This window comes from Eschrichtius robustus, chromosome 3 (assembly GCF_028021215.1).
Source record: "Eschrichtius robustus isolate mEscRob2 chromosome 3, mEscRob2.pri, whole genome shotgun sequence".
In the NCBI taxonomy this organism is placed as follows: domain Eukaryota; kingdom Metazoa; phylum Chordata; class Mammalia; order Artiodactyla; family Eschrichtiidae; genus Eschrichtius; species Eschrichtius robustus.
Window position 1 is genome coordinate 9,146,145 of NC_090826.1, and position 278,229 is coordinate 9,424,373.

Below are 278,229 nucleotides of genomic sequence, written 5' to 3' on the forward strand. Positions count from 1 at the left end.
AAAATCATTAACGGTGACATCTGCTCCGCACAACTGGCAGACAGCCTCTGCCAACATGTGTGCTTGGCTGCAGGTACCCGCTTCAACAAAATCATACATAACGCTGACCTTTCCCCCACCTCTTTGGAACAGTTTCTCAGAGCTATCTGAAATGCTGTCTCCCAGGCTCTAGTCCTGATTTTGCCCCAAATAAAACTTAACTCACAACTCTCGCATTGTGCTTTTTTTTTTTTTTTTTTTAGTCAACTAGTATATCTGGAATACAAAGATCCCTCAGGATGTTTTTTAGGATTACCATGCTCTGTGATTAAGGTCAATGGAAAACCACAACAATCCAATCCAGGCAGGACTACCTCCACTGAGGTGCTTCCTGAAGGCAAAGGGAATACAGAATGCATAACAAAGAAAGGCAGTTATAAATACCAACTATGACCGCATGACCAGTTACAAAAAAATCGAGCACTGTAATTGTCATGAGTATTTCCTCGCTATTTGTTATGAATACTTTTGTGTGTGTATATACATATATTAAGAGAATATCTTTGTTTTCTTTCCTCTCTTATTCCCTTATCATGTAACATAAAATGTACTGACTTTATGTCAGTATTTACATAGTGTTCATTTTACATCATAGTATTTAAGTTACGGCATATCAGGAGAAGAGTAAACATCACTCAGGGACTTTACCTCCTCTTCTGGGAAAGGGATCAGTGCATTTTTGGTTGTATGAAGCATAGTTCTATCATGTTAGGTGGAATTATGACCTTGTTATTGTCTTTATTCGGAGATTAAGTATGTTTAAGGGGATGTATATGGGTGCCAAGCTGACCAGGGGTGGACTTGCAATGGTTAATTTTATGTGTCAACTTGGCTGGACTAAGGGTTGACCAGATAGCTGGTAAAACGTTATTTCTACCTCACCTGTCTGTGAGGGTGTCTCCAGAAGAGATGAGCATTTGAATTAGTAGACTGAGTAAAAAAAGATCACCCTTCACCAGCGCAGGTGGGCGTGATTTGATCCATCTACGGCCTGAATAGATCAAAAAGGCAGAGGAAGGGCAAACTTCCTCTCTTTGCTTGAGCTGGGACATCCATCTTCTCCTGCTGTGGACATGAGTGCTCCTGGTTCTGGGGCCTTCAAACTCAGACCAGGACGCATACCACTGGTCCCCTAATTCTCATGTTTGGGGACTCAGGCTTGCACTATCAGCATCCCTGGTTCTCAGGCCTTTGGACTCGACTGAATTACACCACCAGCTTTCCTGGTTCTCCAGCTTACAGATGGCAGGTGGTGGAACGCCTCAGCCTCCATAACCGTGTAAGCCAATTCCTATAATAAATACCCACCCTTCCTATTATATATATATCTCTCTATATATATATATATCTCCTATTGGTTCTGTTTCCCTGGAGAATGCTGACTAATACAGCTACTAAGTTTGGGGGCAGTTTTTTACACAGCAATTTATCATCAGTGTATAACTGACTTTCATAAGAAGGAGAAAGAGTTGTCAGAAAGCTCTAGCAGTGGGAGACTAGGGTGCTCAGGCGCCTCCTTCTGAGTTTAATGTGGGTTAAGTTTGAACTCTAGATCTCCCATGAGACCCACCATTCCCAGGTGCAAGTGAACCTGTCAGAGTTCCTGGAGAAACGGACCCTTTGGTTTATTTATTAAACAAATATGAATTAAGTTCCACCATGTGAGCAGTAAAGATACAACTGGGAGAAAAACAGACACTGATTTCACTCTCCTGGGACTTACAGTTCAGCAGGGGAAAAAAAAAAAAAAAATCAAGTGGCCCTGAGGGTCCAGTTTCAGAGACAAGTGCCCGGGTTCCATGAGAAGTGGCACCAGCCACCCTCCTACATCCCCATCCAGCCCTGATTGCCTCAAAGGAGTTGACACATGACAAGCCACCTGGGGAGGCCCTCTGTGTGCCTTACCTATAGCCTCATTGGGGTGAGGGGATTAAATAAGAAAAATGTTTATAAATTACTCCTTGCAAGTGGGTGGTGCTAGCGTCCAGGAAATGGCAGCCGTTGCTTTTATTTTCATTATTACCATGATCATTAATTAAAGGGGGCGTGCTTCACAAGATTCTTCTATTTTTTCCAAATTAATGGAGCACCTGTGGAGTATCTTCTCGCTGCCTACTTTGTAACCTGTCTGCAACAGGATGCTCTCCAAGCCCCTGAAACTCGGCATCCTCAAATCCTCCTCCTTTCAGTCTTTTTCCCAACACTGCTCATCCTGACTTCTTAGCTCTGCTAGTGACTCCAATATCCATGACTTGTGGACACTTAGAGCCGGGAGAAGGGACAGGGTGATAGGGCACTCAGGGGGAGTAAGAAGAGTAAACTTCCAAGCCCAGGGGGCTGGTGGGCACCCCATACCTACAGCCCTTCAGGGTCCCTGGCAGCACCAGCCTCTCCCAGGTGGTAGCCTCGACCAGCTTCCTGATCCAGGAAACTAATTTCTCACTTGGAAATCAAGCATGATCTCACTTCTCATTTTGCCAGAAGTGGTGGCCAGATGGAGGTACTGGGCACTGGTCACTCTGTTGTAGGAGTCGAGGAAGTTCCAGGACTTCTGTGTTGGGGCAGGGGTGGGTGGGTATTCATGCTCAATCAGTTTTAACCATGATCCCTTACATTTGGAGGATGACTCATCTTTCACCTCAGGAACCCTCTTAATCCTCCCCCTTCCCTATGTGACAGATACTGTCGGTGCCCCACCCATGCCCCTTGGCACTCACCTCTACACACAGAAGCTGCCGCCTGCAAACACCTGTAACTCATTCCCCAAGTCCTGGAAAGCATGGGTACCTGCTGACATGGCGGCCACTTCAGCCACACCCAGGGCACAGCTTCCACAGGGGATCTTTGGTGGGTTAATGAAGGTGGGGTTAAACTTGAACTCTAGATCAAACCATGAGAACCACCACTTTCCAAACCTTATCAACGCTAAGACTTACTCAGCTTCTTACACCCAACCCCAAAGCTCAGAAGCCAGGACCAAAGTGGAAGCCATCTCCCTATCCATTCATTCATTTAAACAAATTTTTTTTTTAATTTTTATTTATTTGTTTATTTATTTATGGCTTGTGTTGGGTCTTCATTTCTGTGCGAGGGCTTTCTCTAGTTGCGGCAAGCGGGGGCCACTCTTCATCGCGGTGCGCGGGCCTCTCACTATCGTGGCGTGGCCTCTCTTGTTGCGGAGCACAGGCTCCAGACGCGCAGGCTCAGTAATTGTGGCTCACGGGCCTAGCTGCTCCACGGCATGTGGGATCTTCCCAGACCAGGGCTCGAACCCGTGTCCCCTGCATTGGCAGGCAGATTCTCAACCACTGCGCCACCAGGGAAGCCCTTTTCATTTAAGACACATGTATTGACCACTTACTATGTGCCGGCAATGTGGTGGGTACTGGGAACACAACAGTGAACACCAGGACCTTAATCCCTGCGCTCTCTAGGTGAGGTCTTAGAAGATGGGTGTGGCAGAGCCCAACTAAGTACTCACCAATCCCCTTTCCTCTTCCTGAGCACACAGGAAAACTACATTTCCCAGCTCCCCTTGCAGTGGGGGTGGGGCCATCTGGCTAGGTTCTGGCCAAATGAGAAGCAGGCTGAGTGTTGGGTGTCATTTCTAGGTCTGGCCATAACCCCCTGTATTTTCATCTATATTCTCTCTCCCTCTTGTACACTGACTTCAAAGGCACAAGTTTAGGATGGCAGTGTAGTAAAGCAGAAGGAACCAGGATCCCTTATTTCCCGCATGTGGGAGGGCAGGCAATGGGCATTGGCCAACCCACATGGACTACCAGTAGAGTGAGAAATATGGCTTCCACTGAGATTCAAGGCAAAGCTTCACCTGTCCTGACTAATGAAAAGACTAGTGGTTGAGTGTGGGAGAACATACTTTCCAAAGATGGATGAAACCATATCTCCCATCCCATGTGCTCTTCTCATAATGAGACCCTGATACTCTTCCCATTGAGTATTAGGTTCTATGTCCCCTTCCTTGAGTCTGGAGGACCTTCATGACTGTTTCAATAGAAGCAATGTTATATGACTTCCAAATCTTGGTCATAAAAGGTGAGACAGCCTCCACCTGGTTCTCTTGGGATGCTCACACTTAGAATCCAGCCACCATGCTGTGAGGAAGCCCAAGCAGGCTGCAGAGAGACCCACATGGAGAGAAAATGAAGCCCGTGACCCATCCCAACTTGTCAGCCAGCACCAACTCCTCAAGATATGAGTAGCTCCTCTTGAACATGGGTGCTCCATCCCCGGTCCAGCCTCCCCTCCTGATGCCACACAGAGCAGAGATGAACTGTTGCCCTCAAGCCCTGCCCATATGGAGCAAAATAAAGGCTTTTGTTTTAGGCCACTACCTTTTGGGGTGACTTTTGTACGCAGCAAGAGATAACATGAACACCGGAGACACAACCCCAGAGATCTCTCCACCACACCACCTGACTGCCCACCAAACCACCACAAACACGGTGCAGCTTTCTTTAAATAATAAAAGCTCATTTGTTCAATTGTTACTACATCTCAGGCACTAGGCAAAGTATTTACACATGGTTTCTTATTTCATCCTCCCAACAACCCCATGACATGGAGAATAGCATTATCCTCATCTTACAGAGAAGGAAACAGGCTCAGAGCAGTTCTGTAATTTGCCCAAGGGCACACAGCTAGTGAGTGGGGAAGGCAAGACTTAAATCCAGGACCTCCTGACATGACACCAGAGCCTGCCTGCCTGTGGCTGCCCCTCGCAGCCTCCCAGCACAGGCAGAAACGTGTAGCAGATGCTCTGAGGTACTCCTGATTTCATACTATTGCATTCTTTTCAATAAAGGCAATTGTGTAAATATACACGCACATTGATGTAATTTTTAGACTTAAAATCTTTTTCTGTAAATCACTATCAAATACCACTGCAGTTCTCTGGAGGCAGCCTGCATTTGAACCCTGGCTGTACCATTCACTAGCTATGTGACAGTAGCCTTTCTGTGCCTCAGTTTCCCCATCTGTAAAATGGAGATTATAGCAGTGCCAACCACATAGGACTGTGACAAAATTAAATTAATTAGTAGTACAGGCAAAGCCCTCAGAACTACCAGGTTAGCAACTGCTTGACAAATGTTGATTATTGTTGTGTCCATTTCCTCCCCAGGGGGAAATAGTTCAGCACAGGCAGGACAGGTTGGTCAAGGCTGAGGCCAGTGGTAAAATCTGTTTCTCCCTTCCCACCGCTGGAAGACCAGGTCCCGGCTCTTCCCCGACATACTCTGCGGTCTTGGGCACCTCAGACCCCTCCCAGATGGGCTGTGAATGTCCCCTCCCACGTCCCAGGGCTTTGGACAGAGAGGTGTGTGAGAAAGTTCTGAGAACTGCAAACCGTGGCAGAAGCACAGCCTCAGAAGTGATGCTCCCTGGCCTCCTGGCCTCCTGGGTCGAGGCTAAGCAACAGAAGCCTCTAAAGAGATGAGAGGGAAGGGGCAGGTGGAGGCAGGCACAGGGAAGGGGCAAACAGAGAGGCCCCCGGAGCATCTGAAATTCCACAGCCTTTCCTTACCACCTGTCCCCCGCCCCCGGTCCCTGCACACACAGATCGGGCCTTGCTAGCTCTGGGCCTCCGGGGCGGGGGTCGTGCAGGACAGGGAGGCCTGTCCTGCCCAGGAACCACCTCCCTGCAGTTCCAGGGGTTTCTAGAAAACAACTGGGAGGGAGGCCACTGGGAGCAGGAGGGGCCCGCAGGGAGGAGTGCCTAGCTCACAGCCCTGCCCTGGAGCCCAAGTTTCCTTCCTGTCAACAGCCTGCCCGGCTCGAGGGAGAGGCCGGCCCGCCCACCGAGGGGAAACTAGCGCCAGAGGCCCCTGTCAGGAGCAGCCATGTCCAGAGGTGGCCGAGAAGAGGCGGCGGTCAAGGCCCCCTGATGAGTGACAGAGGTGGGAGCTCGGGCACGGGCAGAGTGAGCAATGCAGTCAGCCAGACCAGGGTTCAGATCCCTCCTCTGCCTCTCACTGAATGTGTGGCCTTGGGCAAGTCACTCAGCCTCTCCAAGCCTCAGTTTCCGTCGCTGGGAAATGGGGAAAATAACCATCGATCATGCGACCGTGTATGAAAAGTGTTCAGCATGTGACGAGCGCTTTATTATTATTGCTGTGGTTGTTGTTGTTAGTCCAGTGAGTCTGGAATGGAGTGGCCTTGTCCCTCGTTGTGAATTTCTCTCTCCTAGCCCAAGGACTCCAGCGACTTGTGTGAAGCTTCCCCCAGGATTTCTGCTTCGGGGACGGGAAGGGCAGGGTGGAGAGGAGGCCAGATATAGACCCAGACCCAAGGGCCAGAGGCCCCTGGAGGGGCGTGGCCAGTGGGAAATAAGGACATGAGTTGGACAGCATCTTCAAAGAGTCGGTTGCCGAGAGACAAAAGGATGCTTTCCTCTGGGAGGTTGGGAGACCATGGGCCCCCCTCCCCCCTCACCAGATGCTACAGATGCTACACACGTTCATTCCTCTCACGGTCCCTTCTGGCCAGAGGTCTGATCAGAGCCCTGCAACCAAACCCAGCCGTGGGGAAAAGCTGAGGGCGGGGCTGAGAGGAGAGAGCCAAACCTCTGCCCGGGCTTCTCGGCTGAGATGGGGAACTGACAGCGACCTCCGTTTCCCCAGAGCACCTCGGGATGGAGGAAGAGCCAGAATAGGGAGTTTGGAGCCTCTGATCATAGGTCTCTCTCCACCCCTGAAGGTGACATTGTTACCGTGGGGGTGCTGCACCTGCCCCCCTACCTCTAAGTGGGAATGTTATGAGGCTAAAATACCATGATCGGGATGAAAGCTTTCTGGGGCGGAGGCTGCGTTCCAGCGCTCTTAGGCAGTGGCATTTGGAGTCTTCTGTGATTATAGGTAATAGCTCTATGAAGGCATTAAGTTATTACACAGCGTTGTCATGAAGGTACTTTGTGTCACTGAATTTAACTTGCACCCACTCCCCCAGTGACAGGAAGGGATTCTAGAGCAAACACTTGGGGGCTGAGAGTCCTGCCCGAGAGACACTGGGACTTTCTTTTTCTTTTTTCCCCTAAAAGAGGCTCTTGACCTCTCTACTCACTGGCTCCTTCCCTAGAAGGAGCCTAGAAATCATGGGAAAGGAAAAAAATATGTCAGCTAGCAAACTGTCAAGCCTCTATCTTTAGTCACTAGTCAAGGGAGTTTATCTCACACGAGTATGGGAAAGAAGAAGACTCTGACCGAAATGCAAATCAAAACTATAACGAGGTGTCACCTCACACCAGTCAGAATGGCCATCTACAAAAAATCTACAAATACTAAATACTGGAGAGGGTGTGGAGGAAAGGGAACCCTCTTGCACTGTTGGTGGGAATGTAAATGATACAACCGCTATGGAGAACAGTATGGAGGCTCCTTAAAAAAACTAAAAATAGTGGCTTCCCTGGTGGCACAGTGGTTGGGAGTCCACCTGCCAATGCCGGGGACACGGGTTCGAGCCCTGATCCGGGAAGATCCCACATGCCACAGAGCAACTAAGCCCGCGCTCCACAACTACTGAGCCTGTGCTCTAGAGCCCGCGAGGCACAACTACTGAGGCCGCGTGCCACAACTACTGAAGACTCTGCGCCTAGAGCCCGTGCTCCGCAACAAGAGAAGCCACCACAATGAGAAGCCCGCGTGCCACAACGAAGAGTAGCCCCCGCTCACCGCAACTAGAGAAAGCCTGCAACTAGAGAAAGCCCACACGCAGCAACGAAGACCCAACGCAGCCAAATATATAAATAAAATTAATTAATTAATTAATTTTTTAAAAACTAAAAATAGAGTTACCATATGATCCTGCAATCCCACTCCTGGGCATATATCTGGAAAAGACGAAAACTCTAATGTGAAAAGATACATGCGCCCCAACGTTCACAGCAGCACTCTTTACAATAGCCAAGAGATGCAAGCAACCTAAACACCCATCGACAGATGAATGGATAAAGAAGATGTGATATATAGATAGATAGATAGATGTACATATAGACTATTACTCAGCCATAAAAAAGAATGAAATAATGCCATTTGTGGCAACATGGATGGACCTAGAGATTATCATACTAAGTGAAGTAAGTCACACAGAGAAAGAAAAATATCACATGATATCACTTATATGTGGAATCTAAAAGCAAAAAACCCAAAAAACAGACTCACAGACATAGCAAACAAACTTATGGTTACCAAAGGGGAAAGGCAGGGAGGGATAAAAAAAATTTTTTTAGTTTAACAAATTTTTTTAAACTTAAAAAAAAGAAGACTCTGGCCTACTCTCATTAGCCCTCAAATGTGTCTGCCCTGCGGTGCCATTATCCTCCAGCATAGGGACATCTCTGTTCCAACCTCAGGGCCTTTGCATATGCTGTTCCTTCTGCCTACATGCTCTTCCCCCAAGATATTTACACAACTTACCCTTCATTCACTCTCGGTTTCTATTCAAATGTCTTTTCCTTAAAGAGACCTCTCCAACTACACTCATAAAGAACATTTCCTAGTGCCCTTTATTTCCTTATCTTGCTTAATCTTTCTTCCTCGTTCTTGTCACTGTTTCTCATTATACTGCATATTCATTGGTTTGGTTTTGGCCCGTCTCACCCACCGAAGTCTAAGTTCCCAGAGGGCAGGAACATCATCTCATTCACGACTGTATTTCCAGCACTGAGAGAAGAGCCAGGCTCAGAGTAAGTGCCAAGGAAATATTTTATGATGAATACGTGAAATAGATATTTATGCTTTCATTCGCTCCTCAACAACTTATTGAGTCACATCCGCCCCAAAGCTCTGGAGCTATAACAATAATAAAACCCAGTTCTGCCCTCAGGGACTTCACATTCCAATAGGAAGCAGAGACATTGGCAGCAAAGGGTGAGCACAAAGCCAGGAGGCTGGACTCACATTTACCTGCTAACACTGATCTCTCCAGCCTTGACATCTCTCTTGAGCTCCAGACTCATACATCCAGCTGCCTTCTTGAAATTGTCACAAGGATGGGAATTCAAAGCAGAAATCTCAATTTCCCTCTCCACCTGCTCCTCCCTCCTTGTTCCCCATCTCAGGTGCTCAGAACAAAAGTCCAGGCATCATCCTGCCTTCCACTCTCTGTCCTCACCCTGCATCCAATTAGAAGTCCTGTCGGCTCTGTCTCCAAATCACATCCCAGTATGAGGACTTCTTCCTCATACATCTTGTCCTTACCTTCCTTTTCCAAGTCAACTGCCTAAATGATTCCAGCTCCTACACCCACCCAACAGCCAGAGGGATCCTTTTAAAACATGAATCAGATAATGTGACCCCCCCACCCTTACCTAAAAGCCTCCAGTGGCTCCCACTGCACCTAGAAAAAAATTCCACCTCTTTGCCCGCTGATTTCTCTGACTTCATCCCACACAGCATTCCATGTGACCCACCACCCTCACCCTGCACTGGCTCTCCTGTTGCTTCCCAGACACACCAGCCTCATTGCTTCTGCCTCAGGGCCTTTGCACTTGCTATTTCCCTTTGCCCAGAGAACTCTTCCTCCAGATCCTTGCAAAGTCAGCTCCGTCTTGTCATTCAGCTCTCAGGTCATTCGTTTTCTCAGAGAGGCCGCCCCTGACTACCAGACACAGCCCGCCCCACTCCCAGTCACTTCTACCTCATTACCCCGCTGGCTCCCCTGCATCACACGGAACACCACCTGATACTCCTGTTCACCTGTGTGTTCATAAAGTGTGCGTCTCTACCATTCACTGGGGAGGTGAAACTTAGGGCAGGGAAACCAGGTGGCGGGGAGGTGGTAGAAGGAAGTTGGCGAAGTTTGGTTTTGTTGAGCGCAAGGGGCCTGGGACTGTCCAGGTGAGGATGCCCAATGGGTAGAGGATTTTTGGGTTTGGAACTCGGGAAAGTGTTCAGAGTTAGAGATGGGAATCTGGGAAGGGGGTGAAGAGTGAGGGGTGGTGGTAGAGTAACACAGGAGGTAGTTGGGAGACACAGCACGTTCCGAGCAAGCGGTAGGAAGACCTAGAGAGAAGGCGCTGGTCAGGTAAGCCAGTTGGGCAGCAGAGCCTCTGCCCTGGGAAACCCGCCTGGTGGTCCTTGCAGAGGGGGACTGGGAGGAAGCCACAAAACAGGACCCCCATCGCCTGGTCTCCTAGGAAGGCATCCCCTTCCCTCTGCAGACAAAGGTCTGAAATGTCATCAGGACCACAGTTGGGGCCCCAACCCAAGCCATTCTCTTCACCCTGCTGCGCAGGGACAGCCCCACTGGCCCTGGGACATCGATTCTCCTGCCCCTTGGCTCTTACAGGGCCCCTGACAATCAATGACACTGAATGCAGTCAACAGGGCAGGGCCGGGAGCCTCAGGCAGAGAGACCATCATGGTGGTGTCACTGCCCAGGTCTGCAGGGACAGATTTCTCATTAACCCCGTGGGCCTCTCCTGGAGCCTCCCTACTTTGACTCAACCCACAGGTTTCTGGCTCCTGGTCTCTTCTTGTCCCTGGCTCCCTGCTAGGGAGACCTGAACGGGGACCACCTGGGGGTGGGTGTCAAGGGCCAGGCACGTGGGCCTTGGGAGCTAAGGGGAGGGCTACTGGAGTGCCCCCTGCTGGTCAGGCCCAGCTCCTGGAGCCAGGACGCCCAGAGAAGGAGGGTGGCTATACCAAGGTTCCCAGTAAGACCCTCAGTTCCCAGAATATTGTCAGCCAAAGTGTCAACAAGGGCAGTGTCACCTAGTGGTTAGGGGCTTGGGCTGGGCTTAGGCCAGGTACCTGAGCCTCAGCTTCTCCACCTGTAAAGTGGGGATAATAAATAGTACTTGCTCCCACAGGGCTGTGGTGAGGATTAGATAAGATGACACATTTAAAATGGTCAATACAGGGCCTGGCACATCATAAGCGCTCGAGAAGGGAGGGGATCCGTCTTCCCTATTGGAATCCATTGTCCTGTTTGGAATGAGATGAAGATGGAGAAAAGAGGGCCACGGTGTTCCCCCGTGAATAAACCCCAATTTCATTTCCTCCCAGATTGTTTGGCTCGGGGGAGCCTGTGTTCCGTGTGATTCATAACATTCTCCAGAGTCAGCTGACCAGAGGCTGGAAACTCACTGCTGCTTGCTCCACCCCCCCCCCCCCACCCCCCAGAAAAACTATGTCCAGGTGCCCGGTCCCCAGCCCCGGAAGCCCTACCCCTCCGCATCCCCTCCGCCAGGGACCCAGGACCTCACTCCAGCAAAGACCCCAATCAGGAGGCTCCTGGCAACTTTCAGGGACTCTGGACCCTTCGGGCTTTCTGATCAGAGCGGGAGGAGACCGAGGGTGGGAGGGGACAGGAGGGGGCCAGAGCTCAGCCAGTTGCCGGCAGCAGCATCGTTACCTCGAGCCTGGGGCCCCCTGGGGCCCCCTGGGCCCCTGGGAGAGGGAGGGGTCCTGGGGGATGGTATTTGTAGCTCCTGGCACCAGGCCGGCCCCTCCTTCCCCAGCCTCTGAAAGGAACAGATTCTCCCTCCTGTCTCCAGAGGAAGTGGCGTTTATGTGACAACTCATAGATCTAATGACATATTTCCTGGGTGGGCGGGGGTGGCTTCCTCCAGAGCAAATGACTGTTGGCAGCTGTTGCCACCCCACCAGGTGGGCAGAGCCCATCTCTGCTCCATTTTATATATTCGAAAACTGAGAATCAGTGAGATCGAGTGCCTCGCCCAAGGTCACACATCTGTTACGTGGGGAGGAGGTTAGGAAGCCCAGGTTTCTGGCTCCAAGTCCAGCGTGCTCTCAGGGGTGGGGGAAGGGATGGAGAAAGAGTCTCTTGGGGGAATGATATGAGGTCACCTGCTCCCAGCAACCTAGGGCTCTGGGTACTTTCCCTACAGGGGCTGGGTCCCTGCAGGAAAGCCCTGTGGTGGGGGAGTGGAGACACTAGTGGGACGACATGGTGGGAATCAGAGGGGGCGCTGGCCTCACTTCCATCCTATCTCCCCGTTTGACCTTGGATGGATCCCTTCCATCCTCTGAGACTCATTCTTTCCAGCTGTAAAATGGGGAGATTTCATTAACAGACCTCTTCTTTTTTTTTTTTCTTCTTGTCTTTTTTTTTTTTTTTTTTTTAATACCTCTTCATTGGAGTATAATTGCTTCACAATGCTGTGTTAGTTTCTGGTGTACAACAAAGTGAATCAGCCATATGCGTGCATATATCCCCATATCCCCTCCTTCTTGAGCCTCCCTCCCACCGTCCCTATCCCACCCCTCTAGGTCTTCGCAAAGCACCGAGCTGATCTCCCTGTGCTTTTTAGCAGCTTCCCACTAGCTAACTATTTTACATTTGGTAGTGTATATATGTCAGTGCTACTCTCACTTTGCCCCAGGTTCCCCCTGCCCACGCCCCATGTCCTCAAGGCCATTCTCTGTGTCTGCGTCTTTATTCCTGCCCTGCCACTAGGTTCATCAGTACCATTTTTTTTAGATTCCATATGTATGCGTTAGCGTACGGTATTTGTTTTTCTCTTTCTGACTTACTTCACTCTGTATGACAGACTCTAGGTCCATCCACCTCACTACAAATAACTCAATTTTGTTTCTTTTTATGGCTGAGTAATATTCCATTGCCACATCTTCTTTAACCATTCATCTGTCAATGGACATTTAGGTTGCTTCCTTGTCCTGGCTATTGTAAATAGTGCTGCAATGAACATTGTGGTATGTGTCTCTTTTTGAATTATGGTTTTCTCAGGGTATATGTCCAGTAGTGGGATTGCTGGGTCATATAGTAGTTCTATTTTTAGTTTTTTAAGGAACCTCCATACTGTTCTCCATAGTGGTTGTATCAATTTACATTCCCACCAACACTCCCTTTTCACCACACCCTCTCCAGCATTTATTGTTTCTAGATTTTTTGATAATGGCCTTTCTGACCGGTGTGAGTTGATACCTCATTATAGTTTTGATTTGCATTTCTCTAATGATTAGTGATGTTGAGCATCTTTTCATGTGCCTCTTGGCCATCTGTATGTCTTCTTTGGTGAAATGTCTATTCAGGTCTTCCGCCCGGTTTTTAATTGGGTTGTCTGTTTTTTTGATATTGAGCTCCATGAGCTGTTTGTATATTTTGGAGATTAATCCTTTGTCTGTTGTTTCATTTGCAAATATTTTCTCCCATTCTGAGGGTTGTCTTTTCATCTTGTTCATGGTTTCCTTTTCTGTACAAAAGCTTTTAAGTTTAATTAGGTCCCATGTGTTAATTTTAGTTTTTATTTTCATTACTCTAGGAGGTGGGTCAAAAAAGATCTTTCTGTGGTTTATGTCAGAGTGTTTCTCCAAGAGTTTTATAATGTCCGGTCTTACATTTGGGTCTTTAATCCATTTGGAGTTTATTTTTGTGTATGGTGTTAAGGAGTGTTCTAATTTCATTCTTTTACATGTAGCTGTCCAGTTTTCCCAGCACCACTTATTGAAGAGGCTGTCTTTTCTCCATTGTATATTCTTGCCTCCTTTGCCGTAAATTAGGTGACCATATGTATGCAGGTTTATCTCTGGGCATTCCATCCTGTATCATTGATCTATATTTCTGTTTTTGTGCCAGTACCATACTGTCTTCCCTTCCCTCCTCTAAGACTCATTCTTTCCAGCTGTAAAATGGGGAGATTTCATTAGCAGACCTCTTTTTGCTCTCAAACTTCAAAGGGATGGTCTAATACCCTCAGTTGTCAAGTGAAGGACTGAGGCCCAGAGAGCAAAAATGTCTCACTCAAGGTCACATAGCTCTTTGTGGCAGAGCCAGGCTAAGATCTGGTGCTGGACCAGACATGGGCCACCAATTCAGTCATAGGCGTTCTTCCATCGGCCAGTTCTGAGACACCGCTGCCCAGCTGGCGCCAGGCCAGACCCGACCCAACCCTCCAGCTTTTCCCAAGACCCGCTTTTCCCCATCAAGCCTGTGGCTTGAATCCCAACATTGTCCCTGCTGTGGGCTTGCAACTGTGTTCCCAGACTCCAAGGAGCTTTTCTTCACAGGGAGATGGCAGCCAGCCCTGCAGAGAGAACTTGGCGATGGAATCAGAGGGACAGGAGGGCCTCCTCCGGGTCCTTCCCATCTCCTCTGAAAGCCCTCCCTCCTCCTCGCAGTGAGGGGTTACTGGCAGTGAAGTTGCCAGAAAGGCTCTGGCTGAGATCTCACAAATGCCAAGGGCAGGTCCCCGACCTGGGACAAGCCCGAGACAAGAGGATTCCTAACGCCCTCTCTTCCATCAGAGCAAAGGGCACCAACAGATCATATTAAATGTTAACAGTTTCGCCACGATTTTTTTTAAGGATTTTTATAATGTTGCTCTTGGACTTCTTTGGCTGCCGGGCACTGATTTAATTGCCGGTGGCTACTCCTGCCCATCCATTCTCTCGTCTACCCGGGATCTCTTACCGATTGAGAAAATGTAGCTGACAAATTGCTTTCACGTGTAATGACACTTTTATGAATACCAAATGCAGTAATTAATGCCGTTGACCTAATGTTACATTTGGTAGACATTTAACATTTATTAATTTCGATTTCACAGGGGTTTTTTTCCCCCATTTTATAGCCAATAAATATTTTAAGGTCTCAGATATTTTTGCAGGATCCTTAAAAGCTTGTAGTTCCAAAGAGCTGGCGTGACCTTGATTGAGAAAGGGACCAAACCTCTCTGGGCCTCAGTTTCCCCGTCCTGCTCTCTGGGGGCCCTGCCAGCCATCGGTGAGCCCTGCAGCGCTGACCCATCCCCGGGATCGACATTTTAGAACTGTGCTTAGTTAAGGCCAAGCCCCACAGGGCTGCCGGCCTCGCCGTGCAGAAATGCTCAGAACCACACGAAGACAGATACAAAGACCTCCCTCTCATCCATGAAGAACAAAGCAATAAAAAAATGTTGTTTGGCCAGTCGGTTGAATTTCATTTGTGTGGTTTGGAGTATATTTTCTAGTTAGTGAACCTGCCACAGTTATGACCTCCCTTTTTCGACTGAATGGAGAGAAAGGGGGAAAAGAAAGGGGAAGAGGCTACAATATTTCCCCTGTACAGTCGGCCAGCTGACAGCTGCCGGTCTGGGCAGGACAGGGCTTCACAAGGGCAAGCTCCCCAGGGAAGTGTTGGTACATGCAGTGTAACTGATCTGGGTTCGACCGCAGGGAGAGGACCCCAGAATAGGGAAACCCCCTCCCACTGCCCAGCCCCCCACCTGCAGGGAGCTTTCCTGGGTAAAGTTGCCTGGGTCCACTGCCTCCTCTGCCAGTGACGCTGGATGATGCCAGCTCAGCAGTGGCCTCTACCCAGGTTAAGGAGGTTTGGAGAAAAAGCCGAAGAGACTGGGACATGCCCAGGGGAAGAGGAGAGGAAGGGATGCCCTGGCAGACTTGTTCCCTCATGAAGGGGTACCGTGATCGGGTCCTGAATGACCCATGACATGTGGGACAGTGGCCTCAGCTACACACACACCCGGCTGCCAGGGGGATGGGCTTCTGCAAGCAAGCCCCCATCCAAGCTGGAGAGAGCTCTCTTCCTCTCTGAGCTCTCCCTCCATCATCCCCACGTTCTTCTCGCCTCCCCCGCAGCCCCGTCTAAACTCTGCGATAGTGAACCGTGTCTTCCTCCGTCCGCTTACGCACACTTATTCACATTTACTAGGTGGAAGGCACGCTGCGGTGCACCAGCAAATCACAGCCCCTGCGCCCTCGGAATTCACAACGTACTGGAGAAGTAGACAAGTACGGCAGTCACAGAGAATGACCCAAAGCTCTGGTGGAGGAAATACAGGCTGCCAGGTGGCCCAGTGGGTCTGCCTCACTAGGACTGGGGAGCGAGTGTTCCGGAAGACTTCCTGGAAGAGGGGACAACTCAGCTGGGCAGGGAGGAGGGGATTCTGAGAAGAGGCTAGAGACAGGGAGGAGATACATGATTCGGCAACATCAGAGCCCAGGGCGGGCAGAGCCTGCTCCTGACGAGCAGAGCGGGGGGGAGGAACCAGACCCCTGACGCTTGCCTCTAGCTGCAGCATCTCCGGGATGAGGAGGGAGGCTGACACAGCAACTCTAAGCCCCGATTTCAGGCTGCCAGGGCCTCAAATCTTCCACTTTCCACGGCAGCAGAAGAAAGGAGAAACCGGCTCTCCCAGGGGATTTGCATTTTAAGAGGGATCAGAGCTCCTGGAACAGAAAGACCCATCCCCTGCCTCAGCCTGCTTTCCATCCTGCACCCCTCGATGAGCCTTTGCCTCAAACCTCTCCCTTTCCTTTACCCCCTCTGGTCTCCAGACTCAGCTCCTGGCTGCTTATCTTTTGGGGGTGATCACCATGGTAACCCTTACCCTGGCTCCTGCCCCCCAGTACTAGCCAGGAGCACACTGGGTCTTACACAGCACCCCGAGCCTTGGCTGAGCTGGCACTGAGCCCGGTGACCCCACAAGGCAAGGGGGGGAACGAGCGACACTAGACCCTCCAGGGCCCAGCTCTCTAGTTTGTGGGGGGTGGGTCAGGAGGGGAGGAATGATGGGTTAATACATCTTCCAACCTGGTAAGACCTTCACTTTGTAATGGGAGTGTCAACGCCTTAACCCCAAGGACAAGAGAAGGAGGTGAAGTGGAGGAAACTGAGGCCCGGAAAGCTGGGGGAACCCACCAAAGTGGCAGAACTAGTAGGTGTCCTGGCCCCCACTTGAATCCAAATCCATCTGGTTCAAAAGTTTGTGCAGCCAACCACGAGGCCATCAGGCCCCCCAAACCACAAAGGCTTGCCGGGGCTGAGCAGGTTGGAGGTGAGCGAATGCAAGCAATGGGTGCTGTAGGGAGCTGACAAGCACACGCCCCATCTACACACTTGGCCCCAATTAAGTTCCAGTTGACAGCTGCCCTGCGGGAATACAGGCCCCATGTTGTAAGGTCATCTGATTTTTTCCAGAAAGCAGGAATCCAGATTTTTATATGAAATACTTTGTAAAAGTTATCTAATTAAAATACACTTAATTGGATGTTGTGTAGATGAAACAAGACATACTTACCCCAGTTTGCACAAATGTATTCAATAAATATTTAATGAGCACCCACTACGTGACGGCGAGGGTACCCATATTGTCCCAGTGTGCCCAAGGTCTTAAGACAGAAAGTCCTGTGCCCTGGGAACACCCTCAGTCCCTCAGCCAGGTGCTGAGCTGTGGATCTACAGGGGTAGTAAAACAAAGCCCCTGCGCTAAAGAGCTTACACCGTAGTGAGGAGAGAAAATACACACACACATCACCAGCACAAGGCAGAAGAAAATAATTGGGGGTAATGGATAGATTTAAGAGTGACTTGGGGATGGGGGTGGCCACTTTGGCCAGTGTGATCAAGGAGGACCACTCTGAGGAGGTGACATTTATTTAAACTGAATCCTGGATGGTAAGAAGATGGTCGAGAAAAAAATCTGCAATAACAAAGATACACTGGCAAAAATATGAAAAGGAGTTTGCACAAGTTATTCACTGAAGCTCTGTTTGTAAAAGCAAGACTGGGAATGACCCAGATAATATCAGTGAGCGGCGGTGGGGAGCGGGGATTGAATGGCGATGTCACAGCCACGGGATGGCGGGGACTCAGCTGTAAGAAGGAACAAGAAGGCTCGCTATACACCGCTACTCAGTGACTTATCATTAAGGATATATTATGGAGTGGGAAGTCGGAGTGGAAAAAGATGTGTACAACATGCTGCTATTTATCTAAGAAACCGCATGCTTACGTTTTGAAAATACATAAGCACCGGAAGGGTACAGTTCAAATCTTTGGTCACATCAGGTCTGTGAGTGCCCCATCGGCCCCAACAAGCCCAAAGTCGATGGGCAGGAAGTCCTCTCCATTCACCATGAGGCCACAGCCTGTGGGACACGTACTTTTATTGAAGAAAAATGAAGAATTGGGAGCAAAAATTCACTCTCCACAAAGAAGATGCTAGATTAGGAGAGGGCTTCTCAATCTTGGGAGTACCGACGTTTGGGTTGGATAACTGCTGGGAAGGCTGTCCTGGGCATCACAGAATGTTGAGTAACATCCCTGGCCTCTACCCACCAGAAGCCAGTGGCATCTCCCCATCTGTGATGAGCAAAAATGTTTCCAGCCATTGATAAATGTCCCTCAGGCGCAAAACCACCCCGGGTTGAGGACCCCTGGATTCAAATACCAGAATACCAGCCTAATGAGTGAACACATCTGTGCCATGATCATTGGTGGCGGCAAAACTCACAGGAGAGAAAATGTGCAGTTGTGGGTCCCCCGGTGAAAATACACAGCATTACCTTTGACGTATTCTTGCTAAATTATCTCGCCTAATGCTGATCAAGCCTCTCGATCTAGATCTTGTAGAGACAAGGGACGAGGGAACATGTTCAGTCACACCATGAAAGATGCAACCAGCAAACTCCAGACAGCAGGAAACTCTAAAATAGACACAACTTGGTTTCTTCACCACATCAATTGCAAGGAGAGAGAGAGAGAGATGACCGGTTAACCTACAGATTAAGTAAGACTTAAGAGACATATCAACAAATGGCAACATTCAGATTATCCTATTAAACTATTGTACAAACTATTTACAAACTTTTAAAAGATGTATGACAGCAGACTGGCCACTGTGGGAAATAAAATTGGCAGTGAAGAATCAAGCTCTGGAGAAGATCCTTCTAGCATGCAGAAGAAAACAGTCAGGAAGAGAATAATGAGAAAGGGAGCAATTACATAAATCATTAAGACTTCATCCTAAATATAACATGTGTTCTCAAGGAAAACAGAACAAATGGGGCTGAAGTCATAATCAAGGGTAAAATAAGGGTTTCCCTGGTGGCGCAGTGGTTGAGAATCCGCCTGACAATGCGGGGGACACAGGTTCGAGCCCTGGTCCGGGAAGATCCCACATGCCGCAGAGCAACTAAGCCCCTGTGCCACAACTACTGAGCCTGCACTCTAGAGCCCGCGAGCCACAACTACTGAGCCCACAAGCCACAACTACTGAAGCTCGCACGCCTAGAGCCTGTGCTCTGCAACAAGAGAAGCCACCACAATAAGAAGCCCACGCACGGCAACAAAGAGTAGCCCTCGCTCGCCGCAACTAGAGAAAGCCTGCGCGCAGCAACGAAGACCCAACACAGCCAAAAATAAATAAATAAAATTAATTAATTATTTTTTTAAAAAGGGTAAAATAAAAGAATGCTTAGCTGAATTAAGAAGCCACCTGGGGCTTCCCTGGTGGCGCAGTGGTTGAGAATCTGCCTGCCAATGCAGGGGACACGGGTTCGAGCCCTGGTCTGGGAAGATCCCACATGCCGCGGAGCAACTAGGCCTGTGCACCACAACTGCTGAGCCTGCGCGTCTGAAGCCTGTACTCCGCAACAAGAGAGGCCGCGATAGTGAGAGGCCCGCACACCGCGACGAAGAGTGGTCCCCGCTTGCCGCAACTAGAGAAAGCCCTCGCACAGAAACGAAGACCCAACACAGCCATAAATAAATAAATTTTAAAAATTTAAAAAATACTTCAACATTGTCAAAAAAAAAAAAGCCACCTGAATCTGGAGGTAGGCAGGAACCAATGGTGTTCCACGTGAAAACTCAACAAAAATAAATTGAAACGTTGTTTTTTAAAAGAATAAGTATGGGTCAATGGGGGATAAGTGAACACTGACTTGATGTTGAATGATATTGAGGGAATATAGTTTATTTCTTAGATGTGATAATAGTATTGTGGTTATGTTTTTGGAAAGAGTCTCTTTCTCTTTTAGAGATAATGCTAAAATAGCTACAGATGAAATGACACGTCTGGGTTTTGCTTCTCAATAGTATAGTGGGGGAAGTGGGTAGAGCTATAAATAAACCAAGACTGATTGGTCGTGAATTAATAATCGTTGGATCTGGATGATGAATAGAGGAAATGTTCATTACTATATTGTCTTTCCTATTGTATTTGTTTGAAAACTTTCCATAATAAAAAGTAAAAACAAACAAAACAGCATTTGGGGTGAGAACTTTCTAGGCAGAAGTTATCAGCTGTTACGAAGGCCCTGAGGCTGATTGACCTTGGCCAGCTCAAGGAGACCAGTCTGGCTGGAGCATGGCGGCTGGTGGTGGGAAAGTCAGATGTGGTCAGAGACATAGGAGGGGCCTGACCAGGCAGAGCCTTGGTGCCAGTGAAGAAATGTGGGGTGTACTCTAATTGCTGAAGGACCCCTTAGAGAGCTGTGGGCAGGGATGCGGTAGGATCTTATCCATGTCTCTAAAAGGTCCTTTGATTAACACCACGTGGTCTGCCACACGATGGAATATTAGCCATAAACAGCAATGAAGTACTGATACACACTACGTATTGGATGAACCTTGAAAACACACCAGGTGCAAGATACCAGCCATAAAGGGCCATATACTGTGTGATCCCATTTATATGAAATATCCAGAATAGGCAATCCATAGAGACAGAAAGCAGATTCATGGTTGTCAAGGGCCGGGGGGAGGGGAGAATTGGGACTGACTGCTAATGGGTTACAGGGTCACTTTCTGGGGGATGGAATGTTCTGGAATTAGATAGTGATGATGGTTGTACCACATCATGACTATACTAAAATCTAAAATCCACTAAATTATACACTTTAAAATAGTAATCTTTATGTTGTATGAATTATATCTAAAGAAAAAAAATGACAAGATCCTTTTGGCTGACCTGGAGAGTAAGCAGCCGGGAGGGAACAGGACGCAGGAAGAACAGTAGGGGACACCGCGGTCATCCTAGGACAGCGCCCACGTGACAATGGGAAGGTCCCGCTGCTTGCACCCCAGCCGGCTGGTTGGGAAGGAGGGAAAGAGGGATCAGGGTGACTCCTGGTTTGGGCCCGAGCGTTTGGGTGGGAGGTGGGTTGGGGAACGAGCAGGCTTCCGCTGTCCATTCTTAGGTTCTGGGTTCTAGGGTGTCATCACTGCTGCTCCCCCGTAGCCCCAGCCCTTCTCTTCCGGCCCCCATGGGGTGAGGTGGGCCATGCGGCCAGCTCTGGTCAGTGAGTTGCAGGCTGAAATGAAGTGCATCCCAGACCCTCCAGGGCTCTCTCTGGTCGAGGTTGCCAGCAACACTTAAGATGGTGGCCGGGGACTTCCCCGGTGGTCCAGTGGTTAAGACTCTGTGCTTCCACTGCAGGGGGCTGCAGGTTCAATCCCTGGTCAGGGAACTAAGATCCCACATGCTGGCCAAAAAAAAAAAAAAAAAAAGATGGTGGCAGCTCCACCAACTGGGTCCTGGGGGGAGGAGACAGGAGCATACCCCCATGCACCCACGATGGATGATTAGTGAGTGAGAAACACACCCTTGTGTTGGTAAACCACTGAGACGCTGAGGCTGTTATCACAGCACAACCCGCCCCACCCCGCCCCGTGGGATGCCTCTGAGATGGTCAGCCAGTTTTCTCCCAGCCTGCCCCCCGGCCCAAGGGCAGGGCAGCGTTGAGCCCGGAGCTGACAGTGGAAGAGATGTCCTTCAAGCCAACCCTTCAAGGGTTTAGTTTGGACCCTTCCACGCCCAAGCAGCTTGGGGCCAGGTACATAGGAGGGACCCCAAAAGTACTTGTGGAATGCAACCAAGTGGGTGGTCCCAGAACAGGAGGTACAGGTGGAAATCAGGTGGAAAAGATAAGGCAATTTAAGAAAAAGTAAATAACAGTGCTTAACCAAGCACTAAACTGAATACAACCATCACCGAATGTATACAATGTTGACAGTTGTGGCTGCAACCAGTCCAGGTGGGTGGAAAGCAGGGCAGACTGGACCCATCCAAGAAGGCATCCCAGAGGAGGCAGCAGGTTTCATCCTGAGTGTCTAACTCAGACCACATGAAGGCAGGGGGGAAGCAGCATAGGGAGGAGATGAGAGGGGGGACCTCCCCCACAATCCAGCAAAAACTGCCCAATTTCTATGGGGTCGTCCATGGACCTGGCCCCCGTGGGGACCCCCAGGAAGATGAATCAGTTATTCTAGTGGCTTCAGCTCTGCCCCTCCTTTGGAGTAAGACCTTGGCTCTAGAAGCCTCTGTTATAATGCACAGTTCTTACTAAGAGGGAGAGAGTGTTGACGCTAAGATTAGCCTCCCACCACTCCCTCAACACAGCAGGAAGGCCAGGACCCTGGAGAACTGGGGGTGATGGGGCACCACCAAGAGGGTCTGCCACCAAAGACCAAACTTACCACTTGGCCCCCAGCCTGGAGCAGAGCTGGATTCCTGAGCACCAGCCCCTCTGCATTCTTTGCCCGCCCCCCACTCCCACTTCCACCCCACCAACGATGTTTGAGGTCAGGTACATTGGACATTTTTACTTTTACAGGCCAAGGCCACTTTTACTCTGCATGACCGACTCTGCTTCTGGGAGATGGGTGAGGCCCCTGGCCCAGGGGGCTGAATGCCAGGGAGGGAGGCATGGGCCCAGTCGGCGGGCACTTAACTTCAGTGCTTATCGCCACGAATGGCCTGGGGGGCTCTTCCCTCCCTCTGGAACAGAAGAGATCCAATCCCAGCCCTGGGCCTGACCTCAAGTGGAAATTGTTGCCATGAGAAAATTCGGGCCCCATCACTTCCAACTTGCATAATCTTTGGCAAGTTACTTCATCTTTCTGAATTTCAGAGGTTTTTTATCTGTAAAATGGGGATGAAATAAATATACCCACCTCAAGAACATCATACATGGAAAGTGTTTGGAATACTGCCGGGTACATGGTGAGTTTCCATTACATGTTATTGTTGCTGCTGCCGCTGCTGCTACTGTTGTTGTTGTTGTTATTATTATTTGTGTCTAATTGAAGCTGGCCTCTCATCTCTGTCACACCCCATATGGATGGCTTCATAGCGGCTCCTGGCTAGAGCTGACTGTTTGGAAACAGGCAAAGCCAAGTTCAAATCCCAGCTCCACCGTTACCCTGAAGAAGTTGCTTGAATTCTCCATGCCTCTGTTCCCCACCTATGAAATAACAGTACCTATCTTCCAGAAATACCTGGCCCAAAGGAAGTGGTGAATGCATGCTGATTAAATTAATAAAGGAATGAAAGCTGGTGTGTCAGTCAGGTGCTTTCAGTCACAAGCAACAACCCAAGCTAGTTCATAGGGAAAGGGTATTTAGCAGCTCCAGTAACTGAAAAGTCCAGGCATGACAGAGCTAGCTTTGGAAACAGCTGGGTCCAGACACTAAACAATGTCCTTCGACCTCTTAGCATTCTCTCTCTCTCTCTCTCTCTCATTCTCTTCTGCACACAGCTTCCTCCACTTGGTAGGGAGAGAGTGAGGCTACAGACAGCTCCAGCTTACATCATCCCAACTAGTGACTTCAGAGGAAAGAGAGGCTATAAAATCCCAGAGAAGAACTCTGATTGGCTCTGCCTGGATCTCATGGCCACTTGTGTAAGCTGGAAGGGGTCCAGTGATGAAGAGTTCCCCACAAGCAAATAGAATGGACAGGAGGGATGTTCCCCTAAAGGAGGGGGCTTCTGTTACCATAAGATGAGGAACTGATGCTGGGCAGATACAAACAATATGGATATTTTGGATAGTCAGGGATTCCCAGTAGGGGGACTGGGCAGTTTCCAGGACGAGGACGCAGCCTGTGACCACAGGGGAGGAAAGAGTAGGGGAGAGGAGAGGGAAGGAGATGTAAGGGGGTTGAGGAAAAGGAGAGGAGGGGAGAGAGGAGAAGGAAGTGCAGGGGAAAAAGGGAAGGGAGTGGCGCCTGGACCACACAGTGCTGAAACTCTGAGCTCAGCATCCCTACATGCCCCCCAAAAAACCCTGTTTGCATGAGGTTAACCCCAGTCTAGCCCCAATCTCCCTTGTCACATGGTAGTCTGAGGCCCCTTGCTACAGCAGTTGGTTTAGATAAACCAGGTCTGAGCTGATCCATTCATGTCATTCCTCTGGCACAGGCATTGGCTCTGAAGTGGGCCAGTCAGCCCGCCTCAGCTGAGGACTTTGGCTGGGATTCTGGACAGACATCTCTCTCCCTCTGTTCTAGGAGGTGTGGCTGGAACTGTGCAGCCATTTTGCCACCATGAGGGGAGCCATTCTCCTGTCAAAACTAACACCAGGAATGGAAAAGAGTGGAGAGATGGGAAAGTAATTGGACAACTGGTGAGACTCTTGAGCTGCTGAGTCAAATAACCCTGGAGGTTGACTTACCACTGGAGACCAAGAGAAGAGCTGATGTTGCAGTTCAAATTCGAAGGCCTCTGCTGCAGGGCTCCTGTTTGTTCAGGGGAGGTCAGTCTTTTGTTCTATTCATGCCTTCAACTAATTGGATGAGGCCCACCCACATTATGGAGGGCAATCTGCTTTGCTCAAAGTCCACTGATTTAAATGTTAATCTCATCCAAAAACACCCTCACAGAAACATCCATAACAATGTTTGACCACATATCTGGACACCATGGCCCAACCAAGCTGACACATCAAATAAACTATCAGAGCATCACCCCCAGATGCATTTTTTGAACACCCTCATGTATAGACGAAGAAACAGAGGTCCAGAAAGGCCCAGTGGTCTGTCCAAGGTCACAGAGCAATGTAGCAGCAGAGCCTGGCTGCTTCCATCCTGACTCCCAGGCCAGTGCTCTCTGGACAATCCCCTCACTCCTGCCATGGCTCCTGGGAATGCAGGGACCAGATGAGAGCAGGAGCCCCAAGCAGGTGAGCCACACTGCCAACCTAACACACCTGAGTAATAGGCCCCGAGAAAAAATGCTGCTGGCATGGGATTTGCATATCATTTACATGCTGTTCCCTGAAGTTCAAAATATATAGAAATTCCTTAGAACTGCCTTTTCCCCTACAGCCTTCCGCATCCCGTGGGAGGACCCCAGAGAGCACTGCTTCTGCTGGTTCGTCACCTTTCCCCTTCGCGTGTCTCCCAACCCCCAACCTGGGGCCACACGTGCCATGGGTCAAGAAGTCCAGGTTTCCCACCAGGTGGTCAATGCACCACTGCCCATGTGGGACTCGCTTCAGGTGGTACCGAATGGACATTTTGTATTTTAATCATCATGCATTCATTTTCATGTTGCTTTGAATTTGTGACGAGTGATGCTGGTTTCCCATTTATGGTGGTGATATAAAGTTTCCCTTTAAACTAAATTTAAGTTTTTCTTAAGTAAGTCAATGGAAATAAATATAGTAAGTAAATAATAGAACAGGCAGTAGGTCGATATAGCCAAAACAGAGACGAAATGACTGAGATTTTAGAAACACTGGACTAATCGAAATGTCTCCTGCTGCCATGTCAATCCACCTCTACTTGGCCTGTCCTCAGTGGAGGTGAAGGCCAAGGGGACACAGTCCTATGTGTTGGGAAGACGTGTCCATTCCCCCACTTGTGTCTGTCTTTGAGACACTTGGCCCCAGCACCATGGCATGTCCAGACACCTTGCCCCAGAACCCAGGGAAAAGTTCCCAGCAACAATTCTTGGGACCCAGTATCTACCCAAGGAGCCTCTCACCAGGACTCACTTCCTCTCATGCCTCTCAGAAGGGGAGTTCCACCTAGACCACCCACCAACATGGAAATAAGCCATTTCTCCATACATAAAAGCCTGCAAGGTAATTAATATTGCAGCCATTTAACTCAGCTGTAATACCCTCACCGTTAATAAGCTAGTTAAGAGCTCCTCTTGAAATTAATAACTTGCAAATGACCCAAGAGCCCTGGTTTCCTACCTTCTTTTTTTTAAACAAAAACACACAGAGAATTTCAATAGAAAATCAGCTTTCATTTATGAGCCAGTATCGTTAGTCATAACCGGAGAATTGCAAGGAGTAAAAGCCTTTTCCACTTAATTAGAATCTTGAACGTCACAGGAAAAGGGGAGAGACCACATCTAGCACAGGGGATAAGGAGGCAAGAAGTACAAATCAAAAGGAAGAAAATCCCTGCCGTGTAACCGCAGGTCCACACAGCTGGGTGAGCTGCAGCACCCGGCCTCTGCATCTATTGTGGTGAGAGAATCCGGTGCTTGCTGTCACATCGGGGGCTGAGGCTGGCAGGGGAGAAATCTGCAAAGACACCAGCGTGTCACATCCATGTCCTCAAGACACGAGCACTAAAGTCTAATCTTAAAAACTACAAGGGGGCTTCCCTGGTGGCACAGTGGTTGAGAGTCTGCCTGCCAATGCAGGGGACATGGGTTCGAGCCCTGGTCTGGGAAGATCCCACATGCCGCGGAGCAACTGGCCCCGTGAGCCACAATTGCTGAGCCTGCGCGTCTGGAGCCTGTGCTCCGCAACAAGAGAGGCCGCGATAGTGAGAGGCCCGCGCACCGCGATGAAGAGTGGCCCCCACTTGCCACAACTAGAGAAAGCCCTCGCACAGAAACGAAGACCCAACGCAGCCATAAATAAATAAATAAATAAATAAATAAATAAAATTAAAAAAAAAAAATCTACAAGGGAAGCCAGAAGGGAGAACACAGAGAGAGTGAATGGAGAAGCAGAGGCAAGATTAGAGGCTTGGGGAGGGAGGCTTGGAGGCAGGAGGGGAGGAAGAGGAGAAAGCTGTCCTGTCCTTCCCCCCAGACTGAGGTCCAGCCTGTGGCGCATCCCTCCTGGCCACGCTGTCCTGCATCCTGTGTGCTGGATGCTTGGAAAATGCAATCTCGTTTTTAACTTCACAGTAACCTGCAAGCTTCACGAAATAGCCCATATTTCTGTACAGGTGAGGAGGTGAGGGACCTGCCGCAGGGTCACACAGCTGCTCAGAGAGGTGGAGGGACCTGCCGCGGGGTCACCCAGCTCGTGAGCGGCAGGGCTGCGAAGCAAAGTCAAGTCCCTTTGGTGGCATGCTGGGTGGAGCCACCGCGGCCATCAGCCTCTTCCGTTTGCACAGCTGGCTCTGCTGGGTTGGTTCCCCCGCTCTGCTCTCTCTAAAACCTCCCAGCGTCCTGGTAAAATAGGCATCTTCATCACACTTCACAGATTTGGAAACCGAGGCTCAGATTAGCCGAGGGCTAGTCCTGGCCAGGGCCGAGGCTGGGACTTGAACCCAGGCCTTGGACTCAAAGTTCAGCTCTTGCCTCACACCAGGGCACAAACATCAGGAATGATGCTGATCAAACCAAAACACACTGAGTTCAACTGAACCGCTGGAGGGCAGCGTCTGGGCCTTGGGCTGCCTAGAGGTCCGGGCCCCACCTCCACCCCCGGAGCTTGTAGAAAACAAGTCAGAAACATCATTGACATAATCAACTCAGTCCAACTGGATTAATGGTACCTACAATAAGAGTTGCTCTTTTTAGAGCGTTTCCATGTACTGGGCCCAATGCTAAAGCTTTCACCTGGGTTAACCCACTGTAATGAAATAGACACCATTCTCCTCCTTTTAGAGGCGGGGAAACTGAGGTATGGGGAGGTCAGGCAACAAAGTCACACAGCCAACCATTCAGTGGCTTAGCCTCCAGAGGCCTGCTCATAACCACTAGGGGACACTGCCCTCTAATATTAATAACAGTAATGCCAACAATAGCTAAATGCTCATTTAGCACAGTTTTAAGCCCTCAGTCCTTATAAGGACCCCCAAGGGAGGTGCTATTACCATCCCTCGTTGTATAGGTGAGGAAACAAGGGCACAGAGAGGTAGAGTGGCTTCCCCAAGGTCACACAGCTGGGAGGAGGCTGAGCTGGGATTTGAACCCAGAAAGAGAAGCTCTGGGGTCTGTGCTTTTAGCTCCTTCCCCTCCGTGGCAGGGACAAGGGAACCCCGGAGTCATCCTGCAGCTTCTCCCAGGCTGCCCATCAGAAGCATTTCTGCCTCATCACCCCCTCCCTCCCCTCCTAAGTTCTGGCTCCCCTGCCCCCACCCTGTCAGATGGGTGCCCACAGGCTCCTGCAGGCTGAGCCCTCCTCCCTGCCCCAACAGCAGCTGACTTCGCCACCACCCTCCCACCAGCTGCCCTCGATGGCCCCTCTCCCCAGCTGAGCCCTCTCTAGGGGTTAGACTAGATGCGGAATGTCCCAGCTCTAAAGATCTGGCAAGCCATCTCATCCACTCCTATGCCCATTCTACAGGTGGGGAGACCAAGGCCCCAGAGGGGATGACCTGACCTGCCCAAGGTCACCGGCTCCTCCCACTCCCCGCTGGACTCAAGCAGCCTGTTCCACAGCCTCCTGGTGCCCACCCCAAGCCGGCACCCTCATCTCTTCCCCGCATCTCATCCCAGGCACTGGCATGGAGTAAGACGTCCACATGAAGCTCCAGGGAGAGCTCCCAGCTCCAAGATGTTCCATCACGTGGCAGGGCCGAGTCCCCGAATGGGCCACCTACCACCTGTGGACACAGAACAGTCACCACCAGGAAGCTTAGACATGGCCTGGGCTCGGCAGCCACTGTCTCTTCCGATTGCATGTGAGACGTGCCCCGCTGGCCCTCAGGCTAACACAGGAGGCAAACGATGCCACAAACGGGAATCAGTTCATTGTCCCTTTTGAGGAACCAGATTTCTTAGGCAGTGGTGCCCAAATGTCAGCTTATGAATCAACAACATCAGAATTGCATCTCAAAAATATAGCTTCTCTTGGGCTTCCCTGGTGGCGCAGTGGTTGAGAATCTGCCTGCCAATACAGGGGACACGGGTTCGAGCCCTGGTCTGGGAAGATCCCACATGCCGCGGGGCAACTGGGCCCGTGAGCCACAATTACTGAGCCTGCGCGTCTGGAGCCTGTGCTCCGCAACAAGAGAGGCCGCGATGGCGAGAGGCCTGCGCACCGCGATGAAGAGAGGCCCCTGCTTGCCGCAACTAGAGAAAGCCCTCGCACAGAAACGAAGACCCAACACAGCCATAAATAAATTAAAAAATAAATAAATTTAAAAAAAAAACAACACAGAGGCCCCCCCATCATTGCTCATGAAACCATTGTTTAAAAAAAAAAAAAAAATACAGCCTCTCATGGGACTTCCCTGGTGGTCCAGTGGTTAAGACTCCACGTTCCCAATGCAGGGGGCCTGGGTTCAATCCCTGGTCAGGGAACTAGAGCCCACATGCCACAACTAAGAGCCCGCATGCCACAACTAAAAGATCCCGCATGCCGCAACAAAGATCCTGCATGTCACAACTAAGTCCCTGCGCAGCCAAATAAATAAATATTTTTTTAAAATACAGCTTCTCAGGCCCCACTCTCAAGACAGTGTGATCTGGCAGATCAAGGAGAGGGCCCAGGAATCTGGATTTGAAAAGCCTCTTGTTCCCACTCAGCTCACTCTGGCGAGTGGGCTTGGGAACCACTGCTCAGAGCACTTCATTCACAGAGGGTCAAACTTGGGGGCGTCTTAAGGACCCACTAGCCCAGCCCACCCACAGTACAGATGGGAAAACTGAGGCTTATGGTGCTTGTCCTGAGTCACAGAGTGACTCAGTGATGGTGATCTGACTCAGACCCTGGCGTCCTGGCTCCCAGACCAGGATGCCTGCTCTTCTAGGCCATCTGTGGGAACAGCGGGAAAGTCCTTCTAGCTCAGGGCTGGAGGCCATGAAAGAGCGAGAGCTTCACAGAGAACTGTTGGATGGAAATGAAGAGCATTGAACTGGAGACAGACAGTGCCTGTTTCTGCCCATCTGTCCCCCTTCCATGTGGTCCTGACGGAGCTTGGTCACAGTGCTCTGTGCAACACATTCACACACACACACACACACACACACACACACACACGTGAAGGGTGTGTGACTGGACCAGGCTGCCCAGCATTCTCATCCCCCTGATCGTCTCTTGGATCTGTGAGTAACAAACTATGTTTTCAATGGCAATTGCCTCATGATCTCTCGGTCTCACCACACCTAAATAATGATACAACTATACTTTAAAACACTCTCTGACCCTCAGTTTCCCTATTTGTAACCTGGGGTTGCATCCGGCCGCTCTGCCTCACAGGGTCTCGGCAGGAATCAGACGTGATGATGCCGTAAAGAGCCTGGAAACTGAAAAAGGACGCTGCAGAGGAGAGGAGGCGCGTCCAAACCCAAAGGCAGCCGTTTGAGGACCCTGCCATCAGCCTGCCGCCTCCTGATACCTCTTTGGAGCAGGTAGGGCCAGAATGATGAGCGCCCTCTCCAGATTGGTAAACTGAGGCACAGCAAGGTAAACGACTCACCCAAGGACAGGCAGCTGCTTATTCAAAGATCCAGGACTGGAAATTGAGAAAAGGGATGAAGTGTAATCCAGGCCAGCTGGGGTGAACCACGGAGAGGGTCTTGAAGGAGGTGAAGCAGCTGGTAGAGAGACACACAGTGCCAATGTGCACACACGTGTATGCACACACGTGTGTTCACACCGCTCTTTCTGCCAGCCCAGGCAGAATTAAGAATGCATGCAGAGTTGAGGACTGGCTAGACAATTACCTTTCACTCCCGCTCCTAATGTCTCCTTCCTTGTCCTTGGACACAATTGGGAATCTCTTTTATTTTTTTTTATTTTTTATTTTTGGGGAACCTCTTTTAGATTCACAATTCAGCCCCTTCTCCAACTGGCACTGTTTTTGCACCTCCCCACGTGACTCCCCCCTCCCCACGATTTTCCGTCACAGCCCTCTTGGCCCAGCGAAGCCTGACAAATCCTTCCTGCAAACGTGTACATCTCAGGCTCAGCATAACCTCCCAAAATAAAATTAAAACATGTATGAAGTGACTCCGGATAACTTAACGGGTTCTGCTCACAGCAGCATTAACAGCATCTGCTTTCTCCCCACATCACAAACATTTCTTGTCTACAATAACCATTCAGGCCAAGTCCATCTTGGCCAGGGAAGCTTATTGCCCCAAAGATCCCAAATAACCAGACCACAATGAATAGACTCCCCCCACCTTCCCAACCAGAGTGTGTTGGGGGCCAGAGGAGTGAGACAGCTGTTCTCTTGTGCAGACAGAAAATGACAACAATAATCATAGTAATTGTCAACTTCACTTACTACGTGCCAGGCGCTGTTCTAAGCACTTTACATATATTAGCTCATTTCGTCCTCATTCCAACTCCGTGAGACAGAAAATATCATTGTGCCATTTTACAGATGGGGGCACTTGCAGAGACTGAGACCATCTGACAACCCAAGATCAGCATCCTCGCATGGCAATGATCCCTGGAGCAGAGAAACGGCTGTCCCTTGAGATGGGACGTGCACATTCCACTTTGCCACAGTCCCCACCACCCCCTATTGTCACACCATGTCTGCCTGGCTCATTTAAGTCACTTGCTCCCTCCCTGCAGGTGTCTGGGTTTCAACCCCTACACCATGCTGCCTCCTCCACCCTCATCCGATTCATAAAGTATCAGGATCTGAGACCTGAAGATCTGAAAAAAGTCCCACCCTTCCCCTTGCTTCAGACCGACTCCTCCAGGAAGCCTTCCTTGTTTAATCGTCACCTCTGCAGGGCCTGAGCTAAAAGGATTCTTGCAGGTCATCTGGTCCTAACTCATCACTTACAGATGAGAGACTGGGATGCAGAGAGCCATGAAATTCTGCTCCGCGCTCGCCCGGACATCCAGCCCCGTCCCACCAACACGGTCTCAACTCCCATTCCTCCCCGAGGCGGGAAACAGGCCTGGCGTCGTTCACATGCTTATTTTACAGATGAAGGAACTGAGGCAAGACTCTGGGTCCCTCTTTGCAATATACGAGGCTGCTCTCATGTCCCAGGCCTCCCTTGCCACCCAGCCAGGGCTGTTTCCCCCCCTCGTCACCCTTGACTCTTCTGGTAGTCCCTGAGCTTTAGGACCAGGTCCAGGCCCCCCTCGCCTTCACCTGGGCCTCAGGGGTCTCGAGCCGGGAGCTCCCACTGACCCGATATTCGGGCCCTCCATTCGGCCTCCGCCATTTACAGCCCCCCCGGCTATATTCTTTTTCCAGGCTGAGGCGGGGCCTGATTCTGCCCCTGATTTCCCAGCTGGACAAGGAGCGTCATAGAGAGGCTGAATGCGACCCGAGGTCACAGCTGCTGCTGGCAGAACTGGGACCAGCCCCTGTTTTACCACATTCCCCTCTCCACTCTGCACGGCCCTCCACAGAAGCTGAGAAGGGCCTCTGCCCGATATCACTGTGATCGTTCCCCCGGCTTGGCCCTCCCTCCCGGGACCCTCACCGCTTGGGAGGGAGACGTCCCCTTCTCTGGGGTTGGCAGTGGAGTCTCGGACCCACCCCAGGATAATCATTTTCTCAGAGGCTTTGACACACAAGCCCTGGCAGATCCTTGAGTTTCTGCTCCCTCGTCCTCCGCTGGACGCTGCCTGACTCCAGAGCCCACCCCCCGCAATGCCCAGACAGCTGTGCGGTTGGGCACTGTCTGCACACCCACACGCTGCCGTCCTAATTGTCGCTCACTAGGCATCACCACACGTCCTGCACGGTGCAGCTGCCAACCGCAGGGACTGTTGCATAGCCCGTCACTCCCGCAGACCGGGGAACCTCTCCCCCACCAGGCCACTAAATGCCCTCAAGCAACTGGGGGTGGACCTCTGGGACTGGCAGGAAAGGTCCGCCCCGAGCCGGGGAAATCTTGCTTGGCCGTAATTAAACTCCACCACCGTGCAGGCTGCAGACAAAAGGGAACCCATAATGGGATTAGAATTGTCATAAATTGAAATTGTGAATTCAGTAAACGCCTTACCGGCCTCCCTCTGGAAACGACTGGCCCACAGCGGCCGGCTTTGATAGGCATAATCGAGGTACTGTGGGAAGATGGGTCAGTGCAACCAGGCGGGCTGCAGGGGGGGAAGACTCTAACCCGGTTGCCCGCCCGAGCTGATGGGGCCAGGCCAGGGGACTCTTCTCCAGAGAGCCTCCCACAAGGGCAGACCATGACAGCCGATAGTGCTCTAGAACCAGCAGTGGCTCCCTATTACCCCCACAGTCTAATGCAGCCTGGCTCTTCACCAACTTCCCAACTTAGAATTTGCTGACACGTGCCTCTGCCACCCACCACGTGGGCACCCATGAAATGACCTCAGCTTGAGCTGAGGTCTGAAGGATGAGCCAAGAGAGGAGGGTGGGGGAGACGTAAAGAGCTCTCAGTGCAGGGAGGAGTATGTGCAAATGTCCTGGGGTGGGAGCAGCAGGGGAGCCTAGTTTTGTGGGACCTGAAGTTTATACGACTTGGGTGGGAGTGGGGGCTTTTTTCTAAAAAAAAAAAAAAGAATGCCAAAGAATGCAAAATTGCATTCATCATTCAAAAGAATGAATTCAGAAGAATGCAAAATTAGGTGTGAAAGTTAATGTTTATTTACAATGAAATAAAGCTCTAAATAAAGTTTATCATGAAATAATGTTTATTTAGAACGAAAACGTACAACTTACACAGTTTTTAAAGCTGACAAATACCACAAACATTCCAAAATCCAGGAAAAAATATATATCTTTATTAACTGCCTAGCACCTCTATAATAGTTTCTTCTTACATTTTTGGCTGCAAACTGTTGTATTCCCTCTTCGTATGTCAAGATCTTGTAATGTCATTTTCTAGAGAGAAGATAGATAATTCCTTTAGCATGGTTGAATGAAATACACCCACACATAAAACACATATAGGTATATTCATCTATATATATGTATAATAAATATATTTTGTTATATGGGATACATGGAACACATGGCTTCACACACAGACACACTCATTGTCTGTAGAGCTGCTGAAGGTGCATGCCCTACTGTGGTCTGCAGAATAATGGTCCCCCAAAGATGTCTATGCCCTAATCCCCATAATCAGTGAACATGTTCGGTTACATGGAAAATGGGAACTAAGGTCGCAGATGGAATTAAAGTTGCTGATCAGCTGACCTAAAATAAAGAGACTGTCCTGGATGATCCAGGTGGGCCCAATGTAATCACAAGGGTCCTTAAAAATGGAAGAGGGAGACAGAGAGAGAACCAGAGAGATGGCAGCATGAGAAGGATTCGGCCCAGCATAGGTGGAGGAAGGGGCCACAAGCCAAGGAATACAGGCAGCCCCTAGAAGCTGGAAAAGCAAGGAAACAGATGTTTCCCTGAAGGCCTCCAGAAAGGAATGCAGCCCTGCCCATACCTTGATTTCAGCCCTTGATTTGAGATCCATTTGGGACTTCTGATCTTCAGAACTGTAAGATAACACATTTGTATCGCAGAAGCCACTAAGTTTGTGGTAGTCTGTTACAGCAGCAATAGGAAACTAATACACCTACAAACACAGGAATTAGAATCAATTCCATTTCACATGATTGCTATTGGGAAAAAAAATACACACAGAGTGCATTTATACTTGGACATGATATGTTCTCAAGTATGTTCCTGAGCGCAGACAACTCCTGTCTTGACGAGGCATTGATGAGAACCTTTAAATCTTCCATTTAAAATGCCCATATCCAGGGAATTCCCTAGCGGTCCAGTGGTTGGGACTTGGCACTTTCACTGCCGGGGACCCTGGTTCAATCGCCACAAGCCACACCACAGCCAAAAATAAATAAAATAAAATTTAAAATAAATAAAATGGTTAATTTTTAAAAAATAAAATAAAAATAAAACGTCCGCATCCAATGACCTGCTTCCCACTGCACATGTGTCAGACCTTCCAGGCCAGGCCCCCCAGGACATGCTCACCTTGCATGTCAACCCCTGCCCCTGTGTCTTCATGTCACGACCTTGGGCGAGTCACGGGTGGGTGGTAGGAGTGCTTCTTAACTAGACTCAGAGACTGCGGACCACATACATATATCCCCCATGGGGCGCACACTAAACGAATCCCCCACTCAGCCTTGACCTAGACGGATTCTAAAACTGCCCATGGCCACTCCAGAGCCCCCTAATCCCAGGTCAGCGGGAAGGCGGAAGAGCCTGAGTGGACACAGACAGCAGTCTTAACGGACTGCAGTTAACATCATCGACGTCAGCAGATTTTACACACACGCTTGACCGTGGGGATGCGATGCTCGGGGAAGGGACCTGTGCGGTAGAAAGACCCTGAGCCTTGAGTGCAAGAGCTTGTGGCACATTCACACTTGCTCCATTCAGGTAACTCAAAGCAGGTGTGGTGCTGGAGCCTGCAGGAGTGGTGGGGGCATGAGGAGGGCCAGGGGGCTGGAGCTGGACCAGCTGGACCAGCAGGACCTCGAAGCTCAAAGCAGAACCTTGAACCTCTCTGATCCCCCAGTGGTGAGCAGGACAGTGAAGTTGCTGGGGGTGGGGGGGGAGTGGGCTGGAGGGGTGGGGAGCTGGACGCTGGGAAGGTTATTTCAAGAATCCCAGAAAGGGGCTTCCCTGGTTGTCCAGTGGTTAAGACTCTGCGCTTCCACTGCAGGGGGCACAGGTTCGATCCCTAGTGAGGGAATTAAGATCCCACATGCCACGTGGGCGGCCAGAAAAAAAAAGAAAAAAGAATCCCAGGAAGAGGACGTGGACAATGGGGAGGGGAGAGGAATGCGGGGCGGGGAGGGGGGGGTGGGTTGGGAGAACCACTTGGAAACTAGCAGCCACAAGACTTCAGGACAGATTGGAAGTGGGGCTTGAGGAAGGGGCAATGTCCGGGTGACTCCAAGCTTCTGGTTGAGGGATGGGAGGACTCAAGGAGGCGGGGTGGGGCGGGGCTGTGAGCAAGGAGAGGGGCCCCGAGTTCCTACCTCCCTTTCCCACCCCTGGCCCACAGGGCAGAGAAGGGAACTCCTTCCTGACCTCCCCTGCAGCCACCAAAACACCACACTGGGAAGAGACTGAGAACTTTCCAACACGCTACCCCTACCTTGCGACCCAGCGCCTCAGCCCAGGAGGCGGAGCAAAAATCTTGCGAAATGAGAAACAGGGCTCGTTCGCCGTGGACCACGCAGCCTCCCAGGCTCCTTCAGTACCCCACCCACTCCCCAGCCGCCACGCGCTCATCCCCACCCCTCAAGCCCCCGCCCCCAGCCCTCTTGGGGTCGCCATCCCCCAACCCCAACTCCCAAGCCAAGCCCAGAGTCCTTGCTAGTGCTTATTAAGCCACTAATGAATTGAATTTTTCCCCCTCATTGCATGCTGTTAATTAGTTTCTTGTAGTAACAGAGACTATTATTCTTGGAAGTAATAACTTGGTTCAAGAGGATACGGGGAGGGGGAAGGGTAAGCTGGGACGAAGTGAGAGAGTGGCATGGACATATATACACTACCAAACGTAAAATAGATAGCTAGTGGGAAGCAGCCGCATAGCACAGGGAGATCAGCTCGGTGCTTTGTGACCACCTAGAGGGGTGGGATAGGGAGGGTGGGAGGGAGATGCAAGAGGGAGGAGATATGGGGATGTATGTATATGTATAACTGATTCACTTTGTTATAAAAGCAGAAACTAACACACCATTGTAAAGCAATTATACTCCAATAAAGATGTCAAAAAAAAGAAAGAGAGAGAGGCAGTTTTAAGATTACTTATAATTGCTGGAGGAGGTGGGCTTTGGGGCTCAAGTGGGCGGGGCTAATTCAGGAAAGGAAGGGAGTAAAGCTGACACAATTCCCTTACCTAAAAGATGACTTTTCCTTTGTCTTAATATTCTGCATTTTCCAAATTTTCTCCAATGGAACGCATTATTTTTATCATATCAAAAGGAAAAAAGGAAAAGATTAAGGCAGGGAAGGCCTTAGCGTGTCTAGGAAAATTGTACCTGGGAGAATGAAGCCACAGAGTGCTGGGCGGGGGGCCAGAGGGCGGTGGGCTTCCTTTGCTCTCAGAGCTTCTGTTCCAGGCTGTCCTTTCCGTTCCTTCCCTATGAGCCCACAGCTAGTCAGCCCCAAAATCGGGGTGCAAAATCAGGGCTCTGCCGCCAAGCCCAGGGACCTAACGCAGATCCAAGCTAAGTTATGAAAACAGCTGGGAGTGATGTCCGCCCCAGATCAGGAATCAGGAGGCCACAGTGAGGAAATGCGGAATAAAAGCATCCCAAACCGCTTGCCTTGGTTTCCCATCTTCACAGAGCTTGCATTCTAGTGAAAGAAACAAAGAAAGAAGTAAACAGAAAATAAACTAAAAGAGAAGATTGTGGGGGGCAGAGAAACGTACTGTAGATAGGATGGTCAGGGTCTCCTTGAGGAGAGGCCATTTAAGATGCAATCAAAAAGATAAAAGGCGGGGGGGAAACCCAGCCATAAAAAAAGGGTCTTCTGGACGACGTGTCTGTGTTTATCTCTGAGGAGGGGCCTCAGTGCACTCCCCCCACCAGATTCCTGCTTTGTCCTCAGAGCCCTGCAAAAAGCTATCACTCACACCAATAAAAGCACCATTTAACCTTGAGTCAGACCTCAATTAGCCGCAAGGTCTTAACTCCATCATTACCCCGGGCGGGGGGTGGGGGTGGGGGTTGGAGGGGAAGGTAGCGGGAACCGCATCTGATTCCCAAAACGACCTGTGATGTTGCAAAGAGACCAGGGGCTGACAACTCCTTTCTCCTCAATGGGAACTCATTTTGCTCTTCCTCAGTTCTCCCAGAACGAAGCAGCCCCTTACCGACAGGAGGACCATCCTTGTCTGCTCCAATATGACCCCCATCCTTTGCTGCTGCTGCAGAGGACAGTATTGGGCAAAGCGCTTAGGTGCAGTGGTGTGCTTAACAACCAGCTCTCCAAGGGGGAAAAACCCTGATTTGCAGCATCTGCCAACTTCCATGCTATAAATACCCCCACCCTGGGCAGTTTCAAACTAGCAACCTGACGTCACCGAAGGCTGAGTTGAGAAGAGATGCAGGCTGGAGCGAGTCTGCCCAGCACACCACTGCTTTAGGTGTGACCCTGTGCAAGTTTCCCCATCTGCACAGTGAAGATTAAATGAGATCAGGTAGGTAACATCACCATCGGGAAGGGCCTGACAGAGGTTGGTGCTGATAAAGTAAGGGTTTCCTTCTCCCACCCAAGGAAAGCAGAGGAGTCCTGGCACAAAGCTGAGAAACGTTACTGGAGCATTTAGGGACTGAATATCTTGTTTACCCATCTGAGCAGAGATGAGGTGGGGTGGGTTTGAAGGGGAGGGGGCAGGAAAGAGAACGGAGAATCAATTCCCAACCCCAGCCAGCCTCAGTACAGAGTCTTGCTTACCGCGTGGTAGCAGAGGGATGGAAATATATAGCACTACTTAGGGTCCCCAGGACAGGCACGAAGCTTGGCTGGTTCACCCTGTATGCCCAGCCCCCAGTCCAGGGCACAGCAGGAAACACAGATGTTCAATAAATGTTTGCCAAATGAGTGAATGAATGAATCACAGAGTCCTCTCCAAGTGGAGGATGGTGGCCGCCTCCCTCTCTCAGTCCACGCATGTGCACAACAGGCAGCCTGAATCCTGGATGGGGCTCTGGAACGGATCACCAGGCAAGACCCCCCCGGGACTCTAGCGCCTGCGGATGGGCCTGTGGTGCCGTGTGAGAGGAGGTTGGAGACAGTCCTCTGATTCCTTGCAGCAAATGCCCCAGAAATAAATATCATACTGCCCTAGCCCTTCCCATTGCAGCCTCTAACATCCTTTCCGTGGGAAGAGACCCTTATTATTCAGTGCCCGTGGTGACAGCCAACGCGTAAATCAGTGGCCTGGAGATTGCTCCCTGGGGAAATTGGATGCGGCTTCTGGTGATAACTTCTCTGCAGGTGCTGCGTGGGAGGAGGAGGGGTCACTTTGGGGCAGGAGTGGGGGCAGGTGTTGGGAATGGAGAGAAACTCCCTGCCCATCTTCCTGCTTCCCATGAAGCTCACCTGACTGGGAATACCACCCCACCCCCATGCTGTCACTTCCCAGGTTCTCACTGGATTGGAAGTACCCCCAACCCCTACCCCCGTGCTGTCACTTGCCTTCCTGGGACAGAACCAGCTCACAGGTGAAATAGACAGAGGCACAATTCAAAGGAAGCATCGTATGGTCTTCTGGGCACTAGTCCTTCCCAGAGCCTGCCCCCCCAGCACTAAATCCTATACCAGTATCCACGCTTCTAGGCTGGAGTGGGTGGGAACCCAATCCACCAGGTACAGTGGTAAGAGATCACATCTGTTTTCCCAGCATTGACACCTAATTCTTTACTATTTGCCTGGTACATAATAGCCCCTCAATAAATATAGGTTGAACGAATAGATGAATAAATGAAGGTGTGAAGAAATGGTTACAGAATAGAACCGGCATGGGTGTGCATTTTTCATCTATTTCTCTGCCTCGTTATGTTCCTAATCTTTTCAAGGACGCACCACCACATTTCATCACGGCAGCAATATAATTCACTGAGTCATACTAATTTCTAGTCTCTGGCCTTAAGCGCTGCTTAGTTTTTCTTCCTTTCTTCCAGCTGTCAAAATGACACTACCCTGAAGTCCTCTTCCCCCCTCCTGACGGGCATCATAAGCAAACTGGCCCCTGTGTCCACTGACCTCCTGGCCAGCAGCATGTCTTTCTACATCTAAGCAGGCCCCCACGGGATCGCCTTCATGGTCAGTCAGGATTCCAGATGCTAGGCCAGGTAAGGAGCTACTTTGATGGCAGAGGGCTTTCCCGTTGCCTTGAAACTTCATGGGGAAGTAAAGTTCTGGGTACAGTACCCATGGAGCCGTGAACTTGGTGAGGATTAAAGGCCCAGTTCCAAACTCTCCCCAGGGTCAGCAGGATACAGCAGCACCAGCCCCGCTACCTGCCACTCTGGCAAGTCTTTCTCCTAATTATACCTGAATTATGCAAATCAATACCAATGTCGATATACGGTTTCCTCTGACAAGTCAAGAACATGCAAGAAGTGAAGACCTGGGGAGATGGAAACGCATCTAATTAGGAGTGAGTTTCTCTGTTTTTCTCTTGGCTGAGGGAATAAATGGTCAACCCCAGAGAAGAGGTCAGGGCGTAGAGCAGGGCAGAGGGCAGACAGAACCTGAAGGTGGGGTGGGGGTCGGAGGGGATCGGGAGACTGCGGTCATGCTGAGAGCATGACGGAGGTAGCATCAGTCACAGAACAACAGTGTGATCTTGGAGACTCTCTTTCCACTAAGCAGTTTAAAATCCCCCAAAGCTGGAAGTTGGGGGCCCAGGGACACAGATCAGGCATGGTCTTCTACCCCTGGACATGGACTGAGAGAGAGAGCAAGAGAGGGAGGGAGGAAGGAAGGAAGGAAGGAAGGAAGGAAGGAAGGAAGGAAGGAAGGAAGGAAGGAAGGAAAAAAGATAGGGAGGGAGGGAGGGCTATCATACATTGGACCTTTGCTACCTGCCTTTGAGAAACATTGTACCTCCAGGCTCTCATCTAATCCTCAACAATCTGAGTTAGGTACTGTTATGACCCCATTTCAAAGATGAAGACAGTGAGGTCAGAGATGTGAAATGTCCTGCCAAGTTTCTCTGGCTGTGAGCAAAAGGCTGGGACATCAACTCTGGTTGTCACACTGCACTTACTGCTTAGTTAAATGCAACTGGGGGTCATAGGCAGAGCGTGGGCAGGCAGAGAGTTGCCTTTGGAGGGGTGGAAGAGGGGACAAGGACACCCATCTTGAAGCCATAGGAGCCTTAGGCCCAAGGACCCCCTCCTGCAGGCCCCTCCTGCAAGGAGGAAGCACCAGGGCCTGAGTTTATCACAAGGGCTGGCTTAACTCCCTTTGCACTTTATGCTTAATCATTTTATTATGGCTTGTCCTCCCCAGGTAGACTGGAACACACCTGACAAGCAATTTATGTACCCCGTGATCAAACATGCTCCAAGCTGAGGGCCCGGCATGAGGCACTATGGCATAGTGGCTAAAATCTTGGCCTCTGGAAGCAGACTGCCTCCATCCAAGTCCCAGCTCTGCCACTGGTAGCTGTCTGGCTTATAACAAACGACTCTCCATGCCTTAGTTTTTCCATCTCTAAAATGGGACTGATAACAGTGCTTGATACATGGTAGGAGCTGAATAATGTTGGCTGTTGTGATTGCTCAGGGCAGGGCACCAGGTGTCAAGATGAGCAAGGCACCATCTCTGTCCTTGAGGAGCTCATGGTATGAGGAGAATGGGGAAAAGACAGCACGGTGGTAAGTCTTTTCTTTTCTTTTCTTTTCTTTTTTGGCCGTGCCGCGTGGAATGCGGGATCTTAGTTCCCCAACCAGGGATCGAACCCATGCCCCCTGCAGTGGAAGCATGGAGTCCTAACCACTGGACTGCCAGGGAAGTCCCCGTGGTAAGCCAGTTACAGAGGTGAGCAAAGGGTTCATGGGAGACCAGGAAGGAAGCCCTTAACCTTGCCTGGCTTGGTCCTTTGGGGAAGCATGGTGTAGTCAGGGAAGGCTTCCTGGGGGTGGTGACACTAGGGCTGAGTCATGCATGCTAAGTGGTGCTCACCAGGTAGACAAGAGAAGCCACAGTTTTGCAGGCAGAGGGCTCAGCTTGTGCAAAGGCCTGGAGGCATTCAGAATGTCTGCAGCAAGCAATGGCAGGAGCTAAAGCTGGAGAAGTGGGCAGGGCCTTGCCTTCTAGAGGCCATGAATGCCAGGCTAAGAGGTTGGGGTTTCATCCCAAAGTGCCAGGGAGACCCTGAAGAGGCACAAGAAGAGCCTTGCACTTTGGAAATGTTGTCCTGCATTTGAGTGGAGGCTGGAGCAGAGGTGCAGAAGAGGCGAGGCAGGAGGCTGAGTCCTAGAATCCAAGTCCCCAGCTCCCAGCTCCCAGCTCCCAGCCCCCAGCCCCCAGCTCCCAGCTCCCAGCCAGACTTCCCTCTGTAGGGGCCCCCGTGGGAGCCAGATCTCAGCGGGACTAGGGAAGTTATTAATCGCTCCAAGACGCCACAGGCCATGGTCCATTTGCTGCTTTTCTTGGTCTGTTTTGAAACTGTGAAATGAGCCCCAGTCTTCAAGGCGGCCATAACAACCATCCTGATTCTGACATTTAAATTACAGATGGCATTTTCAATTAAACAGGCACTCTCAGCAGGTTTAATTTAGCTATCAGTTCTGGTCTGTTCTTTAAGTGCTTTTAAAAAAAAAAAGGCCAGCAGTGAATTCTAGGTCTCCTTCCCAGGAGGAGGGAGTGTCTCTGAAATATGACACAACTCTCATCTTCTAGCTCCCATGGGGACTCATGCAGCCTCCTGCAAACAGTTACACCCCACTGAATAATTCACCCTCATGTACTCCCACAGGCACTCACAAAGCTACACATACACACACAGACCCAGACTCCCAGCTGCAAATCCAGTGGCTTCGGCGTCATCCTTGCCACAAGTGTGCAGAAGCTTGTGGCCTCTCCCATCTGATCAAAGAAACAGTAAGAGATTCTGGAACCGTACAGACTTGGATTGAGGTCTGTGCTCTACTACTAGCTCACTGTGTGACCTGGAGCAACTTACTTAACTTTGCTGAGTCTCAGTTTTCTCAGCTGTAAAATGAGAATAAAGACGAGACCAAGCTGGAACTAGGTATTAAAGTGTCCAGCACTGGTGCTGGCTGATATAAGTGCCCAATAATCCTTGTGCCTCCCCTCTCTCCTTCCCTTACTTAAACTGTCACCCGTCAACTTGGAGCTCTCCCAAGTCAGTTCCTTGGGTCTCCAGGCCTAGATGGTGGTGAGGCGCTGTCCACGGTGCTGAACCACACCTAACACTTCCTTTCAGTTCCAGGTGAGTTATCTCCTTCCTCCAGCCTGGCCGGCTTGCTCTGAGAATCTCCCCCCACCCAAGGTCGCTACTGCAAGTGACCTGAGTGGCAAAGGTCCAAATCTTTTCCTAAGGTTCTTCCTCCCCGTATCCCAAAGTGGCTAAAATCCAGGTTGGGGAGCAGAGTCACTCAAAGGAACAACATGTCTGGTCCCTGACCTCCAGCCCCCACTGACACAGAAAATCCTCAGCTTCAGCCAAGAAAAAGTCCAGCTGCTGGACTCCATCACGTTGTAGCTGAGGTTTTTGTTGTCCCAGGTTGATCCCTGCTCTCCTTTTGGGTTCCGGACAGGGTGTAGACAGGCTGCCTTCTCTGGCCACAATGTGTGCCGGTTCCAGTATCGGGGGAGCTGGCTTTGGAGAATCTCCAAGTGGCCAGTTACTGTGTATTTGCATGCACTGCCTGTTCCCTCGCCCTAGAACAACTTCTGATCAGGTGGAATTAGGGCTGAGGGAAGGATAAAACAGAGATTATCACCCCTACTTTACAGTCCAGCTAACAAAGGCCCAGAGAAAACCAGAAATCTACCCAGTGTATCAGGTCAGGTCTAATCCCCCAGTCAACACCAGGCCAGCAGAGCAGGTGAATGTTCTCCCAAAGAATTAGAGATTGGGCGGGGAGGAGGGGATCATAAGGCTGCAGCCCAGAATCTGGTTAAAACAGTGTCCCCAAGGCTATGTGTTTGGGGCATGGCTGGATCTCCAAGGGAAGGTTTTATAAGAGAGAAAACTTTCTGGCTCTGGCAGGAATTTGTTTGCAGAACAGTTACAGCTCACAGAGCACTTTCTCAACCACTCACCTCCTTGGCTCTGGCAGCAGGCCATGTGCCAAGGACTATTCTCCCATTTCCCAGGGAAGGAAGCTGAGGTTCAGAGAGGTGAAGTAACTTGCCCAAGGCCACCTTGGGAGAAAGCAGCAGCATGTGAACTTGAACTCTGGATGTGGGAAGCCCCATTCTCCTTGTTCTCATGCCCCAGGCCACCTTACTCAGAAGGGAAGGGGAGCTGGCAGAAGACAGGGGGGCCAGATGCCCCCTCTTGGGGCAAAAATGTGGGGGCCTGAGACTGAAGCTATAGGGATTCAGGCCAGACTCAAAGAAGGGAGATGGGTGTGTATACCCACACGCACACACCCCTAAACCCTGCACACCTGCAATCGGTGCTTTCAAGACTGGGCATATCTGGCCTTAGGTAAGGCTGCAGCACCATCTTCCCAGGCAATGCACCAACTCTTACCCTCTTGCTGTCCTTTCCACCATTTCTAACCGAAGCCTCTGCCCTCTGTCCTCCAAGCCTTCAGGGGCAGCTGTGACCAGCAAGGCCCCATATACAGGGGGGCACCTCTCTACTATATGCTGAATCCAGTAGGGAATTTGAACCCCTCCCTGTGCACATCAATACGTGGGGTACTGAGCACCTGTAGTGTGTCCGGTGCCTGACACAGAATACACTTAACTCTATGGAGTAGGCATTATTATGTCAATTTAAGGAAAAAAATTTTATCAAGATTCAGAGAGGTAAGTAACTTGCCCAAGGCCACCCAGCTTGCCAGTGGTAGAAACAGACTTGAACTCAGGTTCTGCCTGTACTTTTTCCAACCATGCCCACTGCTCCAGGCTGGTAGCTGTGAGATGGGGGTGGCCAGAGAGGACTGAGGGGGTTCTGGAAAGGTACCCTGGAGGCAGAGCACTTCTGAATTGCCCTGGACCCAGCCTCTGCTCTGCCTCAGGTACCCCACCCCTCCTTAGGTCCATAAGCCCTGCAGATGCTTCCAACTCCCACATGCCTGCTGCCCCTTCCCCAAACCCCCGTGAGCCTCTCACCCTGACCCCTCTTCCAGAGACCTGGAGTACCTTTTATGTATTAGGGGAAAATACTAATAAAATCTAATATTTCTTTTGAGTACTAACTGCCCAGAGTTGCACTGAGTGCTTTACATACAGCATCCGATTTCATTCTCATGACTGCCCAACAAGTTGGCCCAAAGTTTCTTCCTATTTGACAGATGAGGCAACAAGTTTAGTGAGGTCTGGAGCCTTGCTCAGCATCACACAGCCAAGAAGGGATGGAGCTGGTCACTCTGCACCCAGGCCTGAGCTGGGGACCTTGGTGCTCTGCTGTCTCTCAGAACACAACACCAAGTCCATTGCTCTGTGTTTATCATCACCTCTCCTTCTGGCTCCTGAGATCCCATGTCCCTGGTGGACAGCGGCCAGGCAGTCCAATCAGGCACTTGAGGACCCCTAGAACCCAGGTCTCTGTCAGCTCTGCCCACTTCCTACCTCATTTCCTTCCTGACTCCAGAGCCTTCCCACTGTTTCCACACTCCCTTCCCAGCCTAGGCCCTCCTCCTCCTCCCAGCCCTTCCTCTCCACCCAAAGGAAACAGGGCAGTGATGCTGACCTCCCTCCCCGCACCTGCGCACACAGCTGATCCCAGAACCGAGGTGGCAGGACCCAGGAGGCTGACCCTCAAGAGAAGCACATCCATCCCCTTCCCCCAACATGGCCTCAGTTTCCTCATCTGTAACTGGAAAGTTGTGGAGTGGGGGGGGGGGGTGACCTGAGTGCAAACCCCTAAGACAGAAGGAGTCAACACTGAGGTGGGTGTGAAACAGGACTCTCCTCCTCTCCATCCTCTTCCTCCTCCTCCTTTGTTGATCCCCAGGGCAGATGTTTGGTTGACAGAGTAGATCTCTCTGGATGAGCTTGGGGGTGGGGTTGTAGTATAAAAAGGCAGCTGCAATATTATAACATGACTTTACATTGGGGGGAAATAAAACAGATACCCAGTGTTCTCACAACACAGGCTAGAGATAATCAAGCTTGGCAAAATTGTCTCGGCCGTTGGTGGATCAGACTGTGGTGGGGCATGAGGCGGGTAGGGTTAACCGGGGAGTGGGCAGAGCTACTGTAGGGTGAGAGCCCCCATCGGCCCCCTCCCCAGGCCCCCACTTCCCTCTCCCCGGTCAGGCCTCCAGCCCCTGCAGAACCCCAGCCTGGACCAGACATGGCCCCCTCCCGGCAGCTCCCTTGGCTCCAGCTCATTAGCCCTGAAAAACCTGCTCAAATCCAGGGGGAGGGTTTTTCAGCTAAAATAGCTCCATCTCAGGCTAGTTTTTTCCTCTCTTCCCCACATCATTAGTGGAAGTGCAGCCTCTGCAGCTCCCGAGCTGTGTGGGGTAAGGAAGGAGCCCCCCACTGCTCCCTGGGGACCCCTGGCCAGGCTGAGGACTAAAGGCTGGGGTTTGGCCTGGGGGTGGGCTGGAGGAGCAGACAGAGCTGAAGACCATGAGGAAGCCAGAGGGAGTCCCTGCAGAGCCCCCCACATCCTGCCCAAAAGGACACTGGGTCCCCCTCAATGAAAATTGGAGGCAATCGCTGTCAGCAGGGCCGTGGTCAGCTGAGTGCTTGCCCTGCACCAGACACTGAGCCAAACACCCACTTGTCCCTGCCCAAGGCTGTTCAGGGCGGGACTCCAAGTTAGACTTTCATCCCAGCGCCCAGTCCCCCTTCTTCGAGCCCCACAGCGTCTGCCCCCTCCTCTCAGCCCTGTGGTTCTCAATGGGTGACTCCACTCCAGGCCTTTCCCATCAGGATGCCATCCCTCTCGCCATGGTAACTAGCTCAGAAGTGGACATGTGAACCCACTGGACTTAATGCTGGAAATACATAGGCCTGGCAGGTGCCCAGCCCCTTTTGGGGTGAGCCTGCCTGGGATGAAGCCACATAGAGCTGAGAGACAAAGAGAAAAACCAAGTTCTGAATATACTGTTGGAGCCTCTGGATCCAGCTTTACCTGAAAGAAACCTATCCTGGGCTTTTCTGTTAGGTGAGCCCCCAGGTCTGCTTTTTAATTAAACCACTTTGAGTTGCATTTCTGTGATTTATAGCTGACAAAGTAGCAACCAGCTCAAGGATTTTAGCACGCTTCATTTTTTGGATCAGGAAACTAGGCCCAGAGAGGTTAAGCTACTTGCCCCAGGTCACACAGCTATGGATGGGCCGAACCAGTGCTCCAGAGTGAAAAGCTCCCAACCGGAACTTGTTCCCCTTGAGGTTCCTGGAGGAAGGGGACTGGGGGAGTCTCTGAAGCCATTTTCAGCAGGACAAGGGACAAAAAGGTAACAGGTTGCCATGGTTACCAGCTCACTGTGTGGTCCCAGACAAGCAACCTCACCTCTCTGAGCCTCAGGCTGGGAACAAAATGTCTCAACCCTGCAGACCACAGGTGGCCCTCAGGCAGGCAGGATGGCTGCCTCTTGCCCCCCACCCCAGAGGTCTGTAAACAGGGGGCTCCCCCAGCCAGGCAATAGAGGCCTCCCACAGCTGTCACGCACTCCCCACCACACACATCCACCTGGTTTTAAATGTCTCTCAAATACCAAATTCAATTTCGTATAACTCCAGCAGCTCTGCAGTGCAGAATTCATCGGATGAGGAGCCTGGTTTTCGGGGAATAACTCATTTTTCCGGTGTTGGAGAGGAGAGTAATTGATCCACGGGGCTGATGCCTCCCTCCCTTTCTCCTTCCCCAGGACCATCTGATTCCAAATGCAGCCCTTAGACTGTTAGGTCAAAGTCACAGCAATAAATAGGAGGGGGGCTTCTGCTTTAATATATTGGATTATTCCACTCGGTGGTAACGAAAAACAAGATTTAATTCCCCGAGAAATGCCAGCAGAGAAAATCATTTCCCTGCCTGCTTCTCCCCTCCTTTCTTTTTTTCCTTTTTATTTTTTTCAGGAGCAAAATCTTTGTCTTTGTGCAGGTTTTCAGCCTCGCTACACCCTACACGACCAGAGACTTCCCCACACCTGCCCACCCCATCTAGGATCCCTTCTCCCTCTCTGCCCAGCCCCCCCTCAATCATGGGTCCCTGAGGACAGAGGTTTCTCTTTGAATTTAGACGACATTATGGTGCTTAGCACATTGATCAATTACAACAATAAGTCCGGGGAAAAGACCAGTTAGTACCACAGCTCCAGCTGATGGGAGAGGAAGCTTAGTGCTGGCTAAGAAAGTAATTTACCTTCCTACTACTCCTCAGATCAAGAGTCTACTCACTGCTTCCTCCAGGAAGCCTCCCCTGATTAAGGTCCAAGTTAGCCACCCCTCCTCTGGGCTCCCAAAATACAGTGGGCTTCCCCCTCACAGCCCTTTTATTATTAGATGGTAGTTGCCAGACTTGTGCATTTTATTTATTTAACAAACTCGTCATAGCACTTGCTATGTGCAGGCCCTGATCCAAGTGCTTTCCAAATGTTAATTCATTTGATCCTCATAACAACCCTATGGTAGAAACCCTATGATTGGCCCCATTTTACATGCGAAGAAACTAAAGCACTGACTGGTTATGTGATTGGCCAAGGTCACACAGGTAGGGATGGCCAGAACTTGGAATCCAGGTGTCTCCTCCTTTAGTCTGTGAGCTCCCAAGGGACAAGGACCCCGTTGGTTCACTAAACCCAGAGGCCCCAAACCCTTCAACAATCCCACCACTTACAGGACTGAAATCCCCCGTGAAAGTCACGTGGGAAAGCCCCTTGGTGTGGAGAGAATTCCAGCTCCGGAGTGAGACAGATGGCAGCTGGATTCCAGCTGTGTGACCTTGGGCGAGACTGCGCTGCTCTGAGCCTCAATTCTGTCACAGTCTCTCAAATAGGAACGAAAATAGTACACAGGTGTGCTAGGAGGACTAAATAAAGCCATGCACCAACGGCGCTTTGAACACACGTAGTGAGCACTCAGTAGGTGTGAAAGATCATGGACTATCAAATGAGGGCTTTGGGGATACTTTTGCCACACTCAGAAAAATAACAAATCCTTATCAATCCAAGTAAATGAAGCAAGCTCTGAGATCTGGATGGAAGGGTGGGTTTTACTTAATAGTAGTAGTAAGATGGGTGAGTTGCCAAGAATTACCGAGAAGAATTTTGCAAAGCACATTCAATCCATTTGCAGAATTCTGGGAGTTACCGAGATGTGGGAGAGTCTGAAACAGGGACTTACTGCACCTGAAACAGCACTTGATGGGTGTTGCAGTCATTCAGCAAGTGTGTATCGAGCGCCTTTCAAATGCGTTGAAGCCTCGTGGTGGTGGGGAGGGGCACGAGCGTTGGGGCCCTTGGACCCAGGCTTCATCTCAGCTAGCTCTGCAGCTTACAGCTTCGTGACCTTGACCGTGAGATACACCTCTCAGAGCCTTGGCTTCCTCGTCTATAAATTGGGATGACAAATGGAGCTTTGCTGGGGGAGCCAATAACGTAGCCAGTGTAGGAGATGGAGAGGGAGTTGTTCCCTCCTGCTTCTCAATAACAGCAGCCCCAGCCGCAGCAGTCAGCCTCATCCCATCGGCCTCCCATCCTGTGCAGAGAGCCTCGGCAGCCCTGGGAGCTGGGCCTGGAACCTAGCTCCTTGGAGCAGCAAAGCAGGTTGGCAGGTGTGGTTGCAAGTCCCACTTTGCAGGTAAGGACTAGGGGCAAAGTCAGGTGAAATCCAAATGTTTCTGTCTCCAAATCCATGCTCTTAATCGTGGACAAGCAGCCTCCCTGATTCCTGGGAGAGGAAGGGAAGAAGGAAAGCAGGGTGGGGAGGAGGCTGGAGACCCCCGCATGCAGGTTCATTTATCACAGGCGACCCCAGAATGGAGCCCACGAGGCTGAGATAGGTCACAGAGAGATCCCCTGTGGGAGGAAAAGTAGGGGAGGGTGCCAGGCGGCCTGGGATGGAGACGGGGGAGTGATCAGAGAGCACTGGGACCTCAGGGAGCAAATGCCTGGGTTGTGTAGGGGTTCAGGAATTCCCATGGAGCATCCCTCTGTGTCTTAAAAACATCACCTGCATGGGTGGGTCCATGCTCTTCATCTCTGCTTCTTTGGCTCCAGCCCCCTCCCTAATCCAGGCAGTTCTTCCTTACAACTAACAGAAATCTTTCCCGCTGCATCACCAACGGACCCTGGCTGAAGCACTAGGAGATGCCCCCGGCACTGCCCACCCCATCTGCAGAGCTGGTGGCGGCTCCTGGTTTAGGGCGGTAATCCTGCTGACAATTAATTGGCTTTTGTTGGAGGAGAATGAATACCATCTCATCTTAATCTTCATTATTCTCCTTGTTCAGCAGAGTCAACACAAGATTAGGTTTAATTTATGGGGAAACAAATAGCAAAGTCATTACTCACCAGGAGATCAGGATTGGATCTGCCGGGTGTTCTGTGCTCACTGCAGGCACGGGGCCACGAGGAAGGCCCAGAGTTCTGCTGCGGTGGGGACAGACTCGCGGGGGGAGGCCCCCAGACCCGTTTGAGGCTGGATCCCTGGAGACCACCAGCCCTTTCCAGTCTTAGAGAACTCAGGCCTCGGAGGACTTAGCCTCCTAAGTGTTTCTCAGGAGCCCCTGGCATAAGAGCAGCCCCAAAGCAGGGCAGGGGGCTCAGCTTCTGTGGACCCAGACCTAGCCCCAGTCAATGGAAAGCAATCAGGATTTGGATTCAAATCCTGACTTCTGAGGCCCCTTCCTCTGCAGAGACTGGTCCTAACCAGCCCTGCCAGGGGACTCCCTTGACAATGCTGACACCTAGTGGTGCTTAGAGGAACTGGTCCTTCCCTCCCTCCTCCCTCTAAGTCGCCAGATAAGCTATATACCATGTATACAAAAACCCAGATTTACAAAGTAAACAGATCAGAAAGGGAAAGAGGGACGTTTATCCATTTCAAAATGGTTAAATAGATTTCCACCAAGAAGTCTAAAAGAAAATTCGGGAATTCCCTGGCGGTCCAGTGGTTAGGATTCCGGGCTTTCATTTCTGTGGCCCGGGTTCAATCCCTGGTGGGGGAACTACCTGCAAGCCGCACGGCAATCAATCAATCAATAAAAGAAAAATCATTTTACCTTCCCTGATCCCTTAACCAAAATAGCTCAGACACAGCACCTCCACCTTCTGTCTGGGGCAATGATATGCAGAGAAGCCCTGGAGCCCCACAGTCCTTGTCATTTCCAACTCTTTCCATTCCTCCTGCCCTAGCTCTGTCCTCTGGCACGTGCCCATCTTTGACCCTGTACTACAGAGAAGTGGCTAGGACCAGCTCAACTACTTACTCATCATATGACCCTGGGCAAGTTACCCAACATCCAAGTCTGAGCTCTTTCATTTATAAAATGGGAACATCTCTATCTACCAGAGAGGGCCGTTGAGCAGATTAAATAAGGCTGTGTGCTTAGCACAGGAATCGGCACCAGTAAGGCCTCAGCAAATGCCTGTCGTCCTCACTACCATCATCATTATCATCCCGTTCATCCTGCTACTCATGAGAAATTTGGTTTCATCAGCTAAACTGTAAGCTTCTGATATCTAACTCCCCAACACCAGCTCCTGCTAGATAAAGGTTTTTCCTTAAAGGACACTGATATCGCATCTGCTTCTTGTAGTGTTTATATCTTATAAGACAGAGCACACAGTTGGTGCTCAGGAAGCTCTCAGGATTGCCTGCCTACATCTCCAACCTCATGTCAAACCACTTCCCCACTTGCTCACTGAGCTCCAGCCATGCTGGCTGCCTTTCTGATCCGTAAGTAAGTCCATTCCCACCTCACGGCCTTTGCACTTATTGTTCCTTCAGTGTTCTTCCACCAGATATCTGGTTTCTCATCATCATTCAAATGTCACGTCCTCAGAGAGATCCTACCTGATCCCCTTGACCAAAGTAGCACTCCCACCCTCACTCTCTACTTTGTTTACTGTACTATAGAGGTCAAGTGCCTAAGTGACTGGGTAGAATTCCAGTTCCACCACTACCTAGCTGTGTGGCCTCAGACAACTTGCTTTATCTCTCTGTGCTTCAGTTCTCTCATCTGTAAAAATGGAAACAATAATGGTTCCCACTTCATAAGGTTATCATGATGAATCAATATATATACAAAGGTCTTGGAGTAGTGCCAGGCATGTCTATTAAGTGCTATATCATGTTGGTAATTATCCTATTTATTTAACTGCATGTGTTTATGTTTCTCCATCTAGACTGTATATTCCAGGAGGACAGAGGCCTCGTCTGTTTTATCCCTGCCTGGCAGAGAGTAGGTGCTCAAAAACATCGGCTGATTAGAAAGGATCTTGGGGGCCATGCAGGCCTCTCTCTCCTTAATCACGTTCTGGTGCCTGTGAGCCGTGTGGCCAACCTCTCTGCCATCTCTGGCTTCCACACTCCTCAGGGCCCTGAGGCGCCCCCTGCTGGACAACGTGTAGGTTTTTCCTCGAGGGAAGCCGAGAGCTGCCTCCTTTAAACTGTCAAGTTTCCATGCCTGCCTGGCTCTGCCCTCTAGACTAGGGACAGTACAACTGAAGGGTTCGGAGCATGCTCGTTGGAGCCAGATGCACCTGGATCAGAACTTGTGCTTCTCCAGTTACTCTGGGTGTCACATGCCAGGAAAGTCTCTCATCCTCAGTCTCCTCATGTGTAGAAGGGGGTAGCGATACCCTTGCCCCCTTCCCTATATCCAACTGGGTTACAGGGGTGGTGTGACAGGACGTACCCGGTGCACAGTGAGCCTTGCGGGCCCCCCTTCCCCCAACGTCAGCCTTCGGATGACCCACAAGAAGCTGTCTCGTCTTCCCAAGCTAAACACCACCAGTGTATCCAGCTGTCCCTCCAGTGACAGACACGCAGGGACGGACGGCACCACCCCATTATCCAAGCCCCTCAGATCTCCTCTGTGGGCCCCATGCCCTCGGGAGAGAATCTGGCCTCTGGCCTTCTGGCTCTTTCCTCTGAGAGCAGGCAGTTGGCTGGAGGTGGCCTTGCTGGGCTTGCATCCTCCTATTCACTTGACCCCCACCTCCCTGGCTGCTGTGTCTCCCCCATCGTGGCCCCAGGAGCTGAGGTTTCCCTGGGCCTTCTCCTGACTCACTCCACACTTGGTCCCAGCTCTCACCAGTGCCCTTGGCTTTGGCTGCCAGCCACAGACACTGCAACTCCTCTATCTCCAGCCCAGAGCCCCAGACTCCTTATGGGCCTCTTTCCTGAATGCCTCCTGGGGAGAGTTCCCCCCACCTACAGCACCTTTCATGCCCCCCATATTCCCGCCCTGACATCCAGTCCTTTGGACACCTGGACCCAGACTCCCGGCCTCTCACATCCACTGCACCTCTCCATCCAGCCTCCTCCTTCAGCCCAAGTGTGGGCTCTGGTCCTCTCCTGACTCACCCCCATCTGTTTCCCAACATGCTCAGCCTAATCCCTCCTCACCCTAAAGCACTGCTTTGCCTATTACTCCTTTACGTAAACCTGGGAGCTCATGGGGGTGACCCGCTTCCTTCATGGCTCCTCATCAAACTGGGCTCCCAGGGCAAAGCATCACTTCTCCCGTCTGATTGGCAACTCGGGTGGGTGTGGAGGATGCTTCTCCCACTGGACTGCGAAAACCCCTAGAAAGGAACAATGGTGCTCATGGAACAAGGGGCTGTGCCTCCACCATCGGACTGGGAGTTCTCAGGGATTTGTCTTCCCTTGTCTGACCGCGGATGCTCCCGGAGCAGGGACTCTGCCTCCACCATCAGACTGGAGGCCGCCGTGACTCTGGATATATCCCTTCCCCGGATGCCCCATCCTCGATGTGGCCAAGCTGGTGACTCTTCCTGGGACAAGGAGTGTCTAACTCACCCCTGCAACTTTAGGACCCCGTGCTGGGCCTGGCCCCTGGTTGGGGCTTCAGGAATCATGAGTGAATGAATGAACCAATGAACAAATGCAGGCAGGTTCCAGCTTAAACTCTGCAAGCCCACCTGACCAGCAGGTGGCATCAGGGCTCAGAATCAAAGGAAAGCTGGAGGGGCATGGAGATTTTATCGGTCATCCTTTAGGAGAGGAGAGAAGATATTTCAGACCCTCACCCACCCCCCAAGACCAGCAGCTGAGAGTCCTGGGGAGGGGGCTGGGTTTGAGAGCTGCTGGGGAGGCCAGAAAGGGAGTTCCTGGTCCAGAGCCTGGCACCACAGCCTTCCCTCCACCCCTCCCCTCAAACCAGTACCAGGGGCCAGCCTCTGAGCAGGGCCTGGAAAACGACCAATGAGACCAGATGCTAATGACTCTTGTCCGATCCAATACCAAGCCAAGGAGGACAGCATGAAGTGGGCATGAACTGAAGAGGGACACCAAGCTGATCCTTTCTGTGTCCCCCAGCCTGTCACCCCCCCATCCCCCACCTCAAGCCACTGGCATCCATCCCTGGGCCCAGGAGAATTGGTACCCTAGATGAGATGCTGCCACCACCCACCACCCTGTCTTCAGGAAAAAGAAAACAACAACAACGGGGAGAGGGATCAAGAGAGGCCAGGAGGGGGGCCCCACACACACACCCGGTTCTGGCTTCTGGGCAGCTTGGGTGTCAGTCAGGCGCCAGGCCCAGCTCCCCGTTCCCTGGCCTCACAATCCCAGCCTTTGTCTGGCAGGACCAGGCCTGGCTGGCTCTGCACCTGCCCAAGGGCCCCTGGAAACCAGAGCAGCTGGAACCCCACCAAGTATTTTTCCAGGCTGGGCCAGGGGCCCTCAAGAGACAGAGACTAAGCAAAGGGAGGGGAGTTCATTCATCCCTGTATTCATTCATTCCTTCCTCCGACAAATAATATTTATTGAGCGCCCATTTTCGTGGCAGGCACAGTGTTAGGTGCAGGGGATTCAGCGGCGGGCCCAGTGCAGGCCCACGCCCTCACCCATCTTATTTTCTAGATGCAAATATATACCAACAAAACCCATCTTTCCCTCTGAGGGGGCTGGTCTTCGAGCATGGGACGGGAGAGGAGTGTGCCGGGTGCGGAAGGTCAGGATGCTACCGACTAAGCCCTATCTACCCCCGCGTCTCTGCCCCTCCAAGGCAGCCGGGGGAGGCTGGAGGATGGGTCACTCAGGGCTCCACCCACACGCTGCTGTTGGTCACCCGGGCCCCGAACCAGCCCTTCCAGTAGACGCAGTCCTGTCCGCCGTGCTCGAAGCGGACGAAGCGGACGCCCGGCCCATAGTCGGTGAAGGTGTGCGAGATCTGAGGGTGGGGAGTCAGGGGGAAGGGGGAGGGAGGGTCAGGCTCGGAGCCCCGAGGCCTCCCCCAGCCACCCCACCCCGGCGCTCTGACCCTCGTCTAGCCCCCTGGGTTTCTCAGCGCAGCGACCCTCCTCCAAGCCTCTCGGCCAGTCCGGCCCTGCCCCGCCCACACGGGCCGTGGGCGGGTTTTTCACGAGCCCCGCCCGTCGCGCCCAGGCCCCGCCCCGCCGCCCCCGGGCCTCCAAGCTCACCTCAATCCAGCCACCGTCGTCGCTGTCTTGTGGCACTGCCACCTGCCCGCTGTTGAACTCGGCCAGCACGTCCTCGTGCTCCGACAGCAGCTTCACCGTAAGCTCGTACAGGCAGCCGGCGTCTCTGCGGCCCGAGTACCTGCCCCGAGGGAGGGAGGGAGGGAGGGAGCGCCGCGGGGAGGCTTCAGCCCTGCTGAGCGGGTACTCTGGGCCCAACCCTCTACAGGAGTTAACCCTGCTGACCGGTAATACAAATGTTCCCATTTTACAGATAAGGAAACCGAGGCCGGAGAGAGAAAGTGACTTGCCCAAGTGACTTGCCCAAACCCAAGGACTAAACCCCTGGTGGGCCAGACCCAGTGTTGGGACCAACGCCAACCCACAGGGACACTTTTCGTTGGGACAGCAGATGGATATTAAAAAACAAAAACAAAAACAAAATAACTTGCCAACATTTAAAACTCAGGAGGGGAGATGGATTTCCACCTTCTCCTGAAAACCCATAGTCACGTGACTGCAACCTCTAGCGTAGGGAGGCATCGGTCTCTGAAGCAGAGTAGCCGGTTCCAGGTCGCCCCTCAACCCCGCTCCCCTTCCCCCACGGCCGCTCACCAGTCCTTCACCATGATGGCCGGCTGAGTGGTGTCCAGCAGCTCCTCCCAGTAGCCCTCAGCCTGCAGGTCAATGACCTGCGCTTTGCGACACCACCTGGGAGACTGGGGGTTAGGACTGAGTGGAGGTCCCCTCTCCCCCTTCCCATCCATCCCCCTTCTCCTTACTCGAAGGAGGAGGCGAAGTACTTCTTGACACTCTCATTGTGGATGAATTCCACCCCACAGTCTCCGGGCAGCTCCTCCACCCTCCAGCCGTCCCCACCGTGCTCCACGTCGCACCAGCCCTCCAAGTCCTCTGTAGGAACAGCACAGCCCCACGCTGGTCACCCAGTCCCTGCGAGGGTGTGGCAGGGCTGGCTCTTGCCCCTATCGTGGGGGGAGGACGAACGTGGTCCTTGAATGGTGTCGCGGTGGGCAGATGATGGTGGGGGTGAATGGTGAGCACTTCCTGTTTGTCCCCAGATTCTCTCTCCCTCGCAGGAGGGTCCTCCGCGGGGCCTGTCTTGCCCCAGCTCCCTGGGGGTGGAAGGATCTGGGAGAGAGACAACTCCCGCCTGCCTCCCCGACTTCCCCCGCCCCGGAGCAGGACAGGAGGATAATACTACAGTCTGTACTGGGGCTACTCTGTGCTGGGCGCTGCGCCAAGCGCCTTATCTCATCCACCCCTCAAAGCAGGCTGGCCTTGTTACTGCCCATTGTACGGAAGGGGAAGCTGAGCTCCCCAGGCCGGGGTGACAGGCGCGACCCCTCACCTTCCCCGCACGGGTTGTGCAGCAGGTTGCGCCGCCTCTTGCTCAGGAAGTAGAACTGCTGCCAGTGGTCGCGCTCATCCTCGGGGCCGCCCTCGGGTACCAGACCCTCTTGCTGGCACTTGAGCAGCCACAGGGGAGAGCCGTCGACCAGCTCCTTCCAGCGCAGGCACACCAGGCGGCAGGCCTGCACCAGCTGGGCGGCGGGCAGCTCGGCCAGCACACGAAGCAGCAGCGGCTCGGGCAGCTCGTCCAGGTACGCTGCCTCCTCCTCCCCCTCGTCCTCGGGCCGCTCCTCCCCGCCGCTCGCTTCCTCCGCGCCAGCCTCCTCCTGCTGGTCCTCCGGGCTGGCCTCCTCCGGCTGGCCCACGCTCTCTGCGGGTGGGCGGGGTGCGGCTGAGACTCCCCCCAGACTGCCCCCGCCGCGCCCCACGACCGCGATGTGAAAGGCATCCGCCCCCAACCACGCTCGGACAGTCCTCAGCGGGGGCCGGAGTTTCCGTGACCAGAGCCTGGGACCCTGTGGAGGTGGCCCAGGAGCCCGGGGCCACAGATCAGCTCCAAGTCTGAAGAGTGGCCTCAGAGGCCTCAGTTTCCCCTGCAGTGCCAGTAAACCCCATACCTGAGCCGACAGCAGTAACTGATGATATTCCTGACACAGTGAAGCCCCTTAGCCCTCTCAACGGCCCTCTAAGATCCCTGCTCCGGTCACCTCCTCAGGGGAGCCCTCCCCAACTTCCCCTATTACAGCATCCTCTCACCTCACCGCTGGGAGTTCCGTCCTTCCTAGCTTTTGTCCAAGGGTTTGATGGTTTATAAACACCTTTCCCGGGGACTAGACTGAGAGAATGAGGGCAGGAACCGGGTCTGGGAAACTCACTGCTTCATCCCCCGTGCCTGGCATCTGGTGCCCTGCCTGGCTCCCTGTCAGCGGCTAATGTTTATTGAGCACTTAGCAAGTGTTAGGCACCATTCTGAGCATTTTAATTTTGACTCTTTAAATCCTTACAGCATCTCTTCTAGGTTGTCCCTATTACCATCCCTATTTCGTTGATGAGGTAACTGAGGGACAGAGAGGTAAAACCACCCAGGATCACGCAGCAAATGAGTGGCTGGAGCCTGAATTTGAACCCAGGCAGTCTGGCTCCAGAGCCACCTTCAACCACCACAGCCTTGAGGAAATGATTCGTTGAGTTGAGGGTTATGACTTTGATTTCACAGATGAAAATGCTCAGGTTCAGAGATGGGGAGTGACCTGCCAAAGGTCACACTGCTGGTATTCAGGCAGGGGATACGGGGATCTGAGGCCTAAAAGGAAGGGAGAACAGGGGCTTGGGGATGGGGGAGGGAAGCTCGTTAAAAGAGAACATGTGTATCAGATAGGGAGATGTAGTAAGTGCTTGGGAGGGAAGGTTTCTTCACTCCTTTTCCTATTCCTGGCCCTCAGCTTCCTCGTCTATAAAATGGGGGTAATCCCAGGCCAATCAGACAGTCCTGATGTTCAGCTCTTCTGAGGAGGGGGCAAGGGCATTCCAAATTATGAGGAGAGGGACTGATACCGGAGCTGTGGGCTGGACTGTCTCCTGGATCCTGACTGGCCTCAGCTGGGCCATCGAAGCCTTGAATAAGTGGATACCGAGTGCCCAGTGTCTCTGGAGGAGGGAGAGACAGTGGGGAGGTGACGGAGCCACTCTGGGTGATGGGGGAGGCCACTGCTCTCAGACCTAGGACAGCAGGGGCGGGAGAGTCCTAAGTGCTGGGCCCTGGAAAGCCAAGGTGGTGGTGGAAAGAGGCCAGGCACCAGGGGAGGAACGGGCAGGGCCTAGACCCAAGGCTGGGTGTTGCCAGGACCTGGGCGGCCAGCCCTTCACCTCCTCATATGCAGCGTTTCCCCACCGCCCACACTCTTAGCCCCCTGAGAACCGAATTAGGGTTTACGTCTTCGGAGCCCAGAGCACACAGTGAGTCCTCAGTAAATCTTATTTAGTGAATCTTATTATTCAGCACAGTTCCCTTCATTGTTAGCTTTTTTTTTCTTTCTTTCTTTTTTGCCACATCTTTATGATGTGGGGCTTCACACTTCCTTTTTGGCAAGGAGGAAACTGAGGCCCAGAGAGGCTTACTGACTTCTCCCAAGTCACACCGCAGAACTGTGGGATGGCGGAGAGGAAAATGCTTGCCCTGAAGCCATGTCACCTGCCCGTCTTGCTGCCCACAGCTCTCTGGGGAGCTGGGCCCAGTGCGCTCACCTCTCCACCCCTCCCCCTGCCCTGCCCTGTCCTGGCCCTGGTGGACACCTGATGCTCCCCCGAAAGGTGCACCTCGCCCAGTCCCCTCTCCTGGCCCCAGGCCTGGCACTCAAGGCCCCAGATCTGATTACAGGCCCCCCCACCCCCTCTTGAGCACACACAACTCCCCACATTGTTGCCTTCGGAAAGTTATCTGGCCCCTGGAAGCTGCCTCCGAGGCTTATTCACTCACCTGGATTGGGCCCCTGAGTCCAGGGAATAGCTGGGCCCTGGGAAGAAGCAAGAACCCATTCTGGGGCCCTATACAGGGTGTGGCAAGGGGGCCATGCATTGGGAGCAAGAGCGGAAGCAGCTAGGATTTTCAGGGCTGGAGGGAGGGGTGGGGAGCTTGGCTATCTGAGTGAGCATCAATCTGTTTCCCATTGTCTCCCCAAGCAATGGCCACTCTCAGATGGGCCTGGTGAGGAAGGGGTGGGGGGAGGTCTTGTTCCCACCCTGACTCAGCAGGCAACCCCTACAGGCCCAGCGGGGAGTTCTAGAGATGGGGAGGGGGGCATCTTTGGTGCCAGACAAGATGACTGGGCAGTCTCAAAGGGCCCTGAGCATCGGCTAGAGCTGATGTCCCAACTCTCCCTCACCACCAGCCTGGTCCCCACTGGGCATCCAGCCACCCAAATGAAGGACAGCCCCTCCAGACAAGGGATCCCAGGAGGAAGGCTGGGATGGGGTGGGGAGAGGCCAGTAACCCCAAGAAATTCATGGGGATTCAGGCATCTCACGGCCCAGAGTTGGCAAATGGAAGAAGCTGATGGAATAAAAGGCTTGTGGCCTCTTCCAGCCCTGATAGGTCCCAGACCCGGGTCCAATAGACCCTCAGGAGGCAGGAACGTGGTATTACTCATACGCTACTTCCCGGGTAAGTGGGACCCAGGAGTCCTCCCTCTCTGCCTGTCATCTCTCAAGGCCTCCGGCAGATCAAGACACCAGACAGAGGACTGTGCTCCTTTGAGACTGTCTCAAGGGCTTTGCTTGGGTGAAAGTGTGTCGCTCTGCGTCTCGGGGGCCCCCTCGCTCTCTGATGCCCCCTCTCCGTAGCACTCGCCCGCCTGCCCCGGTCACCCCTCCAGGGCTGGGCGAGTGGATCCGGCGGCGGCAGCTACCTGGGTCACCGTCTCCGTCCATCGCTGCAGAGCGCGGTCGCGAGAGGAGGAGGACCCGGAGCGCTGCGGGCTGTCAGAGTCCCGCGGCGGCGGCGGCGGCGGCGGCGGCGGCGAGTCCAGGCGCTGCTCACGTCTGGGTCGGGTCCCGGCCGGCCGCGCCTCTTAAAGGCCCCCGCCTCCGCCCCCGCCCCGCTTTTGGCCCCGCGCCGGGACTCCCCACAGTCCGGAGCGATCGGCCCGAGGCCTGAGGCTCCCGGTTCCTTGGCGGACCCAGGAGGCCAAGAAAGGTTGGGAGTCGTTTCTTTCTTTTTTTTTTTTTTAATGGGGGCGGGTGGGAGTCCGATTCGGGGCGTCTCCCAGCACCCTCCTGGGGTGGCTGCTGGGAGGAGGCGGCGAGGAGGCTGGGAGAGTCTGGGTCATGCGGAGGGTGTGGGCAGAGGCTCCTCCCGGCACAACACCGCCCCGCCCCAGGTAATTTTCCTACATCCGTGGGGGGCGCACCCCAAGCCGGGTGCTCCCCGCGGGCCGGGGACCGGAGCGGGCCGTGGAGGCGGGGCCGGGGCGGGGCTCGGCGGGCTGGGGCGGGGCCGCATCCACAGGCGACCGCAGGCAGAGGCTGGCTCAGCCCCTGCTGCGGAGCGGGATCGCACAGCGGTGGCAGAGGGCAGGTGACCGGCGGGAGTGGGCGCGGGGAGCGCCGGGGCAGGGACGCGGGGTGCGGGGGCCGGGCGGGCGGGCTCGGCGGTTCCGGGCCCAGCAGCAGTGCGCCGAGGGAGGCCCTGCGCGGACAAGGCCCAGGCGGCGGGGTTGCGCGGCGCGGCCTCGAGAGGCGGCGCGAGCAGGAACCCGAGCTAGGGTCGCCATCGATGCGCAGGGGTCCAAGCCTAGACTTTGGGAAACATTTGAAAGCCACGAGGAGGGATGGGAAGTCGAAGGCGCGCGGGGACACCCGGGGCTGGAGCCCAGCCACGGGGATGGGGGTGGGGGTATAGGAAAGCCCGCTCCCCATCGCCCACCCCTTTTCCAGTCCTAGCCAGCCAGAGCATTTCCTCCGTGGTCTCGAAAAAGTGGCTAGAGCCCTTTGGACCTCGGTCGGAGACAATGATAATTATCCCTCCCCCCCATATCTCCGCTCCTCCGTTTTGAGGATGGGAGAGAGAATGCGGAAGGTACCAGACAGGCTGCGGGGCTGCGAATTGTTATTTCCATGCTAAAGACCGTCCGGCCTATTGAAAAAAGCTGGCTCTAGATTCAGAGAAGGCTCAGGCTCCTTTCCCTGCTGCTCCTGTCTGTGTGACCTTGGGCAGATCCTGCTACCTCTTCTGCCTCCTTAGCCTCCCTTAGAGGCTATTGTGAGGTGCCGGTAAAAAAATCAGAGCTCACCTTTTACTGAGCTTCTGCTGTGTCCCAAGCTCCTGGTACCCCCTCTAGGAGGTAAGTACTGTTCCTGGCCCCATTTTACAGAGGAGGAAACTGAGGCTCAGAGAGGCCCAGTGACTTTCCTGAGATAGTCAATGGCAGTGCTGGGAGGGAACCTCCACCACCACGGGGTGCTGCGAATACTGGGTCCTGGGGAGAGGATCAGGTCTGTAGTGTAGCTTTTCAACAACGACAGGAGAGCCATGGCGGTGGGGAACATCAACGAGCTGCCCGAGAACATCCTGCTGGAGTTGTTCACGCACGTGCCCGCCCGCCAGCTGCTGCTGCGTTGCCGCCTGGTCTGCAGCCTCTGGCGAGACCTCATCGACCTCGTGACCCTCTGGAAGCGCAAATGCCTGCGTGAGGGCTTCATTACCGAAGACTGGGACCAGCCCGTGGCCGACTGGAAGGTCTTCTACTTCCTCCGCAGCCTCCACAAGAACCTCCTGCATAACCCGTGCGCCGAAGGTGGGGTGCAGACTGGGTATGACGTGCCCCCAAACACACACACTGTCGTGATACCAGCTAACATTCATTAGGCACTTACTATGAGCCAGCCAGGCACTTTGGGGGGTTTAATTCCTTTCTCACAATAATCCTAAGAGATAGGTACTGTTAGGCACCCATTTTTCAGATGGGCAAACTGAGGCCAAGAGTGGCATTATTCCACTCTGAAGGTTATTTCCCCAGTGACCTTTCCTAGGAGAGGGAATGTTGGCCAGTTGGAATGAATTGTGCCCAAGACACAAGACCAGGAAGTCAGAGCCATATTTGCTTGGCCTGGCTCCCAGACTCCAGGACTAGGCCTACTAGGACTGCCCAGAAGACAAAGGGGGCTTTGCTTATGAGAGAATGAGAGATCCATTCTTCTTCCCAGCGCATTCCAACAAAAGGTAAAACAAGACTTCTGCGGTCTTCCAGAGCCCCCTCTTTTCCCTTGCTGTGTTGTAAATGATTAAGTAGACACTTTGATGGGTTGAGAACCTCAATCTCCATTATGTGGCCAAATTCTGGAGCAAAATGATAGTAAAACAATCCCAAGCTGTCCAGAGCTTTCAGATGCCTGCCTCACTTGACTCCCCAACGGCCATGTTCTTGACTAGCATGTTGACAAACTATGGTCCATAAGCCAAATCTGGCCTAGGAGCTAAGAATAGTTTTTATGGTTTTAAAGGGTTACTTAAAAAACAAACAAAAGGGGCTTCCCTGGTGGCGCAGTGGTTGAGAATCCGCCTGCCAATGCAGGGGACACAGGTTCGAGCCCTGGTCTGGGAAGATCCCACATGCCGCAGAGCAACTGGGCCCGTGAGCCACAACTACTGAGCCTGCGCGTCTGGAGCCTGTGCTCCGCAACAAGCGAGGCCGCGATAGTGAGAGGCCCGCGCACCGCGATGAAGAGTGGCCCCCACTTGCCACAACTAGAGAAAGCCCTCACACAGAAGCGAAGACCCAACACAGCCAAAAATAAATAAATTAATTAATTAATTTTTAAAAAAATATGTACTTAAAAAAAATGTTGCGGATACTTTAAAAAACAAACAAACAAACAAACAAAAAAAAAGACACTATGTGATAGAGTCAATATGTAGCCCACAAAACCTAAAGTATTCTGACTCTTTACGGAAAAAGTTTGCTAGCCCCTGTTCTTGACCCCAGTTTACAGAGGACAAAACCAAGGCTCAGAGAGAGAAAGCAGCTTGCCTAAGGTCACAGAGCCCAGTATTGGTAGAGCTGGGACTAGACCCAGATCTGTCTGACCAGCGCCGGAGCATTCCATCACAGAAGTAGTCTGGTTGTTCCCATCATCAGGATTCCCAGTAGAAATCAGTTACCATGGTGCCTGGCACACAGGCAGCACCTAACACAAGGCAGGCGCTGTTGATGTGCAGGGTTCCCCAGCACGGGGCTTGAGGGCAGCTGCTGAAATCCAGGGAGAGGTGCCAGGAGCAAGGGGCACTTGGGAGGTGGCCACTGAGGGGCTTCCCTTTGATACAAACTCTGCTTTCCCACCAGAGGGGTTTGAGTTCTGGAGCCTGGACGTGAATGGAGGCGATGAGTGGAAGGTGGAGGATCTCTCTGGAGACCAGAGGAAGGAATTCCCCAATGACCAGGTCAAGAAATACTTCGTGACTTCTTATTAGTAAGATCCAAGGGGTCTCGGGGTGGGGGGAAGCCCAAGTCACTGCACCTTGGGGTCTCTCCTGCTCTGGGAGGGGGCAGTCCTAGCCCCCCAGTGCCCTAGTGGCGAGCCCCAGCCCCTCCCACCCCTCCACCCACCCCCAGCACCTGCCTCAAGTCCCAGGTGGTGGACCTCAAGGCTGAAGGGTATTGGGAGGAGCTGATGGACACCACGCGGCCAGACATCGAGGTGAAGGACTGGTGAGTGCTTGGGGCGAGGGTTTGGGGGAGGGCCCTGCCACTCAGGTGCCCCACCCCCACCCTGCCCCCCCCATCTCCAAGGCCCTGATGGGCCCTTCCTCTGCCTGCAGGTTCGCAGCCAGGCCAGACTGCGGGTCCAAGTACCGGCTGTGTGTTCAGCTCCTGTCGTCAGCACATGCACCTCTGGGGACCTTCCAGCCAGACGCAGCAACCATCCAGCAGAAGAGCGATGCCAAGTGGAGGGAGGTGTGTGAGCCGGGAAGGGGACAGGGGGCACATTGTCCAAGGCTGAGACTGCAGTCAGACAGGCCCAAGTTGAGATCCCAGTTCTGCTGCTTCTTACCTGGGCTTTGGCTGCTCTGAGCTCTCAAAGATTATCAGTGAGATGATGCTGGTAAAGCCATGTTCGAAAAGATTGACTATTATTAATTACTAATATCAGTTATTACTATTATCTAGGTTAGGGTTCAGTGAACTTTTTCTTAAAAGGCCAGATACAAATAGTTTAAGCTTTGCAGGTTTTACTGTATCACAACTACTCAGCTCATCAACTCTGCCATTGTGTTGTGCAAGCAGCTTTAGCAAATGGGCATGACTGTGTTCCAATAAAACTTTATTTACAAAAACTGGCAGTGGGCCCCTAGACCATAGTTTGCCAACTCCTGATCTAGACCAGTGCTCTCCAGTAGAACTTTCTGCAGTGATAGAAATGGTCTGTCTAGGACTTCCCTGGTCTGTCTGGACTCGGCGCTTTCACTGCCATGGCCCCAGGTTCAGTCCCTGGTCAGAGAACTAAGATCCCGCAAGCGGTGTAGCACAGCCAAAAAAAAAAAAAAAAAAAGCGAGAGAGAGAGAGAAAGAAAGAAATGGTCTGTCTGCCCTGTCCGGTTTGGTAGCCAAGAGCCACATGTGACAAATGAAAACTTAAGAGCCAGTTCATAGTACGACTAGGAACTGAATTTTTAATTTTATTCAACTTTAATTAATTTTAACTTAAATAGCCACACATGCTCAGTGATGACAGTATTGGACATCCTTTGGCAGCTTGCAAAATTTCCTTCAGTTCATTTGAGCTGCACTTAGATAATCCCATGGAGTGGATCCAGCAGGATTTTGCTCCATTTTACAGATGAGGAAACTGAGGAGGCATAGACAGGGGAGGTGGTCTGCCTCACATCAGCGTGAGGACTAGAATTCCGTTCTGCTGACTCTGGGTCGAGCACTGAGACCTCAGCCCATCCTGGCCCCCTCACCCCCTCAGGCATTACCCCCCTCAGGGTCAACTCCCCTGACCGCTCTCCTTCCCTCCACCTGCCCCTGCCCCCCAGGTCTCCCACATGTTCTCCAACTATCCACCCGGCGTCCGCTACATCTGGTTTCAGCACGGCGGCGTGGACACTCACTACTGGGCCGGCTGGTACGGCCCGAGGGTCACCAACAGCAGCATCACCATCGGGCCCCCACTGCCATGACGCCCCCGAGCCCCCAGCCACCTAATCCCAACTGATAAACTGCTGGCAGAGGTGGGCTGGGCTTGGGAAGGGGAGGTAGAGGCCAGGCTCTCCCCGACTTCCTAGTTCATCCTTGCGCCCCCCAGTTGCCTCTTCATGAAGCCTCTTCATTTGTACAGCCTTCATATGTTATGGGTAGCTAGCTCTCCGCCCGGGGGTCTCAACCTGAATGATGGGGCCCCTGAGGTTGGGGGGGTGCATGGTGTTCCCCAGGCTCCTCCCCCAGATGCCTCTGAGGGAGGGTCTCCAAGCTCTGTTGGTAACCTAGATCTATGTGTCTACCTTCCCTTGTTGGGTCATTTCTCACTGTCTTCTTTGAGGGCCCTCAGACCTGGGACAGTCAGGACATCTGGCAAGCCTGTGGCTGCCCTGCATAATACAGATGCTGGGCGATGATGTAGCTCAGACAGGTGTGGGAGTGGAAGGACGGCTCTGCTGGCCCATCCTCTGCCCCATTCTCTGCCACTCCCAGGCTTTCTCACTCTGTCCGCCTGCTTAGCGAGGTGGCTTTGGTCCAGAGGCTCAGGCCTGGTCTGAGATAGGCAGGCCCAGGGTGGCGTGGGGTCCCGGCCAAGTCTGGACTCTGTTCACTTGTCAGTGAAGCCCCAGAAGCCACATGTGTATTAAGCGAGGGCAGGGCTCTCCAAAAGACCCCCCTGGAACCCTGCACACGGCAACCCAGGGCAGGTGGGGGGCAGGACTGGGCCCTGAGAGCTGGGATGTGTGAGCCCTGGACGAGTGGGATGGGGGGGGCGGTTTCAAGGACCACCTGTCCACCTCCATGCCTAGGCCAGGCACTCTGTGGCTTGGAGAGCATTCCAAGCGCCCACCCTACCCTCGGAACTGCCATTCCCAGGACCTCCCCACCCTGTCGGACCACATTCCTGCCTCTGCTTCCTGCTGGAAAGAGAGCAGTTCTCCTACCCCTGCTGCATGTGGCCAAATAAAAGGTGTTCCCAGCGCAACGTGTGCCGTGTGCTTTCTGGGGGAAAAGGCAAACTTCATGGGAGGTCTTGCCCCTTGCCTGTAGAAGCTGCACCTTATATGGCTCTGTCCAAGGTACAGAGAGGGGTTAACATTTCAGGAGCCAGACTTCGAAGAATGAGGGTCCTGGGACAGACCCCTGGACAAGCTGCAGACATCTCGCACCCAGCAGCCCTCCAGAACTGCCAGCTTCCTCTGGAGACCTGGCCGCAGGCTGGGGGTGGAGTGTGCAGATATCTTGGGCAACTCTTGCCATCCCAGGCACTACTTACTGTTGTTTTTTTCACTGCCCAGAGCTTTACTGACAATAGACAAAGCCAAAGAATTTATAATGGTGCCGGGCACACAGTAGGTGCTCAATTAAGTACTGTTAAATTGCATTATCTGACTCATCAGTGAGCTAGATTAGGGCCTCAACCAGGGCAAGGACTGTTACCGACCAGGGTTCTTGGCCTCCTTAATCAATAGAAATTGATGAGGCCAGACAAGAGTTTCAGATAAGGCTTTCCTGGGACCCCTGCTACAGCAGGAGGGAGTGAAATCAAGCAACAGTTTCCCTTGCTGGATCCCTCGCTCACTCTGGGGGAGTGGGGGAGTTGGTTCCTTTTATGGGGTGAGGGTAGGGGTGTGTCCAGGGGCCAGGCAGGAAGGGTGGCTTAGGTGGTCTGCCCACCCCTTTGGTGGTGGTGTGTGCAGGGGGCATGCGCAGTACCCTGCTTTTGCTCCCCATGCTCTGTTTTTGGGCTCTTCAGAAGTGGCAGTTGGGTTTTTGGTCTTTTTGTATCTTGTTGTCCATAGTTTGCCCCAACTGCACATGCACACAGTTATTTTTAGTCCCTTATAGTTTCTTTATAGCTTGTCAGCTCAAAGAGATTGTTTGTCCAGGTGCAAGCACTGCAGCAAAGGGTCCCAGGTCCCAGCCTGTCTCAGGACCACCACCAACTGTATGGCAAGTTAGCAAAAGACACTCTTCCTCGGAGAATATGCAGCCCTGAGTTAACAACCCGGCCTGGATCAGGCACCCTTGGGCAGAGCACACCTTGCACGATCCTTTGTGGTTGCCTGAAGTAGGTGCTTGATAATTATTTGTGAAATGAAGAAAGGAATTAATGAACTTAATCCCAGCAAAAACGCAGAGCGGTTTTTACCTCTGAGTAAGTCCTAGGGACGGTACGAACCAGGCTCAAGGCCAGAGTTTCAGCAGTCACCCTCCAGGCGGGGGCCCACCGGTCCAGGGCAGGAAGCGGGCCCACCTCCCTCCCTGCATCCAGGGAACCAGAACAGAGGTCTAAGGAGTGGCCCCCAGAGGGGAAGGGCTAGGTCAGAAGGAGGCTCCGGCCTACCGGAGGGAGGTGGAAGCAGAGAGAAATTGGGTTCCCACTGCTGAGCCGCCCACCGCCTGGAAGGAAAGACTGAGGTTCAGGAAACGAGGTCTGGAGGCCCCCTGACGCCGCCCCGAGCCTGAGGACACCAGATTTCTTTGCTCGCGTCTGGGAAAGTGGCCCCGGCGTGGGGCGGGGCGGGGCGAAGTCGCTGGAGCAGCAGGCTGGGGCCGCGAGGGAGGCGGCCTGAGCGCGGCGCGTGACGCAGGCGCCGGGCGGGGCGAGAGCTGACGGCGCCGCCGAGGCCTTAAGCTCCAGGCTGACCCCGAGCTCAGGTCGCGCCGAGCGCTCCGCCCCGCGCCCAGATCTCGGCCCAGGCAAGGGACGGGTAGGGGGGCGACAGGGGCGGGAGGGGGCTTGGATGTTCGGCGCTGGGGGGGGTCGTCGGGATGTTAACCGAGCCCGAGAACGCTGTCTTCGGCCGGCCGGGAAGCCGGCAGCCGCGGGAGGGGCGCCGGGGGGAGCCGCTTCCGGGCGGGGCGGGGCCAGTCTCTAGGGTCTGATAGCTCGGCGCGGACTGCTTCGCTTCCCGGCTTGGCCGTCCCGGAGTGTCCCCGGCGTCCGCGGCCACTCCGGCTTAACCTCGTGTGCAGCGCCCCGGCCAGGGGACAGTCTAAGAACTCTGGGCACCGTCACGCCCGCAGGGCCTGGGACGGGGGCCTAACTTCCCCAAGCCGCGGTATCCGTTTTCGGAAATGAGCTTAGTAACAGTGTCTCGAGTGGTTGTAGGGAGGGTCTATGGAGAAAAGGCCAGCGCGTGGCTCTGGGCCTGGTACGTGGGAAGCCCAATCGATGCGAGGTGGCTTCTTAGGGCTAATGTGGACGTTTCCACCCCCAAATGCCCCAGGATGACCTTCACCCCCTCCACCCTTCAGCATTCAGGCTTTGGGGATGGAGTCCAGTGATGACATGCGACCAGAGCGAAAGACCAGACTTTGGACGATAGGTCGAGGAGGTGTTTGTACCTAAGACGCCTCTAACTTGGAGCCCAGGGACTTTTATTTGGCCTAGACAATGCTTTTAGAAGTTGCCAACATTTAAAATTTGACAGATTTCATGTTTTTAAAAAATGTTTAAAATTCCTCCTGAAAAATGGGAAGATCTGGCCGCATGGAGTATTCTTCCATCATAGCATTTTGCACAAGCTACCAGTACCTTATTTATCTGGTTTTTTTTTTTTTTTCTCTCTGATAATGGAAAAATACTTCTCCCTGGGCAGGTGCCAGAGTGTGTGTCCACCCTCATTTTTTTAAAGGGATGAAAGCTTTGAGAAGACTGTGAGCTGTGTGAACATTAAAAAGGGGAAACCCAGTAACATGGAGTCAGGAAATGAGGAAGAGGAACACTTGACAGTCAGTACAGTCCCAACATCAAGAGGCATACTTGGCATACCTGGCAGGAAGTGAGACTACTACTGCCAGCAGGAGGAAAAAATGATTTTCTCCTTGCCTGGCAACAGCTCAGCCAATGAGAGACTGTCACAACTCAACCAATGAACAGCCGTTATACTTCCAACTCCCCGTGTCTTCCAATGGGCTTTTTGTTTATAACAGCCCCACCCAACTTTCCCTTCTCCTCTGTAAAAGAGTCTCTTCTCCTTTGCTTAACAGGACTTGAAAGTGGTTCGCCATAGTTGCATATCCTGCCTTGCAGTTATTTGCTGCTCCCAAATAAACCTGTTTTGCTAGTAAAATAAGCGGCTTTTTTATTGTTTTAGGTTAACATTACACGGAGGTTTCACTGAGATCCAGAGAAGACCCCCAACAACTCCGAGGCTGGTGAGCAAACAGGTGCTGGTACCCACAGATCCCACAGAACTCAACTGCTTTCTCAGCAACTTTGCAGTTTGAGGGTAAGTTTTTCTCCTGGATCTGAGCTGCGCTCTTTTTGCGTTTTGAAGCTCTCCAGGTTTTATTTGGGATCTCTTTGAAGGCTTCGTCCTTTTTTGTTAAGGCCTTGTTTGTCTGTGAGTACTTGGTTGGCACTTTGGCCTCACTCTTGTAATCACGCTGTTCCAGCTGGAACTGTGCTAGCTTTCAGTCCGACTACTTTTGGAACCAGGCTGTTCCTATTGAAACTGTGCTGGTATTTGGCCTGTGGGCTGTTTAAGAATGATTCTTTTGCTCTAGAGAAAAACCCCTGAAAAATGGGATCCCAGTTATCTAAATGTTTTGAGGGTGCCCCCCCCACCTTTTCAGGGACCCTGGACAATTTTATGTTTAAAAACTGCTGTCTCTCCTTATATACATTTTTAACTAAATGGACCAACTGAAACACGTAATTTAGAACATCAGTGACCAGCATGGGGAACTTCTGAACTCCCCAAACTTCCTTTCTTAAAATTGTGTTAGCCATAGATCTGCAGTTGTCAAAACTGAATTGGACACCAATTTTGATTGGTATTTTAAGGCTTCCAAAACGTATCAGGAGTCTAAAATTGCCGCTTTGCAATATACAATTTTTAAAGTAACTGAGGCAAATAAAATATTAAAGAAAGACAAAATGGCTTCTGAGGTCTCTTTTTCCCCTACCCCGTCTTCTCTGTCTCTGGATGCTGGCAGTCGTCTTGTGCTCAAGCCCATCCCAGTCACCATCTTCCTTTCCTTCTGCACCTCCCCAGTCTAATTCTCTCGCTGAACTTCCCTTTTTCCCTACAGCTCTGCTGACTCTCCCTGCTCCCTCCTCTGAACCTATCAGAACCTGCTCCTTAAAGTTAATCTTCTGAGGATTGAAATAAACCCCAAATTACTTATGTTCCCTGGACTAAGCCAAATTGTGAGCCATAGTTCAAGAGTTTCCTAAAGTAATTGAGGACCCCCATAGGTTTGCTGAAGATTTTAATACTTGTTCAAACCTACCAGTCTGGTTTCTCAGATTTATATCAGTTAGTCCACGTGCTTGTTGGTGAGAGTCAAGCAAACACTGGATGAAACTAGCCCATGGGAACATTCTGGAGTGGATTTAGAAGAGCAATCCTCTAACGTTTGGCAAGAGGCTAGAACACTCATTGAAAACCTCCACTGAGCAATTACAGTAGCCTTTCCTAAGCCTGCTGATCAGAACAAAGGTCAGCCTTGCATACAAGAATCTGATGAACCTGTTCATGGCTATTCTAATCGACTTTAGGTTATTTTTAAAGAAAGCTCTGGTCTTCCTTCAGATGTTGAGTCCACTAGGGTAACTGTCACCTCCATGTTTATTAATGGGCTGAACCAGGATCTTTTTCTTTTATTTAAAAGAACCAGGATGGAATGGGAAACTGTGTCCACTCTAGATTCATTTGGCAAATCAGCTCACTTGCACCCTAGGTGAGTCACCAAAAAGAAAGACCACTAAAATTCTTAATCTTCAACTCTAGCAAATGAAGGTCCCTAAACAAAACCAAAAACCTTCTAATTTCTGCTATTGCAAAAAGCCAGGGCATCAGAAAAAAAGACTGTTACAAATTTAAGCATTTCAGGAGTTTTCAGCCCTCTCAGCCTTTCCAGTGTCCTCCTAATGCCCAATGAGGGGGCCCTGAGGAACTACAGGGGCTCTTCCCAACCCTCCCTGTTAATCAGCTCGAAGAAACAACTCTCCAGATTGGGAAGGAATCTCTCTCTGTCCTTACTGACAGCGGAGCCGCACTCTCGGTGCTCAGCCCCACTGCAGAGCCCTAATACAGTTCCGAGAGTGGGGATTTCTAATAATCCTCATCAGGTTCCTGTCTCTGAACCTTCTCCCTTTCGTTTAGGCCCTTTGAGAGATACACACTTTCTCTCCTTAGCTCTTCTGCCTCCATTCATTTATTAGGCCTAGACTTCTTGGGAGAGTATTATGCCCAATTTCTTTCTCCCAAAAGGGGGAAATAATTCTAGAATTTGACAGTAGCCATCAAAATAGCCAACCAGGTAAATTAAAAGACCCTTCGACATCTTTTATTTGCTCTGTTTCCGGCACTGCTGGGGCTGATTCTTGAAACACTGATCATTTGTCCCTATTGAATCAGCTACCAACCTCCTTACAGGGAAAAATCTCCAACTGATATTGGCAAAATTCACAGTGTACCTCCCATTAAGATTCAAATCGATCCCTCTAAACTCTCTTCAGAATTAATCAATACCCTATAAGTAAAGAAGCCCTTCATATAGAAAACCCAAGATAGAAGATTTCAAGGCTCAGGGCCTCATTATCCCTTGCATTAGTCCCTGTAATACACCTATTATACCTGTGAGAAAACCCAAGGGCTGAGGATGGAGGTTTATCCAGGACTGCTGAGCAATAAACATTGTTGTCTCTCAACTCTCAGTTGTTTCTAACCACTGCATGCTGCTGACATCCATTCCCACTTGAAGCAAGTTTTTCACTGTGACTGATCTATGCAGTGTATTTTTCAACTTATTCTAGTTGATAAGGCTAGCCAATATCTTTTTGCCTTCACCTGGGACGGACAATGATAGACTCGTATAGTAGTGACCCAGGGTTTCACAGAAAGTCCTTCTTACTTTTCACAAATCTTGAAAGCTGATCTGGATGATGTAAAGTTTTCTGCAGGTTCTACTTTGTTACATTATATAGATGATTTGCGCCTATGCTGTCCTTCTCAAACCTCCTCACAGGAAGACAGCATCCACCCGCTAAAATTTTTGGCCTTAAAGGGACATAAAGTCTCCAAAGAAAAATGGCACTTTGCTCAAACTCAGGTTCAGTATTTAGAGCACGTGATTTCAGAACAGGGACTACTGGATCTAGATAGACTCCATGACATCCTGAACTGCCCAGAATCAAAAACTAAGCTCCTAAGGTTTTCTTGGGCTATCTGGCTACTGTTGAAATTGGATCCCAATTTTCTCTCTTCTGGCTCAGCCCCTGCATGCTTTATTAAAAACCAGCAAATCTGACCCCATTAATTGGGGAGATCAAGATGACACAGCTTTTGAAGACTTAAAGAAAAGCTTAATGAGACTACCTGCCCTTGGGCATCCTAATTACCAGCCTCCCTTTTCGCTCTTTGTATGTGAGAAGGCAGGGAATGTCCTCGGAGCCCAAAAACAGGGGGACCATCAACGACCTGTAGGGCATTGTAGCCAACAGCTGAACCCTGTGGCACAGGTATATCCCCCTTGCTTCAAAGCCATTCCTGCTACTGCCCTTCTGGTTAAGGCCACCAAAGAGACAATCATGGGATCCCCTTTAACCATCTTCGTATCCCATGCAGTGGAAGCCCTCCTAAATTCTCATCCACTCAACATTTTTCAGTCAGTTGCCTCACCTCTTATGAAATCCTTTTGCTAACTGTTCCTCACATAGCTCTTTCACATTGTACTAACCTCAACCCTGCTACTTTTCTCCCCTCCTTCACTGACGAAACCCCTCACCACTGCCTGACCCTTACTGGTCACCCTTTGACTCCGTGTAATAATTTAGAGGAGACTCCTCTAACCAATGCAGATTTTTCATGGTTTACTGATGGTTCTTATTTAAAGGGAGAAAGTGGTAAATATTGTGCTGAGTATGCCATTGCAACTCCTTTTGATATTGTTGAAGCAACGCCTTTACCTATGGCTTAATTACGCAACAGGCTGAATTATATGCCCTCACTGAGGTTTGTACTTTAGCCAAGGGCAAAAACTACAAACATTTATACTGATAGTCAGTATTCCTTTGGAGCAACCCATGACTTTGGAATAACATGGAAACAAGGTTTCCCTACCTCTAATGGAGAAAAGATTAAAAATGGCTCTTATAAACAAAATCGATTAGACGCTATACTCTTGCCAGCTGCCTTGACTATTATTAAGATCCCTGGGCATTCCAAGCTTGAGTCCCTATAGGCTGAAAGAAACCAACTTGCTGATATTTCTGCCCAAAATGCTGCTCTCGAAGGAACCAGTGACCAAACCTCCGGTATGATCCAAAAGGATGCCCCCCAAGATAACAATCTAGAAATGCCCAATGCCCCAGAAAAGGAAAAACAGTATTGGGGATCTAGGAACTGCTGGTTCAATAGAAAGAGAAAACTCTGGTTTGGGCCAAATAACAAACTGGTCCTACCAGAAATTCTGATTCCCACACCTCACCACTGTACATGCATTGAACTCTTGGTCCAGTGACAAAATGATAGCATTCATGAATGAATGTTGGTGGGGAAATATTAATAAGGCCACAAAAAGTACCTGCCTTCTTGTCCCACCTGTCCAAAATACAATCCAGGGAAACCTGTTTGCACTCCTCCCAGACACTTTGAATTGCCTAATGGGCCATTCAAAGTTTGGTAGCTATAGAGGGGAAAGGGGGGGAGGGATAAATCAGTAGATTGGGATTGACATATACACACTACTCCGTATAAAATAGATAACTAATAAGGACCTATTGTATAGCACAGGGAACTCCACTCAATACTCTGTAATGACATGTATGGGAAAGAATCTAAAAAAGACTGGATATACATATATGTATAATTGATTCACTTTGCTGCACACCTGATACTAACACAACATTGTAAATCAACTATATTCCAATTTAAAAAAAAGTTTGGTAGATGGATTTCACATAGCTGTCCCCATCTCATGGATATAAATATATTTTATTACATGGTCTGTATGTTTTCTCATTGGATTGAAGCCCTCCCTTGCAGACAGGCCACTGCTTCTTCTGTGGCTACAATTTTGATAGAAAAGATTATCCCTACCTGGGGAACCCCTCTTGAACTTCACAGTGATCAAGGAACCCATTTTACTGGTCAGGTGCTTCGACGAGTTTGTGCTCTTTAACTGGTTTTACAACAGTTTCACTGTACTTACTATCCTCAGTCCTCAGAGTTAGTGGAACGTACTAATGGCACTATTAAGACCTAGTGGGCAAAATTCATAGAGACCCTCCCCCCAAAAAGCATTGCCATTGGTTCTTCTAAATCTCAGATCCACCCCTTTCAGAACTCAAACTCTCACCTTTTGAGGTAGTCCCAGGACACCCAATGTTCCTTGCCCTACCCACTTTTGACCCACAGCTGATGAAAGGAGATATATTTCAATATTGTAAAGGCCTAATTGCTTCTATTAAAAATAACAATGCTTGGTAGAGCAATCTTCTTCATAGTGCGCTCTTGGGAGACGAAGACCTTAAGCATCACACCTTTCAACCTGGAGATTTCATGTACTGGAAAAGAAACCTCGAGAAGGACTCTCTTCAGCCTCACTGGAAAGGCCCCATCAGGTACTGCTAACCTACCCTTGTGCCTCCAAACTTCAGAGAACAGACTCTTGGATTCATGTGACACATCTAAGAAAGCACCAGACCCTAACTGGACCTGCACACCATCTGGTGACCTGAAGGTAAAGATTTCCTGGATTTGAAGCAGATGACATCTGATGAGACAGCTTGCCCAAGATGTCTAGACAAGGCCTGTTAGAAGATTTAGAATTCACAGAAGTGTCTTTCTTTCATCTGGACTATAAAACTGACTCTGGATTCTTATCCAAATTCAGTTTCTTGAATTTTCAGCCTACAGTCTGTATCATTGATAAAACATCTGATTCCAAACAGTTTCTTTTGAGGTAACAATACTGTTTAATTACTTCATGTTTATTCCTACACTGTGTAATTCCAAAATTCTTTTTTTTTTTTAATTTCATTTTTTTTTATACAGGAGGTTCTTATTAGTTATCTATTTTATACATATTAGTTTATATATGTCAATCCCAATCTCCCAATTCATCCCACCACCACAACCACCACCCCCTGCTTTCCCCCCTTGGTGTCCATACGTTTGTTCTCTACATCTGTGTCACTATCTCTGCCTTGCAAACCGGTTCATCTGTACTATTTTTCTAGATTCCACATATGTGTGTTAATATACGATATTTGTTTGTCTCTTTCTGACTTACTTCACTGTGTATGAGTCTCTAGGTCCATCCACGTCTCTACAAATGACCCAATTTCGTTCCTTTTTATGGCCGAGTAATATTCCATTGTATATATGTACCACATCTTCTTTACAAAATTCTTGTTTAATTCCTTCAGTTTTGAGTGTGCCCTTGCTGTATTCACTATTCTAAGATACAGACTTTTGGATGGGAAATTCCTGAGAGATCTCCCTCCTACCCCTCCTTGTTACTCAAATGTGACCACAGTAGGTTTCCAATCTGTGCACTTTCCCTCTGACATGGGACAGGACACCCAGAAAAGATCCTTCCTGGCATCAAGGGACAAAAGGCCACTGAATGCTGATTAAAAAAACAGACAGGGGCTTCCCTGGTGGTGCAGTGGTTGAGAATCTGCCTGCCAATGCAGGGGACACGGGTTTGAGCCCTGGTCTGGGAAGATCCCACATGCCATGGAGCACCTAGGCCCGTGAGCCACAACTACTGAGCCTGCGCGTCTGGAGCCTGTGCTCCGCAACAAGAGAGGCCGCAATAGTGAGAGGTCTGCGCACCGCGATGAAGAGTGGCCCCCGCTTGCCGCAACTAGAGAAAGCCCTCGCACAGAAACGAAGACCCAACACAGCCAAAAATAAATAAATTAATTAATTAATTTTAAAAAAAACAGACAAAAACCCTGACTCTTTATCAGTGATGCTTTTGGGAAAAGATCTTGATCAAAAGGGGGAAATGTAAAAATTAATGAAGGGAAACCTCACTAAAATGGAGTTGGGAGGCCAGAAGGGGGAGTACTTGACAGCCAATACAGGAAGAATCAACACAGATCTTCTGTCAGGAAGTAACACTACTAGTGCCAGCAGGAGGAAGAAAGATTTTCTCCTTTCCTGGCAACAGCTTAGCTAATGGTAGACTGTCACAACTCAGCCATTGAAAAGTCACTATATTTGGAACTCCCAGTTTCCTCCAGAGACTTTTTGTTTATAACAGTCCCTCCCAACTTCCCCGTCTCTTCTATAAAAGAATTCCCTCTGCTTTGCTTAACGGGACTTGCAAGTGGTTCACCAGTTGCACGTCCCAAATTGCAGTTCTTTGCTGCTCCCAAATAAATCTGTTTTGCTGGTAAAATATCTGGCTGTTTTATTGTTTTAAGTTAACAACTGCTTCTTTGGCCAAGTCGCAATGAAAAATGAAAAGTCTCCCCAGTGTCCCTACATGTCCCAGGAGAATATTCCCTTCCCCACCCATAAGCAGATAAGGCCCATCTGCTCCAGCCATCTTGAGTGACAGTGGCTACAGGCCCACTCCCACCCACCTGAGAGAATCCCCTTAGCTGGTTAACCAGGATCCCCCCCAGGCAAGATTCAGGCCAAGGTGGTGGCACTGTAATTTTCCCAAAGCCCTGTGCAATTCGGATGTAGAGGGAGGAATGTGTTCTTGGGGGCCAGTACCTCTGCAACTACTGGAGAGTCGTTTTGCTCTAAGGCCAAGAGTGTGGTTAATGACACCGTGGAGCACTTCTCAGCCAGCCCCGTGCTAAATGCTTTACTTGTACTAACTCGGTCCTCCCAGCCCTTCTGAGGTCGGGACAGTTACCACCTTTTTTGGGGGGGACTACCTTCCCAGCTAGTCACTCCAGGCCAGGATTCAAACCCAAGCAATCTTGCTTCTTCACCTTCAACATGCTTTTCCGTTTCTGGGCATTTCAGAGTGGCCTGATGCCCAACCCAGAACTGTGGGGAGGTGGGGGGGGGGGGAGCCTCCTCATTGGGATGTTTTATCACAGCTAAAGTGGGCAATTTGGGGAGAGAAAGTTTGTTTCTCAGCCCATCACTTAAGTTGTGAGCTAGTCTGTGGAAGTAATAAAGATTTTACGTTCTTTTTTTTTTATATACATATTCTTTCCCTCACACCTTTTTTTATTATTATATTTTTATTTTTGGCTGCATTGGGTCTTTGTTGCTGTGTGTGGACTTTCTCTAGTTGCAGCGAGCGGGGGCTACTTTTCCTTGTGGTGTGTGGGCTTCTCATTGCGGTGGCTTCTCTTGTTGTGGATATCGGGCTGTAGGCGTGCAGGCTTCAGTAGTTGTGGCGCGCAGGCTCAGTGGTTGTGGCACACGGGCTTAGTTGCCCCACGGCACGTGGGATCTTCCTGGACCAGGGATCAAACCCGTGTCCCCCACATTGTCAGGCGGATTCTTAACCACTTTGCCACCGGGGAGTCCCAATATTTTATGTTCTAACGAATTCATAGTATTAAAATAACATCACTGAAAGCCTTTGCAGAGCTTACAGACAACAGAATGGCCTTGGCAAAATCTTACGGTTCTCCAGGCCCACCAACTGAAAATTGAGCAATTAATTTTTTAATGGAGGGTGGGGCCTCTTAAAAAATTAGTCCCTGAAGACTTTATCAATATTTTTATTGCACTCTTTCAAATGTGCATAACATGTGGCCACTCTGTATTTTGAGGGTCTACCATGTACTGGAAAGGGGCTCCAATGTTCCCTGGCCCAGGTCCCTGGGGATCTAAGGGGTCCACCTCCTTGGTCAGAGCTCATGACCACTGTTGCTCCCCACAGGCCTGTGCGTGCATCTCACCCCACCACGGCCATGGCCCTGGTCAGCATCAACCAGCTGCCCGAGAGCATCCTGCTGGAGGTGTTCACGCACCTGCCCGCCCGCCAGCTGCTGCTGAACTGCCGCCCTGTCTGCAGCCTCTGGCGCGACCTCATCGACCTTGTGTCCCTCTGGAAGCGCAAATGCCTGCATGAGGGCTACGCCACTGAGGACTGGGACCAGTCCGTGGCTGACTGGAAGGTCTTCTACTTTCTGTGCAGCCTCCGCAGGAACCTCCTGCGCAACCCGTGTGCCGAAGGTGGGCCGGGGCCTGCTGCTGGGCTGGTTCCGTCCCTTTCCTGAACCTCAGGGCCTTTGTACTTGCTGTTCCCACACTACCTGGAATGTTCTCTCATCACCACCACCGCCCCCCCCAACACCTGTCATGCTCCCTTGGTCCCTCTCCTTATTCTCCAGGTCTCAGTTCAGAGATGTGCCCTGATCCCCCCATCTGAAAACAGTGCTCCCCACGTCTGTCACATCGCCCCATTTCCTTCCTTCATAGCACTGGTCATGACCTATAATAACTGAATCTTTTTTTTTCTCTGCCACAAATTTCAAGTTCCTGGGGCCTGACAGATCTTGCCACCCTGCACCCTGTGTCCACATAGCATGTGCTCAGGAAACGTTTGTTGAATGAATAAACACACTGCAGACCCCCTCCCCTTTAGTTCAGTCTCTGCTGCCTAACGTTGAGGGAGGGCTTCCTGTGTGCCAGGCACTAGTCTGTCTTAGAAATGTCCTTATCCTCCCGTCACCCCATGATACAGAGGAAGAAAATGAGGAATTTGAGAGGTAGCGACGATCACATGGTTTGAGGCTCCTATTTTGCTTATGTTCTCTTATATATTTGCCAGGCTTTTTTTTTTTCTTCATTTAGCATCTTCGTTTAGTACCGGGCATCGTGCTTCCTGTTTGGGTATAGCAGCAGTTGATTAAGAGGCATAGTTTGTTCACTTAGAATCCCTTCCTCTCTTTATCCTCGTGAAGATTCCAAGAGTTAGCCAAATAAGAAGGGTTTGGCTCCATTTTATAGATGGGGAGCATGAGGTCCCCAAGATGAGTGTCTTGCTCAAAGATCTAGAACTGCCCAGCTTCTGGGGTCCAGTCCTGACTGCTGACGGCCCTTAGGCCCCTCTTAGAGGCCCCATAGACAGTGCCCCAGACACTTGGTCTCCTGGCCTGCCCCAAATTCTGCTCAGAAGCTGCCCAGCCGGGCCGGGCCACCAGCTCAGCTCACACAGCCTTGCAGAGCTGGCCACCCAGCCTTGCTCAGCTCTCCCCCTGGGCCTGCCCTGGGCACTGGCCCGCTCTGGATTTCTGAATTCCTCTTCTGGTTCTCTACTGGGGGGCTCCTGGGGCACCTGGGGAATAGATGTGGGCTCCTAGTAGAGGGAGCAAAGGAATAATTTGGAAAAGCTCTCCTGGTGATTGTTCTGGAAAGCCTGGGTAGAGAACCACTGTTTCCTGAGGTCCTCTCAGCTCAGTCTGAAGGGGGAGATGGGAGGGACAGCCTTACGCCTACAAACCTGCCAAGGCAACCTGGTGGGGACCCTTCCACTGATACAGGGTAACTACACGCCACCAACCCAGAGGATGCCCAGCCCCCCAGTCCTCCCTCCTGCCCTGGGCAGAGGGGGTCCGAGTGGGCACAGTAGGCTCCCACGACCCACCAGCAAACCCCCTCAGATCTCAGTTACATAGTTAACCTCCTGGACGTCGACGTCAGGGGAATGCCAGTCGTCTAGTAAGTGGTCTGAGTTGGGACAAACACATTAGCCATTAAGAACAGAATTTACCCACACAGGCCCTTCATAATTTAATGGTTCGAGAACTGAAACTTGGGTATTTCCAGAGCCCCTGGGCAACGTGGAAGTGAGGAAAGGTTCATTTAGAATTTCTGGTCATACTCCTTTTTTCTTTTTTTCCAGCTTCACGTTAGGAGTTGAGCCGCTCAGGGACAAAGGGGGAGGCAGAGGGCCCAGATCAGAATTGATGTGGTGGGCACAGGTGGGAACGTGGGGAGGGGGGCTTTGTAGGGCGGCTCCAAGGTGCCGTGGGGTGCATGCCTTGAGATCTGAGCCTTACCCGCTCCCTCCCAGGACCAGGTGGAGAGGGCCAGGCTGAACATTCACCCAGAGGGTCTTACTGCAGCTTCTGTTTTTCCTAGAGGGTATGAGATCCTGGAAAATCGACTCCAACGGAGGGGACCAGTGGAAGGTGGAGAGCCTCCCCGGGGCGCATGGCACAGACTTCCCTGACCCCAAAGTCAAGAAGTACTTTGCCACGTCCTATGAGTAAGACGAACTGAACTGAGAAGCTGTGTGGAGGGAAGAGGGACCGGACAACCTTTTGCCAAATCCCAGGCCTAAGTGAGGGCCTGTGTGTGAAGCTCCAGAAAGGGGGTTCCAAAGCCAGCTCAGCATCTACTGCTTCCTGGAGCAGGAGGCAACTCAGTGGCTGGGTTAATAGGCAGTGGGGCAGGCGAGCAGTTTGAGGAGGCTGGGAGCCCGTTAGGTGGTTGGGGTAAGTCAGGGGTGGTACAGGTTGTCCCCAGTCTAGGGGCCTGAGTTCACGGAGGCGCCCTCCTTGGGTGCCCGGGACACTGGGCCTAGGGACTGGGATGAACGCCACCCAGGCACGAGTGGGTCAAACTCCCTGCACGTTCCCCGCGGGCCTGCAAGGAGGCAGGAGCCAGAGTCCGCGCCGGCAGTGGCCGTCCTGCAGCCCCTGAACCACCTCCCCGGGTCCGGGCCACGCCTGGGAACGCACACCTCCCCTTCTGCTCCGCAGGATATGTCTCAAGTCCCAGCTGATAGACCTCAAAGCCGAGGGCTACTGGGAGGAGCTACTGGACAAGTTCCGGCCGGACATCGAGGTTAAGGACTGGTGAGTGGGGCCCACGCCCGAGTCCCACACTCTGCATCCCTCCCTCCGCTCTTCCTGAGAACCCCTCTAGGGAGTGCCCACTGAGCCCAGCGGAGTCCTGGGGCAAGGGCTGCCCCCCTCCCTACCGACAGGCCCAGCACTTATTCAACACTGCCCCCCGCCCCAACCCTGCATCAGCAGATGTTAACCCCAGTTTACAGATGGGGAGACTGAGGCCTACAGATGAGTTGTCACTAACAGGCGCTGGAGCGAGAGACACCAGGACCCAGCCTCCCTGGACCTCGCAGATACTCACATGCCTGTCTGCCTCCCCTGCCCCTTTCACTGTTCATCCCACGACTCTATCCCAAGCTCCTACTCTGTGCCCAGAACTTTGTCTGGCCTGGCCCAGGGCAGAAGCAGGACCCTAGTGCCAGTCAGGCCCCAGGGCCACTACTCTGAGGGTGGGGGCTTGGGGCTTGAGAGGTGTGCAGGGCTGCAGTAGGGCTGACCAGAGGGTGCGCTCTGTGCAGCCCCCATCACACAGGCCACCCCTCCCGAACCTCCATTGTAATGTACAGGCGGCGTCACAGATCCGACAGCCCCGGACTTTATCTCTGTAGAGAGCCTTTTGCTTTTTATGGTGACATCTTCACTGAAACACCCAGAAGGGTTGCCCCTTTTCTCAGATGGGATTATTGAGGCCCAGCGCAGATAGTCTGCTTACCCCAGGGGCACAGTGGGGCCACAGGGAGCACTGAAGCCAGCTGGGCCTCGTGGGCAGAGCAGGGAAATGAAACTCGGGGCTCCAATTTGTGGGCCTGCTACCGGCCCGCCTCCAGAGGTGGTGGCCTCCAGGGCCACCTCTGTATTGGGGTGCACAGTCCCAAGCCCTCCGCTCCCCCAGGTTCGCCGCCAGAGCAGACTGTGGCTGCACCTACCACATCCGAGTACAGCTGGCCTCGGCCGACTACCTCGTCCTGGCCTCCTTCGAGCCCACGCCCGTGACCGTCCATCAGTGGAACGATGCCAGGTGGACAGAGGTGAGGCCTCACCTGCTTGCCCCTCGCCATCCACTTCTCCCAAGGCCAAGATGGCAGGAAATACGGGGCAACCCCAGGGCCCAGCATGCACCAGTCCTCTGTCTGGAGCGCCTGCCTTCTGGCCGGGAGGCTCTCCCCTGCAGGACCTGACTCCAGCCGTCCCCTCTCCGGCTCAGTGGTCATCCTGTCTCGTCCCCTCTTCAGTCCTGGTGGTCACTTCCTTTCCCCTCCGCCCCCCCCCCAGGTCTCCCACACCTTCTCGGATTACCCTCCAGGTGTCCGCCACATCCTCTTCCAGCACGGGGGCAAGGACACCCAGTTCTGGGCAGGCTGGTATGGTCCCCGCGTCACCAACAGCAGCATCGTCGTCAGCCACAGGATGACCAGGGACCCGGCCCCGTCCGTGGCTCAGCCCTAGACCATGCAGGGGCCAGAGGAGGTGACCCACCTGCCCTCCCCCCTCCACCTCCAGAGGCCCTCCTGACAGTCTGTCGCCTGACAGCCATTCATCCGTCCTCTGTCTGGGCCAGCCGAGTGCCAAAGGTCCCCTCCAGGCAAGGCATGAGCCTGTAGGGGGCAGCGAGGCCCCATGCCCCAGTTCCAACCTGGGGCAAACCCACCAGTCTGTGAACTTACTGTCACGTAGCTCTGACATCTTGTTGTCATGTTTTCGGTAAAACCAGCCTGGGGTCAGGTCTAGGGGTCGGGGTACAAGGTCCTCGGCACTTTGGTAGAGAAGCAGCCTCCCTCCCCTCCAGGTAGTGACAGCCCAGCTCAGCCCTGGGGGCTCTTTATTGAAACAACTCACAGCACAGTATTTGAGGCAGCGTTGGCCAGCTGAATCCCAGGAGGCTGAGAAACTGAGGTCCCAGCACCCTTCCCTGCCCTCCTGGGGAGGCTTCCTCCATGAAGGCAACCAGGCCTGAGCAGCCCCGGGCTGGAGGGTGGGTGGTCCATACATAGAGGCAATAAGAGCACTTGGAATCAGGGTGGCCCTGCAGCACTGCCCTAGGCTGGGCCCCCACAGTCCGACAGTTGCGGCATCCACGGTGGTCAGGCACACCCTCAGCTGCTTTTATGAGCTCGCTCTTCCACGTAGAGCTGCATCTAATGGACAGGAACGAACACCATGGTCAGGTGGACAGCCAGGGCAGCTACTCTGGAGAACCCATGGGGTCTCTGACAAGGGTGGGCTATGTGGCCCCAGCCAGGGGTTAAGGGAAAGAGGGAGTTGGGAGCCTAAAGCCAGGCACGCCCTGGTCATCTCCCCCGAGCCTTGATCCACAAGCCGCCTGACAAGGCCTCAGCACACCCTAAATAAAGCACACTCGGGCCCCAAGCAGCTTACCTTTAAGATGTCTGATGTCATGGTTTTCAGGGGTATCAGTCGGGGGTCGTGCATGTGGACATCCTGCTCGTCTGCCAGGATCCAGGGGAAGTCCTAGGGAGGGGACAAGGGAAGGGTGGCAGGGGGCTGGTCCGTGGCCAGCCCTCACTTTGCTACCCTCTCCCTTTCCAGAGCTGGCATCCTCAGACTTCGGGGAGCATCAGAATCACCAGGGAATCGCTGGCCGTGCAGATTCCCAGGTTCCCCCACCGGAGAGAGGCTGAGTCTGTAGATCTGAGCTGGGCCGGGAGCCCCAGTGATTTAACAAGCCCCAAACACCAGTTCTGAAACTGGATCAAGGATCCCCTCCCTTGAGAACCCCCAGTGAGCTGGTGGCTCTCCCTGCTCTCAGCGCCAGGTGCCCAGGTGGGGCGATGACAAGCGGGTGGCCACAGAGCTAGCGCACAGTGAGAGCCTACCGATGCCAGGCGCTGCCGTAAGACGTGTAATGAATGCCCTGCCATAGGCAACGCCCTCGCTCTCATGGAACTCTGGTTTTCAGAGCCTCCCAGCGGTCTCCCTGCCCACCCTCCCACACCAGTCTCATCTCACCTTGATGACCTGGATCTTCTCCATGTTGCGAGTGGCAGCTTCTCTCGTGTGCACTAAGACTGTGAAGGTACAGCCTAAAGAGGCCAGAGTTTGGTCAAGCCTGGGCCACCCCATGCCTGCCGCGTGGCACAGCCTCTTCCCACCTCCCTAGCTGGCTCAGCAGCCCCGCAAAGCAGAGTGTAAACCCAGTGCTCAGACAAGTCACAGTCAACAGGGAGACTAAAGCCCAGGTGGAGTCCATCAGGGAAGCTTCCTGGAGGAGGTGGGCTTTCAGAAGGGTTCTAAAAGGCAGGAAGGAAGAGAGGAGGCTTGGTGCAGCCAAGTAGGGACCTGAGGACACAGACCAACACAGGTAGCCATGGAAAAGCCCAGGGAAGAGGGGGTGGGAGTGAGCACACCTGGGGGGTTGTGGTCCAGGACGGCATCACATACACTGATCTTCAGGATGAAGGCTCGGAGCAGCTGCTCCACGTGAGACAGCAGGGAGTCTGAGCTGGGAAGCAGAGAAGAGGAGGGTCTCCCAGCACATGGGTGTCCCCCTCCCACCAGCAGGCAAGCAACCCCGGAAGCAGCCCTGGGGGTGCAGTGTCCCCCTAGTGCTTCTGAGTGTATTGACTTCTGAGGCCCTGGCTACCTGTCTCTACGCAGCTGACATCATCTGGGGAGTTTAAAACCAAAGCCGAGTCCCATCCCAGGCGAATTAAGTCAGAATGCGGGGGCGAAGGGGCACAGGGAACCCCAGTAGGTGGTTCTAATGTGCAGCCCAGTCTGAGAACCGGGACACCAAGCCGGGAAGGGACAGGGCTTGCCCGAGGCCACATAGCAAGTGGGGACAGATTCTAGTGCCCTGACCTCACCACACGAAGCTGGCAGCTGACCAGCCCAACACACCCATCCAAGGTCAACTTCTAGTTGACTAGGGACTGGATGGATGCTTGACTGGGAAGTCAGGAAACTGGGTCTGTGTCCTGGCTCTGGGTGACCAGGTCAAGATCATCTCTCGGGACCCTGGTTTCTCCATCTATAAAATGAGGTTGGGGGCTTCCCTGGTGGCGCAGTGGTTGAGAATCTGCCTGCCAATGCAGGGGACACGGGTTCGAGCCCTGGTCTGGGAAGATCCCACATGCCGCGGAGCAACTGGGCCCGTGAGCCACAATTACTGAGCCTGCGCGTCTGGAGCCTGTGCTCCGCAACGGGAGAGGCCGCGATAGTGAGGGGCCCGCGCACCGCAATGAAGAGCGGCCCCCGCTTGCCGCAACTAGAGAAAGCCCTCACACAGAAACGAAGACCCAACACAGCCAAAAATAAATTAATTAATTAATTTAAAAAAAATTTTTTTTAAATAAAATGAAATGAGGTTGGGACTAGCCATTCACCAACGTTGTGATTTTCCAAGTGTGATACTGAAGGGTCTCCGTGTAGCCTGTGTGATGTCCACAGAGACCACTGGGCGGCCGGCTGTGACTCAGACACTAACAGGCCTCGTTAGGTCAGCACACCTTGCCATGTCTCCTCTCAGGCCTTTAGCAAGGCATTCAGGGGCTGCCTTAAAGGGGTGAGAGTGGCGGTATTACTAGGGACCTCACACCAGCGAGCATGTGGATGGGGAGCGAGGCAGCGCACCTGATGGACAGCAGCGGAGGCTGGGTGATTTCAAAGACGAATTTCTCCACTGGGCGGTGCTCTTTGTCCAAGATGACTACCACCACTTTCTCCACATCATTCTGCAAGGACAGGAACCCCCTATTCCAGAACTGGACACCTGCCTCCCCCTTACCCCACCCCCCAGCCCCTGCCCCCTGCTCCCTGCCCAGGGAAGAATGGGAAAGGCACACTCACAGCCCTGCTCAGCTTCTAGGCCCAGAGTCCCTGAGAGCCCAGAAAGAGGTTTGAGAAGTTGAAGTAGGCACCCCCAGACATGAGTGGTACCCGCGGAGAGGAGAGGATGCCTGGGCCCCGCAGGGGTACCAGGGTGTCACAGGGAGCAGAACAAGGTAGAATAAGGAAGCCCTGAGGGGCCAAGCTCAGACAGAACTTGGGGGCAGAGGGGGAGAAAAGAACAGGTGAGAAGGACTCAAAACCCTCTGGGCAGGCCCCAGTCAGCCAACTCCACTAACCAGGGCTCCCGGGCCCAGCACGCCCTGAACGTGCCCAGATGCCCTGGGGCCTGTCCCTGGGCAGGGATGGTCTCCAGAGTGCAGGGAACAGGCTTCTGGATGTTAAGAGTCATGGGGACCCGGCATGGTCCCAGCATCACCCCATCCTGGAGCATGGAGGAGCACTGGGGGTGGGGTGGGCTAGGGGCCTGGTGCCCTCACCTTCTCCAGAAGCGGCTTGACGCAGTGCAACGTGTCCTGGATATACTGGTTCAGCTCCGGGTGACAGGACATCTGCACACAACCCCATGATGGCTGGTGAGGCTGCAGCACTGATGGGGGAGCCATCGGAGACCCCCTCCAGCAGCCCAAGGGCCTGTCTGCCTTCGGAGAGAGGCGCAGCAGTTCCCTAGGGCTCCCCACCCAAGAGACAGACTTCCCATCATGAGGCTAAGAACTGAATTATCCACAAAGGGAGAGAAGTTAGAAGATCCTAAGAATTCAGTCTCAACATTAGCATTTAATGTAGCATTAGGAGTTCCTAATGCGGGGTCACTGAGCTCCTCCAGAATCTGAGAAGTCTTTAAATTGTGAGTGTTTGAGCATACAGGCATTTTTCCAGAGACGGGATCCAGAAATTTAATCCATTTTCGAGCATTAAGAATCTGGAACGGACTTCCCTGGTGGCGCAGTGGTTAAGAATCCGCCTGCCAATGCAGGGGAGAGCCCTGGTCTGGGAAGATCCCACATGCCACGGAGCAACTAAGCCCGTGCGCCACAACTACTGAGCCTGCGCTCTAGAGCCCGCGAGCCACAACTACTGAAGCCCGCGCGCCTTCAGAGCCGGTGCTCCATAACAAGGGAAGCCACCGCAATGAGAAGCCTGCGCACCGCAACGAAGAGCAGCCCCCGCTCACCGCAACTAGAGAAAGCCCGCGCGCAGCAGCGAAGACCCAATGCAGCCATAAATAAATAAATAAATAAATAAATAAATAAATAAATAAATAAATAAATTTATTTAAAAAAATCTGGAACTAAGGAGTTGTGTGGCCTCAGGCTTAACTTCTCTGTGCTTTAGTTACTTCATCTGTGGAAGATCTCATTTTTAAAAAGTGAGGATTAAGTGAGATAAGTACCTAGTACACGGTGGGTGCTCAGTAAGTGCTGATTCTTTTTTTCCTTTTCCTTGTATATCTTTTTGTTTGTTTGTTTTTTGGGGTTTTTTTCCCCCCTGTATATCTTTTAAGCTTCCACCACCTTCCAGTATTCGGTCATTTATTCTAATATTTACTGAGTGCTTTCTAAGGGACAGGCACTTCTAGAGGCTGGGGATAGAGTAGCATATATTTACTGCTTTGTCTGCCTTTTAACCTAAAGCAACCCGTTACAATTAGGGTAAATGAGGGGAGAGGGAAGGTGCCTGAGGTTTATAGGAATCCCCTCCCCAAACCAACCATTCACCAGCTTCAGGAGACCTTTAAAATACAAAGATGGGGGGCTGGGGGGCTCTAACAGGAGGGCCTGGTCCCTAACTTCTAGCAAGGGGAACTCCTAGTTCAGAGGGGGCAGAAGGAAACGCCACTGCGGTGAGGGGTGGGAGGCTGTCGGGCTATCAGCATCTGCCCGGAACTAGAAGGCAAGGCAAGGCCGCTGGGGACTGAGAGGGCTGAGCCTGAAGAACGAAGAAAGTTAAAAATCTCCTCTCTACCCACTCTGTGATACGGGGGTGACCCAGCGCACCCAGTCTGGATGTGGGGCTCACCTGGACAGGCACGTTGTACTTCTTACGCTTCTGGAAGATGCCAACCGGGTAAACCTCACGCACGTAGAGGATCAGGTGCACCGCCACCTCCAGGAACTCGCAGAGCACGTCGGCCACCACTGCGAGGGGGCAGAACCCGGTGCGCTCGGGGAAGTCCGCCAGCGCAGGCCCTCCCTCGCCCCCCGCCAGAGTCCGCAGGTCCAGCCTCTCTACCTTGACCAAAGTTGAGGTCCTGTCGCGTGAGCGTGGTCATCCTTCCCGATACCTAGGGGGTGGGGCAGGAGCGGGAGCTAGTTCCTAAGGCCCCTACAGCCGCAGGGCCCGCCCACCTCCACTGCCCCTCCCCTCCGTCTGGGGGGAATCTGGGCAGGACCGCCCCTCCCTTCACACAGAACCGGAGCAGCTGGGAAGGACCCCCCCACGCTGGCGTCAGAGCTCGGAGGCATCAGCTGCGCCGCGATCAGCCTCTGTGCACTGGCCGCCTCGCCCTGCAGTCTCCTGGGAGTAGATAAGGCCAGAGTTGTGCCCGCATAAAGGGCACCGCCGCAGAGGGAACAGCTGGATGCGCAGGGCCGGTAGCGTGAAGCCGGAGATGCGGAAAGCGAAACTAGGCTGGAATAAGACTTCACCTCCTGCCAGCCTGGATTCTTCCCCTGAGGGAATCCCGCCCTTCTCCTCTTCCCCGGTACCGGCTCCGGCCTCGATTCCGGACTCGGGGCCAGGCCCCCGCGAGGGAAACCACCGACCGATCACTCGCGCCTCGCGCTCAACCAGAGGCCCAGGCGCCGCTCCATGACGTCCGCGGCGCTCCGGCGGGTCCTAGCGCCGACTTCCAGGCACGCCCACCCCCCGCGCAGCCAACCACGGGTGCAGGAGGGAGAGACGGCCAGAGGGGCGGGGCTTTGGAGGGGCGGGGCCCTGCCTGGGCGCCGGTGTGATCCCAGGGCCGATACTGCACCACGCCTCTTCCTTTCAATTTTAGGTGGGCGCGAAAAAAGACAACTTTGGTCTCCACATCGGATCGCAACGTATTCCCACCCCCCCCAGGGCATTTCTCTCGCTTTAGGAGGGGCGGGAAGAGGGAGCGTACGTGTTGCTGGTGAGAGCCAGCTGGAGGTCACAGCTGGGCACTATGGACAGCGACATCTACCGCTAGCTCCGCAGTCACCATCCCCGGAACCTCAGCTGCCCAACCGAAAGCGAATCCGCCGGCTCCGGGGCGGGGACAGGGGAGGGCCGGCGAGCACCGGGGACGTCCCCGTCCCCACCCCCACCCGGAGCCTAAATGCAGCCAGTCTTTACCTCCCAAGAAGGTAAAACTTCCCGGGCCGTGCATCATAACAATAGCTGACATTATATTATAGAGGTCCAGCCATGTGCCAGGGACTGGGCTAAGTGTGTTCGTGGATCAGCTCACTAAATCCTCAAAACAATTCCACGCGACAGTTGCCATGATTATCCCCGTTTTACATATGAGCCAAGTGACGTTCAGAGGGGTGAAGTAACCTGCCCGAGTTACCCAGCTATTGGGGGAGGCGGTGGGCATAGTTGTCTTCTGCCACTACACTTTGTAGCTCGGAAGTCCCCCAGAGGCATGGACTCTGGAAGGGCTGAGAGGACCCTGGGAAATAATAATATTAATATTAAAATAATTACTAACATGCATTGAGCACTTATTATGTTTCAAGCACTGATTTCTTTAATTCTCTCATTAACCCTAGGAGCTAAGTCTTCATTTTACAGTCCCACTTTATAGATGGTAAAACAGGCTCAGAGATGTTCCCTAATTTGCCAAAATCACACAGTTGGAATACAAACCCAGTTCTGACTTCTACTCTTAACTCCAGGGCTTCACCTTATTTTCAGCCCCTTTATTTTACAGATGGAAAAACTAAGGTCAGAGAAGTGGCTGAGGAGTTATGGCAACAAATCAGGGCCGGAAGTCCGGGGATCTTGTCTCTGACCTCCAGGGACACAAAAGCTTGTTAGGAGTCATGCCCATCTGCTGGTACACAGATATACCGTTTACTGCTTAGTATTGGAGACCTGCACCCCCTTCACCCCAGATGCTTTCAAACCTGCATTTACACACTTCTGATGGGGTGGGGGCAGGGGAGAGAATAACTAACCTAGCCCATTAAGCCAAGAATGCCAGCAGAGCATTTCTCAAAAGCAGTCCTAGGAAATCTGCATCAGGATCCCCAGGGAGCCCATTAAACAGCTGGAACCTGGGCTTCCCGGACCTACCAGATCAGTTGGGGTGCACAGCAGGGCACTAGCCCTTTAACAAGCTCCCAGGGGCCCTGATGCCCAAGAAAGTGTGGGAATTGCAACCACAGTGGTTTGGGCTTTTCCAGGGAAAGTCTGCATTTCATAAAATTCCAATGCTTAACCCAATGGAATGGATGATTTATTTCAGAAATGGATGCACGTGGCAGCACATTTTGGGCACAGCAATCCTTTCCAAGACCTGGGGACCCTGCCCATGTCATATAGAAGAGGACCATTTCCATATGGAAAGAGCTGAGCAGCTCACTTGCTTGTAGACAGGTGTCCCCTGGCCCCCTGAGATTTAATCACTGAGGATGCTTTGGAAACTGGGGAGATTTGAGGGTCCCTCTTTGCCCGTCCCTGGAGCCCACTCAAGCAGCATTTTCACTGGTAACAGAAAGTGGCAGTCTTAAGGGGGCAATTCCTTGTAAAGGGTCCCTTAGGATTGGGGTCTAGGATGGAGAAACTCAGAGCCCAGCTACTCCTGTGGGGTGGCCTCCGAGGCACAGTGTGAGCGACCTGGGGGCTCATGCCAGGCATTCCTTCATGGGCCCTAAGCCCCAGCCCCCCACCCCCCGCCCTGAGACGACACAGTGCAAGCCACCCAGAGGTCTCCTGCCATACAGAGCTAAAGAACTTCAGAGAAACCTTGGTGGACATACACCCCAAAACTCTCATTTTTCCAGTGAGAACACTGAGGTCCCAACAGCTTTGTTTGACATTGGGGTACCCACCCTGTCAACTGTAACCTGGATAAAAATGCCTAAGTTTGGGGCTTTGGATTCGGAGCCAGCCATAAACAGAGGAAGGGGGGCTAGGAGACAGATGAGGAGGGATCAAACTGATCGACCTCAGCCCCCAAAAGGCCTCGATCTCATCTGTGAAATGAACAGGCTGGACAGATGTTCCCTAAACCTCTGATGGCCTCGGGTTCCATGGGGGCCAAGAAGCTGGGGATGGGGCAGGGGTAGGGGGCCGAATCAGCATGGGGCCATGGGGGAGCTCTGTGAAAAGTCAGCTGTTACTTCCATCCATTCGGCATCTGGTTCTTCGTATCTTAATCGCATCAGCATGATGGATGGTCACAGGACCCAGATTACATCATGGGGTTAATTTATTACATTTTTGAATACCCACTTGCTGGGAGACTGTTTTTCAAAGGTATTTGCATATTTTTCACCATAACGACAATGTGTAGGAGGGCATCTGGGAGGGAAGGATGGATGTTTAGGAGGAGAGACAGCTTATTTGCCAACTGAAGCAGGTTCCTGAGGGTCTGCAATGGGAACGGAGAGCAAATCACTCCCTAGAGACATTTAAACTGAAACTAAGAGAAGGTGAGATGCAAGAAAGTTTTGCAAAGACTGCATGGGTGAAGGAAGATTCCTGGGGTTCACTGAACAGCACACAATGAGTGAATGGGGTGTAATAACAAGCAATGAAGTGTCCAGACCCCTAAGATGCTTCCAGAGTCCCTCCCATTCTCACCATCCCGATCACAGGACATATTATCCATCCCATCCCTGCCTAAGGTTCCCAGGACACCAAACACAGGGAGGTGGGAGGAGCCACACAGTCAGCACGTATAGCCTGGTGACAATCCCACTGATACCACGATATTCAGGAACCCAGCCAGCTGGGATGCCCCCTGAGCAGAGGCCCAGCCTCATTCATTCTCTTAGTCCAGCACCTCACCAGTGCCTGGCCAAATCCAGGTTCTGAATGAATGTGTGTCCAATGAGCGAATGAAAGAATGAAGGAATGAAATGATGGTGGGCAGTGTCTCATTGCCACTTGCCTGACATGAATCCTAATTTAGTCTGGATGAGGAGCAAAGACCTCTGATTTCAGTGCTTGGGCTCTAGGTGGTGGTGTGCAGAGAACAGCTGCTTTCACAAATGAAGCAAGAGCTGCGGAATGCTCACTACGTGCCCCTCACACCCACTGGACTGCTGCTTCTCTCCCCACCACTGCCCCTTAACCAGTTGTGAGGCCTTCCCTTTCCGATTCTCAGTTTCCTCATCTGTAAAATGGGATCATGGTAGCACCAATTCCATAGAGTTGAGTAAGAAGTAAGTGAGATAATGTTTGTGAAAATATAAAGTGCACAATGCCTGGCACATAAATGCCTAATTACTGGCTGTTATGACAATGATATTAAGATTGACACACACACTTGCTAGCTTCGGCAGCACATATACAAAAATTGGAATGATACAGAGATTAGTGTGGCCCCTGTGCAAGGATGACACGCAAATTTGTGAAGCGTTCCACGTTTTTCTAAAAAAAGAGTGGATATATGTGTATGTATAATTGATTCACCTTGCTGTACACCTGAAACTAACACAACATTGTAAATCAACTATACTCCAATAAAAATGCTAAAAAAAGATTGACACACACACTATCTAAGCCCCTAGAGCAAACACTCTGAACCAGCCATCATGCCTTTCAAAACCCCATCCAAAACATCCGTAGCTGTGCCCCTCTTGCCATTTCCATTTCCCAAGGCAGCAGGCAGCCCCCAAGATGCCCTTAAGGTGGGCATGCATCCTCATGGCCCGAGATGCCTAAAGACAAGTGGCTGCGGCTGAAGATAGCTCCTCTCCCCGCTCATCTAGTCTTCTGGTGTGAGGCCTGACCTGCCCAGCTGCCCCAGATCCTGGGGTCCACTGCTGATCTCAGACCCAGGTCAGAGCCCTGACCTTAGGCCAGTAACACTGGGCAGCTTCCAATAGTTCAACCAGGGCAAAGCCCCCATGCCATTCCCTCCCTGAAGTTCTGCTGACTCCACAGTGTCATTGACACCTTGTTGGTCAGGGGGACCTTACAGGTCATCTCTTCTTAAACTTTGAACTTTTATCCACAGAAATGCACAGAGACACTAAATGTTTTCCACAATTTTAGGGGTTGCCGGGACCTCTGAAGTCATCCTCAACCACAGGGTAAGAACCCTTGATCCAACTCAACTGCCAGTTTGTAAAAATAACTGCTTTTTTGAGATATAATTCACAAACCATAAAGTTCATCCTTTTAAAGCATGCAATTCAGTGGTTTTTAATAGTCACAAAGTTGTGCATCAATCACCACTATCTAATTCCAGAACATTTTCATCACCCCAGAAAGAAAAACCCCCGCATACATTGGCAGCCACTTCCCCAATCTCGCCTTCTGCCAGCCCCTGGCAACCAACCACTAGTCTACTTTCTGTCTCTATGGACTTGCCTATTCTGAACATTTCATGTAAATCATACAATATGTGGCCTTTCACGTCTGGTTTGTTTCACGTAGCATACTGTTTTCAAGGTTCACCAAAATTGCGGCATGTACTGGTACTTCATTCTTTTTGTGGCCAAATAATATTCTGCTGTATGAATATACCACATTTTGTTTATCCACTCATCAGGTGATGGATATTTGAGTTGTTTCCACTGTGGCCATTCAAACATGGGGAAACTGAGACCCAAAGTCACCATAACCTAGATGGGATAGGAGTCCAGACCTCTCCTAACATCCACCTTTTCCTGCAGCATCGCTCTGGGAGGACCCAGAGAACAGAGAGTCCAAGCATGGCAAAAGATCGCCCCACTGGCGAATAGCCATCGCGACAGCATTTGAACCAGAGGATCCAATAACCTGCTTCTGGTTCAGTAAATGCTGGGCCACAGCTTCATCCTTGACAGAGAGAATCATACCCACCATCCCCCTCCCAGGCCCAAGCCACCGTCACCTCTTCTCTGCCACTGTTCCTAGCTGGTCTCCCTGCTTTCGTCCTTGCCAAATGCAGTCTATTCTCAACTTTGGGAATCAGAGTGAATTTGTTAAAACCTAAAAGTCAGATCATGTCTCTGCTCTGCTCGCAACCCAATCCATCCTGGTGCCTGCCCATCAGGCTGATAATATTACGGTAACAATAGCAGATAATTTTTCTAGAGCATATCCTGTGGGGTCAGGACCTTAGGAACATTATCTCCTTACACAGGCCACTGCACTTAATCCTTGAACCCTGAGAGTTACGGATAACGGTGAGCTCAGAGAGGTTAGGCCCCTTGCCCAAGCATATGGGGAATGAATGACAGCAGAAGAGGAGCCCAGGCATCTAACCTGACTACAGAGCGGAGCTCTTAAAACTCTGAGGCATAATTTGCCACACTGGAGAAAGAAGAAAACAGCCGAAATGGAAGCCGCTGGGCCAGCTCTGGGCTCCAGGCAAGACTGCTGCTTCCCGCGAACGCGAGCCCGCCCCACCGCTCTTTGATCTTTGCAGCGCCTGCGGCCCCCCTGACCCCGCGGTGAGTTATGGGGGCCGCGGGACCCATAACACAGCATTCCGGGACTCCCAGGGTCGGCAGGACGCGGCACCCTGCTCTGTGATGGATGAGCCACCCCTAGCGCTGGCTTTGTCCTGCCTGGGCCGGGTTGGGGAGCATCAGACCTACTTTGGACGGGGCGTGGCGAGAGGCGGACCGCGTGTGTGTGTGTGTGTGTGTGTGTGTGTGTGTGTGTGTGTGTGTGTGTGTTGGGTAGGGGTATTGTCTTTTTCCCTTCCCTCCCAGGGTGTGTGAGTGGGGAGGGGACACTAGCGCAGCCGTCAGTGCTCCCGAGTCTCACCTGGTAGCGCTTTGAAGACCCCCCTGGACCCCCACGTCGAAGAGCGACCCCTCCCAGAACCTCGCCCCCCACTCTGCGCACTTTCGGAGGCTACTGAGGCCCCGCGGTGGCCCGTTCCTCCTCCCTCGCACAGGGCATTTCTTCCGTCCCATTTGACAGCCTAGGCGGAATAATCCTTTTGGGGAACCGCCGGCCTCTGCGCTGCCAGACGCGGCCTCAGCTGAGCGCTCAGCTCCGATCCATTGTTGGGGTCCGCCAGGGACCTCCTGCCGCGGCCCTTTGTCGCCCGCTCCCTGCCGGGCCGCTCCAGATGCGCCACCGCTGCCCGCGCCCCGCCCGTCCCACGCGCCCCGGGCCGCGCCGAGGCGGCTCTTCCGCACCGGGAGGAGTGGGCCCGCCTCTCCCGGTGCCTGCACGGCCGCCCGGCTGCGCCCGCCTTTGTCTACCTTCTTTGTCTGCCCCGCGCCTTCGCGGCGGCGGCGGCTAGGCCTCTGGGGAGGGGGCCCGGAACGCCGAGCGCAGCTGGCGAGGGCGCGCCGGCTGGGAGCGCGCGGGGCCCGGCCCGGGGCTGCCTCTCGGCTGGGGGCAGTGGAGCCCGCTCGCCGCCGCCCCTCCCCCGTCCCCTCCGCGTGCTCCCGCCCCCTCCCCTCACGCCCGCCCCCTCCCCCTTCCCTCCAGCCCAGCTCAGCCTCGGCACATCCTCCTGCCGCCCGCGCACCTCTCCGCGCGGTCCGGGCTTCGCGGCTCGGCCTTCCGCCGCGCTCGGCTCCCGCAGACGCTCGGCCCCGCGCCCCTCGGCCCCTGCCCCGCCGGTCGGACAGGTAAGGCTTGGCCTTGGCCCGCCCCTGGCTCCGCCCCCCCGCCTCACCTGGCTGCGCGCCGGGACAAAGGTGGGCTACCTGGAGCGCTCAGGGGCGGGGCGCGCCGCGGACTGAGGCTGGAGGTGAGGATGCTGCTTTCGTCCCTGCCCTCCCGGCCCTCGGACCCGTCGGTCAGTGGGTCCGCCGCCTCCGCTCCTCGCCGCGTCTCCCCTCGGCTCCTGGCTCTGCTCCTGGGCCCCTCATCCGCCCGCCTTCCGCCGGACACTCACTTTTCCACGTTCTGACACTGCCTAGCGTGCGCCCTTGCCGCCCTCTTCCGGACGCGGCTCTCGCCCACTCTCCTCCTCGGCACTAGCCTTCTCCCTCTGGGACCCGGTCTCTCTTTGTCTCTCTGTCTCTGAGTCTCCGGGTGGTCTCTCAGGCTGGGGACCCCAGTCTGACATCGTTTGAAGAAGCTTGGAAGATTCCCTAAGCTCCGGACAGAGCTGGCAGGAGTGCCCTCTGCTTCTTTCGAGGCTGCCTACGGGGCTGGGGTGTGTTGCAGGTAGAGGGAGGTTCTGGCTGCGCCGCCCCCCCCCCACCCGCCAGCACTGCCCAGTTCCTGGCGCTAGCAACCCCGACAGCGCTGGCCTCGCTCTTCTGGCCCCGGCTCGGGCTCCCTCCCTCTCCACTGCTGGCTTTTCTCCAGCCGCGCGCCGGGGTCTCAGGCGCCTTCGGGAGCCCGGAGCCAAGGTTTGAGTCGTGAGACCTCTTGGGTTTCCCACCAAGTCTTGCCTTACTCCACCGGGTGCTCCCTCTGCCCTCGCCTCTGTCTGGTCTCTCTTGCGTGGAGCCCTCTTCCATGCTGCCCACCTCCCAGCCTGGTGGCATGCAAGAAGGGTCCCAGTGCTGGTTCAGTACCATCCCTCTGGGGTCAGGCAGAAGGAGGCTGAGGGAGTGATCTTGGACAAAGGGACGCACTTCTGTGAGCCTCAGGGTCCCCTTCATAAAACGGGGATAATAGCACCTACCGATGGGGATATATGTGAAAGCAGGGAAAAAAACATATTGGATGCCAGCGAGGCACACACTCGGTGGCCACGGGGGATTCTACAGTCCCAGTCCGTGGGTGGGGTGGGGATAGGGGGTCCACAGGAAGGGGGAAATGGATCAAAAATTCAGACTTAGAGACACTGCAGAGAAACCTGACTGTGGCCCCTCCCGTATCATGGTCACCTCCCCCTACACACTGTTGCAGGCACTCTTCTCTCTTTCTCTCCCTCCTCCTCTCTGCTTGTCCTAAAATCAGAGCTTAAAAATCAGAAAGAAAAGGGCGTCTGCTATCAAAATGAGATCAACGTGGCTGTGTCGATGTTGCCAACAGCTGGTCATTGATCATGAGGCATCCATGTGACTCATTCCCAATTCTGAATCTCTGTCTTGCACCCATTTCTTTTCTAATGGCTCTCGCTCACGAGCCATTTCCTTTCCTCTGGGGGGGATTGTCTTTTGGACCCTGAACCTGTTGTGTAATCACCCAAACCCTCTGACCATCGTCTATGTCATCGTGACAGGTGACACACCACCCCAGGAGTCCGGCAGTGGTGTGGGCTTAGGGCCATAATGAGGGCAGCTTCGGAAGAGGGACATCTTCTCCCGGCTGGAAAGTTCTGGGTTCCCCTAGCTGAGTTTTTTTTTCAGCCACAGCCAGAGCTAGCAACTAGTGCCTTTCTCTTTAGAGAGGCAAGAATGGGACTGGAAACACCCACAGACACACCCACAGACACACACACACACACACACACACACACACACACACACACACACACACACACACACACACACACACACACACACACACACACACACACACACACACACACACACACACACACCCCGTCCGGACTCCTGCTCACAATCCTTCCTGCCACTTTCTCTGCCTCCCTTCCCACCGTTCAATTCACCCCGCTCCGCATCCCTAAATCTCTTAATAGCTCCCTGTTTCCACTAAATTAACTATGCTGCCTGCCTCCCATCACACCCCCGTCGGCATCTTGGGTTTCAGCCATGACGGAGGGCCGATCATCTCCACGCCCTGACTGCCTCCGAGCTTTTGCTAGGGCTCTTCCCTCTATCTAAAATGTCTCCCCTTGCAGGCCAAGGTCAGATGGCCCCTCCTGTGGGGAGCCCTCCTGCTCTCCCTTGCCCGCCCCCCCCCCCCCCCCGTCTCTCCCGCGGTCTGCACTTCCCTGGGTGGGGCTGGGTCTTGTTCCACTTGGGGCCCCAGTGCCTGAGACACAACAGGTGCTCTGTCCATATTTGTTCTAATATATGGAATCCTTGGCCAAGGAGATAGGAATGAACTGAAAATTGCAAGCCACAGGTTATCCGTGGGTTCCACTGGGTCCTGCTGGCCAGGCCAGGGGCAGAGTTGGCCCTAGGGCAGACTGGTGAGGTTGTGGAGCGGGAGCAAGCCTCCTGGAAAGTCCCTGTGGTACTGGGGGCTCTGCACGCCTCCAGAAGATGAGGATGATTTCTGTGCCTGATGCGAACAGAGGAAATCGGCTAGACAGGGAAGCGACTGCCCAAGTTCAGCAGACTAGCTTAGCAGCTCTGTGACCTGGACCTTCACTTGCCTCAGCCAGAAATGTGGCAGAGCAGGGGTTTTGCATCCTGGCCTCCCTGACTCCACAGCCTGGGAAGAACAGGAGCTGGGCATGTTCCCGGGGTGGGGAGGAGTCATACTAACATCCCTCCACTGGCCCATTCAGGTGCCATCCGCCTCTCTTGCTGGTCCAGGCCCTCTGCTTGTCCTACCCCAGCCCTTCCTCTCAGTGGGCCACTGTAGCCAATGGGACACAGGCTTCCCCAGGAAGGACCCTGCCACTAGAGGCCCTGCCACCACCCTCACACCAGTCCCCAGCTTTGGCGGCCTGGCACTGACCATCTGGGACACATCTGAGTGAGTGTAGGGGTACCAGTGTGAGAATGAAGAGCAGCTGGGATAAAGTAATTGCAGACCTCACGTTTTTAGGGGCCCCCTCTGTGCCAGGCGCTGGGTTCAGGCCCCCACCGTGTGTCATCCCTGAAAGTCACAGCATCAGCACTAGTATTAGTTACTGAGTTAGCATGAGGCGTGGTCAAAGAGTCTGCCTTTGGAGTCAGGTGGCCACATGTTCAAATCCCAGCCCTACCACTCTCTCTACTGTGTAACCTTGAGCAAATCCTTCAAATCTTTGTCCCAGTGTTGAACCATCGTTACTATTGTTATTACCTGAAAAGTATTGTCCACTTCAATGGGCTGAATTATAAACTAGATAATACTTATAAAGCTCTAAGCCTAGAGTAGTTGATGCCCTATAAATGACACCCAAACAAACATTCATTTTTCAGATGTGGGATTGAAGCCCAGAGAGGTTAATTGACTTGTCCAGGGTCACACAGCTATTAAATGCTGGAGCCAGGATTCACACCCAGGCTTGTCTGACTCCAGGTGTCTTTCTACTCCACACTGACCTCTGCCAGAACTGACAGTGGGCATTTTGTCACTTGATGATTAAGTGATGGGTGCAACCAAATTGTCTGGGAACCAAGATAATGAAATTTGGGGAATAGGGGGCCAGGAGGATGGCTTAGGAGAGGAGGAGGGGTGGCGAGTACCTGTAATGTAGCAGGAGGTAGGACTCCACTCCCTCCCCCCAAAACAACACCCCTACATCAGTTTTTTCGAGGTGTGAGGCCTTAGGAGGGTGGGAATTCCCAAGGCTGCTGTTGCAAATAATAAAAGCAGATGGTGCTGCCCCTGCGGGAAAGCCAAACCTCATTTGCCAAGACAATGGTCCCCTCCAGGCTGGCCTGGGCCTGTGCTGACCTGCCCCACCGAAGCCATCGATCACCCCACCGAGGACTGAGGACGTGGCCGCCTGTGCCTGCCCCCCTGCACACGCAGGCACAGATGCACAAACACTTCCAGGAACCCACCCCCAAGCCCCACTCCCACTCTTTCCCCTCCTCATAATAACAACAGCTACTGTTTGTTGCACCCTTACTGGGTACCACTCACTCTGTATACCTTTGCCTCCCCTCATTCTCGCAACCTCCAGCATTTTACAGGAGAGGAAACCGAGGCTCAGAGAGGTCAAATGACTTGCCCAAGGTCACACAGCTCTTTCCGCTCTGGTCAGGGGGGCTCTCCCATGGCTCAGCTTAATGGGTTTGGGCTGACATTTTTGTGTTTGAATCAGTAATAATTACATCTGTGCCTCAATCTTTCATTAGGTCTGTGGCCTCCCTGCCAGGTCAGAGTGGGGACACCCGGAGGGCAAGGACTGTGTCTTTGCCCACAGAATAGAAGCTCCCTCCAGCAAAGTGTATGTTTTCCCCATGTTCTGGGAACTTCCAAGGCCAGAGCTGTGTCTCCCCTATGAGACTGGGAAATCCCTAAGGGCAGCAACAGGATCTCCCCTGTTACACTGGAGGCTTCCTGGGGCAGGGGCTGCTTTTCTTGCTCAGACTGAGAGCTCCCTGAGGACAGGAGCCATGTCTCATCAGTCTAAGAGTCCTCCAAGGCAAGACCTAGATCTTCCCTGTTACAGTGGGAGCTCCCCAGGGCCAGGGCTATTGTCCCCAATCAGACTGGCAATCTCCAGAAGCAGGGACAAGGTCTTCAGACTAGAGCAGTTTCCCTTGCATGGCATCCAGGTCCTGCACCCAGAGGAGCTCAGCAAGTGGTGACTGTCTGGTTCACTGTCCCTGGCAGTCTCCACCCTGGTGCTCCACGGGTCAAGAGGCAGAGTTCTCTGTGTGAGGCCAGGTTGGCACAAAGGCATGTGGAGGGGTAGGTGGGGCTCTGGCTGTTCTGAGGCCTAGGGGGGCTGCGAGGCCCCTTCCTATTGGACAGGAGGCACTTTGGGGGCCATAGAGCCTCAGGGGGGCAGGGGAGATGGGTAGGGACTAGCTCAGGACTGTCAAGGCCAATCCACCAATGAGTACCCCCCAGGGCAGATGTTTCAACTCTTATCTCCCCTCCCCCCTTCCAGGGAGCTCATCTTTGCTGCCTTCCATCCCACCTACACTGCCTGAGTTCCTTCCATACCTGGAAACCTCCCCTTCCCCAATCACACAGAAGTCCTCATTTCCTAAATAGTCAAATCTCATGACAGGCTAATAATCCCATTTCACAGACAGGGAAATTATGACTCATGATGAGGTGTGATGGTGGGAGGGTCGTGGGAGGGGCTAGGGAGACAGAATCTAGTCCCAGATTGACTTGGGAAGAGCACAGCCCAAGAATTTAGGATCCCCCTCCCCTCCCCCACTCTCATTGAGGACATAACTGGTTTTGTTTTTTTTTGGTTTTTTTTAACATCTTTATTGGAATATAATTGCTTTACAATGGTGTGTTAGTTTCTGCTGTATAACAAAGTGAATCAGCTATACATGTGCATACATCCCCATATCTCCTCCCTCTTGTGTCTCCCTCCCGCCCTCCCTATCCCACCCCTCTAGGTGGTCACAAAGCACCGAGCTGATCTCCCTGTGCTATGCGGCTGCTTCCCACTAGCTATCTATTTTACATTTGGTAGTGTATATATGTCCATGCCACTCTCTCACTTCGTCCCAGCTTACCCTTCCCCCTCCCCGTGTCCTCAAGCCCATTCTCTATGTCTGCGTCTTTATTCCTGTCCTGCCCCTAGGTTCTTCAGAACCTTTTTTTTTTTTTTAGATTCCATATATATGTGTTAACATACAGTATTTGTTTTTCTGACTTACTTCACTCTGTATGACAGTCTCTAGGTCCATCCACCTCACTACAAATAACTCAATTTCGTTTCTTTTTATGGCTGAGTAATATTCCATTGTATATATGTGCCACATCTTCTTTATCCATTCATCTGTCGATGGACACTTAGGCTGCTTCCATGTCCTGGCTATTGTAAACAGAGCTGCAATGAACATTGTGGTACATGACTCTTTTTGAAATATGGGACATAACTATTTTGATTGAACAATTACAACTACTCATTTTCCAGCCCTGGGGGAATCCACTCCCCCTAAAGAAGACAGTAACCTGCTGTCTTAGATGCTCTAAGACCCCAACTGGAGTTCCAGGTTTGTGGAGCTGACTACCAGGTGGCCCCACTGTTCTAAGAGCAGAAGGGGGTACCTGGGGATGGCCACCTCCATTGTCCGATTCCAGCCATTCCAGGAAGTGTCCAGTCAAGTCATGAGGAAGTGCCAGAGGGAAGAGTCAGGCAGATAATTCCAAGTTAGAGCATTCCTAAAATCTTCACGGCAGTATGGAAACAAAATCAGAGATAATTCCTGCATCTCACAAAATCTGTCCTAAGCACTACGGACTTGGGGTTCTGGGCATACAAACACTGCCCCCAGGGCTCCCAGGGATGAGAGTGGAGTGAGAGTTCTTTATATATTAAGGAGTTAGTCTCTTGTCTGCTGTATGTGTTGCAGAAATGTCCACTGAAGAGTTTTAAGCAGGAAAGCTAGTGTCCGATTTGTTCTCCTGACCACAAAGTGGAGGGTGTTTGGGTGATAAGCTGGGGCCTGGGCAGACAGCAGCACCGAAGGCTGTTTGTGTTACTGGGAACATGGCAGGGAATGTGGCAAGAGTTCTGTGATAAGGGGGCACCCACACAGAGCCCAGTCTGGCCTGAGGCAGCTACTGTGAAGGACAGAATTCAGCCCTTAGTGTCAGGGTCCCCAGAGATGCCCAGCAGGCCACAAAACTGCAGACCCACTTCCCCCTTAAGCCGGGAGAGCTCATCACCTGTGGCTAAGAATACTGGCTCCCAGATTGCCCCAGAGGAAGGCTGGGTTCTCTTAAGCGAGCAAGATCCCCTTGGAGACGTTTCTTGGCCTCTCAGGGGTAGAGGTCCCTTCTGGTCCAGGTTTAGCAGAAGGCAGCTACCTTCCAGTTTCTTATGAGCTAAAGAGGGTTAGGATGTTTCCATGTGGAGGGTCCTTTCAAGACCTGAGCTGTGGCCAGGGGAGTGGCAGGAATCAGGGCCCCTTCGTGTTCAGATCCCTGACCCCCAGCACTGTGCACCCCTTTCTGAAGAGTCCTTGAAAGATAGAAGTGTCCCAGTCATCCCAGAGACCGCTGTACTGGTCTCAGGATGCCCATCCCAGCGGCTCGGTGGGTTAGGGTTTCATCTGTGTGCTGGGGGTCAGTCACGGTTAGAGAGGTGACCAGAGCAAGGCAGAGCTCCTCCAAAAGCGAATGAGAGGGAGGGCCGGCCCAGGAATGGGCTTGTTATCATCACACATGGTTGTGTTTTGTCTTTTTTTGTTTTGGCCAAGCTGCTTGCGGAATCCTAGTTCCCCGACAAGGGATTGAACCTGCGCCCTCGGCAGTGAAGGTGCAGACCGCCAGGGAATTCCCACGTTTTGTCTTTGAACATTCACAAATATGTCCTCTGAATTCATGCTGCTTCACAATACCTGTCCCTGGTCCCTGGGGGCTCACCCCAGAACCTGGAGGATATGATGTGCCATCCCTCCCGACAGGGGGCTGTCAGTTGGATAGACAGACAGATGGAGGAGTCTTGTCACTGTGGATCACTAATTCCTAGGCTCCCTTGGCAGACCGAGCCCTCGAGACCATCTAATCTAACCCAGTGATCCAGTGGTCTTCTTCCCCTACGTGCCCCCCCCCCATTATTTTTTGCGCAGTACAAATCATTTCCCATGAAATCTTATCCATAATCCCAACATATAAAATCAATAAAGGCAGCATTTTATGAGCGGTGTAGCACCTCACCAACACCACCAATAATCTCTTCCCCAAACCAAAATTTTCTCCATTTCGTGCAGATACAGTTTCAAGCCCTACATGCCGTCAGACTCTCTTCAGCCTCTCCTCCATGGAGATGCTGTGTGACCACTGTTATGCCCCCACTGTACAATATTGCCTATTTTACAGTAAATCAAGGAGAAAAAGGAAGCTGTCTTCAATGGTATAAAAGCAGGCTATGGATGTCAGTTGCATTTGTCGATATGAGACCGAGCCTCTAACAGGCTTTGGTCGTTGGTGTCCAGAAAATCCTGGAGCATGTCAATAAGTAGCTGCAAATGGCAACAGTTCTTTTAAACTGCTCACCTTGCATCCCTGGAACACTCTTCAGTGACCCGGGAGAAGGCCAAGTTATTGTGGGGTTGTGCCCGAGCTAAAAGTGTGTAGAGGACGCATTTGAGAGTGCCTGTTGTTTTTACCTACAGTTTTCAAAATAGTTTAACAAATATTTTTTAAAAGTGAGGTTAGAATCACATGCTTAGAGAACCCCTGAAGCATCTCTACCAAATATGGTGGCTCAAGTGTGTCACTTTCACACGCGAGAAGGAGGCGCAGCGTCAGGGAGGGGGGTTGACGGCCAAGTTCTCCGGGTGGGTGGTTGTCTGGCTCACAGCCTGGACTGAGCGTCATAATCCCTAGGCTCCATCAGAGCGTCACGGATATTCCTGGCCCGGGATTCCCATCGGACCCCCTTCAGCCAGCCCTGCTCCCGCCTCCCACCCCCCCTACCCGCCCCCTTCTCCCGTCCAACCCATCAGGCATCGGCTGAGCTGATCAGTAAAGGAGGAATTCAGGCCTCACTGTTGTCTGCCAGGCAGGTGGGCAGGAGCTCCCCTAGTCGCCCGGCCCCCAAATGCAAGGCTGTTATGGGGATGGGGGAGGGGGCTCAGGAATCAAAGCGAGCTCCGGGCTCCATCAACTGCCTTCATTTGCATGTAACACTGCCTCCCTGCAGGCTTCTGGATGGAGACCACGCTGGCAGTTCAACTCTGCACAGTATGGGGACAGGATAAGGGCACGAGACAAGCCCCTTTCCCCTCCTTTGTCAGTTTCCTCTTCCCAGCTGCCTGGTACCCCCCTCCGGGGCCCTGGCTGCACTCACAGCAATGGCAAGAGATTACCCGGGGGAGGCAGGAGACTCCCTACAAAGCTCAGTGGACGGGCGATGGGGTGCAGAGAGAACCCAGGCCTTGAGGTGGGGCTTTGTCACTCACCAGTGGTGTCACCTTGTGTTTGTGGCTTACCCTCCCAGAGCCTGGGTTTCCTCATTTTAAAAATAATGGAGAACAACCTGCCCTGTGCAGGGCAATTGAGAGGATGCAATAAGAAACGGATGAAGTAAGCTTGTAAGAGCCTGGGCTTTCCAGCCGCTCAGGGAGTGGCAGCTCCTATGATGACGATTGCTCATGTTCAGTTTAGTTTTTAAGGAGTCGCTAGTAGATCTCTGTTGTGAGACGGCTGTCTCTGGGTTGTGGATGGTTCTCAAGTCCCTCGACTGCCCTTGTCCCGGGCGACTGACAGCTGTTGAGCGTCCCCAGTCCTGGGGGAAAGCGACCCAGGCCCAAAGGAGCAGGCTTTATGCGCAAACCTCGGGCAGAACCATCCCGGGCTGACGGGGGTGGGGGACGTGGGGCACCTGCTGCCCCTTTTCTCCCGGCTGCTTGGTGCCCTGGGAGGCAGCCTCCAGCTGGCTTCCAGACCGGCAGAGTGGATCGGAGCCCGCGTGGCTGTGGATCCTTGGTGCGGCTTCTCTAGCAGCCCGCGTTCCCTGAGCGGCTCTTTGCCAGGCTGGCATCTTGGCTGCTGGAATGTGCCAAGATTCAAGTACAAATGCTGTGGGCTTGGGGACAGGGCTCCATGCAGTCTTCAGGGCAAAGAGGTGCCAGGATCCCCATCGCTCACTCAGCTCTCTCCTCTCTCTCTCTCTCTCTCTCTCTCTCTCTCTCTGTCGCACACACACACACACAAACACGCGCACCCTCCCTGGGAATTTTTTACGATCTTCTGCTCAGGTGTCAGTTTGATTCCATTCCGATCCGTAGTTATCAGTGCCTATTATTTGCAGGGTCTTGTAAATCTGACAGGAACAGAGGGGAAAGGGATCTTCCCCAGATCTTCTCAGGGACTTTATTTTATTTATTTATTTTAATATTTATTTATTTATCTGGCTGCGCCGGGTCTTAGTTGCGGTGTGCATTCGGGATCTTTTAGTTGTGGCACGTGAGATCTAGTTCCCCGACCAGGGATCGAACCCGGGCCCCCTGCATTGGGAGTGTGGAGTCTTAACCTCTGGACCACCAGGGAAGTCCCTAGTCGGGGACTTTAAACAAGGCTGATTGCCCCAGCAGGAAATGAGCCGGGCAGAGCTGGGTGGGAGCCCCGAGGGGGGGAGTTTTCTGCCAGAAGGGACATCTGGGACGAGTCCCAGAGAATGGGCAGGATTTCCACAGAGAGAGAGATGGGGGTGAAGAGGAGAGGCTGTTCCGGGCAGAGGGAGCAGCCTCAGCGAGAAGAGAGACACAGGAGAGCTGGGAGGTGCTCGAGGCCCAGGGCATAGTCTCTATCGGCTGTGACGGGGAGGAAATAGAAGTCAGGGCTGCAAAGTTAGGTTGGGGCCACATTATACAAGATCTTGAGTGCCAAAGTGAGGAATGTGTGGTTAAATGGGAAAGGGATAGGGAGCCATGGACAGTTTGGGGCAGGAGAGGGTCAGGATCAGAGGAGTTTGGCAGCAGTATGGGCTGGGTCCGGGGGCTGGATGGTGCTGATATTCACCCAGGAGAGGGATGGCCTCTCAGGTGCTTCAGCCTGCACGCTGAAATCCCCCCTCCCTGCCCCAGGCTGGCCGCGTACATGATCCGTGGGGTGCAAAGGGTGGGAGGGAACCAAGATGGCACTGAAGTTGGGGTTCCTGGGTATGACGAACAGACCCATGGCCACCGGCAAGGGCTTGGTAAGTGGACTTCATTGGGAGAGATGGCAAGTATGGGTGGGGTCGTGATGCACGGGGGTGTAGGGTTGGGATAGGGCTGGGCTTCAGCTCCTGGCTCTGCAGGGGAGGATCTGTCCTCTGGGACTAGGGCCCAGGCTGGTCACGGAGCTCAGAGGCTGGCTCCGGGTCATTGATCGGCCTCATGTGTGTCCACAGGGACAGCACGCTGCCCATACACGCCGTGGGGCTGCCCCACCCCCACCCCTCTGCCAAGCCTCATCTGGTCCCTTGCCTGCACTTTTGGGGTGTCCCGCCTTGCTCCTCTCTACTCTCAAGGTGGAGGGATTCTGTTCACCGGGCCAGTGTCCCAAAGGCTCCCTGTTGATGGTGCCCTGCGGGTTTCTCCCAGGTTATCGATGTGATGTCCCCGCAGGACAGAAGGGCGGGGCTGGGTCAGGGCAGCATCCAACACAAGACTCAACCTTTCTCAGCCACAGGGAGAGGAGGGTGGAGTCTGGTAAATGCAGCCTGGCATCTGCCTGAGGCCTGAAAATAGTGTCGGAGGGGTCCCCGGGAGCAGAACAATGCTTGACTGACAGGCCTCTCAAAGGGCCCCTCCTTCTCCCACCTGGCTGCCTCAGGAGTGCAGGCCTGGCCTGAGCACCGGCCTCCCGGGCCCTCATTATGGGAAGGCTGGGGCTGAGGCTGGTGGGGCAGAGCTCAGGGCAGTAGAGGCCCGCACCTCCCAGGGGACCACTACATGCCAGCTGGGGGATGAAGGAACAGCAGGATATCTCTTCCCAGAGTGGGTCAGTCTGTCCTCCCCATCCACTTCAAGGGCCCCTCACTCCGCGTTGGCTGACGGTGAACCTGGGGTGGGATGGCCAGTGCGGGGGCTGCAGGAACGGAGGGGGCTGGAGGGAGAGACGCCAGCAGTCATCCCCAGGCCACCAGCCTTTCCTCAGCCCTGGGCAATTACAAGGCCACAAATCACAAGGAAACGGTTGTGTAAGCACCTCTGTGAACCTAATGGAATATGCAGGGGGCCCAGGGAGGCCATAAAAATTCAATCAGCCTGGCTAACCTGGTGCCCAGCTCAGCTGGATGCAGTGAGGTTGGTGTAGGGGGGAGGGCTATGGGGGAGGGGCCCCAGGGGGTGGGATACTCCCATCATCCCCCAGCCACGAGTCTCCTGAGCCTTAGCTCCAAGTCCTTCTGGAGCATCCGGGGGTTCCGACTCTCCCTCTGGCACAGAGGGGGGAGCAGTGAGGTCCCCTGAGGAGACCCCACTTCTGGTGCAGAAGGATGGGCTGTCCCCAGTGTAGGTCAGAGGTAGCTCACCCCACCCTGCAGGGTCAGAGTCCAGCCTCCAAAGCTCCCCAGCCCCAGCAGGGACAGTGCCTGCCATGTCAGAACCTGCCTGGAACTTGCAGGAAAAGAAAAGGCGAGGCCTGGGCTGTCCTGGGACAGCACGTGGGAGCTCAGAGCACAGGCATAGCAGTTGCATAAATGCCACATACTCCACGTGACAGCCTCTCTGAGCCTTTATTTCCACTTCAGAAAATAATAGGCGCTACTTCAGAGAGTCGGTGAAAGGACCAAGTGATAGAAATTCACACCAAGCGCTGAGCACGATTCTTACTTACAGCACGTGCTCAAATGCTATTATTCCATTTGTTTGAATTTAGGCTTTGAGTCAAGTCTCTGGGACTATCGGCCTATTTCTGAGCTTGGAGGGACTCAGCTCATTCCAGAGAACTTAGCCAAAGGCAGAGGTTTGTACAGAAAGAGGAATCTAGACTAATCTGGAACCTGGGCGCTTCTTAAACTATTGAAACCAGGGATTCTCAGCTTCAGCACTGGGGTCTTTGTGGGCCGGTGATTCCCTGTCATGGGGGGTCCTGTGCATTGTAGGGTGTTTAGCGGCATCCCTGGCCTCCACCCAGTAAAGTCAGTGGTGCTGCCTAATTTTGACCACCAAAAATGTCTCCAGATGTTGCCAAACGTCCCCTGGAGGGGTGAGGGGGCAAAGTCCCCCTCCATCCCTGTTGAGAAACACTACGCTATAATAGTGTGAGTGAGGGGACTGGGGAGAGGGGACGTGGAGGGGGAGGAGGGCTGCCCCCTTAGAGTCCTACTTTTCTTGCAGGGAAAAGCCCATGGCTGGGCCCACCACCCACGATGCCCCCATGCTGTTCCTCGCCCTCCTCCTGCTCCTGGAGCTGAGCCTGGCAGTCTCCTTGGGAACCGGAGGCTCTGCTCGGCACCTCCCGGAGAATCACATCGACCTCCCGGGCCCAGCACTGTGGACGCCCCAGACCAGCCACCACCGCCAGCAGGGCCTGGGCAAGAAGGAGCGTGGCCCAGGCACACCTGGCCGGGCCCAGGATGGGGCTGTGGTTGCCACCACCAGGCAGGCCTCCAGGCTGCCAGGGGCAGGGGAGCTGCTGCCTGGGCAGAGTCCTGCAGGCCTGCTGCAGGACAAGGATCTGCTCCTGGGGCTGACACTGCCCTACCCCGAGAAGCAGAGCCGGTCTCCAGGGTCAGAGAGGGTGAAGAAACGAGGCAGGGAGCACAAGAGACGTAAGGAGAGGTTGAAGCTGCACAGAGGTAGCTGGAGGTCTGCGAGGGGGTGGGGCCCTGCAACGAAAGGGGGAGGGGGAGTGGGGGAGAGGGATCAGATCCAAATGGCCAAGCGGACTTCAGGGACAGGACAGGGAGGCGGGGGAGGGGGGGAAAGGGGGGGCGGAGGTGTCAATGGTGTGAGGTCCCTGGGAGGACATCCAGAGGCCCCAAAGGGGGCAGGTAGTGGACACCCCAGAGGAAGGGAGGGGTCTCACTGAAGTCAGAGGGATCTGGTAAGAAATGGACACTGGGAAAGGCCTGGGCGTGGAGCATGGGAGGAAGAGAAGGACATGTGGCCATAGGAGCTCAGTCTTATCAATAGATCATCCTCCTAAATCAGGAAGTTCCACCTCGTATCTGACCTAAATCCATCCTACTGTAAGTCCTGAGTAGAGATGGGACAGTTCGGTGCCCTCCAAGCACATCACTTCATCAACTCAGAGGCACAGAGCAGAGGCCGAGAGCTTAGACTCTGAAGCCAGATCTGCCCCAGGTCTGATTCTGGCTCCACTACTTACTGGCAAGTCATCTTTCTGTGCCTCAGTTTCTGCAAAGTGAGTGTAATGGCCCCTTCTGCCCTCGGGGTAGATTCAGAGACGGCTTGCTCTCTGGAGTACCCAAAATGGCGCCTTGCACTTGGCAGAGGCGATGGGCAGGGGTTGTTACTAGTTAATTCTCAGCTTTCTCTCAGGGCTGAGTCAGTGTCCTCCGACCTGGACACGGCTGACCAAGGAGAGCGGTCGCATCCTTATTTCTCCTGCCTCTGCTCTGTTCGTTGGATGGGGTTTCTTCCTCGTCTTTCTGACCTTCCTTTAAGTTCCCTCCACGTTCCCAAATCCCCTGTGAGCCGAACCACCCACTGGTCCCAGCCTCCCCGGAACAAATATGTCCCCGCAGCCCCATCCAGCAGGCTCCTCCCCAGTCTTCCGTGGCCAGAGCCCGGGCAGGCAACCTCGGCTTCCAAGTCTCTACATGTGACGTGGCTGCCTCTAGGGGCTGACCGAGTGCCACAGGCATGGATGGGGGCGGGGGCTCTGCAGGAGGCGGGTGATGGAACCTCAGCCCCACCTTCTCCTGCAAACAGCTGGGGCTTGCTTCCCTGCCAGGCCCGCTGAGACCCCCCCCCCCAGGTGGACAGAACACGGGGGAGTGGGCCCACTTAGACTCTCAGCCTCCCGCCCCTGGGGATCACGTGTCAGGTGGGGTGGGGGCAGTGGCAGCCTTGACAGCAAGCAAGAAGGCATGCACGGGGCGTGGACTCAGCCCTGCCCAGCTCCAGCCCCGGCTCCCGTGGACCAGCGGGGCGCTCTCACGAGAGTGGGTGAGTGGAGGTCTGGAGTCCAGGCCCAGGCCTGCTGACCAGCTGTAAGGTCTCAGGCTGATGGGGCCTCAGTTGCCTTCTGTAAAATGAATAGAGCAGATTCAGTGGTCCCCGGGTCCCCTTCCTACTCTCTGGGGTTCATCTCTGAACGGTGGAGAGGCCCCAACTGACCCAACCAACCTTAATGTCGGATCTTGCCTGAGAAAAAGAGGCAAGGATGAGCCTGGGGCCTCTAGCTTTTCTCGAAGCCCCCTGGTTCCCGACCACCCCCCAACCCTGCACACTCTCCCCCCTCACACTCATCCTACCCCATGCCCATATATCTTGGAAGGCAGCGTCAGTGGTTAAAAGTATTGGTTTTGCATCAGATGGACCTGGGTTCGAATTCAGATTTTGATACTCACTAGCTGTGTGCTCTCAGGCAAGTTGCCTAACTTCTCTGTGCTTCAGTTTCCTTCCCTGTAGATGAGGCTGAAAGAGTACCTCCCTGCCAGAGCTCCTGCAAAGGTTAGGTGAAATAATGCTTGTAAAGCAGGACCCAGAGTACAACATGGTCCCAGCACACAGCATGTACTCAATAAACAGGGTCATTATCACCACGTAGGGAGCTCTCACCTCCCAGCCTTCTCAAAGGGCTCTGCCTCCCTGCAATGCCTCTCAGCCTCATCACGTTGCTCCCCTACTCAAACTTACTCTCCTCCAGGAAGCCTTCCGTGGTTAATCCTACTAAGTTCCATTCATTGCACTTACACTGCTGGCTGCACCCAACCAACCCAGACTTGAACTTGCTGGAATATTGCTTTAGAGCAAGAATCCTGGGCCATCTCCCCAGCAACACTGCAAATTCATCCAAGACATTCCCCCTCGTCCTGCCCCCAGACTTCTGCTTCCACCCCCGCAGGAGAGTGGGCAGCAGCGATGTCAGCTGAGCCAATAGCTTGTCATATGGTTCCTGCCGCCCCCTTGTTCGCAGCAGGAAATGTGGGTCCTGCTGTGGGCCGATACCGGGTGGTGGGTGGCAAGCAGATAAAGTTGCTGTGTTTCCTGCTCCTTGTCTCAGGCCGAGCCTTGGTCAGAGGTCCCAGCTCCCTGATGAAGAAGGTGGAGCTCTCAGAAGACCAGGCCCCGGATGCCGCGATGGAGGAATCCTCCACCAGCCTGGCCCCCACCATACTCTACCTCACCACCTTTAAGGCAGCACCTGCCACAGAAGAGTCCCTGATCCTGCCCGTCACATCCCTGTGGCCGCAGGTAAGGGGCCCGGGTCGGCCTCGGAGATGGAAGAAGGGTCCTTGAGATGATGTCGTGCAAACCCCTCTTAGTACATTTAGGGAGACTGAGGCACAGTGGCGGGAAGGAGCTGGTCCAGGCCAGCGGGGCTGGATGGAAGCCAGGTCTCCTGATGCCCATCTAGCCCAGCTCGGGCCAGTGGGCCCACTGGCCAGGGAGGGCTGCCACTGTCCAGGCAGTGGTCCTGGGGGCTCACTCTAGGGAATGCCAAGGAAGCAAGTGCCGGCTCAGCATACTGGTCTCTGCATCTAGAAGAGCAAGGCCTTTGGGGAAGAATTTTGTACATACTGAAAAGTACAGAGAATAATAATCTTTAAAACCGTGTCCCCATGATCCAGAATTAACAAGCTTTAGTTAACACTTTGACCCATCTGCTTCAGACCTTTAAAAAGGATATATGGAAGGGACTTCCCTGGCGGTCCAGTGGTTAAGACTCCGTGCTTCCACTGCAGAGGGTGCGGGTTCGATGCCTGGTCGGGGAACTAAGATCCCACATGCCGCGTGGCACAGACAAAAAAAAACAAGAACAAAAACAAAAAGATATACAGAGAGGGAGCAAGCCAGCAAACGTGGCAAATACACCAACCACTGGTGAGTCTAGATGGAGGGTATTTATTGTTGCAATTAACATGAGGTGCATCCTTGCACCTCTTCTGGGGCTTTGAAATTTGTTCCAAAATAAAATCATTAAAAATGATCAAAAATAAATATATGTGTAGAAGGAATAAAACTTTTTTTAGCAGTAGATCTTGCTTATTCTCTTTTTTGGATCTTGCACCCCCCTGAGATTCTGATAAGACTATGGGCCATTTCCGACGAATCCATGGTTACCCATGCTGTCGCAGGGCCCCTGAAGCCCATCTGTTGAGAACCCAGCCCTAGAAGGTGGGTTCACATCCTACTGTGAACCCACATCCTACTGTGTGCAGATCCAGCCCCAAGACTGCTGGCCAGGGCTGTGAGTGGAACTGAGCCATGGCCGTGGCCTCAACAGTGCCACAGAGAGCTGATGACGTCTGCAGGGGAGAGACGGGGCAGGGGAACAAGCAGCTGGGCTTCCTCCTGAGCGGACACAGCTGCCTCCCCCCGCCTCCCCCAGAGGGCCTGGTGGATCGCTTGCCCGACTGCATCGGCTGCCTGTAGGCACCGTCCCACATTGGGGGAGGCTGCTCTGGGCGGCCCTCTCGATGTCCCTGGGCTGGGATTGTAGGCTGTCCAGCACAGGAGCAGCTGGCCTCTGAGGAGCCCCTCCTTTGCTCTCTGGTCCTGGGGCCCCACGTTTCTTCTTTCACCTGTTGGGATCTTCAAGCTCCCTCCTCTCCACCCCCCTCTGCAGGCTCATCCCAGGCCTGACGGGGAGGTGATGCCCACACTGGACATGGCCTTGTTTGACTGGACCGATTATGAAGACTTAAAGCCTGAGGTCTGGCCGTCTACGAAGAAGAAAGGTATGTCTACCCACCCCGCCACCCCCTTGCTGGGCTCCCTCCCCTCCCCCACCATCCATTGGGGTAGGGGCCTCGGTGACTCCAGCCTGACCTACAGATGTCCAAGGTGGGATGGGGGGCCTGGAGTCTATAATGGAACGGACACCTGAAATGGACTTGCTGCTCTCAAGTGCTCAGCACACGGCAAACGCTTTCCACATAGCTACTCACTTAACCTTTAAAAAAAAAAAAGTTAGGTCTGTTCTGCTGTTGATCCCATTTTAGAGAAGAGAAAACTGAGGCAGAGAGAGGTATTGTGTCTTATCCCAGCCACACTGTGGGAGTGGTGGTGTGAGCGCTCTCACCCTGGTGTCCTGTGCTTAATCTCTCTGCCCTGCTGAGCCTCAGCCTCTGACCACAGATCCTGTTTTCCCCAGAGAAACACCGGGGCAAACTCTCCAGTGATGGGAATGAAACATCACCGGCTGAAGGGGAGCCCTGCGACCACCACCAGGACTGCCTGCCAGGTACCGAACCAGCATCGTGTTCAAGGCACTAGGCCGGGCGCTGGGGGAACCTCCGTGGGGATGGAGGCGGGTGTTCCCAGACACATGAACAGGACCCTTTAGGGATGGTAAGTAATAACAACCACGGCTACCACTTTACTGAGAGTTGCTGTCATACTTTGTTCTATTTAATCCTCACAGCAACCCAGAGAAAGAGACCCTGTCATTCCCCATTTTCAGGCAAGGAAATTGAGGCTCAGAGAGGCTAAGTGTTTCAGCCAAGGTCACACAGCTAGGAAGTGGCTCAAACCTGAGTCTGCCTGGTTCTGAACCGCTTTCCCACGCTGCCTTAAATCATGATGACCCTTCTCTCGACTTCTCTCTCCTAACGTCTCTTTGGGCTTAATTCTGTCCTTGTCCCATCATGACACTGCTGGGCTTCTTGGGATACTTTGATGACATCCTGACCTGTTCAGCAGCCGAGCCCATTAAGACAGTCTGAAAACAGAGGCCTGGGGTTTTGATTGATGGTCTAAACTGCTGGCCCTTGACTGGGTCAGTCGGAACTTCTGGGACGCCGATAGCGAGGTGGAGTTAGAAGGGCCGGAGGTTTCTGGGGTCGGGGGTAGGGTAAGGCCCGTGAACAATAAAAGTGGAAGGAAGGAGGAATAGACAGGAGACTGTGATGCAATCGCCCGCCCGCCCAGCGGGGAGCTCCAGAGCAAAGATTCCCTGTTAGAAGAGGCCCCTGCTGGGCAGATAGCCAGGTCCTGGCACCCCTGCTGAGCCAGTCACTGCCTGGGCTGTTCTGCTCAGGAACAGTGTGACATTGGCTCAGGAGGCTCCTGCAGGTGTTAACAGCTGGAGGCTGGCAGCTAACTGCTCTCCTGGCCGATGGATGGCAAGTGCCTTCCGGAGGGAGATCTGAGTTGCATACCTCCACGATGCTCGTTAATTCAGTGACCAGAATATTCTACAAAACAGCAACCCAACAAGCCATTTGGCATCAGATAAGCCAGACCGCCAGCTCTCTGAAAGGCTGTTTTCTTTCCAAACCGTTGTTTTCACCCTGAGCAGAAAGAAAAGGCTCAAGTTTGGGCCAACTGAACAGTGGCTCTGAGAGTTGGCTCCATGGTGGGCGAGGCCGTGCCTAGGGCCTGCCTCTCGGGGGCTTCTGTTTCCCCATCTGTCCAAAGATGTCGTTGGCTCCATGATCACTGTGGCCCCTCCCAGCTCCATGATGACTTCACACCTGGCAGCCCCCAGCCATTCCACCCAGGGGGGGATCCCACAGTGCCCTCGCTCCTCCCATGATCAATCAATTACCCATCTGGGGCGTCTGGGGTCTCTGCCGCCCGCCCCCAGGGGCCTCGGCCGTGACATTCGTCGGTGGTTCCAGCTGGGAGCCTTGCGCACCAGATGGTCCATCCTGCCAGGGACGGCCCCACCATGGAGATGATCGATCTCCTGTCCAGTGGGGGCGTGTGCAGGGCGCAGAGAGGGTCCGCTCGGCGTGGATGACCGAGTGTGCTTTTGCTGTGTGGGCAGGGACCTGCTGCGACCTCCGGGAGCATCTCTGCACGCCCCACAACCGAGGCCTGAACAACAAATGCTTTGACGACTGCATGTGTGTGGAAGGTGAGCCCGACATCGGGGGCTCCCTCGGTGCCGAGACCTCGCCACCTCCCTTTCTCCTCGAAGCCGGGGTGGGCAGAGAAGGGGGTGGGAGAATCCCTGGGGAGCTGAAGACACGAGCAGGAACAGCTTTGCTCGGTGCCTTCACAATCTGTGAACTCATTTAGTCTCGATTCCTGGCATCGTTGCTCAAATTTGCTTTTCTCACCTCTTGAAATACAAGCTGGCATGATCTCCCATGATCTGGAGGCGGGAGAGGGGAGGAGAGAGGAGTGTATCTTTTAAAATAAGATCAAACCTGAGAAGCCTGGTGCTTTCACACCGGAATTCTATCCCAGGGGAGACATTCCAAGTGTGATAACAAGGGGTGGGGGGTGGATTTCCCAGCACTGTCCCAGGGAAGGATGCACTTGCCTGGCTGGCTCCCTCCTTAACTCCGCCGAGCTCGCACGTGGAGCGGTATGTGCCCTCCTGCCCAGGTGGGCCCAAGTGTACCCAGCTCTGTGCTAAGCCCTTTACCCATTATCTCCTTAATCCTCCCAACGATCCCAGGAAGGGAGCTATTGTTCTCCCCATTTTACCCAAGAGCAAACTGAGACACAGAAAGGTTAAGCCACTTGCCCAAACCTACATAGCTAGAAAAGTGGGAGAACATTTTAAATTTTGTATTCTGAAAAATTTCAAACATATATTAAAGTCGTCAGGATAGTATAATGAACCCCCATTTCCCGTCACCCAGCTTCAATAATTCTCACTCACGGCCAATCTGTGCTGTCTCCCCCCCATCTGCTTCCCCCGTTGCAATAGGATTTTTTAAATCTTTTTTTTGGCCACACTGCGCAGCATGCGGTATCTTACCCCGACCAGGGATCAAACCTGCGCCCCCTGCAGTGGGAGCGCAGAGTCTTAACCACTGGACCGCCAGGGAAGTCCCTGCAATAGGATTTTGAAGCAACTCCTGGAAGTGTAGATATTTCATCTGTGAATATTTCAGTATATATGTCTAAGAGATAAGTACTCTTTTAAAAACAAAATACCAAAAATGCACAATAATTACTCAGTGTCATCCCACATCCAGGGCTCACATTTCCTGAGTGAAGGGATTTGGTCTCAGTCCCTCTGTTGACCATTCTGAGATACATGCCCAATTTTTTTCTCACATTAGCCTCAAAAATGATCCGCTGTGAGAGCAATAAAGCTGCTTAGGTCCAATTATTCATTCATCCAGTCTGTCAATAAATATTTATTGAGTGCCTACTATGTGTTGGGTTCTGATAAGGACATTGGGGATTCAGCGGCACAGAGAACCAGCAAGTTCTGCGCCCATGGATTCCATTCTAGTGAGATGAGCAACAATAAGCAAATAAGTAGGTACGATGTCTGTAGAAAGGAATAGGGCCTGTAAGGGAAATAATCCAGACTGGCCTGATGAGGAGTCTGGGAGGTGTTTTAGAAAAGGGTGGACAGGAGCGGACTGCAGAGCCAGCCACCTGAAAATGAGGGGCGGGGGGGAGGGAGAGAGAGTCCCAGGCAAGCGGCAGAGCAAAGCCAAGGGCCTGGGGCAGGAATGAGGCTGGCATGTTTGAGGGCGCCTGGCACACAGTAGCCAACGGGGAAGGTGGCAGAAGGGGAAGTAGGAGAAGCTGGCGGGGAGGATCACGCAGGACTTTGAGTTACAATGGGAATGTGTCGGCAGGTGTTAAGCAGGGGAGTGACTTGGTCTGACTTATGAGTGTAACAGCTCACTCGGGCTGCAGGACCCTTGGGGGCAGGAGTGGAGACACAGAGGACCAGCTGGGAGGTGAGGGGATGGAGGCAGGCAGGGGTGGAGATGCTGGGGAGCTGCCTTCCGTTACCCGTGTGCAGGGCTGGGGGCCCATTTCACAGAGGCGGAGACTGAGGTGCAGAATGGCCCGGAGGGCGCTCTGGTCCAGGAAGCCCGGAATAGCGCCAGGGCCTCCAGGTCCAGCCTGCCCAGGTGAGGGGGACATGGCCCGACTGAGTTCACACGCCCGGCTGGTGCCCAGCTAGATGCTCAGTGGGCAGCCCCTCTGCCCAGGAAGGCTTCCTTCCTTCCTCCCCAGGGCCTCAGGTAGGAGGGGGTAGCTTTTCAGGTATCCAAAAGATATGTGTGCAGCCGAAGCCCCATCTGCTCGTTTCCCGTGGTCTCTCCCACCCTGGTCGGTCCCACCAAAATTCTTGCTTCCTCCGTGGAGACTCAGGCTCCAGAAAAAAAAAAAATTGAGTGGAAATGACAGCTCATTAAAGATGGTCCAGGAAGAGCTTGTCAGGAACCCTCTGAGGACCGAGAGTCCTGAGGACTTCTGAGAAATCCCAAAATGTTGAATTCAGGTCCCAGGGCTGATGTCCAGCAGTCTAGGCCAGCCTGGATTCTGGAGGGTTCCAGAAGGGCTTCTGTGGCTACCAACCACTCCTGCTCATAATCCCCTGCCCCCCTCCTAAGTGTATTTTGCGTGGCCACAGGTCTGAAAGCTGTGATCCAGGTGTCAACTGCAGACCCCAAAGCACAAACTTCACAGTAATTCCTTTATTCTCTTGACAGTGACATAAGCAGATCTTAAGCAGGTGATGTCCTCCTCTCTCCCTGTGGTCACTCCTAACCTGAAACGTAGGGATTGCTCAGGCCACACTGAGCAATCTCTTCCCCTAACCCTCCCACCCCCAATCAGGAGGATGTGGCCTTCTGTGGCCTTAAATGAAAAACATGTCTACCCATGTATGTCAGAGGATGCCTGACATGTGGTTATGATAGAGCCACAGCCAGGAACCCCTCCCACTGGTGGGCCAGGAGGGCCACGACTACTTTAATTAGGGTGGTCAGGGAGGGTGCTTTTGAGACCTGAAGGCTGTGAAGGAGCCAGCTATGCCAAGAGCTTCAGGAAGGCATTTCTGGCTGTGAGAACAGCAAGTGCAAAGGCCCTGGGGCCAAAAATGGCTGGGTGTACGAGGAAAAGCAAAAAACTGGGTGTGGCTGGAGTTAGAGAGTGAGGAGGGGAGTGGGAGGTGAAGAGAGCAGACAGGAGGCAGGTCCAGGTCCCAGAGGGTCTTATAAGCCAGGGTAGGAAGTTTGGATCTCCTTTTGAGTACAATGGGGAGCCATGGGAGGTTTTATAGGGGAGGGCAGAATCTGCATCCCTTTAAAAAAAGGTTTTTAATGGACTTTTTTTTTTTTTAATTTTATTTATTTATTTATTTATTTAGGGCTGTGTTGGGTCTTCGTTTCTGTGCGAGGGCTGTCTCTAGTTGCGGCAAGCGGGGGCCACTCTTCATCGCGGTGCACGGGCCTCTCACTATCGCGGCCTCTCTTGTTGGGGAGCACAGGCTCCAGACGCGCAGGCTCAGTAGTTGTGGCACACGGGCTCAATTGCTCCACGGCATGAGGGATCTTCCCAGACCAGGGCTCGAACCCGTGTCCCCTGCATTGGCAGGCAGATTCTCAACCACTGCGCCACCAGGGAAGCCCCTAATGGACTATTTTTTAAGAGCAGTTTTAGGTTTAGAGAAAGATTGTGCAAAAAATACAGAGTTCTCATATGCCCCCCCAAGCACACAGTTTCCCCTATTATCTTACTTTAGTGTGGTGCACTTTTTACAACTGATGAACCAATAGTGATACATTATTCACTAAAGTCCATAATTTACATTAGGGGTTCACTCTTTGTGTTGCACATTCTATGGGTTTTGACAAATGCGCAGACATGTACCCACCATCATAGTATCATACAGAATAGTTTCGTGGCCCTAAATATCCCCTGTGCTCCATCTGTTCACTCTTCCCTTCTCCCTCTGTCATTCGCTTTTTTAAGCCCATTCAGGCTGCTCTGCGGGGGATGGGTTGGTTGTAGGACAGAAAAAAGAAGGGGGTGGTGGTGAGAGGATTCAGGGGGTTCCAGAGGGCGCGGAGGGGTCTGGCTGGTCGCATCCCTGACCCCCTTGCCTCTCTTCACCCAGGGCTGCGCTGCTACGTCAGATTCCACCGGAACCGCAGGGTCACCCGGAGAAAGGGGCGCTGCGTGGAGCCCGAAACGGCCAACGGCGACCAGGGATCTTTCATCAACGTCTAGCGGGCCGCGTGAGGCGCCTCCCCACCGGCCAGGGGACTGAGCGCGGGAGGTTTGGAGAAGCCGGGCAGTTTGTTTATAACTCGCGGTGGCAGAGCAAATGGGGAGTCAGATGACTGAGGCTGCAGGATCAGACCCAGGACACTCAGCCCCAGGAGGGGAGCCCTGGGCGAACTGCCCCCGCCCAGGAGCCGAGCAGCAGCACACCTGCGGCCACCACCCGGCCAATGGGAGACCCACACCGCCAGCGCATCCCGGTGTCCGCGTTCTCCGCGATGGTCATGTCGAGAGCGCCCTCTACCGTCCGACCACAGCACTGCAATGGTTTCAAGTTTAAAAAGGAAGAGGTTTTCGAGCTGGAAAAGAATGGAAACTCCCTGAGAGATAGGGGAACCCAAGGGCGGGAGACCAGTACGAAGCACCTCCTATGTACCAGGCACTGTACTAAATGAGGGGCATACATTATCTCATTTATCACATGGCCCTTTAAAGTAGGCATAATCACCATTTTACAGGGGAGGAAACTGAGGCAAGGTTTTATGACTTGTCCAGGGTCCCAGATCAATGCTCCTCAAACCTTCGCCTGTGTAAGAATCCCCAGGGATCTGGTTAAAATGCAGATTCCAATTCAGTCGATTCTGCATTTCTAACAAGTTTCAGGGCATGCCGATGCTGCTGGACCCAAGACCCCACTGAAAGCACCAGGTCCTGGAGAGTCAGGGTGAAGCTGGCATCTGAACCTGGGTCCGACCAGCTCCAAGGCCCATGTCTTTGCTCTTCCACAACTAAGGCCGCATTTCAGGTTCTCCACGGCTTTCAGTGAGAGAGACGTATTCCCTGGTAGTTCCTTTCACTGTGGTGAAGGCTGGAATAACCGACTATTCTCTTCTTTCCCTGGACAAAGGTATATCATTTAAAAAACAAAAGAAAATGTGCATTAAGCACCTGCTTGCTTATAAGGCAAGATTTGGGCAGATTGACCCCTGCCCTCTGGGAGCTGGTATTCTGAGACATGAAGTGTTTGGGGTAAACGGTAAAGCTGTTTCTTATTTCTATGGCCCCGCTCACCTCGTCCTGGGACATGCACTTTGGAGTTGCCTGAAAGCTGCCACCCCAGGGGGGTTCTTTGGCTTTTGTAGTTCATGTCCTTTGAGAATCTAATGCAAGCATGGACTCAAAAAATACACACATTGCTCGTGTGCACCCACTTTGCATACGTCTTAGTGGTTCCCAGTCCCCCCAGAGACCATCCCAGGACCCCCCCACCTACACTTCTGCAGCAGAGCCCACTGAGGAGTTGGGGCACGTCTCCTAACAGCCCCCCACAGGCCAGACTCACGATGCCCACCCCAAACACCTCTCTGAGCAGATGTGACTCTAGTGGCCACCTCAGGAGAGCCACTTAAATCCCCCCACCTGGCATCTCACTCCTGGCCAACCCTCAGGTCCAGGGCAAAGAAGGTTGCAAGCCTTCTCCATCCAGAGTCCTTGCTGGCCTGGACCCCAGCCGGGCGGACCACGCCCACGGGATGCCAGGGCTGTTTACTCCATTGGGAAAATCAGTCGGGGTCAAGGGTCAGGCACCAAGGAAAGCAGACAGATCTAGGAGAAACCAAATACACTGGCTCTTTTCTCCCTATTCAAGTTCGACGGGCATGGGAATCTTGGGGAGAAGGGGGACTGCAAGAGATCAAAGCCGGCTATTTGGAAATCGAATCCACTGGCAGTTTTGTCTGTTTGAGACCAGACAAGGCCCACACTGTGTGCCTCACGTGGAGTGGCAGATTCGAGATCGTGATAGAACCCTAGCAGGGGTGGCTGCAGGCAGGGAACCCAGAATTGCTTTTGTCTGGAGGGCAGCGGTTAGGCTAGCCCTGGGCCATCAACGATGGAAAACACAGAAGATCAGGACAAAGCTGAAAGGCCCCACAGAACTACCACTGACTACCAAGGGAGTTCCATAGCTAGAAAGTCAAGGCCTATCTCTTTGCCCTAGCTACTTCCATTTTGCATTTGCAAAGACAGGGTGGGTGGAATCCTCATAACTCCAGAGTCAGGGATCCCAAAGCCCCCTGTGTGTTTAACAAACCTCTCTACCAGGAAGTTCTTCCTTGGTCTATCTTAAATTTCTTTTGCTGGGACATAAGCCGATTTCCTCTAATCCAGGGTCCAACAAACTGTTACTGTAAAGGGCCAGATAAATATTATAGGCTGTGTTCCAATGAAATGGTTTATGGACACAGAATTTCATATAATTTTTATCTGTCACAGACCCATTATTCCTCTTTTGATTTTCTAAAATGCATTTTAAAATGTAAAAACCTCTCTTAACTTGCAGACTACACAAAAACCGGCCGTGGGTTGGATTTGGCCCCCGGGCCACAGTTTGCAGATCCCTGCTCTTATCTGCTGGTCTCAACCTTGGCTGCACGTTAGAACAGTCTGGGGAACTTTCAAAGGTACCGATGCCCGAGCCCACCTGCGAAGATACTGGTTTAATTGGTCTGGGTTGTCTCTGGGCTTCGTGTGTTTGCAAAGCGTCCAGGTGACTCTGATGTACACTGGGCCCGAGACCCTTCCCTCGCCCTGCTGACTGCGCGGGTACAGCTGCCGACAAACGGCCTACTACACCGCTCACCACCTCGGTGACCTTAGGAAACTTAGTTAATATCTCTGTGCCTTGATTTCTTTATCTGTAAAATAGGGATAATAAATCTTCCTTCATAGGGGTGCTGTGAGCTGTAAACACAAAATCCTGGTAACATGCTTATAACAGTGCCTGGCACATAATAAGCCCTCGGTGTTAGCTAATTTATTTTTAGGATGATTTTAGTAGGTGTTCTGTTTTTTGAGATAACAATCCGTCACGTGCTCAGAGATCACCGTTTAGGCTCCTTTCCCAAGGCGTGTCCCCTGGAACACGGGGGCCGTAGAATGCTCCATTAGGAGAGAGGGGATGGCGTTCGGGGTCAAAGAGGTTTGGAAAACCGCTCTGGACTCAGCCCGAGGCAGCATGTACAGATTCTGGCCACTGAGGCAGAGCTGCAGGTGTCAGTGGCTTTGCAATAAGAACAAGATCAGGACTTTCTAAAAGTACCCACCCCACCCCGGAGCCGGGAAGAGCCGAGCAGGAGGGCCAAGTGGAAACCAATAGCTGCAGGGACGGTCACCTGTGACCCCTGCATTCTTCCTGCGGGAGTCTTCCAGCCGCTCCCCAGAGATACCCACCGTTCCCATGGGGCTGCCTTTCTGAGATTTGTCCGGCGATGCCAAGAGGGGCTCCTGAGCCTGCTGGGAATGAGTGAAGGGTCAGAGGACATGAAAGCCACACCACATGGGAACGGGACAGCTTTACCCGCCCCTTGTGGAGTCACGGAGCCACAGGTCACCTCCCAAAGCCACGATCCCTTCCACCACTGAGAAGCTGCAAGTGGATGTTTACTTCAAGCCATATTCAACACATCCAATAAAATCTGATGTCAAGATGGTGGGCATCAGCTCCCTGGAAGGGGATCCACTTTGCAGCTGGAGAGACAGCGAACATATATGCAAGCTGCAAGGAACATGCTTATAAAACAACAGAACTGCAAGGAAAAAATACGTGCTGGAAGAGACAGCGGGAAGGGGCCGGAAGAGCAAACCATTTAGGCTACTCACTGGGGGTTTCATGGGGTTGAAAGGTGCACCGTGACCTTCAAGATGACCTTCACTCCTATGGGAGACAAGAGGGTGTGTGCTGGGGAGGGGTGACAGGATTTGCCAGTCTGAAGAACCAGGGGCTTCCATTGCAGGGAGTGTATTTTCTGAATCCTGAGCCAGGACGGGTGGTCTGATGGAGGATAAGCGGCTTCTTCTGGATGCAAGAGGCTTTCTGGTCCCTCCGTCCTTTTTTGTTGTTATTGCTGTTGCTGGGACAAGGACTGATGACTTTAATTGGGAAGCCAGCAAACCGAGAAGATGGTGAGCGCGTGCCCCAAAGAACCATCTTGCCAGAGTTAGAATTCAGGCTCCTTTTATACTAAAAGGGGAGCGAGTAAAGTCAAACACTTCCTGGTTCCCATCGGCCTCCAGAAGGGATGTGTTCATTTCTTCCTCCCTGCAGTCATTCACAGATGGGCCTGGTCAGAGTGCTTCTTGTGAGCTAAACAAAGGTATTTTAGCTTAATTCTCATTATCTGGGAAGCAGGGTTCCCAGAGATGGGCCACTGTGTACAATTGGAGCTTATAGGCAACATCCCTTTAGTGGCTACAAAAGGTTCTTCCCTATTACAATTCCCCACTGTCAATGTCAGTGTCATTCCACATTCTTGTGGGAAAAGGAACGAAGACCTGGGAGCCTGGCAGAAATGTGGGATCCCGGTCCCACCGGGACCTGCTGAACCACAGGTTCTCCAGGCCGTGCTTGTGCACAGTAAAGATTCAGAGACGTGGGCCTAGGATGCAGAGGGGGAGACAGGACTGTCAGACGGTCAGGGACATTCGGATGATCTGGGGGCGTTTGCATTCAGGTGTGAGTTGGCAAATCTGAGATCCAGTTTGCCTAGTTAATAACCAGCAATGACCACCTCGCAGGCTCTGAGGCCCTGTCTCCCGGGCTGGAACTGGCCTTTATTTTTAGAGGAAATGAATTGAAGCACCTGGGCCTGGGGCCTCAGTCGTTGGGTTTTCTGACTCTTGGGAACTTCCCTGGGCGGGGGCTGTCGTTCCTCTTTAAGGTGCTGGGGCAGCAGGGGAGGGGGGAGGTGCTACGCCCTTGTAGTCCTGTGATGATGTGTTGCATGTGCTCTTTTGAGCTGTAAATAAAGAGGTGATGGTCAATAAGCTGCCGTGTTGTCTCTCTCTGCCCCTCCAGAGATGTGCAGGCAGTGAGCACTGTCAGGGTGTTTGCAGGGGACTCTGAACCCGGTATCTCTCCAGCTACTTACTCATTCACTCCGCACCTTGGATTGAGCATTTGCTCAGGGCTAAGCAGTAAACAGGCAGACAGGGTCTCTGCCCTCACCTGGACTGCATCATGGTCCTTTAACCGGACCTCTTGGGTGGGAGTTTCATATTTTTATCTCCCATTTTAGAGTTGGGGCAGCTAAGGTCCCAAAGAGATTACAAGGCTGGCCGCATACAAGGCTGGCAGGCTCACTCCAGGCAGAGTGCAGAGACAAGCAGAGGCCAGCTTGGGCAGAATGCGGAAGAACAAAGCACCACCGCCTGAGGCCAGGCCTGGGCAGCCTCAGATGCCGTCTTGGGAAAGCGTGTGAACTGGCGACGGGGCAGCCTGGCTTAGCACCAGGGAAGACGTCCCTTATCTCCAGCCAGCAGCTCCAGCCAGCACCACCCAGCTCTGCAGACCAGACCCCCCTAAGCCTATCTGATCAGAGCAAGGCTATGTCATGGCTCTCAGCAGCTCTGCATCCTAAAGCCAAGGTAGGGTCCAGACTCTCCTGGGGGCCAGGGTAACCACAGGTGTGGGAAGCCCTTAAAGGCCTAGTGTTCCTGTGGGGATCTCCCTGCCCAGGCACCACTGAGGGACTGGCTCCTACAGCCTGGACAGGGAAACCCCCCTAATCCAGGGTTTCCTATAACACGGGCCTGGGGTACCAGCATCAGGATCCTCTGGGGAGCAGACCCAGGTTTCTGAGCCTACCCGGGCCTCTGACTCAGAATCTCTAGGGGTGGGCTTGGGAATCTGCATGTTTGATAACCACCCCACCCTCAACCCCCAGGTCTGAGAACTACTGCACCAAACCTTCCTGAGAACTCACTTTCCTCCCTGCTTAGGCCCCAGGGAGCCGGCAAACCTCCCACTGGGGATGGGTCTCAGGAATCAAGCCCAGAAAGTCCCCCTTCATATAGGCATTGCAAGTCGCACCCTCTCTGTCCCAGTTGCTCAACTCGGCCGTTGTAGTGCAAAAGCCCCCATAGACACACGGAAATAGATGAGCACAAATGAATGAGCACGGTTGTGTTCCAACAAAACTTTATTTACACCAAAGGGCAGCGGCCTGGATCTGCTATTGGTCTGTAGTTTGCCAACCTCTAGTCTATACTGCTGACCCCGGGGTCAGTGGTTGCAGAAAGCATGCTGGGCTTCTAAAAACCCCTTCTGTCGTGGGATGTCAACTCAAACCCATTTCTGCTAATCAGAGTGAGAGCAGTCTGAAGTGAAAGGTCAAGACCTGTTGAACCCGAGGCCACAGTCACTTCGATGCTTTTCCTGGCAGCATGGGTGCTGCCCCTCAGGGGATCAGGTGGCTGGATTGGGGGTGTCTCAGAGTTCTCCAGAGAAACAGAACCAATAGAATATTTATATTTATGTATCTTTTTTTTAAAAATTTATTTATTTTTGGCTGCACTGGGTCTTCGTTGCTGCGCGCGGGCTTTCTCTAGTTGTGGCGAGCGGGAGCTACTCTTTGTCGCGGTGCGCGGGCTTCTCATTGCGGTGGCTTCTCTTGTTGCGGAGCACGGACTCTAGGCGCAGGGGCTTCAGTAGTTGTGGCACGCGGGCTCAGTAGTTGTGGCTTGCGGGCTCTAGAGCGCAGGCTCAGTAGTTGTCGTGCACGGACTTAGTTGCTCCGTGGCATGTGGGATCTTCCCGGACCAGGGCTCGAACCCGTGTCCCCTGCATTGGCAGGTGGATCCTTAACCACTGCGCCACCAGGGAAGTCCCAATATACTTATGTATCTTTAAGTGTCTATGTATTTACCTCTTTTTATATATGTATTTATATTGAGATATATTTTAAGGAATTGGCTCATGCTGTTGTAGGGGCCAGCAAGTCTGAAATCTGTAGGGCCAGCCAGCAGGCCAGAAGCTCAGGCAGAGGTTGATGTTGCACACTTGAGGCCACATTTCTTGTTCCCCAAGACCGCAGTTTTTGCTCTGAAGGCCTTCACCTGATTGGGTGAGGCCCACCCACATTCTGGCAGGTCTGTCTCCTTTACTTGAAGTCAACCGCTTGTCGATGTTGACTACATCTGCAAAATGCCTTCACAGCAGCACCTAGATCAGTGTGTGATTAAATCCCTGGGTACGACAGCCTGGCCAAGTTGACACAGAAAACTCACCATCACAGGAAGGCTCCTGGAGCTGGGCTCCCCAGCTTCAGATCTGGATCACAACACCTGGGTGTGTGGTAGCATTGTCTGTGGTGTGTCACGAAGCGCTGGGCTTCCACAGTCTGTTTGCCAGCTTTAGCATCAGGTGGCAGCAGCGGCCACCATCTGTCACGTATGTGGGCATGGGTGCTTTGGTGTGCCCGGAGGAGTGTCTGGACGTGAAGTTCTGGTCGGGACGCACAGGGTGGGGTAGGGTGGTGTGAGTGGACCCATGTAAGCAAGCGGCTAACAGAGGTGCCCCTTCCCTTCATCACACCCCTCACAATGGTTTATCCTGAATCCCACCTGTTTGTGCCGCTGGACCAGCCTCAGGGCACCCGGGCTCCTTCCACACTGGTGATTGGTCAGTGCAGCAGGGCAGGTTAGTCAGTTCTGCACGTTGTGGTCCCGAACTGTCCCACTGTGTTCCCAGCCTTGACCTTGTGTCAGCGCCCAGCACAGAGTGAAATCCAGGGTTAGAGAGGAAATGCATTCATCCAAACAAAACCCCGACCTCTGTTTATTGAGCTGAGTCCCCTGCATGGGGCACCCATCCTCTGGTGTAGCCGGAAATTGTTAGAGCCCATTTTGCAGAGGAGGAAAACTAAGGCACTAAGAAACAAAGGCCACTTGTCCAAAGTGACATAGTTGCTTAGTGGCAGTGCTGGGGACCCTACCCGAGTCTCTCTGAGTCTAAAACCTGATTATGTCCACCAACCCCACGTTCCTCTCAAAGGCCACCAGTTCACTGAGCACCTACTGGGAGTGGGTCACCGATCCTCACCCCCGCCCCCAACCACACCACTCCGCCCGTCACAGGACAGTGCAGCTCACCCAGGACCATCAAGGCTGCTGTCAGGGCCATTTGTGGGGAGTGGGCAGGAGCTCTGCCGGCAGGTCCCAGCCCTGGGCTGCCTGAGCTGAAGGTCACGCACTCACCTTCAGGCCGCCTCCTGGGGGACTTCTCAGAGAGGAAAGGGTTCAGGATTCCTCCCAGGGGCTTTCCAACTGGTGGAACCCTGGAGGCACCCTGCCCAGCCCCACCACCGTGTCCTCATTCTTCTCTTATCTCTCCTCCTGCGCCTTCCTGACCCCCAGCGAGTGGGCTGAGACCTCACGGAGCCTGCGGCAGAGACTGAAGGCCATCGGCAGTGAGCCAGTGGCGGGCAGTGGGTGAAAGCAAACACCAAGATAAACCCCACTGCAGACAGGCATCTTGGGGCCCGCAGGCCTCAGCAGCCATAACTGGCCTTGTCTGGGTTTCTGAGCGGTCATTAAGGCGCGGCCGGAGCCCTCAGATGCCTCCTTTGGAATTCCAACCTACCCATGTGGAGAGATGGGAGGCCTGACAGAGGAGAGGAGGCAGCAGCCTGAACTCCGGACAGAACCGGGACAGAGGGACAGAACCGGGACAGGCAGGGGGAGGCGAGAGGCAGTCAACACACATTTAGTGACGGCCTGTGAGCTCACTCGTGCGTGCGCGTGCACACACACACACACACACACACATGCATACACACGGTGACATAAAGAGGACTGCTGGATTGGGAGTTTGGGATTCGCAGATGCAAATCACTATATACAGGATGGATGAACAACAAGCTCCTACTGCAGAGCACAGGGAACTATACTCAATATTCTGTGATAAACCATAATAGAAAAGAATATGAAAAAGAATGTGTATATATATATATATATATATATATATGTGATTGAACATATAATTGAGTCACTTTGCTGTACAGCAGAAATTAACACATTGTAAATCAACTATACTTCAATAAAAATAAAGAGGATTGCAGGAGTATGGATGAAGAAAATGCCACAGGACAGAGAATTAGAGTGCAGCGGGGGGGCGGGGGCTGGCTTTGTCCTGGGCAACATCCACTTATATCGCTTTCTTTCTGGCTGGTGTCTAACACGACCACTGTTTCCTGGGACACGGCAGGGCACAGGCAATTTCCTTTCTGCCTTTTCCACGCTCACCAAGGGGTCCACAGGGCATTCCGATGGGTTCTCTGACGCCTGACTTGAGCACACCGGCCTCTGGAGGGACCGGATAATATCACTATGTGCTTGGTGAGGCCGTCCCAGGATGGGGCTCACCCAGCAGTGATTTTCATAGGACCCTGATGAGGCAGCGAAGCAATAGGAACATTAGGAATTACTGGCTGCGTTTTAAGGCTCAAGGAGGAGTATTTAAGGAGCCTGACTGTGGCCTATAAAAGTTAGCGGTGGATGCTGCCGTAAGTTCCAATTCTGTGCCATCGGGACAAATATTTCAGAATCAGCAACCCCCCCCCCTTCTGACCAGTCACACAAACAAATGCCTCTCTGGAGAGGGGGCTCTCACACCTCCCAGCCATGTCCAAGCTCCTCCAGAAAACCCAGGAAGAGGGAAGGAGCAGAATCGCCCACCCTAATGCCCCCGGGCATGTGCTTCCCCAGGATCACATCCCTTGCCCGGCTCTGAGTGAATGATGTGTGGACACGGACGATCTTACTGACAAGTCATAATGATCTTCGATACTTTCAGAATTTAGGCATCAACCAGAGAATGGGCCGCCGGATCTGGGAGCCTAAGAGAGATGCCCCGACTCTAACCCTACAGGGTTCCGCTCGGTTCCTTCACTTCTGCTCCTCCTTTCCTGCTGTCTTTGCTCAGAAAGAGAAAAGATCACATCCTCAGATACAAGGAACAACCCTGACCAACAACACCCAGGCTTTCCTCAACCCTACCAGACCTTAGGCCAAGAAACACAGAGCCAGCGTGTTTGGGTCAAGCCGAGAAGAAGCACTGGGGGAAAGGTCTCCAGATCGAATCCGGATCCAGCACGAATCCTGGTGGCACCCAGGGTCCACGGCTCTGCCTTCTAGGCCCTTCTCTGATGAGCTTCCTATGGAGGGCCTGCTCTCTCACAGGTGCCTGTGACTTTCAGACGGTGTTTTGGTTATTTTCTCTGCTCTGTTTCTTCCAGTTTGACGTACCCACTCAGGGAAGGAAGTGGCCGGATCACATCAGAATTGTTGGGTGTCTAGTACATTGTGGACCAAAGGACAGTTGGAAATCATTTCAAAGCCTTTTCATATCCAGTGCCTCCTTTGTGCCTCACACTGCCTGGGGACTGATTAGCACTGTCCCCATTTTCTAGATGCAGAAAAAAATTCAGAGAGATTAAGCAACTAACCCAAGGTCACATAGATACAGAGAGGCAGCGCTGGGGGGGGGTCAAGGTTGGGAAGGCGGCAGCATGCTGAAACACTGAGGTCCATCTCCCAGGCTTTGCTCATAGGAAAGGGCTATGGGCGTCTTCTCCCCATCCAAGGGGCCTTTCTCTGCTGTTTCAGTTCAGCAGGCATTTATCAGGGGCCAGGAGATCCTGAGAGACGCTGAAAGATGCTGTGGTTTTTTCATTGCAGCAGGGCAGCTATTTGCTTACTGAGCATTTACAAAGTGCCAGGAGCTGTGCCAGGCATGCTGTGTAAACTATCTCACACGATCCCCACCATCACCCTGAGCTTTAAGATCACTCTGCTAGGAGGAGGCGAGGCAGGGCAGGGATCCAAATGATATCTTTATCTGAAGGACACAAGCAACTCTGGGGAAGAAACGGCAGTGGTTGCTTCATCGGTCATTTGCATAACCAGCAACATTGACTGAGTGGCTTCCAGGGCAGAACCCGGACTGTTAGTGGCACCCTGAGGACAGGCGGAGAGCTGGGTGGCAGGTCTTCCCTGGTGCCCGTGATGGGAGGAAGTGGTGCACACATACTGGTTCAGCTGGTGTATTCCCTGAGCACCTGCTATGCACCAGGCAAGTGTCAAGGTTGCAAGCCCCTCCTAGGGCTTGCAGTCTAGATGGGGGGACAGACAATAAACAAGGTGACAATTAAATTGATAGGGCAATACCTTCACGTATTGATAAGTGCTACGAAGAAAAAATAGGACGGCAGCACCGTCTTGGAAAACAGTTTGGCGATTTCTTAAAAATTTAAGTATACACGGGCCGTGTGGTCCAGCCATTCCATTCCTAGATATTCACCCAAGTAGGTGTTCAATAACTATTCCCTTAATGACTGAATGAATAAATGAACGAATCTATTCTGCATGTCAGCTTTTTGGTTTTTTGGTTTTGTTTTGTTTGCAATTACGGTAAAAAAAAATACATAACATAAAATTTACCATCCTAACCATTTTAAAGTGTACAGTTCAGTAATGTCAAGTACATTCACATTGTTGTGTGATGTCATTTTCTTTGTTGAAGGTACGAAGATAAAACTCGGCTGAGACAGACAGGATTGGTGAGGGACATGAAAAATTTAAACTTCACTTCCAGAAGTGTACTCCCTAAAAATATGACCCCAAAGCCTTGTGGAGTGTGCCTTGTGGGGGGTCCCCTTGTCTTTCCACAGTCAGGATAGATCATGGCAGGAACTCTGGCTTTAAGAACAGTTTTGCACTAAAAATAGAACTACCATACGACCCAGCAATCCCACTACTGGGCATATACCCTGAGAAAACCATAATTCAAAAAGAGTCATGTACCAAAATGTTCATTGCAGCTCTATTTACAATAGCCAGGACATGGAAGCAACCTAAGTGTCCATCAACAGATGAATGGATAAAGAAGATGTGGCACATATATACAATGGAATATTACTCAGCCATAAAAAGAAACGAAATTGAGTTATTTGTAGTGAGGTGGATGGACCTAGAGTCTGTCATACAGAGTGAAGTAAGTCAGAAAGAGAAAACAAATACCATATGCTAACACATATATATGGAATCTAAGGAAAAAAAAAAAAAAAGGTCATGAAGAACCTAGTGGCAACCTAGATGGGAATAAAGACACAGATCTACTAGAGAATGGACTTGAGGATATGGGGAGGGGGAAGGGTAAGCTGGGACAAAGTGAGAGAGTGGCATTGACATATATACACTTCCAAACGTAAAATAGATAGCTAGTGGGAAGCAGCCGCAGAGCACAGGGAGATCAGCTCGGTGCTTTGTGACCACCTAGAGGGGTGAGATAGGGAGGGTGGGAGGGAGGGAGACACAAGAGGGAAGAGATATGGGAACATATGTATATGTATAACTGATTCACTTTGTTATAAAGCAGAAACTAACACACCACTGTAAAGCAATTATACTGGAACAAAGATGTTAAAAAAAGAACAGTTTCGCTTTCCTTTGTCCCTGTGGGCTCCCTCCCCACCCCTGCTGAGTCTGCTCCCACTCTGCCCCGCCCCCCCCGCCCCACCCCCATCCCGGAGTGCCTCTGGCCCCAGCTGGTCAGGGTGAATGCAGTGTCACTGTGTGAGCTGCAGGGACATTCCACAGGCCCAGCCTTGTGCTTCATCTGGCTCCAATCTGTCTTCCCCTCCTTGCCTTGTTCCATCCTTTGCATCTCAGCCTGGGCTGTATTTTCCTGTGACGTGGGCTGTGGAGCTGAGTGGCTGAATGTCACAGTCGTGGAACCAGACCTCCTTGGTCCCCAGCCCAGTTTAATACCAACTAGTGATGTGCCTTTGGGCAAGTGTCTTAACTCGTCTTAGCCTCAGTCATCTTACTGTAAATCAGGATGAGAATGGCACCTACACCACAGCAGTTATTGTGAACATTTATTATGAGCACTTTTCACACTGTCTGCCACAAAATAGTACTTAATAAATGTCAGCTCTAATCCCAGGAGTTGTTTTGCATTTTCTCCTTACAAGGTGATCACGGTTTTATTACACACCTGCAGGCTTGGATTAAACACCTCTAGGATCTGGGGTGCATGGGGAACATCTCTTAGAAGGAAATAATATGATAATAATGTTGTAATACCCACCAGTTATTGAGGAATTCCTCTTTTCTAGATACTATGCCAGTAACAATAATTAATGATAATTAACTAATAATGAATAACAAAATAGTAGCAAATCCTGATTGAGTGCTTACTGTCTGCCAGGCAATGTTCTAAACATTTTTTTGTGTATTAACAAATCCTAACAACCCGTTGAGGAAGATACTATTATTATCCTCATTTTACAGATCAGAAAACGGAAGCATAGAGAGGCAAAGTGACTTGCTCAAGTTGAACCAGTAAGTGGACAAAGATAGGACTCAAACTCTTGTTACTCTGGTCCAGCTCGTCCCCTGGGCTCTGAATCCCAAACAATCCTACCCAGTGTAGCCATTTGTCTGGTCTCTAAAGCTTACCAGCTCTAGGTTACTCTGGCAGACGTTGTGCTGTTCTGCCCCCCGGCTGGAAGGCTGTGTCTCCATAAGGGGCATTAAATTACGCCAGCGGACCCTGCAGCCCTGCAAAAGTTCCCACACCCACCTAGAAAAGTCCTTCTTTGTATCTGAAGAGAGTATGTGTCTTGATATGATCTCAGGACCCACCCAGGCAGTTTTTCAAGTTTCCACGTGGTCTCTCCCCTCCTGGAAATGAGAATAAACACTCAGACAGACTCAAGGGGACCCTCTAAATGAAAGCCGGAGTTATCCAAATGAAAGTGTTCTCTGGTTATGGGTGGAGGATGGGTTGGGGAGGAGGATGGAAGGGCTCTCTGGAGGGCAACCATCTTTAAGAGAGATGCCAGGTGGGAGAGCCCTTTCTTTCCTCGATCCCTTCCATTCACAGCTGGGGGGCAGACAGTGTCTTGATAGAATCTTCTCGTGTCTTCTTCCTTCTGGAGACAAGTGTGACTATAGGTTTTCTGCTGGTCTTCCAGGTGGATTTTTCTGAAGCTTTAAGTATGTTAACTCAAGAAGGCTCCAACCATAGGCCCCTTGTGTATTGATAATAACAATGTTTTATGTATATTGCCCATTTACTAAGTGCCAGGCATTTGTTCTGGGCACTTTACGTTGACAAAGACTCTACCTTTTTTTTTTTTTTTTAATATTTATTTAGTTATTTATTATTCTGTTTGCACCGGGTCTTAGTTGTGGCACGTGGGATCTTTTTTTAGATGCGGCATGAGTACTTCTTAGCTGCATGAGTACTTCTTAGTTGCGGCATGCCTGCGGGATCTAGTTCCCTGACATGGGATCAAACCCCAGCCCCCTGCACCGGGAGCACAGAGTCTTACCTACTGGACCACCAGGGAAGCCCGGACAAAGACTGTATCTTTAACCAAACTGTAGTTAGGCTCCTCTGAGCCCTCTTCTTGACGAGGCCTCAGCCCAGCCTTCTGCATCCTGCATAGGCCAGTTTCAGCAAGAATCCTGCTAAGTCAGTTTAGCAAGAATCCCTCCGACCCTTGATAGCAAGAATCCTGTTAGGTCAGGCTAGCAAGAATCACCCTATCCTTGATGTTTCCTCTTAGTCATACTTTTGCCATCCACTGACCCTTCACTCTGCTGCTTGCCTATAAACCCCTACTTGTCCTTGGGGTACTCCGAGTTGGGCTTGATCTCTCCCTCCCCTATTGTGTTACCCCTGCCCCAATAGTCTTGAATAAGTTTTCCTTACCATTTTAGCAAGTGTCAGAATCATTTTTCCTTCAACATGAATTAGTTCATTTATCCTCACAAGGATCGTCTGACGTCCGTAACTGTCTCCACTTTCACTGGAGAAGGAGGGAGGAGAGAGGGTGCCCTCTGGGATGAGACACCAGCTGTTGCCGCATCTGCAGTTTGTACCTGGACGTTCCCCCAAGCTCTCCTGGCTGCAGGTGGTCCCATCAGCCCACCTGCAGGGACTTCAACTCGGCGAGATATTGTGCCCTTTGCGACGCAAATCTGGATGTTCTCCAGCCGTGCCGGGAACTACCTGGGCAGTGGCGGGACTAAGGCGCGAGCAGCCGGACGCCGTCGCCTAGCAACCGGGCAACAGTCACGTGACCCAACTCACGTCCCCTTCCCCCACTCCCCGGGGTGCGGGGGTTGGAGCTGGGGCCGCGGGCGGGGCGGAGCCGGGCAAGTTTGTTTCCCGAGTTCGTAGACCAGGAGCCCCCGCGGTTGTCGCGCAGATTCCCTCCGGCTTGGTCGTGATGGAGCTGCCCGCCGTGAACCTGAAGGTGGCGATAGGCGGGGCGGGGCGGGGCGGGGCGGGGGTGGCCCAGCCGCTGGCGGGCTGGCGGGCTGGCGGGCTGGCGGGCTGGCGGGCGGGCGCGGGGCGGGTCTCTCCGAGAGTGTTGGGCGTTTGCGCTTTTAAAGTAGGAATTTAGAGGTGAGAGGACCGAGAGTTTGGGGAAAGAGGGGTGGTAGGGAGAAAGAGAACGTACAGAGCCCAGGTGAGAAGGAGGTGGGTGGATAGACCATAGCAAGGAGAGGGGTACAGAAGGCCAGCAGGAAAGACCGAGAGGAAACTGGAGGAGGAAAGGGAGGGAAGGGGCCCCCTCTTCCCAGAGTCAGACCGGTCCAGCTGGGAGCGCCGGGCCCCAGAGGCTCGCCTTGGCCTGCGCGCGCAGAATTCCCCTGGAGAAAGCGGAAGGCGCGGGGTGGGGGGGAGGGGAAGGGCCCACCGAGAGCCCGAGGGGGGGCTTACAGGCGGCACACCTCCCCTCCACCGAGAGAGGGGCTAAACCTTTCACCTGCACCCCCAACACCAACCTGGTAGCCTCCTTTGTTGGCAGATCAAGCTGTGATCCCGGACGAGTGGTTTTTCCAAGTTTATAAATTCAACGTCTTTATTTCGTAAGCAACACAGACACCAATAGAAGTTACTTAAAAGCAGAAAACGCCAACTTTGCGCATTTAGGGAAACACTGGAGCTTCCTGGGGTGTCTTCATTTCCTGAGCCGTGTCCTCAGCTGTCAGGATGCCAGCGGCTGTTCTTTTTTTTCCTCCCCGCCCCACCAGCCCAGTGCTTCTTGGCTCTGTTTGCCACTGAGAGGCTGAAGCCTTTAGCTTTGGTCAGGAAGGTATGAACCTTGGCCCAAACCTGCCATTTTGGGTCTCAGTGCAGTTTCCTTTGAGACTGTATCCAAGAATGCCCTTTTACTCACGCATGACAAAAGAATTTAGCACCCGTGGTGTCTGGTACTGAAGGAATCTCAGAGATAGATGACTACAGAACGATACATTATCCATATTTGGATTATTAGACATCGTCTGTGCTGTGACTTCACATGGGAAGACGTCCCTTGATACTTTCCTTAATACTTGCTTCAGCAAACCTCCCCGAAGCTTTCAGTCAACGGCTAGAGGGAGAGATGGCTGGAACGAGGGTATGGACTTGGATTGAAGGTTTAGCTGGGAAGAAATTTACATGAGGGCAACTGAGGTTTGTTGGTGTCAATACTCAGCCTGTTCCAGCCCATGTGGGGTTAATGTTGACCGCCTTTTCTGTAATTAGAGATTTGCCTAAAATAATTGCTAAGAAGGAATGAAATGAGGGACAGAGCCGCAGGAATTGAGAGGGGAGAGAGCCCGCATTTTGGGGCCATCTGTGGTGTGCCAGGTTATTTATTTAATCACATCAACCTTCTGAGATTTTTACAGATGAGCAAACTTCAGCTCAGACCAGGTAAGTAACTTGCCGAGGTCCCACAGAGATTTAGTAGCAGAGGCAGGATTTGAACCCATCAGGGTCAGACTTCAAAGCTGTGTCCTTTCCTGGCCACCAATTAGTTAGGACTGACTTCTGCCTTGAAATTTTCTGTCCACGGGGAGGGCTTAGTCTGTTTGGGGCTTTTTTTTGAGCAACTTCATGGGTGGGACAGGCCACACACGACCCCAGATGTGAGCTGTGCTGGCTTTGGGTGCCCGGAATGAAATGTCTGGTCCTTCCCTTGACTTGGGAAATAAAACATCATATCTCCAAGGGTCTTAGCTGATACCAGTCAGAGACAGCTAAGTGCTGGGAGGGCCTGAGCAGCTAAGGTTGCTAGGTAACATACAGGACATCCAGTTGAATTTGAATTTCAGATCAACAATGAATAATTTTTTAGTATAAGTATATCCCAGGCAATGTTTGGGACATTCTAGCAAATTATTCATTATCTGAAATTAAAAGTTAACTGGGTGCTCTGTGTTTTTGTTGTTAAACCTGGCCACCCTGTGGAGAGAGCTGTTGATCCTTGTTCACCGCCGTCTGAGTGGGGTGTTCTGAGACCAGAGCCCCTTGGGAGCTGGGGAAATGCACCCCTGTGGCCCTGCACTACCCCCTCCCTCATTTCACACATTCCTTGGGCATTGGCTCAATGCCTGCTTGTGCCCAGCCCAGCTGGAGTGGGCAGTGGTGCCAGGTGAGCAGAAGCAACTGCCCAGGCCCTCTGGGCAGTCGCTAACCCAGCCCCACCCGTGAGGCAAGTCCTGAGCTGGAGGAATGTCACTGTGACAAGCTTCAAAGGCACTGGGCTTGGGTTCGTGATGTCTTGGGAGAAAGGCCCAAGGTGCAGGGGGTAGTGTAGCATGAGGAGGAGGGTGCAGGGGGTAGTGTAGCATGAGGGTTAAGAACTGTATAATAGTAATGAGGATGGCCACGTCTCGGGGGCTGACTACCTGGCAGGCATTGCATTGAATGTTTCGCACATCCCTCCACCTCTCTGTAGCCACGCAACACCCCCGTGAAGCATTATTGTCCCACTTTACAGAAGAGCAAGCAGCAGTTCTGAGAGCTCAGGTGACTGGCCCAGGGTCACAGAGCTCTAAGTCACGGAGCTGGGGTCCAATCCACATACTTGGCTGCAGTGCCCACACCATTAACCACTGCCCACCTCTGCCTCTGCTCTCCAGCAGCCCTGAGTGCTGTCCCCTAGCCTCAGCCCTCAGGGGTCCTCGGGGATCTTGCTGCCTCACGCAACAGACCACCGAGTGTTTGCACAGGACCAGGAAAATATATTCTGGGTGTTTTTGTTTTTGTTTTTGTTTGTTTTTGGGTTTTTTTGGCCGTGCCGTGCGGTTTGTGGGATCTTAGTTCCCTGACCAGGGATTGAACCTGCGCCCTCGGCAGTGAAAGTGCAGAGTCCTAACCACTGGGCCGCCAGGGAATTCCCTCCATACAGATTAATATAGAGAATATATTTTCCCTGGGAATTCCCTGGCGGTCCAGCGGTTAGGACTCAGCGCTTTCACTGCCCAGGGCACAGGTTCAATCCTGCAAGCTGAAAAAACCCAGAAGTGTATGGTGACCTCAGGTCTGTCTACCACCCATCTGGGAAGTCCCACCCCCACCCCTGTGGGCCCTCTAGTGGCAAACGAAGGGTCTAACTCCTGGTCCGCAGGACCCTTCAGTTTCCCCCTTAGCCTTCCCTTCTCAAGGTCAAACCTCCTCATTTCCATCCACCCTTCCCTTGCTCTTCCAGATCCTGACCCTGTAGCACAGTGGATAGAGCACAGGCTTTGGGGCCAGACAGACTTCTGTCCAAAGCCAGACTTTGCTGCTTACTAGCTGTGTGACCTGGAGCAGATTTCTAAACCTCTCTGAGTATCAGTTTCCTCACCATAAAAAGAGCATAAAATTAGGCCCTACCTTCTAGGGTGATAAGAGGAGGATCTAGTGGTCCAGGAGGTGGTGTAGCATCACATTTCTATTAGCAGGAAAACTCAGACCAGATAGACCGATGCTGAGATTTGCATCTGGGCTCTCTTGTTTATAAGCATTACCGTTTGGGCCAATTTACTTAATCTCTCTTAGCCTCAGTTTCGTCATAAGTAAAGCAAGAGTAAAACTCTACGCCAGACCGTGGCAAGGATGACATGGGCCGAGTGTTCAGGGTAGTGTAGACACGTGACAGGCAGGTCTTCATCAGTAGCAGGGGTTGATGTTGTTGACGCTGTTTCTGGATGCCTGTTGCACACAGCGCTTCCGGTTAGTAAACAGGTACATCCAATGACCGTCAGATGCCTGTCTCTGCGGTTGAGGCACCCCCATGGGACACGTGGGTGATGGGTGCTGCCTCCATTTCACAGGGTAGGAACCCGGGGCTCAGACACAGGGGGACGTGGCCCCTGAACCAGAACCCAGGTCTCCTGCCCCCAGTCCAGCATCCTACGACCCCTTGCTGCCTTGGCCCATTGGCCCTCCCCGTCCTCCAGTCTTCTGACACATCGGACACTGGCTGGGAAAGGGCGGGGCAGCCCCCCCCCCCCCCCCCCCCCCCCGGGCCGAGTCTATAGGAGGAGTCCAGGAGCTCAAGTCTCTGTTTCCTCTTGCCCAGTCGGAACGGTCAGGCTGCCCAGGCACATTCTCAGGCCCCTCCCTCCCTCATTCTTCTGTGACAGTACCTGGGAATCCCCAGTATCCCCTTGGTTACCAGAAACCTCCCCCAGAGCCAGCAGACAGTTCTTTTGTGCTGAGATGAGGGCTGTCAGGAAGGGCAGAGCCAGTTTGGCTGGGTTTCTTTTTCTTTTCTTTATTTTTATTGGCATATAGTTGATTTACAGTGTTGTGTTAGTTTCAGGTGTACAGCAAAGTGAATCAGTTATACATATACACATATCCACTCTTTTTTAGAATCTTGGCTGGGTTTCGTGTTGGAGCTTTCCTGCACATTAGACCCCTCTGGGCCTGGGTGGATGTGCCCTCCCATTACAAAGGTGGGGAAACTGAGGCAGAGGAGGCTTAGTCTTTGTGGGTTTCTTTTCCCAGGGCTGAAGAGAAGTGATCCACTAATGCTACGTTTCCTAAATATTTTAGAAAACAAAAGTGATGTCACACCGAGGGGATGTGTGTCTGCTAAAGATCTGCAGGCTTTCCAGATTATACTCTGTTCTGCCCAAAAGAGAGGGCCTAGTTTTGGACCTTAGCAGGTGCTCACTCCATATTACAAGCTTTTCTGGCTCCAGGAAAAACTATCCCGCAGGTTAAACAGAATGGTTTCCCCACAGGCTTCCCTGGGTCTCAGCCTTTCCTCTTACCATGATAAAGCTGGGCTCTGCAGGCCAAGAGCACCCCTTTATTAAAGACCTGCAGTGTGCACAGCCTAGAGGTGGGGACCAGAGCACTTGGAAATGAAGACCGTTTCTGAAATAGAAGTCAAGGGAGGGATGGATTTGGTGTTGATTTTCGGGAGTAGTGATGTGAGCTGCCTCCCCTGTGGCTCCTTCCTTGGTGTCTTGTCTTAGTTAAAAACCCGACACCAGGACCACCGTGGCTGGCCACGTGTCATGGCCTCTGGCAGGTCCTTCCCCTCTGTGGGCAGGGTTTCCTGTTAGACAGAGGGGGACAGTGTTTTGCTCTTAAGATAAAGATCAGAATTTCGCCCCACACCCTCCAGGCCTGGCCCTGCCCCACCCCCAGCTTCCCGTCCCTCCTCTCCACTCTCCTCTTCCACTCCAGCCACATTGGCTTCTTTTCCGTTTCCAGAATGTTCCATGCTCCCTTCTGCCACACAGCCTTTGCAGGTGCTGTCCCTTCTGCTTGAAATGCTCTTCTTTCCCCTCTGCCCCTGGTTAACCCTGGCTCACCCCCTTCATCCCTCAGAGAAGCCTCCTAAGCACCTCTCCCTTGCTGCAGATTGAGGTTCCTTTTCCTTTGCTGTAACTTCCTTCACGGCAGGCTGTCTCATTGGGAATCCACACTCCTAAGGTGATTGTCTGGTGCACAGTGTCCCGCCCACCCCAGGTGTCAGGTCTGGGAGGGCGGCCCAGTGCTGCACCTGCCTAGCTCGCCTTTGAATCCCCAGGGTGGAGGCCAAGCAGGTGCCAGCGATGCCGGCTTAAACTGTACATGTTTCAGAAACTTAGCGCTGTGTGATCCCTCCTCTTCAGCCCCTGGGAAAAGAAACCCTCAGAAGGCTAGGCCTCCTCTGCCTCAGTTTCCCCATCTTTGTAACGGGAGGGCACATCTGCCCAGGCCCTGGGTCGGACAACACCTGGCTAAGTCAGGTTTGAAACGTGGCTCTGCTGTGCAACCTGGGGCAAGCTACTTACCTCTGAGCCTCAGTTTTCTCAACTGTAAAATGGGGGAAATTGTACCTCAGGATTGTAAGGATGAAATGCATTCCTATGCACAAAAATCTCAGAATTCTGCCTGATGTGTGGGAGGCACTCGGTAATAAATGAGGGAAGGTGATGGCAAAGATTCCTTCCAGAGCTAGCCTTCTGTCATGTAGACTCAACTTTTTCGGAGTCTCAAGACCTGTGTAAAGTCAGGTGCAATCGTCCTTACAGAATTGTTCTAGTCCTCTGTAGCCGGAGGAGGGATTCTCTGGGGGCTGTGGACCATACTCTGAGCTTTGTTCACTTCACTGAGCACTGGGGGTGAAGGTGGGGTATCCCGGGCGTCTTCCCCGGATGTCACCTGCTCCCCATGTGGAAAACGTCTATGTCTGTCTCAAGCCGAAATAGCTCCTCTCCGCTGAAGGCCATGCATCCAGCGTGAAGGCGAGGAGCCCTGGTTCTGGAGTCAGACTTACAATTTAATTTGAGTTTTGCCATCAGTGCAATCGTGATCAACTTAATTTACCTCTGAGCCTAGTTTTCTTGACTGTAAAATGGGAACGATTCTAGTATCTGCTCCAGAAGCTGTTATGAGGCCCAGAGAAGGTCATGTGGGGCGCTGGGCCCAGGGCCTGGCACATCACAGGTGTGCCATAAATAGTAACTCTTCTAGAAATGCAGCCAGAGTTCCTTGTTGCAGGTGGCTCCCTCTCCTTACCCCCTTGCACCAGACCAGAAACCACGGCAATCCTTCCGTCCGCCCTTGCTCTCTGGGCCCAGCATGCCGTCCCTGCCCCAGGCTCTTGGCTTCCCCCCTCCCAACTTGACCGCTCCGTGCCGGGAGCAAAGCCCCTCAAGGGCCCCCGCCGACCACCAGGCCCCACTGAGGCTCCCGACTTGGGGCTCCTGGCCTCCCGCAGCCTCAGCGCCACCCCTGGCCCAGCCCTCCCCCTCCTTGGGGCTCTGGGTCCTGCGTCCCTGCCTGTGCTTCTGGTGTCCACTCCGGAACACCCCGCTCTCCCTCTCCTTTGCCTGGCTGGTCCCTGCGTCCCCTTTAGCACCGGCTCCGAGTTCCCTGCTTCTTTGGAAGCTCTAGCTGGCAGCTGCCCTGTCCTCCCCATAGCATCTGTTCCTTCCTTCTTTACTTGCTTTGCAATCAGGGCCCTTTTGATGACCAGGAGTAGAGACCAGTTCCAGTAAAGAGGACTGTCTTTGAAGGACATATGGGACAATAAAAAGGGTGGGATAGCGCAGGACTCTAGAAAAAAGCCAGGGGGATTTCTTTTCTTAACAAATCATAGCGTGTTACCTTCCTGCAGAAAAGCTTCTGGTGACATCCCTCAGTGCACTTGGGATGAAATCCATGCGCCTTGCCAAGGCCCTCAAGGCCCACCTCTCCCCTCTGGTCTTCTGCCACCGGGCTGCTCTCCTATTCCCTGGACGTACCCGGCATCCCCCCGTCCCCACACGGCACCCCAGCCCCAGTGTCCTAAGAAATCAGCCTCATTTGAGCTCCCCCCCACCCCCATTTCCCACTGAGGCGCCTCTGATTCCAGAGCAGATTCCCAGGTTCCCCAAAGGAGCCTCCAGCCTTTGGAAGCAGGCAGGGCTGTAGGTGTCAGCTGCCCCGAGGGAGTGGGGAGGGGTGACGTGGCAGCATCGCCTGGCTTGTGCCCTTCCTCCTTCTATCACTGTTGGTGGTATTTCATTTCAACAGACACTGCTGAACCCCTCCTAGGTGCTAGGCGGGGGCTTCCGGTGTTTTCTGGCTCCAAAAGCTTTCTTGCCCAGCCCCCTGCCACCGCGGTGGTCACATTCACAGATCTCTTCTCCACCCACTCCCTGTCTTTTGTGTGCCACAGGCGATCCTCCTGCTTCACTGGCTGCTGACAATCTGGTGAGTGACTCTCTCCGTGTCCTGTTCTGTGTCCACCTGTCTCCCAGGATCTGGGTCCGCGTGTCTCCCTGGGGTCTCGTCCATGTGTGTCCTGGGTCTGCAGCCATGCGTCTCGTGGACCTTGTCCACGTCTCCCAGCCCGTTCCGAGACTAAATAGCACCTTTGTCAAGAGCGGCATCAGCAAGCTCCCCACGTTCCAAGGATGTCAGAGGGGCAGGCAGTACCCAGAGGCCTTTGCCATCACTGCCCTAGGAGCTTCGAGCCCTCATCCTCAGGGAGGCAACAGCCCAGGGCAGTACCAACCGCTCAACCTTCCTCCAGACACCGCCCGAGCCCTTTGGGCTTGTCACCCCTCTGGTTCTTCCCCGAGGCCTTCGCATCTGGGGGGGTCTGAGGTGCTGAAGCCTGGGGGCCGGTCTCTTATACTGTGCTGGGGTGGATGTCAGGTAGAGCTCTGTGTGTCTGTGACCTTGGGTGAGTCACTTAAACCCCCTAAGTCATTTTCTCACCTATAAAGTGAAAGCATTACTGACCCTCCCACTTGTCCTGTAAGGTCATCGGAAGGTGAAAGCGTAACTTCTGAAACTGTAAAACTGCTAACCTTTATTGAGGGTGTCCAGAGGCCAGCTGCCAGGCTGGGCGCCTTCTGGGGGTTAGCTCAGCGGCTCAGCAAGTAGGCGCATGACACAGGGGTGAGGTCACTTGCTTAGGGGTGGACCTTCACTCTCACTTCACACCCCCTGCCCAGAGACGGCAGACTCAGGATTCAGACTGACCCTGTTCAGGTCCTGGCTCTGCTATATTCCAGCCAGGTCACCTTGACCAAGTGACTCCACTTCTCGGGACCTTGGTTTCCATCTGTAAAATGGGTACAAGGAAGCACGCCACTCAGGAGCTGTGAGGGAGAAGCGTGGCAATGCTCTGCTCACCAGACACTGCCCAGGCCTGCACAAGGGAGGCCTGAGGACCTCAGGATTGATTTTCGTCATTACCGTCTGCTTTAGCTGTTGAGTTTCTGGGGAGATTTCTCTGCCAAACCAAGACTGGAGACCATTGAGCTCACGTGTGCGTTTTGCAGTTGTGGAAGTGCAGTGCACACGTTAACGGGTGTGAATAATGGGAACAGTGATAATCATGGTTAATGACCTCGAGGAGCAGAGTCAAAATCCAGATTTCTCAGTCACGCTCCCCAAGATTTTGAGTTGGTGAGGCCTGCTTTCTCAGAACCAAAAAATGAGATTACGTATTCTGAGTAAGCCTCGTTGTGCCCTACACTTAAGTGCTTTGCACATGTTTTCTGTATGGTACACTTCAGGGAATGCCATTTAAATTTATGAAGCACTCCACTGCGTGCTGGGGCCATCCAAGCTGAGTGAATACGGTGGATAAGAGCACAGCCTCTTGAGCCAGACTGCCTGGGTTTAAATCCCAGCTCTGCCACTTAGCAGCTGTGTGACCTTCAGCAAGTTACTTGACCTCTCTGTGCCTCTGTCTCCTCATCTGTAAAATGAGGATAGCAATAGTGCCTGCTTACTGGGGTTGTTAAGACAACTGCACATAAATGAGCGAATTTAAAGCACTTATAACTGTGCCAGATACTAGTAAGGGCTCTGGGTTAACTATTATTTTCTTTGAGTTGACAAACAAGTAAACAGTTCGGTTAGTAGCAATACCCTACAAAATAAAAGAGGGTGGGCATTGTGTTAGAAAGTGGTGAGGTGGTACTTGAAATGGGGCAGTCAGAGAAGGAGTCTCGGAGTTAACAGTTGAGGTGAGGCTAAAATGACAAAAAGGGACCAAGTGTTCAGGGTAGAGGGGACAGCAAGGCAATGAATGGGAGGTATAGGCTGGGCTGTGTCACCAGATCCCACAGGGCCCCATAGGCCATGGTCAAGAGTCTGAATTTTATTCCAAGAGAACTGTTGGAGAACTTTTAGCAGAGGAGTGACGTCCCCTGACTTACCTAACTGGCTGCTATTTATGAATGGCCAGGAGGGGGCAGGAGTGGAAGTACGGAGACCAGCGGGGAGAGGCTAGTAGGAGAGGATGGTGGTTTGGACCTGGAGGGACGTGGCCAGATTCTGGATCCGTTTGGGAGGCAGAGCGATGGGATGTGCTGACATTTCTGGAGCACGGTGGGTGGGAAGGAACAAGGCCAGAGAACGTGGCCTCTGCTTGTAGGGGCCCTGAGTCCTGAGAGCCTTAGGAGGTGACCTGTGGGAGGGGTGGGCACCTGTGGGGCGGCCACCTCCTGACTTGACTCAGGTGCCTCCTTCTCCCACAGGGGCTGCATCGTGTTCCCGGGCGGCTACGCGTGGTCTAACTTCACCATCCTGGCCTTGGGCGTGTGGGCCGTCGCGCAGCGGGACTCCATCGACGCCATAAGTATGGTGAGCTGGGGGAGTGGTGGGAGAACTGGCTTAAGGGTGATCGTGGGCCCGGCTCCGTCTTCCCCTTGGCTCGTCCAATCTCCTCTCCCTTCTTTTTTCCCCATTTCCCACTTTCTAGAGCCTGCTAAGTAAGCCCACCCAGGCTAGCAGCCCATGTGCACCTTCACTAGTCTGGCCTGCTTCTCTGCCTGCCTGGCTCCGAGAGCCCGGAGTCTGCTCATTTTCTCCGCAGGAGGGGCGTGGGGTGGGCTCCCACCAGTGTCCCAGACTGGCCCTTCCCCGAGGGCAGCGGGGCACGCGCCAGTAACCCACCTCTAGGGCCCTCCTAATAGGGAGAGATGTGGCCGGGAGGCCTGTGAAGAGGGAACTCCACCACCTTGTGAGGTCGGAGTGGACACGGTCTGGCTGGACTGTCCCACAGGGGAGCTTCCCGACACCCGCTCAGACCCAGATGGCTGTGAGCACCAGCACCGGCCTCTTGGGACGGCTGAGAAGGGATTTCTTTGGTGGTGAAGATGGAGCAAGTGAATTCTGAGGGACCTTCCATCTCAGAGGCTCTGGACCCAAGTCTTGTACCTCGTCGTGGCCTCAGGATGAGAGGAGGTGGGGGAAGGTGCTGTGGCCCCGCACCCCTGCTCGCGGCCTCACAGCCCCCAGTCGGGCATCTCATCCACAGAGTCCTGCCTGCTGGCTCGATCTGTTCTCCAGCAAACCCCAAGGACAGAGTAGGGCACGAATGGAGCTTCCGGTCTGGTGTATATGGTGGGAGAGTGAGGGGGTGGGACAGGGGGGCAGCGGGCTCGTAAACCCGGAGGACACGTGGTCACCCCTGGGCCCTGCGCCCGGCCTGTCTTGCAGTTTCTGGGTGGCTTGGTGGTCACCATCTTCCTGGACATCATCCACATCAGCATCTTCTACCCAAGGGCCAGCCTCTCGGACACAGAGCGCTTCAGCGCTGGCATGGCCATCGTCAGCGCGCTCCTCAAGCCGGTCTCCTGCTTCTTCGTCTACCAGATGTACCGGGAGCGCGGGGGTGAGCTCTTGCTCCACGTTGGCGAGGCCAGCGCCTCCGGCCGGCTCCCCGACTCCCCTCTCGCTGGCCCAGGCGCTGGCACGCTGCCACCTCCCCACCTCTCCCCGGTCTCCGCCTTGCCCGCCCCCCAGCCCCGGCCCCAGGGAGCCAACCTTGCCCCCTGAGAGAAGGGCTCGAGGTGCAGGGCGGGGCTTGGCGTGGGCTCTGGAAGTCAGGCTGAACCGTGTGCAAGTTTCTGGTCTCTGCTGCAGGAACCCCGTGGTTCCCCCGGCCGTTCCCACCTGGTGTGACCTTCCCCTGGCGCCAGGCTGCGGTGCCAGGTCCCCCTCTCAGCTCAGACGTGGGTGCAGCTTGGGGCGTGATCCAGTGCCCCAGGCAGCTCTGGGCAGTCTGTGGCCCGAGGCTTGTAGGCACCTGCAGGGCCAGCTTCCCCTCTCAGCTCCCTCCAGCCCCATCGCCGGAACCCCCCTCTCCTGCCACATACGGGGTCTGGGTGGCCAAGGGAGGGGTGGTGCTGGCCTAGGCCGTGGGGGCCCCGGCCAAAGCCAGCCCTGAACTGCAGGCGCTTTCCCTCAGCCCAGACCCGCTGCCCGCTCCCACGGCCTCTCTGAGCTGTACCCCTTCTCGTGGTGGCCCTTCCCCTGCCCTCTCTGACGCACATTCTCACCTCCTTTCTCTCTCTCTGAGAGAAGCGAGGAGAGGGGTGGTCCTCCGCCTTTCACTTCTGAGAAGAGAGGCCCAGAGTGGCCCTTGACCGGCTGGGAGAGCAGCTGGGCTAAGGGCAGGAATGGCCAGGGGCTGCCCACCCTGGGCAACCTCAGCACTGCCCAGGCCTGCCCGGGGGCGGAGAGGAGCCAGTGGCGTTCCTCCATTAGACAGATGAAGAAACTGAGGCCCAGGGCCCTTGGGGCCCGTTCAGGAGCACAGGACAGGTGTGCAGAGTGCAGAGGGGAGTGAGGGGTGTGGCACTGAGAGCCCTGCAGCCTGCCTTGCACCCTCTGGGCTCTGCCACTGTGCCAGCTCTGGGGCCTTCTGGACACAGTCACACTGTATCCGCTCTGTCTGGGAGAGGAGCCGGAGGGGAGCCCGTGGGCCCAGGGCTGGGCGTCCCTTGGCCAGATTCCTGAGCATGCGCTGCTCAGAGAACCACTGAGGCCTAATGGCTAAGAGCCCTGTCTTTGGGCTCGTGCTGCTTAGGTTTGAATCCTGGTGTCCTCTGCTTCAAGCTTTATAATCTCAGGCGAGTCAGTTTATCTCTTTGACCCTCAGTTTCCTCATCTGTAAAGTGGGGACAATAAAAAACCTGCTCTGTAGGGTTACAGGAGGATTGAATAATATGTGCTAAAGGCTTGGTGCCTGGGGCTGCTGCCACTGTCACTGTCCTGGGTGTTGGGATGCCCAGCTCTGGCCTTTCTGGTCGAGGGATAGGGGGATGTTGGTTTGGCCTTGTGGAATGTCCTAAGTGCTCACCCTTCATTTTTTCTTTCCCTCCATCTCCCCCGCCCCCTAGCTTTCCTTGGACCTTCACAGGAGCACAGTGCCTACCAGACGATTGACTCTCCAGAAGTGCCTGCCGACCTGGAGAGCAGGGCTCACGTCCCCCAAAGATACTGAAGCCAGCCCGGCTGCAGCTGGCCCCAGCCTAGGGGCCAGTTTGAGGAACTGCGGGGAGGGGTGGGAGGAGGCTGCATCACCTTCTTGGTGCCTTGGATGTCATCCTAGGGGCGCTCCCATCCCCCCGCCTTTCTCAGAACTAATGTGGGATGTGTCCTCCGGTTCCCCATCTCAGGGGTTCCCTGAATCAAGTGCCCTGAGAGGCCAGGAGCCCCTGTGCACACCTGTCCCAAACTCCTCGAGGCCTCTCCTCCCTTCCAGGTGTCCCACTTGTGCCAGGCTGGGAACTGTGGTCGCTTTTGTCACCTCCACCCTTAGCTGCTCCGTGCAGGCCCTGGGCCGAGCCGTTGCCTGAGCCTGGCGGGATCAGGCCTCTAAGAGCCAGTGGTGCCGCTACCCCACGCCTCTCCCGAAGTTGGCCAAGCCCTCCCGCAGGAGCTCTGAGCGCTTCTGGTCACGCTCAGCCCCGGGAGTGCAGGGGTGAGGACCCCCGGCTTCTCACTGCCTAGTCACTTGGGGCCCAGGACCCCGGCACTGGAGGCTGGTGGTGTCTGCAGCCTCAGAGATCCACCACCGCCTCCAGCTGCCCTTCTCAGAGCCATGGCATTAAAATTCAGGGAATCCTGTAGCTGAGTGTGTTTTGAGCCACGTTTAATCTCCCATCAGGGCTGGAGCCTGGACTTGCCATTCCTGGGAAGATCCCGGCGAATCCCCAGGGCACCAGGCCTTAGGTGCCCATTCTCTTGTGGCAGGAGGAAGCAGGGGCTCACGACCAGCTGGGCCCGCTCTGTGCTCGGCTCCGGCCCAGCCGAGGCCCCAGCAGAGGACGGCACTGTTCAGTGCGGCAAATGGGTGTCCGTTTCTCCGAATTCAGATGCCTCAGGTATTGGTTTGAATCCCGCCCTGCCCCTGACTGTGTGGCCCTCAGGCCTCCGTGTCTGCTGGAGGAGGGCTAATGCCTGCCCAGAGCGTGATGACGCAGCTGAAATGTACGGTGCCTGGCCCTCGGGAGGGCTCCCTGCGTGACAGCGAGGTTGGCGGCGGGGCTGTTCCTGGAGCCCATGATGATGTTGGGTCAGTGGGCCAGGGGCGGTCTGCTCCTCTCAGACCCTGTGTCTTGGCCTCAGAGCAGACGGGGACACCTGTCCAGAAGCTCCAAGGATCCCGTGGCCAGGGCCCTACCCCACTCCCACTGGGATGGCATTGACCACTGGACCCCAGGTACCTGGGCTCTTTCAGGCCATCCTGGCTCTTCCCCGGCACAAAGAGGTCAAGGCCTGGTGCACAGCCCCCTCCCCCCATTCTTCTGTATCCGTCCATCCAAAGAAGCTGAGTGCCTGCCACATGCTCTGCAGGGGCCTGGGGCTACAGGGGTGGACTCAGGTCCTGCTCTCGGGGGGAACAGGCATTAGGAGTCCTCTGTCAGGAGGCGAGAGCCCTGAAAGAAGGAACATGGGGCCTCCAGGGAAGGGACTTGTGCTCTGGGAACAAGGGATGCTGGGTGGCTGCAGCTGTGGAAAACCGGGAACAGCCTCATAGTCAGACGGGGGCGGACAGATAAGCCGTGGTCCGTTCATTCTAAGGAATACTGTTCAGCAGTTCAAATGAATAAACCAGGCCTATTTCTATCAATGTTGGTTCCCCCCGAACGTTGGTTGCAGAATGGCACATGTGATATGAGAGCGTTAGTGTGAATTTTAAAACCTCTCAGCAATACCCTGTATTGTTCGTGGCGTATATGCGGTAAGATGTAAAAGCATCAACTAGAAGGACCCATGTCAGGCACATGGTTGTGGCCTTGGGTAGGGGAGAGGAGGCTGGCACTCAAGTTCCAGTTCTCTTGCTTATACCAGTTCCTGGCACATGGGAGGTTTGCAGCGTATACGCTCCTGCATCTGGATCCTGAGCGTGTCAGATTTCTCAAGGAAGGAAGAGGCGGGGTGGGGGGTACAGATAGGAGAGGCTGTGTCAAGCAGAGGGGGAGTATATTCAGAGACCCCAGTTCCTTATAGTCCCAGACCCCCAAGTTGAGCGGATCCTTGGGGAGAGGACAGAGGAAGGCCCCTGTCTGAGGTGGAGCTCCCCAGGAGCAGACCCTGAAAGGAAGCGTGTGACGTGGTGCAAAACAGGGGAGCTGGGCTTTCTTGGTCATCTGCCAAAGCTACTCCAGGGTTGGGGGACAGTGACTTAAGCTTTCAGGCTGCTCTGGCTCCCTGACCACGCAGGCAAGGTGGCCCCAGGAAGCCAAGGGCCGTCCTGCGAGGAGAGGCCATCAGAGGCACATGGGAACAGTGAGGGCCACCAGGGTGGCTTCCCCTTTCCACACAGCAGGTCTCATAAGGGAGAGTGTCTAACATTCATTCAACAAGCGGTCAAGAGTTGATGGGAGCTGGGCAGTGTTCTAGATGCTGGGGATACCCCAGTGAGGGGAAAAAGCCCCTAGTACCTGGGAGATTCCATTTTGCTCGGGAGGTTTTAGGCAGGGCACAGCTCGGAGGAAGGCCTGAGCAGGCATGTGCCTGCCCAGTCTGTTTGGGGGCACGGTCAGGAGGCCAGAGTGGCTGCAGCCGAGGATGGGAAGAAGGAATGAGGTCAGGGAGGCAGCAGGGGCCAGAGGGGTCAGAAGGTCATTTCAAGGACTTTGGTTGAGTGTGAGATGGGAGCTGCTGGAGGGCTTTGGGCAGAGTCGGACGTGGTCTCTGACTTACATTCTAAAAGGACAGTGTTAGATGGAGAGGTGGAGGTGGCACTGGTTATCAATCCAGGGGAGTCCTCCAGGCACTTCTGCCCACGGCAGCTTGGTATTGGAGGCGCCAAGGAAAACAGACGCTCAAGCACTGATGGATGGCGCTGGACTCAGGCTGAGAAGAGACAGCAAGATCGGCTTCAGTAGTGGCGTCGGCCTTCCGGGGGCCAGCGGGTCTCTCCCGGCAGCTGGCGGGCAGTTTGCCTGTGCTCGGCCCTCTCATGGCGCAGTGGAAGGACCCCATTCCCTCCCCGAAGAGGACAGATAGAGCAGTGGGGTTGGCCGGGTGCCATATGACACACAGGCTTAAGCAGAACAAAGGAGCACACAGTGGGCCTGAAACCGGGAAAGATGCTCCCACACCAGGCGCCAAGCTCGGCAAGGCTGTGTGGGCTCTTTGTCTCTTGGTGAGGAAGTGTCCCAGGCCAAGCGGGGTGGAAAGGCCACGTGACGGAGATTACCTCTCCCAACATGGCAGCTCTTGGATCTGTTTTGAAGGCAGAGCAGCAAGCTTCACTCACGGACTGGATGTAGGAGAAAAAGAGGAGATCAAGATTGCAAGGTTTGGGGCTCGAGCAACTGGAGGCTGGAGCTGCCACTCGCCAAGAGGAGGCAGGGAGGTCAGGTTTGGGGCAGTGATGCGTGTGGCCCCCTTTGCCTGGCAGAGCAATAAAGCTATTCTTTTCTACTTCACCCAAAACTGTCTCCGAGATTTGACTTGGCCCCGGTGCACAGAAGCTGAGTTTTCAGCATGAGCAAGGCCAGGAACTCAAGTCTCCAGTGGGCCGCACTTGAGGTAACGGGGCTTTCCAGCCAGAGATTCTCATTACCGTGTTCTTTTTATTTATTTATTTTTTTGGCCGCACCGTGTGGCTTGCGGGATCTTAGTTCCCCACAGGGATCAAACCAGGGCCCACAGCAGTGAAAGCCCCGAGTCGTAACCACTGGACCGCCAGGGAATTCCCCCACGTTCTCTTTAAAAGGCCAGTTTCTAAAGGGATTTGGAAAGAGTCCATATTTTAGTCTATAGGGTTTTCTCACATTCTAGAAACTGTCAGCCACAGGAGGCAGATTCCTCTTGTCTCTGGTCTCCTGCTGGCCAGGGCTAAAGTCACTTATCTTGTCTGCAAATCTTGTATCCCTTGTCTTCACAAAACTGAGCCTTCCAGATGGAGGAGCCAGAGGAATTGCCCCGGGAAGGTCAGTGTCTTTTCCCGTTGGCCAAAACTGGACCAGAGCAGGGGCCCGCCAGGCATGTCCTCACGGTCTCCAAATCAGCCTGGAAATTCCAACTCTCCAAACCAGCTCTGGAGCCAGCGAGTCTTGATTTTAATCCTAAGTGCAGCCTCTGACTGGCGGTGTGAGAGACTGGATGGTCTCTTAACTTCACTGAGCCTCAGTTAGATAAATGATACATCTCATTGCCTGTGTTAATTATTCAGAGGGAGGGATGACCAACGTAGGGAGGAAAAAGTTTTTCTCAACCCTGCTAGGGTCCCTGGCTGGGTCTGAAAATTAAACGGACAGATTATTTTTTTTTTTGGCTGCGCTTTCGGGATCTTAGTTCCCTGACGGGGGATCGAACCCACGCTCTTGGCAGTGAAAGTGCAGAGTCCTAACTACTGGACCACCAGGGAAGTCCCTAAACTGACAGAGATTAACAGGAGAAAAGCATACACAGTTTTTGAATTTTTATGTATACAAGAGAATGGAGACCCAAAGAAGTGACCAGAGCAGGAAGCTTTTAGACAAAGAAAAACAAGAAATTTGTGAAGAGTTGACAAGACAAAGATGTTTGGGCTTGGGGTTGTAAATGGTAAAGAAGTAACTAGGAAGATAAGGGTTTAACAAGGTCTGTTTTTACAGACTTTTTGGCCAGAAATTCCCTGTCTCTGGTGATAAGAATGTCTTCTTTCCTCGATACAGGGGGAGTTCCTTGCACATGGGAGTTTTATGATCTGTTTCAGGGAAGAAGGGCAGGGCGGTGGGGGAAGGTCAGAGGGACATTCCTGCTTCTGTTGTTTTCTCAAAAACTCCTTCAGGGACTTCCCTGGTGGTGCAGTGGTTAAGAATCCGCCTGCCAATGCAGGGGACATGGGTTCGAGCCCTGGTCCGGGAAGATCCCACATGCCATGGAGCAACTAAGCCCGTGTGCCACAACTACTGAAGCCCGCACACCTAGAGCCCGTGCTCCGCAACAAGAGAAGCCACCACAGTGAGAAGCCCGCGCACCGCAACGAAGAGTAGCCCCCGCTCGCGGCAACTAGAGAAAGCCCGCGTGCAGCAACGAAGACCCAACGCAGCCAAAAGTAATTAATTAATAACTTTTAAGAAACGCCTTCAGCTTAAAATATTCAATATGCTAAGGTGCCGTATTTGGGGGTAGCATGTCTGACCATCCATTTATCTATTCGTTTATTATTAATTCTATAAACATTTATTGAATGCGTCCTACGAGTTTTCAAAAGATTGCAAAAATTGTCAGGAGACAGAGCTCAAAACATTATATCAGAGATCTAAACTCAGAATCACAGATTTGAACTTGAAGGGAGCTTACAGCTCCCCAGCCCAGCGATTTGAAAAGTCTGTTTTATTTCAAACACTTTGTTCAAAAGACATCTTACCCAGTATACGAAACAGAGCTAGTCTGACAGAGCACACCACCCTCACCCCATCACCACCGCCACTCTAAGGTAGGGTCCCTGGAGCACAATATGAAAACTGGTCCCCTAGATCCTCCTTATTCCGCAGCTGGGGACACAGCCCCGGAAGAGGAGACCTGGACAGGGCACATGGAAACTTATTGATTTTAGAGGCAGAGTGTGACAGTGTGGAGGCTGGGATGCCAGGTAGAGTTTCAAAGGAAATAAATGGAACTTCTACAAATGAAAAACACAGTGACTGAAGTTAGAAAGTCAATGGATAGGTTAATTCATAGAAGAGATCCACCAGAGGAGAGAATCGGTAGCCTTGAAGATAGATGTGAAGGAATTACTCAGAAGTCAGCAAAAACAGACAGAAAATAAGAGAAGAAACAAAGGATAGAGTCAGAAGGTCCTATATAAATATAGTCAGAGTTTCTGAGGGAGAGGGTGGGAGAGAGGCAACATCCAAAGAAATAACGGTGGAGAATTTCCAAAACAGAAAGACACCAAGCCCCAGATCCAGGGAGTCAAACAATCTCCAGACAGAATACATAAGAGGAAAGCCACATTTACAGTCATCATAATGGAACTTTGTTCACTCACTGATGTATCTTCAGCACCTAGAACAGTGCTGGCACCCAGTAAGTGCTTTATAAAAGTCATGGAATGAATAGATGAATGAAAACAGCAGAACACCAAAGACAAACACTAAGATCCCAAAAGCAGTTAGACGAAAAGTTATTGTCCTAAACGGAATGAAAATTGCCGACTGAAAAAAAAAAAGCACAACCTAAAAGTTGAGAATTATGTTTTATTTGACAGACAAAACTGAGAACTAAAACTCAGGACACAGCCTCTCAGATAGCTCTGAGGGACTGCTTCGACGAGGTGAGGGGGAACCAGGATATAAAGGAGTTTTTGCAACAAAGACCAGGTACTGGGAACATCAAAAGATTACCAAAAATTAAAGAAAAGCAGACATCTCAGGTTAATGAATTTAGCGCTTTTCTATGTATGGGAAGATGCAAAAGTCTGGGCTCCTTGAAATCATTCCTTTGATATGCACCTCAGCTATCTGGGGCCAATATCATGTGCTTTCTCATCCTGAGTCTCCTCAGGGCGCACCTTTGGGGGCAGCTGTAATGTGGTGGCTTGATGGCTGCAGCATCCTTTGTTTACTGGTATGGCAGGCAACATTTTTTCCTTCACACAATTATACTGGCAGCTGATGTCTCAACAAAACAATAGGAGTTAGAAGACAGAGGAATGGTATCTTTGGTGAAAAAAATGACTGTCAATCTAAATTGTGTACTAATGAGTTATCTTTCAGGATGAAATACATGTTCAGAGGAACGCCAGTGGGGATGATCACCAACAGACCTTCCCTACCGAAACGTATAAGAACCTTTTTTTGGAAGAAGGAAATTTTTCCTTAAGGAAGATCTGACACGCATGAAGGAAATAGTAAACATGTGGTTTAGTGTTCAAGACAATAATAATCTATGTCAGGAGGAGCTGACCAGATACAGTGTTACAAGGTCCATTTTTGTCTGGAAGGAAGGTAAATACCGGATTAACTTTACACTTTGTTAAATTAAATATACATATTAAAATGTCTTGGATGCCTACTGAAAGAAGAGAAATGAAATGTGTAATTTCCAAAACAATGGTGGGGAAAAAAATGAAAAAGAAAACCTTGGTCAATTCTAAAAAAAGGCAAGAAAGGAGAAAAAAAACATGAAGTTTGACCATTAGCGAGCATAAAAATAAGATGGTTATATAAATATATCATAATCATACATTTGTAAACGACTTTTTAAAAAATTCCAGCCACTTTGTGTTTTAAGAGACACACCTAAAATATACAGACACAGGAAGGCTGAAAGTAAATCAATGAAAAAGTTAAGCCAGGCAAATGACCGAAATAGAGCTGGTAGAGCTAAATTAATATCAGATCGACTTGACTCTAAGGCAGAAAGTACTACTAGACATAAAAGAGGACTTAAGAGGAAGTAATAATCATCCCCTCCTTCAAGAATTGCTTTAGAGTTTAAAGGCTCTTTGGCATTTATTTATTAAACGTCTGATTCTCCCATCAAACCCATGAGACAGTACAGTAGGTGTCACCACTCCCCTTTTACAGAGGCGGAGCCTGTGGTTCAGAGAATTTAGGGACTTGCCTGAGGCCACAGGGCAAGGGAACTGATGCTGATCACATGTCTTCTGACTCCAGGCCCAGTGCTCTCCCTGTTTAGAAAAGAGAAAACGTAAAGGAAAGAGCAGGGCAGGTCTGGGTGGGGAACAGCATGGGCAAAGAGGTTTGGCAGGTAGAAAATGCCCGGAGAAAAGTATGATTGCGCCAAGGACACAGCGCGGAGGGGAGTGGGGAGGGTGGAGTCCAGCCCGTTTCGGAGGGAGCCGAAGGCGGGCAGAGTTCTGTCTTGCACGTGGAGAAGTTTGCACGAGGCCACCTGCCTTGCCTACGGGCACACCGCGTGGGGCCAGAACCCGAGGACCGCGAACCTCACCCCCGGCCCCCACCCCGCCCCCGCATCCCCAAGCGCGCATGCGCACAGACCCCCCCCCCCCCGCCCCGCCGCCAAGTTCTCAGCTCGCGTGGAGGCGCAGGGGGCACCCTCCATGCGGCAGCCCCGCACTGGGCAGGCGCGATCTTTGATGTCCCCGCACCACCCGCCCCCCTAACCCCGCCTCCACCTGCCTGGATCGTTAGCCGTCCTGCCTGAAATCCCCTCCAGGTTCAAATTCGACTGGGTGAAGGTGGACCAGAGGAAGACAGAGGAGCGGGAAGGCAGGTCCAGGAGGGCAGAAAACTGAGTCCTGGTGGGAAGAGAAAGACTCATCACCTTAACTGGACAAGGATGAGGGTGGAGTGGCGGGGGGCAGACGGGGTGGGAGTTGAGGAGCAGATAGATGGGCCGATGAGCCCAGGCTTGGGATGAAGGGAATTAGGGGTAGGAAGGGACACTGCGGATTGAGCTGTCTCAAATCTCCTTTGGAAAGAGGTGGGGTTCCGGGCGGTCCTGGTTAGGAGCATGCGCTGCGGAGATAGCTCCCGGGGTAGACCTCTGCCACTGCTAACCGGCTATAAGGCCTTGGGCTGGGCAGGTAGTCTCTTTAAACTCATCTCTAAAACAAGGAGCCTACTTCTTAGGGCTTCTTAGGGCTGCGGTGCAGGTTAAATGACAGGACGCCTCCTAAAGGCTGCATGATGCTTAGCCCGATCCAGTCACTCCTTTAACACAATGTATAAGCCCCTACTGTGTGCCACATACTCTTTATTCTATGTGCTGTGAATACAGCAGGGAAGAAAAGAGACAGTGGCTCATACATAGTCCACTGCAGAGAGAACAGCAAACACTAATTTCTGCAGTCTGTCAGGTGGTGATAAGTCATGGAGAAAAATCATGCAGGGTAAAAAGAGGCGAGCGTGGTGAGGGTGGGTGTGGGCAGAGTGGTCAGGGAAGGGCTCCCTGTGAAGTTTGAGCAGGATTGGAAGGAATGAGGGAGAGAGGGTTCTGGGCGGAGGGGACAGCAAGTGCAAAGGCCCTGAGGTGGGAACGTGCACAGCATTTGGGAAGCACAGTGAGGAGGCTAGTGTGTTCAGAGCAGAGAGAGCGAGGGGAGGGAGTAGAGGGGGAGGGTGGGTAAGGTAAGGGTGGGGAGCAGATAGCATAGAGCAGGGGTCAGCCAACTTTCTTAAAGGCCAGAGGGTACATGTGTGCAGCCATAGACAAGCATAATCAAAGAGATGAGGCTGTGCTCCGACGTCACTTTGTACATATTAATAAGGTCCCTGAGAAAGGGCTTCGAAGCCTTGGTTGAGGATTGAGTGGGTTGGGGAGTCTTTGGGGGTGTTTGAGGTGAGTCAGGACACAGCTTGATCTCAGTGTTCACAGGGCCATTCTGCCCTCTGTTGGGAGGAGGCTGTCGGATGTGGGCACAGGGCAGAAGAGGGGAGACCGGTTCGGAGGCAAGAGGAGGGGATGGCTTGACCCAGGGAGGTGAGGATGAGGTGGTGACCCGGGGCAGATGCTGGGTGTCTTTGGAAGGTGGAACAGATGGGATTAGCCGATGGACTGCACGTGATGGGAGGGAGCGAGGAGTCAGGATGTCCAGAAGGAGCCGCCCTTCTGGGAGAAGAGCGGGATGGGAGTCTGCGTGAGAACCATCCGAAGCTGAGGTCACCTGGGGTGCGAGCATCAGGGAAGTGGGGGTCCCAGGGATGAGCGCGGAGAACAGGAACCAGCAGAAGAGGCTGGAAAGAGCGCGCAGGCAGGGGGGAGGGAGGGATACTGAGAGGTGGCAGCCTGGAGTCAGGGAGGCAGGGGCTCCGAGGAGGCTGAGTGATCACTGCCCTGCCGCCTTTGCTGCCTCGAGAATACTGAGGGCTGGGACTTCCCCAGTCGTCCAGTGGTCAGGACTCTGCGCTTTCACTGCCGAGGGCCCGGGTTCGATCCCTGGTCGGGGAACTAAAATCCTGCAACAAGCCGAAGGCTTGTGCCAGGGGCTTGGCACTGCGGAGGTCACCTGGAGGAAAGGCGCTTTGGGGTGAAGGGAGCCCAACTGCACTGAGATCAGCAGAGATGGAGGTGGGGGAGGAATTGGGATTTGCGGGTGATGAGAAGGGGAGAAATGGCCTGAGTCCTTCCTGGAGGCTCAAGAGAGGAGTGGGGTTTTTTTGGTGTTTTGCTTTTTTTTTTTTTAAATTTATTTATTATTTATTTTTGGTTGCATTGGGTCTTCGTTGCTGTGCTTTCACTAGTTGCGGCGAGCGGGGGCCACTCTTCGCCACGGTGCGCGGTCTTCTCGTTGCGGTGGCCTCTCTTGTTGCGGAGCACGGGCTCTAGGTGCATGGGCTTCAGTAGTCATGGCACACGGGCTCAGTAGCCTTGGCTCATGGGCTCCAGAGCACAGGCTCAGTAGTTGTGGTGCACGGGCTTAGTTGCTCCACAGGGAACCTGTGTCCCCTGCATTGGCAGGTGGATTCCCAACCACTGCGCCACCAGGGAAGCCCTTGCTTTTTGTTTTTAAAGATGGAAAAAAATAACCACTTGTTGACGTGCTGATGGGAATGAATCCGTCAGGCAAGGGGAAGTGTTGACGATGGGGGAAGTGACTTTGGGAGCAGGGACAGGGCACGGACACATCATAGCCTGTGTCCCGCCCCCCAGCTCTGTGCCCCAGTGGGCGTGAGGGGCTGAGTCAGCTGTGGAGGTCGAGGGTGCTTTTCCTGATTCACAGAATGGGACCTCGGAGGCCAGTGGTGGCCCTGGGTGCTGGCCTTGGGCAGGGGAGACGGGATGGCCCCCAGAGCACAGAGGAGGGTCAGGCTGGGGGTGGGACCACACAGGATGGGGGAGGGGGTGGGAGAGGCTATGGGCATGAAGCTGGTGAGCGGGGACACTTGTGGCTATTCTTTTCTGATGGCCCTCTTTGGTGGGTGAAACAGGAACAAGGTCTGCTGCAGGGGGTGAGAGGAGAAGAGGCAACAGAGGCTTGAGGACAGCAGAGAAAGTGTGAAATAGCTTCTAAGAGGGTGGGGAGGAGGGGACTAGAGTCTGATTCTCTAGCAGCCTTGGAGGCCCGCTTGAGATTGAAGGTGGTAATTTCGGAGCGAGGCCACCAGTGCAGTTGTAGGGTTTCCTTTAGTCACTTTAACCTATGTTGTGATTTTGCTGCGTGAGTGGCAGAGAGAGGGAGCCAGGGGTGTGCAAAGGGGATGGTTATAACACCGGATGGTTAAACTGCAGGAGGTGGGAGAGAGACATCACGGTGGGTCAGAGGACGAAGGGTAGTAGGGGCAGAGGGTCCGGTCTCATGGAAGGAAGGATGGGGCACCAGAGGGAGGGAGCTGGAAAGATGGGTGTGGGCTCTGAAACTGAAATTATGGGGTGGTGCAGTTTTTGAGGATGACAAAGTCTGGGGGGACCCTGGGAGCAGGTGACTGAGGTTGGGTGAAGGACAGGATGTTGGGAGGTTAGAAGGTCAAGGACTCGCAGACCAGGAGTTGGAGGGATTGTCCACGTGCAGGGTGAAACCACCCAGAAGTTAGGTGTGTGCTGCAGAAAGTGACAGTGAGCTGGGAGCTGAAATCGTCAAGGAATAAATGACGAGGACTTCCTTCCTGGCCTGCCTGGAACTTAGAACCAGAGCATTTTAGAGAGGAGAGAGGGAGAATGGTTGGGAGGGGATGACAGGAAGCAAAGAGGGCCCCCACTCCTGCCTAGAGGTCTGAGAGAAAGAGCCCTCACCTGACAGGGCTGCTCGGGAAGCAGGGTCCACAGGGATCTGTCATCAGTGTTAGGAGTGGGTGCCGGAAGACACGAGAAAATTACAAGGGAAAGGGGTGGTACAGGGGTTGGGGAGAGGAGACCCCAAGGGGCCCTGAACAGGACAGCCGGGGCTGGACCTCAGGGCAACCAGGGATGCTGGTGAAGCGTGGGAGTGGGGACCAGGGCTGGGCGTGGCTGGGTAGGAGCCGGGCACCCTATCCTCCCCCCTCAGAGTCCCTCTAATCAAACAGGACCGGCTGTGGTGTGGACCAAGGTCACTGCCACCCTGGCTTTGCCCTGGAGCCCATGGAGCTGAGACCTGACACCAGCCACAAGGAGAATGTGCCCCCCAGGCCGGCCACCCCCCTGAGGCCAGGCAAGAGGCTCAGGGGGTCTGGGTCAGAGGTGGCAGGAGCGAGGTCCCCTCGGGTAGCAGCCCAGCGCCCCTTTCCCAGACAGGCCAGCCCAGGGCCTTGCTAATTCCAGAGATTAGCTGTTCAGGGCCAGCTGGGCCGGGACAAAGTCTTCCAGCCCGGGGCGCGAGGGAGGGTCAGGAAGTCAGGACGTGAGGTGAGGAGGGGGGCGCAGGAGTGGGCCTGTCTGGGGCCCCTGGCAGAGAAGGGGCCCTCACAGGTCGGTCTTCTGGCAGCGCTGGTGGGCTGGGAACCTCCCTGCTCAGGTTCCTGGGGCTTCCAGAAGGCCACAGAGCTGGTGCAGCCAAGAGTGGGAGCAGCCTGAGAACAGATTCAGATTCCTATTTACTTGCCAGTTTCTCTGTGTTCTAGCTGTGTGACCGTGGGGCAAGGTGCTTAACTTCTCTGACCTTTAGTTCCTATCTGCAAACTTTCATGGCCCACTCTACCTGCCAGGCCCTCCCAGGGCATCTCACCCGCCCCCAAGAGGCCTTGTCTCCCAGCTTCAGAATGGCCTGGGGGCTGGGGAGACAGGCAGAGAGGGAGCGCCACCCCCTCAGGGCCAGAGCAGCCCACGTTTAGCTGTTTGATATGTTGAGTCTTGCTTTCACCCCAGCTGCGGACGCCCCAGCACCTCTTTGCTCAAGCTGGACACCAGGGAGCCGTCAGTGACACGTCTCTTTCCTTCACCCTCTTCTAGGCCTTCTCAGCAGACCTGATCTGTCTCCTTCTCTCCACCCTCCTGCCGCCCCCATCCCAGCCCCATCATCTCTCGTCTGGGACCCCTCAGCAGCCTCCCAACTACCTCCCTGCTTCCCTGTGCCCTCCTCCCTGCCCCTGCCCTGTCTCTGCTCTGAGTCACTGCACTGTCACCAGGTCGCTGCTCTGGCTCAAGACCCCCGGGTGCATCCATTGGTCCACCTGGGATGACAGAGCTGACGCAGACCTCTGGAGCCTGGGCTCCCTCCCGTGTGGCGCCCTGTCCCTCCCCAGCACTGACCACCAAGTTCTCCCCCAGGGCATAACTGTCTGTCCTCTTTTTAGAGCAATGGAGACTCCGGAAGAGCCTGGCCAGTAGACATGGCCGGTGGGTGCCCGTGGGCCAGGCCGAGAGCAGGGGGCCTGCCACCACACCATCCCCGGGGGCAGCGCTGTGCCAGGAGCCCTGCCGAGTCCAGAGCAACCTGACCAGCCCCAGCCTGGGCCTCGCCCTGAGGGACACGACTGGCCAGCTGACCAACTCAAGCTTCCGGCAGCAGAGCAACTTGCAGCCCCTGGCCGGGAGGCCCCAAGGGAGAGCCCAGGCGTTTGCCATCCAGCAGAGCAACCTGAGCGTCAGGGAGACCAGCGTGGCTGAGTGGGGACGTCGTCACCCCTGGTCAGGGGCTCAGGAAAGCTTCTGGCCGCACAGGATGCCCGGCGGAAGCCCCCTACCCCGAGGGCCACTGGCTTCCCCAGCCTCCTGCCCAAGGTGGTCCCGGCTGCTGTGCACCAATACCCCCTGCCCAGACATTGGGCCCGCTGCAGGCCTGGGCCCGCTCGAAGGGCACACACGGCCGGACCCCAGATCCCAGTGTGGCCTGGGGGGCTGGACCTCCAGGCTCGTGGGGGAACCCCTCACCCTGGAGGATCTGGCTGTCCCTGCCCAGAGCCGGGCTCGGGCTCCATCCCAAGCTGCCCTTCACCAGCTGCTGGCCTCCGTGCAACGCCTGGAGCGTGAGGCAGTCCGTCTCAGGTGCCAGGCATCCCGGGAACCCCCAGGCCCTGTGCGGCAGGAGCCCTGGACCAGAGCTGGCCAGATACTCCCTGCTCACCCCCAGCCCAGCCAGCCTGTTCTTGCTTCCTGGGATGAGAGGAGGAAACATTCCCAAGGTTTCAGGGAAACTGCAGGTTTCCCAGAAGCACCGGGGGTCCAGGATGGTCTCTCAGACTCTCAGGCAAGCAGCAAGGCTGCATCACTGGAGACTACTTTGGAGATGCTGCCCGGGGTTGCCCTTGACCCTGGGCAGGGGGTCCTTCCTGCCCACCCTGTAAGGCGAGGCGAGAAGTGCTCCCCAGGGACTACATACGGCAGGGGACAGAGGGAGGACCCCCTGCTCCCTCAAGGGGCGGGCAGCAGGGAGGCCAGACTCTGCTCTTCAGCCTCGCCCAGTTCAGCCCGGGGCATCCTCGCTGGGCGGGAAGGAGGGGACAGGACCCCACGGGAGCAGGTCGGCAGGGAAGAAGAGAGGCCGGCTTCCCGTCCGCCAGACACGGCCCCCGCGAGGACTGCCCTGCAGGTAGAGGCCAGAGGGGTCTGGGAGTGGGAACTGGGGGACTCAGGGTTGGGGGAGGAGGGCTGCCGCCCAGGAATTCTCGCTCCAAGCTGGCTGTCACTCCTCTGTCACCCTCCCTCAGAAAGGGAGGCCGTGGGCAGGCAGGCTTAGCAGGGGGTGTCCAGTCCTGCTTGCTTCTTGGCCTGAGTGCTGTGTCGTGTCCCTTTGTTTTCCAAGAACGAAGCCGGAAACACTGTGAGCCTGGAGTCTGAGATAGGCCGGTGAGGTCATGGGCTGCGGGGTGGGAGCCGGGGCCATGCTCCTGGGACGCCTCCTCTCCCATTTGCCTGCAGACTCGGGCCTGATGGAGATCAGGCCCGGATGGCAGATCCTTGCAGAATTTCAGGGGGAGGGAACCTCCCGGGCCCCAAGGACGGGAACACGGGAATGCTGCCCCCGGGGAATCCTAAACCTGTGAGGCTGTCCTGCGTTCATTCTCCTGCCCCCAGGAGCTCTCTTGTCTGGGATTTCCAAGGCTAGCTCCCCATAGAGGGAAGTTCTCGCGGGGTCCCGCCAGCTCTCCTGCCGCAGCGTGGAGCCTCCCTGCTGGAAAGGCGACGTGGGTGCTGCTGAGACCCCCGCTCTCCCCGGGACTGGGGACCAGGCCCATCCCCTGGTCAGCCTGGTCTGTCCCCAGCCGACAGTGGCCGTCCAGATGTTTCAGAGCGTGGCGGCACTGGGTGCAGAGGCGGCGGGCAGTGGCAGCGACCATGGCGCTGGGCCGCCGGCAGCTGTTGCGCGGGGGCCCACGGGCACCGCGGTGGACACCGTGGCTCCGGGAGGCCCAGCTGGAGGCGGCGTGGGGACGACACACGCAGGCCCTGCTGGCACGGACCTTCCAAAAGGTTAGGGGCCTCCAGGCTGGACCATGGGGAGGTGATGAAGTGCCCGTGTGTCTGGGGAGGAGGCTCTCCTGGGGCGCAGGTTGTTCCTCCTGAGTGGTTGGCGGTAGGGGGGGAGGCGGTGTCATCCCAGACATGACCGAGCTCTGCCTGAATTCAAATCCTATTTCCGCCACTTTCCTTTTCCCCACATTTTCTCACTGTGTGAGCTTGGGCAAGTTACTTAACCTCTCTGTGCCTTAGTTTCTTTAGCTTTAAAATGGGATCATAATAGTACATACCTCTCAGGGTTGTTGTGAGGTTAAATTAACAAATATAAGGAACTCAGAACCCTGCCTAGCACATAGCAAGCACGCTACTGTTTCAGTGATTACTATTTTTTGTTGTTTGTTTTGCTTTTTGTTTCTGTTTGGCTGCACCGTGTGTCATGCGGGATCCTAGTTGCGCAACCAGGGATTGAACTCGTGCCCCCTGCAGTGGAAGCGCAGAGTCTTAACCACTGGACCGCCAGGGAAGTCCCGGTTGTTGTTTTTTACTAGCGGTTTGCCAGCCAGGACTAAGAGGGAACTTCTATGTTCTTCCCTCCTTGGGAAAAGTGCTTTAGGAGGGCCCAGCTCCAGGTTTTGTCTCCCAAGGAAAACCCTGCCTCTTGGGCTCTATCTCTCCATTCATTCATTCATTCCCAAAGATGTAGGGGAGTCTAATGGTTAAAACCACAACGTCTGACTCGTGTCCCCGCCCTTCCTGGTGCCCCCCCCCCAACTGCTCAGGGTACATTTGAGGCTACAGCCAACGTTCCTCTTCCCCTTCTGTCTTGTCCCAGTGGAGAAACTTGATTCAGCAGCAGAAACAAGGGCGGCTTCACATCCAGGCTGAGCCAGGACCCCCATCCTCCAGGGGAGGCCAGGACCGAGGCCCCTCAGGAAGGAAGCCGGTGGTGGACACTGCCTGGAGAAGCAGGTAGTCTGGGACACCCCAGCTCGGTCAGTGTGACCTGGGCAGTGCTGGTGGCCTTCCCTCCCTCCTTGTCCCCCGTTTCCCCTCCCCCACAAGAGAATGAGGATAAAACCAGCAAATGTGGACCAAGATTTGTGCAAAACGATGTCCATCATGGCATTATTTACACTTCGTGAAAACTTCGAAACAGCCTAAATACCCAACAGCGAGAGAGAAAATTGTAGTTTAACCATGTGATAAACATTTGGCAACAGTTCAGTATGATGCTTATTGAGATTTTTTTAATTCCTCCCCACTCTTTTTTTCTTTATTTTTTGTTTCGGTAGCTTTACTGGTGTTCTTTCTAATCATAACAGTAATGCATGTTTGATTTGAAAAAACATTCGAGATAGATGGAAGTATTTCAATTAATTTGAAAGTTTCACCTCCCTCCTTATGTATATTATTCCCCTTCCTGGAAGTAGGTTTATGGGTATTTGCATAGAATTTTTAATGAGAAGAAAAAGGGTTATGGCAATGTTCAATGAAAAACAAAAAGAGGATAAAAAAATAGTACCTAAAATATTTTTTTCTATGAACGTAAAATGGTGCATAGAAAAAAAAAAACCAGAAGCAAAAATACTAAAATGTTGCATAACAATGTGAATTACTTAATACCACTGAACTGCTCACTTAAAAATGGTTAAGATGGAGACTTCCCTGGTGGCGCAGTGGCTGGCAGTCTGCCTGCCAATGCAGGGGACACGGGTTCAAGCCCTGGTCTGGGAGGATCCCACATGCTGCGGAGCAACTAAGCCCGTGCGCCACAACTACTGAGCCCGAGTGCCACAACTGCTGAAGCACGCGTGCCTAGAGCAGGTACCCCGCAGCAAGAGAAGCCACCGCAACGAGAAGCCCGCGCACCTCAGCGAAGGGTAGCCCCTGCTCACCGCAACTAGAGAAAGCCCGTGCGCAGCAACAAAGACCCAGCGCAGCCAAAAATAAATACATTAATTAATTTAAAAATGGGTTAGAATGGGCATCATCAGAAAATCTACAAACAACAAATGCTGGAGAGGGTGTGGAGAAAAGGGAACCCTCTTGCACTGTTGGTGGGAATGTAAATTGATACAGCCACTATGGAGAACAGTATGGAGGTTCCTTAAAAAACTAAAAATACAACTACCATATGACCCAGCAATCCCACTACTGGGCATATACCCGGAGAAAACCGTAATTCAAAAAGAGTCATGTACCACAATGTTCATTGCAGCACTATTTACAATAGTCAGGACATGGAAGCAACCTAAATGTCCATTAACAGATGAATGGATAAAGAAGATGTGGCACATATATACAATGGAATATTACTCAGCCACAAAAAGCAACAAAATTGAGTTATTCGTAGTGAGGTGGATGGATTTAGAGTCTGTCATGCAGAGTGAAGTAAGTCAGAAAGAGAAAAACAAATACCGTATGCTAACGCATATATATGGAATCTAGAAAAAAGGGTACTGATGGACCTAGTGGCAGGGCAGAAATAAAGACACAGATGTAGAGAACGGACTTGACACAGTGGGGGAAGGGGAGGCTGAGATGTAGTGAGAGAGTGGCATTGACATATGTACGCTACCAAGTGTTAAATAGATAGCTAGTGGGAAGCAGCTGCATAGCACAGGGAGATCAGCTCGATACTTTGTGACCACCTAGAGGGGTGGTATAGGGAGGGTGGGAGGAAGGCTCAAGAGGGAGGGGATATGGGGATATATGTGTACATATAACTGATTCACTTTGTTGTACAACAGAAACTAACACAACATTGTAAAGCAATTATACCCCAATAAAGATGTATAAAAAAATTCAAAAAGTAAAAAAAGAAAGTCACGATAATCACATCAGTATTCCTTAAAAAAAAATGGTTAAATGGTAAATTTTATATTATGTGTATTTTACCACTATTAAAAATACAAGTAAATAAATGTCATCCCCAATCCTCCCCCCCCAAAAAAATGCTAAAATGATGGTCATCTCTGGAGTGGTGAGATTAAAGGTGGTTATTTTCTTTTCCTCAATTTTCCATTCCAGTGATGTATTGTTTTTGTTCCTATTTTTAAATGAAACAAATGTGTTTAAAATAATAATAATTATTATTTTTTTAAATAATTATTTAAGTAATATTTATTTTAATGCATGTGTGTTGTAAAAAACCCTAATAGTATGGACGAGAATTCAGCAAAAGCATAACCTTCCCCCCAAATCACTTACATAATCAGGAGTAGAACGTACTGTCTGTAACAGAACAGGGGGTGGCTCAGCGCACCTTTGCTCCTGCAGGCAGACGGCACTGCAGGACTGGGGTGGATGGGTTGGGACCAGGTGCCCTCCCTCTGCTTGGGCATCAGTTTCTCTCTGGGCAATTTTACTCTCAGTCCAAGTAGTCGGAGGGAGGAGGCGGGAGCCCAGCCGATTCCGTTGTGTTCTGGGCCGAGGCCAGATGGAGGAGACAGGGGAGTCCAGATCCTGCAGGCTCTGCAACAGCTGGCTGGTAAGATGTGGGACGCTGGGAAACGGGGGAGACGGAGCCAGGCAGGGCAGGGGGTCCTCAGTGAGTGAATGAGTGTTTATCGAGTATCTACTCTGGCAACTTCCCAGACAAGATCTCATTTGATTCTCTCGTGGTGACCTCAGCAAGGCATTGTGCCCATTTTACTGATGGGGAACTGAGGCACAGAGACATGAAGTGACCAGCTCAAAGACACACAGTATGAGATGCGCACATCCTGCGTTTGTGTGCCATGGACGCTGGTACAGGCCGGACAGAAGCTTGAGTGTTAGAATTGGCAAGTCCTTAGACATGACTCACTCGTGGGGAAACTGAGGCCCAGAGACGGAGAGGGACTGGCCGGAGGCCACACAGCCTGGGGTCCCAGGAGTCAGTGGTCCCTCCTGGCCCTGATGCTCCCCTCCGTTCACTCTCTCTTCCCCCTCTCTTCCCTCCCTGTAGCCTTCCTCCTGTGGTGCCATCAGAAGGAATGGGCCAGGCAGGAGAAGGGGGTCCAGGGAGAGGCCTCCGGGGCCATGCTGAGGACGCAGAGGATGGAGAGGCCCCCCCAGGCCTGGTGCTCTCCTGCTGCAGATGCAGCCTGGGTGTCCCCACTGGACACCCAGTGCCAGAGGGCCTGGCTCTGCAGGTAGGGGGAAGTGGGAATGGGGACCGCCTCCCCTGAGGCAGAGGGTGAGATGCAACTGGGAGATGCACTTTAAGTCAGTTCTTGACTCCTAGTGTTGAAATGATGAAAATAAGAAATGAATACATGTGCCATTTACTGAGATGCTAAGACCTGCCAGACACCACCCAGGGGCTGGGATTTAGTTATAAGCAAAGCTTAATGCCCGCTGTCACTGGCCCTCATGGAACCCATGGCCCAGTGCGGGAACAGGCAGGAAATTAACAATCACAAAGGGTGTGTGTGTGTGTGAATACCACCAAAGTTAAGTGTTGTGAAGGGAAGGAACACAGATCTACATGAAGTTTTTTTTTTCCTTGTTAACTACTTTATTATGGGACATTTTTATCTTACATAAAAGTAGGGAAAATAGGATAATCAACCTCAGCGTACCCATCATCCAGTTTCACGAAAATCACCTCCTGAGAAAATCTGTTTAATCTGTACCCTGGCTACTTCCCCCACTACATAATTTTGAGGCAAATCCCATGCATCCTACCATTTCATCTGTAAATATTTCTGTAGCATCTCTAAAACATAAAGTGTCTTTTAAACAACAGAACCACTATGCCAGGATCACACCTAAAAAATGAATAATTCCTTAATACCAACAAATATCTGGTCAGCATTCAAATTTCCAATTGTTTTACAAGCAAATATGTTGTTATAGTTTTTGTTGGGTTTTTTTTGGTATTTATTTATTTATTTATTTATTTTGGCTGCGCTGGGTCGTTGTTGCGGCACGCGGGATCTTTGTTGCGGCATGCAGACTCTTAGTTGCGGCATGCTCGCGGGATCTAGTTCCCCGACCAGGGATCGAACCCAGGCCCCCTGCACTGGGAGCACGGAGTATTACCCACTGGACCACCAGGGAAGTCCCTGTTGTTATATTTTGTTTGTATTGGGATCTAAATAAGGCCCACATGCTGTCATTGGTTGAGGAGTCCTTAAGCTCTTTTTAATCTAGGGACTCCCCTCTGTTGTTTTTGTTTGTTTGTTTGTTTCCTTGCAAGTTATCTGTTGAAGAAACCAGGCTGTTTGTCAGGTAGAGTTTCCTACTGTCTGCATTTTGCTGATTGCATCCCCCGATAGAGTTTTCTTTTTCTTTTTCTTTTTTCTTTTTTATAAATTTATTTATTTATTTTTTGTCTGCGTTGGGTCTTCGTTGCTGCGTGCAGGCTTTCCCTAGTTGCGGCGAGCAGGGGCTACTCTTTGTTGCGGTGCGTGGGCTTCTCATTGCAGTGGCTTCTCTTTGTTGCGGAGCGCGGGCTCTAGGCGCGCGGGCTTCAGTAGTTGTGGCACAAGGGCTCAGTAGTTGCAGCTCGCAGGCTTAGTTGCTCCGCGGCATGTGGTATCTTCCCGGACCAGGGATCGAACCCGTGTTCCCTGCATTGGCAGGCGGATTCTTAACTACTGCACCACCAGGGAAGTCCCCAATAGAGTTTTCTACGAGAACTTTTGACAAAGGGAGCTGACCTCGACCAGGGTTCAGCAGAGATGGGAAGGGTGCATGGCTGACTGGTGGAGGGACAGCAGACAGGAGTGCCAGGCAGAGGGAATGGAACAGCATGTGCAAAGACCTCTGACAGGGAGAGGAACATGGAAAATTCAAAGAACGGTAGTCCAGTCGGAACTCTGTTAGTATGGGGTTGGGGGCTGGGGTGGTTTGAGATGAAGTTGGAAAGGTGTGTAATGGTGGGTGGGGGACAGACCATGCAGAGAGTGCCTTGTTGGCGGTGGGGAGGAGTCGAAATTTTATCATCAGAGCAAGGGGACTGCTGCTGGAGGATTTTAGCAAGAGAGTAAGGTAATTTGATTTGAGATTTGAAAAATATCACTCTGGTTACTGTGTAGGCACTGACTGGAGGGGCAGGGGCAACAGTGGATGCAGGAGGGCAGGTAGGAGGCTGCTGAGGCCATCCGGGCACCCAGACGTGACAGTGTGGCCTGAGCAGATGGCATGCCGCACCATCCTTACAGCAGCCCCATTTTACAGACAAGAAAGCTGAGGCTCACAGAGGTGAGTGGCTTGCCCAAGGCCTCAGTGGTGTGTCTGGCACATGGCAGGAGGCTGCAGCTGCAGTCATTACGATGAGCACCAGCACTTTCTCTTGGCTCTCCAGGTGCTTTGGGGCCTGGCAGCGGTTCGTGCAAAGAGGGACCCGGTACCGGGTCCACATGGCCAACCGCCGGGCAGGGACCCTGAGGATGTGCCTGCAGCAGTGGGTGCAGATGAAGCAGCTCCAGGCCTCAGATGGGGCGCAGGTGACCCAGCTGTCCCTTTGTTGGCGGAAGGCAGGTGAGCGCGTGGCGGGCCGAGGGGCTCCCTCTCCCTCCCACCCCAGCAAACAGCATCACTTAAGCTCCTTCTGCAGTCGCCCAGTTGATTCATGGATTCTCGTGGTGGGAGGTGATGGGATCGGGAGCTTTCTCGGGGATGCAGCCTGCCAGGGCTGGGAGGGTCCAGAGGGGTCTCTGGAGCAGCAGGCTTTGGTGGGCCCCATCCTGACCTCCATCGTGAGCTCCTCTAGGCGAGAGACCTGTTCAATCTTCCACCTGCAAGAGATGCAGCCCCTGCTTCTGGGAAGCTCCTGGTCTTAGGGGGATGCACAACCCCTGCCCCCGACCGACCAAAACCTGACAGAGGAAGATGGGGTCTTCCAGGTGTCCCGGTGGGGAGGGTTTGGGGGTGGTGGGAGGGGGCAGTAGCCACGAGGGGAGAGGTCCTAAGGGGCCTGAGGCAGCGACCACCAATGGCTTTGAGCAGAGGGAGGTCACTGATTCATCTCTGTTCTGCTTCTCAGGGAACATGGCCCTCCTCAGCTCGGCCCCTGGGGGGGCCACAGCCCACGGCCTGGGGGTGGTGGCCCAGGCGCTGCCCCAGGAGCAAGGCCGGGGCTCCCTGCAGGAAGCCGGCCGGAGGCTGGCCCTCCACCGGGCGCTGCTGCTCTGGAGGACGCCGCTCTCCCAGCGCCAGCGGGCGGAGTAGGTGTCCATGAGTTTGTGACCTGGGGTTGGGCCTGGAGGGCATGGGGTGGGAATGTGAGCAGTCCTCGGCACCGGATGGAGTGTCCCATAGGGAATGGGCCACATCCTGCTCCTCTCTGTGGCCCCAGCACGGGGCCTGGCACCCTGTGGTGCCCAGCAGGCATGGGGCCGGGGGAGGTAGCCTAGGGACACTGAGACAGTGATTGAGCAGAGAGCTGTGGGGGACAGGGAGTGGTCAGGGGCACAGACACGGAGTCCTGCCAAGGTGGCTGGAACCTGATGGGGAGGCTGGTTTAATGCTCGTCTCCCTCCCCAGAATCTGGACCCACCTCTCACCCATCTCCTGGCTAAGTGGGAGCCCCCTGGTGGCGGGAACCGTGTCTGCCTCCTCACCACCGTCTCCCAGCGTCTTGCAGACGCCCAGGCTGCCGAAGGCACAGAACAAATACCGTAAATGAATCAGTGAAGGAGCCACTTTTTCCCCTGCCCCCATTTGCCTTATTACACAGCTAGAGAAACTGAGGCTCAGAGGGGTCAAGCAGCTTGCTCTAAATCACACTGAATCAGGAGCAAGAAGGTGCCTATAGTGAGACCTTCTTGTGATGCTTTTTATACAAGATGGGATGCTGGGATTCAGAGCCCAGGCTGATGGTTATGGGTGAGAGGGCCGGTGGAGGTCAGGAGGGACCAGCTTCACTGACGGAATGTCAGCAGGAATGTAAGCCAGCAGCTGCAGGGTTAAGAATTCTGTCCTTAAAAGCTATACACCTAGCAGAGGAGCTCCCTCGCTGCGATCTATTGAAAGTCAGCCCTCGACACAAGGGGTTGTAAAGAAACAAACAGACAAACAAAAAACCCAAAATACAAACAAAAAAGAACAAAACAAGAAAAAAATAAAAACAAAAAAAAACATAAAAAGCTATACACCTGGCATCCATCAGCCCCACACCCACCTGGTCCACTTGGACCCTCAGTCTCTTTTAATGCGTCCCTGGAACTCTAGGGAAACTCAGTTCACCATGATCCTTCAGAACGCAGCCCTCCCTCCCCCCCGTCTATCCTCTGGCCTTTGGGAACCGGGTCACAGTTCATATCTCCCTGCAACATATCTGAGGCTGCCCTATAGCCTGAGATGAGTGCTTGGATCCCAGGTCTGCTGCTGTTTGGAGTTTGGGGAAATGATCTTCCCCCAGGCCTCAGTTTCCCTATCTTTATAACCCAGCGGAGGCAGAAATACTGTTGTGGGCTCTTGAGTCTTGGGTACCTGGGCCTGGGCTCGGCTCCACCCCCATCAACTGTGTGGCCCCCACGCACCCAGGGAGTGTGGCGAGGATCAACCAGGTGATCAGGGCAAGTAGAGCTGTGGTCTCGGCCTCAGCTGCTCACGGGGGGTCACCCTGGGGGCTTTGGAAAAGTTGGGAAGCCCAAGCCGCACCCAGACCATTACATCAGAATCTCCGGGGCTGGGACCCCAGTGAGCATCGGTATTTCTTAGAGCCCCCGGTGGTCCTAGTGGGCGGCCCGTGTGGGAGGTGGGGTTACCCAGCTCTGGCCCAGCGTTTGGCTCACGGTGGCACCCTTCCAGCACCCCCAGCCAGGGGTGGGGGGGCCCCGGCACTCACCTGCCCCCTCCGGTAGCTCCTTCTTCAAGGGCGTGCAGCAGCCGGCGCTGTGGCACAGCCTGAGGGGTTGGCCCCTGAGGGCGTGGGATCCAGGCAGCGCCAGGACCACCTTGGCCCCAGCGGTTCTGAGTGGTGTCCTGGGAGGGGAGGCCCTGCCGGGCCGCAGGACACCCCGCAGCTCCCTGGAGAAGGCGAGGGGCAGAGGGTGGGGAGGGGAGGGGGAGGGGAGGGGAGGGGAGGGGGAGGGGAGGAGAGGGGAGGGGAGGGGGAGGGAGGGACGGGGGAGGGGGGTGGCAGTGCCCGGGGCACCCAGGACTCCACACCTCCTTCCCCAGGCTTCCCAGGCCCCCGCCCTCCTGGAGGCGTTCCGGGTGAGCTTTCTGTGGGCAGCTGGGCAGCGGCAGCAGGCGCGGGCCCAGCAGTCCCGGGGCGTGGCAAGGTGGCACCAGCGCACCCTTCAGAGGCGGTAGGGACCCCTCCCCAGGACGGGTGAGCCATGCTGCCCACCACCCTTGGATTTACTGTTTCCCGTCAATCCTTGCCCTTCCCACCGCACCCCCTTGGGGTCTGCATCCCAGAGGGCTCCCCTCACACCCCAGACTCAGATCCTCTCAGAGCCTCCTGCCCTCCTACCCTACCCTGCTGAGAGGTGTGAGGTATTCGTTTCTCCCAGAAATTTCACGGCTGTGGTAATCCCAGCTTTGTCCCTCACTGGCTGTGTGATCTTGGGCAAGTTGCTTAACCTCTCTCTGCCTCTATCTCCCCGTTCGTATGGCGGTAATAATAGGACTCACTCCAATGGGAATCAGCGAGGGAGGGGCACGCACATCCCCTAGCACAGTGCCTGGCGCTAGTAAACACTCAGCCCGCAGCAATCTTCATCCCTAGGAGCTGAGCACAGCACTTGGCATCGGGGGTCTGGGGTCCCACTGTATCCCGACCACCTGTCATTGTGACCCTCGGAGCAGCATTGAAGCCCTCCAGCCCCCAGCAACCCACTCTCCCCCATGATGGATGGAGGGAGAAGAGTCACCCCAAGCCCTCCCTGCTTCTGAGGGGAGGGGAGGGGAGGGCTGGGCTGGCCCAGGGTGGCAGTGACCACCTGAGGGTGGACACTCCCCTTCCCAGCATCCTCCTTGGCTGGAGCCACTGGGCAACAGCCCAGGGGGCCAGGAGAGAGCTGGCTGCCCGCCGGGCCTGGGATCAGAGCTGCAGGGCCGCGCTGGGCCTGTGGCGGCAGTGGCTGGTGCAGCAGCAGGAGACGAAACAGTGGGCCCGGGAGTGGGGCCGGAGACAGCAGCGACGTGCACTGGGCCACTGGCACTGCTGTGGCAGAGTGAGTCGGGGACTGGGACGGGGCACCAGGGGTGAGAGGGGGCCAAGGTCTGTCAGGGACACCCAAGATTCTGGTCCTCTAGCACAGAGTCCAGTGATGGGATGCTTCCACAGGCCCCCCACCACCACCCTGCAAAGACTGGGTGGCAGAGCAGAACCGGGGCGCGTGGACGCTGTAGGCTTGGGTTCACGTTCCCCGCTCTTCCATTCCCTGGCTGTGTGGACTTTAAGCGTGCTACTTAACCTCAGCTTACTCATCCGTAAAATGGGGATAACAGTGGTACCCACCCCTGCTAGAGTGATTGCGGGAATTCTGTGAGACAATCCACACAAAGTGCTTGGCTCAGAACCCAGCTCCTCGTGGGTGCTACCATCATCATCACCATCTTCATCTTCATCCTTGTCATCCTTACCCAGCCTTCAGGAGACACAGTGTCCTCAGAGCCCAGCACAGAAGGCGGGGATCACTGGGGGCAATTTTAGAGGCCTCTCACTCCACCGCTATCATATGAGTGGGCTGGCAGGTGGGGATTTGGTTGTGCTGGAAAGTTCGTGTCCTGGCCACTGGGGACAGCTGCTTCCCCAGCCTAATCATTGCCCAGGAATGTTGGCCCAGTGTTGCCAGACCTCTGTTTTTACAGAAAAGCTGCAAATCTGTATTTTTATGTGAATTCTGATTCCTAAGCATCGTCAAGAAATTAAAAAAACAAAACAAAACTCTGAGTTGGTTGGCCTGGTCACCAGTAGGACACCTGTAATGGGAGCATTTTAACCCAGACAGTTAGGTGGCCTCCTTGGTTCCCACTTGGGTAGAGGGCGAAGGCTGGCAGAGCAGGGGCCCGCGGTTCCTTGGGGCCCAGGCTGAGGCTGGAATGAGCGCCTAGGGGCACTTCAGCGTCTCTCTGGCCACAGGACAGCAGCTCCGGTGTGAAAAGTACCAGCGGTGTGTGCGGGCCCGCCTCCAGGGCCTGTGCAGGGCCGTGTTCCGGGGCTGGCAGGAGGCAGCAGCTCGTCAGAGACCCACGGCGGCTGGTCCAGAGCAGCTCCTACTGCAGAGGTGGCCAGGCCTGGGGGTGGGAGAGCGAGGGTCACCCCAACCCCAGGAAAAGCAGGGAGAGAGCCTAGGGATGGGAAGCTGGGTGGCCTCTGCAGCTCTAGGGGCAGGCCAGGCTGGAGGCCTGGGACCTGGGCATCATGGGCATGAAGGGAGACCCCAGCCTGGAGTCAAAACCACCAAGCTTCCATTATATGAATTGTTCGGGAGATGGGGGATGGCAAGCCCCTAACCCCACCCGATGCCCTGACAAGCCCCAGGTCTCCACCTCCTGGCCAGGTCAGCCCTTTGGTTTCAGAGCTCACAGTTAAGATGGGGAAATCAGGGACTTCTCTGGCGGTCCAGTGGTTAAGACTCTGCGCTTCCAATGCAGGGGGCACAGGTTCGATCCCTGGTCAGGGAACTAAGATCCCGCGTGCCTTGAGGCAAAAAAAAAAAAAAAAGATGGGGAAATCAACTCCTCAAACAGCCACCACAAAGAGAGAGAAATCTGAAATAGAGATGTTCTAGTGACACGCATATACCGTTCATGGGTGCATGTTTAAAAGCAGAGGGGACAGATGACACCTTCTCCCAGGGTTGGTTCTGTACAAACTCACACGCGTTCACAGTGTCCCCACGGGGGCACTGAACCATTCACCGCAGAGTGGCTGATGTTTTCTTGGTCCATCTGGGAGTGGGGACCACATTCTCCTCAGTGACCTCCTGCCCCAGAGCGGCCTTGTGAGGGCAAGCAGGGTGTTCATGTTCTCTTGGTGGAGGGGGACCTGAAGCCACGACTGCCGGGTTCCTACACCCTCCCGGGCAGCACCTGCCCCCGGAGCGGGGGTGAGTGCGTGCCAAGGCCCCTAAAAGAAAGCCAGAGCTTTCACGTGTTATACATCCATCCATACGTTCTTAAGGCACAGGGCTGTGTATGCAAAACTGTGAAGAACCAGTGATGGTTTGTGGGGAATTTTCGGGTGTAATTTTGAATTAATGTGACTTTTGACTGGGAAGGCGGCTGGGCCCCTTCTCTGCACCTGTTCTGCAGCCACTTCCAGGCCTGGTGTGGAGTAGTGAGAGACACAGGGATGGCCCGGGCCAAGGGTCCAGCCTTCCAGGATGGCCTGAGGAGATGGGCACCAGGGGCCACATTTGCCAGTGAAGCCCCAGAAGCTGCAGCCCGGCCTCGGGAGCAGCACGTGGCCCGGGCCTCCTTCTCCTGCTGGAGAAGCCAAGAACAGGGACACCAGGTGGACATCAAGCTGAGGAGGGCCCAGGCCCAGCAGGCAAGGCAAGTGGCCCCCAGCCAGTGCTCTGAGGCCCGCCAGCAGGCAGGAGAGAGAACCCAGGGCCAGGCCCTGTGCTGGATGCTGTGGGCATGTAAGTCCTGCCTGCAGCGGGTCAGCCGAGACCATGCTGCCCCGAAGTTGAGCGCCAGGTGGGTGCCCATAGCCTGAGGGCAGCCCCGCACTGTGCTTCCAGCTTAGGCCTTGAGCTTGTTCGGGGCCAGGGTAGAGGGTATTTGATGGCTGGTGGCAGGTCTCACGGGGCTAGGGGTGATGAGGAGAGGAGGTCCTGGTCCCTGGGGTCAAATTCCAGCTCTGCACTTTCCAGCTATGCCACCCCTCTTTGGGCAAGTCTAACTTTGAAGGTCCAAGGAAGATTACAGGCCTGCCTTGCAGGGTGGCCCCGGGGATCAGGATAAGAAATAACGTGTGCAAGTTCTCAGCTCAGCTCGGGCCAGACACATACCAGGTCCTGGATGATATAAACCAGTGCTCGTGGGGGGATGGGAGGGAAGGAGCAGTTGGCAGGACTGCTTTCTCTGTGTCCCCAGTACAGGATGCCTGTCCCCCGTCATGTGATAGTCTGCTGCTCTCTGTGCCCATCTGAAGGTGATTTCTCCAGAAGAGGGATGGGGGAGGAGGAGCACAGGCACGGGCTTTGCCTGGAGGGCCCCCTCCTGCAGTGCACCGGCGGGAGCAGAGGAGGGCTCCCTACAGCCCGCTCTAGAGTCCCGGCCCTGACGGCCTCGGTGTGGGCTCCTCCCTCCCCGCCGGGGTCCTAGAGGCCTGCGCCCACTCAGCGACCGGGGGCCGTGTCCAGCGAACTGCCATCACCCAGTTCCAGCAGGCTGGGCCCAGGCGCCTCCTGCGAATCCACTGGGCCAAGTTGCAGACAACGCTGCTCAGAGTGTGGCTGGAACCACAGGCCGAGGCCCAGGAGGCCAGCACCGCCCACCCCAGGCCCAGAGCCAGCCTCAGGCACTGGCCTAGGCTGGCCACCAGAGGGCACCTCCTGGTGCTGATGAGCGCTCCAGCCCTGGGGAGGCAGGTGAGGCCCGGGCCAGGTCCGGTGGGAGGTCCAAAAGGACCTCAGGGCCACTGGCCTCAGAGTCAGCTTGATTCAGCCCCGATGGTGAGGGTGGTTGCATGCTTCTCCAGGACCCCAGCAGCCTTGTGGACACCACCCCTATGGGTTCTCAAGAGCCTCCTGGCCGGGCAGACAGCCCATTACAGGTCCATCAGCACTTACTGAGCACCGAGTGCCAGCCCAGTGCTGATCTGCTACAAAGAAGCACCCTGGGTCGCATCTGTTACGGAGACAGACACCTAAACTCATTATAAGTCATGGTACAGTCTAGGATCAAGAGAGGTAATTGGGGTCAGTAGCAATTTTTTGTCTTTTTTTTTTTTTTTTTTTAATTAGAAAATGAAACATGCTCATTACAGAAAACCCAGAAAATATAAATGAAAATATATTCCTTCATGACTCTCTCTACCCAAAGATAACTGCCAGTCCGTCTCCAGACCAGAAGCATTAGTTCTGATACCAGCAAATGGTGACAAAGAGCTGGGTGGCCTAGCACGAGGGAAGAGGCCACAAGGAAACCCGGGCACAAAGAGTGACACTGCATGGCAGTCTAGGGACATGTCATTGCGGGACACATAGCCCCAGAGTCACTGGCAGGCCACAGAGTGTTCCTCAAGCTGAACTGGCATCATCAAGAACCCTGTTTCAGGATGCCACAAAGTATGTCATAGACTCTAGAAAGTTTCTAAGAAAAAAGATTAAAGTGGTTTGTTTTAAATGGAATTGAAACGGACTGGCTTTGGTTGTTTGCAGAATCCACATATTTACCTATGTGGGGCTATGGTGACAGCAGATTCTGGGGTCTCAGGGTATTTTATTTCTAGATCTGTGTTTCAAGAGAATTTTATTTTCAGAGTATGTTTATAAACACTTCCATTCCATTCCTGTCAGCAAAGGCAGGCAGGGATCCCGTTTACTGATGGAAAAACTGAGACTTGTAGAAACAAAGTAAATGTCAGGAATGGTAAATGGTAACTAGGGGGTTGAATTCCAGGCCCCCCGCTTTCTACCGCACGCACACGCGCGCCCAGGCAGCCCTCATCTAACGACGGGGGCGGGTTTTATGCCATCTCATGGTGGCACAGACTCCCTTAGAGAGCCCCTGGTGTCCATACAGCGCAGTCGCTGGGGGCTCGGGCCCTGGAGTCAGACCGCTCCCGAGAGGTGAGGCCTCAGACACGTAATTTGACTTTATGAGGCTGAGTGGGGAGAGTAATGCCCACCTCACAGGGTGTACCTGGCACAGGTAAGCTCTGATTGGTAGCCATTTTTGGTCCACTCACCTTCCTGGGTCTCGAGCCATGTGGGAGTATGGGGAAAGAGGCAGTGGCGTGTACTGATGGCCATACTACTCTTGGGCCTTTCCTGTCTCCTCTGGGAGCCTCGGGGCTTGCGAGAGAATCCGTCCCACTTGTGTGCACACAAATAGGAGGCCCTGTTACTGGTCGGGAAAGGAATCCTGCCAGGTCACTTGGGCCCCTAGATGTCCAAGCCCATTGGTTCAGGGTTTCCTCTTTGTTCCCTCAGGCCCGCAGCTGCAGGCCACAGGCCACAGGGCCTGGCCTGCCCAGCCCAACCAAGCACCACAGCCCCAGTGGACAGAAGAAGCAGAGGGAAACGTCCCGGACTCAGAGTAAGGACACTCTCCCTCGGGGAATGAACAATGTCTGAAGTGCAGGGATGAGACCGTCACCAGCCCTCACGGGCCCGGAAATCAGCTTTGAACTCTTGGCGAATCTGTCTTACGTATTTACTGTTTTCCCCACCCATCTCCTCTTCTGGAATATTTCACAATTTTGAGAAAACAATTACAATTTCTCCGGCCCCACCCTTCGGGGCCGCAGCCCAAGCCTTTGCAGGAGGCGTGGGCAGAGGTGGTGGAAGCAGGGACACAGGCTCAACACCATTTCTTGTTAACTCTCTTCCTAGGGCTCAGCTTCCAGAAGTACCGGGGGGAGAGCTTACTCCCCTGAATGATGTGTTAACCTCTTCCGACGCCCCTTTGCCAGGTGACAGAGAGCCTCCCCTCCCAGCTGGGAGCCCTGCCTCCCAACCCCAGCTGCAGGGGCCCAGATGCGCCTGCTGGGCACAGGGCCAGCGCCCTATGGGGCCAGAAGGGGACCACAGCTCTGAGACCAAAGACCTCAAGGGCAAAGGCGAGGCTAAGAAAAGGTGTCTGGGGTGGGAGCAGAGCGCATGTACGTGGAGAGGAAGGGCTGAGAGTAGGGGTGGAGAGGGAGGGCTGAGAGTAGGGGTGGAGAGGGAGGGCTGAGGGCGTGGGCTGGGCTGAGGGGCTTGCCTGACCTGGGCCCTCTCTGGCCGGTGCTCGTCCCGCAGGATTCTGCGGCCCAGGTTCCAGGCCCGTGGCTCTGCCCTCTTTCCTGGCCATGAAGGGGTCGTGATGCCCTTGGCTGTCAGGACACACACCAGGGCCTCCCCTCAGGAGGAAGTACCTGCAGCACTGGCGCCCTGAGGCACTGCTTCGCCGGCTCCGGGGTTCCCCGCAGGCCAGGCCTGGGCAGCCGCATGGCAGCGCTGGGTAGATGCTCAGGGGACGGACAAGCTGGCGCCGACACTGGTGAGTGGGGCGGCCCCTCCCCACCCTCACGCTGATCTCCCGTCATGTCCCGTCCCCAGCCCTAACCCCTGGAAACGCAGTCTCTGAAAGGAAGTTCAGGCCTTTGGACCTACCAAGCCTGAAAGCTCGGGAACAGCTGCGGGAACCTGCATTGTTAACACACCTCAGATGACACCTCGTCACATCCCCGTCCTCCCGGTGCCACAGAGCTGCAGGCAGGGAGAGGCAGCAGAGGGGCTGGGGGCTGCCGGGCCGGGGACAGTGGTGGGCCCAGCTCGGGGCCTCTCGCAACCGTCCCCACAGCTCAGGCAGTGGCACCTGAGGCGGGCCTGGCGACTGTGGGCCCTGCGGCTGCAGGTGTCTCAGCGATTACAGCAACAAGACGGCGGCTGGGTCCACTCCCAGGTACTGGGGGCGGTGGCCCCGCCCCCAGCAGGCCCTTCCTAGCAGTGCCACGCCTGCCCATTCCTGAGCTGCAGCCCTCCCTGCTTGGTGCCCCCAGAACCCCTTCTTTTTCAGGGGAGAGGTCAGTTCAGTTCGAGAAAACAGCCTGGATTCCAGAGCCCTTCGTTCAGCTGGTGACCACGTGCTGAGCACGGTCCTGCCCTGTCACTGGTCTGGGGACAGGGCTCGGCCTGTGGCACAGCTGCTGCTCACACGCGCCTGTGTTGGGTTCGGGTTGCTGAGCGCCCCTCCCTGGTACGCGCTCAGAGCCCAGCTTCCATGATCACAGGTCCCATCACTTCCGTGCCTGTGCGTTTGGCCTGGGGCAGAGGGAAGGGCCTCCTCTTCCCCGGGGGCAGAAGGAACTGGGCCCCGGAGTTCTTCCAGCACTGACTGCACGTACACAGGAGGGAGCCAAAGAGCTTCCTGCTGCCTGATTCCAGGCCTCTGAAACATGGCACCAGCGCCTGGCAGCCAGGGGCCTGAGGAGCAGAGCCAGCAGCAGTGGGAGGCCGGGAAGCAGGCGGGAAGCTGCCAGAGCCCCTGTGCTTGGTGGACTTGGGGTGAAGCAGGGGGCCCAGCAGCAGCTGTGACTCGTTCCCCTGGAAAGGAAAACAGATCGGAGCCCCACCCGCCTGAGGAGTACAGGCTCAGGCACAAGGCACTCAGGCCAAGAGCTCTGAAGGACAATGAAACGCCCTCCTTAGCCCCAGCTGCTTCTCTCAGTCTCTCCTAAAGGCTGCCCCCTGCCCCACCCAGCCAGCCCCTCTGACCTGCCTCCTCTGCCGTCAGGCTGCCCTGTGGATGACTGGCCCCCTCTCCTTGCCCTGAGCAGTGAAGACCCGCAAGCAGGGACTGGCACGGGGTCCAGCCTACGTGCACGCGTCAGTCACAGCCCCTGGGTAGTGCGGCTTGAGGGCTGAGGCCTGGGGAGCACTGCCAGACAGACAGCTTCCAGGACAGGGTGCACGGAGGGGAGGGAGCAGCGGGCAGGAGGAGGTCCTGCCCAGAAAATAAGCCAGGAGGAAGTCAGTCCTGCTCGGGCCAACCTCATCTTCACCCTCGATGGTAACAGGTAGGGTATCCCTTCACCCCTCAGAGCCAGGGGAGAAAAGGTAAGGCCAAGGGCTCCACCACGCACAAAGGTTCAGACACCTTTAACCCTTCAGAGGCACTTTCTCTCTCGAGCCACGGGAACAGAGACAACTGTTTCAAAAAGCAGCGCCGTAGAAAAGGGAGAAACAGCTGAGCTCTCGGCTAGGAGGCGAAAACCGTAAGGTTTCAGTCCTAGGTCTGTCCAGGGGCCAGTGCCTGGCAGGGCAGTGGTCCGCCCCTTCATTCCCGAGCGGGTCGTGCCTGGCTGCCAGCGCCTTGGAGGTGGAAGCCTGCAGCACCTTGACCTTGCCATGTCTCCTCTGCAATCCCACAGAGCCCACTGCCATGTTCGCTTTGCTTGTCCTCCATAGGCCCCAAGAGCAAGGTCACGGGCAGTCCCAGGCTGGCTCCTAAACCCTTCTCAGGGAGGTTGCGTTCTGCCCACGTGCTCCTCTGGGGGTGGGGCTGCTTCCCACCGGAGCACAGACTCTCAGCCCAGCAGGGAACACCTGGCTCCCGTGTGGGGCGGACTCCGGTCCAGCCAGAGCCTGGAACCCTCACACCAGTCTAGCTGCCATTGTCGTGTTAGGGGGTGGGGGGACGTGAAGGAGAACGGGGGTCTCCCAGAGAACCAGGACGGAGAGGAGGAAGGCGGGACACAGTGGCCTCAAGCTAAGGGTGTCAGGGCTCAGGCTCACGGCGCCTCCGTCTCGCTCTTGTTCTGGGGGGGCCTGTTGAGAAGCTCAAACGTGTCTTCCACCACCTGCCACAGGCAGCTGTCCAGCGGGAACTCGTTGTCCACCAGGTTGACCAGGAAGTAGTTGTCGTGGATGTACTGGATGATCATGCGGGACGGGGACTCCTCCTCATACAGCTTGCCCCACTGCTCGATCCACAGGGCGAAGGCCTCGTCCTGCACGCACGCACAGGCGCGCACGCGCAGACACACACGGAGACACGGGCACACACACAGACAGAAAGACACAGGTCCATACGCGGTCCCACATACAGACACACAGACACCCACTCAGACACGCCGGCCAGGTTAACAGGGCTGCCCTAGGGCCAGGGCTCCACACTCAGCACCCCAAGGGCCTCTGCTGCTGCCCAACAAGACGTTTCCGAGAACAGAACCTGGCCCACTGCCAGTGCCACCCCCGCTCCCCAGCCCAGAAGTAAACACCATGCGTCAGAGTCAGGGCGCTGCCAGCCCTGGCGGTGCGGCCTCCAGCCACCCCGTCCGCCCGCCCGAGGCTCTGGAGGTGGCAGGGCAGGCCTGCTCCCGGGCCCCCCCTTACCTTCCAGAACATGAAGCTGACCGGGTCCACCACTGTGGGCTGGATGATCTCTCGCCCAGGGAAGATGCCCCACGTGACGGCGTTGGGCTGCAGCTCGGGGGCGTTGGTGATGTTGTCACCCTGCGGGGGGGGGGGGGGGGGAGGGGGGGCGCGGTGGGTAGGGGCAGACTTGGGGTGCAGACAGCTCCAGCCCTCTCCCCGGGGGTGTGCTCTGCCCCTCCTCCCACCGTCACCGCCCCACCCCTGCCCCGGCTCTGCAGCTCTGTGATGGGCCACAAGCCTGAAACCCAGACGTCATCCTGGGCTTCTCCTTCCTCCTACACACCCAGCGGTGCTCTCACTTCCTCTCGTGTCCAGCCTCGTGTCTAGCCTGGCCAGGCCTCTCTTTGCTACGCAGACCACCAGGGCTGCTGACTCTAGTCTCCCCTGGCCCTGTTAGCTGTCCCCTGGGACCTGCCCAAAATAAGACATGGCGCCAAGGCTCCCTCTTGCCTATACGGGAAAACCCAAATTCCAAGCAGGACAATTGAGACCCCTGAGGACCAGGCTCCGGCTTAACGCTTCAGCCTCACTCTGACCCCATTTGGCAGTGATGCCTTTGCACGCCCTCTGCCCTTTCCCTGGGATGCCCTTTTACTCCTCATCCTTAAAGATTCAGGCCACACAGGAACTCTCCAAACACCTCCCCTGATCCCTCAAGCTGGACATCCCTCCCTTGGATCCCCAGCTTCTTCCTATGCTGAGCTTTACTGTTATAAAGTGCACCTGCTTACACCCATTCATAATTATTCACTGATGGCCTCCCTCGCTAGGCTGGGAGCTCTCGGAGGGCAGGGACCTGGCTCTGTCTGCATATCCATCTGGCATGACGCGTGGCCCCGCTGGGGCACTCCATGACTGCTGAATGGTGGAGTAAACGTGGTGCCCTCACCCCGGCCCTGCTGAGCGCCCTTTGACCCAGGGCCGGCCCACCTTCACATCCACGATGTGGTAATTCACCCGGAGCTCGTACTTCTTCAGCACCTGCAAAAGCGCCTCCACTGTCTCTCGGGAAGTGAAGAACTCTAAGTAGGCCTGCGGGAGGGAGACAGGTGCCATCACGTAACCCCCAGTCCTTGCTGGATGCCTTCGCGGGGCGCTGCTGAGTGGGCCATGTGCTCTGAAACACCAGACGCCTGCCCTCCTGACCGTCCCAGGGAGGCATCCACGAGGACACTTGTAGCAGAACACTTAAGGCGTCGGGACTAGCGGTGGCCACTGGTTGGGAGGTGAACCCATAAGCAAATGGAGGGGAGCAGCTACGTGAGGTTTCTCGGTCTGGACAGGTCTGAGGGACGTCTGCCAACCCTTCGTCCAGTTGGGGAAGGTTCCATGGAGAAGTCGCTCCAGAAGCTGTACAGGGGGCCCAGTTTGGCAAGTAAGGCAAGAGAAGCCTGACACACCCCATCCCCCTATCTGCTGGGTGGAGGGCTTCTCCAGCACCACCTGGCCACCAGGGATTAAGCTGGGCTTATTTAAATTCACTTCCCAGAGCCCTCAGGCTTTAGCTTAGAATGTAATTTTAACTCCAGCAGCCCCAGGAGAAAGGGGTCCACAAGGAACAGTAGTAATAGCTCCCAGTTAGGGGATGCTTCCCACGTGCTAAGCACTTTACGTGCTTTGCCATGCTTCATCCCCAGAACACGACGTGACATATCCCCATTTCACAGACGGGAAAGCTGAGGCCCAGAGTGGTCAAGTGACCAGCCTACCCAGGTCTGTCCGACTCCGAGCCTGAGCTCGCATCCACTCGGATCCCCGGCCGCTCAGAACAAACAGCCCCCGAGACGAAGGCCTCTGTCCCCAGCCCCGGGGAACCCCTGCAGGCAGGTCAAGCGGGGGTAGCCCCGTGCGTCCCTGCCACACCTTCTGGAAGACATAGCCCCCGCCGGGGCCCCAGCCCACGACGGGGTCGGAGGACGGCTTCCCGTTGATGCTGGGCTGGGAGTTGATGGTGAGGATGCCCCGCCGGTTCACTCGCAGCAGCTCCTCCTTCATCAGGCTGGTCTCGGCCGCCAGGGGCTCATCGTTCCAGGGCAGGCAAGTCACCTGGGGAGGGTAAGCCGGGCTGGGTCCCTCCCGGTCACGGTCCCCATCAGAGGCCCAGCCTGTCTCTGCTTCCGTAAGCCCCTTCCCGGCACCCCACGTGGGGACCCCCCAACTCACCTTCTCCCTTTGCTGAGGTGCCACCTCCAGGCACAGCGATGAGGCTCAGGGTGGGGCAGTCACGCCCGCGTCTGGCCAATGGGGCGAGGGGAGGGACCCAGGGATCCCATCCCAGCAGCACTCACCTTATAGCCGTTCTGGTTGGGCTCTCCCGAGAGGTAGCGGGCAAAGACTTCAAAGACACTTTCTTCACTGGTCAGCTCCTCCCCCCACATCTTCAGCAGCTCTTCCTTTGGGGACTTGCTCTTCAGGTAGAAGAGGTAGTAGTCCTTCAGCTCCCCAAAGGCTGGAGAGGAGGAGTTGCCCCTGGCGGAGGAGGTGCCCGGAGGTCAAGGCACACCCCTGACCTTGGGCTCCAGACAGGAGCATCCACCTGCCCCGGGGTGGGGTGTGGGAGGCATTCCTGTGAATCCTGTCCCGAGGGCTCCACCACGATGGGTCTCCCTCCTCCCAGGAAACAGTTCATTTGCAGTGGCTCACCAGCGGCCATTGGGGAACTCATCCCACTCCTGGGTGCGGTAAATGTAACTCTTTGGTCTGGAGGCCCAGAAGATGGGACGGACATCTTCCTCCCGGCGCTTGGGGTGGGCACTGATGGCCCAGGGCAGGGGACGTCTGGGTGAGAACGGAGACAGAAAGGGTCGGGGCTTGGCCAGAGGGAAGGGGGCACCACTGAACCTGGGTTTTTCCATCTTGACTCGTAAACGTCAAGCCGGATGGCATTCCCGCTGAGACTGGAGCCCTAAGGGTGCCACTAGCCACGGCACAGACATCCCTCTGTGCCCCCGTGGCAGCCAGCACTGCCAGCTAGGGCGCACGCATTCTGTGACTTCTCTCTGATCTCCCTGCCCACCCGACTCTCCTCTGTGGCTCCAGGGCCTGAATTCGGGGCCACTGGCCTCACCTGGGGTCCTCGATCCACATGCCCAGGCGCTTCAGCACCTCTGTGGTGGCCATCTCGCGGTTGAGGGTGTAGAAGTGCAGGCCCGGCACCAAGCCGCTTGCCAGAAGCTCCTGGCACAGGCTCAGCGCCTGCTCGATGCCGTAGTTGCGGATGGCAGCGTCGTTGTCTTTGATTGGCTCGATCACGTCCTTGATCTGCTGCGGCACCTCCAGCTTGGACAGCTTTACAAGCTGCCGGAGGGAGTGGTAGCCCTGCCCAAGACACAGGGGGCTGCGGGTCCCATCTCCCTGCCCGTCTCTCACCCCAAATACTTATCCCCCCACCAGGCCTCCTGGCTCTGCAGTGTGACACAGACTGACCCAGGAAAGTCAGACCGTATTGTACCAGCACTTTTTGTACTCTGCAGGGTACAGCAGCTGCCCACAGCATTGTTGCCATTGGTCTGAGCCGGCCCTTTGGCCCCTAGATGTATCTATTGATAAAGGGTGGTCATCTAAGCCAGTGGTTCCCAAGCCTGACCAATCACCAGAATCGCCTGCCAAACTTCAGAAATGTACAAATTCCCAGGTCCCACCTCAGATCTATTAAATCAGAACTTCTAGGCATGGGATCTGGAAATCCATGTTTTAAAAGAGCTTATTAAATGATTCTGGTGACAGCCAAGTCTGGGAAACACTGATTTAACCCAAATTTATAATGAGAGTAATAATCCCTTTTAGTGACACTTATCAATAAGCCCCTCCAACAGTTACTGTTGCTATTTTGGGGAGACATAAGAGGTAATCAAAAGAGGGTGGCAAGACAACATTTTGCAAGGACTGAGCACCTGTCTGACGAAAACCTAATGAGCATCAAAGAAGAACTTTGGCCTGAACTCGGCACTTCAGGTTCACTTTGGCCTGAACCAAGGCCCTGGCCTGTGCTAGGCCGGGGGTGGCAGGAGTCCATGAGCCCTCTGGGGACCCTCACCTGAATAGGGAAGATTCCGGGGAGGATGGGGCAAGTAATGCCTATCTCGGAGCAAGCCTTAACAAAGCGGAAGAAAGTGTTGGCCTCAAAGAAAAGCTGGGTGATGATGAAGTCGGCTCCCGCTGCCACCTTCTCCTTCAGGTGCTTCAGGTCAGCCTCAAAGCTCTCTGAGTCGGGGTGGCCTTTGGGGTAACCTGCCAATAGGGATGACAGAAGGGAGAGACTGGCTCCACCTGCTCAAGGTGAGTGATGAAGCAACCAGAGAGCTGGGAACGGAGAGCTCCGGATCCATACCTTCCAACCCCACAGCACGGACAGGCTGAAGCGGTGACGGCTGGGCTCATCTGATGTGCCCCTCACCCTGGAGGTGACCCTCGGTGAACGCTGCCTTACAGCCACCCTCCCAAGAGTGGGGGTGGATTGCCCCCAAACACCCACACTGTCCTGCAATCAGCCAGGCCAATCCGGCCTGCACTTTGTGGCCACAGAAGAGAGGAAATGCTACATTCACACTGGCCGGGCAGCCTTGGGGTAATGGGCTTGACTCTAGGTACTGGATTAAAACAGTGCTTGTAATTTCATATTAAAATAACTCCGGGGTCCCAGACAGTGCAAAGTCAGAAACCACGTTACACAAGGAATAAGTGAAGAGAGTAGAGATGTTGTGCTCGAAGAAAAGAATGCAGAAAATATGGTAACTATTTCTAGACGCCCACAAGTCTGTCACTGGGAAAAAGGAGTCACCTTAGTCGAGTTCCTCATTCATCATATTCTGTGCTGCTTCTGATGGCAGAACTAGGATCAGTTTCAGAGAGCTGCCTGACAATGGAACGAGCAACCCCACAAAGGAATGAACTCCCAGTGTGTGAGAACGATGCGGCAGGGCGATGACCCTGTGCCGGGGAGGCCGAAGAAGATGGGATTCCGGGGATGCCTGGGAGGTGGGGCCAGACGTCCCCTAGGTTCCTGACTAGCTCCGGGAACAGCGCGCTCTCTTCCCTAACCGACTGAACTTACTAGTGGCTCGGCCTGCACAGGAAAGACCACAGGCCTTAATGAACTACAAGCAGAGTGCCGGCTTCCTCGGCCCGAGGCCAGGGCAGGACCCCGAGCCAGGAAGGGGCAAACCTGAACCCACCCTGTTGGGTAGCCAGGCTGCTTTGCTGTGATAAGGCAGTTTCGTTCTTAAGAAACCCTGAGTCATCAAAGATGGATATAAGAACTACTGTTTCGGGGATGGGCGTGGGAGGATTAAACACTAGCGCTTTATACGTTCAATAACAAGGCTATTTTTCCAGCAGAAATTTCAGAAACAGAGGTTTTAATAGCTGAAACTCTATAAAACCTCAACAGCACCCAACAAATCCAGCAATTGCTTACATCTAGATTTTGCTCAGTTTTACTATATTCTTGTTCTGTCGTGGCCAGCTGGGTGCCTTGTAATCCACCGGTCCTCTTTTTCATCCACTTTACCATAAGCAAAGCACCAAACCGTTCAGCAACTGTACGCTCACAGCTCTGCTGGTTTCCCCTCGTGACCGTCCAATGCCCACCACACGTGGGCACATTCCCCAATCAACCGACTGTCTCGTGGCCGCACGACCAACGACACTTGAATTCCTACCTCCTCATCGGGGCCTCCTAGACTCATCCACCTCAACACCCTCTTCTCAACACAAAGAACAGCAGACATGTACGTGGGGGCCTGGGGACGCAGCCCGAAGTCCCCACAACAAGTAATTTCCTTGAGGCCACGTGGCTTGTATTTTTAAATCCAGATCACTTTGATTTGCTGCTCCACAATGTAGCCATGTTTATTTTAATAAGAATGATATGATTTTCCCCAAAATATTTGAGAAAAATTGTCATGCCAAGGTGATGCGTCAAATTAATCCCCGGACTTCCTGTGTCCCTGGCACACACTGCCTCACCACACCCAAGCCCCCGTTTGAGAAGCTGAAGGCCCAGACCCCATGAGTCGGGGCAAAAGGGAAGGCCACGCCATCTGTTTCTAGCAGGTGAACCTTGCCTCCCGGCTGTAGCTAAAGAAACTAGAGTTGAGCCGATGCAGTTCTCTCTCCTGAGGATTTGGAACTGATGCTGACACCTGTCAATCAGTCTGGGCGAGTCAGGAGCAGGCGGCAGGTCACATGTGTACCGTACATATCAGAGACAGAAAAAGCGTACATATCAGGTCTACTGGATGAAGCATGAAGCAGCGGTGGGGCAGAGAGAATGAGGGAGGGCCTTGGATTCTGCCTGCCTCCTGGTTCCAGCGCTTAATGAGGTCTGATGCCATTTCCTGACCTTGTTCTGAGATTCCCTGCCCCCGGAACCTTAATAAATATACCTCTTTTGTTTAAAGAAGAATAGGGCTGGGAAGCAGGCTAAGAGCAAGAAAAGGCAGAGGAAGGGACTTCCCTGGTGGTCCAGTGGTAAAGAATCCGGGTGCCTTGCAATGCCTAAGATCCCACATGCCGCGGGGCAACTAAGCCCACGCGCCGCAACTACTGAGCTCGCACGCCTCAACTAGAGCCCGCGTGCCGCAAACTACAGAGCCCACGCGCCACAACTACAGAGCCCACGCGCCCTGGAGCCTGTGCGCCACAACTAGAGAGAGAAAACCCGCAAGCCACTGCTAGAGAGAAGCCCGCACACCACAATGAAGAGCCCGCGTGCCGCAACGAAGACCGGACGCAGCCTAAAATAAGAAAGAAAAGAAAAATAAATAAATAATAAAAAGAAAAGGCAGAGGAACGAAAACTTAAGGGGTGGTGGCACGCCTGGGTGGACAGCGGATGACAGAATGATGAGAGGGCAGACGCTGTTTGATTCACCCCTGCACCTCCCTCACCCGGCGCGGGCAGGCCGGCGGTGGGCTGAGCTAGCGGGTCCTGACCTGATCCCCGAGGAGGCTCTCTGTGCCTCTCCTTCCTTCCCCTCTCCGGCCCCACCCACTGGGATACCCCAGCCTCTCACCTGCCACACAGACATCGAAGTAGTCACCAAACTCGCTTCGGATGTGCTTCACCAAGTCTACGGCATAGCTGAAGCCTCCTTCCTCCTCTTCCCACTGGTCACCTACGGGGTCTGCAGGGTTGGAGGTCACAGAGCTGGGTCTCACCCAACCTCCAGGTAGCCTCTCTGTTCCTTCTCCCCCCACACCCAGGACCATGAGCACCTCGAAGGCAGAGCCTTCATATTACTCAAGTTGGTGTCTCCGCTTTCTAGCGTAGCACTTGGTAAACAGCGGGAGGGAAGACAGCAGCCAACCCATCAAACAGTCACTGAGCACCGACTCCGAGGGCCCTGTGCTGGCAGCAGCAGACAGGGAGCAGCTGCAGCTCTGCGTTCAGCCTGGAGCATTGGCGATCCCTTCCCTACTCACACCTGGGTGTGTCCACGCACCCTCACCCAAGCCCACTGCTCGTTCGCCCACCCCCTTGGAACCCTCGCCTCCCGGGAGAATCTCCCACTCATCTCAAGTGAGAGGCAGTCTCTGGGGTGGGGAGCATGAGGCCACAAGTGCCCACCCATCAGGCTCCCACTTCCCACACTTGTGTGGCCCAGTGACAGTGCGTGCCAGAGGCATAACCAGCTATTCTCACTCCTAGGACACATGCCAGAGCTGAACTCTTCGACTGGGCCAAAAGCCAGGTGCAGCCAGGGATTGATTAATTGATTAATTGATTGTGTACATCTGGACAGAGGGTTATCAGGCACCGGCCGCAGGCCCAACTGAACTCCTACTGCGAGGTCAAGAGGTCAACAAGTGGCTCCATCTGTGTGTTGCCCATGGTCCTCCTGACCCACACTGCCTATTGATGCTACTGGCAGGGACGGTACCCTGAGTGTACTCAGTGTGGGACCTGGAGAAAAGGAAAGGACCGTTCCAGGGACAGAAGTCTTCAGGAAAGCAAGAACCCAGAGAGCAGAGTGCTGGCTCCACACCTCCTCTCAGCGCCAGGATGTTCTTCAGGCCCAGACGCTTGGCCTTGTGCAGGTGGCCCGTGATCTCTTCCCGGCTCTGATGGCAGCAGGTCATGTGCAGGATGGTCTCCAGGCCACAGTAGTTCACGGCGGTGCTGGCGATCACCATGGACGAAGTCTCCTTGTCTGAGCCAGGGTCCCCTGCTGGATGCCAGGTCACATCTATGAAGAGGGGACCACCTGCCCCCATCCGGTCAAACCTGTAGGGAATTCCTCTCTGAAGCGGGGCTCCTGGGGGTACACCGCCCTTCACCACCTTCCCATGGGGTCTGGGAGTTAGAGAAGCATCACGTGCAGGCTGGAATCAGACCGACCTGCATTCATATCCTGGCTTTGCTACTCACTAGCTGTGTGATCTTGGGAGAATGACTTGATCTCTCTGAGCCTCAGTTTCCTGATTTCTATAATGTGGCAGAGGACAGTGCCTACTTCATAATAATACTCTGAGGATATCACGACAGATGGCTCCACAGCTCTTAAAACAGCGCTGGGTACACGGCAAACACGCACTCAATGTGCTATCATTACGATTACTCTTACTGTGGAGATAATATATAATGACGATGAAACCAGTCTGTGTGAGAGCAGCCCTCTGGACTTTTCGAAGTGCTTTGCACATTAATTGTCTCCGGTGAGTTAAGACATTTCAATGGTCAAGGGTTCGGGGAACCCTCAGAGTGGCAAGCAGGGCCTCATTCTAGGGACAAAGAGGGTCAGCAGACACAAGTTTCTTTCCTGCCGCCCCCCAGTTCCGGCGCAGCAGCCAAGAGTCCTGCAGAGCACGGCCACATTTCCATAACTAGAATCAAGAGCTATATGTGCGCACATGCGCTGTGTTACAAGCTATAACGTGGTGCATTGAAACATCTTTGTGCCTTCAAACGTCACAACCTTGGGAGTGACACATAAGAAGTGTAAGTGATAAAAAGCATAAACTTTAAAAAAGGAACTGCGATTCATCAAGTGCTAACATGATCCAGTTGGCATTTCTAGATCTCAAGATGCATAATCCAAATTCCTAACTTGCTGAAAATGTTTTTCAGCCAAGCCGCCGTTTTGTAACTTCCTAAACTCTCCTCACGATCCAGCCCCAAGTTCCGCCAAAGAATTTCGTCTGAGAGAATCAACATTTTTAGCACATGGAAGAGTGTGTCTACACATTCCAGGTGCTTGGAGGGGCTTTTACAGACAACAGAAGCTGCGTATCAAAGGATCTACCCTGGCTTTGCTTTTTTCCAGCCCCTGTGGCTGCCTTTTCCTGCTGGGTCAAAGTGCAGCCCAGCCTCAGGGCGGACAGCTCATCTTTTCCCCCTGCCCCCATCCCCCAGTCTGGCCCTACTCCTCATCTTGCGTTGACTCACCTTGAGATGAGATTGACAGCTCCCTCAGCAGTTCGAGGAGGGAAAAATTCTAGGGAGAACCACTTGTCACCAGATTCCATCCTCCGCTTCATCTTCTCCCTGAGCCTCTCGTGTCGTTCCGGGTCCAGCACCGGTGTGGAACACCTTGAACTATCCTTGGAGCTCTCGCTGCCACTGCTGCTGCCCTCCCAGCGGGGGCTGGGGCCGCCATGCCCTCTGGGTTCGTTCACCATGGCCGAGCTCCTGCTGCACGGGGTGAGGCAGGGGGCGTGAGACGGCAGGCAGGCAGCCGAGCCCCAGCAAGGCAGGGTCAAGCGAGAGATGCTGCATTTCCACGCAGGAGGAAGGCCGGTGAGGGTACAGGTGACAACGCGCCCACCCGGTGGCTCCACACGCCAGTTACGACTGTCTGCGCTGCCTCGCTCCAAGCTTTGCCCTCCGCTGCTGCCTGATTCCGCATATGACAGCCCCCACCCAGCACAGAAACATGCTCCTGCAGCCCGTGGATCCTCCGTGACCGCTACCTGATGGAGGGTGGCACTGAGAGCCTCGCGCTGCCGGCCTCCCAGGCCCGCATTCCCAGGGAGGGGCAGCAGTGCCCCGCCGGGAGGACCTTGGGTTTTGGACGGTCCATCTCTGCCAGTGTAAACTCAGACCCCAGACCACTGGGGAAGAAATGGAGGAACCTTCCCCAGCGGGTGTGTCCGACTGGGCGGAGCCGTGACAAAGGAAGAGCTGAGAGCAGTAGCTGGGGCCGGCGCGAAGGGGCGGGGGCAAGGCTTCCCGGGGCGAGAGGGAGGGCTGAGGCTCTAGCGGCCGAAGGCGGATGGAAGGAGGGGGACGTGGGACTGCAGACTGAAGGGTTCGGGTGTGATGAGGCCGACAGATGTTCAGGGTGACTGGATCACATGCCAAGGAAAGCACGGCTCAGCCATGGAAACATCTCCTGTTACTTGGAACAGTTTGTATGCATGCAGGCTGGAAGGGGTGAGGGCTTGACAAAGCAGCCTGATTTCTCCCGAGTTTGTGCTTCTCTGAAAAGACCATGTCATGGGTTAGAACTTGACATTGGCTGGGTTCCAAAAATAGCCAGACCCAAATTCAATATGGGCATGAATTTATGTCCAACTCAGAACAAAGGTTGAACAGTCTGTGCCTGCCTTCCAGGCTGTTCTCCTTACACACACCAGTGAAGTCAGTTCAAGTGATTACGGCAACTGCAAAGCCACCACAGTTGAAACCCTGAACCATGGCAACCACAGGCTGGCCGACAAGAGGGCACAGCACCGTTGGGCAGTTTGGTGGGGAAAATAAGACAAAAACTAAAACAAAACACTACTCTTGCACAGCAAGATGCAAACACACAGTCGTGAAAATCCAGGGTGTGGTGACCTGGAGCATTAGAGGAGCAACGAGGCCAAGTTCACGTCTTTCAGGGAATGTCCACGGCTAAGCCCGTGTTCTTAACCATTTTGGGGGTCCTAGACGCTTGAGAAACTGATGAGATCCAATGCTCCTCTCCCCTAAAACACACACAAGTGCACGTAACACACCCTGGTACACCCAACGTCAAGCAGTTGAGACCAGACCACCCCCAGGGATGCCCATTTTGATTCTGACCTAAAATTCCAGTTTCTCTGTGGGGATGAACGTCAGGAGTAAGAAAGGGGAGAGTGTCAAGATCAGCCTAGTCTGGTCTTTCTTCCGAATTCCAGAGAGTGCCTCATTAATTGTCTGCTGGAACAAAACCAAGAGGGGAGAGGAGGCTGAACCACCCACAAACTATCTGCTCTTTCATTTGTTCATTAAGACTTACTGCATTCCTAGTATGTGCCAGGCACTAGCCTTCTTCCAACATTTTTCACGTGCTACCACTTAACCCATTTTAAGCTAGGATCCCATAGCACCCTGGGTTGCAACTGTGGGTTCACATATTTGTCTCCCCTCCCTCTTCCCAGCTCCCTTGAGACCAGGGCTGGGTATTCTGCCTATGGTATCCCCGTGCTGGCACCCGGTAACAGCCAGCACTCACTGAGCGCCGACGGGCCAGGCGCTGTCACCCCGTCCTCAAAGCAACCCTCTGCCATTTGATGAGCACTTAATCGGTGCCAGGCACCGAGCAGTGGGGGAATACGGAGCCCACCACTCCCAGAGGGGTCCCGGTGGGCACCTGTGAGCCGCCCGATGCAGTGGGCGTCGGGGACAGCAGTGCCAGCGGCCCACGGCTCTTCTCCAGGTGCTCGGCAGGGAGCCAGAGAGATGCCTCTGGCGCGGGGGGCTCGAGGGCCGCGAATCTAGTCACCGGGTCACTAGGTCACGGGCGGGGGCGGAAGCGAAGGCCCAAGTCCACCTCCAGCTCAGGACCGCCTCAGCCCTGCGGTCCTTCAGTCCAGGCCGGGGGCCGAAAGTGAGTCTCCGCTTCAGGGTTGAGGATCGCGGGGGTGGCAGCCAGGGGGGGCTACTCTAGTCCCACCGAGGGCATGTGCGCAGAGGGGGCGGGCCGACAGACCGCCACCGCTCCCCGCCCTCCGTCCAGAGCCCGCCCCCGGGTGGGTGGCCCCCAAGGCCCCCAAGGCCCTGGTCTCCCTCCCCGGCGACCACAAGCCTCGCTGCCACTCACCCTCTGATCGCTGATGACTCAAAGCGCGCGCCCGTCGCAGCTGCGTGGCCCATAAGGAGGCGCGAGCAGAGGGGGCGCGGCTCCGGTGGGGGCGCGGCGCCGGTGTCAGGTTGCTTAGGAAGGCGGGGCCAGAGGGCGGAAACCACCCTTGCGGGCGCCCGGAAGCCCCGCCCCCAACATGGCGGCGCCCAGAAGTCTCGTTGGAAGGCGTCGCTCTACCGTCATGTGACGCGAGCCCTCGCCTCACCCGTCCGCAGCCACTCCCCGTCTTCTTCCCAAGCTCGAGAGGGCCACGTGACACTCCCGAGGCCAGTCACGTGAGGCGCGGATCCCGGGTGGGAGGGGGTTGGCGGAGGGGGTCCAGAGTGGCAGTAAAGGAGGAAGATGGCGGGGTGCAGGGGGTCCCTGTGCTGCTGCTGCAGGTGGTGCTGCTGCTGTGGTGAGCGTGAGACCCGCACCCCCGAGGAGCTGGTAAGAAGCGGGTGGAGCTGGGCTGGGGAAGGGGCGGTTGCTAAGGGACAGCGAGAGGCGTTGCCGGGGGTGGGGCCGGGGCGAGCTGGGCCCGCAGGTGGCAGCGGGTGGGGCCTGGGGACCGCAGCCTGGGCTCTCGAAGCATCTGCCCGGCTTCACGTGCCCAAGTCTGGGGTCATTTCTCTGAACCCTCTCCCTGGAATCTGAGGGAGAACCCAGGCCAGCTACAGTTAATCCCATCCTTATTTTTTTTATTTCCATCTGAAAGGAGTTTTGAATGAAACGAGCGTTTTCGGAGTGAGCCCCCTCGCTGGACTTTGTGCATATCATGCAGCTGGCTTAGTTTTTCCAGCCCTTTCTCACTCTATCCCTCACCCTTTCTGGGTCACTGATAATCCAGCTTCCCTCTGCAAAGCACCCTGGGAAAACTTGAGTTGTTGTGTCCCCAGAGTTGACAAGTCCCTCCTGATTTCAGACTCGGCATGCTATCAGACGGAACCTGAACTCTTTCCTCCTTAAACTGGCAAGTGACATCTTTGAAGTGTCCTGAAGATGAGAGGTTATTTGGAGAATGTATAAGTAGGAATGAAGCGCTCAGCTGATGACTGTAGATCCCCACCACATCACCCCCATCCCAAAAGGTTTTTTTTTTTTTTAGGTCTTGTTCCCATTTGATGATAATGACTCCAGATGATTTAGAAACTAGTAGCTGGTTTCAGTAAATACTTCTGCCTCTTTCCACTTTTAAAACCATTAAAAAGATCTTCCTTCTCTGCATCTGTTTTTCTAGACCATCCTTGGAGAAACACAAGAGGAGGAGGATGAGATCCTTCCAAGGAAAGATTATGAGGTAAGATTCTTAGATGCTGTCTTGGGTAACATAAGTAGTGAGTGACCTGCCCACTTCAGAGCGAAGCATTAGGATTCCAACCAGAGATGCTCTTTGACCTTCTCTCCCAGGGATTGAGTGGGTAAGATGTAACTTCTTTGTGGGAAGGAGCCTGTTCAAGAAGCCCTTTTCTCACCTCAGCCCCAAAGCAGGGTCTGGGTGTGTCTCCAGGCTTTCATAGATCTGTGGCACCTTAACCTGGATAGAGCATGTGTTTGCCATTAGACCGTTTGCTTTTTTACAACTTGTAGAGACCCAGAGTCAAAGCCACTGACAGTGTTTGCTCGTAACAGGTGTGGGCCAGGAGACCTTGCTTCTCTTCTAAGAGAACTGAGTTTTCAGATGATTGTTTCCTGCCCAAGCAGCTTCTCTCAGAATTGTCAGTTCTTGGTTTTAGTTCTGGATTCCCAGAGTCAAAGCCACTGACAGTGTTTGCTCGTAACAGGTGTGGGCCAGGAGACCTTGCTTCTCTTCTAAGAGAACTGAGTTTTCAGATGATTGTTTCCTGCCCAAGCAGCTTCTCTCAGAATTGTCAGTTCTTGGTTTTAGTTCTGGATTTCAAGCATGGGACTCTGAAAGTCTGTGTGGGTGTGTGTGTGTGTAGTAAGGCCAGTGCTGCTGGAGTGCCTTTTATCATTTAATCAGTTTATGATGACATTTCTATGATTTTTGAAATGGCAAAAACAAGCCATAGTTGTGATAGAGGATTCGTAAATGATTTACAAAAAGAAGCTAGGGAAAAACCCGTAACACTGCTTGCTAAAAGATGATTATTCACTTTACTAAACGTCCTTTTCCATGTTTTTTTCTTAAGTAACAAAGTGAGACTCTACTAAATACACTATTTTAACATGTTTTCCCCTCCCAGTTGATAAGAATTTTTGTAGCAATAGATAACTTTTCTATAATATCTTTCTAAATAGGGGAATAACATTTCATTGTGCCACAGTTTCTTTAATCTGACTTCTCTATATTATGAACTGCATCGTTGTGACCATCCTTTCTTGTTCATCCTTAATTGCTTCCTTAGGATCAATTCCAAGAAGTGGGCTTAGTCATGTCTATGTTTAATGCTTTAAAGAAAATGTCAGGTAGACTTAAAAAAATCAATATCCTAGAGCAATAACGTACCCAGACTAATTTTCTTTCTAATATTTTATCTTACTCTGGCTGTAGAATTTAGTGTAACTATTATGATTTATAGCTTCGCATGGAATTTTAAAAAAACTTTTATTATAGAGAATTTCAAACATAGACAAAAATAGGCAGAATAGTACGTTGAAACCCCCTGTACTCATCACACAGCTTCAACAGTCATTCAGCTCATGCCTAACCTTGTTTCACGTATGCTCCCATCCACTTCCCCCTTCCCGTATTATTTTGAAGGAAATTCTATACATCACATCACTTCACCCATAAGTAATTCAGTGCATATCTCTAGTATATGATGTCTTTTTTTTAGCATAACCCAATACCATTTTCATACCTAAGAAGTTCATGATAATTCCTTGATATCAAATAACCAGTGTTCAGATTTTCCAGTTGTCTTATAAATGTCATATGTACTTTTTAATAGTTTGTTTGAATCAGGTTCCAAATGAGGTCCTCACCTTGCATTTGTATGATGTATCTTTTAAGTCAAGTAGGTTTAAGATGAAGCAGATTTCACCTTCATCTTTTTTTTTCCCCTTGCAATTGACTTAACAAAATAATTTTAGGAGTCTAGAACTTGCCAACTGTACCACAGTGGTATAGTGTAATGTGCTGCTCTGATGTGAGTGCATTTAATCAATCAAAAAGCACTGTATCCACTGATGTATTGTCTCGTATTTCTTAAATATTTGTTTGCTTGTACATAGTTGAGAGACTTGCAGGAATTAGTATGAGACAGTCCAGATTGTGCTGTCACCTTGCATTCCCTCATTGAGCCTGAGCCTGGTGATATCCTGACTGTTACTACGACTGACACTGTCTCAGCCTTCATCCTACTCCTGGGAGCTCACTACGGCATCTGTGCTCCATTGACCTACTGTTCCCCCGGCTCCTTCACTGCTTTCACTGTATTGCACTCATATTTGTAATGCATTTACTTTCAGCTGATATGCATATTTATGTAAATTTTATGGGCTAATGTTCTTTTGTGTGAGTCGTTAATATTTCTCAATTAACCATCTCTGCATATGAGCTTCTTGAGAGCATTTGCTATCTGTAAGAGCAAATTTAGCTAGGCACGTAATCAGAAAAGTCTGCCCAGATTTTATTTATGAGGGATCAACTAGAAAACCTTTCTTTTGAAGCTCTTTCTAAGATGTGTTCTTTCTTGCCTTAGAAAGAGTTCATTGCACATACTTGATTCTTTGATAAGTTAGGGGTCTTACAAGATGTTAGAGTCCCTGTTTTTTTTTTTTTTAAATTGAGGTGTTTTTTTTATTTTGTAAATTTATTTATTTATTTATTTATTTTTGACTGTGTTGGGTCTTTGCTGCCGCACCAAGGCTTTCTTCACTTACAGTGAGCGGGGGCTACTCTTTGCTGTGGTGCACGAGCTTCTCATTGCAGTGGCTTCTCTTGTTGTGGAACACAGGGTCTAGGCGTGTGGGCTTCAGTAGCTGTGGCATGCAGACTCAGTAGTTGTGGCTCGTGGGCTCTAGAGCACAGGCTCAGTAGTTGTGGCGCACGGGCTCTAGAGCGCAAGCTCAGTAGCTATGGCACATGGGCTTAGTTGCTCCACAGCATGTGGGAATCTTCCCGGACTAGGGCTTGAACCCATGTCCCTTGCATTGGCAGGCGGATTCTTAACCACTGCGCCACCAGGGAAGTCCGTAGAGTCCCTGTTTTGACATCTATTTTCATTATAGGTGGTTTGAATAATAACAACTCCCTATTTATGGGATGGGGCCATTACCAAACACTATTGTTTTCATGCAGGGCCTGTAGTGCCTTTTTGAGTTAGAAAAAGGCACCCCTCAGAGCTGGGAGGACTTAGAATAAAAGGCCTCCCCCTCTGAGCCGTTGCAACGCCCCAGCTAAAGGCCCATTGAAGGTGCTTTTTTTTTTTTTTTTAAATGCAAATTTTTTTTTTTTTTTTTGGTTAAATTTATTTATTTGTTTATTTATTTATTTATTTTTGGCTGCATTGGGTCTTTGTTGCTGCATGCGGGCTTTCTCTAGTTGCGGCGAGCGGGGGCTACTCTTTGTTGCGGTGCACGGGCTTCTCATTTTGCTGGCTTCTCTTGTTGCGGAGCACGGGCTCTAGGCATGCGGGCTTCAGTAGTTGTGGCGCGTGGGCTCAGTAGTTGTGGCTCGCGGGTTGTAGAGCACAGGCTCAGTAGTTGTGGCACACGGGCTTAGTTGCTCCGTGGCATGTGGGATCTTCCCGGACCAGGGATTGAACCTGTGTCCCCTGCACTGGCAGGCGGATTCTTAACCACTGTGCCACCAGGGAAGCCGTGAAGGTGCTTTTTGTTTGAGCCCTAAAGTGCCCTTCCTGAGTGAATTTGGCCTACATCTCAGTCCCCATATGCCCTCATGGCCAGATGGCATTTTTGCTCATAACCATGGGCAGCAGCCCTGCAGGCCACCTATACTAATTTTATTTTTAAGGAAGTTCTTAGTCCCCCAAACCAAAGAGCAACATATACAGCAGAAATAAAAAGGAAGTTAGTCATGGCAAAGGAGAAGTAACAATATCAGGTTTTAATAACAGATCATGTAGTTCATTGGTACCTGTTTACCAAGTGTCCAACTTTCAGGTAATTTATTTAAAAAAAAAAAAAAAAGATTGGTGTTCTGGTGTTGCAGTTGTTTCTAAATGTCCCTTTTAACCACTTTACTGAGCCATAATTCACATGCTATACAATTTTCCCATTTAAAATATACAATGCAGTGTTTTTTTAGTATATTCACAGAGTTGTGCAATCATCAAATCAATTTCAGAACATTTTCATCACCTGGAAAGAAACCATGCAACTGTTAGCAGTCACTGCCCATTCTTCTTGCCCCTGACCGTAGGCAACCACTAATCTACTTCCTATCTTTATACCTTTGCCTATTCTGGACATCTGTAAGCGTTTTCAATGTTTGTGGAGCCATAGTGTTATTAGACAGAACCATCAAGCAAATAATTAATTGCCAGTGATTTTTATACATATTTGGTATGAAGGATAGTCATATTTTTCAACATGTTAATTTTTTTCTGTTCCTAGAATGTGCTGTCACTTAATTGATTAAAAAATATATACGTGTGTGTATATATGCACACACACATATACACAAACGTGTGTGTATACATACAGCTGACCCTGAACAACAGAGGTTTAAACTGCTCAGGTCCACTTATATGCAGGTTATATGCAGTGCCTGTATTTTCATTTTACAGATATTTAAATTAACTAAGTGTGGGGAAGACTTTGTGTTCCATTAGAGATTACAATATGTGGAATCAAAAGAGCTAGTATCCAAACTGTTTCAGCTTCTTGCCCTTGGGTGAGTCATTTATCAATTTCTTCATTTTTGAGGCAGAAATAGCAAAATTCGGATTTTCGATTGTGTGGGAAGTCTCTTCCCCTAACCCCTACGTTGTTCAAGGGTCTACTATATGTACGTATATGTGTAGAATATGTATATGTATATATATCTATAATCATTAAATACATATATATATTTAGTCATTCACGGATGGGTCTAGTTTCCCAGCAGAAGTATAGTTTACAGATTGGGTTTTTTTTGTTTTGTAATCAGGAAAACAATTTTGTTTCTAATATAAAAAGTATACCATGTTTGCTGGGAGAATTTTAAATCATATCCAGATGTGAATGCCTCCTAAAACACCAGAGATAACCACTGTTAACAGTTTTCCCAAATGTTTTGCATCGTATACTGACATACAAATCTTAATTTTATTTAATCAAAATAAGATTATATTATACATTTTATTCTGCATCTGCCTTTATTTATTTATTTTGCATCTTGCCTTTTTTACTTAATTTTTGCACATTTTCCCCATCTGTCTTTGTAGACCTGTCAGAATTATTTTATGGCTATGTAGTCTTCCGTATTTGGCTGGATGATAGCTGATTTAGTCAGTCGCCTGTTGTTACTCCAGGACCCTTTAAAAAAAGGAATTTGGACTTTGGGTAGTCATATAAATGGAAAAAACTGTCACGTGTCACACCTGTGTTTGTTTGGCTGACTCTGAACTCCTGCCTGGGAGTGTGGCCACCGGGCCAGTGTCCAGTTTGTTCACTAGCTGACGTGTAGGTAGCAACAGGTTATGGGGAGAGAGCACACAGAAGACTGTTTTCCTTTGGTGCCAAACTGCTGCTTCTCATGCAAGACGTAGAAATAAAATTATTCCCTTTGAATTGTTTCTTGAAATGACTCTGGCCCACCTGCAAAGCGTTTGCAGAACAGCTGTGCTCTGTGAAGTTTAAGGAAAACAGTCTCCACGTTTGTCTCGTGACCTCTTTTTCACAGACACGAACTGCAGAAGATACTTAAAATTAGACTTTCTAAATTAATTTGGTTCAGGTTAATTGAAGTATTTGTTCATCTAATAGAGTAAGTTGGGTAACACTAGTGACAGCTGAAGGTCTTTTAATGTTTGGCAGAAACAGGACACTTAAAAATACGTAGTTTAAAACTTCTTGGGACTTCCTGGTGGCTCAGTGGTTAAGAATCCGCCTGCCAACGCAGGAGACGCGGGTTTGAGCCCTGGTCCGGGAAGATCCCCCCATGCCGCGGAGCAGCTAAGCCCGTGCGCCATGACTACTGAGGCTGAGCTCTAGAGCCCGCGAGCCACAACTACTGAGCCCGTGTGCCACAGCTACTGACGCCCACGCACCTAGAGCCCGTGCTCCGCAACAAGAGAAGCCACTGCAATGAGAAGCCTGCGCATCGCAACGAAGAGTAGCCCCCACTCGACGCAACTAGAAAAAGCCCACGTGCAGCAACAAAGACCCAACACAGCCAAAACTTAATTAATTGATTAATTTAATTTAATTAAAAATAAAACAAAAAACTTCCTAAAGCGTGACATATACACCTAAAGCAGTGCTGCTGAAATGTCCGTATAAAGCACAGATTGCGATACTGCAGGTCTGAGGGGGCTGAGGGTGTGCGTTTCTGACAAGCTCTTCCTGGGTGCTGCTGTGCCCGTCTGTGCTTTGAGTGGCAGGAACCGGGAGTTTTATCCCTTTCCAGGTTTTGGTAATTCTTCCGATCGGCTTGTGACTTTTTTTTTTTTTTTTTTTTTAACTCACACGTCCCTCTTTCAGAGTTTGGATTATGATCGCTGTATCAATGACCCTTACCTGGAAGTTTTGGAGACCATGGATAATAAGGTGAGTCCCTTATTGATATCTTGGGACCAAGTAGGTCTTAGGACAGCTTCTTTTTCTGTTCTAAATACTCAAGTAAATTTCTTTACCCCTTGGCCTCTTAACCCTTTTCATGAGATATCTGCATTTATTACTTAGTCCTTCAACCTGCCAACCAGCGTGCCCACTGTCAGTGCTCCTGGCCCGGCCCTTAGCGTTTTTCATTCTTACATTGTAAAGCACCTGCCACCCCAGACATCATCACCGTGCTTGCTGTCCGTATGGAATTTAGTCTAAAACTGGTTGGCTGAAATGTATTCCCTCCCTGCTGTCATCATAAGCCTGCAGTGATGCAGTCATTTTTTTCCTTTGTGAACAGAAAGGTCGCAGGTATGAGGCGGTGAAGTGGATGATGGTGTTTGCCATTGGAGTCTGCACAGGGCTGGTGAGCAGGCGGGGCGTGGGGAGATGATGGGCCAAGGGGCGGAGGGGGTCAGAGGGCAAGCTCCAGCCGGCGAATAAGTTGTTTGTCTTTATAACAGAGACTGCCTCCCCCCCCCCAACTCCTTTTTTAAAAATCATAATCCTGACACTTTTTCATACTTCTCTTGCCACGCAACTCTGATGCCCTTTAAAGCACGCCAAGGCTTTTTGACACTGCATTTGGAAAGAGCGGAGCAGGCCCTCACACATCTCTGTACTATTCCTCTCCAAGCACTAGTGGTCTTCCTTGGTCTCAGATCTTTATTTATTTATTTATTTATTTATTTTTGGCTGTGTTGGGTCTTCGTTTCTGTGCGAGGGCTTTCTCTAGTTGCGGCAAGCGGCGGCCACTCTTCATCGCGGTGCGCAGGCCTCTCACTGCTGCGGCCTCCTTTGTTGCGGAGCACAGGCTCCAGACGCACAGGCTCAGTAGTTGTGGCTCACGGGCCCAGTTGCTCCGCGGCATGTGGGATCCTCCCAGACCAGGGCTTGAACCTGTGTCCCCTGCATTGGCAGGCAGATTCTCAACCACTGCGCCACCAGGGAAGCCCGGTCTCAGATCTTTTTTACCATCCTTTTCCCTCTGTGTTTTAACTCTCCTTCTGACAACTTAGCTGCACCCCTTTCTTTTGTGCTTGGAGGGGCCGTGGCGCCAGGCTCAGGTGGGGCCCTCCTATAGCCACAGTGACTAAGGATGCGTGGCCTGTTGGTAACATCGGTGCAGGTGACCAGCGAGAACAGGCAGTGGGGGGAAGGGGCGGTGCCTCAAGGGGAGCGCCTGTGACAGCGGGGAGACCTGGGTGACCGCTCACGTGCTCTTCACAGGTGGGTCTCTTCGTGGACTTCTTTGTGCGGCTCTTCACCCAGCTCAAGTTCGGAGTGGTGCAGGCGTGTATCCTTTTCACGGGTCTTGGTGTTTCCGGACGTCAGCAGTTGCTGACGCTGCTTTCCTGTCTAGCAGTGAGTTTAACAGCAGATGTGATCTTTGAAGAGCTACGTATTAGCCACTTGGGTTTGAGGTTTTTCATTATCATCAAAGGACACGAGAGGAAGACTTTAATAGAGAGATGCTCATGTTCATGGTTAGTAAGACATGAAGCACAGATGCCTATTTTCCCTGATCAATCTATGAATTCATGGTGGTCCCAATGGAAATTCCAATAGATTTGTTGCTGGAACTCAAAAAGTCTCTTCCTAAATTTGTGTGGAATAGTAAAGAGCCCAGAGTAGCTGAGACAGTTTTGAACAACAGACAGGGAACTAGCCATACTAGGTGTCAAGACATATAATTGAAGATACAGTCATTGAAACAGTATCATATTGGTGCAGGAATACCCCATTAGACCAGCGGGAAATAATAGAGAAGCAGAAACTGGCCCACACACATATAGAGATGTGGTGACTGACAGAGTTAGTGTTATAAATTAGTGAGGAAGGATGGATTAGTTAATAAAAGATGCTGGGACATCAGTTATCCACCTGGAAAAATACAAAATTAGATTCTTTGTACTATAAATTAATTCCAGATGGACTGCAGATGTCAATAGGCGAAACAAAACTTGAGGAGACTATGTAATGTTGAGAGTACAGAATAATTTCTAAGGACTCCAGGAGGCACAGAGTGAAGGGGAAAAGATCAATAAACTTGACAGCATCAAAGTAAATATTCTATTTATACACACACAAAAAAACCCCAAACAACAATAAAACACCATAACTAAACTGAAAAACAAGTTTACAGCCTAGGAGAGGTTGTTCCCGTGCATTTAAGAAACAAATAATCAGTATCCAGAATAGAGGCAGAACGGCCACTCAGTAAGAAGAAAGCCCAAACAGCCCAATAGAAAAACAAGCAAAGGATGTGAACAGGCAATTCTCAGAAGAGGAAAATTAGCTGATAAATAAACCTGCGGAAAAGGGCTCACCTCACCACCAGCAGGGAAATGAAAATTAAATACATAGGAAGGTGCACCTTCCTGACTCCTGAGTTTCTGTTCTAAATGTGGCCCTCAGACATGCACAGAGATGTTCATTGCAGCTCTGTGATTGCAAAGGATTGAAATCGCACCAAATGGGAGAGTGGGAAAATTGATGTTCATATGATACAGTTTTATGTAGAAGTTAAAATAGATGAACCAGAGCTTTTATATCAACATGACTAATTCTCAGAAAGCGTTGAGGGAGAGAAAAAAGGCAGCTGTAGAATGTGCGTCAAGTGCAATGCCATTGTTTTAATTTTAGAAGCACCTAGAACAATGTGGATGCACGTGGAAACTTGCAGGGGAGGATGTGCAAGAGTTTCAGCTTAGTGGTTTCTTCCAGGACAGAGGGAGGGACACTGGAAGGGTTTTGTTGTTGTCGTTGTTGTTTTTAATGGTATCTAATGTTTTCATTTTCAAAAACATACCTGGAGCAAATGTGGCGTTACACTGAGGTTTGTCAAGGCGTGGGCTGTGGGAGTACAGGTGTCTGTACGTTACCTCTCATAATGTTTGAAGTATTTCATAGTTTAAAAATGGTTCCTAATGTAGGAGACATCTCAGGCAGTTGTGTTTTTTTTAAGTTTATATACGGAGAGCAGGAAGGTGTGCAGGAAGCAGTCACCATGCTTCAGAGGAGGAGAAGCTGCCTCACTTCAAGTGACGGTAGGGCCGCCCCAGCTAGCGGGCACGGTTTCCTTAACCCCACGTCTGTAGCGGTGGAGGAGTGCAGCCAGAAAGGCTGCCTCGCCCTGTCCCTCCTTGAACTCTTGGGTTTCAACTTGACTTTTGTCTTCTTCGCGAGCCTTCTTGTCCTAATTGAGGTGAGGTGGTGGGGTGTTGCCTTTTTGCTCGTGAGGTTTTGCGCTCATTTTCTCCATATCCATTTTCGAAATGTCAAGAAACTGATTTTAGACTTCGAATATAGATTCCCGTAGAAAAAGTGGTCTCTCGTTCACTTAGAGATGTTTTCTGAAAGTGGTTTCCGCCTCTGGTGAGATTAAAGAGGAACAATCTAGACGAGGAGGTTGGTTCTCAACCTTGGTAGCACATTAGAAATACCTGGGGAACGGTAAAAATGACTTTAAATAACTTTAAAATACTTCAAACTTAAATACTTTAAACTTTAAGAGACGTTAAAATAACTTTAAAAGTGACTGATACCCAGCTTAGACGAATGAGGTAAGACTCTGCATAAGTGAAGGCTGGCATCGATTGTTGAAAGGCCCCCCCAGGTGATGCTGAATCACCAGGAACTTGCTAGAAATGCATCAGACCTACTGAGTCAGAAGCCCGGGGGGCAGGGGCAGCCTCTGGTTTCACAGGCCCACGGGTGGCAGGAGGGTGGGTGCTGCTCTGGTGAGGAGGGTCAGTTTGCCTTCTTTAGTGAGGCTGTCCAGGGTGAACCGTAGACCCAGTGGAGTCTGAGTTTCTGGGTGTACCTGCTCTCCCCATCAGCCAGTGGCAGCGGGTTCTGGGATACCCGAGATCAAATGCTATCTGAATGGTGTGAAGGTGCCCGGAATCGTGCGTCTCCGGACCCTGCTCTGCAAAGTCTTTGGAGTGCTGTTCAGTGTGGCTGGAGGTAAGGAGGGTCTTTCTGACCTTTATCCTTCAAGCGTTCAAGGGGCAAAGATGACAAGAAGCATCATGTGTGTACACTGAGTAGGTTCAGATTTGAAGGCCCCAGCCTCAAACAGGTTTCTGCACTGTTTGTTGATGGGTTATTTTTTAAATGCAGACGCTGTGAATTAGTTACCATTCAGAGATATCTGACCAGCACACCACTGAGTCTTGAAGTAGAACTACTGTCTGTTGGTTTGTGGAGTTGGCTTTTAGCAAAGTCAGCAAGTTTTTGTGCCAGATAGTAAATATTTTAGACTTTGTGGGCCAAGAGACAAGAAAAGAAGCTATTAGGTAGGTGCTTAAACTTCCATAACCGCTTAAAATGTATCCATGTGAGAATTTAAAAACCATTCTGAGCTCTCTCAGGCTGTATAAAAACAGGCAGCAAGGCTGTCTTGGCCCACAGGCTATGGTTTGCTGACCCCCGGTGTAGAATTTCAAGATTCTTTTCTCCTGTTTGATGGGAATTTGACTCACTCTTTCTCTTACAAAGCCATAGGATCATCTTTGTTTTATAGTTGTCAAGAGAAAGGTCTATGTAACAAAGGTCTCCTGACCCAGACCGTTCTGTGCTCACTGACGGCCTCCCCCTTTTCCACCTGTTCCAGGGCTCTTTGTGGGGAAGGAAGGCCCCATGATCCACAGTGGAGCAGTGGTAGGGGCTGGCCTCCCGCAGGTAAGGGTTGATGGTCTGCGGGGGCGGGTTACCCCTCCGAGTGGGCCTCCTGCGCAGGGGCGTGTCTGTGGCTGAATTTGGAAAAAATCCGTCGGGAGCATCCCAACACGGCTTCGGAATCTGCTGTCACTGGGTTGACGAGAAAACGATGTGGTCTGTCTCCCAGGAGAGCAGGTAGTCGGTACCTCGAGGCTTTAACGAAGCCCTGCTGAGTCCTAGGAGCAGGAATGGGACAGAGAGAAAGTCTGTTCAAATGAAAGTCACCCGGTGCTCCCCCAGCCTTTGCCGAGCACGTCCACACAGGGTGGCTTTGTGGAGCGTCTCAGGAGAGGCTGGAAGCCTTGGTGGAGATGGTTTCAGGCGCAGGTCTGTTCCTTTGGAATAGATTCCTTTGGAAGCAACGCAGGAGTAACAGCTGCTGTTCATTAGCGTTAGGTGCTGTCCGGGCCAGACTCTCATATACTGACTCCTTTCTTTAAAGCCACCTCAAGGGGTTAGCTGTCCTCATCTTCCTTCTCAGATGAGGAGCTGAGGCTTAGGGAGGCCAAGGAGCTCGTTCAGGACTCCCCGGCTCCCATTCTCGCAGGCTGGTCCACATGGAGAAGTCTCAGTTCCTTGTGAACTGTCACTTACAGACATTTACATCTCATGTTCTAGGGGGAGGGAGTTGCTGTGCGGCGGCCTGAGGTTTTGTCGAGCAGGTTAAGAGTTGGCCCCCTTGCCTGTTCCTCGGTGACCGCCCCGTTAACAGCTGCAGCAGCTTTCAGCTCCGCCCAACCCTTCGCTCAGCTCTTTCCCCTTTCCTTCCGGACTTGCTGTGTACAAAATGCAGTTTCTGAAGAGCCTAGAAATTTGGGGGCAGGAAAAAAAGTTCCTCCCCAAAGTCACCTCTCTTTTCCCATCTGCTGCCCTGGACTCTCCTTCTCACAGTCCCTGCCCAGGTGCGCTCAGGCTACAGGGACCCCCCGGCGCTGTGGATTCCTGCAGCTTCGGGCCCCTCTCTGACTTTGTTTTCTCTTGTTTTAGTTTCAGAGCATCTCTTTACGGAAGATCCAGTTTAACTTGCCCTATTTCCGAAGTGACAGGTATGGAAAGGTTGGAAATTGGGGGTTCTTTTGGAAAAAACAAGCCGTTCATTTACTGCCACTGAGACCCTACACTTGCTCTAGTCCGGCTCACAGCCTCCCCTGCTGGGCGGGCTGCGTGCAAAACCCGACCGTCCAGAAGGAGGTGGGCTTTGAATTATTCTTCTGAAGATTAGGAGCACAAGGGCCAAGCAGGCATCATGGCTTCTATTTTGTCATAACGTAGGGCCTAGAAGCATCTCAGACAATGAAGAATGTGGTCCAAGATCAAACATACGACCAGGAAAGTCCACAGGCATATTATCAAGAATGGAGTTTATTTGCTTGGTCAGCCACGTCTCGGGGTTGGAAGGCTTCTTCCGGGCACTCTTCAGCCCGTGGGCTTTGCGTGTGTTACTGACCTGCACACCTGGCCAGGCCCTTGCGGTCAGGGGCCCAGGGTCCGGGCTGCAGTCCGCCTTCTCGCCTCGGCGTTCCTGCCGCTCACGGTCACCTGCCCCTCCGCTCACAGCCACACTTGTACGTTTTCTCTGGTGCTGGGCTTTCTGGAAGGAAGGTCTGATGAGCCAGTGGCTCAGCGGTGACACCAGAACCCTCCAGGCTGCCTCCTGAGAATCCATGTTCAGAGTCGACTGACATCAGGGAGCCGCCCCAGCTGGCGGAGCTCCTCCTGGGGAGAGCTTTTGGCTCGTAGGTGAACTGCGATGGCTGCCGAGTTGCCTCCCCAGAGACCTGCCCTTCATGAGCCCTGACTGTTCGTGCGTCTCGAGATGTTAAAATGTCAGTGCATAAGGAAGTGAAAAATTGCCTTTTGCAGCCTGAGGGCTGTTTCTCAGATAAACCGTCTCTCTCTTCTCTCCTCAGAGACAAGCGGGATTTTGTATCAGCAGGGGCGGCTGCCGGAGTCGCTGCAGCTTTCGGGGCCCCCATTGGGGGTACCTTGTTCAGTCTGGAGGAGGGCTCGTCCTTCTGGAACCAAGGGCTCACGTGGAAAGTGGTGAGGAAGACCTTCCCCTGAACTTAACCACACCCCCCAAGTTTAAACTGGACATCTCTTACTCGTTACATTTACCAGTAGTTTTTTTTTCTTCCTCTTTTACTGTTTACCAGAGTCATACTTTAAATACAGTTACAAATATCTGGAAATAACGGGAGCAGAAAAGGTATACCATGCAAACACTAACCAAAATAAGGCTGGTGTAGTAGTTTCTTAATGTTAAAGGAGACTTTGAGACAAGGGGAATTACCGAAGTGAATGAGGGACGTTTCATGGTGATAAAAGGCTCGATTTAATCGATAGTTTTAGTTAACCTGTGCTTCTGATGAGACCAGGAGAGTTGACGTTACTGGAACCTCCTTTGCTCTAGACACCCATAACCTCCAAACTGTGGACTTTTCTGTACTTCCCATATTAACACCCTTCCCATCCTTAGTCAAGCTGCTGTTATTCTCTCCTGAGGGACCATCCGACCCAGTAGGTGAGACCGGCTGTGGTCCTGATGTGAACCCCCGTCTCCTCCCTCAGGGGAGCACATTCTTCCTCTGGTGTTTACTGTTCCTTTTTTGGCAGAGGGTCTGGTGCATAATAGGCTGTAAATAAATAGTCCTTCACAAAAGGCTGAGTGAAAACTCCTAATAGCCTGATTTCCAACTTTTCACACCTGTGGTGTATCTACTGCCGTGGTTACCAGAGCCCTGTGTCCAGACCTGGAGTTGGCAGGTCTCTTGCGGAACAGGAGGCTTGTGGGGACATGTCTGGGAGGAAGCAGGACCTGTCGCTATTGAGCGTTCTTGTTTTTTCACCTGTCCCCTAGCTCTTTTGCTCCATGTCTGCCACCTTCACCCTCAACTTCTTCCGTTCTGGGATTCAGTTTGGAAGTTGGGGTTCCTTCCAGCTCCCTGGATTGCTGAACTTTGGCGAGTTTAAGGTACGTTTTGTCCTTGCCCCCAAAATTTCTTTCTTGACCCGTGAAAATTGCTCTTAAGTACCAGAGAGAAGCTGTCAGAAGGGTAGGTGCGTCTCGGCCCCTGTCGTCTCCGCATGCCCTGTGCTCAGTGTGGGCAGGATTCCAGCACTGCTTTGGCTCTCGTAGGGAGAAGGCAGGATCGCTTCTCGTCTCTGTCTTTTTCTGCTCCTGTCCCTTCCTGTTCTCATGGGCACTCTGGTTTTTCTCTCTCCCTCCCTTGCCCCTTCTCTCAGTGCTCTGACTCTGATAAAAAATGTCATCTCTGGACAGCTATGGACTTGGGTTTCTTCGTCGTGATGGGGGTCGTTGGGGGCCTCCTGGGAGCCACATTCAACTGTCTGAACAAGAGGCTTGCAAAGTACCGTATGCGAAACGTGCACCCGAAACCTAAGCTCGTCAGGTACCTGCGCAGTCACCTCCCCTCCTGCCGTGGTCCCCCAGGCCCCGTGTGGACCGGGCCATCTCTCCCGGGGAATGGACCCCACTTGCCACACCAGCTTTCATGTCATGTCTAAGACTGAGAATGGAAATCTGTTTGTCAGATGGGCCAAGAGACTGAGGCTGAGCTTAATTTATATCAGAGCCGCTGGCTCACTCCCAGCCTCTCTGGACTTGGTCACCAGGACACATGACAAAGTCAGTATTGGCCCCGCCGAGGGGTGCACTCTCACGAGACTCTCGCCTCCGGACTTAAAATGGAAGGCCTTTCATTCCTCGGAGAGAGATGATGTGGCCGCAGCAGCCCACGTTACTGGCTACCCACTTTTTACATGCAAATTGCCGGAATGCAGCAAGTCACTGATAAATTCTGCACGCGCGCTAACTGAGCAGGGGCTGCTGTGCATGCTCTTGGGGGAAAGGAGGGTTGTGGGTAGGCAGTTTCTGAGTTCCCAGGACCAGGTGACTTTTTATCCACAGTAACAGCTGCACTTTGCCTCCTAGAGTCTTGGAGAGCCTCTTGGTATCTGTGGTGACCACCGTGGTGGTGTTTGTGGCCTCCATGGTGTTAGGAGAATGCCGACAGATGTCTTCCGCGAGTCAAGTCGGCAATGACTCCTTCCCACTCCAGGTAACCCTGGTGCACCTGCTACCTTTGTCCTACACCCGCAAAGCAGAAGAATCCAGAAATGTACGGCTTGCCTCGGTTTAGAGCTAATAGATGTGTTGGGTTCATTGTTCCACACCTGATTCAGATTGCCCGGGGTGGGGCGGGCGTTGTAGTAGTCTTTTTACCTAAGAGAGGATGTGCACCAAACTTTCTCTTTCTCACTTTTGTGAACAGTCCTGGCTCTCATAGAGGGGACTGCTCTCCCTCTCTCTCTCCCCCACCGTCCCCCTCCCTTCTTCCTTCCCTCCCTCTCTCTCTTTGTTGAACAAAACTAATTGGAAACAGACGTTCAGGATGCTGACTGTCTGCTTCTCCTCCGAGCCTGTTTACTCCTCTACCCCCCACCCCTGAAAGGTGCCCGCCAGCCTCACCCTCGGGATGTGAGAGGCACCCCTCAGATGGGAGAAAGGAATGCCTGCCTCAGGGCACACAGTGGTCCTGGCTCTTCCTGCATCTTCTAGTTTTTCTGGGTTTAGGTCATTTACTGGCATGCCTCCTCTTTGCATTTCTCCTCTTCCTTTCCTAGGAGTATGTGATGTTTTCTAGCACCTTTGCCCGAAAGAGCCAGTTGAGTGAGGTAGGCATTAGCGCTTACTGCACCCTGTGTTTTTCGGTCCAGTCCGGTGGGTCTGAGAGCTGGCCTCTAGGGTGGAGGCTGAAGGTTCTCTAAGTACATGTCTTGTTGCCCCCGGGGAGCCACTTGAGTCCCTCTGAGCCCCTTTGGGCTTTTGTCTTGAGTGGCTGCCTCTTCCGTGTCCCCAGGAACAGTCAGTGAATGGCTAGAATGTACTAGGTCAGAGGTCAGCAAACTGCGGTCCATGGGCCAAATCTGGCCCTTGGCAACTGCTTGTTTTTGTGTAGCCCCCAAGCTAAGAATGGTTTTTACATTTTTAAAGCGTTGGGGGGAAAAAAAACAAAACAAAACAGAAGAACATGTGACAGAGACTGTGACCTGCACAGCCTAAAATATTAACTGTCTGGCTCTTCACAGGAAAAGTTTGTTGATCCCTGTTACTGGCTATTCCCCAAGGCCACCTCGTTACCAGACCAATATTTTCCAATGTGTGTTCTAAGGAACATTGATACACGTGATTCAAGAGCAAACAAATGGAAAAGGATTCTGTGGTCAGATGGGTTAACCAGAGCTGAGTAGGTTTCTTTAATACAGGACTTCTCAGGGCCTTTAAAGTTCCAGTAAGTGTTAGGAATGTTTGGAGTGTTTGTTGTGTGCCAGGTGTTCTACTAAGCACTGTACATACGTGACCTCACGTAGTCCTTACCACTGCCACGTTGGCTAGTATTGTTCCCATCTTACAGAGGAGAAAACTGAGGCAAACTGGGGTCTTGCCTGAGATTACCCAGCTAGTAATATATAGCATGAGGTGGGTATTATTCCCATTTCATAGATGAGGAAACGGAAGCTTCACAAAATGAAAGACCTTTCCCAAGGTCACTAGAGGGTGGCAGCGTGAGAGTCAAATCCGCCTGATCATGGAGCCTGTTCTCTGCTTTTCACAGATACACCGATTTCTAGCAAGTGCTGTGATACTTCTGTATGCGTTTGACCACAGGACTCTTTCCAGAGCACCTTCGGGACTAGGTTCCTCTAGACATAGTTTGGGAAACTGCATGTGCTGGTGATTAAGCTGTCGCCTCAGCTTGTCCCCCCTTCACTGTTCTGCACACGCGTCTCCTTTGCCAGCTCCTCCCTGCCAGGTTCTGCCGATAGGGGGCGCTCTCCTGTCTCCTACAGCAGCCTTCATCCGGCTGTGTTGCCCAGCCAGGTCCACCTGGTAGGGTTATACAAACCCGTCACCTAGTATTGTTACAGGGTCCACATAAGGGCATCTTTACAGTGTCATTAATATCGATAGAATGGAATCCAGGAAAAGTCTGTCTGCTTAGTTAACTTTGCAAGAAACACTCTCTAATTGTTTGCCCAGTGATAGATGTGAGGTCTGCCCCCTGTGCTACTTGTACATCGCCAACCAGAAAACAGATACCCTCGCCCTATAATGAGTCCAGCAGTGCCCGGATCTCATCTGCTCACACAAAACGATGAAGAGAATGAGAGGGCTGGGATGTGGAGAAATAACCTCTTCTCCCAGCTTGGGTTTTGTTCAGCCAGGTGGGCGAGGCAGCCAGGAGTGCGGCGTCTGCATCGGGCCTCGTGTACGTGGGTTTTCTTCTGCAGCAAACTCGGGTGGAGGCTTTTTCCATTTGGGACAAAGTTGGGGCGTTAGGTCAGGCCATGCCCTGGACTCTCCTCCGCAGACGCCTGTCCCCTCCCGGCCACTTGTTGGTCCCCTGCCTCGTCCTCCACCATCCATGGTGCTCTGGGGCCAGGCTTCCCGCAGTACCACTGACAAAATGAGCCCTGGGAGAGGAGGCAGAGCCAGACCACGGTGAACCCGAAGTGTAGTTACATTTTTGTTACGAATGTGCATGAACAGGGCCCTCCTCCTGACTCTTTCTTTCTCAGAACGCAAGGAATATACCATATCACGGTTGGCTGCTCTTGGGGATCCATCTTTTTTCTGCTGCCTGTTTAATTTACGGGTAAAGCTTGCAAACCAGACTTTTTCGACCTCGTTGGAGACATCCCACTTGAAGTCTCAAATGCCCTACTCAGCGGCCCTTATTTGACTTTTTGATTCCTGCTTCTTAGGTCACGTCAGAAGAAGTGAATTCCAGCATCAAGACCTTTTTTTGTCCCAATGAGACCTACAATGACATGGCCACACTCTTTTTCAACCCGCAGGAGTCTGGCATCCTTCAGCTTTTCCACCAGGATAGTGAGTATCCGGGAGGGTGGGGTTTGGGGCAGGGAACAAATGGTTACTCCTCTGTCAGACACAGCCAGTCTTGCCCTTCATTCTGAGCGAGAACAGGGCTTTTCATTGGTAATGCCAACCCAGACAAGATTCGGGTGTCTGCCTCCGGTGCTGGAGGTGAACCGGTCAGGGCACAGAAGGACCTGGTGGGAGCCAACGCAGTCTGATGGGCCTTGGCAGGCATCTTAGCGGGACTCAGATCGGTCTGTTCTGGCTTTGCAGGTACTTTTAGCCCCATCACTTTGGCGTTGTTCTTCGTCCTCTATTTCATGCTTGCATGTTGGACTTACGGCATTTCTGTTCCAAGTGGCCTTTTTGTGCCTTCCCTGCTATGTGGAGCTGCTTTTGGACGTTTAGTTGCCAACGTTCTCAAAAGGTACTGTGTGTGTGTGTGTGTGTGTGTGTGTGTGCGCGCGCGTGCATGCGCCTGAGCGTGCACTTGAGTACGTATGCACAGGTGTGCAAATCACAGCTCCCTCCCACACCCCCAATATGATTCTAAGGCACGTTCTCGGTTTCTTTCTTCACCAGCTACATTGGATTGGGCCATATCTATTCGGGAACCTTTGCCCTGATTGGTGCTGCGGCTTTCTTGGGTGGGGTCGTCCGTATGACCATCAGTCTCACGGTCATCCTGATTGAGTCTACCAACGAGATCAGTTATGGCCTCCCCATTATGATCACCCTGATGGTGAGCACGCCCCCCTTCTAGGCCTCCTTCAGGTTCAGGGCCAAGTTCCCCCACAGCAGCCTCTTTTCAAGTCTTTGCTTTGTGTTTCAGGTGGCCAAATGGACAGGGGACTTTTTCAATAAGGGCATTTATGACATCCACGTGGGCCTGCGAGGCGTGCCGCTTCTAGAATGGGAGACGAAGGTGGAAATGGACAAGTAAGGCCAGGATTTCTCTTCATGTCCTAGTTCCAGGATTTACAAACTCTAGGGCCCAGGAATGTTTGTATTAGGTAGGAAACGGTAATTCAGATTCTTGGGTTGGAAGAAGGTAAGTAACAACAGCAAGGTCCTTCCAACAGCAAGCACGTCTGTACCCAAGTGTGTTCGGGACGGTGGAGCGGCCCCGTGCAGCTGGGGACTGGGGCGGGCAGGGCCGCTTCGTGGATGGTTCGGCCGCTGTGGCATTCTGGTTAAATAGGAAGTGTTATGATTGAATGTTTAAATTCAGGGTCCAAGCCCTGTGAATGAGAACTAGCTGCCTCGTGTGTGCCCAGCGAGGTGTCGTCCTATCAGCAGTGATTCCTCTGGGCATAATCACCAGCTTATCCATCAGCCGACAGATAGTTCAGGCCTCCCATGTCTGGGATCGTGCAAGGCGCTTAAAGTCTAACATAGGGGTCAGCCAACTTCTGGAAAGGGCCAGATAGTAAATATTTTCAGCTTTGCAGGCCATGTGCTCTCTGTCCTGCCGTTTTAGTGTAGAAGCAGCCACAGACAACATGTAAACGAGCGAGCGTGACCAGATTGGACCTGTGGGTGACAGTTGCCTTCCCTGGTCTAAAGGGACGCCCAAACATTTTTATTTTAATTCCAGTATAATTAGCAGTTCAGTGGTGATACTGGCATGTGCCATGGGGTGCTGAGGAGCGATGACCAAACCCCTGAGCAAGTGGATGAGGTTTGTGGAGGGGGGACATTCATATTGAGCTGAGGGTCTTGGCCCACGCGTCTGACAGAGCAAGGAAGGGCATTCCAGGCATGGGGAACAGCATGTGTGAAGGGGATGGAAGTGGCAAGGAGCGGGTGTGTTCCAGGAACTGCTAGAGATGGTTTGGAAAAGGGGCCCAGGTGGTCCAGGCGGTGCAGGAGAGGCAGTGCAGCTCCGTCACGGCTCGCTCCCGGTGCCGTGGACTCTGTCGTGAGGCTGGACCGCTTCCCTCCCTCCCCCAGACTGCGAGCCAGCGACATCATGGAGCCCAACCTGACCTACGTGTACCCGCACACCCGCATCCAGTCTCTGGTCAGCATCCTGCGCACCACCATCCACCACGCCTTCCCCGTGGTCACGGAGAACCGGGGCAACGAGAAGGAGTTCATGAAGGGCAATCAGCTCATCAGCAACAACATCAAATACAAGGTAAAGGAAACGGCCCCAGAGGAGAGGTGGGCGACAGGCAAGCGGTTCCCTGCTGCTCGCGGTGATCCCGTGCTTGTCACACCCCGGAGACGGGGTGGCCCCGGTTGGCTCGTGTGAAAGTCGGCGCTCTTCATTGCACGCGACAGAGAGTGCGGACTGGACGGCGAGTACAGACTACCCAGTGAGTAAGGACTGCGTTAGGCCGTCAGGACGTGTGTTCATTCCTACTCCAGCAAGCACGTGGATAGATTGTTTTTAACCCAGCAGTCTTGAGTATTCAGTGCAGGTTGTATCCGGGAGGGTTCTGAGTTGCCAACAGTGGACTTTGACCTACTTAAGAAAGAAAAAGGTCCATTGGAAACTGCAGGGCGGACAGGAAAGCTGAAGACCAGGAGCCGTGCGCTCTGGGCGAGCAGGTGGCTGGGGGCCCCTCTGCAGGTACCGGGAGGCACCTGCGCTGAGGGAGAGTCCCGCTGCCTCGCTTGGGTCACGTGCCCACCCTTGGCTTTGGAGGCTGGGGGGCACGTCAGTTGACAGGACCGCCAAGACATGACGTAGGAGCATTGAGATGCTGTCCCCAAGTCAAAGGAGCAGGGGGGTTGGGCTGGCAGAAACCTTGGGCTCCGAGAGGCTCCTTTGAATCACAAGCCCCTGAGCCGCTGTGAAGGTTTCTTGCAGTTGCGGTGGAGGCCTGTGCTTTTGACCCGCTCTGTCCCCCACACCCTCACCTGCGTGGGTGCTGGTGCGCCCGCGTTAGCTGGCCGTCGCCGCCGCCCCTCCCGCCCGCAGAAGTGCAGCATCCTCACCCGCGCCGGTGAGCAGCGCAGACGGAGCCAGTCCATGAAGTCCTACCCGTCCAGCGAGCTGCGGAACGTGTGCGACGAGCACGTGAGCTCCGAGGACCCGGGCGAGAAGGAGGACCTCCTGCAGCAGATGCTCGAGCGGAGGTGAGGGAGCGCGGCCGCCTGCGGGGCCGTCAGCCCCCCGCCCGCCGGGGCTGTCCGGGGGAACTGGGGGAGGGGCTCGGGGACGTGGACGGGAAGTGGTCCTGCTGAGGGTGTCCCAGGCAGCGTCTGGTTTTTGTGTAACAGATACACTCCCTACCCCAACCTATACCCTGACCAGTCCCCGAGCGAAGACTGGACCATGGAGGAGCGCTTCCGCCCGCTGACCTTCCACGGCCTGATCCTGCGCTCACAGCTCGTCACCCTGCTCGTCCGAGGAGTTTGTTATTCTGAAAGCCAGTCGGTGAGTCGCCTGTCTTGTCCCCACCAGGATTCTGGGAGGCGCGAGGGTGGCGGGAGCGCAGTCCCTGCACCTGCCGTCCAGCGGTGTGTGTGGCCCCGTGGCCCCCGCTGCAGGCAGGGTCCCTGCGCTGAGACCGAGCAGGGCTGTGAGTCGCCCTCCAGGGCCTCTTCCCGTGGTCTCCTCACCCGTTGCTAAGTGTCCTTCTGGCCGGTGGGCTCTGAATATAGTTTCTGCCTTTAGTCTTCGCCATGAATGAACTTTGTTACATGTGTCATTCAGAGAAATACCCTTCTTCTCATCAATTCCCCTGTAGTTTTTTTCTTTTTTCTCTTTGGTTTTTGTCGAGATAGCAGGCATGGGTGGGCTGTGTTCAAAGTGGTCCCTATAGCGACCTGAGACACACTTCACCCCTTCACATGGAGCCTGAAAAAGTCACCCAGAGGACTGGTTTCCAAACTGACTCTCCTGCTTTGTGTCTTGCCTGTGGGCAGCCAGCTGAGGTCACTCGTGGTCTCACTGGCCTGCAGCAGAGCAGCTCACGTGGGCAGGACAGAAAAGGCCATGGGTGGAGAGGCTCAGGCTTGGGGGGGATGGCCTGTGGGGAGGCCCAGCTCTGCTGGAATGGGGGAAAGGTCACGTGCGGAGCACAGGGGACAGGGAATTTGGAGGCATGAAGTGGGCCAGACTGCACAGGGCCTTGCCTGCACACAGGAGCCGCCAGAGCTGGCCCGAGTCAGCGACGGACGGGGAGGGCTGTGTGCAGAGGGGAGGAGAGCGGGGCGGAGCGGTGACCAGCACCTGGGCTTCCTGTGCCCCGCTCGAGAGCTGGTAGTGGTGGCCCCGCTGCCCGGTGACGGTCAGCAGCAGTGAGAGCTGAGGGAAAGTCCAGAAGACTCAGAACGCAGGAGGAGTAACAAAGCTCCCGTGTGAGTCTCCTGTGGCCGCCATTTCCAGCCGCCGCAAACCGGGTGACTTCAAACAACAGCAGGGTATTCTTTGAGAGCTCTCAGGCCACAGGACGAGGTGCAGGTGTCGGCAGAGCCGTGCTTCCTCCGGAGGCGCCTTCCTCGTTAGTGGCGGGCGCCAGCAGTCCCCGGCCTGCCTCGACTGGAGGCTCCTCCCTCACGTCTGCCTCCTCGTCAGCCACTCTCTCCCTGTGTGTTCTCTCCTCTCTTATAAGGACAGCAGTCATTGGGTTTAGGGCCCACCCTAATCCAGTATGACCTCATCTTGATTCCATCCACAAAGGCCTTGTTTCCAATGAGGCCACGTTCACAGGTACCAGGCGTTAGGACTGTGACGTATCTTTTGGGGTGACACAAGTCACCCTACACAGCTACTATTAGTTAGCACCTTTCTCGTTGAAACTCTAGAATAGCTCAGGTCTGTTTTACAGATGAAAGGGAAGTTCAGAGAAATTAGGAGACCGGCCCAGGGAGACACAGCTAGGAATTGGCAGAGAACTGGCTGTGGAGCACCTGTCCTGGCCCCTGCTCTGCCCCGCCCCGCTCTCAGACGCAGAGGGGGGGGTCTCTAAAGGTGACCCTGCCAGTTGCCGCGTTCGGTGCGAGGACTGTCTCGGTTGGGATTGCAGAGCGCCAGCCAGCCGCGCCTCTCCTACGCTGAGATGGCCGAGGATTACCCGCGGTACCCTGACATCCACGACCTGGACCTGACCCTGCTGAACCCGCGCATGATCGTGGTGAGAAGGGCTTCCCTTGGGGACGGGGCCAGGCACGGAGGCCGAGGGCCTGTCCTGCGTGGACCGCTGCTCGTCTGCACGGTTGGCATCTGATCCTGGATGGGCAGGACAGGCCACAGGTCCCCTGTGTTGTCTCCTCTGCAGGACGTCACCCCGTACATGAACCCCGCGCCCTTCACTGTTTCCCCCAACACCCACGTCTCCCAAGTTTTCAACCTGTTCAGAACGATGGGCCTGCGGCACTTGCCCGTGGTGAACGCGGTGGGAGAGGTGAGCGTGAGGGCGCGTGTGCCTGCGGCCGCACTTTCTGGAAAGGACCCTCTAAGGGCAGCGCTGCCGGGGCGGCGGGGCCTCTCACCCAGGAAGGAGCAGCAGAGTCCCGCAGGGAGGCTTCTCAGACCCGACCTGCTCTGCGGCTCCCCACCGGGAGTGAGGGGCCCAGGGGTGGAGGGGGAGGCTGGGGTAGTTTTGGGGACCTTCCCCTTTGCCTCCGGGGTGTTTCTTCTATGCCGTCTCCTGTGTGGCCGGCAGATGTCGCCAGCGTCTCACTGGTCTTCCCTTCTGAGGCCCAGAAGCGCTTAGGGCCTTGTCTCTGTCCCGAAACCTTCCTCTTCACCCTTGACCTGACGGCGCCTCCTTGAGGAGGGGGTCAGTTCCCCACCTGTTACGGGAATTTGTAGCAGTAAATGAGGGAGTTTCAGACAAAATACTTGGAGAGTTTTGAAAGGTAAAATACCTAGTAATTATTGCTACAGATTTTTCTATTGTTTTCTTTTTCTTAGAACTCCATTGTTTTTCTTATTCCACAAACATTGGTGCTTGTAGAAAAATATGAAAATATAGATAGGCAGGAAAAAGAAATGCCAAACCCTTATCTCTGTAGAGGCAGCCATGTTAATTCAAAGTATATCTTGTTCTTTTCCTCTGTGTCTAGACATAGAGGTTTTATATGTCAAGGTTTAGTGAAGATGTTAACACTGTTTGTCCTGTTTAATACCTTAATGTTTCAATTAACCTATAGGAAATGACTTTCCACAGCAGAAGGTGTTCACTCGGGATACTCTGACAGCTCAAGAGCTTTCCATTGCGTGGCAGTCCGGTCACTTACTCAGTCGTCCGCTGTTGTGCAATATCTAGTTAAATTTCACCATAACGGTCACCTGTTTGAGGCTTTCGGTGGGTGTCGCCTCGTTGCCCGCCAGGAAGTGACGCCCCTCCAAAGTGAGGGTCACAGCAGGACCTCCAGCAGCACGGCGTGTCCTGACGCGGGTTTAGTGGCAGGGAGTCAAATCGTGTTCCTTGAAACACAGCCGCGCTGACAGTTCTAACGCAGCTGATGGTGTGGGACACCCGCCTCAGTGGCAGCTGTGAGTCACCGCGATGACTGGGGGAACTACCCGTTTAGGGAGGACTCTGGTTCTCTGGACTCTCAGGCTCTGCCGTGCGTCTGTCCCTGGCTTGGCGGCGGAGGCCGGGTGTTCCCCACACAAAGCAGTTCTCTGGTTCTCCGGGTGCCAGCTGGGCGTCCTAAACTCAACTTGGCCCTGGCGCTGTCTGCCGGGGGCGGCGTCGGGTCCCTCGGGTTGAGGGCTCAACCCCACAAGACTGTTCATCACACCCGCCTTCCCCCACTTCAGTTTTCAACGGAAGGTCCAGGTTGTCACCTGCGCTCCTGACTCACTGGCTGTAAATAGGAGGTTCCCATGACCCCCTGCTCACAGAGCTCCGGAAGACAGTTACTTACATCCTTTTATAGTAAACAGTAATTTAGTAACCCCGGAACGGCCGGATGGAGGAAGTACACCGGGCGTGGGATGGGGAAGGGGTGCCGAGCTCTGTGTCCTCTCTGGCGCCACCTAGCACCTTACGTGTTCACCAGCCTGGACGCTCTCCAAACCCTGGAGTTCAGGGATTTTAACAGAGGCTTCATGACATAGGCATGATTGATTACATCATTGGCCGTTGGTGATCGATTCAACCTCCAGCCCTCCCCTCCCACAGCTGGGGGGATGGGAATGAAAGTTCCAATCTTCCGGTCACACACTTGGTTCCCTGGGAAACCAGCCTCCATCCTTAAGGGCTTTCTAAAAGTTACTTCATGAACATAAACTCTGGGGTGGTTGAAAGGAGCTTGTTATGAATAGTAAGACACCCTTATTACTCATCACTTAGGAAATGCCAAGAGTTTTAAGAGCTTTGTGCCAGGAACTAGGGCAAAGTCCAAATATGTGTTATTATAAATCCCAATATCACAGTGACTCAGGTAGTTCTGAAAGATGGTATTTCTGGCCTGGAGCAGGGGTCACCGCCTCTCAGAAGCCTTCCCTGGGCTCTGTGTCCTGCACACGCACACGAAGCAGGCTGGGTGTGGTGGCTGAGAAGCTAGAGAGCGTGGGCCCTGTTTAAAAAGACATTCACGTTCAGATTCTAGCCGGCCCAACTAAAACCTTTTGGAGCTAAATTTGTGCCATTGGTCTCCAGCTTGTGATCGCGAGTTGTCTCTTTATCTCCTTCCCATCTAGAAATTAGGTGGCCTTTGAAATGAGTGTCCGGATCATGTTATCAGGCCTGTCCCCGTCCTTCCAGGACCTGATTCTGGCCCTGCCGTTTATTGAGACGGGCAGGGCAAGCTCTGTCCACTCCTGTCCCTCATGTTCTCGTCCCAGTGGGGTTCACTCTGCAGGTGACTTGGGTCTTTTTTTGCTTCGTCCTAGATTGTTGGGGTCATCACACGGCACAACCTGACACACGAGTTTCTGCAGGCACGGCTGCGGCAGCACTACCAGAGCCTATGACGGCCCGGCTCGGCCTCGCCGCCACGTGCCAGCCCGTCCGCTCCGGGAGCTGCAGCTCGGGCTCCGCCGCCATGGCTGGCCAGGGCTGTTCCCGGGCACGGAAGATGCCCAGTCGCCCGCGCGCTTGGAAAGCCTACAATCATCGAACGCTTTGCCATCAGAGCTCCCGGGGGTAGTGTCAAGCCGTCAGAGTCTGGACTTGTGTGAGCTCTCCGCCAGTGTCTTCCCGTTTCCTGCCCCCCGCGCTCCCCCATCCAGTGCTGGCACAGGCCCCAGCCCCTCCTCCCCGCTCGCACCAGGACCGGAGGGGAAGTCAGGCCTCACCCACTGGCGGGGGGCACTCGGAGCAGGTCCCCCGCCACCTCTTTGCTCCTTTCCTAGGGAACCCAGCTGTTGCCTTAAACCATCATGGGAGGGACCTTGACCGAGGCAAACACTGGGTGGAATGCCAGTTGCAGAATTCAGTCAATTACTAAATTGAGGAATTGGGCCCTGAGAAAACTACGCATGTTTCAGGGAGGCCCGCCTTCACTGGGACTCTTAAGTTGACATCTTCAGCAGTTCATTTTGAGGGAAGTTCTGCTTCTGGGTGTGAGCTGGTGCTCTGGTCTTGCCCCTGTGCTGTGAATCTCCCTAGAACCCGAGAAGCACAAAGCATTCAAATCCCACTAATTAGTTCCTGAACGATAACTCTGACAGTAGGGTTAGATTTATATCTGCCCTAGTTTTGAGCATTTCGGCTTCCTCTCCATTTTCCAGATTACCCATGGTCTCCGAGTGCCACGTTTTCACCCTGATCCTTTTCTTCTCCATGGAATTACTAAACTTTCCTTAAGTTTTACCTGCATCTTCCTGGTGAAGCAACCCCAGCCCAGAGGATCTTGGCATCACCCCTAAAAGCAGGGCACCCCTAGATGAAACTGCTTCACTTGCCTCTGGGCAATGGTGCAGTTATTCAGAAGATGGAAAGGAGTGAATCCTGAGCCAGGTCCACTCACAGGTACACGATGTGGCTTAAAAAGCCAGAGTGTGACAGTACAGCAGATGTTTATTCGAGGAAGAGGGTGTCTGCCCTTCACGAGCACTTCTCACTGGCCTCCTGCTGGCCATCCCCAGCCTACCTAGCGGCTCAGCAGTGGAAACTTCAGGAGAGGTTAACAGTGGGGAGAGGGAGGTGCCTCCTGCCAGCACGTGCCCCGGGGTTTTAACATCAAGCAGAGGAAGCCTCCCTCTCTCTTTCAGTGACTTAGTTTCCCTCTGGGCTGGTTGGTCCTCTCTGAACAGGCACCCAAAGGCATTTGCGCTTACTTTCCTCTTGCGCTCTCTCTACGTGTTTAGCAACGTCTTAGCCCGTCGTGCAACCATGTGGCAGATGTGCTCTGAGAGTCAAGGTGGCATTCATTTGCATTACGTTAGTTTTTTGTTTTTTTTAATCATGGAATTTGCCTGAGGACGTCAGTGCCAGGCCTCAGCAACGCCGCCGTTCTCTCCCCTCAGCCTCCCGACTTCTGTTGCCGCCGTTAAGCCTGGGGGTGGGGGTGGGGGGGTGTCCGCCCGGCTTTGCTGGCTCAGGTCTTGTGCTCCACACACTCTAGGGAACAACTCCATCTACGCCGGGGGGCTGCGTCAGCACCATTGCCAATGACTCTGGCTCCTCCGTTCCTCCTATTTTCTTAATCTCTTTGACCAAGATTACTTCAACCTATAAAATTTTCAACTTCCTTGGGTGCACTTGACTTATGAAACACAGATGAAACTCCCAGTAAGTAGTTCGGGAAATCACAAGGACCAAAAGGGCAAGCCCTTCTAAATGTGATTGCGTTCAACCAGCTGCCACTATTTTAAGGCAGCATTCGGAACTTGACCACATTGTTTCTTCCTTTTATTAAGAAGGAAACCAATGCCCAAGTCAGGCGAGTGGCATGACCGCCCATACCAGGAACCTGCTTTCCTCTTCCCTCTCCTTCCCTCTCCTGAAATTGGTAGGACTGAGGTCCTGCATGAGGATCTCCCGCCTCCAGAGGGTGGGGTCACAGGCTGCTGGCCTCCAGGACACCCTGGGTGAGTGGTGTTGGAATTTATGCCTCCTGCACGTCACATTGTGTTTAAGTCACCAGATATTTTGTTCCCCTCAGTGTAGCCCAGAGATAGACAGCAGAGTACAAACGCCTCCCTCCCCCAGAAATGACTGGACGGCTGCCAAGGAGGACCCAAACCCAGCCCCTCTGGAAAGGCACGTTATTTCCTGTCCTCTCCTGGCATCTTGCCCTTTCCAGACAAGCCCAAAGACAAGCACGGCTCCACTTGTAACAAAATAACTGTAAGCCTCACTCCTTTGATTTCTGTTAGTTAGAAATCTGCTTTTCAACATCCCGCCTGTTACCAGCCTGATCACCTCCCAGTGAACGTGGCACCTGGATAAACAGAAACCCTCGGGGGCTGGGGCCGGGGTTGGCTAGAGATGGTTTCCTGTTTCCCCAGCCGAGGTGATGGGGGAGGGGGCCAAGAGTCCCCACCCGACTGGGGGACCTTTGTGCTCTGGGGGATGATTTACTTGTGACCTTGTTTAACAGTTCCAGACTGGAATGGACACTTGCATACTTGACCCAGCTGACCATATGACATTTCTGATGCAAAATCACACACTGACACGGCCCTCGGGGGGACAAGAAAGCCTCCGGCAAGGCCAGCAGCGCCCTCCCAGGCCTGCAGTATTGCCCCAGGGCTCGTGGACCTTGGTCATTTCAACAGTAGCAGCTTCCTTCTTTCTGTTTGCACTGTTTGTTTATACGGTAATGTTAGCTAATTCTACTGTGTGTATAAATTGTTTTTTTTATTTTAATTTGTAAAATTCTATTTTTATTTGAACTCTTGGAACTTGGAAGTTCTCACTGTAACTGTAACATGTCAGAATAAAATGTCTTCATCTCCATCATCCTCTTGTCTCCACCGTGCACTTTCTTTAGAGTGGTACATACTTGGTTTTCATTTCACTCCCTCTCTCTTTCTCATATGTCAAAATTGCACAGCTGGGGAGGGGGTTTATAGTCTCAGGTCTTTTTCTATAGCTCTCCCAGCAGGACTCTTCATCCGCAGGGGGCCACTTAACCACCTTAATATAAGAACCAGTTTAGTCCTGAGGATCTTAGCAAAAACCACCAGTGTTACCCCTCTCCTGTTCCCCCTTCACGTCGACGCTGTTGGGCCTTGTTTACAGGCCCTTTCCTCCTATAAAGCCACCTGTCCTTCCAGCCATTCCTTCCTGCAGCAGTCGGTGGAGAAGCCATTCGGTTCCTGTTGGTGCTGCGTTTAGGAAGTTGCCCCACAGGCAGATTTCCCCGATGTCCAACCAGAACAAATGGACCTGGTGCTGGGCCTGAGGACGTTTAGCCCTTGCAGCCAGCTTCCGTCACTGCCACCTGCCATGGCTCTTTGCTCACATTTTGTTTTGCCGGAAACGTGATTTTCTTGGTCTCCAGTTGTCCTGCCTCGAGTTGCCACCCCACAGTGGCAGAAACGGTCTCAGTCGACTCAGGTCCCTCCACCCATCCCCCCCTTCCACCTATCGCCATCCCCAACGGTCCCCTAAGTTCCAGGGGCGTCTCTTGTGTGTTTGGGTATTTGGCACGTTCAGTGAATTCCATTGGCGAGCATCCGCTGTGTCACTGCGACACCTTGGCAGTGAGCCCAGGTCCCCACTCCTCTCAGCAGCTCCCGCTCCCCCAGTGCCGGACCTCAGGAGCCGGCTTTGGACAGATGCTTCTTCCTTGCTCTCCACCCTCCTGGTCCTTGTTAGGCCTCTGTTCTTGGCTCTCCGCCAGAACAGTGCTCAGAGTCCACATAAGGAACATCTTTATGAGAAGTGGTTACCTCAGTGTTCTTTCCCCACCTCCCTCTCTAACCATCAGTTCACTCCTGGCCTCCCCTTCCCTCTACAAGGAGCAAGTTGCTAATTTATTTCCTCTTTTCTCAATTTCTGTACCAGACCAAGACAATTTGACCGACATTTATAGAGCACCCAATGTGCCACGTGCTGCAGGGGCTGCTGAAGGGGCATTGACCCTCCAGGAGCTTGCAGTTCAGGGACACAGACACAGTTGCATACCAAGACAAATTGTGGTCTATGATAATAGCTATACGATAGTTATAACATGCTGCCAGTGAAGAGCTTGATTTGTCCTGGGCATGTGGTATCAGGGAAGGCTTCAGGGAAGAAGTGGCATTCTCAACGAGCCTTGAGAAATGAGCAAAACGGTCTCAAGGGCTCTGGATGAAGGGCATTCTAGGTGGAAGGAACAGCGTGAATAAGGGCGTGGGGAAGCGAAGGTGGAGGGTTGTCGGAGGAGTGTCGTAGAATCTGATTCGGAGAGCGTGGTGTCAGGGGGTAATGGCTGGGAAAATTGGTCAGAGCACTGCTTCATGTTGTAGGTGAACTCAGGGCCTGGTATTTTCTGCTTTGGGCAGCACCCTTTTCAGAAGCAGACACAAAGATACAAAGAAACTTCTCCAGTGGCTCCCCCCTCAGTAAAACCTACAAGTCCAAACACCTTGGACCTGAATTTGGGAAAGCCAATGGCTAATTTTTAAATTTAGTGCCCAAAAGGCACATAAACTTGAAGTTTGTCAGCACAGCAAACATTTCTTTCTTCACTTTGCTCAGCTTTTAAACCCAAATATCCTGCCCACTCTTCTTCAGATTAAAAGTGCAATTCACTCAGCTGCCGCACTACCTCTCAAAAGGTGTCAGAGAAGAGTTAGTGCCCTCATTTTACATATGTGCTTCTAAAAAATAATAATAATAACAGTAACCAAAAAACACTAAGTGTACAAAAAGTGTCATATTGAGTACAAGCTACGTTCGATGTAACCAGAAAAAAAGCCCAGATGTTTGTAAGTTTTCTTTTCAATAAATAAGTGCCCTGAATGTGAGCAAATCTGAATATAAAGATAAATGCCCTTCTGGTCTCCAGGGGCTTTTTCAGGATCCATGGTGAGCCTGCAGTGTGAGTGAGAGCAAGTTGAGAGCTGTGGTTTGAGACCCTACCCCCTACACACACACACACGCACACACACACACACACACACACACACGTGCTCACGGAGGGCGAAATGAAAGGAAGTCGAAGTTGTCCAAACCCATAGAATGGACACCACCAAGAGTGAACTGGATGTGAACTATGGACGTTAAGTGACCATGATGTGTCATTGTAGGTTCATCCATGGTAACAAATGTCCCACTCTGGCAGGGATGTTGATAATGGAGGAGGATGTGCATGTGGGATGGACAGGGATGTGTGGAAAATCTCTACTTCCTGTTCAATTTTGCTGTGAACGTATAACTGCTCCCCAAAATAAGTCTACTATTTTTTTAAAAAAGGAGGTGGGCTTCCCTGGTGGCGCAGTGGTTGGGAGTCTGCCTGCCAATGCAGGGGACACGGGTTCGAGCCCTGGTCTGGGAAGATCCCACGTGCCGCGGAGCGACTAGGCCCGTGAGCCACAACTACTGAGCCTGTGCGTCTGGAGCCTGTGCTCCGCAACAAGAGAGGCCGCGATAGTGAGAGGCCCGCGCACCGCGATGAAGAGTGGCCCCCGCTTGCCGCAACTAGAGAAAGCCCTCGCACAGAAATGAAGACCCAACATAGCCAAAAATAAACAAATAAATAAATTAATTAATTTTTTTTAAAAAAGGAAGAAGAAAAGAACTGAGCATTATTCTCTTTGACAAAAGGTAAAATGCCAAGGACTATCAGGCTGAACTCCCTTCCCCAGGAAATGAAAGAAATCACACCAAGCCTTCAGCTTCTGTCCGTGGTGCTGAAGTTTATTCATTTTCAAACCGATGTCAGTAACAGGTGATTAAAATTTAACGCACGGGTGGGAGAGGTGGAGAAGCCACAACTAAACCACTTTATCTACATTTAGCTAAAATGTGAGAAATGTTGACAGGAGGCTGATGCTTGAATAGGACGCTCATCACAGCTCAACTTGATGGCAACAAGACGGGACAAAGTTGAGTGAGAGATCCCAGGGGATGAGGGTCTCTCGAAGTCTGCCCGGGGTCTGGCCCGCCTTTTCCTCCTTGGCCGTTATCTTCGGTACTACAAAGAGAGCAGAGACATGTTTGGCTTGGTGACCTGCCTCCACTGGAAAAAGTCAGCTTCATAGGACCGTGCTCCCTTCCCACCAGCCCCCGCTCCAGCTGGACGACCCTCTGAGTTCCAAGAACTGGTAAACGAATTGCCCATTAGAAGCTAGTAAAGGCAATCCTGGTAAATTTCGATCCTTCGGGATCTGACAATTCCTCGAGGGACGTGAACTGCCAATCAGCAGTACGCAGGTGACTTGGCCCCATGAACGTGTTAAGTTCTCAGTGCTCCTGGCAGTAACTTCTTTTCTTCTTAGCATTTTCTCAGCAGACTGTAGCTGAGGATGATATCATCGTTCTGAGACTCGTGGGGCACCTACCCAGTTGGGACAGAAATTTCAAAGGGAGTAAGCGTCTATGCTGTTCCCTTTCCTGTTGAAGGTGTCCCCTGGTGGTATTCTTTCACAAGGTTTGAACCTCAACAAAACCACCATTTCCTTCCCGCCCACCCCATTTCCATCCCCAGTTCCTCTTACCCGGAAGCTGTTGCAGCCCAGCCCGCTCTGGGCTCCAATCCTGTCCATCCTTCCCCCGAAGCAGCTGGACCTCCGCAGGCTCCGAGGGGCAGCGAGCAGTGCCCTCAGCTTGCTCTTCAGGAGGGCAGATCTATCGGAGGATTCCCAGGGGCCCCGCCCAAGGGCACCCCCATCTCTCTGGGCCGGGTTGACCTCCCCCGTCCAGGGAGGCACCTCAGAAAGGGGGCTGAGAGGGACCCCAGCTTCCTCATGCTGCTCACTTAGTACTTGTTGGGGCACAGCCTCTTCTTCTAAAGGCATCTTGTCCTCCAAATGGTCCAGCAAGTTCTTTACAAAAGGAAAACAGGGAAAAGGAGAAGTCTCACTGCCTGGCACAGTGTCACAAAGCCCCCTCATCCCAGACCGTGCCCCTTTCCTGGCCCTACCTTGAAATCCATCAGGTCTGCGTTGGACACAGAGCCATACACGGGGTTCGCTCCGGTTCGCCCTGGGAGCTGAAACGCCAGAAAGAGGAGGAAGCTCGCGGCAATGGTGGCGGAGCCCATGCTGGCGTCGGTCAAGGGGCGGTCTGGTGCTTGCTGCCTCTTCTCTCTCCTCTCTGCTTTCCCACCCTCGGCCTCCCTCCGTCTCCGTCTCCCAGCTGCCCTGCGCCTCCTCTTTTTATAGCCCCTTGGCTCTCTGAGAGCACAAGAGGGACGGAACCCTCCCCATTCTGTCACTTGCAGCGATAAAGCAGCTGAGTGAGGAGCCAGCAGAAGATGCCCTTTTAAAGTTATCAGTCCAGCCAGCTCGTCACAGCCCCTCCGCCTTGAGCAGCTCCGACAAGCCCGGGACCCTCAGCTGCAGGAGCCACATTCTTGTTGATTGGCCTCAAGAGGTTCCCACTTCAAAGGTGTGAGAAGAGCAAAAAAGTGTCCTTGGTTATCTCACAGCGATGCCTCAGGCTTCTTTCTCATCAGCCACCGGACCCGTGCGGGGAAGCAGAGGGTGACGGTTGGCCGGCGCCCAGCTCCCCTGTTGGTTTGCGGCTCAGCTGTCAGGGGCTCCAGATAAGGGCGGGAGGGGAGGAAATGGCAGGCAGCCGGCAGCTCAGCTCAGGACAAATTAGTCCGGATGCTCAAGCTGGCCTCATACCTGACTCATCGGCGGCGAGGGCAGACCTCTCCCTCCACAGGGCTGTCCTGACCCCTGGCTGTCACCCTCAGTGGTCAGGTGAAGAGGGAGTTATTTTTTAGAGTACTAAGTCAGCCAGAACCAAATGTGACAGATGTCCCGAGAACTCCGCTCCCAAATAGAAACGCAAGAAAAGCTTTGGGAACACAATCATTCCTCTGCAAAGCTTCCCCTTCTTCACCGCACGGCTCCCCCCAAGGTGTTGGGGGAGACTGGCGCTAAGAGGATGCCAGCATTTTCATTTACAGAAGCTCGCTGCTTCTCCGACTCTGGGTTTGAAGCTTGTAATGCCTCACACCTCGCCGGGCAAGCTCCCGTGGCGAAGTTGGCTGATGGAGCGAGGTGGGATGCAGCTGTGGCCCGTGGAATTTCCCTTAATGCCCCCCATGTCCTTCTCCAAGGCCAGGCAAGCGATGAGCCACAGAAGCCGCCATTTTCCTGGCCCCCAAAAGAGAAGTACCAGGCAGCGAGCCTGTCCACATGTAATGCGTGGCCTCCACTTACTAAGCACTGGACTCAACGCTCCACACTCTTCAATGTAACGTATCCGGGGGAAACACTACACTTGAAGGGATGAGAGACCTGCATTGCACCCCCAAACAAGCCAAATTGCGTACATCTTTGGGGCCTTATTCTTCTCATCTGTGAGGCTCGTAAGAGCTATTAATATGTGAACGTATTTTGAAGAGTGAATTGCTATATAATTGCACGATGCTCACAACGGTTGTCCTTACTGGTTGGTTGGAATGTGCCAGGCACCGTGCTGAGAGCTTTATATGGATTCTTTCCTTTTCATCACCAGCCCCAGAAGGTGGGTAGTATTGTCGCCATTCACAGAGGGACAGAACTGAGACTGAGAGCATCTGTCACTTGCCCAAAGTCACTCGGCAGAACCAGGACTCGGACCCCAGGTCTGACGCCGACGCCTGTACGCTCCACCCACTTCCCAGATCCTGCTGCTTCTTTGCAGGATCTTGTTAAGGAAGGTTCCTTAACAAGCCCTTTAGTCTCAGTTCCTGATTAAACACCACCCTAATCCCAGCCTCTCAGGTTGCCTCTGAGCACCTCCTCGCCTTCCCCCTGCCCTGGGACTGTAGCTTTGCGTGCTTGGCAAGTCTGCGAGTGTGTGGACTATCTCAGGAAAGCACCACATCCAAGTCCCATGACCTATTTACACACCTAACATGTTTCAATCTACCCCGTAGAAGCTCAGGAAATGTGGGTGGAATGACAGCTCTGTCCTGGCCGGACCCTCCCCCAACTGTGCTCACTCCTTGGCTGATCAGAGAGAGAGGCTGTTACGCAGTGAAAGAGCAGGAAATCTGGGCATTACGTGGCCGGGGTCATGAGAGGTGTTCGGGGTGGTTTTTATTCTAAAGGAGAAAAGATTTGGGTCGGCCAAACTCAACTTGAAATCCGAAATGAGTGCAATTCTGAGTAGGAGCTCTGGGGGCAAAGAAGCGCTCTATCCTGACGAGTCTCTGGAATGTGCTCACAGCTTAGTAGCTCGGGTGGCAGGGTTATTATTAGCAAAGAGGATTCAGTGAGCAGATACCCTTAGAGACGGACCTTTGATGCAGGCAAGACTTCCGGAAGGGCATCATGGCAGGTGGTCCCTGCCACGGCTTGGCCTCTGGAGGCTGATGCCGTTCCTGCATCCTGAGCCACTTCGGAAGTCTGTTGGTGGCCCAAGGAAAAGCGGAGATCCCGTCCAAGGTTCCAGAAGGGGAATTTCAGAATTTTCCCAGCTCCTTTTATTAAAGTTACGTTTCGTCTTCCAGCGTGAAACTGGAGTGGGGCACGAGTGTCATTTGTTGAGTTGCTTCTATTGTTTTTGGTTTTTTGTGGAAGGTGGGTGGCAAACAAAAGGATACTTAGGTTTATTGCCCTGACTTTGTATAGGACCAGCACCACCCCCTCCACTAACAGGGCCCAGGGAAAACAGACAATCCCCAAATATACTTACCGCCCAACCCTCTTAAAGCCTTTGATTTGTCCCTGAAATGGAAAATGCCTTGACGTACAGTTTCTCTTCATTTTCGTGCCCCTGCTCCACTTCGGGGGGTATGTGTGGAGGAGTTAATATTTAAATGGGGTATTTAGAAGCCAGCCTGTGGGAGTGAGAGAGAAGAAAAGCAAAAGGCACAGAAGACCAGGTCCACCCTCCACCTCCACCTCTCCCACTAGCTGAAAAATCAAAAGGCTTTATTTCCTTATCACTGGAAAGAAGTCGTCTTAGTCATATGATGGAATAAAGGTTGCAGATGGGTGGGAGGATCCAGAATGGGGTATCTCGAGTTTCTAGCCAAGTTTGGTTTCATGACTCTCCATGGGGATGCTGTGGGCTGCCTCGGGGAGCCATGAGGGCCCAGCAATGTCACATGTGGGCAGAACTGGTGTGAAAAACCCCTCACATTCATGGGACAAGTCTGTTAGACCTAAATAGTCTAAAGCAGAAGCCCCAGTTGGGAGAAATTGGTAGGACATTGGTGCGTATTTAGGAATGATTGCTTCGGACTTTGAAAATGATGTTCTGTTTCTCTGGTGCAACATGGAGGTCACTGAGACTGGAATTTGGGGACAGGTTCCCCAGGAAAAAAAGGCCCAAGACAAGTTGATTTGCTAAAACTTTATGGGGGTTGTAGTTCAAGGGAAGTAAGAGTGAGGAGCAAAGGAAAGTGAGATAGTGCATTAGTCAACCACCGTTGCGTGACAAATTACCCCAAACCTTACCAACTATACATCTATTATCTAATAGTTCCTGTGGACCAGGAATCTGGCTCTGCTTTAGCTGGGTGCCCCTTGTTCAGAGCTCACACAGGCTACAATTAAGATGTTGGCCGGAGCTGCGGTCATCTCAAGGCTTGGCTGGGGATCTGCTTTCAAGCTCACTCATGTGTCTGTTGGCAGGTCTTCGGGTCCACACTGACTGTTGGCTAGAGATGTCAATTCCTTACCGCGTGGGCTTCTCCATAGAGATGCCGCTGACTTCCTTTAGGTAGAGAGGGAAACATTATGTAAGCCACCATCTCTTTGTAACCTAATCTTGGATGTGGTACCCCATCACTTCTGTTGTACTGTGTTCATTAGAAGTGAGTCATAAGGTCCAGCCCATACTCAGAGGGAGGGGATTACCAAGGGATGAATACCAGGAGATGAGCTTCACTGGGGGCCATCTCAGAGGCTGCCCACCACAGGTAAGGAAAGAGAAAGAGCAAATATAAAGTGATATGTTACCAAGCTGGTCACAGCTTTGCAAAAACAGCTTAGTGGTTGGTTGGTCGGTTGGTTGGTCATGTTGCACATCTCCAGAGAGCGTCGTGGAACCCAGCACCTTCGAACAGTCTATGAGGAGAGAAAAGGATGAGGGCACTGCATTAGATCCCTAGGGCTGCTGTAACAAAGTACCATAAACTGGGTATCTTAAAACAACAGAAGTGTATTGTCTCACAGTTCTGAAAGCTAGAGTCTGAAATCAAGGTGTCAGCAGGGCCAGGCTCCCTCCACAACTTGTAAGAAAGGATCCTTCCTTGTCTCTTGCAGCTTCTGGGACCTGCCGGCAATCTTTGGCATTCCTTGACTTGTAGATGCATCCCTCCAATCTCTGTCTCTGTCATCATATGACCGTCTTCCCTCTCTGTGTTTCTCTCTTTTCTTCTTATAAAGACACTAATCATATTGGAATAGGAGCCCACCCTACTCGAGTATGACCTCATCTTAACTAACTACATCCACAATGACCGTGATTCACCAACACCCCCTCCAGCATACCACCCAAGGACATACATGAGGGCCCACCCCTGCACCTTGCCCTCCCTAGGGGCCTCACAGGGAGGGGGAGTCACCCGCTGGCTAAGGCATGAAGGTTCTGCTCTCTCCCCCGATGCAGGAAGAACTAGGTAGGGGAGCCCAGGGTAGGGAGGCCAGTTAGGAAGCTGGTGCGCCAATATGAGTGGTGAGGGAAGGAAGGAGGAGTGGACATGGTACCTGCCTGGGTGGTCCAGCCAAAGAACGGAGTCAAGGAAGATTCCAAGGGCTGAAGTCATCGAGGGTGGAGCCCCGGGAGAAGGTTTACTCATTCGGGAGTGTCATAGTTTGGGTTCTCCTGAATCTGAGACAAGTATTCAAGCAAAGTTGTTTATTTTGGAGATAATCCCAGGAAATACTGGCAGGAGAGTGGGGAAGTGACCAGGGAGAGAAGGAGTTTAGTGATCACCGTGGGCAGTTGCAGCTTAATCCCAACTCCCCGCAGAGAAATCCAGTAACCGGTGAAAGATACACGCCACCTGTGAACCGAAGGCGCTCCTCGGTGTTGGTTGAGTGTTGCTCTGGTCCATGTCAGTTCCCCAGCACTTCCTGCCTGCCCACAGGAAGTGGACTCTGGCTGCCAGAGAAAGTCCTCGGGCAGGAAAGTGCCGTGCTGCTGGATGAAATTAGGGCTGGGGTGCACTGAAGCAGCAAGGGCAGGGGCTGTACTTGGCAGTGCCAGAGACAAGATACTGGGGGCACAAGAGTGGGAGCCAATGTCCCAGGGCTGAAATGTTCCAGGATGCCCAGGCAGCTGTATGGAGCCTGGCTCCTGACCCCATGGGAGAAACGGGCCACTTAGTGGAAAAGCACTGATTGCATGAAAAATCCTACAGAGACAGGGATAGAAGGTTGAGAACTGCAACACGAACAAAGACAAGTGGCCAAGTTCATGACTTTATTTAGACCTGGTTCTGCATGAGGAAAGAATGCATTTTTTTTCTTGCCACAAATCATTCTCAGAAGGGTCAAAGCTGGGAATTCCTTGGCAGTCCAGTGGTTAGGACTCTGTGCTCTCACTGCTGAGGGCCTGGGTTCGATCCTTGGTTGGGAAACTAAGGTCCCAGGTTCCAAAGGCACGCGGCGTGGCCAAAAAAAAAAAAAAAAAAGAAGTCAAAGCTGCCACAAGAGGGGTGGAGAGAGGAATGCAGAATCAGTGACATGAGATGTAGCGTTCAGGCCCAACACTGTCCTGACATCAGTAACCTCAAAACTGGAGACCCGGCAAAGCCAGTCTACCCTCTACTGAAGCTCCTTCCAGCTGTGAAGCCGTGGGCTAGGCATCCTTGGGCCTGTGTCCACCAACATGTCTTTCTGGGTAGATTACACTGACAAGCATCCACAGAGATACATAATCTGGCAGCTTCTTTGGAGGATGAGGTTGATAATAGGAAAGTCAGGGAGGTTAAGGCCATGGCTATAGCTACATGGGGATGTGTCTGAAGCGGCCAGGGTCACAGGTTAGGGAGGGCTGGTTCTAAAGGGCATCCATAGATGATGCATGTGCCACAGCACTGCCCGCAAACACCAAACACAGGGGGAGCTCAATGAGATGTCACTTCATTGGGTACATCAGGCCACCCACTCCCCATCCTCCAGAAGTCATATTTGCTTCCTTCACAGTTTGTTTTGGAGTCCTCTTTCCTGGACTTTTGCTTGAGGAAAAGGCTCAAGTAACAGGATATATCTGTATCATACATACAGACTCCACTGCCTGAGCCTTATTTATGGAAGAGCTGGACTTACCTGGAAGAATTCTGAAGTGCTGGTTGGGTTTGTAGAGTGGGCTTTCTGGGAGGGGGTCTGTCTTCATCACCTGAGCAGGGGGAGAAAGTTGCCAATACGCAGCAGCCCCAAATGGTGAACTGAGTGATGCCATTAAGAGGGGGACCTTCCAACCCACCAGCAAGCCTAATTCACTGGCTTGGGAAAGGTTGGGTTGTGCAGTGGTTAGGGGCCTGGGTGCTGGACCAGCATGCGTGGGCTTGAATCCTGGCTCTGCCACGTACTAACTGCGGGATCCTGAGAAAGTCACATGACCTCTCTGTGCCTCGATTTCCCCATCTGTAAAATGAAGGATAATAAGAGTTCTTCCTGCATAGTTGTCGCGAGGACTAATACGAGTTCATGGAACTGGGCCTGGTACATAGTGAGGCCTTTATAAATGTTAACTGTGCTAATTACTCATTACCGCCCTGGGTCAAAAACATTAGGCAAAGATGGGTCACAGTTTTATTGGAAAATAAGTTGGTCCTAAAACCTTATTTTCAAAATCTTAATCTCATTAGATATTTCTAATGCACGCTGGGTTGAAATGAGAAATAACACCAAGACCCACCACTTCTCTTTCCCTCTGACTCAAAGAAACATCAGATGAGAACAGCAGAAAAGCCATAAGAGAGTCACGTGGATCTCTGCTGAAATCTCAGTGTTGGCACTTAGCAGCTGAATGCTTTCAGGTAAGATGCTTCCCTTTTCTGGGTCTCAGTTTTCTCATCCATAAAGAGGGGATAATAATAGTCCTGTCCTCCTGCAGAGCTGGGATCATAAAAGGTATTCTAGGCAAAGGAAACCGCATGAGCTGAAGCCTGGGAGCCTGAAAGCAGGAGAGAGTTCTGCAGCATGACCTGGGATGCCTGGAACCCAAGATGCAGGGGAAGGAGGACCCTGAGAGGAGAGGGCAGTGACCTCTACCAGGACTCCCTGCTGATTAAGGCAACACAGTAGGATTCTAGTGCTTGTCTCCTTTTCTGCCTTGGAATAAAGGTCTTCTCTCTCTAGGGCAGAGAGGAAGTGAAGACGTGGGGTCCCAAAGGAAGGGCACCCTGAAATGCTGGGCCTCTTTCAGGCACTTCTAAACTTATGGGCTCAGGAAATGAAAATGCTATTAAACTCAGGGTTTAGAAGCCTCCTTTCCAGGATGACATCAGGAATTGAAGACTTGAACCTGAGGTTTGGGGCAGATGGAGTGCTCACCCCCAACAGGAATGCAAATAAGCTGGCATATCTCTTTCTCTCTCTCTCTTTCTCTCTCTCTCTCTCTCTCTCTCTCTCACACACACACACACACACACACACAAAGCGCCCCCAATCTCTGAGAGCTTCTGGAAACAACAAATACAGGGAGAGTGCCTCTAATGGCAGAATTCCAGGCAGAGGGAAAGCTATTGTCAAGGGGCAGATACCTTGACACACACCCTCATGTCACAGGAATACATCAGGGCCCATTCAGCTCCCAGGGTCAAAGAAACTGCCAGCCTTTGAAAAGTAGTTTCTGGGAAGCGTCTCAAGTGCTTGAGATATTTAGAGACATTTCAGAGCATGAAAAGCCCTTAAAGAAAAGCAGCCACCACCCCCCGCGCCCCCCCCCCCCCAGCTGTTTGACCAGTCCTTGAAGCCGTGTCCCTGCCCCACCATTAGGACATCTTTGGGATCTTCAAGAAAACACGGGGTTTGACTGTTTTTCAATGATGGATTATTTTTTAGAACACGGAGACAAATCAATTTCAAAGGAAAAAGCTATAATATTGACTTTATTTTATCATGGAAAATTTGTGCTCAAAGATAAGAACCGTCTTATATAAAACAACCAAATAAATAAATAAATAAGTAAAAATAAATAGGAGTTGCTTCAAAGGGGAGCAGGGGGTTGAGGGAGAATCAGATGCAGCCAGGACCTTCTCTTAATACCTCCTCAGCACTGTGTGGGGAAGAGAGAGAGTGGTGATTACATTTGGGTGGGAGACAGGCAGGACCTGAGCTTCCCCTCACCACGTGCCATCTGTGCCTCCCCCCTCTTCAGTTCACCTGGATGTTTGAGGCTTTTGGAATAATCTATCTCCCTGGACCTTGCTTTCCCTGTTGTAAACTGGGGATTACCATCACCCTGGTGATCCTGCCCTCTGCCTTTGCAGCTCTAGACAGTTCAGGGGAAACCAGGAGGAAAATGTTTAATACTCTTTCTGCGCCAAGAAGGGGCTGCCAGGCAATGACCGAATTACATCCTAAGGTGATTCTGCCCCTTTTGGTAAGAGAGGCAGGAGGTGGTTAGAAGGCGGGTGGGAACTCAACAGGCATGGTAACGGATGTTGTCAAAATTTAATATTTCCAGAAAGGCGCTCCTTGACCCTGAGGACTGGCAGCAAGAAAGAGTGATATCCAGGTGTCCTTTGCTCAAAGTTTGGTCCCCAGAGACATCCAACCCAGACAGGCGGCACGCGGTGGGAATGGGGGTGGGTGCTCACCGTTGCAGCCCAGGCCGCTGAGGGAGCCGATCCGGTCCAGCCTCCGCCCAAAGCAGCCGGAGTCGCGCATCATCCTGGGGCTCCGCATTCCCCGCAGGGCCTGGAGGACGCTGCTGCCGGGCCCGAGGAGCCCCGCGGGGGCGGCCGCCCGGGTCTCCCAGGCTTCTGCGAGGCCGTGGCCCTGCTGGAGGGGCTCCAGGCCCTTCTGCTCGGCCTGCAGCTCCAAGGCCCTGCCTCGTAGACGGCCCAGCAGCTCCTGCGATGGGTGGGGGAGGCGGAGCCTCAGGAAGCCGCACCTGGGCCCAGCCGCCCTCGATGGCGCCAAGGCAAACCGACCGCCTTGGGGCCGGGGGTCCCCGCACCCAGTCTCGCCGCTTTCTCATTCTCCTATCACTAATTCCCAAGGGAGGGTGGGGACCTCTCGGGACTGTGGGTGGGGGTAGGGGGGGACCCGTTAGCTGCTGCTGTCGTCGGTGCCCTCCCGGCGAGCCGGCTTTACGCAGTTCGGCAGCGCTCACCTGTATCCCGCGCAGTTCCGAGGCCGGGCCGGGACCACCGAGCGGGTGGGAATGGCAGCCTAGCAGCGACAGGTGCAAGCACAGGAGGAGCAGGGGCGCCCGGGGCAGCGTCGTCTGCGGGTCCATGTCGCTGCAGGGGCGGAGAGAGGTTGCCGCCGCTGCCGCTGCGCTGGGTCCCGGTTCACGTCTCACCTACTGGGTCCTCGGGCAACCGCGGCCTTTTATCCCCCGTCCTGAGAGCCGGGCCGGCCCTGCCCCTCTGGGTTATCTCTGATTTATCGGCGCATTCCGGCCCGGCCCGGCCCGCTGAGCTCAGGGCGGGGGAATGCACCTCTCCGCGCGGAGGGGTGGAGGCCGGGGAGAGCAGGCCTTGTATAGAAATGGGCCTGGCCGGGAACGGGAGCGCGCAGCGGGGGGAGTTGGCGGGGTTGGGTAGACACCGCTAGGTCTTTTGTCTCTCGCTTCCCCCTTTCCTGCAAAAACCCCGGGGCTTTAGAGTGGCTCTTTTCTCTTTCCTCCCCCCCGCATTCCCGGAGAGGGCAGAGGGTACCCCAGCGATCAGAGGCCTGACGCAAATGCCGGGCGCACGGGGTGACTCAGAGAAAGAACAGGTCCAGCCGACACCCCACCGCCGCAGCGCGTCTTCCCTCCCCGCCTGCAACTCGGCACCCGCCTGTTAACTCTCCGCACCTGGCTCGGCGGCGGGTCTTCCGGGCGCTCTGACCGCTGTCCGTGGTTCTGATCGCTCTGAGCCAACAACGCAAGAGGACTCGCTCTCCTCAACTTGGGTCTTGCCAGAAAGACAAGCGTGGGGCAGGGGCAAGAGACGTCTGAGACCCCTCTCCGCCCTCTCACAACCTCCTGCACTAGGATGCTAATTCTCCAGTGTCACCTGATTAAAAGTCTGGGTATGACAAGGAACTTCTGGAATGCTGACCCTTCTTCCATCCCTTAAAGGGTAGAGCTGATTTGACAGGAATTTTGAGAGGCAAGGCCCAGAGATGAAGTCATTCAGGAATGCCTTCTATCACATCTCCTCCAGGTGCCAACACCTCCCTCTCCCACCAAGCCAACATAACGGAAAAAGCAAGGATGACTGGAAGATGGTTATCTATTTGGTGGGACACTAAGGGTGTGAAGGAGTGCCTTCCACAATGCCTCCTTCACCTGGTCGTCCATGATCTCATTCCCATTCGCAGATGGTCTGCGCCTCCTGTCTGTGATTACAAAAGGGGCTCCATAGAAAAATGGCCCTGGGAAGAGCCACAGCAGATTAAATCCCCCCTAAAGTGTGCATGACTGATGTCACCACCCTTACCAGATAACTTGTGCTGACAAGCAGCAGGATGAGGGAGTAGCATTGTTTAGGAAAGGAAATGTGTTATGACAGAAGTGGAGAAAGGGGCAGCAAGGAGCAGAAGCTGAGACGTCTAAGCAAATCTTGCCTGAAAAATAGCATCTTCCAGGTATTGAGTGAGAAAATTGTTATTGTAGTTCTTCACTTTTCAGATAAGGAAACTGAGCTCAGTGAAATTAATCTACTTTCTTTTCTTTTTTACCCCTAAATTGATTTTTAATTTTTAATTGAAGTATAGTTGATTTACAATATTATTTTAGTTTCGGGTGTACAACGTAGTGATTCAATTTAAGGTTACTATAAAATATTAGCTGTATTCCCTATGCCATATATTGCATCCTTGTACCTTATTATTTTATACCTTGTGGTATACCTCTTAATCCCCTACCCCTATCTTGCACCTCCCCCATCCCTCTCCCCACTGGCAACCACTACTTTGTTCTCCGTATCTCTGAGTCTATTTCTATTTTGTTATATCATTCATTTTATTTTCTAAGTTCTACATATAAGTGAAAACATACAGTATTTGTCTTTCTCTGTCTGACTTATTTCACTAAGCATAATATCCTCTGGGTCCATCCACGCTGTTGCAAATGGCAAAATTTCATTCTTCTTTATGGCTGATTATCATTTCATTGTCTATATATACAACATCTTTTTTATCCATTCATCTGTTAATAAGCGCTTAGGTTGCTTCCATAACTTGGCAATTATAAATAAAGCTGCTATGAACATTGGGGTGCATATGTTTTTTTGAATTAGTGTTTCCATTTTCTTTGGATATACACCCAGGAGTGGAATTACTGGATCATATGGTAGGTCTATCTTTAGTTCTCTGAGGAACCTCCATGCTGTTTTCCATAATGGCTGTACCAGTTTTTATTCCCCCTGACTGTGCATCAGGGTTCCCTTTTCTCCACATTCTCGCCGACATTTGTAATTTGTGGTCTTTCTTTAAATGTTTTTTTAACTGTGGTAAAAGTCACATAATATAAAACATACTATTTTAACCATATTTAGCTGTACAGTTCAGTGGCACTGAACTGTACATTCACATTGTTGTGCAACTCTCACCATCATCCATCTCCTGAATTTTTCACCTTCCCAAACTGAAACTCTGTCCCCATTAAACATTTTGATGATAGCCATTCTGACAGGTGTGAGGTGATATCTCACTGTGGTTTTGATTTCAATTTCTCCAAAGATTAATGATGTTGAGCATCTTTTCATGTCCCTGTTGGCCATCTGTATGTTTTCTTTGGAAAAATGTCTTTTCAGATCTTCTGCCCTTTTTAAAATTTATTTATTTATTTATTTATTTATTTATTTATTTATTTATTTTTGGTGGGGGGCTGTGTTGGGTCTTCGTTGCTGCGCGTGGGCTTTCTCTAGTTGTGGTGAGCGGGGGCTACTCTTCGTTGGGGTGCGCGGGCTTCTCATTGTTGTGGCTTCTCTTGTTGCGAGCACGGGCTCTAGGCACGCAGGCTTCAGTGGCATGTGGCTCGTGGGCTCAGTAGTTGTGGCTTGCGGGCTCTAGAGCTCAGGCTCAGTTGTTGTGGTGCACGGGCTCAGTTGCTCCGCAGCATGTGGGATCTTCCTGGGCCAGGGCTCGAACCCGTGTCCCTTGCATTGGCAGGCAGATTCTTAACCACTGCGCCACCAGGGAAGCCCCTCTTCTGCTCATTTTTAATTGGGTTTTTAAAATATTGACTTGTATGAGCTGTTTAGATATTTTGGATATGAACCCCTTATCAGACACATCATCTGCAAATATTTTCTCCCATTCAACAGGCTGCCTTAATCTATTTTCTTAAGGTCACACAATTAACAAGTGGTAAAACCTAGATTCCAACCCAGGCAGTCTGATTCCAGACCTGAAGCTCTTAATCACTGCCAGGGTGATTGCAAAGTTCTTCTACTAAAAGAAAAATTAGGATAATCTATTGCCATCTCTAAAGCTACAGAGATCTGTGGAATAAGGGATGTGAGTCTGGTGGCTGACAAAAAGGGAAGGATGTAAAGCATGGGAAAGATGAGAATTTTGCAGGTGAAGTTGGGGGAGAGGTAAGGGCTGTCCTGGGAAGATTCTGGGGGCTGGAGCAGTGTGTGTGTGTGTGTGTGTGTGTGTGTGTGTGTGTACATGCACACTACAGGAAGAATATCCAAAGATTAAACAGCAGAGAGAGAGACAACAAAAGCCTACCAAGAGCAGAGCTGAGTCAGAAGGCTGGGGCTGCTGAGGGTGTAGAGAATCCCTGGAGCTGGGTGTCATGATATGAAGGGTTGGGAGCAAGGCATAGTACATCAACCAACAGTTCTATCAAGAACTGACTCTGCATCTAGCCTGAGCCTCTCTTTACTCTTCCACAAAATGGACATATGCTCCCTCCTTGCAAGGACTAAAAGGGAGAAAATGGTGTCTTTGAAAGTCCATAGCAGTGTGAAAAGAGCCAAAGAATTTGGAATACATGTGAGAGTTCATCCTTGCATCAGGGGAGATTGTGCCTCGCTGGGGAGACAGAGCCACCCCGGGGGAAAACGATTAAGTGCTCAGCACTCTGACAGAGCCTCTATCTTCCCGCAGTGGAGGGGATTGTGGAAGAAGACTTTAGGGCAGACACAAGACTGAATACATACTCCAGGGACTTCTGTCCAGGGAAGGACCCCTCTTACACCAGATCATCTCCACAAATATTTATTGAGTGCCTATGACATGCCATGCACTTTCTACTTCTATTTAATGGAGATAATCACACCATCTATGTCACAGTATTACCACTCAAGGATTAAATGAGGTGGTATATGTGGTAGGCTGAATAATAGCCCCCCAAAGATGTCCATGTCCAAATCCCCAGAACCTGTGCATATGTTATTTTATGTGGTATGAAGGGCTTTGTGGATGTGATTAAGTTAAGGATGTGGAGGTGGGTAGCTTATTTTGGATTATCCAGGAGGACCAAGTATAATCACAAGGGTCCTTACTAGAGGGAGGTAAGAGGATCAGGGCTAGAGAGAGGACATGGAAGGGTGGAAACAGGGGTCAGAGGGGAGCGGTGTTACATGGCTGGCATCTGTGAGGACGGCTTTGAGGATGGAGGAAGAGGCCATGAGCCAAGGAATGCAGGTGGCCTCTAGCACCTGGAAAAGGCAAAGAAATGGATTCTTCTTACAGCCTCCAGAAGGAGCACAGGCCTGCCTGCCAGCACCTTGATTTTAACCCAGTGAAATACATATCAGACTTTAGATCTCCAGAACTGTAAGAAAATAAATTTGTGTTATTTGAAGCCACTACGCTCAGGGTAATTTGTTTCAGTAGCAATAGGAAACTAACTGAGCACAGTGCCTGGCACTTAGTGACCCCCCCCCCCATAAAGGTGGTTGTGGTGGCAGTGTTGGCTCTCTCCAGTATCAGACCCTAGGTAGGGGGTGCTAGGTGCTGGCTGTGCTGGCTACAAAGGAAGAAGGAAGACCCTTACTTCACTCAACAAGTCTTCATTGAAGGTCTGGGCTCACAATGGTCTGGAGTCCAGTCCCTGGAATCAGATTGCCTGGATTCAATCCCACCTCAGTCTTTTGCTACTCAGGCAAGTTGCTTCATCTCTCATGTTTTTTTCATGTCCACCTCATAGGGTTGCTGTGAAGATGAAATGGGACTGTGCAGGTAAAACTAAGCTTTCTGCTGGGAGGTGGGGATGCGGAGTGGACAAGACAAATCCCACCTTTGAGGAGCATACGGTGTAGGGAGAGAAACAGACACAGTCACAGGCCTCTAGGGTGACGTGGTGACTGATCCAGCACGGAGACCTGGGTGCTCTGGGAACATGGCAGGAACACTCAGTTGAGGAGGAAGCTTCCTGGAGAAGGTGGTTCTGGGCTAATGCTTTGAGGGATAAGAATGAATCAGCCATGAGAGGGAAGATGAGGAGTGTTCTGGGCAGAGCTGGGGGACTGGTTAACTGCTCAACTACCACCCCCAGTGTCTTAGTCCATTCAGGTTGCTGTAATAGAATAAATACCGTAGATTGGATGGATGAAACAGCAAAAATTTATTTCTTTTAGTTCTGGAAACTGGGAAATATAAGATCAAGGTGCTGGCAGATTCAGTGTCTGGTGAGAGCCCCCTTCCTCGTTCATAAGCTCTCTTTTCACTGTAACCTCACATGGTAGAAGGGGTGAGAGAGCTCCCTGGGGTCTCACTTATAAGGGCACTAATCCTATTCATGAGGGCTCCACCATTACACTGGGGGTTAGGTTTCAACATGTGAATTTTGTGGGGGACACAAACATTCAGTCTATAGTACCTAGGCTCTTGGCAGAAGAAAGATGCAGGTAAGGAAATGTCTTTAACCTAACCCTAACCCTAACCCTGGGGAAATTGGGCCCGTCAGGTAGCATGGCTCAGCTGCAATTGTACTGAGCTACTTCTCTGCAGCTCCCCTTCTCACCCTGTCTCTAGCGCAGCCCTGGGCAGCTATGGGGCAACATAAGAGCACTGGGCACCTAGGAAAAGGGGAAAGAGGGAGCAAGGAGCACTACCCCGGGAGTCAGCTGGTGGCGAACCTCTGTCCACTGCTGTCTCACTGAGTGGCTTTATGCAAGTCCTTTCTCTGCCCTGGCACTCTGTTTCCCCTGTGTAGAAAGAAGGAATTAGACAAGGAATTCTCCCAGCCACAAAAGTGTTGTTATAGTCAACTGCCCCTAGTTCATGGTTAGGTCCGCGTGCCAGCTCCCAGCCCCCAGTAATACCTCCGTCTTCTGTGACCCTTAGACCTTCTCCAAAAGCCAGAAACCACCTGCAGAGGGACATCAGACCCTTCACAGCTGTGATAGGTGTGTGTGGGTGTGTGTGTGTGTAGTGTGTGTGGTGTGTGTGTGCTCGGGGTTCTTTAGAAACCAGTCTGAGTGTGTAGATCTTCTCTGCTCTTGAAGTGAATCTCTAGACTGATGGTTAACAGAGGAAGGTCTGAGTTTGGCAGCCTGGAAGAAAAGAGCTATTAACTCTTCCCATCCCATGTCCAGCCTCGCCAGCAATATTCAAAGCATCTGACTAGAGTGGAGGGGTTGCCTATGTGTTGCAGGGTAATAGTCTCTCTCTCTCTCTCTTTCCTTTCTTTCCTCTCTCCTTCGCATTGCTACAACCTCATAAGGAAAAAAGAATTCTGAAAGGCTCATCTTATCCCTCCCACCACCTCCAAAAAGGATTGTACTCATTATTTGTCCCCGTAGCTGACATCCTAGTGACATCATTGGGGCCCCTGGACTCAGCAATGCTTGAAGTCAATCTACTTTGGCCTCTTTGGTTATGTGAACTTATAAATATGCCCCCCTTTTTTGCCTAGACCAATTTAAGTTAGATTTCTATCACTTCTGTCCCAAAGATTCCTAACCGACACAGTCCCCAAAAGAAACGGCATGCCTTTCTCTTAGAAATGTATCTTGAGAACAAAATATCTCAGCCCTTGGTAACAGCCCAAGGTCTAGAGCCTTTGCAGACAAAACTGCTGAGCATTGTCTAATTTAACTCTCTCCTCTTGTAATGTGGGTTTATCCCCATAGTCAGACAGAAAACATGTTCAATAACTTTCCAAAAGGCTGGAAAGTCGGAGCTGCATCAGCTGGTGGGAGAGATGCAGGAGGAAGGATGAGAGGTACACCTCAGAATCCACATCCCACAGGAGCTCTGTCCTGGCACAGTGGGGATAGATGGAGGAATTAGAAGGTCCAAAGCCTGCCTTCAAGTGGCTTACAGTCTAAATGGGCAGACAGACCTCCCCCTTCAGCAGGCTGAAGAGGGCTCCTTAGGAAGCAGGGCTAAGGACACATATGTTGACCTCCCACCCACCAGCAGACATCTGTGCAGCCTGTGACGCTGAGGCAGAGACACCATGGGAAAGTGGTCTCTCTGCCTCCCGAGGCGGTTCCCTCCCAAGGTCCTCCCGAACCAGGAATCTCGCCTCCTTCCTGCAGGAGAAGAGACAAAGGACTACCTCAGCTCAGAGCCAGGAGCCTGGAAATGGGTGTGAGATTGCTCTCTGACCCTGCTAATCCAGTAGAGACACGGGGTCTGCATTCAGTGTCCTCCAGGGATGCCGCTCTTAACCTCAAAGGGCGGGGGTGGGGGCATTGGCTTCACTCAGCCTGTCTGGTTTGAGTGGCTCAGGGTCACCAGCTAAAGGACTGGTCTGGGCTCCAGTGGAAACAGCCATGTCGGGGAGCCCCTGGAGGGACGCCCCATGGCCCACACTGGCTGGCTGGGGGACAGCAGCCGACCTCACGGGGAGGAGCTGACGGGGGACAGGCTTGTGCCCTGCCCCCAGCTGGGAGAGTTTGTTCCCACGCCTGGGACTCCCTAGTTAAACGTCTCCTATCTAGACTGGCGGGGAGAGAGAGCGTTAATGAGTATCCACCTGAGGCCAGGTGCTAAGTCCGGGGCTCTCCCGCAAGGGGAATCCCTGCTGCCACAGCTCAGCCCAGTAGACTGGGGCTTACTTACACTGAGAGGTTAGTCCCTAGCTGTCTGAAATTCAGGTTTAACTGGGCGTCCTGTATTTTTACGTGCTCAGCCTGGCAGCACTAGATGGCGAGAGGAGGGTGGGGCTTGCCGCGCTTCTCCCTTGCACGGGGTTCTTCTGTCCGCAGGTACTGGAGGTGGGAGTCAGAGTGAGGGGGACGTTCCCCAAATTTCATTAGCACCCGCACCCCGTTCCACCTCGCGGCCCTTGGGTACCCGGCGCCTGCCTTCACTGCGAGGGTCCCCCGCAGCTCGCCCTCAAAGGCTCTGACATCCCACGTTTGACCACCTCGCGGCCCCCCGGGGCGGGGACAGCGCGACCCTTGGCTCAGAGGGTCGAGAGGGTCGTGCCCAGTGGCGACCTGTGTCAGAGGAAAGAGCACAGGCTCACGACCCCAACCCCTGATGCGAGCCCTGCCTGGTCACTGAGCTTCCGGCTCTGTGGAAGCCGCATCCCACGGGGGCCCCGTTGTCCGCATCCAGCCTGCTGAGGTGGGGCTGAGGGATGGGTGAGGCTTTAGCACCAACCCACCCTCGGCTCTAAGAGATACCGCTGTGCCACGTAGAGCAAGTCACGAACCTCTCTGTGCCTCTGTTTCCCCTTCTGTAAAATGGGAACAGTATGGTCCTGTGTGAGGACCACAGGGATTAACCCGCATACAGCGCTTGGGAGAGCGCCCGGCAGGTACCAGCTCTAAGAGACTTTGTCTGCTCTGCTGGTTGTTTCCTTTCTCTTTTTTTTTAACATAAATTTATTTATTTATGTATTTTTGGCTGCGTTGGGTCTTCGTTACTGCACGTGGCCTTTCTCTAGTTGTGGAGGGCGGGGGCTATTCTTCATTGCGTGCGCAGGCTTCTCATTGCGGTGGCTTCTCTTGTCGCAGAGCGTGGACTCTAGGCACGCGGGCTTCGGTAGTCGTGGCTCGTGGGCTCTAGAGCGCAGGCTCGGTAGTTGTGGTGCACGGGCTTAGTTGCTCCGTGGCATGTGGGATCTTCCCAGACCAGGGATCGAACCTGTGACCCCTGCATTGGTAGGTGGATTCTTAACCATTGTGCCACCAAGGAAGTCCTGCTGGTTGCTTTCTAATCTCTGCGCCCTGCACTTCCCGCAGCTCGATCTTAGATAAGGGCACTTGGAGCCTCCATCATGTCCTTGCCAGAAAGCCTGTGGAATCTTTCCCTAGAGATCTTTCACATTAGGACTTGACATCTTCACCATCAAACATTTATTAAACAAACTCATGTGGCATATGTTTGGCCCTTGGTCCTGAGGGGCTCCTTTTGCAGGCGAGCATTCTCTAAAACTTCTGTAGTCAAACAGCTTCATGTCTTCTCAGAACTTTCTGCTCAGCATCAGATCAGGGTGGAGTTTGCTTTTCCCGCACACTTAGTTCACCAGCACCTTCTTGCCTGGGACAGGGTTCCACTCCCACTGGGCAAAGGAAACGTCTTGGGTAGGAGCAGAATAAAGAATAGGATGCAGTCTAAGTTCATCCCTCCCTTAAGCCCACCCTAGGGGGACTTCCCTGGTGGCGTAGTGGTTAAGAATACGCCTGCCAGTGCAGGGGACACAGGTTCCAGCCCTGGTCCAGGAAGATCCCACATGCCGCGGAGCAACTAAGCCCGTGCGCCACAGCTACTGAGCCTGCGCTCTAGAGTCCGCGAGCCACAACTACTGAGCCCGCGCACCACAACTACTGAAGCCCGTGCGCCTAGAGCCCGTGACGCAACAAGAGAAGCCACGGCAATGAGACGCCCGCGCACCACAACAAAGAGTAGCCCCCGCTCGCCGCAACTAGAGAAAGCCCGTGTGCAGCAACAAAGACCCAATGCAGCCAAAAATAAATAAATAAAATAAATAAATTTTTTAAAAACGAAAAAATAAAATAAAAACACAAATAACCCAATTTTTTTTAATGGGCAAAGGATTTTGAATAGATATTTCCCCAAAGAAGATATACGTATTACGCAAATCAAAACCACAGTGAGATACCACTTTATGCACTAAGATGGCTATAATTTTTTTAAATTTATTTATTTATTTATTTATTTTGGGCTGCGTTGGGTCTTTGTTGCTGTGCGTGGGCTTTTCTCTAGTTGCGCCGAGCGGAGGCTACTCTTCATTGTGGTGTGCCGGCTTCTCATTGCGGTGGCTTCTCTTGTTGCGGAGCACGGGCTCTAGGCACGCGGGCTTCAGTAGTTGTGGCACGTGGGCTCAGTAGTTGTGGCTCACGGGCTCTAGAGCGCGGGCTCAGTAGTGGCGGCGCACGGGCTTAGTTGCTCCGCGGCATGTGGGATCTTCCCGGACCAGGGCTGGAACCCGTGTCGCCTGCATTGGCAGGCGATTCTTAACCACTGCGCCACCAGGGAAGCCCGAAAAAAAATTTTTTTAACATCTTTATTGGAGTATAATTGCTTTACCATGGCGTGTTAGTTTCTGCTTTATAACAAAGTAAATCAGTTATACATATACATATGTTCCCATATCTCTTCCCTCTTGCGTCTCCCTCCCATCACCCTCCCTATCCCACCCTTCTAGGTGGTCACAAAGTACCAAGCTGATCTCCCTGTGCTATGTGGCTGCTTCCCACTAGCTATCTGTTTTACATTTGGTAGTGTATGTATGTCAGTGCCACTCTCCCGCTTCGTCTCAGCTTACCCTTCCCCCTCCCTGTGTCCTCAAGTCCATTCTCTACGTCTGCGTCTTTATTCCTGCCCTGCCCCTAGGTTCTTCAGAACCATTTCGGGTTTTTTTTTAGATTCCATATACATGTGTTAGCGTACGATATTTGTTTTTCTCTTTCTGACTTACTTCGCTCTGTATGACAGACTCTAGGTCCATCCACCTCACTACAAGTAACTCAATTCTGTTTCTTTTTATGGCTAATATTCCACTGTATATATGTTCCACATCTTCTTTATCTATTCATCTGTCGATGGACACTTAGGTTGCTTCCATGTCCTGCCTATTGTAAATAGAGCTGCAATGAACATTGTGGTACATGACTCTTTTTGAATTATGGTTTTCTCAGGGTATATGCCCAGTAGTGGGATTGCTGGGTCATATGGTAGTTCTATTTTTAGTTTTTTAAGGAACCTCCATACTGTTCTCCATAGTGGCTGTATCAAGTTACATTCAGGGTGGGTTACTTTTGAGGTCCTCTCTCTTTGGCTTGTAGGTAGCCATCTTCTCCCTTCATCTTCACTTGGTCTTTGCCTGTGCATGTCTGTGTCCTAATTTCCTCTTCTTATAAGGATACCAGTCCTATTGGATTAGTCCCACCTGAATGACCTCATTTTAGATTAATCACCCCTTTAAAGACCCTGTCTCCAAACGCAGTCACATTCTGAGGTACTTGGGGTTAGGACTTCAAAATATGAATTTTGAGGGGACACAGTTCAACCCTAACACCCCCTTACTTCCCTCTAGTCATTGCCACGTCTCCAAGGACCATTTCTCTATTGTTTTGTTACCTTTTGCTGCATAACAAACCACCCCAGAATATAGGGGCTTAAAATAACCATCATTTTATTGTGTCTCCTGGTCCTAGGGGTTGATGAGGCTCAGCTTCCTTGCTCTCACTTGAGGTGCCTCAAAGGGTTATCCTCAGATGATGGCTGAGGCGACAGGAATTCCCTGGCGGTCCAGTGGTTAAGACTCCGTGCTTCCACTGCAGGGGGCGCGGGTTCGATCCCCAGTCCCTAGTCAGGGAACTAAAATTCCGCCTGCCATGCAGCGGGGCCAAAAAGAAAAAAAAAAAGATGATGGCTGAGGTGAGTGGTCTGAAGACTTCATTCACTGCCGTTACCTGAGCTGGAGCGGCTGGAATAAGGAGGCCAGCCGAGTCCATCTCCCTCCCCATGTGGCCAGCTTGAGCTTTCCCAGCAGTAGTGGTTTTCCCCACAGCAAGTGGTCCCAAAGTGGAAGTTGCCAGTCCTCTGAGAAGCTAGGCCTGGATGGTGTGTCCTCCATCATTTTCTATTGGTTAAAACAGTCACAGACCCCCTCGTGGGGGGAGAAATGGATTCCACCTCCCAGTGGGGGTTATGAGTTGAACTGTGTCACCTCAAAATTTAATCCCCAGTACTTCAGAATGTGATCTTATTTGGGAACAGGGTCTTTACAGAGAAAATCAAGTTAAAATGAAGTCATTCAAGCGGGCCCTAATCCAATATGACCGGTGTCCTTATAAAAAGGGGAAATTTGGACACAGAGATATGTGTAGAGGGAAGAAGATGTGAAGAGTCGCAGGAAGAAGAGTCACAGCCATCTACATACAAGCCAAGAAGAGTCCTGGAGCAGACCCTTTCCTCACAGACCTCAGAGGGAACCAACCCTGCCAACACTTTGATTTTGGACTTCCAGCCTTCAGAACTGTGAAACAATGAAGTTCTGTTGGTTAAGCCCCCTGATCCGTGATACTTTGTTACAGCAGCCCCAGCAAACTAATACAACGGGAGAGAGGCATGCATCTATAGGAAGGGCAGAAATTGATGGTGAGCATCTTGGAGATAAGCCACCGCATCTGTTAATGGGATTCTCTCCCAAAAGCACTGCCTTATTGAAGCTGCCACCTTTGACCTACTCACTTTCAAGCCCCTTCCCTGTAGTTGGTGCCGTGAGCCACCAAGTCCCAGACCCAGGATCAGTATTTGGACACACAGCTGGACTTACTCTTTCTAGTAACAATTCTGTCTACACTTTGTCTATGAGCTCTGCTGTCCTCTCCCTCTCCCTCCTCCTCCTCCTCCTCTTTTTACTAAATCTTTTAAGCCTCCCTCCTCCACTGTCCCCAACCACAGATTTACAAGGGCAGAGTAGCTCTGCTGGAATTTGGTGTTTGGGGCTTACAGGTAATTTTCAGTTTGTTGAGTTCTCTGTCTCCTAACAATGTTGAAGAAGTGGCTCATGTGTGGTTGTATTTGCGTTCTTTGCAGACCTTATGCACGTAGGAGAGGATGTGTGTAGGGATTTGAATGCAGGTGGTCACTGTTAAGCTTGCCAGTATACTTTAGAGGTATTAATTGAGTTAATCCATTTGATGGCTACGTCTTCTTGATAAACAATAGCTGCCTTTTGTGCTGGAAATCTTCACTGTGCCCCTGTGGAGCTTCCCTACATCCTTAACTCTGCTCAGTGCCCCAGGAGGCCGACTTTTATGGCTTATATGGACTGGCTTACGTGCCCTCTGGCTTCGTGTTGGATCCACCGGGTGGTGGAGGCAGCAAAATATCCGAGGGAGTAAGATTTGAGAGGGAGGCCATGGTATGTTTTCTGCCAGCTGCAACTGCCCCGTCTCTTGGGGGTGGCACCTCCCCCTCCCCCCTCTCTGTCTCAGGCTGCTTCCAGCTTAGGTGGGGTCATCCCCCTTAATTAGGCATGAAAACCTGAAAAATTAAGAGAACACTGGGTGTCAAGGAGGGAGACAGTGCAAGAAGAAGCTGTGCCCCCGGACCGGAGTAACGAAGGGTTGATATGATTAAAACTAGAAGTTTGGAGGAGGGTCCCCATGGGGCTGGGACCCAGACCTCTGAGGAGGATGGAAAAGAAGCAGAAGAGGTACTTGGGGCCGGCTCTTTGGAACAGGCGGGGTCACACTGAGTGTGAAGTCATGAGTCAGAGCGCATCCCTCTTTGGCCTTAAACACCCCATTGGCCCCATCTTACTCGGAATAAATTTAGCCTAAGTCCTAACCAGAAGGCTCTGCTCTGTCCAGCCCTCACCACCTCTCTGAGCTCATTTCTTCTCTCTCTTTTCTCACCCACTCCACTCCCTAATGCTGGCCTCTTTGTCATTCGTGGACATTCCAACACACTGTAAGGCTGCCTGGCCCACTCTTCCTGTAAATATCACTGAGGCACCCTCCTCACCTCCTTCAAGTCTTTGCTCCAATATCACCTCCCTAATGAGGTCTTCCTGAGATTCCTGCTAACAACTCAACAACCCCTAGCACAGCCGTCCCTCTTCTCTGCTTTATTTTCCTCCTTAGAATTATTACCTTCTAATATACTAAGTATTTCAGTTATTTGGTTTTTTTTAAATTTATTTATTTTTATTTTTGGCTGCACTCAGGCTTTCTCTAGTTGCGGTCAGCGGGGGCTTCTCTTCGTTGCGGTGCGCGGGCTTCTTATTGCAGTGGCTTCTCTTGTTGCGGAGCACGGGATCTAGGCATGCAGGCTTCAGTAGTTTTGGCACGTGGGCTCAGTAGTTGTGGCTCGCGGGCTCTAGAGCGCAGGCTCAGTAGCTGTGGCGCACGGGCTTAGTTGCTCCGTGGCATGTGGGGTCTTCCCGGACCAGGGCTCGAACCCGTGTCCCCTGCATTGGCAGCCGGATTCTTAACCACTGTGCCACCAGGGAAGCCCATAGTTATTTGGTTGTTTTGGTCCATCTCCCTCTATTAGAACATAAGCTTCCAGGACTTCTCTGGTGGTCCAGTTGTTAAGACTCCGTGCTTCCAGCGCTGGGGGCATGGGTTCAATCCCTGGTCTGGGAATTAAGATCCTACATGCTGCGTGGAGCAGCCAAAACAAAACAAACAAACAAAAACTCCCCCAAACCCCATCATCTTCCCAAAGACAAGGATTTTTTGCCTCTTTTGTCCACTGCTGTATCCTCAGCACCCAGAAGAAAGCAGGCATTCCATGAATGTTTGTTGAGTGAATGAATGAGTAAGAATGGTGCCCAGTTTAAATGCAGCTGCTATAAAAAGAGAGCGAGTGGTTCCTCACCTTTGAATGGCCCGGCCGCCCGGCCTGCCCTTCCCACCCCTGTCAGGAAGCCATCTGCTGGGGTTGCTCTGTCCTGGACAGAACTTGAGACTGGCCCGTCACTCCTGACCTGCGACCATCTAGTGCCTCCAAGGCCCCACCAGCCCCGTCCAGCAGGAAGAGAGTGTGGTTTCCTGGGGGGTGTTGGCCAGAGCCTGCCAGGCCAGGGAGGAGAGCTTGGTACAAAGTATGTGTGCCACCCGTCACCGTCCAAGCCTTCAGGTCCTAGAAACCTTGCGGGAGATGGTGACTGAGAGCGGGTGACAGGTCAAAGGGCTGCCTTAAAATAAGTTCCTCGCAGGGCCTTGTGAGTGTCCTGGCTTCTTCTGCCCCATTTTCGGGCCTGGGGTGCCTTCCTCCCCCTCACACAGAGGGCTCAGCTTAGCCGGCCCTGACCTGGACAGGCTGTGAGACTTGTCTGAAGAGCAGGTACAGCAGCTGTAACCAGGAGGAATAAGCACCTAAGGTCAAAAACATTATGTGATGATGATGGCGATGAAGATAAAGGGTATCCGTGAGGGTGGTAGCAGAAAGCAGCAGACTTAGAATAATTCAAGGAGGTTTAATAAAGGGGGCTCTTGGGACTTCCCTGGCAGTCCAGTGGTTAAGACTCCACACTTCCAATGCAGGGGGAGTGGGTTCCATCCCTGGTCGGGAAACTAAGATCCCACATGCCATGTGCCGCGGCCAAAAAAAAAAAAAAAGGAGGGGGCAGTTTATGAAGGTGTGGACACAGAGTATAAAGGCCTGCACACAAGCACTATTTACAATAGCCAAGACATGGAAGCAAACTAAGTGTCCATCCACAGAGGAATGGATAAAGAAGATGTGATACATGTATACAATGGAATATTAGCCATACAAAAGAATGAAATAGTGCCATGTGCAGCAACATGGATGGACCTAGAGATGATCATGCTAAGTGAAGTAAGTCAGAAACAAAAGACAAATACCATATGCTATCCCTTATATGTGGAATTTAAAATATCATACAAATGAATTTATTTACAAAACAGAAATAGACTCACAGACATAGAAAACAAACTCATGGTTAGCAAAGGGGAGGGGGAGAGGGATAAATTAGGAGTTGGGGATTAAAATATACACACTACTATATATAAAATAGATAACCAACAAGGACCTACTGTATAGCACAGGGAACTCTACTCAATATCTTGTAATAAACTATAATGGAAAAGAATCTATATATATAAAACTGAATCACTTTGCTATACACCTGAAACTAACACAACATTGTAAATCAACTATATTTCAATAAAAATTTTTTTAAAAATAGTAAAAAAAAAAAAAAAGGCCTGCACACAGAGAAACCACAGAGAAACCCCATCACCTACCCCCCGTCACCACCTCTAGTCCTAAGCAACCACTAATCTTCTTTCTGTCTCCATAGATTTGCCTATTCTGGATATTTCATACAAATGGAATCATAACCTATGTGACCCCTTGTGGTAGGTTTCTTTCACTTAGCGTAATGTTTTCAAAGTTCATCCATGTTGTAGCATTATATATCAGTACTTCACTCCTTTTTATAGTCAAATAATATTCCATCGTGTGGAAATATCACGTTTTGTTTATTTTGTTTATTCATTCGTCCACAGATGAACATTTGAGTTGCCTCCCCCTTAGGTTATTATGAATAATACTGCCATGAACCTCCATGTACACGTTTTTATGTGGACATACATTTTCGCCTCTCTCAGTTATATACCTAGGAGTGGAATTGGTGAGTCATACAGTAACGTTCATTCAATTGTTTGAGGAATTCTTATATATAATTATATAATATTCATGTATAATTTTCATATACTTCTCTATGTTGCCAAAGAGCTGTCATATTTATCTTTTTAAATGGCTGTGTTATAGTTCTCTGAGTTTAATATTCCGAATATAATTAACTATTTTCTAATTTGATAGCGTGTAGTTTTTTTTGTTAGTTTTAATAATGCTGCTATAGAAGTCTTTAACTATGTAGGCTTTTTGTCCTTTTAGATTAGGGTTCCTCAACCTCAGTTCTATAGACATTTGGAGCCAGATAATCCTTTGCTGGGGTCGGGGGGCTGTCCATGTGTTGTAGGGTACTTAGAAGCATACCCGGTCTCTACCCCCTTACCCAAACTGTGACAACCAAAAATGTCTCCAGACGTTGCCAGATGTCCTCTGGGGGCAAAATTTCACCTTACTGAGAGCCATGGTCTTAGATATTTTACTCAAGATACACGCCCAAGAATGAGATTCACTGAATTAGAGGCTAAGAGCCTGTTCATGGATCTCGATGCCAGCCAGTGGCCGGCCCTCCAGCAGTTCACAGCCTCTTCACGAGGGTCAGGAGAATGGGATCAGGGATCCTCACGGACACCTGTGAAAGAGCCGACCTTACACACGGGGCCAAGAGTGGCTTCCCACTGCTGCTCGCACACCTGCAGGGGGCGCCTTTCACACTGAAGCCCCTGGGAAGGGCTGCGCAGGGCACGTATCCAGGCAGACACTGTTCATTCAGCGTAAGATGTAAACACAGTGCCTCTAACTCGGTGGCCTCACTGTCAAGAATAAGCACACAGTGGCTTAGATCCTGCAGACGCTCTGGAAACAGATCAGGGGAGGGAGGGAAGGAGCAGAGAACCGAGAGAGGGCACAGGAGAGGGGGAGGGAGCCAGCCCAGCCTGGAGGGTCACACTCATGAATGGCGTCGTAGGGGGGCACACGTGAGGACGAGCTCATGAATGGCCGTCCCGGAACGTCCACATGAGGGATATTAATAGAGTTGTTCCGGGAGAGGACACCCTGTGCTGGGCAGAGTCAGACTTGGGAGCAGGGCTGGGTGTGCGGGAAGCAGGCCCTGTGACAGCCCCACTGTGGGAAGTAGGGGAGGCGCTGGCAGGGCAGTGATGTCGCCCTGGCTGGCTCTTCTCCCGATGCTACTCCCCAGGGAAGGTGGCCATCCCCATGTGGGCTAGCTGCATCCTCCTGGATGTGGCCGGGACCTGGAGCCATGCTCCCCCATTTAAAAGGCTGCGTAGAGCAATGAGAGAGACCAGGAAAGTAGCCAGGGTATGACAGGAAAATCAGAAAGGGCCATTGTACTGGGCTGAACAGTGACCCCTAAAATTCATGTCCACCCAGAACCTCAGAATGTAACCTTATTTGGAAATAGGATCTTTGCATATGTAATTAGTTAAGATGAGATCATACTGGACTAAAATGGGCCCTAAATCCAACATGACTGGTGTCCACATAAGAAGAGGAGAGACACAGGTACAGACAGACATGCAGGGAGAAAGTCATGTAAAATCAGAGGCAGAGGTTGGAGCCATGTGTCTACAAGCCAAGGAACACCAGCGATTTCCTGCGAACACCAGAAGCTGGAAGAGCCTCGAGCCTTTGGAGAGAGCATGGCCCTGCCGACACCTTGATCTCTGACTTCCAGTTTCTAGAACTGTGATAGCATGAATTTCTGTGGTTTTAAGCCACCCAGTTTGTGACGCTTTGTTGCAGCAGCCCCAAGAAAGGACACGGGCATCTTGTATTTGCAAAGCGTCTTTGGTCTGGGCTCCTGCATCCTTAGGTTTATGCCTTAGGTCTCTGGGGGGCTTAGCCTTTAATGGGACAACACAGTACAGCAAGGCAGAGTTTGGGGTCCAGGAGTCAGCCTGCCGGCATTCAGATTTCAGTGCCCCCTCTTACTAGATTGAATCTCAAAAGAGGGCCACGTGATCCTCCACCCTCCATGCTCTTCCTACAATGGGGCTTTGACTCTCCTCCCATTGAAAAGTGGGTCCATGTTCCCTCCTCTCGAACCTGGACAGGCTTGTGACTATGGCAGAAGTAAAGCTCTGTGACTTCTCAGGCTGGGTCATAAAAGGTGAAGGAGTTTCCGCTTTGCTTGCCCAGCAGAACACTTGCACTGGAGTCCTGAGCGGCCGTGTAAGGAGTCCAACAGCCCCGAGACTGCCTGCCATGCTGTGAGGAAGCTCAAACCAGCCTGATACCAATCAGAGTTCTTGGCCTTTCCCAATCAATAGAAATTGATAAGAGGCCAGACAAGAAACTCAGGCAAGGCTTTATTGAGGCCCCTGCTGCAGCAATGGGGAGAAAAAACGAGTAACAATTTCCCTTGCTCACTCCCTGAGGTGGGGGCCAGCTGCTTCCTTATATGGGGCCAGGGTAGGGGTGTGTCCAGGGGTCGGGCTGGAGGGGTGGCTTAGGTGGTCTGCCCACCCCTTTGGTGGTGGTGTGTGCAGGGGGCATGCGCAGTACCCTGCTTTTGCTCCCAATGCTCTGTTTTTGGGCTCTTCAGAAGTGGCAGTTGGGTTTTTGGTCTTTTTGTATCTTGTTGTCCATAATTTGCCCCAACTGCACATGCACACAGTTATTTTTAGTCCCTCATAGTTTCTTTGTATTTTGTTGCTCAAGGAGATGTTTGTCCAGGTGCAAGCACTGCAAGGAACGGTCCCAGGTCCCAGCCTGTCTCAAGCCCACCTGGAAAAGCCCTGAGGCCACATGAGGAGAGAGAAATGCCCTGGCTTAGCCCAGAAAACAACCCCCTTATAACGGATTTAAACTTCCCAAAGGCGCAAACTCTCTCTCTGAGTTCGCCCGTGCATCTTTCTGCATGTACTTTGCTTTTCCCAATAAGCTTTTTACCTTTCTCTTTACCTTCTGCCTCCTTGCCTGAATTCTTCCTTGACAAGGCAGGCAAGAACTGGGGATTTAGGCCCTAGCTGCTGGCCTCTGTGGTCCAGCGGTTAGGACTCCTGGTCAGGGAACTACGGTCTTACTTCCAGCTACTGCTCGCTGCCGCTTACTGCTGCATGCGTCCGAAATCACCAAGAACTAGTTAACATTTACTGAGCACGTCCCACAGGCTCTGACCAGTTCTACACGCCAAAGGGAAGCATCTCACTTGCCGGAGGAGGAAGTGAGCAGAGCCTGGCTTTGCGGGACAGATCAGGGGGGCGGCCGGGGAGGGGGAAGAGGTTCGAGTTTTGTCCTGGGACATCTTCCCCACCCTTCTCTCACTCACCTCCTCCCGCCTCTCTCTAATGCGCCCCAACACGTCCCACCCCTTTTAAAATAATTTAACTTGTTTCAGTAAGCAGGCATCAGCTTTGAAACTGTACACACACGTTCAAGTCTTTGAAGGCAAGAAAAGCGGGAAACAAAGCAAGTCCCTCTACTCATCTCTCTTTATCCTTGCCATCCTCTCCTCTCCTCTCTTGTCCCCGCAATGTGCAGCTTCTGCCCTGTAGTGGGAACCCGAGGCTCTGAGCAGAAGCTGCGCCCCCGCTGGGCCGGGCTCCTGGCTGTCAGCACCTGCGGCCAGCAGGATTGTTGCAAACTCCGTCACTCTAACGGCTGATAAAGCCCCACGACCCGCTCGTCTGCAGCCTGGGCTTATAGTCCTGATAAGTTGGGCCTGTCAGCACTGCGTCCACACCTACTCCTGGCCCGGCCTCTGCGAGCCCACCCCTGCTCTGGGCTTCCTGCTGCCTGTTTACAGCCAAGCCCTGGCCACCGTGCCTAGGCCAGGCCCCAGTCACCTTGAGATGACCCCAGGGAGCCAGGCTTGCAGCTGCAGGATTAGGAAGGACAGTCTGCTCAGGACATGGAGTGGGTCCTCAGTGCTGGAGATATTCTGTCCCCAGTGCTGTTCAGGCCCCTACTTGCAGACTGGTCTGTGTGGGATTCTGATTGTACAGGGAAGTGCAGAAGCATCCTGGTCCTTCCTAAGGCAGCCAGCTAGACCAGGGCTGTGATCTTGACCCCGGAAAGACTTGGCAATGTCCAAGACATTACTGGTTGTCATAACTAAGGAGGGGGTACTACCTGCTTCTAGTGGGTAAAGGCCAGGGATGCAGCCAGGCACCCTACAGTGTATAGGGCAGCCCCACAAGAAAGAATTATCTGGCCACAAATACCAACAGTGTCGAGACTGAGAAACCCTGAGCTGGACAACACAGGGGCAAGCCTGGAAGTTGGACCTCCAAATGCCTCACCCCGAGATGCTAAAGCCAAGTCCATACACTGCCTGGGAGCCTGGACCAGAGCAGGGCAGGGATCCTACCCTCAGGTACCAAATGGCTCAGGGAAAAGGCCAACAAACTACTGCAACATCTCCCCAGGGCTGGCTCCCCACGGGCCCCCGCCAGGCCCTGCCCTTCCCTCAGGCATCAAATTCAGGTACATCCTGACTAGCAGCCCCTTGGCTGATCTCATCCTAGGAAGGACGTAGGAAATAATAGTGGCTATTTTCCTGAGCACCAACTATGATCTGGGCGCTGTGTTTCTAAACAGCAACTATGGGATGGAGGGATTATTACCAACCCCATATTACACATAAGGAAACTGAGGTTCAGAGCTGTTATCTGATTTACCCAAGGTCACTGTTATGGTCACGTTGAAGTCCCAAACCCCAGTACCTCAGAATCACCTTATTTGGAGGTAGAGTCTTTACAGAGGTAATCAAATGTAAATGAGGTCTTTAGGGTGGGTCCTAATCCAATAGGATTGCCGTCCTCATAAAAAGGGAAAATTTGTGCAGAGATATGCACACATTCAAACCTAAAAGCAGAGATCAGGGTGATGCGTCTACAAGCCGAGGAATGCCAGAGATTGCCAGGAAACCACCAAAAACCAGGGGAGACAGGACAGACCCTCCCTCGCAGCCCTCAGAAGGCATTAACCCTGCTGACACCGTGATCTTGAACTTCTAGCCTCCAGAACTGTGAGACAAGAAACTTCTGTTGTTTCAGCCACCCAGTTTGTGGTGCTTTGTACAACAGCCCTTAGCAGACTAATACAGTCACACAGCTCCTAGGGGTGGGCCCACCGTGGAGCTCAGACCTGTCCAACTGCAGGCAGCCTCTGACCATGTTTCCATTATTTCTTCTGGGGCAGGTGCCCTAGCATTCAGCAGGTCCCTTGAAGTAAGGCTTCCGTTTCCAGAAGTTTCATTGGGTTGCTGCTCATTAACCTTTTTTTTTTATAATAAGTTCTTGTGTTTTTTTAAATTTATTTATTTATTTTTATTTTTATTTTTTGGCTTTATTGGGTCCTTGTTGCTGTGCGCAGGCTTTCTCTAGTTGCGGCGAATGGGAGCTACTCTTTGTTGAGGTGCGCGGGCTTTTCATCACGGTGGCTTCTCTTGCTGCGGAGTATGGGCTCTAAGCACGTGGGCTTCAGTAGTTGTGGCTCGCGGGCTCTAGAGTGCAGGCTCAGTAGTTGTGGCTCACGGGCCTAGTTGCTCCGTGGCATGTGGGATCTTCCCGGACCAGGGATCGAACCCATGTCCCTGCATTGGCAGGCCAATTCTTAACCACTGTGCCACCAGGGAAGTCCCTCATTAACATTTTTAACATAATGCTGCTAAATAACATACAATCACTGTAAGTAAGCATCACCCCAGGCTGCTTGTGGAAGGATGGTTTTTACGGTAATGAATAATTCGTCAGGACCATGTGATTAGTAGGAACACTAGTAGGTGAGTCATTGGGAGTAGAACTTGGACTCTGGAGGTCTGAATGACACACACAGGTCCAAATCCCAGTTCTACCACCCACCAACAGTGTGCTCTTAGGCAAATCTCTCAGGATCTTCCAGCCTCGGTTTTCCCAGTCTGTAAAATGGGTGTAAAAATAGTGTCTGGGGCTTCCCTGGTGGCGCAGTGGTTGAGAGTCTGCCTGCTAATGCAGGGGACACGGGTTCGAGCCCTGGTCTGGGAAGATCCCACATGCCACGGAGCAACTAGGCCTGTGAGCCACGACCACTGAGCCTGCGCGTCTGGAGCCTGTGCTCCGCAACAAGAGAGGCCATGACAGTGAGAGGCCCATGCACCACGATGAAGAGTGGCCCCCACTTGCTGCAACTAGAGAAAGCCCTCGCACAGGAACGAAGACCCAACACAGCCAAATAAATAAATAATTAAAAAAAAAAATAGTATCTGCCCTATGGGGTTTTCATGATGATTAAGTGACATCATGCTTGTGAACTGCTCAGCACAATTCTTGACACATTGTACTCCCTCAGTTAACTAGCTGTTATTGTGATTATTACTATTAGTATGACTCTATCGTTATGGTCCCAGGAAGACCGAGAGATGTGGCTATTGATGATGACTGAATTTCATCTCTGGGTCCCCCTGCCCTGTTTTCCAGTGCTCTGCCATGTTTCTCAGAGCTGGGCCTAAGAAGACCTTGGAGATTCAGGATCGAGGTGCTGGGGCCCGCCCAGCACACTTTTCTTCACACGGTTCCCAGAGGAAGTCACATGGTGATCACACACAGAGCATGAAGTGCTGTCAGCAGCTCTGCCACGTTCCAGGAATTCTTTAGCCCGTGTGGGACCCAGGGGAGTGTGCAGTCTGATGCGAGCCTGGGCTGCCATCACACAGGATGGCTTTGCCCCTCGCACAGAATAACCTGCTGCCATGTGGTACATCGTTCTCCCATCCCACGTCCCAGCAGGAGTCCCAACCAGGCCCAGGGCTGCTCCCACCAGAACCTGTTAACAGAGGGACCGTATTTGCCGTCCTGGTAGGGAGGACAGTCAATGACTGGTGCCCTTAAGAGATCCTCCTGGGCCTCCTGCTTCCGGGAGACAGGCTGGGTCCTCTCCCAACCCCGGGACTCAGCAAACATCTATTAACACTGACCATGATCCTGACACTCTGTTGAGCAAAAGGGACCCCCAAAATGTCCCCAGTTTCAAGGAATTTGTAGTCAAGAAAGAGGGAAAGACCAATACATTTTTTGTTGTATTTTACTTTGCTACGGTATTAAATGCAAAGGCCAGATCTCACAAAGTTTCTGGCCAAAACCCAGAAATAAGTGATAGAAAAAAAAAACAAGGAGAAGTCCCCACACCATAGAATAAAAACTGGGAACACAGGCTGGGGTAGGGGACAGAGTGGGGATGAGGAGGTCATAACAGATGACCAGCCTTTTGTTTTCTTTAATTTTACTGTTTGAGAAAAAGTAACACATGTTCACAGTAAATAAAAGGAAATCAGGGACTTCCCTGGTGGTCCAGTGGGTACGACTCCACGCTCCCAATGCAGGGGGCCTGGGTTCGATCCCTGGTTGGGGAACTAGATCCCACACGTATGCCGCAACTAAGAAGCCCACATGCCGCAACTAAAGATCGCAAGTGCCACCACTAAGACCCAGTGCAGCCAAAATAAATAAATAAACAAGTAAATATTTTTTTAAAAAGGAAACCAAACTTTTGAAAAGGATGCATCTCTCCCGATTTCGTGCCTCATTTCTACTCCCCTCCCGGACACGCCCTCATCAATTTCTTCCATCTCCTGCCATGGATATCTCATCCACACACAAGCGCACATGTCTGTGTCTAATTGTGCTCTAGCATTTTGCATTTTTCTGCTTTTTTACTTAAATTATTAAGCTACACAATTACTAGTTATCAAATTATCTTAGAGATGATTCTATATGATCATATATAGACCTAATGGCATAATCATGTAACATAAGGTCCAAACCAGGATGCTTTTGAGCATGAAACAGGTGGAATTAACCCAGGTGATGGACGTCAACCGGACAGCCTGGACAACCACGTTGTAGAAGGAGTCGTGAGCAGGATCCAGCTAAAACCAAGTTGAACGTAGATCAGTGAATGAACACATCGTTTCTGAGTGTTTCACGTATTTCCAAGCAGGCGACAGGAGGCCTGGGGGGGTGACACACCTCAGGCCAGGCTCTGGGTCCCCTCAGTCTCTGAGCCACCAGCCCTCACATCTGAGAGGCTCCTGGGGGAGACGGTGCGGGTTCAGAGGGGACCTGGGCTGGCCGGTAAGTGACAAGTCTCCGCCGTGGGTGAGCCCTGTGGACACTGCCGCAGCCCCCGTTCCAGCTGCGCCCTCCCCCCACGTCCCCTTCAGGCCTCCCTCGGGGCACCCATCCTCCTTCACCCAAGCAGCCGGCCTGCAGGAGGACACAGCCACTTCCCTGACTCCTAGACCCCTGTTGTCCAAGAGTGACCAGGGCACCGCCCTCTCGGGTTCCACGTCAGCTCGACTACAGGCGTTTTCGAGCACCTACTCTGTGCCAGGCACCGGAGTCACAGCAGTAAGCAGCACTGTGGCTCAGTTTACACGGGGCTCCCACCCCAGTGGGGACCACAAGCAACGGGCCTGATGAGTGTTAGCAAAGGGGAGAGGGTCACAGAGAGAAAGGAGCTCTGACCTGGTGTCAGGTCTGGGCAGGCCTTTCTGAGGAAGTGACATTGAAATTGAGTGTACGAGGCTCAGCGGGGCAAGGAGAGGTGGGCAGGCCTCATCAAAGGAACCTGGCGAGCTAGGGAACGAGAGAGGCCATGCGGCTAGGTGTGGGGTGAGAGGTAGGCAGGGCTGGACCTCGTGGGCCTTTTAGACCCAAGGGCCGCGAGCAATTGTTAAAGGAATCCAGACAGGTGCGGTGACAGGATCTAATTTGCCACCTTCCCTGCCCTAGAAAACAACTTGGGACAAGAGCAAAGGCAAATGATGAAGTCCTGGACCCCGGGCCAGGGCGCTGGGGAGGGAGCGAGAGGAGGCGTCTCAGAGCCTGAGGCCCACAAAGCCTCATCCCCTGCTTCCTCGGCAGACACATCCCTGAAGATAGAGGTGAAGCCCAGGGACCAAAGAAGGAGACAAGGGAAGAAAGCCCAGTGCAGTGGGCTTGCCTGACCCGGAGGCCCAGGCCCCGCACAGGCTCACACTCTCAGCCCAGGCCTGGGAGCTCCAGCTCCAAGACGGTCGCTTCTTCTGAGCAACCCCCAATCCCCCTCCCACACACACACACCCCTGGAATGGAGCAGAAAGAAGTACAGAAGGCAAAGGGACAGTCACAAAGGGAAAAATGCAGCCTGGAGGGCCAGACGGCGCCGGGACTGGGGAGCTCTGCCCCCTCCCTTCCCGCGCACCGGGCGCAGACAGGAAGCGGTTGGAACCAGCTCCAGAATTCTGCAGGCAGTGCCGCTGGGGGAGAGGTGCCCTGACCACTGGCCATCGGGCGGTGCCATTGGTCCCGCAGGCTGACCTCACTGCCCAGGCCCGCGGAGCCCTTCCTGGGGTCACATTCCGCGCTGAAGAGCCCCTCTCCAAGGTCTTGGTTGGCGCCAATGTCTTTTTAGGAACCAAGGGTCTAATTTTAGTGTCCCAGCCTTCGACACCTTCCCGAAATAGCTCCCTGTTTTCCCTCTTGTCCCTGCGCCTTCCTTGGAGAAGGTGAAACCCCTGCGTCCCCGTGATCCGGGCTGCTGAGCGCAGGCCCACAGCCTTGTATGGGTCTCGGTGGAGGGACTCATGTCCCGGTGGCCTGTTCCCGGTGACCTGACCCAGAGGGCTCTTCTCAAGCAGGGCAGCTCAGCGCCCACTAGGCCAGGGGTCCCACACTCAGGGGCCAAGCTTTGAAATGATCAGAGGGACTAATGATCAAACACCTATAGGAGCCAGCTGGGTAGCGTAAGGAGGGAAGCAAGCCAGGTGACAAACAGGACCTGACCTTTGATCTAGGTGTTGAGGATGTCACAGGGCTGTGGGGACCCAGAGAAACTTGTCTGAAAGAGCAGTTCAGCCTGCCTGAGCGCTGTCTTGAGAGGGGCACCTCTACTGTCAAATGTGGAAGTAAATTCAAAATCTGCTGTAAAAACCTGATTTTTTCATCTTGGTCAAAAATTATTATTATTATTATTATTTTTTTTTTACTGCTGAGAGCTTCTAACAAAACATGTCTGCAGGCCATATCCAGCTATGGAGAGGGCTGGGGAGGCAGCATTTGCTGTGAGATTACGCTTTTCTTGTTTACAAAGTGCATTGTCTTGTGTAATTGTCACCCCGACCCTGTGAGCAGACTGGGCAGGTCTGCTGTGTCTATCTGACAGATTAGGGAAACTGAGGCCCACACGAGTGAAGCACTTGGCAAGTGTCACACAGCAGTGGCAGAAAGACTCAAACTCAGGTCTCTCTGATTCCCAAGGGGTGCAGGCTGTGCGGGGAGGGAAGGGGTGCAGCTGCCTGTGGGAATGGGGGCGACTGTCTGCACTTTTGCACAGCTGACCCCACCTTGTTACCTGAACCCCCAGTTCCCTGCTCTCAGCACCCCGAGAAGAGCTAAAGGCGGAGATAAGGTTGCCGAGGTGCTGATGGGGCATGTGACAGGAAGATTTTTGCAGCTTCAAAGATGGCTCCCACCCTCCCCGTCTGGCTGGAGGAATGCAGAAGAGAAGGTCAGGTGATAGGGTGTCCGTGATGGGCAGATTCCAGTGTCAATCCCAGGGGCTCCATGCTGAGACCTGCCTCACTTCCAAGGCCACCTCCCCATCCGTGGGTTTCCTGGGTCTGACCAGCCCTGGCTCCTCGCCCTCCAAAGGGTCCTACATCACTGGGTATTGCCTGCCTCTTGGGATCCCACAGCCCTGAGATCCCAGGTGCCTTCAATTGGACTCATCCGTTCCGTAAGACAGGAGCAAACACGTTTGCTGTGAATCCTGTCTTTGAGACCAGATGGCATTTCTGGTGCCCTAAAGGAGACCCCAGAGAAGCTACTTGGGACCCCACCAACTCGACCCACCAAGACGAGAGGCTCCAGCCTCTGAACGCCCAAGACACAGACGCTTCGGAAACACCTGTTTCCCTGGCCCTGGACTCATGGATCTCTGCCCACTCCTCCCCAGGGTAATCACTCACTGCCGCTCCCCGGGCGAGGGTCTGTCACGGGTCCTGTCACTCTCCTGCTCTCCTCGCTGGGGGCTCTGGCCGGCCCCTGACATTCTGCTGTCCCTGCTAAGAAACATGCCCCAAGAACCACGGGTTTACCATTGGGGCCGACCCAGCCTTTCCAAGGGAACTAAACTGAATCCCCACCTCTAGGACTGGGTTTGGTTGTTTTTTAAAGAAATCCCTGATCTTTTATATATTTTAACTTCACATGTTAACATTATGATGTTTGCCTTGCCAGGCTTTTTCTAGAAAGCAATGATTTTTGAAGTAGCACTTTCCCTCCAGTCTGTTGTGAAAGAAGTAAGAGTTACTGGAAAATCAAGGTGATGCACCCAGGTCTCCCAAAGTGGGGACAGACGCTGGTGTGGCCGTTAGTGGGCTTGAGGAAGCAGTTTCTGGGACTTTCCTTGCCTGGCCCCTCAATTCTCTCTTAGCAGGAGCCCAATTCTATACTGGCTCAGGGGACTGCATAGAGTAGTAAGAAATACAGGCCCATGCTGGGCTGTGACTGCTGACAGGGTCACCCACACGAGGCCTGCAGACGGAGAGAGAACCAGCACTCGCCGACGACCTATAACGATTTGGTGCTTTTACATGCTGACCCATTTAATCCTGATGCTAACCTGAGCATTATTACCCCATTTTACTGGTGACTAAACTGAGGCTCAGAGAGTTGAAGCAAGTTGCCCACAGTCACACAGCCCTTAACATCAGAGCTGGGATTTGAACTGAGGTCTGTGTAACTGCAAGGTCTATGCCTTTTCAAGGCACCAGGCATGACTCTCAGGGGAGACAGGGGGAGTTTGGCTCTGAGTGCTATGCAGCCGATCCCAGACCAGAAGGGAGACAAGCCCTCCTGCACTTTATAAGAATGTCCACGCAAGGACTAAAATTTCATATGAGAGTTTCCTTGCCTGGTCTGCTGGTCTGGGGCTGAGCCACTGCCCTGTGTTCCCACATCTGGCCGGCCTGCTGCTTCCCGAAGCAAGGGCAAAACAGGCAGTGTCACCCAGGTGAAGAGAAGCCTTTCAGCGCCACCTGCTGGAGATACTGCAGCAGCATCTCCAGCGGACCCTGCATCCCCAGAGCATGTCATCATCCCTGGCCACTTGAGGGAATTGAGGGTGAGCTATGAAGGAAGGCAGGGAGCAGGGCCAGGCTGCCTCTCAGGAGATTAGTCCTATACTTGACCCTATAAACAGGTGTGGGTATTCCTCCTGCCAGAACCTCAGAAAGCTGCACCTGGAGCTCAAAGTAGGCGCCTGACATTGCAAGGATAGATGGATGGATGGATGGATGGATGGATGGATGGATGGATGGATGGATGGATGGATGGATAGATGGATGGATGGATGGATGGAGGCATGTCAGCTGCTGAGGGCCAGGCTAGGAGGAAGGTTGGCTAATTGCTGTATCATGGAAACAAGGCAATTTTCTGCAATTTTCTGAACAATGCCCTGGCTGTTTGAGTCCAGAAAGAAGATTGGACAGGCCAGCTGGAGCCTCATGTCATCTCTATTTCTGATCAGCCTGAAATTTTCACAACAATCATGACTATTAATGAGCCTGTGGCCACTGCCACTATAAACCTCCCCTATCTTCCCTCTCCCAGCCTAAGTGTCCACAGAGCTTCCGCTGAAGGGGGTCTGGGGTGACTGGCCTCAAGAACCCAGGAGAAGCAGGCAGCTCAGCCCTAGGGAGGGAAAGGAAGAGATCCAGGCTGTTCCCCATAGCTAACATCTATCAAGCATGTCCTTTGTGTCAAATCCTGTGCCCACACACAACACACAGGGTCACATTGACCATGGCTGTGACCAGTGAGGGAGGAAGTTCATAACCAGAGTAAGGCATCAGCGTCCACAGCCCTCTGCCTAGATGGAGGTCTCCAGGACCCAGTCCTCCTGACCACCTTCCGCTGTTCAGGCCACAAAAGGAGAAGCATGGTTGGAGTGGTTAAGCGGGCAGCCTCCAGAGCCAGACTGCCTGTCCTGCTCATTCCCGATCAGCAGTGTGATCTTGAGCAAGTTACTTAACCTCTCTGAGCCCCATTTTCCCTGTCTCTGATATAGAGGTTGTAACAGCATGTACCCAGGGTTCCTGATCCCCTAGCTGGCACAGCCAAGTGTCAATTCTGACTGGTGACTGTGTCATATGGTTGTTACATTATTTTTCTATTATAAAAATGTCAAACATCATAAAAGTGGAGAACGTACTATATAAGAATGCCCACAAATCCATCATCATCATTCTGCCATATATCACCTGATCCTTTTGTTATTGTTAAAGCATTATACACATAGAAAATGTTCTTATGGAAAGAAACATACATAAAGTAGACATCTTGATGGATTTTTCAGTGAATCAGATCAAAATATAGACCATTTCCAGCCACCCCACCTCCACCCTGAAGTCTCTCTCATGGCCCTTCCCAGACATGGGTAATCACCATTCTGACTTCTGTCATCATTGATTAGTTTTGCCTATTGGGGGAATTTATAAAAATGGAATCACCCAGTGCGTACCCTTTTGTGCCTGTCTTCTTATTTTCGGCATCAAATTGGGAAGATTCATCCACACAGTCATGTGTTCTGTGGTTCTTTCTCATTGTGTTTACATTTACGAATGTATCACAATTTATCCATTCTAATGTTCGCGGACATTTGGGATATTTTCTGTTATAATTCTGCTGTAGACGTTCTTGTCCATGTCTTTTGGTACATAGGTATACACACACTTTTTTTTGGTTATGCACCTAGGAGTGGAAATACTGGATCATAGGACATGTACATGTCCAGCCTCATTAGATGCTTCCATATAGTTTTTCTTTTATATAAATTTATTTTATTTATTTTTGGCTGCATTGGGTCTTCGGTGCTGTGCACAGGCTTTCTCTAGCTGCGGTGAGCGGGGCCTACTCTTCGTTGCGGTGTGTGGGCCTCTTGGGCCTCTCACTGTGGTGGCTTCTCCTATTGTGGAGCACGGGCTCCAGGCGCACGGGCTTCAGCAGTTATGGCACACGGGCTCAGTAGTTGTGTCGCGGGCTCTAGGGCGCAGGCTCAGTAGCTGTGGCACACGGGCTTAGTTGCTCCGCGGCATGTGGGATCTTCCCGGACCAGGGCTCGAACCCGTGTCCCCTGCATTGGCAGGCAGATTCTCAACCACTGCGCCACCAGGGAAGCCCCATATAGTTTTTCAAAGTGATTGCATCCCTTGTCACTCTCTCCTGCAGTATGTGAGACTTGCTCCACATTCTCACCAACACTTGGTTTTGTCAGTTTTTAAACATTTTATCAGGAATTCCCTGGCAGTCCAGTGGTAAGGACTCAGGGCTTTCACTGCTGGTTATAAATAAATAAATAAATAAATAAACAAACACACACACATTTTATCCATTCTGGTAGGTGCACAATGGTATCTCATTGCAAAATGATCTTAATTTGCGTATCCCTGATGACTAAAAATATTGAGCACTTTTCATATCCTCTTTTGTGAAGTGCCTATTCATATTTTCTGCCCATCTTTCTAGTAGACTGTCATTTCCTTATTGATCGGTAGGAGTACTTTATATATTCTGGATAAAAATCCTTTGTTCAATATATGCATTGCAACTGTCTTCTCCAACTTAGTGGTTTACCTTTTAACTCCCTTAATGATGTCGAAGCAGATCTTAACTTTAATGTAGTCCAGTTTATTGCTCTTTTCCTTCATGGAAAAGTGTTTTTAGACTCCTGTTTGAGACATCTTTCAAGGTCGTGAAATACTCTCCTAGTTTTTCTTTTCGAAGATTTATTGTTTTACCTTGACTTGTAAGTCTATGGTCCACTTGGAATTGGTCTCTGTGTATATGTAAGACAGGTGTCAAGGTTCTTTTTCTCCATTTGGATGTCCAGTTGATACAGCACCATCTATTAAAAAATAACATTAGTTGACTAATATATGTGACTCTTGTACATCAGGTGACTGTATATACGTGGTTCTATTTCTGGACTTACTATTTTGTTCCATTTGACCATCCTTGCTCCAATACCACCCTATTTTAATTTCTGTCAGTGATAATAACTTTAACATAAAAAGCTTTATTTTAGCCAATACCATAGTCCTCACCAACATTTGGAGAAGTAAATATTTTTAATTTTAGCTGTTCTAAAGGGTGGTATTTCATTGTGGTTTAATTTTCACCGTCCTGATGAGAGATGATGTTGAGCACCTTTTACATGCTTACTGGGCATTCATATATCTTCTTTGGGGAAGTGTCCATCCAAGTCTTTTACCCATTTTTTCTTGGGTTCTGTTTTTATACATGGATTTCTAGGATTTCCTTATATAGTCTGCATACAAGTGCTTTTCTAGATGTATGTATTGTGAATATTATCACCCTGTCTGTGGCTTGCTTTTTCATTTTCTTATTTTCATGTTCATTGACTTAATGAGCAGAAGTTTCACTGTTGGTGGAATATGAACTATCTATTTTCTTTTCTATTTAATGCTTTTTGCTTATCTCTACAAGTAGTTTTGCCTATGCCAAGGTCATGAAGATATTCTATGTTTTCTTCTGGAAATGTTATTGTTATACCTTTTATAGTTAAGTTTATAACCTATGTTAATCCCCACTTTGGGGTTAATTTGCTCTTCTTTTTCTAGCTTCTTAAGATGGAAACATAGAATATTTATTTTTAAATGTTTCATTTAAAGCTACAAAATTCCTTCTAAGGACTACTTTAGCTTCATCCCACAAGTTTTGATGTGTTAGTTTTTATTATCACTGACATTGCAAAATAGCTCTTTTTTTTTTTTTTAAATGAAAGCTGGCTTGAAGCACAATAATTTTTTTTTTTAATTTATTTATTTTTGGCTGTGTTGGGTCTTCGTTTCTGTGCAAGGGCTTTCTCTAGTTGCAGCAAGCGGGGGCCCCTCTTCATCGCGGTGTGCGGGCCTCTCACTATCGCGGCCTCTCTTGTTGGGAGCACAGGCTCCAGAAGCGCAGGCTCAGTAGTTGTGGCTCACAGGCCTAGTTGCTCTGCGGCATGTGGGATCTTCCCAGACCAGGGCTCGAACCCGTGTCCCCTGCATTGGCAGGCAGACCCTCAACCACTGCGCCACCAGGGAAGTCCTGCAAAATAGCTCTTAATTTCCCTTTTGATTTCTTCTTTGGACCATGGGTTATTTAGAAGGATAATGTTTAATTATCAAATATTTAGGGCTTTTCTAGATAAGTTATTTGTTTTGATTTCTAATTTAATTCTCTTGTCGTCAGACAACATATTCTGTAAGATTTTAGTGTTCTTCCTTTAGTGCTGTCAGTTTTTGCTTCACTGTACTTTGAAACTCTGTTATTAGGTGAATAATCATTTAGGATTGTTATGTGTTCCAAATAAATTACACTTTTATCATTATGAACTATCCTACTTATCTCTGGTAATATTCCACGTCTTAAAATATACATTGTTTCATATTACTACAACCACACAAGCTTTATAATGCTTACTAATACATAATTTTCCATCCTTTTAGTTTCAACTATTTGTGTCCTTATATTTAAAGTATATTACTTACAGCAGCACAAAGCTGAGTCTTACTGTTTTTATCCTATTGGATAACCTCTGGCCTTTACTTGGAAGATTTCATTCATTTAGATTTAATGTGATTACTGATATGCTTGAGTTTAAGTGTAGCATCTTGCTATTTGTTTTCTATTTATTCTACTTCTTCTTTGTTACTCTTTTCCTGACTTCTTTTAGGCTAATTGAATAATTTTACATTCCATCTTATTTCTTTTGCTAGTTTTTTAGCTATACCTTTTTATATTGCTTTAGCGATTATAATATGCATTATTGATTTTCCAGAGTGTACCTAGAATAAATATTTTACCACTTCAGGTAAAAAGTAAATACTGTAGTGCTTCCCTGGTGGCACAGTGGTTAAGACTGCCTGCCAATGCAGGGGACACAGGTTTGAGCTCTGGTCCGGGAAGATCCCACATGCCGCAGAGCAGCTAAGCCCATGCACCACAACTACTGAACTTGTGCTCTAGAGCCCGCGAGCCACAACTACTGAGCCCGCGTGCCCCAACTACTGAAGCCCGCACACCTAGAGCCCGTGCTCCACAACAAGAGAAGCCACCGCACCGCAATGAAGAGTAGCCCTGCTCAACGCAACTAGAGAAAGCCCGCGCGCAGCAATGAAGACCCACTGCAACCAAAAATAAAATAAATAAATAAATTTAAAATTTATTAAAAAAAAAAAAGTAAATACTTTAAAACAGTATAATTCCATTTAACCTCCTCCTTTGTGCTATCAATGTTATATTCTACCTATGTTATAAACTCCCAAATACAAAATCACTATTTTTGTTTTAAACAGTAGTCTTTTAAAGAGATTAAGGAAATTAAAGATAGTTTTATATTTAGCCATGTGTTTACCATTTCTGGTGCTCTCCATTCCCCCATGAATGTCAGTTTCCACCTTGTATCATTCCTTTCAGCCTGAAGTACTTGCTTTAGAATATCTTGTCATGCAGTTCTGCTGGAGACAGATTGTCTCAACTCTTTTTTTGTGTGTCTGAAACAGTCTTTATTTCACCCCTGTATTTGAAGGATATCTTAGCTGGACATAGAATTTTACATTCACAGGTGTTTTTTTTTTCTTTCAGCACTTTAATGTGGGCATTCCATTGTCTTCTAGCCTCTGTTGTTTCTGATGAGAAGCCAGTCATCAGCCTATATTCAAATTCCCCCAGTTATCTCCAAAATAACTTTTTATCATTGCTTAGTTCAAATCAAGATCCAAAAAGGACCCTCATACTGCATTTTGTAATAATGGATTTTTTTAGTCCCTTTTAATCAACGGCTTTTGTTTCCTGACACTGTGTGTATGATTGTGTGTCGGTGCGTGTGTGTGATTTTTGAAGGACTGGATCAATTGTCCTAAGGAATGTCCTCATAGTGAATGTGTCTGAATTCTCCCCTCATGGTAGGTACTTCTTCCTCCAAATTTAATTTGTTCCTATATCCCCTAAGCTTCTTGTAAACTGGACATCAGATCTGCAAGCCTGATTAGATTCAGGTGTGTCATTTTAGTATTTTATATTGTCTGACGTTAATTATATTGAACAAAATCTCTCCATCTACCTCATAGGGTTGGCAGGGGGATTAAAGGATCATAAAGCGTTTCTCAGCACCTAGCTTAGAGCAAGTGAACATAAATGTTAGCTAGTGTCATTACTATCATTCAGTCAGTTATGCCACTGGTTATGCTACTGACAGCCCACTGGTTACATCCAGACTACAGATGTATCTGGTTTTATTTTTTAGTTTTGAATTAATCCTCAATTTTTTTTTTGTTTTGTTTTGTTGTTTTGGCTGCATCAGGTCTTAGTTGCAGCATGTGGGATCTTCACTGAGGCATGCAGGATCTTTCGTTGCAGCACCCGGGCTTCTCTCTAGTTGTGGTGTGCAGGTTTTCTCTTCTCTAGTTGTGGCGCACAGGCTCCAGGGATCATGGGCTCTGTAGCTGTGACACGTGGGTTCTGGAGCTCATGGGCTCTGTAGTTTATGGCACACAGGCTCTCTAGTTGTGGCATGCAAGCTCAATAGTTGTGGCACTTGGGCTTACCTGCCCCACGGCACGTGGGATCTTAGTTCCATGACCAGGGATCCAACCCGCGCCCCCTGCATTGGAAGGCGGATTCTTTACCACTGGATCACCAGGGAAGTCCCTCTCAATGCTTTTTTAAGTACTGGAAATTTTATATAAAATTCTAAATTTATGGCTTCTCTGGGAAAATGAGAAGTGGCAACACTCTGTCTCTCTTTCTGCATAGCCTTGATCAGCTGGAGCTGAAGTACGGATGCTTCCCTCAGAGGGCGCCCACTCACCCCAGTTGATAGTCATTGCCTCTCAGTCTATGTGGGTTTGTAATTCCTGGTCCAAGCTCACCCCGTCTCTTGTCTAAAGAGCTGGGACCATTTTTGAGGTCCTTTTCTTGTAGTTTCAGTACTCTGATCTTCAGAAAGGCTGTGATTGCCACTGCTGAGAAGAGTTCCATTTCAATTCAGCAGATGTTCATTGAGTCCTTTAACGACTCAATTAAAACAACAAAAGCCATTCTCAGCCACCATTCTATCAATATCCCAGGGCTCTCCAAAGGGTTCTACAATTACTATCAAGGGCCAAGTGAGCTAACCCTTGGGAAAAAAATTTGACTCCATGCTCGTGCTAAAAAATGGACAAAACTACCAGTTGACCAAAGGTGGGGAAATAGGAAGAACTTGCTATGATTCATATAATTTGTTCCTGTGTATAAAATAAGACCAAGATAGAAGTGGCGTGAGCATCATGGTGGCGTGAGTTGCTCTCTTTGTCTCTCCCTTTCAATCTACAACCAGTAAAACATCCACAATTCAACACAGGTGTCTCTGCCCAACTCACCAGGATACCCAAGAACTCCACACATTTGTACATCTAACAGCGCGTGGGCTGGAACACACAGAGGAGGTGGAACTGGGGAAACAGTGGAGATGACACCTGCAGTCCCAGACTCCAAGCTGTGGCAGCTGAGTCTGCAGCCCCCGAGAACCCAGTAGCCAGAGGGGAGGTGGTGCACACAACTCCAGCCTCCTGGCTATAGCAGCTCCCATGGCCACAGATAACTGGGCAGCAGTGAGGTCTGTGAACCCATCTCTCTGGCTGTAGAGGCATCCATGACTCTGACCCCCTGTCCCCACCCACCACGGTGAAGCCTGAACCCGACGGACAAGGTATATGCAACCCTGGCTCCCCACTCCTTCCCCTTTGCAGTGTAGCCTGCAACTCAGGAGGTCCTGGACTAAGCACCTACCGTCCTGGTGCCCCAGACAGTGACGCCAGTGACACCAGCAGCAGCAAGGCGCCAACAACCCCTAGAGGCACAAGCAGCACTATTGATGGCACTAGGTGATGCCTATGACAGAGGCAATGGAGGGTGGAAAGTGTTGACTCTCAAATATAACCAGAGGGAGCGCCGCTAAGAGAACCCAAAAAAGTGTGCTATACCGCCACCTACTGGAAAACTACAGAAAGGCCTCTAATTTCTAATCCATTGAATTGTTAGAATGAATTTTTTTTTAAACAGCTTTACTTAAAAAAGAAAGGTATGGCTTCCCTGGTGGCGCAGTGGATAAGAATCTGCCTGTCAATGCAGGGGACACAGGTTCGATCCCTGGTCTGGGAAGATCCCACATGCCGCAGAGCAACTAAGCCCGTGTGCCACAATTACTGAGCTTGTGCTCTAGAGCCCCTGAGCCACAACTACTGAGCCTGCGTGCCACTGAAGCCCACGTGCCTAGAGCCCGTGCTCTACAACCAGAGAAGCCACTGCAATGATAAGCCCGCGCACCGCAACGAAGAGTAGCCCCCCGCTCTCCACAACTAGAGAAAGCCTGCGTAAATAAATAAATAAATAAAAGGTATTCATTACTTCAAATGTGTCAGCAGAGGGACAACTCATCAAGTACCATGAAGAAGCACAGTAACTCTATGTCACGACAATTCTCCAGTAAAAGCCACAGAATATTGTGATCTACCTGATAAAAAAGATATTCAAGGGATTCTCCGGTGGCGCAGTGGTTAAGAATCCGCCTGCCAATGCAGGGGACACGGATTCAAAGCCCCGGTCTGGGAAGATCCCGCATGCCGTGGAGCAACTAAGCCCGTGTGCCACAGCTACTGAGCCTGCACTCTAGAGCCCGGGAGTCACAACTACTGAAGCCCGAGGGCTCGAGCACCTAGAGCCCGTGCTCTGCAACAAAAGAAGCCACTGCAATGAGAAACCTGCGCACCGCAAGGAAGAGTAGCCCCCGCTGGCCGCAACTAGAGAAAGTTCGCATGCAGCAACGAAGACCCAACGCAGCCAAAAATAAATTTATTTTTTAAAAAAAGACATTCAAAATACCTGTCATGAAGAAACTCAACAAACCACAAGAAAACTCAGAAAGGCAGTTCAGTGAGCTAAGAAATAAAATCAACAGAAGTGATACTTTATTAAAGAGATTGAAACTCTAGGGAATTCCCTGGCCGTCCAGTGGTTAGGACTCCGAGCTTTCACTACTGAGGGCGCAGTTTCAATCCCTGGTCAGGGAACTAAGATCCCACAAGCCCTGCGGTGACGCCAAAAGAGAGAGAGAGAGAGAGATTGAAACTCTGTAAAAGAACCAAACAGAAATTCTGGGGCTGAAGAACTCAATAAATGAGATGAAGAATGCATTAGAAAGCATTGGAAATAGAGCAGACCACATGGAAGAGAGAATTAGTGAGCTCAAAGATAGAAATTTAGAAATAACACCGGTAGAAGAGGAAAAAGTGGACCCACCAGGTCATCTGCCTGGAGGAGACACTGCTGGATGGCAGGGATATTGAATAATATCCTCTGAACTGAGAAGGAACTTTGAGGCTGAAAAACAGAGCCGGTAACTCCATAAAGTGCAATTATGAAGTTTATTGTGGGTAACTGACATATAGGCAGGAGATGATTCAGAGGCATTTGCAGCTATACTCAGCACCGCCAAAAGGGATATTTAAAGGGGCCAAAGCTAAAAATAGAACCTGACCACTATGGAAGAAGCACGTCTGCACCAACAGGAACCAGGAGCTATTCCTCCCCCCGGGGACCATTATTCCTCGAGAGCCATTAACCATCTGCATCAGCAAAATGCATTCTTCCAGTTTTCGTGTCAGATGAAGGCAAGGATTAAAGCTGGTCAGGAACTTATCTGGCTCAGGTGCATTCCTGGTGAGTAGGCTAAATCTCAGTCATGCAGAGAGGGGACTGCGGTCCCAAGATGGAGCTGACAAAACAGAGTCAGTGTGATTCAGCCACACAGATAGCCGCCGGCCATCCGGGGTGACAGGGCCAAGGAGGCTGGCCACCAGTAGCACGCTGCCCTTCAGGCTGACAGAGAGAGGAAGACAAGGCTGCCCCTAGACAGGGGCCAGGGGCGGGATAGGTTGACATCCACCCTCCAGGAAGCCTGAAGTTGCCCAGAAACTACCAAAGCATAGACACAGTGGGTGGCAGCATGGTATCAGGGTGCCACACCACGTAGGGGCAGCTGCCACTGCCAGGCCTGGAGGAGAAATGTCAGGGCCACCATGGCAGCCAAGTCAGGGCCGGTCTTCAGAGCTGTGAGCAATTCCTTCTGGTCTTTCAGGAGGCGAAGCAGCTCAGAGATAGCACCTGAGAAGAGCAAGCTGGGCTCAGGGGCCTGACTCCAAGGGCACGCTGGGGTGCCTGCTGCCGTCTCCACGCGTTGCTTGTGGACTAAGCCTGATTTCCCCTCACACTAGGCCTGGTGGGCACATATCCTGCCCAGTTCCCCCTGACAGAGGGCCTCCATCCTCAGCATCAACCTGTCCAGGACCAGGGCTCAGTATCCCCCAGGGCGTCCCAGCAGCAGAGGGCCTGCTCTGCTTGGAGGAAGCAGATCAGCAAGGCTCGGAGGACATGCCTGCAGGACAGAGCCCCCGCTGGCCTGGTCCATGGCTGCCATTGGCCAAGGCAGGTCCAAGATGACAGCCCCCATCAAGACCACCGGAGAAACTGCACAGGTGGCCAGAATCCTCCGCATCTGGCTGGCTCCAGGGATGAAAAGGAGGCACTGGGAATGGAAAGCCCCACCGAGATGCCCAGGGATGGGCTGCTGGACACCTCACTGAGGCCAGGGGTCCAGGAGTGGAAGGAGGGGGAGCTAACAATTTTACAGTAGTTTCCAGGGAGGACAAGGATTCATGGGAAAGTCAAGGCCCCACATGAGAGTCAGCAGGGGTCCTGGGCCCAGGACTATATCCAAGGTGATGGCCCTGACCAAGTTATATTTCCTCATCTGCAAATCCCTAATGATGACAGCAGTTATCCCATTAAGTTGTGAGAATTAAATGAAAGGATGTGGGTAGAGCCCATGGGAGGGGCTCAATAAATGGGAATCTTTAGATTATGACTGAGGGAGGGTAGTGTCATGGTTAGGGGCATGGACTCTGGAGAGAGTCTCCTGGGTTCAAATCCAGGCTCTGCTACTTACTACCTGTGGGCTTTCACCCCTCTGTGCCTGTTTCCTCATTTGTTTGTTTGTTTGTTTTTTAATATTTATTTATTTGGCTGCATCGGGTCTTAGTCGCAACATGCAGGATCTTTCATTGCAGCGTGCGGGCTCTTTGTTGCGGCGCATGGGCTTCTCTCTAGTTGTGGCGCCTGAGCTCAGTAGTTGTGGCACGCGGGCTTAGTTGCCCCGCGGCATGTGGGATATTAGTTCCCCGACCACGGATCGAACCCGTGTCCTCTGCATTGAAAGGCAGATTCTTTACCACTGGACCACCAGGGAAGTCCCCCGTTTCCTCATATGTGAAGTGAGGATGGTAAGAATAGTGACAAACACATAGGGTTGATTTAAGGATTATAAGAGTGAAAATAACTAAAGATAATTAACACTCATATGGTCATCCCAGTATCAGCTCTTATTCTCTCTCCATCTGAGGGTGATTACCAGCAACAAATTTCTAATACTAGCCCTTCCTTTTCTCAAGCCATCTTCTGAAAACTGCAGAGGAATTCTTTTATCTATGACTAAACCAACTATAAATAGGAAAGTAAATCTACTACAGAGTCACAGCATGCACCCCCAAGCCAAGCCAAAACGATGTAAATTCCCTGAAGTTTTTGTTTTGCCCACTCTATCGCTGTGGATGAAGAGAAGTTAACTGGGTTAGTAGGCAGGAGCTTGGGTGGGCGCCGGGAGTGAGAAAGCAGTGAAGCAGGAGGAAGCCTCCTTCTCCTGGATGCCCAGGGTCTAAGCCCGACTGGGAGAAGCGCAGGGGCAGCTACGGAAGGAGGGCCCCCCCCAACCCCTTCCCTCACACCCAGCAGCGCAAGTTTCAGTCCAGAGACTTGAACTCTGCAGATTTAGGGGCCACCTGGGGTGAGGGCTTCATCTAATTATCTGCAGCCAGCAGGTCTACGGGAGGGCTGACCGGGGGGATCTTGGCTGTCCTGGTCTATATTCTGGCTCAGAGCCCTGTGGAGCGATGGAAGCCGGGGAGAGCGTGGAAACTGGTCGAGGCTGCGCTTGAAAGAGGGGACACCTCTGGGAAGGACCAGGGAGGTTGGAGGCTCAAGGACTCCAGCCTCTCACCTGCTCTGGGCTCGGCTTCCCCTTAGGGTGTCCCTAACGCCCTCCTCTTCCCTCCGTTCTTCCTTCCTTGCCTCCCTCCCCGTCGGGCAGTGGAGACCCTTCGCTTCAGTCTGGGCTGGGCCAAGCGTGTCGGGGAGAGCGGGTCCTCCCCTGCCCTGACTCGAAACCGCACACCTGTCTTGGCCGCGGGGCGGCGGAAAATGAGGACCTGTCTGGATCTGAGGGCGGCTCCTGTCCGCGGTGCTGAAATGCGGCACCCGCTACAGGCCCGGCCAAAGCATCTGCCCTGCGCGCTCCCGGAGGCCCCCTGCCCTCCATGAAGCCCCCGTGTAGGATTTGCGGTGCGGAGTTCATGGCTCTTCTCTAAGCCTCTGTCCTTACGTGATCAAATCCTGCTTTCTGTCCCCTAAAATTGTCCCTAGTGCTTTCTCGGGATCTCTCTGCGCAGACATCACAGGCTGGCCCGTTTGCTCATTATTTGCACCTTTGTCTTACACTCCACGCCACCTCCCAACTCCGCCCCCCTCTGTCTTTTTGGGGGGACACTGACGTTTCCCACCCTTAACCGGGCTTTTTTTCTGATTATAAAAATAACTCTTGGGACTTCCCTGGTGGTGCAGTGGTTAAGACTCCTTGCTCCCAACGCAGGGGGCCTGGGTTCGATCCCTGGTCAGGGAACTAGATCCCACATGCATGCTGCAATTAAGAGTTCGCATGCCACAACTAAGGAGCCCCCGTGCTGCAACTGAGGAGCCTGCCTGCCGCAACTCAGACCCAATGTAACCAAATGGATAAATAATTTTTTTGAAAAAAGATCATGTTATAAAAAACCCCTCTTATTTATTGCTGGGAATAAATTGTTTATTATTAATATTTTTATGTTTACTCTTAAGCCTTTTATAGGCACACACATCTTTTTTTCTACCTGACTGGGATATACTTTTTTTTTTTTTTTTTTTGATGAAAGTTCATAATAATGCAGTTGACAAGAAAATTAGTTATTTCTGAGATATACATTTTAAAGTAATAACTAGGATTATTACTTATAACATTATACCAGAACATATAAGATTTTTAGAAATTTCATGTATTGTCTGAAACATTTATATTAACATATTTCCATACAA

General features: G+C 52.4%; 11 protein-coding genes and 1 non-coding gene across 29 annotated transcripts; 7 read left to right on the plus strand and 5 right to left on the minus strand.

Annotated features, from left to right (window-relative positions):
• Positions 1 to 54,529: 54,529 nt before the first annotated feature.
• Positions 54,530 to 59,708, minus strand: FBXO2 (F-box protein 2). The gene is made up of 6 exons (XM_068537722.1): positions 59,687 to 59,708; positions 56,281 to 56,652; positions 55,694 to 55,823; positions 55,527 to 55,622; positions 54,915 to 55,053; positions 54,530 to 54,664 (listed from the first exon to the last, which is right to left on the minus strand). Exons 1-6 carry the CDS (start codon positions 59,706 to 59,708, stop codon positions 54,530 to 54,532), a joined length of 894 nt encoding a protein of 297 aa, XP_068393823.1.
• A 573-nt stretch (positions 59,709 to 60,281) lies between these two features.
• Positions 60,282 to 65,960, plus strand: FBXO44 (F-box protein 44). 2 transcript variants are annotated; one of them, XM_068537723.1, is made up of 6 exons: positions 60,282 to 60,354; positions 61,302 to 61,573; positions 63,119 to 63,245; positions 63,389 to 63,484; positions 63,595 to 63,730; positions 64,813 to 65,960. In XM_068537723.1, exons 2-6 carry the CDS (start codon positions 61,309 to 61,311, stop codon positions 64,954 to 64,956), a joined length of 768 nt encoding a protein of 255 aa, XP_068393824.1. In that variant the 5' UTR covers positions 60,282 to 60,354; positions 61,302 to 61,308; the 3' UTR covers positions 64,957 to 65,960. The 2 variants fall into 2 exon arrangements, with proteins under 2 accessions (XP_068393824.1, XP_068393825.1); XM_068537724.1 differs by lacking the exon at positions 63,389 to 63,484 and having other exon boundaries at positions 63,119 to 63,216.
• Positions 65,961 to 67,580: 1,620 nt separating this feature from the next.
• Positions 67,581 to 85,014, plus strand: FBXO6 (F-box protein 6). Of its 6 annotated transcripts, none has more exons than XM_068538885.1 (8): positions 67,581 to 67,678; positions 69,079 to 69,213; positions 74,422 to 74,674; positions 77,801 to 78,096; positions 80,008 to 80,134; positions 80,631 to 80,726; positions 81,613 to 81,748; positions 81,993 to 83,102. In XM_068538885.1, the coding sequence occupies exons 4-8, from the start codon at positions 77,832 to 77,834 to the stop codon at positions 82,164 to 82,166; spliced, it is 798 nt and encodes a 265-aa protein (XP_068394986.1). In that variant the 5' UTR covers positions 67,581 to 67,678; positions 69,079 to 69,213; positions 74,422 to 74,674; positions 77,801 to 77,831; the 3' UTR covers positions 82,167 to 83,102. The 6 variants fall into 6 exon arrangements, with proteins under 6 accessions (XP_068394986.1, XP_068394987.1, XP_068394988.1 ...); XM_068538886.1 differs by having other exon boundaries at positions 74,439 to 74,674; XM_068538887.1 differs by lacking the exon at positions 74,422 to 74,674 and having other exon boundaries at positions 67,581 to 67,689.
• Positions 82,508 to 88,349, minus strand: MAD2L2 (mitotic arrest deficient 2 like 2). Of its 2 annotated transcripts, none has more exons than XM_068538889.1 (9): positions 88,235 to 88,349; positions 87,759 to 87,810; positions 87,546 to 87,664; positions 86,006 to 86,077; positions 85,311 to 85,411; positions 84,086 to 84,180; positions 83,688 to 83,761; positions 83,097 to 83,189; positions 82,508 to 82,855 (listed from the first exon to the last, which is right to left on the minus strand). In XM_068538889.1, the coding sequence occupies exons 2-9, from the start codon at positions 87,796 to 87,798 to the stop codon at positions 82,814 to 82,816; spliced, it is 636 nt and encodes a 211-aa protein (XP_068394990.1). In that variant the 5' UTR covers positions 87,799 to 87,810; positions 88,235 to 88,349; the 3' UTR covers positions 82,508 to 82,813. The 2 variants fall into 2 exon arrangements, with proteins under 2 accessions (XP_068394990.1, XP_068394989.1); XM_068538888.1 differs by having other exon boundaries at positions 88,175 to 88,349.
• A 3,643-nt stretch (positions 88,350 to 91,992) lies between these two features.
• On the plus strand, positions 91,993 to 92,096 carry LOC137763133 (U6 spliceosomal RNA). The gene has a single exon (XR_011073701.1). It is a non-coding gene; the product is annotated as a U6 spliceosomal RNA (small nuclear RNA).
• A 3,054-nt stretch (positions 92,097 to 95,150) lies between these two features.
• DRAXIN (dorsal inhibitory axon guidance protein) lies at positions 95,151 to 120,529 on the plus strand. The gene is made up of 7 exons (XM_068537725.1): positions 95,151 to 95,248; positions 108,122 to 108,582; positions 110,979 to 111,169; positions 112,545 to 112,656; positions 113,073 to 113,162; positions 114,690 to 114,779; positions 118,749 to 120,529. The coding sequence occupies exons 2-7, from the start codon at positions 108,132 to 108,134 to the stop codon at positions 118,859 to 118,861; spliced, it is 1,047 nt and encodes a 348-aa protein (XP_068393826.1). The 5' UTR covers positions 95,151 to 95,248; positions 108,122 to 108,131; the 3' UTR covers positions 118,862 to 120,529.
• Positions 120,530 to 133,830: 13,301 nt separating this feature from the next.
• On the plus strand, positions 133,831 to 148,338 carry AGTRAP (angiotensin II receptor associated protein). Of its 2 annotated transcripts, none has more exons than XM_068538891.1 (5): positions 133,831 to 133,962; positions 141,634 to 141,668; positions 143,954 to 144,059; positions 144,918 to 145,092; positions 146,603 to 148,338. In XM_068538891.1, exons 1-5 carry the CDS (start codon positions 133,936 to 133,938, stop codon positions 146,704 to 146,706), a joined length of 447 nt encoding a protein of 148 aa, XP_068394992.1. In that variant the 5' UTR covers positions 133,831 to 133,935; the 3' UTR covers positions 146,707 to 148,338. The 2 variants fall into 2 exon arrangements, with proteins under 2 accessions (XP_068394992.1, XP_068394991.1); XM_068538890.1 differs by lacking the exon at positions 133,831 to 133,962 and adding an exon at positions 135,084 to 135,114.
• Positions 148,339 to 158,696: 10,358 nt separating this feature from the next.
• Positions 158,697 to 179,183, plus strand: C3H1orf167 (chromosome 3 C1orf167 homolog). Its single transcript, XM_068537487.1, is given in 20 exon segments — positions 158,697 to 158,766; positions 159,848 to 161,082; positions 161,296 to 161,339; positions 161,756 to 161,963; positions 162,784 to 162,920; positions 165,326 to 165,441; positions 165,901 to 166,087; positions 168,247 to 168,422; positions 168,928 to 169,108; positions 169,240 to 169,288; positions 169,428 to 169,561; positions 170,750 to 170,924; positions 171,069 to 171,199; positions 171,862 to 172,100; positions 172,981 to 173,125; positions 174,156 to 174,545; positions 177,818 to 177,993; positions 177,996 to 178,058; positions 178,333 to 178,463; positions 178,946 to 179,183. Coding segments are annotated over 20 exon segments (4,137 nt in total). The 3' UTR covers positions 179,096 to 179,183.
• MTHFR (methylenetetrahydrofolate reductase) lies at positions 177,217 to 192,991 on the minus strand. Of its 8 annotated transcripts, none has more exons than XM_068538897.1 (14): positions 192,945 to 192,961; positions 191,945 to 192,058; positions 190,849 to 191,847; positions 190,325 to 190,570; positions 188,925 to 189,163; positions 187,953 to 188,063; positions 184,974 to 185,167; positions 184,005 to 184,255; positions 183,581 to 183,715; positions 183,226 to 183,406; positions 182,801 to 182,983; positions 181,868 to 181,969; positions 180,896 to 181,015; positions 177,217 to 180,510 (listed from the first exon to the last, which is right to left on the minus strand). In XM_068538897.1, the coding sequence occupies exons 3-14, from the start codon at positions 190,956 to 190,958 to the stop codon at positions 180,292 to 180,294; spliced, it is 2,091 nt and encodes a 696-aa protein (XP_068394998.1). In that variant the 5' UTR covers positions 190,959 to 191,847; positions 191,945 to 192,058; positions 192,945 to 192,961; the 3' UTR covers positions 177,217 to 180,291. The 8 variants fall into 8 exon arrangements, with proteins under 8 accessions (XP_068394998.1, XP_068394995.1, XP_068394996.1 ...); XM_068538894.1 differs by lacking the exon at positions 192,945 to 192,961 and adding an exon at positions 192,495 to 192,908; XM_068538895.1 differs by lacking the exon at positions 192,945 to 192,961 and adding an exon at positions 192,495 to 192,908 and having other exon boundaries at positions 191,945 to 192,061.
• Positions 192,992 to 193,291: 300 nt separating this feature from the next.
• CLCN6 (chloride voltage-gated channel 6) lies at positions 193,292 to 223,148 on the plus strand. 3 transcript variants are annotated; one of them, XM_068538892.1, is made up of 23 exons: positions 193,292 to 193,415; positions 194,206 to 194,265; positions 200,580 to 200,645; positions 201,001 to 201,066; positions 201,930 to 201,996; positions 203,801 to 203,907; positions 204,542 to 204,668; positions 205,318 to 205,385; positions 206,412 to 206,470; positions 207,335 to 207,467; positions 208,285 to 208,398; positions 208,671 to 208,837; positions 209,380 to 209,506; positions 212,214 to 212,340; positions 212,602 to 212,755; positions 212,911 to 213,070; positions 213,161 to 213,267; positions 214,282 to 214,468; positions 215,258 to 215,415; positions 215,560 to 215,716; positions 217,311 to 217,418; positions 217,563 to 217,688; positions 220,133 to 223,148. In XM_068538892.1, exons 1-23 carry the CDS (start codon positions 193,329 to 193,331, stop codon positions 220,211 to 220,213), a joined length of 2,613 nt encoding a protein of 870 aa, XP_068394993.1. In that variant the 5' UTR covers positions 193,292 to 193,328; the 3' UTR covers positions 220,214 to 223,148. The 3 variants fall into 3 exon arrangements, 2 of the variants coding, with proteins under 2 accessions (XP_068394993.1, XP_068394994.1); XM_068538893.1 differs by lacking the exon at positions 193,292 to 193,415 and adding an exon at positions 193,701 to 194,056; XR_011073459.1 differs by lacking the exons at positions 217,563 to 217,688; positions 220,133 to 223,148 and having other exon boundaries at positions 215,594 to 215,716; positions 217,311 to 217,399.
• Positions 223,149 to 226,611: 3,463 nt separating this feature from the next.
• On the minus strand, positions 226,612 to 227,379 carry NPPA (natriuretic peptide A). The gene is made up of 3 exons (XM_068537488.1): positions 227,260 to 227,379; positions 226,835 to 227,161; positions 226,612 to 226,674 (listed from the first exon to the last, which is right to left on the minus strand). Exons 1-3 carry the CDS (start codon positions 227,377 to 227,379, stop codon positions 226,612 to 226,614), a joined length of 510 nt encoding a protein of 169 aa, XP_068393589.1.
• Positions 227,380 to 228,299: 920 nt separating this feature from the next.
• NPPB (natriuretic peptide B) lies at positions 228,300 to 236,702 on the minus strand. Its single transcript, XM_068537489.1, has 3 exons — positions 236,577 to 236,702; positions 236,059 to 236,314; positions 228,300 to 228,445 (listed from the first exon to the last, which is right to left on the minus strand). The coding sequence occupies exons 1-3, from the start codon at positions 236,700 to 236,702 to the stop codon at positions 228,300 to 228,302; spliced, it is 528 nt and encodes a 175-aa protein (XP_068393590.1).
• Between the last annotated feature and the right edge of the window lie 41,527 nt (positions 236,703 to 278,229).

Excerpts from the sequence above, each read along its gene's own strand:
- FBXO2 (XM_068537722.1), bottom strand. The coding sequence starts at position 59,708 with ATGGACGGAGACGGTGACCCAG. Across the intron at positions 55,623-55,693 it reads TACTTCGCCTCCTCCTTCGA|GTGGTGTCGCAAAGCGCAGG; the intron begins GTAAGGAGAAGG and ends CCAGTCTCCCAG. Across the intron at positions 54,665-54,914 it reads ACGACGGTGGCTGGATTGAG|ATCTCGCACACCTTCACCGA; the intron begins GTGAGCTTGGAG and ends CCCCACCCTCAG.
- FBXO44 (XM_068537723.1), top strand. The coding sequence starts at position 61,309 with ATGGCGGTGGGGAACATCAACGAGCTGCCCGAGAACATCCTGCTGGAG. Across the intron at positions 61,574-63,118 it reads GCATAACCCGTGCGCCGAAG|AGGGGTTTGAGTTCTGGAGC; the intron begins GTGGGGTGCAGA and ends CTTTCCCACCAG. Across the intron at positions 63,731-64,812 it reads GCGATGCCAAGTGGAGGGAG|GTCTCCCACATGTTCTCCAA; the intron begins GTGTGTGAGCCG and ends CCTGCCCCCCAG.
- FBXO6 (XM_068538881.1), top strand. The coding sequence starts at position 74,730 with ATGTCTAGACAAGGCCTGTTAGAAGATTTAGAATTCACAGAAGTGTCT. Across the intron at positions 80,135-80,630 it reads TACTTTGCCACGTCCTATGA|GATATGTCTCAAGTCCCAGC; the intron begins GTAAGACGAACT and ends TCTGCTCCGCAG. Across the intron at positions 80,727-81,612 it reads GACATCGAGGTTAAGGACTG|GTTCGCCGCCAGAGCAGACT; the intron begins GTGAGTGGGGCC and ends CCGCTCCCCCAG.
- MAD2L2 (XM_068538889.1), bottom strand. The coding sequence starts at position 87,798 with ATGACCACGCTCACGCGACAGGACCTCAACTTTGGTCAAG. Across the intron at positions 85,412-86,005 it reads TCAAGCCGCTTCTGGAGAAG|AATGATGTGGAGAAAGTGGT; the intron begins GTGAGGGCACCA and ends CTGTCCTTGCAG. Across the intron at positions 83,190-83,687 it reads AGAAGATCCAGGTCATCAAG|GACTTCCCCTGGATCCTGGC; the intron begins GTGAGATGAGAC and ends TCCCCTCCCTAG.
- DRAXIN (XM_068537725.1), top strand. The coding sequence starts at position 108,132 with ATGGCTGGGCCCACCACCCACGATGCCCCCATGCTGTTCCTCGCCCTC. Across the intron at positions 112,657-113,072 it reads GCCGTCTACGAAGAAGAAAG|AGAAACACCGGGGCAAACTC; the intron begins GTATGTCTACCC and ends TGTTTTCCCCAG. Across the intron at positions 114,780-118,748 it reads CGACTGCATGTGTGTGGAAG|GGCTGCGCTGCTACGTCAGA; the intron begins GTGAGCCCGACA and ends CTCTTCACCCAG.
- AGTRAP (XM_068538891.1), top strand. The coding sequence starts at position 133,936 with ATGGAGCTGCCCGCCGTGAACCTGAAG. Across the intron at positions 133,963-141,633 it reads TGCCCGCCGTGAACCTGAAG|GCGATCCTCCTGCTTCACTG; the intron begins GTGGCGATAGGC and ends TGTGTGCCACAG. Across the intron at positions 145,093-146,602 it reads GATGTACCGGGAGCGCGGGG|CTTTCCTTGGACCTTCACAG; the intron begins GTGAGCTCTTGC and ends CCCGCCCCCTAG.
- MTHFR (XM_068538897.1), bottom strand. The coding sequence starts at position 190,958 with ATGGACCGTCCAAAACCCAAGGTCCTCCCGGCGGGGCACTGCTGCCCC. Across the intron at positions 190,571-190,848 it reads TCAGTGCCACCCTCCATCAG|CAGGAGCTCGGCCATGGTGA; the intron begins GTAGCGGTCACG and ends CACCCCGTGCAG. Across the intron at positions 183,716-184,004 it reads ATGTGGATCGAGGACCCCAG|ACGTCCCCTGCCCTGGGCCA; the intron begins GTGAGGCCAGTG and ends GTTCTCACCCAG.
- CLCN6 (XM_068538892.1), top strand. The coding sequence starts at position 193,329 with ATGGCGGGGTGCAGGGGGTCCCTGTGCTGCTGCTGCAGGTGGTGCTGC. Across the intron at positions 201,997-203,800 it reads GTTCGGAGTGGTGCAGGCGT|CGGTGGAGGAGTGCAGCCAG; the intron begins GTATCCTTTTCA and ends CCACGTCTGTAG. Across the intron at positions 207,468-208,284 it reads AAGGGCTCACGTGGAAAGTG|CTCTTTTGCTCCATGTCTGC; the intron begins GTGAGGAAGACC and ends CCTGTCCCCTAG.
- NPPA (XM_068537488.1), bottom strand. The coding sequence starts at position 227,379 with ATGGGCTCCGCCACCATTGCCGCGAGCTTCCTCCTCTTTCTGGCGTTT. Across the intron at positions 227,162-227,259 it reads CAGACCTGATGGATTTCAAG|AACTTGCTGGACCATTTGGA; the intron begins GTAGGGCCAGGA and ends CCTTTTGTAAAG. Across the intron at positions 226,675-226,834 it reads TGGGCTGCAACAGCTTCCGG|GTGCCCCACGAGTCTCAGAA; the intron begins GTAAGAGGAACT and ends CCAACTGGGTAG.
- NPPB (XM_068537489.1), bottom strand. The coding sequence starts at position 236,702 with ATGGACCCGCAGACGACGCTGCCCCGGGCGCCCCTGCTCCTCCTGTGC. Across the intron at positions 236,315-236,576 it reads CGGAACTGCGCGGGATACAG|GAGCTGCTGGGCCGTCTACG; the intron begins GTGAGCGCTGCC and ends CACCCATCGCAG. Across the intron at positions 228,446-236,058 it reads CAGCGGCCTGGGCTGCAACG|GAAAATGGCGGCTTCTGTGG; the intron begins GTGAGCACCCAC and ends TTTGGGGGCCAG.